The sequence below is a fragment of the Gopherus evgoodei genome, chromosome 1, assembly GCF_007399415.2.
Source record: "Gopherus evgoodei ecotype Sinaloan lineage chromosome 1, rGopEvg1_v1.p, whole genome shotgun sequence".
Lineage (NCBI taxonomy): Eukaryota > Metazoa > Chordata > Testudines > Testudinidae > Gopherus > Gopherus evgoodei.
This window is the reverse complement of record NC_044322.1, coordinates 52,916,916-53,123,561: the sequence shown is the minus strand read 5'-3', so window position 1 is coordinate 53,123,561 and position 206,646 is coordinate 52,916,916. Positions and strand designations below refer to the sequence as shown.

Sequence of the window (206,646 nt, the reverse complement as noted above, 5' to 3'; positions counted from 1 at the left end):
AAGGGACATACCACTGCTTCCAGCAGCCGCTTGAGGTAAGCTCCACTCAGAGCCTGCACCCCTGAGCCTCTCCCCATGCTCCCGCCCCAGTCCTGATCCCCCTCCCACTCTTGAAACCTCTCAACTCCAGCCCAGAGCACCCTCCTGCACCCCAAACTCCTTATCCGCAGCCCCAGCCTGCACTCCCAACCAGAGCCCTCACCCCCTCCCACACTCCAACCCCAATTTTATGAGTATTCATGACCCACCCTACAATTTCTCTTCCCCGATGTGGCCCTCAGGCCCACCTCTGGTTTAGACTAATGGCACAATATTCTTCTCTAAAATTTGTGGTGGCACAAAGATAAATGATGAAATAACATTGTGAAGCCATTTTGCCAACACTAGCCACTTTCAGATACGACAATAAACAGGAACAAATTGGTTCAATCTCATAAAAAAAAAGTGTTTCATCATTCATTACTTGTGAAAAAGCATATTCAAAATATTTATAATACTTACAAAAAGTCATCAGAACATGGAATCAAAAGATCTTCAGAGAACTGACTTCAGCTGATATGTCTATTTGTTCCTGGAACCATGTCAGTGTTCCGACTCCTGATGGAAGCTGGAAGGAAGACTTGGAAATATCTGTCAATCTACCGCGTGCCTTATGACTGGAGTTCAGCATAGCTGAATGCAATAGCCTGGCTTTATCAGAAGTATTGTTGATGTTGAAAGGCTGCAAATTAGCATAATAGCAAATTACCAAGTAGCAGCTAATGTTAATATACGGAATGGGAACATCTAAACTCCAGACTGTATCACGTAAACCAATATAGGAAGGAAGCCAAATTAATTTTAACTGACTCAGAAGAGAGAATTTATATTGTCTCAGATGGTTCTGTTCCAAGTACTTCTACCCTGTTTACTGATATTTAACTAGAAAATAATGTTCTGATTTTTTAAGTTCTGTATGAATAATTCATGGTATGTGTAACAAAATTTTGGAATCACAAAATGCTCCACTGAGAGGAAACGGAATAATATTATTGTACTGAAACCTTTTATGTTATAAAAATAAAAGCCAGCTTTTGAAGAGTGTTTCAATTAAAATAAGTTTCATTAGTTCCCTTTTCTATAATTTAAAAAGGAGTTGAACTTATCCAGATGACTGGAGATGCACAAGATTCATGCTATGGCATTTTGCTTATGTATCATATAACTTGTTATATTATGAACAGAATCAGTAGAAAATTGCAGATTTCCCCTTAACTTCCTCTCATCTCCCATGCCAGCATGTATTGCTTTTATCAAATAAAACAGAGACAGAAAGTTAATTGTATTTAAACTTCTGTGTATTCATTTATTAAACACAGTGACATCATATTGGTTACTTTAGTGAGGCCTTCCTCAGATTTCAAAAGATCACTGTATCAGACCTAAGCACATCACTTCTGTGCAATGTTGATCAATAGAACAAATATAAAATAAATACTGCCCTAAATACAAGAGATGTATCTTATTTTAGACTCAGCTTTACCTCTGCAAACAGGTCTTATTTCTCTTTTCTTATTGCAAGTTATTTATCCCAGTAAAGCTAAGTGACTAACAAAGGATATGAAAAATTCTACATACATGAATCCAACTTAATTTTGTCTCCTATATTAGAATCACAGAAATGTAGGGCTGGAAGGGACCTTGAGAGGTCATCAGGTCCAGTCCACTGTGTTGAGACAGGCCCAAGTAAACCTACACCATCCCTGACTGGTGTTTGTCTAACCTGTTCGGAAAAACCTCTAGTGATGGGGATTCCACAAACTCCCTTACAAGCCTATTCCAGTGCTTACCTATCCTTACAGTTAGAATGTTTCCTATTATCTAAATCGCACTTTCTGTAAATTAACCCCATTATTTCTTGTCCTGCTTTCAGTGGATTTGGAGAATAATTGATCACAGTCCCCTTTATACCAGCCATTAACATATCTGCAGTGGTCCCCCCACACACACATTTCTTTTCTCAAGACTGAGCATGCCCAGGTTTTTTAACTTTTCCTCATAGGTCAAGTTTTCTAAATATTGTCGCTCTCTTCTGAAGGCTTACCAGTTTGTCCCAAAGTGTGGTGTCCAGAACGGGACACAATACTTTAGCTGAGGCCTCACTATTGCTGAGTAGAGTGGGACAATTACCTGCCATGTCTTACAGATGACACTCCTGTTAATGCTCACCAGAGTGATATTAGCCTTTTTTTGCAGCTGCATCACATTGTTCACTCATATTCAGTTTGTGTGCCACCATAACCCCCAGATCCTTTCCAGCAGTACTACCACCTAGGCAGTTATTCCACATTTTGTAGCTACGTGTTTGGGGTTTTCCTTCCTAAGAGTAGTATTTATCCCAGTAAAGCTAAATGACTAACAGAGGATATGAAAAATTCTACATACATGAATCCAACTTGTCTCCTGTATTAGAATCATAGAAATGTAGGGCTGGAAGGGACCTTGAGAGGCCTATGTTGTCTATATTGAATTTCATCTTGTTTTCAGACCAATTCTCAAATTTGTCAAGCTCATTTTAAATTCTAATCCTGGCTGCCAGAGTGCGTGCAGCCCTCTGAGCTTGGTGTTATCTGCAGATTTTATAAGCATTTTATAAGAATAAACTCTACTCCATTGTCTAGATCATTAATGAAAATATTGAATGATACTGGACCTAGAATAGACCCCATGCAGGCCCCCCACTGGAGGCATCTACGGTTTGACAATGAACCATTCATAACTACTCTTTCAGTACAGTCTTTCAACTAGTTTTGCACCCACTTTACAGTAATTTCAGCTAATCACATTTAAGTCTGTTGTCCTTATTCTGCTGTGTTCGCTCCTTCCTTAGAATCATGAAATCTATCATTTCATGATCATGTTCACCTAAATTGACTTCAACCTTCAGATTCGCAATCAATTCCTCCCTGTTGGTCAGAGTGATGACACTCTTTTATATGGCCTTCATTTTTTGGTCTTTGTCCCACAATTACACTATGACAGTCTCTTTCTATCCGTCTATAGCCACTCATCATCGTGGGATCAGCGCATCCTGGAATTCCACAGTATACACAAAGATATGTAGGGAGTTTTATTATATTTTATAGTTTAATATTGTGCCACTGTAGATGTTTTGCATTCTGCTCCGAAGGTGCTGAGGTTCATGGTCATCCTGATCTCCTGGGATTGATTTTCAGATCCAGTGTCCTGCACTTTTGAACCTGACATTGGTCCAGAGAAATGTAGCTGTTGTGATCATAGAATAATAGGACCGGATGGAACCTCGAGAGGTCATCTAGTCCAGTCCCCTGCACGCATGGTTTCGAATAGTTCAGTGAGGTATAATTAGTGTCTGCTGCTATGGTAGAGGAAAGAGAGGATTTCTTTGCTTCTTTCAACACCAGGGCATAGGCTCTCAAGAATTCCTTGTTCCTGATTCTTTCCACCTGCCGGCTCAATTTTTTTTTCCTTCCTGTTTTTACACAGTTCATCAGAGACATAGAGCTCTGTGGCAGCAGTTTGGAGGGAGTGGACACTTTGGTGTTAAAACAGAGATTGGCACCACCATGTTGCATCATGGACATATGACAAAACTACTGTACTTAATGATGGACATTGGGGGCTGAGAGGGGTTATGCTGTTCAGTCATTCAATTTTCTGAAAAATTACCACGGACCTCAACATTTTTACCACGAAAACGTTACTGATCCCTGTGTGAGGGTGCTGATGGCTATGGTTAGTGAGAGGTTATGGTGACTAAGGGCTTGATCCAACTCCATTCCAGCCAGTGGGAGTTTTGTCATTGACCTCAATGGGAGCAGGATCAGACTCTAACTGGGTTTTCTATTCCATGACCTTTGGTAGGGTGGATTTACCTGCACAGATGTTTTGTAATCTGACTAGGTCCGTGAGTTTCTGGGGGATGAGCCATAATTATGGGGGTTTCACAGGATGTATGCAGCACTTTAAATGACTTCAATTGCTCTGATTTACAATGATATAAAAACATTCCCTGCAATTGTAGATATGTATAATATTGTATGTTACTATCACTTTTTACAATACTATTTACACTACGTTAGTACTGTTGTTAGATTAGAATTAGGGTTGTCAATTAATTGCAGTTAACTCGTGATTAACTCAAAAAAATTAATAACAATTAAAAAAATTAATTGTGATTAATCACACTGTTAAACAATAGAATACCAATCAAAATTTATTAAATATTTTGGATGTTTTTCTACATTTATTGATTTCAATTACAACACAGAATACAAGGTGTATGGTCTTCAGTTTATATTATTTTTATTACAAGTATTTGCACTGTAAAAATGATATAAGAGTATTTTTCAATTCACCTCATACAAGTATTGTAGCGCAGTCTCTTTGTCGTGAAAGTGCAATTTACATATGTAGGGTTTGGGTGGGTTTTTTTACATAACTGCACTCAAAAACAAAACAATGTAAAACTTTAGAGCCTACAGTTCCACTCAGTCCTACTTCTTGTTCAGCCAATCGCTAAGAGAAACAAGTTTGTTTACATTTATGGAGAGAGTGCTGCCCACTTCTTATTCACAATGTCACCTGAAAGAACAGACATTTGTGTGGCACGTTTGTAGCCAGCATTGCAAGGTATTTATGTGCCAGATATGCTAAACATTTGTATGCCCCTTCATGCTTTGGCCACCATTCCAGAGGACATGCTTACATGCTGATGACGCTCCTTAAAAAACTAATGCGTTAATTAAATTTATGACTCAACTCCTTGGGGGAGAATTGTATGTCTCCTGGTCTGTGTTTTACCTGCATTCTGCCATATATTTCATGTTATAGCAGTCTCAGATGATAATCTAGCATGTTGTTCATTTTAAGAACACTTTCACTGTAGATCTGACAAAACACAAAGAAGGTACCAATGTAAGAGTTCTAAAGATATCTACAGCACACAACCCAAGGTTTAAGAATCTGAAGTGCCTTTCAAAATCTGATCAGGACGAGGTGTGGCGCATGCCTTCAGAAGTCTTAAAAGAGCAACACTCTGATGCGGAAACTACAGAACCCAAACCACCAAAAAAGAAAATCAACCTTCTGCTGGTGGCATCTGACTCAGATAATGAAAATGAACATGCGTCGGTCCACACTGCTTTGGATTGTTATTGAGCAGAACCCATCATCAGCATAGACGCATGTCCCTGGAATAGTGGTTGAAGCATGAAGGAACATATGAATCTTTAGTGCATCTGGCATGTAAATATCTTGCAACACTGGCTACAACAGTGCCATGCGAACACTTGTTCTCACTTTCAGGTGACACTGTGAACAAGAAGCAGGCAGCATTATCTCCTGCAAATGTAAACACACTTGTTTGTCTGAGCGATTGGCTGAACAAGAAGTAGGTCTGAGTGGACTTGTTTTATTTTTGAATGCAGGTTTTTTTGTACATAATTCTACATTTGTAAGTTCAACTTTCATGATAAAGAGATGGCACTGCAGTACTTGAATTAAATGAATTGAAAAATACGATTTTATTTTTACAGTACAAATATTTATAATAAATATAAAGTGAGCACTGTACACTTTGTATTCTGTGCTGTAATTAAAATCAATATATTTGAAAATGTGAAAAAATCAAAAAATATTTATATAAATGGTATTTTATTATTGTTTAAAAGCACGGTTACTTTTTTAATCGCTTGACAGCCCTAATTAGAATTCCTGCATTGTGGCATATCTGCTGTGATAAAACAAGGTGTGCTGGAGACAGAAATTACTATAATAAACTAAACACTAGATGCATATTCACCTCTGCAATGAATATAGTATGCTGTACTGTATTATCTCAGGCTCTTGTAAAATTTCTGCCATTCTGCCAGGAAAAAATGGTTCAAGAGACACCTAGAAAGCAGCATCCTTCATGTGCACAGGGTGGTGAGGTATTTGACTGCTTTTACACAATGTCATCTCATGATTTGAAAAAAAACTTGTCTATGGGTAGCGGGTGAAGCTTCCCCTTGGGGACACTAGCCCCCTGCCCGTCCTCTTCTGGCCAAGGCCCTGCCCCTGCTCGCTGCTCTCAGCACCCTCTCCCCTCATGACCCTGGGCAAGGCAGTGAGGACTGACAGCTCAGCCCTCCCCACTCATGGCCCCAGCTGGGGCAGGGGGGAAAGTGGAGAGCTCAGTTGGGGCCACAATGTGGGGGGAGGGTTTGAGAGCTTGGCCCTGGCTAGGGTTGAGCTCTCAGCCTCGGCTGGGACAGCAGCAGAGCTCCCTGCCCTGGCTGGAGCTCCAAGCATGGAGCTCCGAACTCCTCCCCCGTTCCACCTCCTTCCACCCACAGCCCCGCCATGGCTCCACCCCTTTCCTCTCTCCCCTTCTCCCATTCCTCCTCTACTCTGCCTCTTCCCCTGAGGCCCCACCCCCCCACTCATTCCTACCCCCCACCCCCACTGCAGCTCTGTGCCCTTACTGTGGCCATAGGTGCAGACTTCTTCTGGCGACGGTGGGTGCTCGACCCCCTTCTGCCCCCAGCCCTGCTTCCTCCCACCCCCATTCCAACCCCTTCCCCGAAGTCCCTGCCCCAACTCCGCTGCCTCCCTGCCTTTATTCGACTCCTTCCCCAAATCCCTGCCCTGGCCCCAGGGCCGTCCTTAGCCATAGGCAGAACAGGCAGCCTCCTAGGGCACCACTAGGTCTGGGGGCACCGCTCTGCTGGGCGGACAGACAGGAAGCAGTGGAGCATGTAAGAGCAGGGCTGCTGGGTCCTAGAGAGAGCCGAATGCCACACAGTCTGAGGGAGGGGATTGGCTGCTGGGAAGGGGTGGGGGAAGGAACTCACCTGTAGGGCGACCAGATGTCCCTATTTTATAGGGACAATCCCAATTCTTGGGTCTTTTTCTTATGTAGGCTCCTATTCCCCCCCACCCCCCGTCCTGATTTTTCACATTTGCTGTCTGGTCACCGTAGGTGGGGGTAATTGGTGCCTATATAAGACAAAGACCCAAATATCGGGACTGGCCCTATAAAATCAGGACATCTGGATCTGGTCACTCTAGCTGGGGAGCGCGTTTCTCCCCCGAGCTGGCAGTGATCCATCTCATCCGAGGGGAGCTGCGCAGGGCAGGATGAGCTGCTGTGGCTCCGTGGGTGCCCTGTTCCTGAGATCAGATGCTGTGCTAACTTCACCATGGTCCGGGGTGCTGACAGTGGTGCCCATTGGCGTGTGATTGGACCTGTTGCCACTCTGCACCCCAAAAGGTGGATTTTGGGGTCCTGCAGTTTTCCACCTATCTCCCCCTCTACTGCAGCTTTTGGACCAGCAGGTTGGGGGGTGAGCCAAGCATGAAAGCAGTACTGTTTTGCCATTTAGATTGTCATTTAACAAATTTGTTCGCCAAAAATGCTTGCTAACAATCCTGAATTCAATTTCAATATTTTTTAAAAAACAATATCTTAGCCAAAAACAGAAAATTAAGTTGTTGACAATTATTTGTGACTAGTTTGGTATGGAGAAAGGAGTGGGCCAGTTTTCATCAGAGAAAAAATGTTGACCGACTTTCCTATATCCCTGTTACTGCTAAATAGAGCCCTCCAACAACTGTAATATGCTCATCTCCTTACTAGTGTATAGAGCAGGGGTTGGCAACCTACAGCACACAAGCTGATTTTTGATGGCACACAGTGGCAGGCTGAGAGGCTCAGCCCGCCACTGCTCTGGGGTTCCGCTTGCTGCCCCATTGCCACCTGGGGTCCCGGCCGCCGGCCTCACGCAGCACCCACTTCTGGCCTGGGGACCCCCAAGGAACCCCAGGCTGGCAGCGGGCTGAGCAGGCCGGCGGCTGAGATCCTGGCTGAGCCACTCAACCCGCTGTCGGCCTGGGGTTCCATTCACTCAGCTGATAGGTGGGCTGAGCTGGACTAAATTCAATGAAATAGGAAAACAAGAGCAACTAATGACAAAGTACAAGAACCTAGAGCAGCGGTCCCCAACCTTTTTCGTCTGGTGGGTGCCAGACGAAGGACCGTGGCGATGGACGAGCATCTGCCGAAATTCGGCAGCACTTCTGCGGCGACGCCTCTGGATTATGCTGCTTGTCAGCGGCAAGTGGTGTTGCTGCTGAAATGCTGCCGAATTTCGGTGGCATTTCGGCAGATGCTCATCTGCTGGCCAGTAAACAGGTGCACTGAGAGGCCCCTGTGAGCACCATGGCACCCTCGGGTACCGCGTTCGGGATTCCTGATCTAGAGAGCCTTCTGAAGCACGGCGGTCATTTTGATTTAAATGGACTTGAACTGTATGAAGAATTGAGTACACATTGCTGCCACATACAAAATCGATGGACACTGTACAGTTTATTCATACCAGCAAACTTGTTGACATATATCCTTATGTGTACGTTGCCACTCGTATTCTACTAACCATTCCTGTCACAGTAGCATCAGGAGAACAGAGTTTCTCAAAACTAAAGCTCATTAAAAACGATCTCCATTCTACAAGGAGCCAGGAACACTTGACTGGTCTTGCTGTTTTTGCGGTCAAACAAGACATCACTTTGTCTTTGTCATACGATGACATTATTACTGATTTTGCAGCCAAAAAAGCCAGAAAGATTGCTTTTAATTAAAAACAAATCCTTGTTTCAATACCTTGTCATAGAAATTTCGAATAAAATGTTGATAAATTAAAAAAATTGTATTATTTGCATCATTCTGTCAAATCAGAATTTTTTCTATATTGTGGTGCTACTTTAATGCTAGTCCATCAGCGTCACAGTGTGCTTAATTAATTAAATGGTTTTAATAACATGCATGTGGCAAGTTTTCCAATAGTGTAAGCTTATGTTTGTGTTGCTAAGAGCAAGACAGGCACAGGGGCACCAGTTTAATGATCCCGCCTAGGGCACCATAAATCCTAAGGACGGCCCTGCCCGGCCCCGCCTCCTCCCCTGAGCGCACCACATTCCCACTCCTCCCCCGTCCCTTCCAGTGCTCGCTACAGCTGTTTGGCGGCAGCAGCAAGCACTGGGAAGGAGGGAGGAGCAGAGACGTGGCAGACTGGGAAGAGGCGGAGGAAGAGGTGAGTCGGGGGGGCAGGGCAGGGAGCTTGGCTACCTGTGGGTGCAGAGCAGCCACTAATTTTTCCCCGTGGGTGTCCAGCCCCAGAGCACCCATGGAGTCGGCGCCTATGACTGTGGCTGCAAGGCCACAGTGGGGAGCAATAGCTCCTCCAGCCCTGGGGCCCTGGCGCAGGGAGATTTTTCTCCCTTTCCCTTCAGCTCCATTATGTGCCGCCCATGCACTTGTCATTTGCAAATCAGGCCACAGAGAAGACAGCTGGAACCCTAGACAGTTCCAAAATTATACTGGCTCCTTCCTTCTCCTCTTCTGAGTCTCTTGAATTATATATGACTTGAACTAAAGTTAATTATCCATTTTAATTAAATTTCTGCTGAGTATATGATGCATGAAATACAAAATATCTTGCTCAATGGAGGCATTTAAAATCTAATGTGACTATCATAAATGAAAATTTCTGACCATTAATACTGAGTGCAATTAGAATTGGAATAGGTTTGCCAAAGCAAAACAATCTATTAGAACTGACTGATCACTCAGTAGAGTCATGGTGACAACTAGGAAAATTCCCAGTCTTATTGTATGTTAGGAAGTAGCTCTGGGAGTTCAGGTATCTCAAAGACTGCAGAATGTTTCAATACTGTTCTGTGATGATATAAAGGTCTCTGCAGACTGTGCTACTCTGCCTTTTGGAACCTGAGCAGGAAGCAACTGAATATGGTCTGTGAAAGCTGCCAGTGCCATCTTGTGGTTGTTTTAAAAAATATAACAAGTGGCACTGCAGTGTGAAGCTGTAATAAGAAAAAAAATAGTGACATCCCTCCAAACTATGCACTAGTAGGTTCTTTTGATATATCTGATCCCAAATGAAGACAAGGTCCTATCTTTCCTCAGTAGTTTCATTTGATGATCATTGTTTTCTCCATTGAAAGCCCAGCACGCTCCCTATTAAGTGTCACAAAAAATTGCTGACCTATTCAAAATAAGTGCTGCGAGGTGATATTCTCTCAAAAGAGCAATGTAGAGCATTTCCCTGATTTACAAAACAGATCTGTCTGCCCTGATGTTGTATTAGTTCTGCATTTCATTTTTGTTTACCAGTACATTTGGAGATAAGCGCACATACTGTCGTTATGTTTTATTGGTCACCCTTTAACTACCAAAACATAGACAGGGCAACCGGATTGGTTTTCAACCAAACTGGTCTTCGTCATAGTTTTTACAACAAAACGTAAAAAATTATTTATCTTGCTAACATACCACATTATTGTAATATGTGTACAATATTATGTTAAGTGCAGTCAATTTTCAAAGCTGTGTCTTGGGATTTAACTGCACATCTGCTATTAACAGAGCCTTGCATATAATGAGTAACACTAGCAGGTTGTGACATATTCCACAATTTTTGCAATTAAAAAATAAAAGTCCTGGCAGCTCAATAATGCTCTGAACACCTTTAACTGTCATTTTTAATGGAAATTTTAGCCCTCCTTGTACAAAGATAATCTCCCAAATGTGACCCAAGTGTAACCGATGTACTGCTGTCTTCCTATGTCCTACCAACAAACAGTACTTGTACAAGGTGTTCCTTCACTTTATATAAAGATGTGATGTGAGATGAGAGGAAATCTAAAAACAAGTAATTTAGGAAAGAAAACAAGGTCTAGTACCCGTTTTATAAGAACTTATTTGTTATTTTGTGTCTTACAGGTGAGTTGGATGAATTTCATTTGGTTTCAACTTGTCTTAAAAATAAAATCAGAACCACACAATATATTTGCAACTAATATGTGCCCTGACTCTCTAATCTGGGCGTGTTTTTTGCTAAAATTCTGGGGGATGGTTTGATGGGTTTTCCCTCTCCCCCCGTTGTTCTCCATAATATACTTCATACATAACATACATGATCCCTCACTCTCACAGATCTTGGGAGACAGACCAGTCCTCGCTTACAGACAGCCCCCTAACCTGAAGCAAATACTCACCAGCAACCGCACACCATATAACATAAACACTAACCCAGGAACCTATCCTTGCAACGAAGCCCGATGCCAACTCTGTCCACATATCTATTCAAGTGACACCATCATAGGACCTAATCACATCAGCCACGCCATCAGGGGCTCGTTCACCTGCACATCTACCAATGTGATATATGCCATCATGTGTCAGCAATGCCCCTCTGCCATATACATTGGCCAAACCAGACAGTCTCTACACAAAAGAATAATTGGACACAAATCTGACCTCAGGAATCATAACATTCAAAAACCAGTGGGAGAACACTTCAACCTCTCTAACCAGTGACAGACTTGAAGGTGGCAATTTTACAACAAAAACACTTCAAAAACAGACTCCAAAGAGAGACTGCTGAACTTGAATTAATATGCAGATTAGATACAATTAACTTAGGTTTGAACAGAGACTGGGAATATTGGGCCATTATACTAATTGAATCTATTTCCCCATGTTAAGTATCCTCACAGCTTCTATGGGTCATCTTGATTATCGCTTCAAAAGATTTTTTCTCCTGCTAATAATAGCTCATCTCAGTTGATTGGCCTCTTACAGTTGGTATGGCTACTTCCACCTTTTCGTGTTCTCTGTTCGTATAAATATCTTCTTGCTGTATGTTCGAGTTTATGCATCTGATGAAGTGGGCTGTAGCCCATGAAAGCTTATGCTGAAATAAATTTGTTAGTCTCTAAGGTGCCACAAGTACTCCTGTTCTCATAACATACTTGTGACTTTTCTAGGGCTGGTTTTGTTTAGACAGGACAAAGCCCAGTTTAAATTAATGATTTTGTGGCTGAGCAAACGGTTGCATACTTTTATGTTTTTGTCCAGTTGCCACAATTCCCTGCTGGTGCCCCATAAATCCACAAAAATGCTACATCTGCTCTTGACCTTCTCTATCTGCCATTTTGCCTCTCTGCCTCCTTCCCATCTTTTTATTGTTGTTGTTCTGTGGTTTCTCCACAAGAGGGATGGGGATTAATTTCATGTGCTAGCTCCCAGGCTGCTCTACTTATAAAGTGGAGGTCAACAAGAGGAAGATCCTTCCACAGTAAAGGCAGCAACAAGGACAAATATGCTCAGGAGCTTAGCCAGATTTTCTCTCCAAGGTCACATAGGTGGCAGGGTGAGATTTGTCATCACTGAGGCCAGGGAAGGTGTGAAGCATGCAGCAAGCTACTCTTCTCCTGCAGCTTTGCAGGAGCAGGGTAATGGGTAGCCAACAGCAGAAGGTGCTACAGCTCTTGCAGGCATAGGAGAGTTGTCATAAACAGATAGCTAAGGGTTAATGTTCTTTTACTGTAAAGGGTTAACAAAGGGAACCAAACACCTGACCAGAGGACCAATCAGAAAACAAGATTTTTCAAATGTCAAGGGAGGGAAGTTTTTGGGGGTGCGTTCTTTGTCTTGGTTCGGTGGCCCTCTCTGCTCTGAGAGTCATCTCTCTATCTCCAGGCTTTCTAATCTTCTGTTTCCAAGCTGTAAGTACAAGAATAGTAAGACAATAGGTTTATACTGGTTTTTTTGTATTTACGTGTGTGTAGTTGCTGGAATGTTTTAAATTGTATTCTTTTTGGATAAGGCTGTTTATTCATTTTTTTCTTTTAAGCAGTTGACCCTGTATATTGTCACCTTGATACAGAGACCAATTTTTTGTCTTTTTCTTTCTTTTTATATAAAGCTTTCTTTTTAAAACCTGTTTGAGTTTTTTCACTGGTTAATGCTAAGAAACAAAGGGAGGGGGAAAATCTCTTTGTATTAGATTTACTAAGCCTGACTTTGCATACCCTCCGGGTGAGGGGAGAGAGAGATTTGATCTCTCGGTACTTGGGTTTTAAGGACTTGAAGCAGGGAATATCCTAGAGTACCCAGGGCGGGGAAATCTGGGAGGAGGTAAAGAGGGGGAAGGGAAGTGGGTTATTTCCCTTCATGGAGAGACTCAGGGCATCTGAGTCTTGGGGTCCCCCAGGGAAGGTTTTGGGGAGACCAGAGTGAGCCAGACACTGGAATTTTCTGGCTGGTGGCAGCGATATCAGATCCAAGCTGGTAATTAAGTTTGGAGGTTTCATGCTAGCTTCTCATGTTCTGAACTCTAAGGTTCAGATCTGAGTAGGAAAGTTATGACATGAGTGGCAGCGGTGTGGAAAGATAAGAATCCAGAAGCCAGTAGGAATATTATTTTCTTTTCCTCTGCTAGGGCTTTTAAGCAGACAGAAAGGTTTTGGTTTTAAAAGGAGCCAGACATAAAAATTTTTTCTGTTCTCTCGTTGCAGTTTGGCTTGCATATTAAGCAAGGAACTATTAAGGTTGACAAAGGGTCTTTTGTTAAACTGTAGCACTCCGATTGAGAGTCAAGTACCCAGCACAACACACATGCAAACAAAGTGGTTTTTCTGGTTTACTTCACATTTAAAAGATTAGCTAGAGGAAGAAAAAAAAAGGCACTGTTGCTTGGCAAACCCCAGGAAGCCAACAGAGAGCCAGCAGTTCAGACAAGAAAAAAAAACACCAGAAGGCACCCCAACACAAGAAAGCAGGAACCATGAGTTCCAAGGAAAGCCTGAGACAGGAAAGGGCACGGCAACAAGCCCTGGACAAAGAAAATGAACATAGGAGACGGATGGAACTAATTAATGCAGAACTAGCCAAGGAAGAGGCAGCCCACAAAAGAAAAGAACAAGAAGAAGAGGCAGCCCACAGAAGGAAACAAGAAGAAGAAGATGCAACCTACAGAAGACAGATAGAACTCCAGAGGGAGACTCACCGACAGGCCATGGAATTAGAACAGGCTAGGCAACAGAACACAGCCAATCTTAACAACTCTTCACCAATAATGGTTCCACAGCACAAGAAATTTCTCACCTACAAGGCAGGTGATGACACTGAGGCCTTCTTAGAAAATTTTGAAAGAGCCTGCCTTGGGTACAGCATCTCTGAAGACCAGTACATGGTAGAATTGAGGCCACTGCTCAGTGGACCCTTAGCAGAGGTGGCAGCTGAAATGCCTAAGGAGAAAATGAACGATTATAAACTTTTTCAAACAAAGGCCAGATACAGAATGGGGATAACACCTGAACATGCCCGTCAGCGGTTCAGAAACTGAAAATGGAAACCAGATGTGTCATTCCCCCAACACGCCTACCACATTGCAAAGAATTATGAAGCCTGGATATCAGGAACAAAGGTTAACAATTTGGACGAGCTGCACCTCCTGATACAAATGGAGCAGTTCTTAGATGGTATTCCTGAGAAAATAGAAAGGTACATCCTAGATGGGAAACCCAAAATGGTAATTGAGGCGGGGGAGATTGGAGCCAAATGGATGGAAGTGGCAGAAAAGAAAAAAGCTACTGTCAAGGGGAATGAATACCCCAGAGGGCACACCGACAATAAACCCTACAACTGAGGGCAACCAAAGACCCCCCCTACAACCCAAGGAAAGTCACAGACGCCCTATTCTTCCACCTCACCAGTCTCCAGTAACCCACCTTGACCCAGTGACCAGTCAGCTGGAAGATGCTTCAAGTGTAATGAACTGGGACATATAAAGGCCAACTGCCCAAAGAACCCCAACTGAGTGCAGTTCATTACACCATGATCACACCACAGATTCCCAGGCCCAGATGCCTCTCAAATACCCTTGGAGTGAAGGGAAATTTTGAGAGTGGGCGGAAAGAAGGTTACTGCATGGAGAGACACGGGGACACAAGTGTCAGCTATCCACCAATCCTTCATCGACCCCAAATTCATCAACCCAAAGGCGTAAGTGACAATTTACCCCTTCATGTCACAAGCTGTAGACTTGCCTACAGCTGAACTGCCTGTCCAGTACAAAGGCTGGTCAGGAATGTGGACTTTTGCGATCTATGACAATTATTCCATCCTCATGCTCCTGGGGGAAGATTTGGCCAACCAGGTGAAGCGGGCCAAGAGAGTGGGAATGGTTACACGTAGCCAAACCAGGCAAGCTTCCAGACCCATTCCTGTTCCTGAGCCATTCACAGGCGCCCCATCTGTGTTACAAGAGACCCAGACAGAGGTAGTGGACCCGGATCCCATGCCAACAACGGAAACCGCCACAGTGCTTCCAGTCCCAGACCAGGAACTGGAAAAGCAGCCAGCACCAAAACTGGTGCCAGCACTGACGACAGTGCTTTCAAATCCATCTTCAACCCCTTCGTGGAAGGTTTTGGGGAGACCAGAGTGAGCCAGACACTGGAATTTTCTGGCTGGTGGCAGCGATATCAGATCCAAGCTGGTAATTAAGTTTGGAGGTTTCATGCTAGCTTCTCGTGTTCTGAACTCTAAGGTTCAGATCTGAGTAGGAAAGTTATGACAAGAGTCTTGCAGAAAGAGGGTGGCTCCTAAACTCTCCCCTTCTCCCCAAATGAAACATAATTCAGTGCAGCTTTGACACTGACATCATCTGAAGCCAGCAGGAGCAGACACAAGCACAGCTTTGGCAGATTTTGTACCATGCGAGCCAGAGACAGGGTCCAACCTGGACCACCCCTCAACCTCAACACTCCTGGACCCAGAATTGTGCAGGGGAGATACCTCACCTTCCCCTTCTCGACACACTAGGACCCAGGCTGGGCCCTCCACCCCCGAGCCATGTGGGCCGGGGAAAGAAGAAATTATTAGAGAGGAGCTAGCCCAGAAGCCAAAGAAACTGAAGTCAGCAGGAGAAAATGCTGGATTTATAACAAGGGTGGCTGTCTTGTCTATGTAGATTGCAAGCCCTTGGGAGCAGGGACTGTCTCTTACTGTGTGTTTGTACAGCACCTAGCACAATGAGGCCCCATCTCTAGTTAGTCACTAGGCACAACTAAACTAAACACGAGGGAGCTTGCCGCATAACTTAGGTCTAACATGCTGTACAATACACAAGACTTTGCATTTGTACAATAACGAGCATCACACAGTGACATCCTAGCTCACCACTATGGAAAATTTCCTCTGTTGCATGTGCTACTCTATTGACTTTCTTTACTGCTTCTTGTTGTTAAATAGAAAATGATATTTAAACCATCTCTTTTGCTGCACACCTGTTATTTCTAGGATAATTGCCTGACTCTGCTTGCTGCCTGAACACTACAGACTCATTGCTGGATAGCAAACAGGAGGCATAGGTATATACTCTGTAATGCCTGCTAGCCTTCAGCTTGACAAAACTAAATAGTGTAACAGAATTGAGACAGTTTGTTACCCAAGGCCATCTCCGCTGGTATGTTTATCAGGAAGCCCAGCAGCATCGTTTGATGAAAAAAAAGGAATTGATCTTATTATATAATAAGAAATGGGTGTGTGAATCCATATTTATTATTTGAAGTGAAAAGCAAATGGCATCAGAAATGGACATAATAACTATCAATATACCTTTGTGTAAGTGAGGGACTGGTCCCACTATTGTGGCGAACTTTCCTGGCTTACACATAACGCTGGTGAAATGGGCTAGCGAATGCATCTGAGTCCTCCCTCTCACTTCCTTTACCCAGAGGCCTCCGTGATCCATTCCACTCTGCTGTGTGGCAGAGTCCTCATAATTCTAACAAGACCGGGCCCAAGATTCCTGCGGGGTCTCGACCCCCAACCTTGTCATGGTCACTTAGGGCAGGGGCTAGTGTGTCCCCACTCCGGGGTATTCTCTCTGCACTGGATACTTCCCTGCCCCACTGATCATTACATACAGTTCAAAGCAAATACTATTTATTAAACAACAATCAGTTTAAAAAAATAAGGAAAAAAATGGGAAAGGTTAAAGGAAAACACATAACCCTGCTCTGTGGCACAGGAACATCACAACCAGCGTCTTTGGGATGTAAGGGAATTTTAGTCTGTTCCTCACAAGTCCCAGGCCCCTTCTCAGTCCCTTGCTGTGCTGCAGGGACGCTGCGGGTCAGACACTCACTCTGGCGGTAGCCACACGCCCTCAGGCTTTGGGTGGCAGCACCCTTCTTCCCAGCGTCGTCCCTGCCCCGTCGGGTTACAATCCCACTCCAAGTCTGTTCTGCAGGACCTCTTGGCTGGGGGCATCTCCCTGTGCTTGTCCCGCTGGCCAGGGTTCCCCTCGCTCTTCCCAGCTGCTCACTGCACTTGGCTCCGGACTGCTCCAGACCCAGTTCCAGCTCCAGCTCCACCACTCTGCCTCAGCTCCTGCTCCACTCTGCCTCAACGCTGCTGCTGCTGCTCTGCCTCCAACTCCCTGGGCTGCTTCTCTGGGCAGCTTCGCTGGCTCCTCTGGCTCTGGTTGCTACAGCTCTCCTCTTCCTGGGCTTATTTTCTGGCCCCTCTAGCTCTGGTTGCTACAGCTCTGCTCCCAGCACAGTCTGCTCTGTGGGCTGCTTCTGTGACTTTGCTCCCAGCACTGACCTGCTTCCAGGGCTGCTTTTCTGGCCTCTCTGGCTGGCACAGCTCTGCTCCCCAGCTCAGCTCAGGCCCCAGCTTTCTCTTTAGCTCAGCCCCACTCTGGCTGACCCAGGCAATTCCAGCTCACGTGGAGGACTGGACCCCTGGCCTCCTGACTCATTGATTATCCTGCCCACCCTGTCAATCAGGCTGACCTGGAGCATTGGCCTCTCCCCATTGTTCCTGGTGACTGTCAGTCTCAGGGTCCTGATTTTCCATTGACCCTTCCCCTTTGTTTTGGTACTGGGAGCTAGCCAACCAAAACACCCGACTGAGTTTTAGTAAGGGGACAAGTCCCCTTACATTTGGGAATGTAAATAATTTAAAAAAATCCAATGGAATGTGCTAAAGTTGAGAATGAGAGAAGGAAGCTTTGCGATGCTTGGGGGGGAGGGGATGTAAAGGGGAGCACAAGAACTGGTGCAGGAGTGAAGATTTTTCACTGAGTGACATGTTAATGTATCAATACAAATCTGAATATATTAAATTTAACCCTTCATGGCATTTTGGTGATAAGCACGAATAATTGAAGCCCTCTTTCTTGTTGTTCGTTATGGCACTAGAACATCTAGATGGAATTAGTTTCAAGATCTAGTCCTGCTTGTCCTTACTCACAAGAGAAATCCTTTCTCTCACAGGTAGTTTGATTACAGACTGTATTTGAGGGTTTGCAGAACTGAGACCTTGCAGTGTAAGAACTATTAGAACAAAATTGTACAAATAAGGAGGAAAAGATCTGTTCTAAAGTCCATTGAAGTTAATGGGAATCATTTCATTAATTCTGGTGGGTTTGGATCAGGCCACTATAGAGATGCAGTTGTGATGACAGTAAGCCATGCTTTTCGCAATGGAAATACTTCACATCCCAAAGCTGATTACCCTCTGGTCTTTACACTACACCAGGGGTAGGCAACCTATGGTACATGTGCCAAAGGCGGCACAGAATCTGATTTTCAGTGGTACTCTCACTGCCAGGGTCCTGGCCACCGGTCCAGAGGGCGCTGCACTTTAATTTAATTTTTAAATGAAGCTTCTTAAATATTTTAAAAACCTTATTTACTTTACATACAACAATAGTTTAGTTATATATTATAGACTTATAGAAAGAGACCTTCTAAAAACGTTAAAATGTGATACTGGCATGCGAGACCTTAAATTAGAGTGAATAAATAAAGACTTGGCACACCACTTCTGAAAGGTTGCTGATCCCTGCACTACACTGAGAGTAGAATGAAAAGTGATAAAATTTGCAATTCCAACGTGACTATTGCAACAAATGGAAATATACATAACTATAATCTACGACAGTAACAGTTTAATGTTGTTATTATTGTCATGTTTATTACAGTAATACTGAGGGACCAGTATTGTGTGGGGCACTGTAACAAACTGTGAATAGATGAGACTGTCTATTACAGCTATCCCCCTATTCCATTTTGTTTCTTACAGCTGTCCCCATACTCCATTTTGTTTTTGTTCTCCTCCTGTGGCCGCCCTTCCCTGGCTGTTAAGTTGTTTACCAGGGCCACTGCCCTTCTCAAAAGGAGGGCCCCTTAAGTTGTTTACCAAGAGCCATTGCCCTTCTCAAAGGGATGGCCACTTGTGCTGCGTGCTAAGTGGGACCACTGCCCTGTTCAAAGGGTTAGTCCTGTTATCACCTTGTTGAACCTGGGCTTGGTGTAGGGCAGGCAATGTCCAGAGCTGCAAGACCTATTGTGTTTTTAAGATCCTGGGCATGAGTCATAGGCCTCATGTGCTTTTGAGTCACCTATTGCACAGGATTCTGCACAGGCATGTCTCTGTGCTCACCTGCAGTTTTTCCCTGTGCCTCCTCCCCTGTGACACAGGGAGCCTATCAGGATCACTGGCAGGAAACTGCCTAAGTTTGCCTTTAAAAACAGACATTTTGAAACAAACTTGAGAAAGGCTCCTGCATTGCTGCCTGGTCTGATCAGCCAGGGGTTTTGGGGAGTCCTTTCTCCACTCTTGTTTTATTTTTGAGCGTACCCCCGGTTTTTAACCCCCCCCCCACGAAGAACGAATTGCTGCCTGAGAGATCTCCTGATTATCAAGACCATACCGAGCCCTCCTTGCTTCTTCTGATGTTACTGCTGCTTCTGCCTTTGCTGCTGCCTTGGGGACGGGTAAGAATCCCTCTGTAAACTTTCCATACTTTTATTTTATTACTTTAGCTGCTGGCTCTGATTCCCTTGCACACAGACTCAAGCTAAACCTTGATCTGTGTCTTAAAATCTCTCTTAAACTCCGCGGCGCTTTGCTGCTAAAAATAAGCTTGTGCCGCTGCTAAGCTCTGCTCCCTGCTTTCAGCTGTATCCAGTGCTGCAGCCACCATCCCTTGGCTTCCTTGGGGGCTGCCTTGGGAGCTGTATCTTGGGCACATACCACTCTGCCCTCTGTGACTTCCCCATAGCATAAGGTGCACCCTACGTTTTGCTTTTTAGTTTAATAAGTCATAGTTTGCTAAGATTGCAGAGCTTGTAAGTTTCACCTGCCTTGTTATAGTTTGCTGTTTTGTTGCTCTGTATAGTTGCTTGTTATAGTTTGCTTAGAATTGTGATATTTGTTGTTTTGCCTAGTCGTTGATAAAGATAGATTTTAAAAAGCCATTGCCTGGTTGTATTCTATACCTGTTTTATTACTTTATATAAGCTGCTTGTAATTTATATAAGTTTGATTAAGTTAGAGGATAGATAAGGTTTTTACTGCTTGAATTCATCTTCCCGCTGTCCTAATCTCTCCCTGAACTTTCTCGTGTCTGTTTTTCTCCCGCTCCAATCTCCCCCTCTGTGTACTTCTCCGTGTCTCCCTGTTGTAACCCCTTGCTGCTTCCCCCCCCTTGTGTAACTTCCCAAACCCTTTGCCGCTTCTTCCCTTTTTCTGGGGTGTCCCTCTAGCCCTTCTTTACACCTCTCTGCTGCCTTTCCCTGTATCCCCTGTGTTCGTGCCCCTGCTCCTCCGCTGCCCCTTCCCTACCGAAGATCACCATCACACTGCTCCGTTTGTCTTCACCCCGCTGCTCCGCAACTTCCCTGAAGTGCTCTCCGCTGCTGCAGCCTGTTTCTTCCCTCAGCCGTCTCCCCCATTCTCCACGTGCCTTCCCATCGCTTACACGTTCAGTGCCCTCCCCTCTTGCTGCTCCCAAACTCCCCTTAAGTGCTCTCCAGCTGCTCTTGTCTCCCATACCTCCAGCCCGCAGGCTCCTGAAGGCTGCTGCTCTGGGCTTCAGAGTCTCTCGCTGCTTGCAGCTGCACTCTCCTCTCGTCAGATACCACTAATCACTCACTCCCCTCCCCACTCCCGCTTCTTGACCCAGCTTTTAGGTACACTCTTGCTATCACAGCCTCACAAATTAAGTCAGTAATTTTCTACATTGCATAATTTTACTTATCACCCATATTGTATTATTGCACCGTGACTCACATTTTACTTGTGGTTATAACACCCCATTAGTTGCCTCCATTTTTCTAATATATTTTGTATACCACTTTTATATAGAAGCTACCATTTTATTTTGCATTCCACACTGTATCTAGAGTTGTTCCTATATAAAGTTGAGTTGCTTATTGACTGTACTGTATCCCATTGTGCTGAACCCTACTTACTGTACCCCACTGTTAAAACTCCCTACACTGTTCAGTAAGAACCCCCCCTTATCATTGTCTATTGTAAACACCTTATACACCCCATCCCATCGCATTTCATTGTTAAATTACCACCACTTCCTTTTCCCTTTAATAAAGAAATTAATTGGCACCCCACCTGTGTGGTAATTGCTCCCTAAGATCCCATATACCTGCAGGCAGAAACAGAGACAATCGCAGTAGGTTAGGGAAAAGGAGTATAACATACATGCAGAGTGATCTAGGTGATGGCAACAAATTGTATGTTTGCCGAACTTCGTTTTTTGCTTGAATTTTGTTAGGCAGGGATAAGCTAAACAGGAAGACAAAGAAAGAGGGGGAGGGGAAGAAAGAGGAGAGTGAGAGGGAAAGTGTGGAGTGAGACAGAGATGAAGGAAGGGGCAGAAGGGAGTTGGAGCATAAAACATTTTTTATGGCTCACTCAGTTATTATATCCATGTGTGACTCTATGGGACCTTGGTTTTTAAATACTAGCATTATTAGTCTCTTTAACTAATGAAAAGAGATACTGAAAGATAGGATTGTCCATTGAGTTTCTTTCCTGCAATTTGTCATAGCACACGATTCAGTAAGATGTAGATTGGATCAGAATCTGTATACTTTGATGTTTAAATGGCTTATTGCTGGCTGGCTGTCTTACTCCCTTTCAGCAGCAACCCAGATATAAACATTAGTTTCCAGAACTCATTGCAGAGGGAAAATGAAATATTAACAGTAGAAATCAAACTGAAGCTGAAGTTCTAAAGAAATGGGTACAAAAGACAGCATTCGGAAAACACGAGAGGAAATACTCTATCAGTAGACAACACAGAGGGCCAGATCAACCATCGTTTTTTAAGCAGTGAAATATATCAAGTATGTATGCCCAGCTCTGTCCATCACCAATATCAGTGATGAATGCTACTTTAAAATATCAGAGACGTGTTATGGCTTCAAGTGTGGCATACAACAGACAAAGTAAATAAGAAAGAAAACAAGAGACTTCAGAAACTGAGGCCACTCAGGGTAACAAATAATAGATTTGTGTAAGCTGGAATAATAAGCATACACACAACAGGAATTGTGATCAAGTATCAGAGGGGTAGCCGTGTTAGTCTGGATCTGTAAAAAGCAACAAAGAGTCATTTGGCCCCTTAAAGACTATCAGATGTATTAGAGCATAAGCTTTCGTGGGTGAATACCCACTTCATCAGACACATCAGGAATTGTGATGTGTCACAAAGAGCAGGAAATGTTCATTTTAGAGAACTACGTGAGGAATTTGGAAAGAAGAGAGGGAATCGTATCCTGTACACTGTATATAGTACATTACCAGACTATTGTATCTCAATCCCGGGGGGAATCCTCCAAGGCAACAAGATAAACATTTTCCTTGAATGGGAAACAAAAACATGCTGAAGAACTCTTCCTTTCTGTTGTGAGCAGCTTATGGCATGTAAAATCCCATTCGGAACTGGCCATGTACGTGTGTGCGCACATCAGGAAGAAAAGATGATGGACACCAGGGCAGAGTCACATTGGTGCTAAAGCCAAAGGCCAGCCAGGCTCTTCTGGCATTTAACCTGATATGCCGAAGGTAGAATTCAGAATCAAATCCAGTGCACTCACAATGCACCAACCTCGGGGGGGGGGGGGGGCACAAGGAAGAAATTGGTTAATTTTATAACAATCTACAGAAAACTATACAAGAAGTTTCCGGACAAGACATGGTATTGGTGATAGGACATTTTAACGCGAAAGAAGGATCGACGTGGAATTCCTGAGCTGGAGCAATAGGCAGATTTGAGCTCGGTGAAGAAAATGAAAGAAGAGAAAGGCAGAAATTTAGTAGCCTAACAACCTGGTGATAACAAATAGGCTATTTCAACAAAGAAAACTGCAGAAGAAATGGACTTGGGTATCACCTGATGCAGATGCGGATTAAGATTTATTGGGGCCTTCGGCACAACAAACATTTGGGCTCCCGCATACACACAAACAATCCCAGTCTGGGGGCCCCATTCCCCTGCTCCTCCCTTCCCCCCAAGGTTCCACCTCTTGGCCTGGGCAGAAGCTAGAGCCAGGGTAAGAGATGCCCAGGGAACCCAGGCTGCTAAGGGGAGCCCTGGTTCCTCCACCTGCCCTGGGGGTGGGCAGGGACACGGGCCAGGGGCTGCTCTCGGGCCCCCTGGGCCCCTGCCCATTTGCTGATCCTCAGTTGGCAAGAACAAACAGGACAAACGCCCAGTCTTGCCAAAAAGGGGCTTGGGCCAGCTCCACACGAAGGGGAGGGGAGGAGTTCAGGCCAGCTAGGCACGGGATGGGGCGGGGGGAAATGCTCATCCTACTACTGCCAGACTCAAGGTTCCGGCTAGCCAATGGGCAGGGCCTCGGGGGAAGAGGAGGAGCAGGGTGGCTGGGCCCCAGATGGGAAGAGGAGGAGTGGGGATGATGTCACAGTTCCAGCACTCCTACGAGGGCCCCCAAATTGGCTGGGGTCCCGGGGCCTGGGTCCTATGGACCTGTGCAATAATCCACCACTGACCTGATGGGCAAACGAAGATCATGATAGATTTTGTACGTGTGAATTGCAAATGGAAATCAGGTGTGCTGTCATGCAGATCATTTGAGGCCAATAACAGAGCAGGTAATAAGTTACTGTTGTCATCAATGAGGTTGAAAAAGTACTGAGAACAAGATCTATGATGTGGACAAATTGAAAGAGCCAGATACCAGGAAAGAATACAAGGAAGCCATATGGAAAAATATCAGATCTGTGGTGAAGAAGAACCAAACGCTGAAGAGCCATGGAATAGTGAGTGTAAAAAACTGGATTACAAGAGCAGCTGAACTAGTGTTGGACTACAGTCCAAATCAAAGCAGTCAAAGAATGAAGTGCTGCAGTTGAGTGACAAGAATAGGAAACGGCAGGAGAATAAAAGGGAAGATGCAAGTCTAAGAACTGAGTAAAACAGTATGACCAGACAACAGAAAGAGAAGACAGCGAATAACAATTGGATAAATGAAAAATGTAAATAAGCAGAAGACTATAGAAAGAGAAATGCAATACTGTATTGCAAGATTAGAGAACTGAGTGGGACACAGAAGTTGAAAACGTTGGCAGTGAAAGAAGCATGGGCAAATAATTGATGATGAAAAAGCAAAGAATAAATGATGTAAAGAATATTTTGAAGAGCTACACAACTTGCAGAACACAGTAGATGGAATGGTCCTAGAGAAGCTTCCCAGTACAAATGAGGGAGAGCAGATGCTAGAATTTTTAGAAGAAGTAAAGATCTCAATAGAAAGTGTGAAAAGGAAAAGGGCACCAGAAAGTGACAAAACCTCAGATCTGTTGCAAACAAGTGAGAAACACATAGTAAAGGCAGCGCACAAGCTATTCAACAAGATTTACAAACAAGAGCAAGTGCTAAGTGAATGGGGTAAAATGATGATAGTACAAGAATAGTATAAGAAAGGAGATAAAAGTGAATGTAAGAACTATAGAGGAATCAGCTCACTGAGTGTGCCGGAAAAAGCATTCACCAAGACATTGCAGAGGAGAATGAAGAGGTACATGGAAGTGACACTTGCAGAAGAACAGGCTGGATTTAGGCTGTGCTCCTATGGAAATGTGAAGGAAATGCAGCTGTTTCTAAAGGAATTTCATATCTGGGAATTAGCCCAAATGCAATAAGAGAGACAGAAAATGGTTGAGTTATTGCAACTTTGGACATTGTTTTAATTCTGCAGTTCTCCTAATACTTAAGTATTTCTCAACAATCCCTATTTTTTAAGTGATGATCATAAAAAGAGCATGAACATGAGTAAACTTTAGGAGATGGAAATGTATGTTCTATTTATGAAAGTTTGTGACCACATACTTCTGATGCATGAGTCAGTCTTTGACTTTCTTGCTTAGAACAGATTTAACAACAGTGCTGGACCCCTAATCCTGCAAAGATATTCACATGCTTAACTTTACACACGGTGAGTAGAGTGGCCACTAGTCCGGAATTTGGCAGGACAGTCCCGAAATGCAGAGTTCAAGACCCAGTCCCAGACTGAATAACTCCAGGACAGCATTTATCCTGGATTCCCTGTGCTGCCATTCCACGCCTGCCCGAGGCTCAAGAGCAGCGCCAGCCTCTTCCCAGTGGGGGAGGTTGAGGTGGGCTTGAGGCCCCACCCTCTGCTCCTCCTCTGTCCCTGGCCAGGCTAGAAGCCGGAGCCAGGCAGTAGTAAGAGCTGCCCGGGTTGCCCAAACCACTGTGGGAAGCCCTGGACCCTTCACCTGCCCTGGGTGGCATGTCTCAGGGTGGGGGACACAGGCCACATGCTGCTCTCAGGCACCCTGGCTGCCTGCCCAGGGCAGGTAAAGGATCCAGGGTTCCCTATTGTGGCCTGGGCTCCTTGGGCAGCTCTTACCATGGGCAGGGTCCAGATTCCAGGCTGGACAGGGTGCTGGGCCTCTGGGAGAAGAGGAGGAGGATGGGGCCTTGGGGAAAGAGGAGGAGCACGGGGGGGGCTGGGGATGCGAACGAGCAGGGAGCAGGGCCACAGAGAGGGCAAGGCTCCTGCATTTGTCCCACTTTTGCCTTTTGAAAAGACGGTCACCCTAACTGTGAGTATTCCCAACGAAGTCAACAGTCAGTGAGACTACTCATGGTGTCTAAAGTTAAGCATGTGTAGAAGTCTTCGCAGGATTGGGCCTTAGCTTGAATTGTAGCTTGTATTTTGCCCCTGCTTATAATTATTCCTTGTAGGTAACAACTATTTTTTGTATGAATATGGCATAAGAAAGCTGTGTGCATTTGCAAATATTATATGTGTTTTCATTCTAAGTACTGTATGTATTTTGTATTTATTGCTTCTCTAAATCACTTATATAGCCTATAGTTATGGGTTCCAGTCTCTAAGTTGCCCAAGGCCAGATGCAATGTTAAGATGAGAGTCAGGCATAGAGCACAGGAGCCCTGTTCCTCATCTTTTAGTGATGCCTGAATCTAGCCTCTCTATAGTGTTTTCCTCAGAAAGTTCTAGCTGGTTACCAAATATGTAGTTACAACGTAGGGTCTGCTTCCGAGGAAGTCTCTCTCACCCCAGGAAATGTTTTGAAGATACCTGCCATTGGTGCAATCCGGTTCCATTACATAGGCAGAAATTTCCTCTTCAGAACTATTTGTCTGAGCCCTCAGGATGGGTCACCTCAGGCTGTTATGATTCAAGTTGGCTGGAGGAGGACAATTCCATTTCACAGCAACTTCCAAGATTCTGACATTTGTTTTTGTTCTAGAATGAAAACAAAACCTTTTGAACATTTTCATGAAAATAGAATGGTGTCAAAATGTCAGCATTCGAATTGAAAACCTGAGGTTTTACATTCAGGAAGAGGTGTCAAAAGGCCTGACTAACAAGGCAAGAGAGGCCTTGTAGATAAGCACTGGCCTGGGATGCCGGAGACCTGGGTTCAAGTCCTTATTCTGCTGAACTCAAAGTGAGCTGAGATGAAAACCTGTCCCAGGCCAGTTCCCTCACTAGCAGGCTATGGGGAAAATAGCTGATCAGTTCTAGTATGACTCAGCAATATACAGAAGTACTGAACATCACCACCACAATCTTCCCTTCAAAATAGAAGCAGAATTAGTGAGGTGTCTCAGTATCACTGAGCAAAGGGGTTTGAGAAAGTCTTTGGAGTATCTCCTCTCCTAGGGGGAAAAATAACCCCTTCATATTGTTTTTAGTACCCATTCTCCCGGTCAGGCAGCAACCAATTTTATTTTCAGTTCTTGAGCTCCTGCTCAAGTGCCTATCTGGCTGCTCCAGTGTTTTAAATAACAGCTCAGGTGATCAAAGACTCCAGCTTTCCCACTTAGCACCATGTTCTTCATAGATGAACACTTTCTGCCACACCAGGTAATTGATTTTATTTCTGCCCCTTTACCAGACTCTGGGCTCAATCCTGCAAGGAGATGAGTGCCCTCACCTGCCAGCAAGCAATGTATTCAGCATTTTGCAGGATTGTGAGTGGTCTCAGAGCAATCTGACTTCTTAGAGCCATGCTGCATAGCATCCTTCAGTTTCAATTCTAAACCTCCATTACAGTTTTATATATGTAGATCCCTCATCACATAGACAAAGCAGCACAAGGGCTGCCAAAACTGAAACTGCCTGCCTGAGTTTGAGATCCCAAACAGCAGTGGGGCTTGGGACAGAGAAGGCATTTCTGGGCCAGAACAAGCCTCACCGACATGCGAGTGCACCCAACTATAGGCCCCAACAGCCTACACATGTGCACTGCTTATGGACACACACGGTGCTTGGGGCAAGGATGCTGGCTGCTGGGAGTCAGCTGCTAGAAGGAGAATGAAACAGACCTCACAAGTTTCTCTCAGCAGAGGAGAGGAGAGAACCTAGTTTTGCCTCTCAGCCAAGAGACCAGCCAACCAGAAGCCCCCAGCTTCCCAGGACTGTCATCCTTCCCTCCCCAGTTAGCTGTCTCTGAAACAGTTTGGCTGTTGAAAGCATCAGGCAGGGAGAGAAGCCAGGTCTTCCATCCAAGCAGACACCAGTCACAAGCCAGACCCAGAGAGAGAGACAGAGGGCCAAGATGCCATATCCAGAGGGAGACAATCATCTGCTAGCCTCCCCTATTCGGCCTCCTTTGCTCCAGAAGCAAAGGGGAGACCCAGGTTTGAGTCACCCAGGACCTTCTCCAGCCAGATAGGGATCTGTCTTGCAGCTTTATCAGTAAGTACTGGGAATACTTCACCTAGCTATATAGGAAGTCCATGGGCAAGGAAATCCCTGTTGGTTGTCAGCTGCTATCAAGAGAATGAAGGTGCACAGCCATGTGAAAACTCACCTGAACTTGAAGGAGTGTGTGGCACCACAGCACAGACATGTAATAGTAAGGCCTGCAGTGCTCCTTTGATTGTTGTGCTACTGGTATTCAGTCAGCTCTATACAGCTCTGACATGAGAACACTGGACACTTTGGCTATCTAGGAACTGTGAACACACTTCAGGATTCAACCATTTGCTTGTATACTCTTTGCAGAACTTGGACAGTATTCAGATATCAGAGGGATATTTTTATTTGATTATTGCTCTGCAGTTTACTCTGTTCATGCCTCAGTTCCCCTGTCCTTTACCCTAATAAAGTATTTCTTCATTTTTATAGATTCAGAGATTCCAAGGCCAGAAGGGAGCACTGTGAGTCTGACCTCCTGTATCACACAGGCCATAGAGCTTCCCTGAAATAATTCCTGTTTGAACTAAAGCAGAGCTTTTAGAAAAACATCCAATCTTTGTTTAGAAACTGCCAGTGATGGAGAATTCACCACAGCCTTTGCTAAATTGTTCCAATGGTTAATTACTCTCACTGCTAAACATTTACATATTATTTCCAGTCTGAATTTGTCTAGCTTCAACTTCCAAACATATGATTTGGTCTGTTAGATTGAAGAGCCCATTTTCAAATATTTTTTCCCATGTTGGTGTTTATAGACTGTGATCAAGTGACATCTTAGCGGTCTCTTTTTAAAGTTAAACAGATTCAGTTCCTTAAATCCTCACTATAAGGCATGTTTTCTAATCCTTTAACTATTCTCATGGTTTGTCTCTGAACCCTCTGAATTGTGTTCACCAGAGTAGGACACAGTATTCCAGCAGCGGTTGCACCAGTGCCAAATACAGAGGTTGGTTGATCCTTGGTTGCTGCTATTTGTTATGTCCTAGAGGTCATAGGGGTTGTATATTAATATATTCACCCAACCACTAGGTGGAATCACCATGCACTGAGAGTCCATTTTAGTGCCAGTGATCAGCAAACTAAGGACTAACACCTGCCATCAGACCAAGGAGCACAGAAAACCAATGGCCATTGGTCCTAAGGTGGGACAGACACAGATAAGAGAGAAAAGAACAAGGAGTACTTGTGGCACCTTAAAGACTAACAAAATTTTTTGGGCATAACCACTCTGAAACATAAGAGAGAGAAGCATGTGGACTCTACCATGCTTCAGGATCAGGGTTTGTGGTCTCAGAAGAGATTTCAAATAATTTGATTTCCTGGAGTACACCACCTCTTCTGGTCTGTACCACTAGAACTTTGCAACCTGGATGTTTTTCTCCATCTTGCACTTCATTCATATTTTCTTCTCTATTTCTTCTCATTTGCTCTCAGAAGGCACATTCATGTCTTTGCTTGGATTGTTGCTCTCTAAAGCTATATCTACATTTGAGCTAGAAGGTGCAATTTCTAGCTGGAGAGGACTTACCCTCACCAACTGTGATAGAGCTAGTCCACCAAAAATAGCAGTGTGGCCACAGCAATACAAGGGGCAGGAGGGGCCAGCCACCCTGGGCACGCACCCATCCAGGACCAGAGGTATGTACTCAGGGCAGCTAGCCCATTCCGCCGCTTGTGCTGCCATGGATACACTTCTATTGTTAGCACGTTAGCGCAATCAGAGCTAGTTGAGCCAGAAATTACACCTCCAGCTCCAAATGTAGACAGACCCTAAGAAATCTCAACATAGTATGATTTTTATAGCTTGTCACTTTCTCTCTAATGCAGTGTCTCTTCATACCTTTCTTTTTTGTTGTTGTTTTGGTTTACATGCTTCTATATATCTGGGGAAAATAACAACCAAAAAAACAGTTCAGTCCAGTCTTCTGTTATCCTAGGTGTTATCTGGGGTTAGAACTGCTCAACTGTGGACCATAAATCTCGTATTGTTGACACATCAGGGAAGTTCTCCTCTAAACCTGTGGTTTGAAAATGAAGATTGTGCTGAGCAACAATGTAGCTAGAACTTTACTTTATCATAGACTGGAAGAGTCCTGACTTTGTTTGCAGAGATTCTCCTATAGTTCAAGTCCTTTGGAGCAGGAGGATGTGAAATCTATCCCTGCTATTGCCATGAAGTGCAGTTTGGCCATAGATCTAATATGCTATCTTTAATGCACCCATTATTTATATACTGTGTCTACACACACAGAGTATATATATAGAGAGAGAGAGAGAAAGAGTGTCATTCTGTTAGCATAAAATATACAGAGATATATTCCATATGTAAGAAAGATATCATTCACATTGCCTGTGATCCTGGCTGTAGAACTCCTCGCCAGAAGAGATCAGACAAAAGCCAAGCCTGGCAGAGTTCAGATCAAAGCATGCCTCACACACACACACACTTAAGGCGAAAAGGAAGGAAAAATTATACCCATACAAAATTACATTCCTTTCCCCCAAGAAAAGGAAAGAAAATGCCTTTTTCTGTGAGCTTTTGTGCTCTTGATTTTGTGCTGTGTTTAATTGTTTCACTGATGGATGCCACACGTAAAAATGTAACCTAGAAAGATAAAAGGACTTTAGGCAGAGGCCGGACAAGCAGTTGTTTCCAGTTTATTGTGGTCCAACTTTGCACAGCAATTTCCATGCTCTCGATTTAAAACCATCTGTGCACATAACTCATTCACAATACCAAGTGTTAGACCTCCCTCCATGAAGCACATGCACTGGCAGATAATCCAGCTCAGTTTACCTCTGCGTACCTGGCAGCACGCTACTGTGCAATGACCAAATATCAGAAGAGTTTGAGGTTAATTAGGATCAGATTAATCCATGCTGACTGCCTGTCTCTGTGTAAATAGGGCACTAGAGGTTAGAAAGTATTAAGTACCTTAAATGTCTACTTGCATAATGTAAAAAGCTATTGGAGATGCAGACTATGTGATTAGAAGTGTTGGTGTAAAATCTTTTTTAAGTTAATCTTATCATTACAAATCAAAAAAAAAAATTTAAAATTCCCAAGTAGAAACTTATAATAATTATTTGAGCATGGACCATGCTTTGACACCATCCAGTGTATTGGGACAGCTGCAAAGAAAGATCCTGAATTACTCTGGGTTTATTAAACTATATAGCGATGTCTAAATTATTCTATTATTATTGCAATTAATGCCTTTCTGAGAAGCTTCATCTTGGCTATTCTTGTCCTAATTTTCCATTATTATGGTTTCTATTTACCATACAAATAAAACAATCAGTCTCTGGTACTGCCTGTGGAATGGGATTGTAATTTCTATATACATACCTTTGTATGCTCATAAAAGCTCACAAAAAGCTGCAATGATTGTTTCCTGTTTGCATATTTTCCTTTAGAGAATAGTTTTATACATACGTATGTGCAAATTCTGTAAAAAGTCCCTAATGATAAAAGGTATATTTTACTTATGTGTTGCAATGTAATTCTCTAGTGGATATAGCAAGTTAAGGATTGTACAGAACTTGTGTTTTCCTTTTGATTTAAAATGTAATAATTTTAAAATTTGAAGAGATTTTGCAATTCATTAAACAAGCTAAATAGTAATATAAAACTTTGAAAAACTATATAGAATTTTAGATATACGAAAACTCTGAGTTAAACTCTGATTCTCATGGAAAACTTTGACTATATAGAAACAGCTCTGCCAATACCATTATATTGTACATCTTTTCTTCTTTTTTCATTCCTAATACAATTATATAATTATTAGGGACATTTATATAATAACAGGATATTAGTTCCTTAGGAGTTTGTCTCCTCTTGAGGCTTATTCCGCATTTAAAGTTGTAATCTTCTTTTTGTGACATCACTTTGGTCACTGTGGCAATGACTGTGATGTCACCAACAAAGGATTATGACTTCAAGTGGGGTCTAAGCTTCAGGAACAGATCAGCTCCTAAAGAATAAAGACCCTGCTTTGACGTAAACTGACCTAGTAATAAAAGAAGAAAGAAGAGCCTTGCCCACCCTCTCCCCTAAACTGCACAAAATATGATACCAGCAGGTTTGTTATTAAATAGACCATTATTCAGAGCTTTTCCATGAGGTGTCAACTGATCCTTAAAGGCCCTTTTTCTGCTCCCACTGAAAATAATGAACGTTTTGCCATTGACTTCACTGGCAGCAGGACTGGGTCATAAGCAGTGACTAAGAGTGGAGATGCGAAGTTTGAATCTGGATCCAAACTTGTCCCCAAGGGCTGTGTGGCTCAAGAGTTTGGGCTTTAGGATGATGGGTGCTGTATAGGAACCTGCATTGGGAAGAGATAAGAAAGTCATGAAAATGGCTGCCATTTGGTGATTTTATGACTCAGGTCTGAATTGTCCTGGAGTTTAAGGGTGTTTGAGCCCCTTTCTATTCAATTGTACAACTTTGTTAAGTTTTTATAGAGATTTTTTTTTCCTACAGAGGTTTGCTCATACCATAATATAGTCAATTTTTATCTCTGTCCAGCCCAATCTTACATTACAAGCAAGGCTTTTGGGTCAATACTACAGTATTCAATAGTACAGCACAGTGCCCTCATGGTCAGATTGTAGCTTTTGAACTACAGCCCACACTGGAAGGGATACAGAAGAATGACAAGCAAGTACTGCTGTGCAGTGCTTACTCTGCTATTATTTCTACACAGCCCACTCCACCACACACTACATTGCGCATCTGTTCAACTCTGATTCTACTGTACAGTTTCTGAAACTACCGTTTCCAGTACCAATCATCCTGTATAAATGTATTACTTCCAAACATGTCATAAAATTGGCCCCATCCACTTTTCTGTTTTATTCTCTAGGCTGGATTGGTGTGTGGCAACGGATGCTGTTTCCATCACATTTCCCCCCTTCATTCACTCTGGAAGTTCATAGCTCAGTTTTTCCTCTATTATATGGCACTCATCTTCTTAGCCAAATCCTCCTTCTACGAGGCTATATACATAAAGTGTGGGGTCAAGCATAGGAAAAAAAATCCTGATGCTATTACAGTTTTATTTATTTATTGCTTTAAATTAACAAACTACACACTAATATCCATCCACGCATATGTTTTAATAGAAATGAGACATTCAGGTGAAACTATGGAGTAAATATTAGAGGTGGGCGTATCAGTTCAGATAAAATAAGAATGGACGTGGATCTTCTGTCAGAACACAACCCAAACATTTTTTAAGATTAAAAAACTATTTTAAAACAGTTTTTAAAAAATGTTTGGGCACCTCTCTGGTTCTTGATTTGAATAGGAACTGGAAGTATCGTCAGAAAAATTAGGAAGACTATTTCAGTGCTAATCAAATGCATTAATCACATGGGGCAGTCTGCTGACCTGAGATTCCATTCCAAGTTTAGTGTGGTATACTGAAGAAGTGCTGATATGGTCATTTAGATAAACACTCAGACTTCAGAAGGATTCTCTGAGCTAAAATGGATGTCTGAAGGTTTTGAGATTCACCTGTCAGCAATAAAGAGTATCTAAACTACTCGGTCCATATGTTCTTCTGGGAGAACAATGTGCTGTCACAGATAGACCTCAATTTTGTGGTTCCCGTTTATTGGTTTCAGACACTATTGTCATCCATACCCATTACACATCAGAGTGACTCTCTTCCCATGGATGTATTTCGCACGTGCAGACAAACACCAAAATGGTTGATCTGCAAAGAGGAAAATGGCACTTGACAAACTAGGAAGCTGACACTACATCTGAGATGCAGCCACCTCTGAACTGAGGAGACACTGGGAATGTTTCAGAAATGAGACGGGATATTTTTATCATGGGCAAAACTTTACCCTGATAAAGGGTCCCATGGTATCTTCAGAGTCCACAGAGACCAGACAAGCCTTCAGTTGGCAAGATCTCCATATCACACTGCATGGAAGAAAAATATACAAGCAGTCTTGTCTGAGACCCTTCCTATCCCATGAGCAAAGGAAGACAGGAGTCAGAAGATTCTGGAAGTGAATCGCTGGCTAGGTAAGTGCTGCAGGGTGCAGGGCATTGGTTTTGTGGAACTTTGGTCCACCTTCTATGGGAGGACGGGGCTGTATAGTCTGCATAACCGGCACTTCAGTAGAAGGGGACTGGCTGGCTAGAGAAGTCAGGAGGGAGTTAAACTAGTAACAAAAAGGGAAGTTAAAAAGAGGGAAGATATGACCTAACAGATAAAGAGAAATGTATCCCAAATCTAAATTATACAGGTAACTTAGGTACAAGTTATCATGACTTGGTCACATTTATCATGTACAAGCAGAATAAAGTTAGACCAATAATATAAATAGTTGGTGCTTTAATAGGGTCAGTTTCACAAAACTAAAATCAAATCAGCTCTGAGGAAGAATTTATTCAGCAAAATATGAATGATAATTGGGAATAACTTAAGAACACCTTACTAGATGCCCCAAAAGACACAATCCCACAACTGAGGAAGAAAGCTGTGCTGGTTTAAAAAAAACAAAAAAAATATGCTTTAGAGGGGACATGAAGGCAGCTGTAAAAAATTTAAAAAATAATATATAACAAATGGAAGAAAGGGGAAGTTGATAGTAATGAAGATAAATCAGAAGTTAGGAATCGTAGAAAATTGCTAAGAGAAGCCAAGGTACACAAGGAGACTTCTATGGTCAGCAGAGATAAAGACAATAACAGGGAGTTTTTAAAATATATTAGGAACAAAAAGAATCCTGACAAGGTATTGGTGCATTGTTAGATGGAAATGGTAGACTTATCAACGATAATGCAGAAAAGGCAGAAGTGCTCTATAAATATTTCTGGTTTTTTGGAGGGGCGTGGGGGGATGATGATAACACTGTTTCTATTCCACTTCTGTCTCTGAGGATGTTACACAGAAACTACTAAAGTTAGACATTTTTAAATCAACACGTCCAGATAATTTGCATCCAGGAGTTTTAAAAGAGCTAGCTGAGGAGCTCACTATACTGTTAATGTTGATTCAATAAGTCTTGGAGCACTAGGGAAGTTCCAGGAGACTGGAAGAAAGCTAATGTTGTGCCAATTTTTTAAAGAGGTAAATAAGAGGACCCAGATAATTATAGACCTGTCAGCCTGAGATCAATCCTGGGCAAGATAATGGAGCAGCTGATATAGGGCTCAATTAATTAAGAGCTAAAGGAGGCTAATGTAAATAATACAAATCAACACGAATTTATGCAAATAGCTCTTGTTAAATGAACTTGTTTTTTTATGAGGTTACAAGTTTGATTGATACAGGTAATAGCATTGATGTAATATACTTAGACTTCTGTAAGGCGAATGACTTGGTACTGCACACCGTTTTGATTAAAAAACTAGAATGATATAAAATTGACATGGCACACATCAACTTTTGATTAAAAAATAGGTTAACTGATAGGTCTCAAAATGTGACTGTAAACAGGGAATCATCATTAAGGGGGTCTGTTTCCAGTGGGGTCCCTCAGGGATCGGTTCTTCGCTCTGTGCTATTAACAGCTTTATCAATGATCTGGAACAAAACATAAAATTATTACTGGCAAAGTTTGCAGATGTCACAAAAATGGGGGGGGGGGAATGGTAAATAATGAAGAGGACAGGTCACTGATTCAGAGTGATCTAGATTGCTTGGTAAACAGGGCGCAAGCAAACAATATGCATTTTAATACAGCTAAATGTAAGTGCATACATTTAGAAACAAAGAATATCGGCCATAGTAACAGGATAGGGGACTCTATCATGGGAAGCAGTGACTCAAAAAGATTTGGGAGTGCGTTTGAATAATCAGCTGAATGTGAGTATCAAAAGAGGTAATGAAATCCTGAGATGCATAAACAGGGGATTCTCAAGGAGGAGTAGAGAGGTTGTTTTACCTCTGTATTTGGCACTGGTGCGACAGCTGCTGGAATAGAATGTCCAGTTCTGGTGCCCACAATTCCAGAAGGATTTTGATAAATTTGGAGCGGATTCAGAGAAGAGCACCGAGAATGAATAAAGGATTGGAAGACAGTAACTTAGAAAAGATTAAGGGTTTTGTTACAGTATATAAGTACCTACATGGGGAACAAATATTTAATAATGGGCTGTTCAGTCTATCAGAGAAAGCTATAATACACTGGCTGGAAGTTGAAGCTAGAAAAATTCAGCCTAGAAATACCGGGTAAATTTTTAATGGTGAGAGTAATTAACCATTGGAACAATTTACCAACTGTAGCGGTGGATTTTCCATCACTGACAATTTTTAAATCAAGATTGAATGTTTTTCTAGAAAAGCTGTTCTAGGAATTAGTTGAGGGAAGTTCTGTGGCCTATTATCGGATCCTCCCCAATATTAGGGGCTTTGTCTTATATACACAACCCACCCTCTTCCCTCAGAAAAAAGAGTCCTGATTTTTCACACTTGCTAGCTGGTCACCCTATTCAATATGCAGCAGCCCACAGATGCAAACACATTAGGGTGGGGCTCTGGATGCTTCAGTGGCTCCCCACCAAATACTGGCTCAAATTCAAAGGCTTCTTTTTGATGATTCTGAACCAGCTCTCGATCAAAGTTCAGGCCTTACCACATCAACAGTAATCATCAACAGTACTCGAATGGTCAAGAAACAGTAAGACTAGTACCAGTAGGGCAGTGGTTCTCAACTAGGGGTCCAGGGCCCCCTGGAGGGCCATGAGCAGGTTTCAGGGGGGCTGCCAAGCATGGCCAGCATTAGACTTACTGGGGCCCAGGGCAGAAAGCCAAAGCCCTATTGCATGAGGCTGAAGCCTAGGGCCCAGAGCCCCGCCACCTGGGGCTGAAGCTGAAGCCTGAGCAATGTAGCTTCCTAGGGGCTCCCTTTGGCATGGGGCCCCCAGCAATTACCCTGCTTGCTACCCCCGTAATGCCAGCCCTGGTTTTTATATGCAGAAAACCAGTTTTTGTGACACAGGTTGGCCGTGGAGTGTTTATAGCATGTTGGGGGGGGGCCTCAGAAAGAAAAAGGTTGAGAACACCTGCAGTAGGGGACGGAATGTTCTTGTGAGTATGGAAAGCCCTTCCATGAGAGCTGAGAACCATCTTCAGTCTTGACACATCCAGGGTGAAACGTAAAACCCATCATTGCCTCAGGGCTTTCCCCCAAATTAAAAGAAAAACTGGCTTTGAGATATGCTGTTGGAAAGGGAGAGAAAACTAGAGAGACCCGAGTGATTTTCAGTTAGGCGCTCAGACACCACAGTGAGAAGTGCAGTAAGAATACCTAGCTTGTACACTGTCTAAGTAATCATAGCTGTGCATTAGCACATCTACCCTGGGAAATTATTAATCACATTTTGGTTACATTTGTGTAATCCCAGTGATTTCAGTGCATTGACTTGGGCCGTGTCACATGGCTGAGATAGAGAGCAGAATTTGGCCCTATGGCTGGATTGTGTGCATAGGGAGATAGCTCAGCCAGTGTGTGTGTTGAAAAAATAAATTGGTATTGAAATGTAGGTCTCTTCAATTGAAGTATTATTGATCTACATGTATCCAGTTAAATGAACATAATGGTAAAGCGCTAATGGTGCCAGGTTGGAGAGCTGGGCGAACCTTCTCTGCCCAAGATGGGGCACTAGGGGGTGTTCTGTCTCAGAGCTGCAGAATGTTCCTGCAGTGCCCTAGGCGCACAGGGGACGTACTCCCACTATGACGTCTGTTTAGGTGGTGCAGCCTATTCCTTTGAGTGCGCCAATCCCACTTCCCAGACAAGTTATGGTCATAACTCCCCCCAGTTCCCAGCCATCCTCCACCCTATGCTCCTAGAGGAATAAGAATGAGGCAGTTTCTGAGCTTCCTGTGTGCAGGAACTGAAATTCTACTTAATACTTACCTAGCTGTGCAAAGGCCAGAAATCCCTGCCCCTCCATCTCCAAAGAAAGGCCAAGCAGAATCTGGCCCAAAGTGCTACAACCCTGATGTAATGTGATCATGTGTGCCAGCAGTTCAGTCTTCTAGGCATGGAACACTTTCCTAAGCTCCCTGAATGGAAAAGTCCTACAGCATTTAATAATAATTGATCAACTTTGCAGAGTTTGGGTTGTTTTTGTTTGAAATCATTATATAGAATTTAATGGGGGAGTGTGTCCCTGTTACAGAATTATGTAGATTGGTTAAAAACAACCCTATAGATGCTATTCATGTTGTATTACATGTGATTGGTTTTTTACACATAGTTTGTACACAAGCCTATTACATTTTATAGGTCTTTTCCATAAGACGTATCATTTGAAAAAGCAGATTTTGGTCTCACATCCTTTCCCAAGAAGTGGGCAATAGAGGGGGAGATGGCAGTAGAAACTTTTTGGATACTGTGAGCATAAATATGAATAGACCCACACACACACACCCCAATACCCTGGAATCACCCAGTTCCTGTGTTTTCTGATGCCATAATCTCCTTTGCTGCTGTAGAGGTTTCACAAGATATTTTAACATACATATGGTGGTGTATTTCCTGAGGAATGTTCCCTGGAACACAGCAGACAAGGGTTATTTGGGCGAGGAAGCGGGAAACAAAGCTATCTCCGGCTAAGTTTAACTCCTCCAGAGAGAGAGAGAGAGAGAGACAGGCAGAAGGCCAATGCCTGTTCTTGGTCATAACAGTGTAACTCCATGTTTTACAGACTCATCCTAGAACAGAGGGAGATGACGGGAGAGAAGCTCTGATAAAGGAGAGGGAACAATAGAAAGCTCTGAAGAGAAAAACATAATTGAGAGCTGTTGGTTTCAGCCTTTTCTCTCTCAAGCGTTCCCTGGGCCAAATTCTGCTCTCACTTCCATTAATGTAAATCAGATATTAACTCTGAACTTCATCTGAAGTCAATGGTGGAACTTCGGGTTTACACTGATATTAATGAGGACAGAATCTGGCCCAGAGAAGGCGTGGAAGAGGAAAATGTTGAGCCCAACAGCTCTGAATTAGGCTTTTCTCCTCTGAGCTCACTCCGTGCCTTTCCAGGCTTACCTCAGCTGCCAGTTCATTTGGTCTCTGTATTCCCTCTGCTCTTGGACAACTCTCCTCCCTTACTTGGTGACACTACCAGGAAGGGTACCAATTAATGCCAGTTGTGATAGGTTTTGTGGTGTGTTTCTATCCACAATGTTGTACTTACAGGACATCGAATTGTCATCTGCTGGCAACACAATGGAGAAAAACTGATGACCTGATAGTGAAAGACTCTGCAAACTATTATCAGTCCCTTGAGCCTTCCATTCACAGTTTTTGTCTGACTCTTCCCTATACCCAATCTTGTCTTCTCTGGTATTTTCCTATTCACAAATTCCCCAGATTTCTGCTCTGGCTGGAGGTGGTGATGATGGAGAGAGTGGTGCTGAAAGGTGCTGCCTTTTGCTTTCCCCTCCTTCCCAGGCCCTGTGTCACAGTGATCTTACCCCTCCAATGAAGAGAGATGGTCTTAACTCCCGCCAAAGCCTTTCAGTGCTGCTCCGGCAGGTGGCCAGATTTGTTCCTTGGAGAATGCTGTAACACATGGCATACTCTCACCTCCCAGGGGCTCAGCTCAGAACAACGGAAACCAGACACAGATGATCCCTATTAGATCATCCAGTCCAGCCCCATGACAATGCAGGATTGTTCCAGCCTACTTCCCATGTTTTGTCCAAGCTACTCCTAAGCACTCCAACTGTGGGGTATTCCTCAGGAGACTATTCCACAGTCTAATGTATCTCAGCATCAGGAAGTATTTCCTGATAGTCAGGCTTATTTTTTCCTTTCTACAGATCAGTGCATTACATCTTTCTTGTATCCCACTGTCCTACACTAAATAATTCGTCCTTCCTTGGTACCCTCTCGATAATTCAACAATCATAATTGCCAACTAATTTCCATTATACCTTGGCATGCACATCCAGATTAACCGATGTATATATGTTCTTATTTCCCTAGTATATGCCTATCTGCTCCTTAGCAATCATTATTTGGACAATTAGGATAGAGCCTATACATATCTTTACTGTATTTTTCTTATATTTTGGGGTTCTCCTTCATTTCATCCCTCTCCTCAATCACTAATGAATGTACTTTCCCCCCCATTATCACATTGATAACAGCTCATCTTATTTCCCATAATTACTGTGACTGGCTTTCATTTTCTTGATACCACTATCCTTCTTCCCTGCAAGTCTGAGTCCTCCAGTTTGGTTGCTTCCCTGCTTTTTCAATACTAATAGAGGGTTTTAGAAAATCTCAGATGTCTCAGCACCGCATGTGATTCCACATCAGCCAGTATGATTTTTTTTCTTCTATTCTTCTTTTTCCAGAGAACTTGTAGTTTGTTGTACCTTAATCATAACGGGCCTGATCTTCCACTGTCACACACCTTCCATAGCTATTTAGCCCTGTGCAAAGTGGATGTAAAACACTACCAAATCAGAACAGTAGCATTTGACACCAATTTCGCAAAGGTGTAAATGAATATACAAGGGGCAAAGCAATCTAGAATCAGGCTCAGTATCTTTTACCATTCCCCAGATGGTGGATTTTAGTACCTTCTTTGATTGCATCTTACTCATTGCTTCCACAATGCTCACAGCCCAAGCTGAGCCTTAGGTAAAGTCCTGAGCTTTAGCCTTTCAGGGTATGTCTACACTGGAACAAAGGTCAGCTGACTCAGGCTCATGGGGTTCAGGCTGCAGGGCTAAAATTTGCTGTGTAGATGTTTGGGTTCGGGCCAGCCACAGGTGTTTAATTGCTGACGTACCCTAAGATTGATCCTCCACAATATGGTATTGCAGAGCCACAGTCCACCAGGTGGGGTCAGATAAATTTTCTTGAGATTCCCATCTAGGAGTAAGTATTCTAATGATAGTAGGTGGGTTCAGGCTCAAGAAAGTTTACATCAGAATTTGGCGGTATATCACTTATCTGCCGTGTAGAGGCAGTTTGTGTCAGTCAATGCTGAACGATATTTAATGTGGGAATTTATGTCACTAGAACAAGTGATGGTAAATATTATATTGTGCTTGTCAATGCTTAGTGATAGATTGGCTATGAAAGGAGTGGGCAGAAAAAGGTTGTTAGTATTTTATAAGTGAAATAAAATATCTCTAGCACTTCCTACCCCTTTCCCTAAGCCTTGATATGCAACGAGTCCGCTAGGACAGAGCACAGATGCACTAGGATGCACTGGAGAGCCTTTAACCTTGCAGAGTACATCTAAGCGGGGACAAAGGCCCACAGCACAGCCCTTGCTGGCCTGAGTCAGCTGACTCAGGCTCACAGGACTTGGGTTGAGGGCCTAAACATTAACATGCAGATGCTTGGGCTCAGATCCCAACTTTGGGGCCCTCCACCCTCTCAGGATCCCAGAGCACAAGCTCCAACCTGAGCCCAAATGTCTACACAGCAATCTTTCAGCCCCGGAGCCTAAGCCCTGTGACCCCAACTCAGCTGACCCGGGCCAGCCATGAGTTTTTTATTTCCGTGTAGACATACACCCAGTAACCAATCCAAATCGAGATGTACAGTACTCAGAGGGTCAAGAATTAAGGCTTTCATTCAGCAAAGCATTTAAGCAGGTGCTTAACTTTAAGCATGGGAATAATATCATTGAAATCAATAGGACAACTCTTGTGGTTTAGAATTAGGCATGTTCTTAATGCTTAGCAAAACTGGACTTAAATGACCATGAATACTCATCCATTTGCCCTTCTTTACTGTCCCGCCATGAAACTGAGCATTTCAAACTGTCAAGCCAACACCTTTCCCCAGCACTAAATTCACCTTCATTTTAAAAACAACAAAAAGAGTGGAGTAGCATAATGACAGGGTGAAGAGAGATGTAGGCTATGTCTACACTTGAAATGATACAGTTGCAGTTTTCCATCACTGTAGGTAATCCACGTAGACAGAAGAATTCTTCTATCTACCTAGCGCTGTATACACAAGGACTTAGGTCAATTTAACTACATCTCTTAGGGGTGTGGATTTTTCATACTCCTGAGAAATGTATCAATGCCAATGTATTTTTTCAGTGTAGACCACTCTTTAGTCTGATTTCCAGTTTGGGCACTAGTTCAATTTACTCTTCAGTCCTTACGTGATAAAAAGAATACAATTACAGATTAATGTAATAATATGCATCTAATTATTGCATTAATATAGCAGGTGTGCTTAGAATTGTTTCATTTTTACACATTTTTTCCTGGCGATTTGGTGGATTTTTGGTCACATGTATAAGGGAATTTTATGTTACAGTGATGTCCTAAGTTATTTTTCTTTTTCTTTCCACAAAATATAGACCCAAATCCTGCTTCCCCTTGGTAAAATATCTCTTTGTTTTCTATGCATGAATGATATGAGCAGGATCTGGCCCTGTCATACTTGGAAAGCTATAAAAGCTTGAAATTATGTTTAAAGTGAGTTATCTGTGTTGTGCTTCTGGTTAATTCAAAGCTAGTTTCATCACTTCTAATGAAGAAAAACAATAAAGAGTAGATGAAACCCTTAAAAGTTTGGAATGATGTTAAAAATATCATGGACAACGACGACCTTTAATTGCATAGGATTTCTGAATAATGTTCCAAAGTGAAAAAGTAACTATGTGCCTGGTACACAAAGAACTATATCTCCTTCCCTTTGTGAGAGAGGAATCAATGGAATTCAAAGAAAGGAGAGGGGGAAAGATGAGAGATAGGAGATGCCTTGCTTGGCACAAGCAGGTCACAAGTCACTTGAAAGGAAGTTGCTGACTGTATCTCCATATGTACAGTAAAAGCTGTGTATCCGGCACTTCACCAACCAGAAAGTTCTAGAATCCGGCATTTCTGATATCTCCCAATATAAATTTTCAGTAGGGTTGCCAGGCTCCCTACCTGGCTCCCCATGGCTCCCTGGAAGCAGCAATGTCTCCCCGCTGCTCCTAGGCAGAGGAACAGCCACTGGGGCTCTGTGCCCTGCCCCGGCCCCGAGCACTAGCTCTGCAACTCCCATTGGCTGGGAACTGCGGACAATGTGAGCTGCATGGGTAGTGCCTGTAGGCCGAGGCAGGATGCAGAGCCGCTGACTGCGTCTCCACCTAGGAGCAGCAGGGACATGTTGCCGCTTGCGGTGAGCCGCCTAGGGTGAGTGCCACCTGGATCTGGCACCCTGCATCCCCTCCTGTGCCCCACACCCTGCCCAGAGCCACCTCCTGTACCCAAACTCCCTCCCAGAGCCTGTGCCCCTCAACCCTCCCATGCCCCAACCCCATGCCCCTCAACCCTCCCATGCCCCAACCCCCTCCCACACTCAAACTCCCTCCCTCCATTGGTAAGTATAACTCTTAGTGAATTGGAATTTTTGACTAACTGGCACCCCCCATTCCCCCCAACATGCCAGATAAAGCTTTTCCCGTACCTTTTTGTTCCTTGCCTTGGATTTGCTGATCAATGACATGCCTCTTTGCCTGGCTCTATCTAGAGTCTGTAGCCTACAGGAATTTGGACAGAGTGGTACAGACATCGCCGATAGAGACTGCGATCACTGACTATTCCTTTAAATGCAGTCTCATGACTTAGACCTTACTCCACCACATATTAAAGAAGGGGACAGAAGTACATACGGAGCTCCAGCTCAGCCGCACAGGACACAGCAAGGCAATTAAATACAGCTAACTGTGAGTAAACATAAGGAGTTAGAGGTGCTCTCTAGAGCAAAGGGCATAGAAAGAGATTTGTGTGAAATCCTAAACTGAAGCTGGAGTAACTTTTTTAAAAATACACATTTGCATAAAATATTCAGAATCTAAAATGGTGTATAGAAAACTACTGTCTCATTTCAGCAGTTCGGAGGGTTGATTTATTTATTGCTTTTTAGGAAACATTCTAAATAGTTTTAATCTCTTACCACCTTAGATCTGATGAAAAAGATGATATTCCCCCCAATACAAATCCAAAGTGGTGACCCTGTCAGCAATCACAGAGGTCTTTTGCAAATACAATCCCATTTGCAGTGGAGGTATTCTATCATGGTATTTGGGAGGGATGCCTTGGCTCCAGATTTTTGCAAGCTAAGGCCAAAATTCTCAAGCCTGGTACTCAGTACCACCGCTCCCAGTGGTCGATGGGTGCTGTGGAGGTCCAGCACCTTTGAAAGTTGATCACTTTTATTTAGGTATCTAACTATAGATGTAGCAGCTGATGGATACAGAGCCTGTAAGCATTCGAGTCAAAATTGTAGCTTAATAAATATCAAGGAATCAAAATCAGAATTGAACAGTTAGTTAGTATGCTGGACAGCTGCTTTTCACACCATGGAGTATGAATAATTTTTTTGTGGGCGCATCTCTGGGTCACATGTATTGTAATGGTCAACCATCAAAATGAGAGTTGTTATACTGGCTGTGGTCTTGAAGACTGGACATTGTTAGCTGGTGAAAGCATATCAGCGTCCAAAGATATTTTCCTTAAGCGTGACATCAATTGGACTGTGCCTTGGTAGGTTCTTTACCAGTATTTATTTCCATGGTAAGTCTCAGCTTAATGAGCCTGTAAAGCAATAGTTCACATGTCATCCGTCCCTATCATTTTCTGACTGTTCGCATTGTTAATTACAGGTGTAATTATCTGTGGGAGATATTCCATCGGGTGCCTTCATGTTGCCCCTTGTCTTCACTGTGCTCGTTCTGTACTCTTGCTTCTTAACCAGTGGAAGCTGTGACCTCTATGATGAGCTAAAGGAGTTGAAAACTGAATTTGACATCAATCTCTACCAGCGATTAGCAGAACCAGAGAACAGAACTAACTTGATAGTTGCACCAGCAAGTGTGTCTATTTCTTTGGGGCTACTGCAGTTTGGAGCTCGAGGAAACACCTTTATGCAGCTGGAAAATGCTCTTGGATACAACATCCACGGTAATGTGCAGTTAGACAAAAAAATTTTTAACAATAACTGCTCTGCATTGTGTCATAAATTCACACTACCCCTTCCTTGACTAAGGAGAAAGCAATTGCACAATCAAGCTAAACTTCTTTCTAATTAACAAGATCTGTAAGAGCTCGTACTGAATTGTTTTTTTCCATATTTGACTGACCTGTAGGAACTGTTTAACCAGTGATACGTATGTATGTATTCTTCCTACTTTCTGAGCAGTGCTCACTCTTTCTACTACACTTTAAAACAACTACATTAAAAAAATGAAGATCTGGAAGGAACATGCAACTCCAGCTAAACTAATATTGGATTCTCAGGATTTTCTTTTCATTTTAACCAAAGATTAATCCTACCACCTGACACAATATATCCATAGCTATTTTTCATGATCTGCACACTGGTTATAGAAAACAGATGACTGTCTCATCTTCAAAATTTGTAGCTTATACATACTGTGCCAGCGTTTGAGCTATCAGTATTCTTAAGCATGACATTTATTTTCATCACATGAAGGTAAAAGTTAAAATTTATAGAGCTTGCTATGTTGTGTTCTGTAACCTTATATAGTCATTACTGCCTTTCTGTAAAGCATTTGTATTCAGAAATAACCATTCCAGCTCAATCCAGCTATTATATACAGAAAAAAACTACAGCTGCTATATATTTTCTCTGCCTCTCACACACAGGATCTACAGCACAAATACCCTATGAAACAAAGGTATTACTTGCAATGATGCCATTTTGCTACAATTCAGTCAAGTTATTTTTACCCAATACTCTTTTATGTAAGCATTGTACCTTGCTATTTGCCATACACTTTGCCTCTTAGGGACTTAATTATTGAGAGAGCTTTAGAAAATGGACTAGATAATGAAATTAAGGAAATGGTCCCATCCATATAAAAAGTGACAAATAGCACTGAAGAGGTTTTCCACTGATTGGTGAAACCTATTACTTGTTTCAATGCTTTCCTTCCTTCCTTCCTTCCGTGCTGTGGATAATATTAACACATGGAATATCCCTGAGGAAAGGCTGGCATTAGTTTTAGTTGTACACATCACAAACCACATAGGTTTCTGACTTCAGGTAAACTTACTTGTGTTTAATGTGAAAATAAATCAGAATTGCAACTATGACCAATCTACAGCAATAATGAACTTCCAGAAAGAAAGTTGGCATGTTTGGCTAAATCCAGCAGAAATAGATCAAATAAACATTTTCCCTGAGATGAGTAAAACCAACTCACTGACATACATAGCAGATAGAAAACTGCATTCCTCTATTATACTTTGGTGCTAACATTTTTGTAGCTCTGCCTTTAACTATGATGAGGGATGTGGTACAAAAATGCACCAATCTGGCAAAAACTACTCTGATAGCCATCAGTATCCATTGAAAGTTCAATCACTCTTTAGGGAGAATCAGCTTTCCCTGACTTTAATAACCTCTTTTAATGTGCTGCAGCTTTTCTAATATCTGTTTTAGCACAGGCTGGTTGAGCAAAATAATGTCTAAAGACTTGTCTATCTGAATAATGAATATAAAATAAAATATTTGAAAGCAGTTTTGAACTAGCCTACAAGTAAAAATTCAGAACTTTGGTTAGCTAAGATTGTTGGTGTTACTGAGGTTACAGCTTCTCATATAACATCTGCTTCTTATTTTACCATCTTTGAGTTTTTACATCCACATAGGAGCTTGCCAAACACTAGCACACTAATGCAAAACACATGAGAAAGGCACTTTACACCTAACAAATATCTGATTCTTCTTGACATCTGTTCAAGGAATTCAATATTTTCCCCTTAAAGAGTAACAGAGCTAAGTTTTAACACTAAGCTGTATTAGTCTTCATGCAGGTTCTTAAAGGGACAGCATTAGGTTAAAAATCATGTACTGGATTCTCAGGTGATGTAAACTGGCCAATTTGGAATTTGGCCCCATATACTTAAAATGTTCCCACTGAGAGGTAGAAGGATCCTGTTCATAGGACATAGGTTTGGCAATCAGGAGAATTAGGGTCTAGTCCTTATTCTGCTGCTGTGTGATCTGTAGCAAGTCACTTCAGCTCTCTATCCTTGTGTTTCTCCTCCCACCCTTTGTCATGTCCAATTAGATTGAAGCTCTTTGAGACAGGGATTGCTTATTATGTGTTTGTAGTTGTGCCTAGCACAATGGAGCCCTTATTTCCATTAGGTCTCTAGGCATTGCTATACCACAATGAAAGAATAACTAATAAATAATAATAATAATAATAAACACCACCTCTGCTTATTAAAATGGGAAGAATATTTTGAAAAATCTACTTTGCTTTTCCCCATTTATGCTGTGTGTTTCCTGTTTGGATTTCTCCCTTTGAAAAGTGGTAAAGAAGCTAGTAATGTTCATGTGTGTTTGTAGTTAATTCAAGCCAATCATTGTCCCAGGTTCTCCTGCACTAACAAAGTGCTGCTGTGTTTAAGTTGCAAACACTTCAGGGGGATGTTAATCCATTTACAAAATAAAAACCTGTTTCAATTAGAATTTGTTAACAGAGAATTTCATTGACACATTTTTAGTGGTTTTAGATTCTGTAAAAATAAATTGAAGCAAAATCTCTGTATAAAGCCAAATTGGACATGACAGTGTCCTACTAAGTGTATTTTAGGTTTATGCAAGTTAATTTTGTGCGTTAAGCCCAAGGGGGAGCTTGTCTCCCAAGCGCTCTCCTTTTCTTTATACCGGGTAGGCTGAGTATCACCAGTTCCGCAGCATCATTCTCCTCTACCCCTGACTCCAGAGAGGATACACAACAGTCCAAGACCCCGTGGAATGGGGCAGATGAAGGTTGGGCACAACCTTGCCCTCCCTTAACTCCATGGAGAAATCCGTGCAGCCCACGGCCCCCTCCCTGTTGCAGTGGACACTTCTCCCCTTTCAGAAGGGATTCTGGAAAGAGCTGCTGGCAGAGGAAGCGTTGGCACCACGTCTCCATTTGAGGGGACAGCAGGAGGTCCCAGAGCCAATGTAGAGGCAAAGGCTTCTTTAATGATAGTGCTGTTCTTCCAGCATAGTCCCAAAATCTGAGATTTAAGGGCATCAAGCATGTGTGTGCATCCCCTCAACAGAATGATTTAGGGAAGATTCCAGAAGGGGAAGCTCCGAAGTTTTCCCTCCCCCAGCATTCCTCTTACAGATGAAATGAAGCTTAGTGGATTGTATTTTAATGCTACTAATAACACCCTAGTTCTTATAGGGTGCTTTTAGATTTAGATGCTAAGTATTATTGTATTTTAAGACTTCAAAAACTTTATGGTGACCAAACCAAAACCAAGAATGTATAAAAGAAGGGTTACTTATTGATAACTGTTGTTCTTCAAGAGTTGCCTCTATGCCTTCACATTTATCTAGTGCCTCTAGTGTTGAGCTCCAGAACTGTAGAATAAAGCCATGTCCACTGGTGGTGCAGTAGCACTCTCCTATTAGAATGAGATCATTGGCTCCATTTATAAAAGGAAGTGCACCTCCCTGACAATCTTAGTTCCTTCTCCCTAGCCTGCAGAGTCCTGAAATACAAAGAACACTGAGACAAAGGGGAGGGTGCATTGGTAATGGGACTGCATAGAGGCAACTCTTAAAGAACAGCAGTTTCTAACTTTCTTCGAGAGCCTCTGTGAATTCTCACAAATGGGAGTTTAGCAAGTGATGCCACCATCGAAGGACAGCAGGCAAGGAGTTCTAGGAAAAAGCAGATTGCAACACTGCCTTACCACACAAGCATTGCCGTGCAATACCAAGTCCAATAACTAGCACTTAGTGAAAGTGTGTCAGAACTACATGTAGCTGCTTTGTAAATCTCTGCAATAGGAACCTAGCTCAGAAATGCTACAGAAGCAACTGTGGCTCTAGTAGTATGTACTGGTTTTTTGGCAAAGAAGTAACAATGTTCAGTACAACTCATAATCAAGTGGGAAAGAGCTTGTAACTAATAGGCTCCCCCTTCTACCTCTCCCCAGAAGCAACAAATAATCCGTTTGATCTTCCAGGGGGCTTTGTCCCACCCAGGTAATAGTAGAGAGAGATGCAAAAAGAGACTTGTGCTGTTAAGAATAAACATCTTTTGACATTTAAGTATAAACAGGACTCCCCTGGCTGAGCATGACATTTTGATTAAAAGACTACAACAATATAAAATGAACATGGCACATATTAAATGGATTAAAACCTGGCTAACTGCTAGGTCTCAATGTAAACAGGGAATCATTACTGAGCAGATGTGTTACCGTTGGGGGCTCCACAGAGATTGGTTCCTGGCCCTACACTGTTTAGTATTTTTATCAATGATGTGGAAGAAAACAAAGTTTGCATTGATAAAGTTTGCAATGACACAAAAATTGTGGGAGGACAGATCACTGATACAGAGAAATATGGCTTGCTTGGTAAGATGGACACAAGCAAACAATGTAAGTTTTAATATGGCCAGTGATGAGCTGCCAAAAACTTAACAACCGGTTCCCTATAAAAAGTTCTGATTTAAAGGGGGAGGGGAAGCAGGGGAGGGGCTGGGGCGGCGGGAGAGACATACTCGTGGGGCCAGGGACCCATGCAGGGCCTGGGGAAAATTGCCCCCCCCACCGTGGCCCTGGAGCTTGCAGCCCCCCCTTACCTTGCCTGTAGCTCAAAGCAGCAGGATGACTCAGAAGCTCAGCTCAGCTGCCCAGCTGGTGCCAGCAGCTGACCACACTGCAGCTGGGGGAAAATGGGGGAGGGGTCGGGGGAACCTCAGCCTCCCCAGCTGGGAATCCTGGGAGCAACAGGATGGTCCGGCCCACTGACCAGAGTTCTTTGCCCACCCCCTGACCCTTTAACAACTGGTTCTCCATGGAGGTCTAATTTTAGCAACCAGTTCCTGGGAACTGGTGAGAACCGGCTCTAGTTCACCACTGAATATGGCTAAATGTAAATGCATCTATCTAGGAACAAAGGCTGTCAGCTGTGCTTACCAGTGGGGAACTCCATCCTGGAAAGCAGTGACTATAAATACATCAGAGGAATAAATACCACGGGGAGAGGGGAGTTATTTAAGTTAAGCAGCAATATTGACAAGAATAAATGGATATAACAAGTTTAAGATTGAAATTAGACAATGATTTCCAAATACCATAGGCGTGAAGTTCTGCAACAGCCTTCCAAGGGGAGCAGTGGGGGCAAAAAAACCTAACTGGCTTCAAGACTGAGCTTGATAAGTTTGTGGAGAGGATGGTATGATAAGACTGCTCACAATGGCATGTAGCCGATCTGTGACTGCTGTTAGCAAATATCTCCAATGGCTGGCAATGGGACACTAGATGGAAAGGGCTCTGAGCTACTTCAAATAATTCTTTTCCAGGTGAATGGCTGGTGGGTCTTGTCCACATGCTCAGGGTCTGATTGTCATATTTGGGGTCCGGAAGGAATTTTCCCCCAGGTCAGAATGGGAGAGACCCAGTTTCATCTTCCTCTGCTGCGTGGGGCATAGGTCACTTGCAATTTTAAACTAGAGTAAATGGTGGATTCTCTGTAACTTGAAATCTTTAAATTATGATTTGAGGACTTCAGTAACTCAGCCACAGGTTATGGGGCTATCACAGGAGAGTGGGTAAGTGAGGTTCTGTGACCTGCAATGTGCAGGAGGTCAGATTACATGATCACCATGGTCCCTTCTGGCCTTAAAGTCTATGAGACTGAAAAAGAATTGTGGGTTGTGGTGGATAAACCACTGAACATGAGCACCCAGTGCAACATGAGCACCCAGTGTGACTAAAAGGGCTGATGGAGGAACTAACAATAAAAAGAGAGAGTTCTGTTTAGGTCTCTGGCAGCAGAGAAGGAACTGAGATGGATGAGGGATGCACTGTCTTATATAGATGGAGACAAAGATGTTATGTTAGCACAAGCACTACTGTATTTCCTCCTCTCCTCCCACAAGCAGCTACAGCTGTGTTACACAGTTCGGCAGCTCAGCTCTTGCAGCAGATGGCATAAGTGGGGATACACAGTGACCCCCAAAGAAGAAGAGTATTTTTTTAAAACAAGAGCAAATAGAATGTGATGTAAGGTCAACTACTTAGTGCAGCCACAATATAGCAATTTCTAAGGTAATGTCTATCATACAGCTACAAGTAGTAACACTACAGAGGTTGGGTTGAATACACAGAAAGGCTTTTTTTCTCTGAATTTAACAAGTGTTTTGAATTCTCTTCAACTTCCTATGAAACAGATGGGCAGTTACCTGAACAGCCATGGCACCTGCAGGTATACATAGATTAGATCTGTAGTTACAGTGATTCTTGCTCACATGCCCAGAGTGGAAATAGCAGCCAAATTTAACATTAGGAAGAAATTTGTCCACCAGAGCACGTTGGAAGGTATCTCTTAGGCTTTCTTCACTTTCCTCTGGAGCAGTGAGCAGGGTTCATCCTTTAGAATTAAGTGATTGTGGCCACACAGTCATTTTCCTGTGAGTGCAGTGAGGGAGGAGCACTGGTGGACTTTGTTCTTTCTATTAATGTCATCTGTGTTTTGCTACAGAAAGCTCTCGGTATGTACAACACATTGCAGGATATCCCTAGGCAATAGTCTCCACCTCACTAATAGTTTCACATACTTGAATTTTGAATTACTTTACCTTGTTGTAGCATCCAGAGGGCCCAATCAGCATTGGAACCCTATTACATTAAGTGCTGTTGCAATCACATAGGAAGAAATGGTCCATTGCTATTTGTTAAGTGCTGACAATTTTCTCGGCAATGAATTATCATTAACACTTTATTTTTGCTATTTTATGTTCAACATGAGAATTACAGCATTAATTTTTCTCCAATCTGGCAGATCCAAAAATGCAGGACTTCTTGCATACCGGATACGAAGAAGTGACCAACTCTAGCCAAGGCCCTGTGGTTCAGCTGGCATGTGCCCTATTTGTGCAAGCTGGAGTTCACCTGTCTCCTGACTTCATTGAACATACTGCACTCTGGGCAAACAGCAGCCTGCAAAAAATCAACTTCAGTGAGCCTAACAGCACTGCTGCACAGATAAATGAATGGGTTACCAGTAACACTGAAGGTAAAATAACTAATAGAGATGATTATGTAGGACCTGGCTGTAATAATAAAAACTGTACAGATACTAGCAGTTAGCACTCTAGTGTTTAACCAAATGTAATAATGTTTAGTCTATGCTCTCTACAGAAAGGCATAGTTTAGTGGTCTTGAACACAAGGCTGGGAACCAGTAATGCCTGTGCACTAATCACAACTCTGATTTTGCCTCACAGCATAACCTTAGGCAAGACTGCAGTAAGTCTAGATACCTAAATAAAGGATTATGGGATCAAGCCCTTAACCAGTCTGCCTTAGTCCCTTGCTTTGTAAAATGGGAATATCATCATTGATCACGCAGGGATGTTCTAAGAATAATTAGCTAAAACCAAATTTTCCCAGCTATCACTGAGTGTACTATTCACCATGATGAATACTTTCAGTACACTCCGTAGTAGGTGGCTGTAGTATTGACCCATTAGTTTGTACAATGAAAATAGAAGATTAAATTAACTAACTTTATTCCTTTACATGTCCAGGAAGTTTAATAGGCAGCAGGTTTAAAACAAATACAAGGAAGTTCTTCTTCACGCAGTGCACAGTCAACTTGTGGAACTCCTTGCCTGAGGAGGTTGTGAAGGCTGGGACTATAACAGCGTTTAAAAGAGAACTGGATAAATTCATGGAGGTTAAGTCCATTAATGGCTATTAGCCAGGATGGGTAAGGAATGGTGTCCCTAGCCTCTGTTTGTCAGAGGATGGAGATGGATGGCAGGAGAGAGATCACTTGATCATTGCCTGTTAGGTCCACTGCCTATGGGGTACTTGGTATTGGCCACTGTCGGTAGACAGATACTGGGCTAGATGGACCTTTGGTCTGACCCAGTATGGCCGTTCTTATGTTCTTATGTTAATGAAACTAAATCCAATCAATGAAAAATTGACTGTAAGCCATTAGAATCACTGAGCCAAATTAATCACTGGTTCATGCCACTGATTTTGCATAAGTTATACTAGGGATGAATTTGCCCATCAACTTGATCAGCAGATAACTAATGTGATTTTAAACATGCATGTTGAAGTTGATACTAGTTTCTCTTGAAAAGTCTCCTCTATCTTCCTCAATCAGAACTATAACAGGACTTTATGATAGAAATTGATTGCTCCAGGAAACATTGTTGACAATGTCAGCTCACACTTTGATAACATTTTCCTATACTTTTTGACACTGCCAATGGCTTTCATAGTAGGGAGGTGAACAAAATGGCAGGATCAGTTAGAAAACTTCACACTAGAGCCCTTATTTCATGGCAAAGAGAACACAACCATGCCCAAGGCCTCTTTTCTATCATTGACACTACCAAAGTCTCGAGGCATAATTTCACATTCAACTTATTGCACATAGATTTAGCCACACTTTTTTCATTACTGCTAGAAGCAGTTATGCAGTCATTTAAGACTCTTAAAATTTACCCTTCTTAGAGATTTTAAGGTCAGAAGGGACCATCAAGCCTGACTTCCTGCACATCGCAGGCCACGCAACCTCATCCACCACTCCTGTAATAGACCCCTAACCTCTGGCTGAGTTACTGAAGCCCTCAAATTTTGGCTTAAAGATTTCAAGTTACAGAGACGCCAATATTTATTCTAGTTCAAACCAGCAAGTGACCCAGGCCCCAAGCTGCAGACAAAGGTGAAAAACCTCCTAAGTCTCTGCCAAGAAAAGGTAAGGAATACGCTAATTTTTCTGAGCTCAAATATGAACAAAAGTATGAAACAGATGTCAGCCTGATCCAATTTGTTGCAGGTAGAATGCTCACCTCTGTGACTTGGCCACTTTTGTAGCACATCAGGACAAAAAGATTCAGAAGAGTTTGGAAAAAATAATTTGATAATTTGGTCCTATGTATAATGTTACTTAAAAAAATGAGAGAGAGAGAGAGAGTGTGTGTGTGTGAGAGAATGTAATTCTTCTCCTTTTCTTATACAGGTGGAGATGCAGACTGCATACATCTGGATACAGTTGGTTCACCACTTACTCAGATGGCTTTGGTGAGCACTATGTATTTCAAAAGCATGTGGCAAAAGAAACTCTCTTTCACAGATACTCAGTCCTTGCCTTTTACCACTGCGGACGGCATCACCCTGAAAGTGCCCACAATGTGCCATACGGCTGAAGTCAATTATGGTAACTACTTTTCATGCCATGTCTGACATATGAAACAATATTGTAAACTACATACATTTTTAATTTATTTACTTCCAGCACTGCCTGCAATGTGCTATGCGCTGCACAACCAGGGAGGAAAGCGCTGTGGGAAAACATCAAAATATAATAGCACTGAAATAGACCTTTTCTCTGACATATAAAACTTGTGTGTGTTCTGCTTCTATCCAAACTTCTTCTGAAATAGATACTGTAGTTTAATGATGATTGAAGGCAAAAGTAGGAGCCAGGAATGTCCTACAGTATCACAGGCTTGAACATGAGATCTTGTTTTAGGTTTCAAACCTGCCCTCGCTGAAGTAAATGGCAAAATTCCTGCTGACTTCAGTGGGAGTAGGATTGGACTCTCATTGAGAGATGGAATGTTGAGCAGAACACTGGGATTTTTCCCTGCTTGATCTGAAAAGTGTGAGATCTCTTTGCCTGGAGAGCCATTTGAGGACAACAGGAAGCACAGTTGATATTTTAACATCTCCTGGATAGAAGTGTGTCATTAACAGTGCAGCACCCTCTCTTGTGCATATTGCAAAGGCTACACTGGGTCAGAATCTAAATCCTACTGCTATACTGGAACTCATGATTTTCAGAAGTAATGAGCACTACCAACTAAACCTTACTGACATTTTGTAATGATATGCAGCCAATTACTTATATAGACATTATGGTTACACACCAATATTTGAGAGACTGCAAATAGAACTAATGATCATTGAGTCAAAAAAATCCAAACACCTCAACTCTTAAAGCATCAGCTGCTATATTTAACGTCTCCTCTGTGCTGACCACTGCAGGAGTTGTTCTTGGACATGCCATTATTCCATTGGAAGAGTGGCTCCTTAAAGGGGGTTTAGCAGGGCTGTGATTTTGTACTGCAAAAAGTTATATTTGCATGTATGTGATGCAGATAGCAACTAGTTAATATTAATGACACCTCAATTAATGGATGCTGTACCCTGTTCCCTAACCGATTATTTATTTGAAAGTCCATTAAGTTGTATCCTTTTTTGTGGTTATAGGTTTAAAGATTTTTGTCTGAATTTCATAGGTTTAAAATGCTTTGTAGTTCAATAAAGCTGTGTGCTTCTTGAAAGCAGCTTAACCTGTGCTATTGATTTGGGTGTATGGACGAGTGCTTTGGGCAAAGTACTTCTCACTGAATCAAACAGGAGCTACTTTTTCTTTTCATTTTTTTTTTCTAATGTAGTTCTGCTGAAAGGTGCTACATTGAAAGAGCTGGAGAATGAAGTCATCTATTTATTCAAAAACAGCAGTCGTAAGACCAGTCACATTGTAAACTCACCCACTCTCACCAAAGTTCCTCAGCCCTGACCCAAAGGGAGTATCTTTAGGGTGAGAAGGCAAATGTGCTATGTGGACACCTGTCTGCTCGGAAGTAGACTGAGACCATTAACTCAGTTCACGTGAGCCAGTGATCTTCATTTATTAACAACCTGGTCTGTATTCAAGCCAGTGACTTAGTGGTGAAAGGCTCTGTGTCCTCGTACTAGTGCCTTGAGCCAGCTAGTTCTTCAGAACTGCTTTTTCCCTTGAGTGATGCCAAGGATTATGTTTTCAAACCTGCAGGTCAGTTCCACACCACATCGCTGGAGTGGTTCAGTGTAGCCGAGTTGCCTTACCTGGGGGAGACAGTCAGCATGTTTGTGGTGCTTCCCAGTGATAGGAGGACATCTCTGTCCCAGATTGGGTCACATCTCTCAGCTAAAATCATCACTGTTTGGGCCAACAGCTTAAAGAGAATGAAGATGGATATTTTTCTACCTAGGTAAGTGATACTCTCCTTCTCGAGGGCTTGGCCATCCTCTAACCATATCTTTTATTGTCAGAGTTGTGATGTGTACATTATTATAGGCATAACCAAAGATATATAGGACATCTGTCCACCCAGGGCTGAAGTACTCAGGGCTTCGGCCCTAGGCCCCAGCGAGTCTAAAGCCAGCCCTGGCAACCCCATTAAAAAGGGTTTGCAACCCACTTTGGGGTCCCGACCCCCAGTTTGAGAACAGCTGTTATATATTATAACTAAAGAACTATTTATTTATTTAAAAAACAACTTGAATTTGATTCTTCAAGTCCTAATTATATGTAAGACTTTTTTTGGGATACAATAATACTTTAAAAATGTACAAAGGGAAAAAAATTGTGCCCATTTTTGCTTCATAAAGAAAACTTTTAAAAAATTGTCTAAATATTTTAAAGTATTTTACTATATGTTTTTAATATTAGAAATCTTAAATGGTGCTCCAGCACCGATCACCAATTACTGCATTTCTTCTGTGTACAGGGCAAGTTTACACACTCCATCAATCCAGCCCTTCACTAGTGCCAGAATTTGCACATGACCCCAACACTACTTTTCAAAAAACAGAATGTTAGGATGTACCATCTCGGTGCAAAAGAGGGAGGGTATTTCCTGGATGTACTTAGCACATTGATCAGCACAGAAAAGCTTTATTACATACCTCCAAAAATACATTCCCCATGCTGATGAAACACTGAAAAATGTTTTGTGCATTAAATGTTCTTTTTCCAAGCTAATGTTTTGCAGATGCATTCCTACCTACAACCAAATTTATTACAATTTTTAAAAAAAGAAAGCACAAATAGGGGCAAATGCAAAGTTCACGTATATATTTAAATGAAATCTACTGTGTTAATTTTAGATTCAGAATTCAAAGTCACTTTGACTTAAAAATGGTTTTACCTGCCTTGGGAATTACAGACATGTTTGATCCAACTGAGGCTGATTTTAAAGGTATTTCAGGTAAGATTATTCCCATATAGGAAATGATCATTCAGTGTATAGATTTGTTGTAGATGTTTATATGATATTTGTTTGACTGATTCAAGAGAGCTGATCCTTCGGTATTAATTAATTCATTACTTCTGGCTCCATGAAAATTAAACACACAATCCAGATTCTAATTTCTTTCAAACTACTGCATTTTAGGTTAAGCAAAATCTGGTAGTGAGGAAAGATTTTTTTTAGAGATTAAAGCTCATGAGACAGAACATTGCTGGAATGTGTTTGCTTAGGTGCTGGCTGAAGTCTACAAGGATTGCTGCAGATCAAGCATGTGTTACTGGTTCTAAATAGCCATTCCACAGTCAGTGACATTGGTGTAAAAGGCCTCTTTATTCTGCGTCTTGATGTCACTCATGCAAACAACCTTTACGCATGCCTGTAACCTCCCTTTGTTTCTGCCCCGCAAGCCAACATAATACACCTCTACCTCGATATAACGCTGTCCTCGGGAGCCAAAAAATCTTGCCGCGTTATAAGTGAAACTGTGTTATATCGTAAAAGCAGCAAAGAATCCTGTGGCACCTTATAGACTAATAGACGTTTTGGAGCATGAGCTTTCGTGGGTGAATACCCACTTAGTCAGATGCATGCATCTGACTAAGTAGGTATTCACCCACGAAAGCTCATGCTCCAAAACGTCTGTTAGTCTATAAGGTGCCACAGGATTCTTTGCTGCTTTTACAGACCCAGACTAACACGGCTACCCCTCTGATACTTGTGTTATATCGAACTTTCTTTGATCTGATGGAGTGCGCAGCCCCCCCCCCAGAGCGCTGCTTTACCGCATTATATCTAATTCGTGTTATATTGGGGTAGAGGTGCAATACCCAGCCCACAATATCCCAAGACCACGTGTTGTTAAGACAGAAAGTGACTACCATGTCTCAAAAACCCTGATGTTATTCTGCTCACTGGAAAGTTTTTTCCTGATTTAATATTAAAAGACTCCATAACTGTCCATGTGCTTTGATTGACATACATCACTTCCAGCAAGGTAAACAATTTGAATTTGGGCATTTGCATTCAAAGACTCTTAAAATGGAGATTTTATGGTGAGACTCTCAGTCTTTCTAATATGATTCTGGTCAGTGTGTGATTGTCATTAAATGGAGGCCTAGCCACAAGACCATCTTCTGATACAGTGGAAACTGCTTTAGAGGAAGTTCCTGATGGAAGTTTGCTTCTATGGGACAAAGCTCATGGCACAGATTTTGTTTTTCATCTCCTATTAAATTTGAGTGTGTTCATTACAATGTGATCATTAATTGCACACAATGCCTTGTTAATTAGAAATGAGGTGTTAATATGCTGACTAAAGTTCACTGATGGCTCACATTATAAATATGTATAACAGCTATTTAGATAGAATGAGTGCTTAAGGAGGATGAACTACAATGGACCAAAGCATACTAGGTACCTTCTTTTGTACTGTTTATGACTTACTCCCATTGTGCTTTTTTGATTAATAAAAATTTGAGTGGCACTTTTTCTCAAATTTTCCGTTATATCATTTAAGGGTGTCTTTATTTTCCCTGTCTCCTCCCCCACAGTATAATTCTGAGTTGACCCACAGGCTCAGGCACAAAGGAGAAAAGAAGTGCAATTGACTTTTACCCATAATAATAAACATTGAATGGGGAAGCTACTGTTCTGGTAGATACAGAACTATCCTCAGCAATCTTTCTAAGTGTCACTTTTCTCAGAGTTCTATTTTGTTTTACCAGTGATTCTTCCTGCTCAACATGTTTTTGTGGGAGTTTCTTTGGATTGCTTAGTTGACCCAGCATTAGTTCATTGTTCCCAACACACTCGGTAGTTGTCATTCATACCAAGAAGTCTTACTGACTACTAGAATTAGTGAAAGAACAATCAAACCACTGGTTAGTCACTTATCAATAGAATTCAGCATTTAATTCAGTGTTATTAATCTTGTTTATTGCAGTAGTGCCTAAGGACTGACCAAGAATGGGGCCCTGTTGTGGCAGATGCTTATAAACACTGCGTAGCAGTGTCTATGCCCTGAAGACCTTACAGTCTAACTGGATAAGACAGACACAGGGTTGGGGAGCGGGTAGAATACACAAGCAGAATGAAAATGTGATTGTAGCAAACGGCAGTTAGTTCCACTGTTTTTTGTTGGGGAAGGGGAAAGAGCGTTATTTAGGAAAGGATAAGCTAAGTGGAAAGAAAAGTGAACAGAAGGTGGATGAAGGAGACTGGGCAGGAGAGAAGGGAGTAAGAGGGGCAGGTATGAAGTGAGGGATGCTTAGGAGGAGAGTTAGAGCAAACAGCCAATGAGCACTGAGGCAGAGAAAGTCCAGTCAAATCTGTAAAAAGTTTGGTGAATGTCTGAAGATCCCTGCAGTGGCTGTTCCTGCTCTTGCCAGCTGGAATCTCTGGATGGTTCCTCTCTGAAGTTTTATCCAAGTGTTGTCTACATGGTGGGTACATGAAGATGAAAGAACAGGAAGGAAGCAAACAAAGACTGTATGCCATCTTATCCTTTAAACCTTGTCACATGCTTATAAGCTGCAATGCAGTGCAGTGGGCCTGATTCCCATTGCCTTTCACATATGCAAAATGATTATTCAGAGAATAGGGGCCAGATTCAGATCTGTTATATCAGTATAACTCTCTAAAAACTCTGTTCATTACACATCTCTGGAGTTACTCCAGATTTACACACTGACATAACAGATCAGGATTTAGTCCAATGACTTTCAAAAACAAAATTGTTAAAACAGATGACCAGACAATAGTGGGTTGGTTGCATCTTTCAACTAATTCTAGTGTCAAAAGGTTCTTGGCGTGAATGATTCAAGAAAGGTTAAGTGACTTGTTCAAGATCACACAGCAAACCATTGGCAGAAATCAGTCTCCTATTCTTATTAGCCTTCTGATATTGTTCTTACCAGCAGTTAGTTCTCCATAAGGTACGCAAATAACTTTTAGACTAGGTTCTCCTCCATAGTTGTTCATGGCTGCTACTAAAGTGAAAAAAAAAATTCTTTAACAGTCATGACAATGACATTTCCCTGCAGGTGTTCTCTCTTTGTTGTTGTAGAGCTGTGACTTTTTTTGGCTTTATTTGGTTTTAAATCAATTTTGAGGTGCTCATTTATACATGGTAAAATAGTTTGATGCAGATGATACCACAATACTTAATTACAACACAGCCCTAACCAGACCTAGAATTTTATGTGCAACTTCTAACCTATGGTCATGTGGTACTTGACCTATACTTAAGTTATATAGTTATTTAATCTTTTTATAGCTATTGCACTTTCAGGTTTTGACAACCACAAATTTTTAGAACTGTCAAATCAGAGTTGTCTGTGGAGATAAAGGCTTTATCAGCTGTTAAGCATTTGTAATACTGGTGAGGCTGCTGAAAAAACACTGTATGGCTCAATTCACCGTTAATAACATTCACAGATTGCAAACCCAGAAGGGATCATTAGATTATCTAGTCTAATCTTCTGTATATCACAGGCCAAATACATTCACCTCATTCCTCTGGCACTGAGCCAACAACTTGTCTTTGCGTATGAAGAATGTGTTTCAAACAGTAATAAATACAGTAGAACCTCAGAGTTCTGAACACCAGAGTTACAAACTGAGCAGTCAACCACACACCTTATTTGGAACCAGAAGTACACAATCAGGCAGCAACAAAGAAAAAAAAAAGCATGTACACTACAGTACTATGTTAAACGTAAACTACTACAAAAATAAAGGAAAAGCAGCATTTTTCTTCTGCACAGTAATGTTTCAAAGCCGTATTAAGTCAATGTTCAGCTGTAAACTTTTGGAAGAACAACCATAACATTTCTTTACCATCATTTCAGAGTGACGAATCACCTCCTCTCTCATAATGTTTGTAACTCTCAAGTTCTACTGCAGACAATTTATATTGGTAGTAGTGTTATATAGAAGAACTTCAAACCATGTCTCAACAAGCTGGGAAAACATTATTATTGCTTGTGGCACCTTAGAGACTAACAAATTTATTTGAGTATAAGCTTTCATGGGCTACAGCCCACTTCACCAGATGCATGTAGTGGAAAATACAGTAGGAAGACAGACAGACAGACACACACACAGAGAACTTGAAACAATGGGTGTTACCATACACACTATAAGGAGAGTGATCAGTTAAGGTGAGCTATTATCAGCAGGAGAGAGAAAACTGTTTTCAGTGGTCATGATTACCACTACAAACAGTTCTTTTTCTCTCTTGCTGATAATAGCTCACCTTAACTGATCACTCTCCTTATAGTGTGTATGGTAACACCCATTGTTTCAAGTTCTCTGTGTGCATACACATACACACACCCTTTCTACTGTATTTTCCACTACATGCATCCAATGAAGTGGGCTGTAGCCCACGAAAGCTTATGCTCAAATAAATTTGTTAGTCTCTAAGGTGCCACAAGTACTCCTGTTCTTTTTGCGGATACAGACTAACATGGCTGCTACTCTGAAACTATTATTATTGCTGTTTCACATATGGGGAAAATGGAGGCATGAAGAAAGTCAAGTGACTTGTCTAAGGTCACACACCAAGCCAGTGATAGGCAGGGGAACAGAACCCAGATGTTATGCTACTGTGTCCTGTTCTTGCTAACCACTATACCACTGTCTCCCAAACGACAAGTGGTTACTTTACTTGGCATTTATATAGCAAAATATTATTTACTGATTGAGCCCTAAACCCCCTTTGTAAGATGAGTCATACTATCCCCAGTGTACAGATGGGGAGACAGAGGCACAGACCCACATTCCTCCAGACCACCTCCCTACAACACATTTACACTGTAAACAGACAAGCAGAGTAAAACCAAATCTCACCATGCAGGCAAGTTTCTCTCTCCACGATCTTTTTGAAGAAAATTTATTTTAACATCATGGAGGGAAGAGATTGGTGGAGAACATCTGTGACAAAAGGAAAGGTTGTACCTACTGTGTAGATTGTAGTCAGCGGGTTATTACTTTATATTATTGCAGTAAAATACCTGGAAAACTAACTATTCCACAAAAACTGGACTAATTTTACAAAGTAATTCAATCTTTTTAGTTAATGCCATTTTGTAAATAGTTTACAATAATTAAAATTAAATGAGAGAAAAGGTTAAGAAGGGATTGCCATGGTTTACAACCAGCATTCATTTTTGATAGAAAGCAGCAGAAATAAGTGCCATTTGTTGGAAATATTCTGATGTGTGTTGCTGTTTGTCTAGCAGTGTTAAAAACAATACCTGCAATTAGTAACTCCACAAACTGATCGTATTGTGAATGGTCCTGGTAAAAGCATATTAAGAATTCTAACTGCAGTTATTCTGTAAATTCTGAATGTCCGAAGAAGTCACCAATGAATTACACAGGTTAAAGGGTTTTGACAGCAGTGGAGATGTGTTTATTTTGATCATTATTCAGAAATTGTCTTTGAAAATTCTATTTACAGACATCATTTTTGGTTAAGATAAAATGCATTATCTGTTTTCTCTTTAATAACCAATAAATACATCCTATCAGATATAGGCAAGAGGAATTAACTAACTGGTCTAAATTCATCTCTGAATTTATTAATTCAAACAAAAACTGTCCTACCTACCCTGGATTAAATGTCTGGTATCTACAGGATTTTAGGAGTTCTGATACTATGGGAATGAGAAGCAGTATAAGAGAAAAGCTAAGACAGAAGTGTCTCAATTTTTTTTCAACTGGGTTGTGTTGATTTTACAATGACAAACAAATAACTATTAATACTTACTTTTGGTTGGTTTGTTAGAGCAAGGCGGGCTTTACATTTCAGAAGCTATTCATAAAGCAAAGATTGAAGTGACAGAAGAAGGTACAAAAGCATCAGGAGCTACAGGTAAATCAGACATACAAACTTCAGTAATGTTTTGCATCTGAGCCATATCATAGCAGCAACAAATGTTATAATTAAAGGCCCTGATTTAATAAGGAATTTACACATGCTTAAATCCATCCCTATTCAGCCAGTCACACAAGAATGTGCTTTATTGAAGCCCTGTTAACTCCAAAGTTAAACATACCTCTATGTGCTTTTTTGAATTAGGCCCATATTTAAAAAACCATTTCCATTCTACCTCCTATTTTCAGTTGCTCATAACTTTCTTAAACATTTTCCTTTTCAAGTTTAGTCTTGGAACAACATGGGATAGTCTGAGAAAAACCCAACCACCTATTTTTCAGATTAGCAAGCATTGAACTATCAGCACCCAAAAACATCTTTTTTTAATTCAAACCTTCTAGTATGCTCAAGTAACTTTAATGAAAGGCAGTTGACACAGGCACCATTTGCTGTGGGGCAAGGAGCATTGTTACTGCCTACTCCATCCCTATTTTTAATAGGTCAGTATATTCCATTATGTCTTCTTCCTCTCCCTCGCTGAAACATTGTCACTCTCTCCCAATTTTTCTGAGATGGTGCCCTGGCAACTGATCTTTCACGCTTGGCTTATAGAGCCAGTGTTTTGAGGAAAGCACTACAATAATGTTAAAGTTAAGGATTTGAAATTTCATCTTTGTGCATGCTTTGCAGATTTAGTTTTTCACTTGATTTGGAGTTGCATTTCCTGTGTGCAACAGTTTCTAGGGGCAGATGGAATTTTACATTAAAAGGAAAATGTTTTCTATGCAATATCCCACCTTCCAGCATAGATTGTGGTTTAAATTAATGTCCTTTCCATATATTTTTTTTAAACAAATAAAACCCAAAACTACTGATATGTAAATAGAAAACTCTACTTCATATTATTTGAATGTTGCGAATTTTAAAATAGCGAGATTCAAAAGCAATTGTCTTCAATTCCTGCTCCATCATCTTTGTGCCACAAAAGCCCTAACATGGCATCTGGGAATTCTGCTTGCATATGGGAATATCCAGATGGTGCAGAGATGGCACATCCATGTCTGTGCCACCTGCTGCTGGCTATCCCAGCACAGGGAATGAGTTGGTAGAATATCTGGAACATGCTACAGCTTTTTAATCGTGGGCTGAAATACTCTGAAGGTGCTTCAGCATATGGAGGGACTAATTTGGTCCCCAGCTGCTATTGAAATGAGGCGAACATAAAGGTGGCTTTAAGCCACATGTATCTGGTCTATTTCCCTTGTGTCTAGCACTAAGTATTGCTCATCCACACTTAAGGATCTGGCTCAATATGCCTGTGGTAGCATTATCTTGATGCTAGTTTCCATATGCACACTATATAATTAAGTTTGCTGTGGAGACAAAAGATTGAGTTCCTTGACTTAAGTTCTCATCCTTATTGGTAAACTAACATACCTGTAATGTTTCCAATAAAATCCCCTATAGAAGACAGAAGTTATCCTGTAATGTTTACATGTCAAAGACTAAACGTAACTGCAATCAGCAGACATATCATCCAGTCTTAGTCCCACAGAAGTCAATGACAGAAGTCCCATTAATTTCAGCAGGAACAGGCCCACTGAAAAGAACTGCTTTTCAGAAATAGAGTTGATCTTCAGGAGGGGCTGGAAGAGTAGGAAGGTAATCTGTCATAGAATCATAGATGTGTAGGGCTCGAGGAACCTCAAGAAGTCATCAAATTCATTCCCCTGCACTGTGGCACAATCAAGTATACTTACACCATCCCTTGACAGGCATTTGTCCAGCCTGGTTTTTAAAACCTCCAATGATAGTGAGTCCATAACCTCCTTTGGAAGCCTATTCCAGAGTTTAGCTGCCCTTAAAGTTAGAGAGTATTTCCTTATATCTAACCTAAATCTCCTTGACTGCTGATTAAGTCCATAACTTTTTATCCCATCTTCAGTGAACATGGATAACTGTTCATTGTCCTCCTAATAACAGCCCTTAACACACTTGACAATTTATCAGGTTCTCCCTCAGTCTTCTTTTCTCAAGACTACATGTACTGCCCCCCACTTTTTAAAACTTTTCTTCATAAATCAGATTTTCTAAACCTTTCATCATTTTTGCTGCTCTCTTCTACAGTCTGGCATTTGTCCACATATAGCCTCATGTGGTGTGTAGAATGGGACGCAGTACTCCAGCTGAGGCCTCACCAGTGCCAATTACTTCTTGTGTCTTACATATAACACTCCAGTCAATACACACCAGAATAGCAGCCTTTTCTGCAGCTGCATCACATTGCTGACTCTCATCCAATGTCATGAATTATAACCCTCAGATCTTTTTCAGCGGTACTATCACCTACCCAATTATTCCCCATGTTGTAGTTGTGCATTTGATTTTTCAAATGTGAAGGCAGCAAAGAGAGAGCAAACGGGCCAGTACCAGAATATTTGTAAATTTAGTACTGCACATATTCAGGGTAGTACCATCTGCTTTCCTCTACTCTCTCTACTGTCCCAAATGTGGTCAGATTGATAGTGTCTTTGCCGTTGTTCTTATCTATCACTCTGTCTTCTACCTGGTTAACTTTTTCTTTAGCCACCAAGGTGTTTTCTTCCTGTACTCCATTGCTAGAGCAGTCATGGCTGGTTTTAACATGTTTATAGCTACATGTAATTGTACAAGATCTGGTTACTTAAAAACCTGGAACGTCTAGTTATACATTTTATTGCAAAGAAAAATTTGGAAATAATTAGATTGTGGGAGAAAGAAGGAAATCATTCTAATCAAACTAGATTTGTTAAGTATTTTTAATATACATCTTGGATTAAAATTATTTTTGGCAAATAAAAAGCCTACAAATGTGTTAATTTTTGGTCAGTTACATTACCTAGCTACCTAGAAATGCATTTGGGCAATTATTAGGGCTGTCAAGCGATTAAAAAAATGGATCATGATTAATCAAGCTGTTAAACAACAATAGAATACCATTTATTTTAATTTTTTGGATGTTTTCTACATTTTCAAATATATTTCAATAGAAAGTGTACAGGGCTCACTTTGTTTATTTTTATTAAATACTTGCACTGTAAAAAACAAAATAATATTTTTCAATTCCCCCATTACTGTAGTCCAATCTCTTTATCATGAAAGTTGAACAAATGTAGAATTATGTACAAAAAAACTGAATTCAAAAATAAAACAATATAAAACTTTAGACCGGGGTGGGCAAACTTTTTGGCTCGAGGGTCACATCTAGGTATGGAAATTGCATGGTGAGCCATGAATGCTCACAAAATTGGGGGTTGAGATGTGGGAGGGAGTGAGAAGTCCAGCTAGGGGTGCAGGCTCTGGGGTGGGGCCAGAAATGAGTTCAGGATGCGGGAGGGGGCTCCGGGTGGGACAGGGGGATGAGGTGTGTGTGGAGGAGGTGAGGGCTCCAGCTGGGAGTGTGGGCTCTGGGGATGAGGAGTTGGGGTGCAGGAGTGTGCTCCGGACTGGGACCAAGGGGTTAAGAGGGTGGGAGGGGGAATCAGGGCTGGAGCAAGGGGTTGGGGGGCAGAATGGGGGCAGAGGTGCAGGCTCTGGGTGGCTCTTACCACAAGCAGCTCCTGGAAGCAGTGCCATGTCCTCACTCTGGCACCTACAGAGGTGCAGCCAGGCAGCTCTGCATGCTGCCCTGTCCACATGTGCCACCCCTGCAGCTCCCATTGGCTGTAGTTCCCAGCCAATGGGAGTTGTGGGGGCAGTGCTTGGGGTGGGAGCAGACAGTGGGGGAACATGCCCCTGCTTCCAGGAGCTATGTGGAGCCATGGCACATATGGGGCAGGCAAGTCTCCAACCCCACTCTCTGGCTGGAGTGCCGGAGCAGGGCAAGCCTCCAACCCCGCTCACCAGCAGGAGCTCGAGGGCGGGATTAAAATGTCTGAAGGGCCAGATATGGCTCCTGGGCCATCGTTTGCCCATCCCTGCTTTAGAGTCTACAAGTCCACTCAGACCTACTTCTTGTTCAGCCAATCACTCAGACAACAAGTATGTTCACATTTTCAGGACGTAATGCTGTTTGCTTTTTGTTTGCAATGTCACCTGAAAGTGTGAAGAGGAGTTCATATGGTGCTGTTGTAGCTGGCGTCGCAAGATATTTACATGCCAGATGCGCTAAAGATTCATATGCCCCTTCATGCTTCAACACCATTCCAGAGGATGTGTCCATGCTGAGGATGGGTTCTGCTCAATAATGATCCAAAGCAGAGCAGACTAATGCATGTTCGTTTTCATCATCTCAGACAGATGCCACCAGCAGATTTATTTTTCTTTTTTGGTGTTTTGGGTTCTGTAGTTTCCACATCTGAGTGTTGCACTTTTAAGACTTCTGAAAGTATTCTCCATATCTCATCCCTCTCAGATTTTGGACGGCACTTCAGATTCTTCAACATTGGGTCGAGTGCTGTAGCTATTTTTAGAACCTCTCAAATTAGTGCCTTCTTTGCATTTTGTCAAATTTGCAGTGAGTGTGTTATTAAAATGTACACCTTCTGGGTCATTATCCGAGACTGCTGTAACATGAAATATGTCAGAATGTGGGTAAAACAGAACAGGATATATACAATTCTCCTCCAAGTTCAGTCACAAATTTAATTAATGCATTATTTTTTAAACAAGCATCAGAATGGAAACATGTCCTCTGGAATGGTGGCTGAGGCATGAAGTGGCATACGAATATTTGGCATCTCTGGAACATAAACACTTTGCAATGACAGCTACCAAAGTGCCATGCAGACACCTGTTCTCGCTTTCAGATGATGTAAACAGAAGCAGACAGCAGCATCTCCCATAAATGTACACAAACTTGTTTGTCTTAGCAATTGGTTGAACAAGAAGTAGGACCTGAGTGGACTTGTAGACTCTAAAAAGTTTTACATTGTTTTGTTTTTGAGTGCAGTTATGTAACAAAAGAAAAATCTACATTTGTAAGTTACACTTTCATGATAAAGATATTGCACTACAATATTTTTCAATTCATCTCATATCAGTACTATTTCTTTTATCATTTTTACAGGGAAAATATTTGTAATAAAAACTATAAAGTGAGTACTGTATACTGTATTGTGTGTTGTAACAGAAATCAATATACTTGAAAATATAGAAAAACATCCAAAATATTTAATAAATTTAAATTGGCATTCTATTGTTTAACAGTGCGATTAATCACAATTTTTTGAGTTAATCATGTGCGTTAACTGCAATTAATTGACAACCCTAGCAATAGTTAAACAGGGTTTTTATTTTTATAACTTTAAAAATGTAAGTTAAATGGATAGTAAGAAAATAACTGCAGAGAGGAAATAGTCTAATAGTTCAGGTACTGCACTAGGATTCAGGAGATTAGGGTTCAATTCAGGGGTCTGCCATAAGCTTCCAGTGTGATCTCAGGCAGATCACTTCATTTCTCTGTGCCTGTTTTTCCCATCTGCAAAAAAGGGGATAATTTGCATCATTTGTCAACTTACTGTAAACTCTGTCTCTATGCATAGATGGTTATGAACAGGACAAGTGATGCAGTCATTTCTTGACCAGGCATTAGTACTATCAATGAAAAAAATATCAGTGGTGAGTCTTAAAACTCAAAGGCAAGCAGACATAATTACTCAGTGAGTAGACAGCACTGCATTACCTGTGTAATTCATCCTTGCAAACTTACTTGCTCGTTCATCTGGGGTGATTTTTTTCTGCTGGGTTAAGCAAACATTACATTTATTTTTATCACAGTAAGGGCAGCTGAATAATTTGGTGGTTAGGGTAGTAAAAATCGAAGAGTTTTATGAGGGTGCTCTATCGCAGAGAAGGCAAAACTGAAACTGACGAAAATGTTTTCTCTGTCTTGCATGGCAGCTATGGTGCTATTAAAAAGATCTCGAACTCCTATTTTCAAAGCAGACAGACCTTTTCTCTTTTTCCTAAGGCACGCCAATACAGGTAAGCGTAATTCATTTGTTCAGTACAGGAGTCACTCACCTAATAGTAAAAAAAATCTTACTAGTGTTTCTGATAAATAAATAAGGAGCTATTCTCTAAAATGACTTCAATTTCCATAAAACTCCTTAAAAAATATAATCTGTAGAATAAATTTTCAACTACAAACAGTGGAAGCAGAAAAACTGGCAATCATGGGAATTCAGTTAGACTTTTCTTCAGCATAAATTTAGTGCCCAAAGGCACTCTTGATGGCCCTGGGAACAAACACCCATTTATCTGAAGAATGGAAAGGTAAAGCACAGGCAGGGCCAGTTCAAGTTTCTCTTGCCCTGTCCTGCCCCTATGACTCAAATCTACGCATCTCCTTATTTGGAGAGGCACTGCTTGGCCTCTTGCAGAGACAAGCAAGAAAGTTGCCACTTGTAAGTGTTAAAAGTGGCTTTAGTAAGCAAATTGAACAAAAAAATTAAAATTTACTATACTCAACTATGCACTTTATAGGATGAAAATTAGAGTGTAAACTACAAATTTAGAGAAATCAAGTAGAGCAAGAACACCGAACAGCATTCTAATCAGAACAGCATCAGAAACAGTCATAGCATAGCAAATCACATTTTTTCTTCTATTTATCATTAAAAAAGTGTAAAAATATATAATTGCTTTTGGTAGCAGTCTGTCTTTAGGGAGGGGAAAAGAATAAATAAAGCTATTAAAAATACTGGTATTTAATGTTTGGCTTATTATCCATTTGGGAGGCAGCAAGCTCCAAACTCCTACCATCTGCAAGTTGACAATAGGTCTCTCTACAGAACAAAAGCCCAGGAACTCTTCCCCCATATTTATATTCTACAATGTGCTAGGCACTTTCCAAATACTGTGGAAAATATAGCCCCTGTCCCAATTATGATACAATTAAGAGCATCACTTTTCTCTCTGAACTTCAACTTCAGAACATCTCTGTCTAGAGAAAAGAGACAAGCTGATACAATATCATCCCATTTCAGTTTATGTGATTTAAAGACTAGGTTAATTACTGAATCTAATGAGGCAGTAAGCCAATGGGACAAATTCATCTCTGTTGTAACTTTAGTACATATACACAGGAATGAATTTGACCCATTACTACTTGGTCAAGTTCAAAGCCATTTTCATTTTGGCCAAGATTTAGGCCAAAGGATAGGAAGATAAGGAAGCTTCTTGTTCAGCTGCCAACCCTTTAATAAGCAACTGAATCTAATGTGCAAAATTAACAAGTTAACCAGGCCCTTAACTGACCTGGCCCTTCAGACTTTTAAAAATGCAACAGTTACTACAATTGGACCCACAAAAAAGACGGTTACTCACCTTTGTAACTGTTCTTCTTTGAGACGTGTTGCTCACATCCATTCCAATTAGGTGTGCGCGCGCCGCGTGCACGCTCGTCAGAAGATTTTTACCCTAGCAACACTCGGTAGGTCGGCTGGGTTGGCCCCTGGAGTGGCGCTGCTATAGTGCCGGATACATACCCCTGCCGACCCAACGGCCCTTCAGTTCCTTATTGCCAGCTACTCCGACAGTGGGGAAGGAGGACAGGTTTGGAATGGATATGAGCAACACATCTCGAAGAACAGTGACAAAGGTGAGTAACCGTCTTTTCTTCTTCGAGTGCTTGTTCATATTGATTCCAATTAGGTGATTCCCAAGCCTTACCTAGGCGGTGGGGTTGGAGTGAGACATTGCAGAATGCAAAACTCCTGAGCCAAAGGCTGCATCGTCTCTGGACTGCTGAACCAATGCATAATGTGAGGCAAAGGTGTGAATCGATGACCAGGTAGCAGCGCGACGTATTTCCTGGATGGGAACATGGACCAGGAAAGCGGCAGATGAGGCTTGCGCCCGAGTAGAATGGGCGATGTCTAGACGGAATGTGAGCCAATTCATAGCATGTTCGGATGCAGGAAGTCACCCAAGATGAAATTTGTTGGGAAGAGACCGGCATGCCTTTCATCCAATCTGCCACCGCTACAAAGAGCTGAGGCGAACGTCGGAAGGATTTGGTTCTCTCGATATAAAAGGTGAGAGCCCTGCAGACATCCAAGGTATGCAGTTGTTGTTCCCAATGCAATGAGTGTGGCTTCGGGAAAAAGACTGGGAGAAAGATGTCTTGATTGATATGAAAAGCAGACACCAGCTTAGGGAGGAAAGAGGGGTGCAGTCACAGCTGTACCTTGTCCTTGTGGAATACCGTATATGGGGAATCCGCTGTCAAAGCCCGAAGCTCTGATACTCGTCTTGCCGAAGTGATAGCGACGAGGAAGGCTGTCTTCCAGGAGAGGTACAGCAGCGAGCAGGCGGCCAGTCGTTCGAAAGGAGCACTCATAAGCTTGGCTAGCACCAGGTTTAGATTCCAGGTAGGGGTTGGGCGTCTGACTTGAGGGTACAACCGTTCCAATCCCTTAAGGAACCTGGAAACTATGGGGTGAGAAAAGATTAAACGGCCACTTTCCCCCCGGGTGGAAGGCGGACATAGCTGCCAGACGCACCTTTAAAGAAGAGACCGCCAGGCCCTGCTCTTTTAGGGACCATAGGTAATCCAGGACAGTAGGGACAAATACCTGTCCGGGAACTAAGTTACTCTGCACACCAGTAGGAGAAACGCTTCCACTTGGCGAGATATGTCATCCTAGTGGAAGGCTTCCTACTGCCCAAGAGCACCTGTTGTACTGAGGCAGAGTAACGCAACTCAGACTGGCTCAGCTACACAGCAGCCATGCTGTGAGATGAAGGTATTGCAGGTCCAGATGGTGAAGCCTGCCGAAGTCCTCTGTTATGAGGTCCGGCCAGAGTGGCAGGGGTATCGGGTCTGCCACTGAGAGGTCAAACAACAGGGTGTACCAATGCTGCCTCGACCACGCTGGAGCAATGAGGATCAGGTGGGCTCTGTCCCTGTGGAGCTTGAGTAGGACTCTGTGGATAAGCGGAAACGGTGGGAAGGCATAAAGTAGGTGCCTCTTCCACTGGATCAGGAATGCATCTGAGAGGGAGCCCGGGGAGCGTCCTTGGAAGGAGCAAAATGCCTGGCATTTTCTGTTCTCTCAGGAGTCAAAGAGGTCTATGTGGGGAAAGCCCCACCTCCGGAAAACAGAATGGATAACGTCCGGACGAATCGACTACTCGTGAGACAGGAAGGATCTGCTGAGGTGATCTGCCAGAGAGTTCTGGACTCCTGGGAGAAAAGATGCTACCAAATCGATCAAGTGGGCTATGCAAAAGTCCCAGAGGTGGATGGCTTCTTGACAAAAGAGAGAGGCGCGTGCTCCGCCCTACTTGTTTACGTAAAACATGGCCATTGTGTTGTCTGTGAACACTGATACACAACGGCCTTGTAGATGGTCCCGAAACACCTGGCATGCTAGATGGACTGCTCTCAGCTCCCTCACGTTGATGTGCAAGGCCAGCTCTTGGGGCAACCAGAGGCCTTGAGTGTGAAGGCTCCCCCAAGGTGGGCACCCCAACCCAGAGATGACGCGTCTGTGGTTAGGGCCACCGAGGGTTGCGGTAGGTGGAATGGCATCCCTGTGCAGACCAGAGAGGGGTCTAACCACCAAGGGAGGGAGTCGAGAACCTTCCTGGGGATAGTGAGCATCGAATCCAGACTCTGTCTGTGTGGACGGTATACTGAAGCAAGCCAGGTTTGGAAGGGATGGAGACGTAGCCTCGTATACTTGGTCACAAAGGTGCAGCAGGCCATGTGACCTACTAGGCTGACGTTGTCGGACAGGATTGAAGACTTCGAATTATTGAAGCCATTGTTTGAAAACGCGACTGGGGGAGGCAGGCTCTGGCCAGATTGGAGTCCAGAACTGCTCCGATGAAGTCTTTTCTCTGCATGGGTGTCAGAGTACACTTTTCTGTGTTGATCATGAGGCCTAGGCTCCCGAAGAGGTCTCTGACGATGCACAGGTACTGCAATACTTGTGACTGGGAAGTCCCTCGAATGAGCCAATCATCGAGATACGGGTAGACGTGTACTTGACGATGCCAGAGGGAGGTGGCTACTACAGCCATGCATTTGGTGAAGACCCTTGGAGCTGTAGAAAGGCCAAAGGGAAGTACTGTGAACTGAAAATGTTGGTGGTTGACCACAAATCGGAGGTACCGTCTGTGGGTGGATAAATGGCGATGTAGAAATATGCGTCCTTCATATTGAGGGCAGCATATCAGTCTCCCAGATCCAGGGATGGGATAATAGTCCCCAGGGATACCATGTGGAACTTCAGTTTTATCATGAATTTGTTGAGTTCTGGCAGGTCTAAGATCGGTCGTAGACCTCCCTTTGCCTTGGGGATTAAGAAGTAGAGGGAATAGAACCCCTTGCCCCTCATGTCTTTTGGCACCTCCTCTATGGCTTCCAGTTTTAGGAGCGCCTGGACCTCTTGTAAGAGGAATTGCTCGTGAGAGGGGTCCCTAAAGAGGGACGGGTAGGGAGGATGGGAGGGAGAAGTTGAAACAAACTGGAGGTGGTATCCCACTTCCACCATGCGGAGGACCCAACAATCTGAGGTTAGCTGGGACCAGGCAGGGAGGAAATGGGAGAGGCGGTTGAAAAAGGAGGGAGAAGGATCCAGTAGGGTAACTGGTGGGCCATCCTCGGGCATCCCATCAAAAGTTTTGCTTGGGCCCCGTTGATGGTTTAGGAGGCACTTGACTTTGGGTTCCTTGAGGGCCAGACTGCCTCCGCCGATTCCCCCTGCCACACCTTCTGGTAGCGTCCTGACGTGGCCTAGTCTGGTTGTAAGAGCGGTGTGGCTGGGGCTGGAAGGACCTTCGTTGGGTCACTGGCGTGTGCATACCCAGCGAGCACATTATGACACGATTGTCCTTCAGATTTTGCAACCTGGGGTTGGTTTTGTCTGAGAAAAGGCCCTGGCCCTCGAAGGGTAAATCCTGAAAGGTCTGCTGCAATTCAGGGGGAAGGCCTGAAGCCTGGAGATACGTCTCATCGTCACTCCGGATGCCAGAGTTCTGGCAGCCGAGTCCACTGCATCCAGAGAGACCTGGAGAGAAGTTCTTGCTACCTTTTTACCCTCTTCAAGTAGGGCCGTAAACTCTGGACAGGACTCCTGGGGAAGAAGCTCCGTAAACTTCCCCACAGACACCCATGTATTAAAGTTATATCGACTTAGGAGGGCTTGTTGGTTTGCCACCTTTAGTTGGAGGCCCCCAGCTGAGTATATTTTGCGACCTAGGAGGTCCATGTGTCTAGCCTCCTTTGCCTTAGGAGCTGATGCTTGCTGGCCATGACACTCCCGTTAGTTCACCGATTGGACAACCAGAAAGCAGGGAGGTGGGTGAGTGTAGAGATATTCGTACCCCTTTGAGGGGACCACATATTTCCTCTCTACTCCCCTAGCTGTAGGTGGAATTGAAGCTGGGGATTGCCAAATGGTGTCCGCATTAGCTTGTATAGTGCGGATGAACGGGAGAGCCACTCTAGTAGGTGCATCAGCCAATAAGATGTCCACGACTGGGTCCTCTATTTCAGTGACCTCCTCCATCTGCAAGTTCATATTCTGAGCCACCCGCCTCACGAGGTCTTGATGGGCCCTGAGATCGATTGGTGGAGGGCCTGAGGAGGATGTTCCTGCTACCGCCTCATCAGGTGAGGAGGAGGAGGAGGAGAGGCCTGGGACCAATGAGGTGGGTCGTGTCCTGAGGTGGGTCATGTACTTGAGGGGCATCATCTGCATCAGGTGGAACCTCGGTGACTTCAGATGGAATTGGAGCCTTGTCCGTGCCCGTAGGGGGAGGGTGGCTCACTGTCACCTCTGGTACCCGGTGTTCTGACGGGGCCGACCACTGAGCCACTGATGGGGCACCTTGGGCCTGGTGGTATGCCCATGGTGTCCAGAAGGACCAGTGATGAGGCCCTTGTTCGTGGCTTTGTCTCTCCAGATATTGACTGAGGATGTCAGAGTCATGCTCCTGGTGGTAGGATGCACTACCAGCCTGAGACGATACCGATGTGTGTCTTGAAGGCCACAGTGGTGCCGAGAGACCCTGGGAGGGCACCACTATTCTTGACGCTCGATCCCGGGGTGGTACCGGGGAGCGGTACCAGGAGCTATGGCGGTACTGTGAGTGAGACCGGGACCTTCTACCATACCGGTGCCAGGTGGTCAACCGGGATCTCGAGTCCCTTCGTCTGGAGCGACTGCAGGATACACGGACCGAGATCGGTGCCGAGAGCTGGATCAGTACCAGGAGTATCTGTCCGGTGAATGAAATATTGAATGTTGCCGCGAGTGCAACCGGTACCGCGATGGAGAGCGGTGCCGGGACTGTGAGCGGCGCCGGGAGCGGGAACGATGTAATTGAGAGCGTCTGCGAGACCGTGATCTGGAATGACGTCTCTCTAGTGGACGACGGAAGGAGGCCTTACCAGGGCCAGCTTGCCGATGGAGTGAACGACCTGCACCAGCGGTGCTGGGGGTTGAGGACATATCGGCTCCGTCATAGCAATGAGCTCCCCTGTCGTAGAGAAGGTCTCTGGCGTAGAAGGGAGAGCAAGCTCAACCACAGCAGGAGCAGGGGAGCTGTCTGGTGCCAGACTCAATGGTCCTTGTGGGACCGGAATCAACGGTGCCGTGCTAGGTGGAGCTGCAATCTGCGGTGCCGGCGTCGACAGTGCCGCAGCGGATGACGGTGCCCAACGAACTGTCTTAGATGAGCGCTCCTTCTGCGAGGCTGGAGTCGGAGCACTATGTTGTTTCCCAGTCGGGGAAAGGGAGCGGTGCCGAGGAGTCGGTGCTGGTAGAGGTCGGTGCCGGGACTCCTTCTCGGTACCAGAATGTTCCGGTGCCAAAGGGGCGCTCCTTACCGAGGCACTCTGTTGGGCGCTCGGTACCGTTGTTGCAGGACTAAGTGCCGACTCCATGAGGAGCTGCTTCAATCAAAAGTCCTGCTCCTCCTTCATCCTTGGTTTAAATGACTTGCAAATGCGGTACTTGTCAGCAAGGTGGGATTCCCCTAGGCACTTGAGGCAGGAGTTGTGGGGATTCCCTATTGGCATCGGCTTCTGGTACGCCGAGCACGGTTTGAATCCCGGTGCCTTGGGCATGGGGCCTTATGCACTGGGGTGGAGGAAAGGGGCTAATCCCCGATCCCCCCTTCAACTATATACACTAACTATGAATAGAAGTACTAACACTAACTATAACTACAAGAACTCGAACTATAAACACAGTACAGAGCAAAGAACTACGAGAAGCTAGGGATGTGGAGATCAGCAAAGCCACGCTCTACAGTTCCAACGACTGTCACGGGCGGTAAGAAGGAACTGAAGGGCCGTTGGGTTGGCAGGGGTATATATCCGGCGCTATAGCGGCGCCACTCCAGGGGGGAACCCAGCTGACCCACCGAGTGTTGCTAGGGTAAAAATCTTCCGATGAGTGTGCAAGTGGCGCGCGCACACCTAATTCGAATCGATATGAGCAAGCACTTGAAGAACCAGTATTTGCATGTATGTGACCATCTGACAGTTAACCTACCAGTTGCATGTACAAATTAGGTACATAATTACATGTATACACTTTTTGAAAGTTAGGCCATAATTGATTGTGTGCACAATTTTAATGACGTGTTTATTTTAATTCACAGGCTCAGTGCTCTTTATAGGAAGAGTTACAAATCCCTCAGAATAAGTGTGTCCAATGCACCCTCCTCTTATTCCTTCTGCAGACATCTTTCCTTCAGTGAAACTGAGACACACTGTGCATACTTATTAAAAACTGGATACTTGCGGATTTTTGGCAAAATAATTTTAAGGAAGAGTGAATAAATGTTTAACCAAATAACCTTGTAAATAAAATGTATTACTTTTGCATTTTGTGTAGAGTGCTTTTATTTTGTAGCTGTATAAAAGCATCTTTTACTCTTTTTAAAAATGGTTGGAGTCACAAGGTAACAGGACACTGGCTAAAACTAACAGAATGTATTACAGTTATTTGTGTTGTTTGCTCACAAGACTGAGTTAGCCAAAAGGAGGCAATACCAACCCACCACAAAGCTTTACATTATCTGCTATTTTTCAAGTAGTGGTTTATTTTCTGCTCCTGAAATTGAAGTGTTAAACAAAAAATTAAAAACTGAAGTAGGGTACAGAATCAGTTACATTACCAAGCTGAAGTGGTGAGGTAAACAAGCAGCCTGAAGTGCAGCCAAAAGAAATAATCCATCTGAGAGACAGTCTGTTAAAGAACTGGCACCAGGATAGCAGAGTACAAGCCCACTGGGGACTCTGACTATGGACTTGGGTTGTTAATCTGAGCCACCACGTCTACACTACTGTTGTCACCCGGTCTAGCTAAATTAAACTTAACAGCACAGGTAAGCATACCCATGCTACACTCACACCTTCATTTGCAGTAGACATAGCCTGAGTTTCTCTACTCGCCTAAACAAATGAATCAGTACCACCACATACGCTTCTTCCAATGCAGATTTTACATTAAAAAAATTCTTTTACTTTACAGTGCAGGGCCTGAGAAAGGAGAAGGGGTTAGGCACACAAGCAGCTTCGTTAACGAGCAAAGAATGAGGTTGGGGTAATTGGAAAGATTGTTAAATCTCAAAGAAAAATTAAATAATCCCACATTTTGCCATTTTTCTGGTGTGCATACCGTACATAAGATCTGTGATGCTGTTCAGTAAAAATAAGACTTAGAATACTTGATGCTATGCCAACTTATCACCATAACAATGCAGTCAATCAAATAGAAGCTTTCTTAGTTTCTTTTTGTAATTTATATCTTATTCTGAGAATCAAAGAGTCAGCATTTCCAGTGAGGCTTAAAATTGTAGCTGGTTCCTCAAAACTGACAATAAAACTGCGTAGATCTAAAAAGGGGAGGAGAGAAATGAGCCACTTCAATGAAAACTGTACTCATTCCTAACCACTAAAGATTAAAATAGAGTTGTTTTTTATTGATGGAATAACAAAAGTGCTCTTCTTAAATATTTTTCAAAATACATTTGTACAACTTACAATAATATATCCAAAATAACTGTATATACAAAACATTACCTTGTTTAAAGTATGTGCTTTTTTTTGAAAATTACAAAGCAACTTTTTTTTTTCTTTTTTTTGGCAAAGTTCAACCTTAACAGAGATGATAGTTTTGAAGGTTGGGTTAAGAAAATAGAACCTGAGGGAAAGTGACATTTAAGTCAATGACAAACAAGAAATCCTCTATTTTTAGTTTGTTAAATAAAAATGCTTTTAGTGATATTTTTCACATTACAAAAATAACAGAAATGAAGAAAAAGATTACGTATACTTTTTTCCATCATACTAGAGAGCAGCTTCTAGTCTTTCAGATAGAGGACTTGAGCCAAGAGTGCATGTCAAAAATGAATGCAGGTAATACAGCCGTGCCCTACTGTGGCTTTTCTATGTGTAAAACATCTCTTAGCTGCTGTTGATATGGTTGACTTGGTTGGATCTGCGATGGATTTCTTCCAGAAAACCCTCAAGCTGTTCTATCAGCATTCGTTTTTTAAACCTGAATGGAAAAGGAAGTATAAAAATAATGCTGTTTAATATTAAACTGACAGTTTAAAGAAATGGACTTTGTATAACCAGACTTAACTCTCAAAACTTTTCACTATCCACTGCATACATCAGAGGTTCACTGTATATGCGCTGTTGTCTGTGAAAGTTCTGGCAAACTAGTGTCATAGCACAATTATTTATTCTGATCCTCTTTCCTGTGTATGTATTCATTGACAAAATCTTAATTAACAGTCATGATTACCCAGTGGTAACACATGCCTTTCAGAACATTGAAGTCGGCAAAATTCAAACCTCTAAAAACCGGGAAATACAGAATTAACATATATGTCAATGCAACCTTAACTCTACACTCTAAGCAATGACCAAATACATCCATAATGCACATATTTGCACACTGCCTTTGCAGACACTGGAGAATGTTCAGGGAATAGGCACATGACCAATGTAAGACAGAACTGTACAGAACAGAAGCTACCGACATTTAAGCCCACTCCACAGAAATACCTCTGCTGCTAAACTTTACAATTCCAATCCCTTTTACAAACCCTTTCACCCTTATGCACAGGATGCCATTTAACACTATGCTGTCACTTACCCCCTCATTAAACCCACAGACCACTCATATCCTGCCTCCTTGTGGACAATCCCCATAGCAATAAGACCTTAGTGCACAGCTACTAACACAACTTTCCAAACTCACTGCTAAAAGGAATATATTGGATCTCAATAGGTACACATGCACCTCTTTCCTTTATTCACACACAAAGGGGAACAAGGGGAGGGGCAAAGTCCCCAGATCTCACATCACTATCACAGCTCTGCCATACTGCTCCAACCAATCCTCCAAACATTCCGTACAGCTACACTTAACATTGTGAACACATCTTGAGTCCATGTAGATAATTCCCATTGGCTACTGTCAGCTCCAGGGCAGCAGAGTTAAGGTCGTGCTGGCATGCACATCAATTGTATATTCCCTGGTTTTCAGAAGTTAGAGTTCTGCTGAACTCTGTTTTCTAGAAGGGCACAAGGTACTCCTGAGATAATGCTCAGACTCCCTACCACTGCTCCAACATTCTCGCCATCATACCCATTGTTCTGACCTCAGCTCCTCACATCCTGCTGCTTTGAAACCCATCCCCCTATTGCCCTTTCCCCTTCTCCCCCACACAGCAACTTCACTCTTTTCCATGGCCCTGGCCCTAGGGAAGTGGGAAGGTGGTGTGTCTGAGAAGTGCCCATATCAGCTGTAAGCAGGAAGAGAGAGAGAAGAAAGAAAAAAGCCCTGTGGATCTGGGCCTAGTGTGTGGGGAATGGGCTCTACGCATCCATCTGCAGCATAGGAAGCTCAGAGAGATCGGAAGTGGCCCATTCATCTCAATGAGATGTTCTCAGCTGAATGAGAACACCCCATGGAGACAGCTCTGAGGCATTTAAACTCTTCTATTCACCTCAATAGATATTTCCGTCCCCACTTCTCAGCGACAGTGCTGTGAGTTTGTGATATGCACCAAGCATACCTATTCTCAACTCCTCGGCTTGGTCTCAGCACTATGTGCTTGGTGCATGTTCCAAGCATGCATATTCTCAAGCTTACCATCCAGAGGGGCAGCCACACCATGCACTACCCACCCGCCAATTCCAACACACACACACACACACACGCACACGGAGGGAAAGGAATTCAAACCCCTCAGAGACTCAAGGCTCCCATGTTCCTGGGTTTGACATGAAAAGCAGGGAGAGAAGCTCAGATCCCCTCAGAGGGGCAACCCGACTCTTCAGCAAAGAAGAGTTGTTTCAACAGTGTTGAAACATTTCAGCAACCAATTATTAGCAGTAAGGCAATAACTTAATATAACAATCAACTTAAGATAATTATATGTTTAAATCTCACTTTAGAGAAAAATTTCAGTTTGTATTCTGGTCACTTTCAAGACCACCATGGTGAATTAAATGAGGAGAGAGGCTGCTAACAGAAAGAAAATCTCATTTTGTTGCACACCTTCTCTGGATGAAATTGAAACCACAGAGAAACCACTGGGTGAGGCTTTAAAGGAATATTCCTACCAGAACCCATGTTGGGATGGGTGATCTCTGGTAAATTTATTGGCATGCATGTAGATTATTTTATTGTTTTAATGTTTTCTCTGTAGTGCTTTTATTTTAAGAATAAAGTATGCCTGCTTAGAAGAACTGTGAGATAGCGTAACTGTGGACAGTTACGCTATTAGTCTCTGAAGAGAAAGCAAGCAGGTCTGTTTAGAAAGTCTGTGTTGCTGGGAATAACAGTGAAGGCAGGGAACTGTTCAGACTGGAGATATCCATCAAAAGGGAGAAAGATGCATGTTTCTACACTGGAAAGGAAATGGGTAGGGAGCTGGAAGCCTGAGAATGGGTGCCCTTGCTGAAGCACTAAGGGGAATCAGGTGTAGTTGCCCTGACCTGTGACTTCTCAGCTTGGAAAAGAGACAAATAAGGGGGGAGATGATAGAAGTCTGTAAAATCATAACTGCTGTAGAGAAAGTAAATAAGTGTTATTTACTCCTTCTCATAACACAAGAACTAGGGGTCACCACATGAAATTAATAGGCAGCAGGTTTAAAACAAAAGGAAGTATTTCTTCACACAACGTGCAACCTATAGAACTCTTTGCCAGAGGATGTTGTGAAGTCCAAGATTATCACGGTTCAAAAGAGAACAAGATACATAAATAGAGGACAGCTCCATCAACAGCTATTAGCCTGGGTGGGCAGGTGTGACATAGGATCAGAAAGGGTTAAGTAACCTGCAGGCTAAATGACCCTAATTCATATTAGAGAAATATATATTAGAGAAATATATAAATGGTAATTATGGCTATTCCTTATAAATAGCTAATATAGCTATGTTAGATACACTAGAGCTTTGAAATGTAAACATGAACAGTTAAAGAATGAGTGGGAATACTAATTGTATGTGTTTACTTATATCTTGTTAGATGTCAACCATGTAAACAGATGGTTCCTGTCTGTTGCTATATCTGTTAATTCAAAGATCAAACGGGAATACCCCTCTACCTGGATATAATGCGACCCAATAGAACACGAATTCAGATATAACAAGGTAAAGCAGCGCTCTGGGTGGTGGGGCTGCACGCTCCGTCGGATCAGTGTATCAGACTCCAACATGCTGCTCTGAGCGGCATGTTAAGGGTGCAGTGCCGGGGAGTTGGATAAGGGGCAAAGGGTCTCATGTGGCAGTCAGGGGACAGGGAGGAGACACAGCATGAGGAGGGGAGCTGCAGTGCAGGGGAACGTCACATGGGCTCCAGCCGGCACCAAGAAGTTGGGAAAGACTGGTCCACACGGGGAAGTTGCAGATCCAGGGAAGGGAGAGGTGCTCATCCTAAACAGTGCCATGCAGGTGCCCCTGTCCCAGCGCTAGAGGGCTCAGCACACAGTGGGCCCGGTTGGCAGGTTGCACCCTGCTCGCAACAGCGCCAGGCTGGCTCTCTGAGTCCATAGTGTGCCGCACTACCTGCCCGCAGTCAGGGGCTCTGTGCGCCTTGCTGGGCAGCTGGCCGTGGCATCCTCACTGGAGACAGGCTGTTCAGGGCTCTGCGGAGGAGGAGAGAGGGGCTAAGCGCAGGCACGCACAGCAGGAGCTGCCCACCAATGGCTCACCTTCCCTGTGGGCAAGGGACAGGGACCAGGCGCATGCAGACACCTTGGGCGAGGCTGCCTGCCCTGCTGCCACGCTGAGCTGGGCACACTCTGCGGACAGGGCAGTGGTTGCTGGGCCAGTTCTCCCTGGCCCACCCCACGGGGCTCACCCAAGATGTGGTCGAGCAGGTGTGAGCGCTTCCATACACCAGCTCCCCGGGTCCTAGCATCCGTCCCGTCAGCATGGGAGTCCTAGGGTGATTAGGGACTGGGGTAAGAGAGGGTTGGATGGGTCAGGGGTTCTGAGGGGTCAGTCAGGGGCTGGGAAGTAGGTGGGGGTTGGACAGGGGGTGGGGCTATTTGCTGACTATTAATAACAGATGCTCGAAGCCAAAGAAAGTTCGATATAACAGTTTCACCTATAATGTGGTAAGATTTTTTGGCTCCTGAGGACCATGTTATATCGGGGTAGAGGTGTATTAACATTTAGATGAAACATGAGTGTGAATGTCACTGTCTATATTTCACTTTAAAATCTGTAGTAAATTTTCTATGAACCGCTTAATGAATAATTACCCTGTGCTAATAAGTTGATTCCTGGTGATGCTTATGAAAGAGAAGATTACTTCAAAAGTCTACTGTTCACCCAAGGACTGCATGCTGAGAAGAGGCTGCAAAAAATCTCTGTAAAAACTATTGGAACCTGATCCTTTCATCTCCAATGTGCTTGTGCTTATGCTTTGTCAGGAGAAGCTTGAGCCGCAATCTGTGATTTCATTTTGGATCACCGTGATATTGAACACTGGACTGAACCTATGGACTAATTCTGAAAGAACTCTGCAACTCTACAGCTCATCATCTCTATTTGAGACTCACCTAACAACTATATTCATATCTGTATGTATAATCTTTAACCAGTACTCAACTCTCTCTTTTTAAATAAATTTTAGTTTAGTTAATAAGAATTGGCTGTAAGCATGTATTTGGGTAAGTTCTGAAATATTAATTAAGTTGGTGGGTAACAACGAGGAGTCCCTGTGGCACCTTAGAGACTAACCAATTTATTTGAGCATAAGCTTTCACCAGCTAGAACCCCCTTCATCAAGACTCCTCATTTTTGCTGATACAGACTAACATGGCTACCACTCTGAAACTTGGTGAGTAATGTGTCTGATCCTTTCGGATTGGTAGAACTTTTTCATATGATGAACAAGGTTTTAATAATCCTCATCATATATGATATGGCTGTCTGGGAGGAAGCCCCACGGCTGGGTTGCTTTAAGGGAACTATGTTATTGGCTTCTGGGTAACCAGTAAGGCATTATAGAAGGTGTTTTATTACTAGTTTGGTAGATTTAAGAATTAGAATAAACACTAATTTTGGGGATTGTTTGCCTCCGTCTTTGCAATTTGCCCTAATTGAGCAGTCTCAGTGTGGCTCCCCTGGGACCTCAATGACATACAAGGTTAAAAAAAGAACTAGATAAGTTCATAGAGAACAGGTCCATCAATAACTATTAACCAGAAGAACAGCTGTTGCCAGAAGCTGGGGATGGATGACAGGGCACGGATCACTTGGTTACCTGTTCTGTTCATTCCCTCTGAAGCACCTGGCATTCGCTACTGTCGGAAGACAGGATACTGGGCTGGATGAACCTTTGGCCTGACCCAGTATGGCTGTTCTTATAATCACTAATGGGAAGTAGTGAGCAGCGAATAATGAAGCAGGAAGGAAAGGATAAGCAGTGTTTTAAATATTACATTAGAATAGCAGCAAGGAATGGAAATTCCCACACTCCATATAACGGAAGTATCCAGTAGCACCTCCCTCCCAAAGGATGTCTCTTCAAAAGGTATGGAAATTTACTCTGCAAATCTTCCTCAGATGAGGCTTGTCATAAACAGATAAGTAGGAGTTAATAGAACAAAACTGCTTTATATCTCTTTTGCGTGGAAAGGGTTAACAAGAACAGTGAGCCTCGCTGTCACCTGACCCGAGGACCAATCAGAGGACAGGATACTTTCAAATCTTGAGAGAGGGAAGTTTTTTTGTGCTGTGCTGTTAGAATTTGGTTGTTGTTCACTCTGGGGGCTCAGAGGGATCAGATGTGCAACCAGGTTTCTCTCCAATCTCTCCAACACAGGCTCTTATAAGTTCAGACTAGTGAGTACTAGGTAGATAAAGTGAGTTAGGCTTATGTTTGTTTTCTTTATTTGCAAATGTGTATTTGGTTGGAAAGAGTTCAAATGTGTATTTGGCTGAAAGGAGTTCAAATTGGTATTTTGCTGAAAAGATTTTAATTTGTACTTGTATACTTAGGCTGGGAGAGTATTCCCAGTGTCTATAGCTGAAAGACCCTGTACCTATTCCATTTTTTCTAAATTTACAAAGATAATTTTTACTGTTTTTTCTTTCTTTAATTAAAAGCTTTTCTTGTTTAAGAACCTAATTGTTTTTTTATTCTGGTGAGACCCCAGGGGACTGGGTCTGGATTCACCAGGGAATTGGTGGGCAGAAAGGAGGGAAGAGGGAGAGAGAGGCTGATTTCTCTCTTTGCCAGGATTACTTTCTCTCAGGAAGAGTCTGGGAGGTGGAAAGAGAAGGAGGGAGGAAGGTGAATTGTCCTCTCTGTTTTGTGATTCAAGGAGTTTGAATCACACAGTGATCTTCCAGGGTAACCCAGGGAGGGGAAGCCTGGGAGAGGCAACAGTGGGGGAAAGGGCTTACTTTCCTGGTGTTGAGATCAAGAGGGTCTGGGTCTTGGGGGTCCCCGGGCAAGGTTCTGGGGGGACCAGAGTGTACCAGGCACTGGAATTCCTGGTTGGTGGCAGCGCTACAGGTTCTAAACTGGGATTGAGCTTAGAGGAATTCATGCTGGTACCCCATCTTTTGGACACTAAGGTTCAGAGTGGGGATTATACCATGACAAGGCTCAAAACACTTTTTTCTTCCAAATGCACGTAAGGACTTCTGTGAATAGTTTTCCAGATGCCTAGCATGTCAACTGGTGCAGGATTTTAATACCTTGCCTGCAGCAACTTTGAGGCCCTAAGGCCTTAGCATTTTGAATACAATGAGATGAACAGGGTACAAGTGGTTTGTGTACTTCATATTCTTGAGCTGCATCTTTAGAGCCCCCGGAATATCCATTTATGCCACAACCCTCCAAAGGAGGTCTAAGAGTTAGAACAAAACAATGGGAGAACTATGGGCTTATCTTCTCTCTGCGTTGGAATGAGTGTGGACGTGGGGACGTTGACCAGGAGCCTCAGCATGTGGAACAGTCTCAGGGCTACTTGCACATGGGACTGAACCTCCTCTTCGGATCGGCCTCCCAGGAGCCAGTTGCCAAGGTACAGGTAAACTCAGACCCTCTGCCTCCATAGGAAGACCGCCACTACCACCATGCATTTTGTGAACACCCGCGGGGCCACAGGTAGGCCAAAGAGGAGAACTGTGAACTGGTAATGTTCTTGGTTCACAGTGAAGCGCAGGAATTGGCGATGCGCCGGGTGGATGGCGATATGAAAATAAGCGTCCTTCATGTCAAGGGCAGTGTACCAGTCCCCCAGATCCAGGGAAGGGATGATGGTGCCCAGGGAGACCATGTGGAACCATGCCTTGACCAGGAACTTGTTGAGCCTGCGCAGATTCAGAATGGGTCAAAGGCCTCCTCTGGCCTTGGGAATGAGGAAGTAGCAGGAAAAGACAGTTACTCACCTTTGTAACTGTTCTTCGAGATGTGTTGCTCATATCCATTCCAATCATATCCATTTCTAGCAACACTCGGTGGGTCAGCTGAGTCACCCCCAGAGTGGCGCCAGATATATGCCACTGCCGACCCAACAGCCCTTCAGTTCCTTTTTGCCAGCTACTCTGACAGAGGGGAAGGACGGCGGGTTTGGAATGGATACGAGCAACACACCTCGAAGAATAACAGTCACAAAGGTGAGTAACCGTCTTTTTTTCTTCGAGTGCCTGCTCATATCGATTCCAATTAGGTGATTCCCAAGCCTTGCTTAGGCGGTGGGGTCGGAGTGAGATGTTGCAGAATGCAAAACTGCTGAGCCAAATGCTGCATAATCTCTGGATTGTTGAACCAATGCGCAATGTGAGGCAAAGGTGTGAATCGATGACCAGGTCGCTGCCGGACATATTTCCTGGATGGGAACATGGGTCAGGAAGGCAGCAGATGAAGCTTGAGCCCAAGTAGAATGGGTGGTGAGGTGGCATAGCATGTACAGATGTAGGATGTTACCCAAGATGAGATTCGTTGGGATGAGACCGGTAGGCCTTTCATCCGGTGTGCCACAGCTACAAAGAGCTGAGGTGACCTTCGGAAGGCTTTTGTTCTCTCAATATAAAAGGTGAGAGCCTTGCGAACATCTAGAGTGTGCAGCTGTTGCTCCTGACGTGATGGGTGCGGCTTCGGGAAAAAGACCAGGAGGAAGATGCCTTGATTGACATGAAAGGCGGACACCATCTTAGGGAGGAAGGAGGGGTGTAGTCGCAGCTGTACCTTGTCCTTATGGAATACTGTATATGGGGGGGTCTGTTGTCAAGGCCCGAAGCTCAGATACTCACCTTGCCAAAGTAATAGCAACAAGGAAGGCTGTCTTCCAGGAAAGGTACAGCAGCGAGCAGGTGGCCAGTCGTTCGAAAGGAGCACCCATAAGCTTGGCTAGCACCAGGTTGAGATCCCAGGTAGGGGTCGGGCATCTGACTTGAGGGTACAAATGTTCCAATCCCTTGAGGAACCGTGACACTATGGGGTGAAAGAAGATTGATCAGCCACTTTCCCCTGGGTGGAAGGCAGAGATGGCTGCCAGATGCACCTTTATGGAAGAGACCCCACTAGGCCCTGTTCTTTCAGGGACCAGAGGTAGTCCAGGACAGTAGGAAAGGACACCTGCCTGGGGACTGAGCGCACCAGCTGGAGAAACGCTTCCACTTGGCCTGATATGTCATCCTAGTGGAAGGCTTCCTACTGCCCAAGAGCACCTGTTGGACTGAGGCAGAGCAACACAACTCAGACTGGCTCAACCATGTAGGTTGACTGCAGGTCCGGATGGTGAAGCCTGCCGAAGTCCTGTGTAATAAGATCTGGCCAGAGTGGCAGGGGAATCGGGTCTGCCACTAAGAGGTCGAACAACATGGTGTACCAGTGCTGCCTCGGCCACGCTGGAGCAATCAGGATCAGGTGGGCACTGTCCCTGCGGAACTTAAGTAGGACTCTGTGGATGAGTGGAAACAGTGGGAAGGCATAGAGTAGATGCCTCTTCCACGGGATCAGGAATGTGTCTGAGAGGGAGCCCGGGGACCGTCCCTGGAAGGAAAAGAACACTTGGCATTTCCTGTTCTCTCGGGAGGCAATGAGGTCTATGTGGGGAAACCCCCACTTCCGGAAAACAGAATGGATGACGTCCGGACAAATCGACCACTCGCGAGACAGGAAGGATCTGCTGAGGTGATCTGCCAGAGTGTTCTGGACTCCTGGGAGAAAAGACACTACCAAATCAATTGAGTGGGCTATGCAAAAGTCCCAGAGGTGGACGGCTTCTTGACAAAGGAGGGAGGAGCGTACTCTGCCCTGCTTATTTATGACTGTTGTGTTGCCCGTGAACACTGATACACAATGGCCTTGGAGATGGTCTTAAAACATTGATGTGTATGGCCAGCTCTTGAGGCGATCAGAGGCCTTGAGTGCGAAGGCCCTCGAGGTGGGCACCCCAACCCAGAGATGACGCATCCGTGGTTAGGGCCATCGAGAGTTGCGGTGGGTGGAATGGCATCCCTGCACAGACCAGAGTGGGGTTTAGCCACCAGGTTAGGGAGCCCAGAACTTTCTGGGGAATAGTAAGCATCGAGTCCAGGCTGTCTCTGCATGGTTGGTATATTGAAGCAAGCGAGGTTTGAAAGGGACAGAGGTGTAGCCTCTCGTGCTTAGTCACGAAGGTGCAGGAGGCCATGTGACCTACTAGGCTGAGGCAGGTGCGCACCGACGTTGTCGGGAAGGTTTGAAGACCTCAAATAATTGAAGCCATTGCTTGAAAACACGACTGCGGGAGGCAGGCTCTGGCCAGATTGGAGTCCAGAACAGCTCCGATGAAGTATATTCTCTGCGTGGGTGTCAGAGTAGACTTCTCTGTGTTGATCATCAGGCCTAGGCTTCCGAAGAGGTCTTGATGATGCACAGGTGCTATGACACTTGTAACTGGGAAGTCCCTTGAATGAGCCAGTCGTCGAGATACAGGTAGACGTGTACCCGATGACGCCGGAGGGAGGCGGCTACTACAGCCATGCATTTTGTGAACACACGCGGAGCCACAGAAAGGCAAAATGGTACAGTGAACTGAAAGTGTTGATGGTTGACCACAAAACGTCTGTGTGGTGGGTAAATTGCGATGTGGAAATATGCGTCTCTCATATCGAGGGCAGCATACCAGTCTCCCGGACGGGACAATGGTCCCCAGGGTTACCATGCGGAACTTCAGCTTTATCATGAATTTGTTGAGTTCTCGCAGGTCTAGGATAGGTCTGAGACCTCCCTTCACCTTGAGTATTAGGCAGTAGCGGGAATAAAACCCCTTGCCCCTCACGTCTTTTGGCACCTCCTCTATGGCTCCCATGGCTAGGAGTGACTGGACCTCTTGTAAGAGGAATTGCTCGTGAGAGGGGTCCCTGAAGAGGGACGGGGAGGGAGGGTGGAAAGGCAGGGTTGAAACAAACTGGAGATGGTATCCCACTTCCACCGTGCGCAGGACACAACAATCTGAAGTTAGCTGGGACCAAGCAGGGAGGAATTGGGAGAGGCGGTTGAAAAAGGGAGGAGAAGGATCCGGTAGAGCAACTGGTGGGCCGCCCTCGGGCGTCCCATCAAAAGTTCTGCTTGGGCCCTGCTGGTGGTTTAGGGGGCGCCTGATTTTGACCTGAGGGCCAGACTGCCTCTTATGATTCCCTCTACCATGCCTTCTGCTAAAGTCCTGACATGGCCTAGGCGGGGCATAATGGCGGTGTGGCTGGGGCCGGAAGGTCCTGCGTTGGGTCACTGGCATGTGCATACCCAGCGAGCACATTATAACGCGATTGTCCTTCAGACTTTGCAATCTGGGGTCAGTCTTATCTGAGAATAGGCCCTGGCCTTCAAAGGGCAAATAGTGAATAGTTTGTTGTAAGTCAGGGGGAAGGCCTGATACCTGGAGCCAGGACATACGCCTCGTCGTCACTCCTGACGCCAGAGCTCTGGCTGCAGAGTCCGCTGCATCCAGAGAGGTTTGGAGGGAGGTTCTTGCTACCTTTTTACCCTCCTCAAGTAGGGCCGTAAATTCTTGATGGGACTCGTGGGGAAGAAGCTCCGTAAACTTCCCCAAGGACACCCACGTATTAAAGTTATATCTACTTAGGAGGGCTTGTTGGTTTGCCACCCTAACTTCGAGGCCCCTGGCCAAGTATATTTTGCAGCCTAGGAGGTCCATGCGCCTAGCCTCCTTTGACTTAGGAGCCGGGGCTTGCTGGCCATGACGCTCCCGTTCGTTCACCGATTGCACCATTAAAGAGCAAGGAGGTGGGTGAATGTAGAGATATTCATACTCCTTTGAGGGGACCATATATTTTCTCTCTACTCCCCTTGCTGTAGTTGGAATCGAGGCTGGAGATTGCCAAATGGTGTCCGCATTAGCCTGTATGGTGCGGATAAACGGAAGGGCAACTCTAGTAGGTGCATCAGCCGATAGGATGTCCACGACAGGGTCCTCTATTTCAGGGACCTCTTCCACCTGTAAAATCATATTCTGAGCCACTCGTCTCAAAAGGTCTTGATGGGCCCTGAGATCAATTGGTGGAGGGCCTGAGGAGGATGTTCCCGCCACCGCCTCATCAGGCGAGAAGGAAGAAGAGAGGCCCAGGACCAGGGAGTCCTGTGGGAGGGGGCTCTGTACTTGAGTAGCGTCATCTGCGTCAGGTGGAACCTGGGTGTCTGCAGATGGTATCGGAGCCTCATCTATGCCTGTGCGGAGGGGGCAGCTTACTGTCACCTCTGGTACCCAGTGTTCTGACGGGGCCGACCGTGGAGCCTTGGTAGTATGCCCACAGTGTCCAGAAGGAGCACTGTTAAGAGCACTGGAAGCCGAGATCTGCCATACAGTCTTATAGTTCGACTGTACTGTCTTAATGAGCAGATGCACTATTCTGGATGGACCCTCTGGGAGCCTTGGTGGTATGCCCACGGTGTCCAGAAGGAGCACTGGAGGCCAAGGTCTGCCATATAGTCTTATAGTTCGACTGTATGGTCTTAATGAGCAGAAGCGCTATTCTGGATGGACCCTCTGGGCTCAGCATGTCCACCACGAGGTCCTTCTGCTCAACTGTCTCCTCAGCCTGTAACCCCAAGTTATGCACAGCCTTATGCAGCAGCTCTTGGTGGGCTCTGTGGTCTATTGATGGTGGTCCTGCCACTGTTTCATCCGGGGATGAGGAGGAGGTCAGCAGCTGCTCCGCGTCCTCCTGCTGGTCCCCTTTGTTCCCCTTCCCCAAAGGAGGGGCTTCCAGCTCGGCCTGGACAGCTGACCCTGGGGCGGCACCGCACTCGGTGACGGTTTCTCCAGTCTCTCGCTCGGTGATGCTGCAGGTGGTCTGGACACTGTAGCTTCCCGCACACAGGAGCATTGGTGTGGGGACCGAGACCGATGCACCGAGTAGCTGGCCCTGGAGGGAGCCCCCTGCTGCTGGTGGTAGGCCGAAGGGGTCCAGAAGGGCCAGTGTCCCAGCTGTCCCCACTTGGAGGTGGCACCCAGCCTGGTATTCTCTGCTGTCTGGTGAGGGTAACTGTATCGGCCCGAGTAGGCACCGGACTCTGCTGACGCCAAGTGCAAAGGCCACACCGGTGCCGTTGACCTGTGCTGGAGGGAGGCCAACAAGCAGCTTCTTGCCGATCGGGACCAGTATCAGTGCTCCCAAGACCTGGACTGACCTGTGGACTTCTGGAAGCCTTTGGCGATGGACGGCTCACCTTTTCCTAGTGCCGGTCTCTGGGGGGTGCAGGAGAGCGTCGGGTCCCTTGCACTAACCCCGTGTGCTGACTTGTCTCTGGTACCGAGGCTTCCTTCTGCGTCAGGGGTAACAGAGTCCACAGACTCGACACTCGACCGGGACCAATGCCGGGAGGGTGTCCTCGAATGGCACGCTATTGCCAGCTTTCTCCTCAATGGCACCATGGGCCTGGGTGCCAGAGGCTTCTTCCTCATCAGGAGCAGGCGCTCACCGCCAACAACCAGATGAGGTACTTCGCCACCTCAAACGTGTCAGGTGTGGAGGGCTGATCTATAACTCCCTCAAGCCCGTCGTCCTCATTGAGTTCACTTAGGGCTGGACTCAGTGCGACTTGTGGCACTGGTGCCATCAGTGCTGGCGCTGGCACAATGTTCATCCCGCTCTCTCTGGTGCCCGGGCCCTTAGATGACGCTGATCTCCTTTGTGGGGAACGTCCGCATCCTTCTTTTGGTTTGGCCTTGGGCCGCATTGGGGAGGATGAGTGGTGCCGTGGCCTACTTTTCTCCGAGGACGACAGCTCGTGGTGCTTATCTGGCACCGAGTCTCTTGATGTCTCCGGGGCACTCCGCACCAAGGAGGCTGGAGCCGGCATCGGGCACTCCGGGCCCGATGGCTGCAGCACTGCCTCCATCAACAACAGCTTCAAGCGAAAGTCTCTCTCTTTCTTTGTTCTTGGCTTAAACGCCTTGCAAATCTTACATCTCTCTGTTTGGTGTGCTTCCCCCAGACAACATAGATAGGAGTCGTGGGGGTCACTAACTGGCATGGGTTTGCGGCATGTGGCGCAAGCCTTAAACCCCTGGGCCTGCGGCATGCCCTGCGGCCCGGGGTGGGTGCTGGAAGCCTCCAAGCACCTAATCTATTAAGTGTCCACAACAATAGAATGCTAACGAATTGATAGCAGCCAAGTACTCTAAAGCTAAGGGACTGCTTCTCATATGAGAGCAAGAGGTTGTTCCAACATCGCCACGGATGGTAAGAAGGAACTGGCGGGGGTTGGGCCAACAGGAGTATATATGCACGGCACAGTGGCGCTGCTCAGACAGGGGCCCTGCCGGGTACTGCTAAGGGAAAAGTTTCCAAAGCTCGTGCACGCAGCACGTGCACACCTAATATGGAATGAACATGAACAAGCACTTGAAGAAGAATTTCTTCAAAATTTTTGCTCTGCTGGGGAAATAGTCCCTTCCTGGACAGTGTCTGTGTTGATAGCAACAAACATATTGCTATGCTGGCTTTGAAGTGAGGGTTGAGGCTTCTCTGCATTCTCACCATTCCCAGCAACTAATTCCTCTGTTTCTCCAAACAGCTGCTCACCTGCAAGTATCTGTTTAGGATGACTGATTGCTATTTATGTGTGTCACAGCTTCCTTGTAACTACCACATTAGAAGCCAGTGCGCTACTCACAAAAAATCACATCAGGGGTTTGACCAGGACAAAACCTGAGATGTTTCATTCCAGGCAAAAGTAATACTCCTAGATGATGTAGCATTTGCATGCCACCTAGTAGGCTTCCCTTACTAAAATATCTGAACATTTTTTGGTCTGAATGGATATAGCTGAGGGTTTTAAATTATTGTTCAGTGTCTTTTGGAAGAAAGTCTCCTTCTGAAGGCATGGCTGTCTTTAACTGGTGGAGCTACTTCTGCACGAAGCTTTGGAAATTTGTTTTTATACATTTTAGTTTAACATTTGGATTTAATCAGAAGTCCTCATTCAGATCTTAAGATGTCTCAAAAGAGGCTTCCATGGGAAACTGTGCATCTAATAAATGCTTGAAATGGAATATATTTTATTAATGAGTTCCTTGCAAGCAACTGGCATCCTGTCCTGCAAAGTCCTGCAGGCTTTTTGTTTTTCGGTGGGGGTGGTGTTTGATGGCACATGTGTGGTATTCGCTCATGTTGTTCACAGAGGGAGGTAGCATGCTATTCATCCTGGCCTGAGGACCAGTCCAAGGCAGGGTATTGGTACAAATACCTTAATTTAATTGTGGAAGTAACTTGTTAGAGGTCCCTAAAAGCCTGAAAGGTTGCCTGCTTGCTCCTCCACTCTGGCTAGTACCCAAGGAGCAACCTAATAGAATTTGGGGCTTTGTTTAGTAAATCACGAGTTGTTTTGAACATTGGAAGAGATTTCTCATTTACTGCTTCATGGAGAGTGGAATCCTCATATGTCTCTGGTCTGGTCAGTCAGCCTGAAATGCCCCTTACACTTTAATGTGGAGCCAGCATGTGAAACAGAAGGGATAGAGAGAGACCCATTCCTGCCTTTTAGACTCCAAGCCCCTGTTCCTTGCTGATGAGCAGAAGGCACAACTCCCATTCTGCTGGTGCCTGAAATTTGAGCCCCTTTTCCTGGCAGAGTGAGGGGCCCTGGGCTGAAAGCCAAACAGGTACAATTTCCATTACACTGCAGCCTAAGGGAGGGCTTCACAGGCACAGAGTTAACAGGCTTCTCTACGTGCTTCTGGGTGGCGGAAGGCTAGTGACCTGAATATGAGCATTGAGAAATTTTCTTTGAGAAACCCCCCCAAAACACTCCTTCAGGGCAAGAAGGAAAAGGAGAAGGGGTCTAACCCTGATTTTCATCCCACTTGCTCAATACTAACTGCTGCCTTGAAAAGGTAATACCTCCTTTTGCCTTTTTGGGACCCAGAGATCTCAGGTTTGTGAGACTTGCTCCACAGCATCATAAAAATCCCCTGGTTCAAAATGGGAGGAAGAGAAGCTGTGCAGAAGCTCTTTTGTCAGGAATCTCCGGACCCACTTCAGTATCTAGGGGGACTTTGGATCCTTTCAGGGGTTTGTACCCACTGACCAAGGACTGTTGCAGGATTTGCCCCTTCAGGGAGCCAAAGTGTGTCCTTAGACTCCCTCAAAAAATGCTCAGGAGCTCCTGAACAGGCTTTTCTGCACTGGATTCATGGGTCCACAGGGCAGAGGAGAGGACCAGGCATGCTGGTCCAGCTCTGAACCCTGTGCCCAGGGCTGGCTCCAGGCCCCAGGATGCCAAGCGCGTGCTTGGGGCAGCATGCCGCAGTGGGCAACATCTTGAAGACACTAATTCTGAATGGTCAACTCATCAAGCCCAACTAAGGGCTGCAAGAGATCCTAACATCAACAGAATTGGCATAATTCCATTGTGCTGGGAAAATAAGGAAGCAAACACTATGCATAGGCCTCCATACACCTTACAAGCTGGAGCACACTTCTGAAGGGGGATTTGAGAAAGGGTGGCAGAGCATATGAGTGGCATACCAAGGCATGGAGGCTAGAAGGGCTATGCAGGTGCTCCATGAACTGTTCCCATGGTTATAGAGACAGGGACACCATATCTATAACATGCACAAGGGCCAAGATTTTACCCACTAAATCTATCTAATCTCTGACTAAGGAAGTGTAGATTTAACTCCTTCTGGAGAAAGTCAACATGAGGAGTAGGACATCATCTTTCTGGAGCAAGATGAATGATGCTCCCATATCAAAGTATGTAAGGCCAGATCCGGAGCATCCAGTTTACGCTGAGTTTTGTCATCTGACAATCTGGCCCACCGTCTTTATAATACAGTGTCTCTCAACCTTTCCAGACTACTGTACCCCTTTCAGGAGTCTGATTTGTCTTGCATACCCCCAAGTTACACCTCACTTAAAAACTACGTACTTGCTTACCCAGACAGACATAAAAATACGAAAGTGTCAAAGTTCACCGTTATTGAAAAACTGCTGACTTTCTCACTTCTACCATACAATTATAAATTAAATCTATTGGACTATAAATATTGTAATTGCATTTCAGTGTTTAGTATATAGAGCAGTGTAAACAAGTCGTATGAAATTTTAGTCTGTACTGACTTTGCCAGTGTTTCTTGTATCGCCTGTTGTAAAACTAGGCAAATATCTAGATGAACACCCCTGGTTGAGAACCACTGTTATAATACACAGCTCATTGAAATGGGAAGCGCACTCAAATTCATCCTTGAGCAGTGCAATGCTCCACATTGCAGAATAGGACTGATTCTCTCCCATTTTATCCCATTCTTGTCCATGTAGGGTTTATCTAGAGAGATTTACTGCTCAGCAAGCCGAGATATAAAGCTACAATGCATCAGGTTGCCACACAGTAACTGGCTGTATGGACACTGATACTGTATACCAGAGGTGGGCAAACTACGGCCCGCAGAAACATCCTGCCTGGCCCTTGAGCTCCAGGGCCAGGGAGGCTAGCTCCCGGCCTCAACCCTGCTATCCTCACCTCCCCCGCAGCCATGCTGCCGCGCAGGCAGCACTCTGGGCAGCGGAGCAGCATGCTCCTGCCGAGCAGAGTGGCAGCATGTCTAGCTCCGGCTGGGCGGCGCAGCTGTCAGACATGCTGCTCTGAGTGGCATGGTAAGGGGGTGAGGAGGGTTGGATAAGGGGCAGGGGATCCTGAGGGGCAGTCAGGTGACAGGGAGCGGTTGGAGGGGGCAGAGGTTCAGGGGAGAGGCAGGTAGGGAATGGAGAACAAGGGTGCTTGAGATAAGGGGGGACACCTGTCAGAGGGCAGGGGTGTGGATAAGGGTTGGGACAATCAGAGGACAGAGAGCCGGGGGGGGGGGTGTTGGACAGGGGGTTGGGTCCCGGGGGGGGCAGTTAGGGGCAGAGGGTCCCAGGAGGGGGCGGTGAGGGAAGAAGGAGCAGGGGGAGTAGATGGGCCGGTGGTTCTGAGGGGGGCAGTCAGGGAGCGGGAAATGGGAGGGGGCAGATAGAGGATGGGGGCCAGGCTGTTTGGGGAGGCACAGCCTTCCCTACCCAGCCCCCCATACAGATTTGCGGCCAAAAAGTTGGCCCACCTCTGCTGTATACTATGGAACTTTTTCAAACAGCAGTAGGTCAAAGCACAGTACAGAAGTTTTAGTGTGCAAGTAGCAGGGTCCACATGGCCAGCTAGCATGCAGCAAGCTAGTGCACTGGACAGTGACACCCCAACTGGCTAGATTTATGTGGATTTATCTATTTCCTGCTTTTAACACCTTCAGTCATCATTTCCAAGACATTCAACTGAAAAGCAGCAGCAAAGAGCTGAGTTTGTACATGTATAAGGGCTTGGGGGAAAAAAAGCAAGAACTACATAGATCATGATGAACTAGAACAGAACAGATTTCCTCCCAGGGCCTTTTGCCTGCAATCTGAAGCATTTGTGTGGTTATTTTTTAGGATAAGTTAATCAAAATGTGAACACTTACAAATGTGTGGGTCTCAAGCAGACATATGTAGTGGCTATGGACATACCTTTAACTACATACAGCACATTAGCATAATTTTACAAGATTTTTCGGTAGCTACATACCTTGAGGCTTCTTTAATAATGTTCTGTAAAAACATCAGTCGTGTTTGTAAACTGCCTTGTACATGCTTCAGTAAAAAGAAGATTCTTTCATATTCTTAAAAAATAAAGTTAAAAAGTTCATTAGATGAAACTTACACAGATATATGTTGCAACACCCTGCTTGATGAGCGTAATTGCAAGCTTCATTCAGCTTTTGTACAGTTTAAGTAATAGTACTGTATTTGTATTAAGTAGGCAAGTAAACATATAGGTTACCTACCTGTAACTGAAGGTTCTTCAAAATGTGTAGTCCCTATCTGCATTCCACATGTAGGATACACGTGCCTGAGTCTGGAATTTTTTTGCGAACAGCATCCATTGGCCTGCACATGTGCCATAGCTCTCCTCCTGCTCTGAACAGAGAGCATAAAAAGTGGTGCAGGCAGACACCTCTCCAGTTTCCATTCTTACCACAGTTCAAACAATCCGCTGCAGAGGGGACGGAGGATAGGAAGTGAATACAGACGGGGACCACACATCTCAAAGAACTCCCGTTACAGGTAAGTAACCTCCATTTCTTCTTTGAGTGATAGTCCCTACGTGTTCTCCACACAAGGCTGATTAACAAGCAGTAGTCAGATGGGGGTTGGGGAGAGGATGAAGCAATGATAGCTGACTGCAGTACTACTGTCCTCACAGCTATAACTGCAGTTGACAACTGGACCAGAGCATATCTCATTAAGGTATGCAAAGAGCTCCACAGAGCTGCCCTAGATATCTCTAGATGGGATACGTCTCTTAGTGACGCAGACAAAATAGCTTGCCCTCTAGTGGACACAGGTGCCTGAACTAGAGGTGCTGCTGCACCTCTGACTTGAAGTGGTTTCCATCGTATACAGGGTTCACAGTTTGGTTCAATGCTCTCAGTACCCCCACTATATGAATTGTTCTAGCACCCCTGCTAGCGGAATGAGCACTCACATCTCCTCCAAAGGGGGATATGAGCTAGTTGGTAACAAAGGGTAATACGAACAACCCAAGATCCATTTTGAAAGTCTCTGCACCAATATAGCTTGATCCCTTTGCTATGGAAAGGAATAATTTAGGTGTTTTTCCAACATCCTTTTTTCTTTGAAGATAAAAGCCCAAAGCCCTTCAAACATCTAGACAATGTAACTGTCTCTCTTCATCTGAGGCATGCAATTCTGGAAAAAATACTGGTAAGTGGATTTCTGGCTTATGTGAAACTTGGAAACTACTTTAGGAACAAATCTAGCGTGGAGTTATAATGAGACCTTTTCTTTAAACAAGGAAGTATGTGGTGCGTCTGCCACAGTGCTCCCAGTTACAGACTCTTCTGGGTGACATTATGGCTATAGAAAAGCCACCTTCATGGACAGATGGGCCATTGCACATGTGGCTAGAAGCTCAAATGGGGGAGAGGGGGAGGAGTTAGTGAGCAACGGTAAAACAAAATTAAGGTCCACTGAGGAACAAACTTCATCAATGGTGGAAAGGATCTGAGAATCCCCTTTAGAAATCTAGCTGTGACAGCGTAAGTGAATCTTCCATAGAACTTGTGGTATCAATGGATGGAACAGATGGATGAGGATGATCCCAGTGACCCTACCATGACACCAATAGGGCATCTCCCATCAAACTTTCACCCAGGGCTGCTATGGAGCAGTACCAAGGAAGTTTCCTGTTCTCCTGTGAGGCAAAAAGATCCCAGGCCAGTGTTCCCCACTGGGCAAAGTTACCATCAAGAACCAAGCTGTGAATCTCCCATTTGTGATTTGTGGAAATATGTCTATTCAGGCAGTCTACTATGGTAAATATGTTGCTGACAGGGTTATGCTATGATTGATGGACCAATTACAGAGGGTGACTGCCTCTCTCTGCACAGAGACAGAAATCTTGCTTCCTCCCTGCTTGTTTATATAAAATACTGTTGTCACATTGTCCGACATTGTTTGCACATCTGGATTGGATGAGTGGGAGGAAGGTATCACAGACTTGATGGACCACCTGGAGTTCTAGTAAATTGATATGCATTCTGGACTTTTGTAGGGTCCATGCCGTGCGCCATATGATGGCCCCAACTCAAGAGGGTAGCGTCCGTAATGATGGTTGCCTAGGGAGTCAGACTGAGGAAAGGAATCATCTCCACACAAATGTTCTCTGGTGCTGTTCACCAGATGAATGTGTCTAAAACTTTAGGAAGAATTGTCACATTACCATTCTCTGCTGAGTACACAGAGAGAAGCCAAGCCTGTAGGCAATGAAGCAGAAGCCTGGAGAACAGTGTCAAGTGTGCACATGAGATCATGTGGCAGAGTAGGGAAACGCAAGTTCTGACGAATGTCCTGGGTCTGATAGCAAACCTAAGAACGGCCATACTAAGTCAGATCAATAGTCCATCCAGCCCACCATCCTGTCTTCCGACAGTGGCCAATGCCGGCTGCTTCAGAGGGAATGAACAGAACAGAGCGATTATCAAGTGATCCATGCTGTCATCCAGTCCCAACATCTAGCAGTAAGAAGCTCATGGACACCCAGAACATAGGATTGCATTCCTACCTATCTTGGCTAACAGCCATTAATGAATCTATCCTCCAAGAACTCATCTAATTCTTCTTTGAACCCTGTTACAGTTTTGGCCTTCACAACATCCCTGGACAACAATACCACTAGTTGTCTAAGTGCTGTGTGAAGAAGTACTTCCTTTTGTTTGCCTGAAACTTGCTGCCTATTAATTTCATTGGGAGACATTTATTTCTCTTGTTATGTGAAGGGATAAATAACACTTCTGTATTCACTTTCTCCACATAATTCATGATTTTATAGACCTCTATCATATCCCTCTCCCTCTACAGTCCTCTCTTTTCCTGTCTGGATAGTCCCAATTTTTTTAATCTCTCCTCATACGGAAGCTGTTCCATAGCTTTAATCATTTTTGTTGCCCTTCTCTGTACCTTTTCAATTTCTAATACATCTTTTCTGAGATGGGGCAACAGTATTCAACAGTATTCAAGGTGTGGCGTACATGGATTTATATAGTAGTAGTATGCTGTTTATCATCTTATTATCTATCCCTTTCCTAAAAGTTCCTAATATGGTTAGCTTTTCTGACTGCTGCTGCACATTAAGCAGATATTTTCAGAACTACCCGCAATGACTCCAAGATCTCTTTCTTGAGTCATAAAAGCCAATTTAGATACCATCATTTTGTATATATAGTTGGAATTATTTTTTTCCATGTGCATTACTTTGCATTTATCAACACTGAATTTCATTTGCCATTACCCAGTCACCCAGGTTTGTGAGATCCCTTAACTTGTCACAGTCTGCCTTGCACTCAACTATTTTGAGTAATTTTGTATAGTTTGCAAATTTTGCCACCTCATTATTTACCCCTTTTTCCAGATCATTTATGGATATGCTCAACAGCACTGGTCCCAGTACAGATCCTTGAGCAACAGTGCTCTCCATTCTGAAAACTAACCATTTATTCCTATGCTTTGTTTCCTGTCTTTGAACTAATTACTGATCCATGAGAGGACTTTCCCTCTCATCTTAGGACTGATAACTTCAAGAGCCTTTAAAAGGCTTTCTAAAAGTCCAAGTCAACTATATTCACTGGATCACGCTAATCCACGTGTTTGTTGACCCCCTCAAAGAATTCAAATAGATTGGTGAGGAATGATTTCCCTTTACAAGATCTGTGTTGACTTTTCCCCAACAAATGGTGCTCTTCTATGTGTCTGATAATACTGTTCTTTACTATAGTTTCAACCAATTTTCCTGGTACTGGAAGTTAGGCTTACTGGCCTGTAATTGCCAGGATGCCTCTGTAGCCTTTGTTAAAAACTGGCATCATATTAGCTATCCTCCAGTCATTTGATACAGAAGCTGATTTAAGTGATAGGTTACATACCCCATTAACATTAGAACTCTTGGGTGAATACCATCTGGTCTTGGTGACTTATTACTGTTTTTATTTATCAATTTGTTCCAAAACCACCTCTACTGATACCTCAGTCTGGGACAGTTCCTAAGATTTATCATCTAAAAAGAATGGCTCAGGTGTGGACACTTCTCTCACACTCTCTGCAGTGAAGACCAATACAAAGTATGCATTTAGGTTCTTTTCAATGGTCTTGTCTTCCTGGAGTGCTCCTTTAGCATCTCAAATGATTGACCTTATATATGAAAGTGCTCATGGCATGAAACCTCTTGAGGTAGATATGCTCTTGCTGTGATCAAGTCCAATCTCTCCACGATAAAACTGATGAACCTTGTGGGGATCCATAGATTTTTTTTGAGATTGATGCAGACACCCAGGGAAGGAAGAAGACTGAACAGAATCACTGGACTTCTTCATAGGAACTGTCCATCAGAAGCCAGTCGTCAACAAATAGGATGACTGTAAATCTCTCTCTTCTCATCCACATTACTACTACTGAAAAAAACATTTGTAAAGATGTTAGATGATGCAGCTAGACCAAAGGGGAGGACTCTGAATTAGTAATGTTCTTGACTAAAGAGGAATCTCCTGTGGGTGGGTGGATGTCTATGTGCAAATGTGTGTCTCAGGTTGACAGCCATGAAAAGACGGTTACTCACCTTTGTAACTGTTGTTCTTCGAGATGTGTTGCTCATATCCATTCCAGTTAGGTGTGCACGTGACATGTGCACATTCGTTGGAAGATTTTTACCCTAGCAACACTCGGTGGGTCGGCAGGGTGCCCCTTGGAGTGGCACCGCTATGGCGTCCGATATATACCCTTGCCAGCCCATCCGTCCCTCAGTTCCTTCTTGCCTGCTACTCTGACAGTGGGGAAGGAGGACGGGTTTGGAATGGATATGAGCAACACATCTCGAAGAACAACAGTTACAAAGGTGAGTAACCGTCTTTTCTTCTTTGAGTGCTTGCTCATATCCATTCCAGTTAGGTGATTCCCAAGCCTTACCTAGGCGGAGGGGTTGGAGCGAGACGTTGCGAAATGTAAGACTGCTGAGCCAAAGGCGGCATCATCTCTGGACCGCTGGACCAATGCAAAGGTGTGGATGGAAGACCAGGTAGCCGCGCGGCATATTTCCTGGATGGGAACATGGGCCAAGAACGCAGCAGATAAGGCTTGAGCCTGAGTAGAATGGGCAGTGAGATGGCCGGTCGGAACGTGAGCCAAGTCATAGCATGCCCGAATACAGGATGTCACCCAAGATGAAATTCGTTGGGAAGAGATTGACATGCCCTTCATTCGCTCTGCCACCACTACAAATAGCTGAGGCAAACGTTGGAAGGGTTTGGTTCTCTCGATATAAAAGGCGAGAGCCCTGCGGACATCCAGAGTATGCAGCTGTTGTTCCCGACACGATGAATGCGGCTTCAGAAAAAAGACTGGTAGAAAGATGTCCTGATTAACGTGGAAGGCAGAGACCACCTTAGGGAGGAATACCGGATGCGGTCGCAGCTGTATCTTGTCCTTATGGAATACCGTATACGAGGGATCCACAGTCAATGCTCCAAGTTCCGAGACTCGCCTAGCCGAGGTGATAGCGACGAGGAAGGCTGTCTTCCAGGGCAGGTACAGCAGCGAGCATGTGGCCAGAGGCTCAAAGGGGGGACCCATGAGCCTAGCTAATACGAGGTTTAGATCCCAGGTAGGGGTTGGACGTTTGACCTGAGGGTAGAGTCACTCCAAGCCTTTGAAGAATCTGGAAACTATGGGGTGAGAAAAAATGGAACTGCCAGTTTCCCCAGGATGGAAGGTGGAAATAGCTGCAAGATGCACCCTGACAGAAGAGATCGCCAGGCCCTGCTCTTTGAGGGACCATAAATAGTCCAAGATAATGGGGACCGATACACTCTGTGGAATAAGGTCATGCTGGGCACACCAGTGAGAGAAGAGCTTCCATTTAGCGAGATGTCTTTTGCATGGAAGGCTTTCTACTTCCCAGCAGCACCTGTTGCACTGAGGTGGAACAACGCTACTCCGATTGGCTCAGCCAGACAGCAGCCATGCTGTCAGATGAAGGGACTGCAGGTCCGGGTGGTGAAGCCTGCGGAAGTCCTGCGTTATGAGGTCCGGGCAGAGTGGCAGGGGAATCGGGTCTGTCAGAGAAAGGTCGAGCAGCAGTGTGTACCAGTGCTGTCTCAGCCATGCCGGAGCGATCAGTATTAGGCGGGCTTTGTCCCTGCGGAGCTTGAGTAGAACTCAGTGGACGAGAGGAAGTGGTGGAAAGGCATAAAATAGGTGACCTTTCCACGGAATTAGGAATGCGTCCAAGAAGGAGCCCGGGGAGCGACCTTGCAGGGAGCAGAACACCTGGCATTTCCTGTTTACTCTGGAGGCAAAAAGGTCTATGTGGGGAAAGCCCCACCTCCGGAAAACAGAATGGAGAATGTCCGGACGGATGGACCACTCGTGCGACAGGAAGGATCTGCTCAGTTGATCTGCGAGTGTTCCGGACTCCTGGGAGAAAGGAGGCTACCAGGTCTATTGAGTGGGCTACGCAGAAGTCCCACAGTTGAATCGCCTCCCGACAAAGGGGGCAGGACCGTGTCCCTCCCTGTTTGTTTATGTAATACATGGCTGTTGTGTTGTCCGTGAACACTGCAACACAACGGCCCTGTAGATGGCGTTTGGAACGCTCGGCACGCCAGCCGGACCGCTCTTAATTCTCGGACATGGATGTGTAACGTCAACTCCTGGGACAACCAAAGGCCTTGAGTGCGAAGGTGCCCTAGGTGAGCACCCCAGCCCAGAGATGACGCGTCCATTGTTAGGGACGTGGAGGGCTGCGGTGGATGGAACGGCAGACCTGCACACACCAGGGATGACGTTCGCCACCAGTTGAGGGAGCCTAGAATGCTCGACAGAATTGTGAGTATAATGTCTATGGCGTCTCTGACCGGACAATAGACTGATGCGAGCCAAGTTTGGAGAGGACGCATTCGCAGTCTGGCGTGCTTTGTGACGAATGTGCATGCAGCCATGTGACCAAGGAGGCCAAGGCAAGTGCGGGCAGAGGTTGTTGGGAAGCTCTGAAGTCTTTGTACAAGGGAGACTATAGCCTTAAAACGATGTGGGGGCAAACTGGCCCGTTGCAAGGCTGGAGTCCAGCATGGCCCCGATAAACTCTATCCTCTGCGTAGGCACCAGAGTGGACTTTTCAAAATTGATTATCAGGCCTAGACACATAAATAGGTCCTTGATGATGGTCACATGACGGATGACTTGTGCCTCGGAGGCCCCTCGGATAAGCCAGTCGTCGAGGTAAGGAAAGACATGTATTTGACAACGACGTAGGGAAGCTGTGACGACTGCCATACACTTCGTGAAGACCCGAGGGGCCGAAGAGAGGCCAAAGGGAAGGACGGTAAACTGATAATGTTGATGATTCACCACAAAGCATAGATACCGTCTGTGCGGGGGGTAAATTGCAATGTGGAAATATGCATCCTTCATGTTGAGAGTGGCGTACCAATCGCTGGGATCCAGGGAAGGAATGATGGTTCCCAGGAATACCATGCGGAACTTGAACTTTTTTTATGAATTTGTTCAGTCCTCGCAGGTCTAGGATAGGCCGGAGGCCCCCTTTCGCCTTGGGGATTAGGAAATATCGGGAATAAAACCCCTTGCCCCTTAATTCTTCTAGTACCTCCTCTATAGCTCCGATTGTAAGGAGCCTCCGAACCTCCTGCAGGAGGAGTTCCTCGTGAAGGGGTCCCTGAAGAGGGACGAGGAGGGGGGTTGGGTGGGAGGGGGTGAAATAAACTGAAGATGGTATCCAAGCTCCACTGTGCATAGGACCCAATGATCTGAAGTTACTTGAGACCACGCAGGGAGGAACGGGGAAAGGCGGTTGTAGAACTGAACGGGATCCTGGGAGGCAACTGGTACACTGCTCTCGGGCACACCCTCAAAAGTTTGATTTGGGTCCCGCTGTTGGTTTGGTGGGACCAGAACTGTTACCCCCTTGAGGTCCAGACTGACGTCTGCCGTTGGTACGACCTTGTCTTCTGGCAAAGTCTTGCCTTGGCCTAGGCAGGGGGTAAGGGCGCTGAGGCTGAGAGCAGAATGACTGTCTTTGAGTCTGTGGCATATGCATTCCCAGTGAACGCATAATTACGTGGTTGTCCTTTAGACTCTGCAGCCTTGGGTCCGTCTTTTGTGAGAACAAGCCCTGTCCATCAAATGGCAAGTCTTGTATGGTATGTTGAAGTTCAGGTGGCAGGCCTGAGACTTGCAGCCATGATATACGTTGCATGGTTATTCCAGAGGCGACCGTTCTAGCTACCGAATCGGCAGCATCCAGCGAGGGCTGCAGGAGGGAAAGAGTAGCGCGGACCTCCCTCCAGGAGTGCTGTAAATTCCTGGCGGGAGTCCTGCGGGACCAGCTCTGCAAACTTCCCTACCGCCTCCCAGGTGCTGTAGTTGTACCTACTCAGGAGAGCTTGCTGGTTTGCTAGCCTGAGCTGGAGGCCTTCCGCGGAATAGATTTTTTGCCCCAAGAAATCCATTCGCCTGGCCTCCCTTGATTTAGGTGCAGGGGTTTGTTGGCCATGGCGCTCTCGTTCATTGACGGACTGTACAACCAATGAACAGGGAGGGGGGTGCAAACAGAGGTGCTCATATCCTTTGGAAAGCACCATGTACTTCCGTTTGACCCCTCTGGCTGTGGGCGGGATGGATGCCGGCGATTGCCAGATGGTGTCTGTTCTAGCCTGGATCGAACGGATGAAGGGGAGAGCCACTCTAGTTGGCGTCTCCGCTGACAACATACTCATCACCAGGTCCTCAACCTCTGGAACTTCCTTTACCGGTAAGTTGATATTCTGGGCAACAAGCCGCAAAAGGTCCTGGTGTGACCTGAGCTCAATCGGAGGTGGCCCAATGATGACGTCCCCGCTACTGCCTCATCCAGAGAAGAGGAGGATGACAGCCCAGGGATGAGTAGGTTCTGTACTGACTCCTGATCCTGAGGGACCTCCAGAGCTGTAAGATCGTGTGGTTCCGGTGCATGGGCACGGGTTTCCTCTGTACCAGCCAGGGGAGGTCTGCTCACAGTGGCCTCTGGCAAGCGGTGTTCTGAGTGACCGGAGAGTGATGGGCCAGTCGGATCCCCTTGGGCTTGGTGATAAGCCCAAGGGGTCCAAAAGGACCACTGATGAGGTCCGTGGTCCAGGCCATGGGTACGCGTATCTGAATCCCCAAAGGAAGCACTGTCCGCATGGGATGAGACAGATGGATGACGAGAGGGGCACGGAGGAGCTGAGGCCAATTGGACCAGGTCTCTGCGTCCATTCGATCCTTCTCTACGCAGTACCGGAGAACGGTAACGGGAGTCATATTGGTGCTGAGAGTGGGACCAGGACGTGCGACCAGCACAGTGCTGGGAGGTTGACCGATGCCTTGAATCGCCATGCCAAGATCGGCTGCGAGAGGCACGGCGGTGCTGGGACCTGGACCGGTGCCGAGAGTACCGGGACAGCGACCAGAATCTCGAGCGGTGCCGCGAGTATGACCAGTACCGAGATGGAGCGCGGTACCAGGACTGCGAGCGGCGTTGGGATCGGGATCGATGACGGGACTGAGAGTGCCTGCGGGACCTGGATCGTGACCGGCAATGTTCGATGGTACCGGGTGAAGATGGCCTCATCATGGCGGGCTTGCCCAATGATTGAACAACCGGCACCGACGGTGCCGGGGGTTGAGGCAGCTTGGGCTCCGTCAAGGCAATCAGCTCCTGTGCTGTGGAGAAGGTCTCCGGCATGGAGGGCACGACAAGCTCGACCACGGCATGTGCCGGGGAGCTGATAGGCACCGGATTTGACGGCTCTTGTGAGACCGGAATCAACGGTGCAGAAGTCTTCGGTGCAGTGGCAGTTGGCGGTGCCGGGCGGTCCGACTTAGTTGTACGCTCTGACAGTGGTGTAGATACAGAGGCCGCAGGCAGGAGTCTTATGCCTCTTGCTCCTTGGGGAGAGAGCGTGGTACCGGGCAGGAGCTTGAGCCGGTGAAGGCTGGTGTCGAGGAGCCTTCACTGTAGTCGTTCACTCCGGTGTGGAGGAGGCAGTTGCTCCCGGTGCCGCAGTCGGTGCCGAAGATGGAGGAGTTAGAGCAGCCTCCATCAAAAGTTGCTTCAGGCGAATGCTCCTTTTTTGTCCGGGGCTTGAAAGCCTTGCAAATTCGGCACTTGCCCGCGAGGTGGGATTTGCCCAAGCACTTTAAACAGGAGTCATGAGAGTCTCCTGTGGGCATCGGCCTATGACAGGCTGCGCACGGTTTGAAGCCCGGTGAACCGGGCATGGGCCCCGGTACTGGGTGAGGAAAAAGGAGCTAACCGCCGATCCTTTTTAACTATATGCAATAACTATTACAAGAACTACTAAAACAGAACTAACTAAAACTACAGAAAATCAAACGATATACACAATAAATATATAAATGAGCAAATAGCTAGGGAGGTGGAGATCAGCTAAGCCGCGCTCCACTGTTCCAATGACTGACATGCGTGGTAAGAAGGAACTGAGGGACGGATGGGCCGGCAGGGGTATATATCAGACGCCATAGCGACGCCACTGCAGGGGGCGCCCTGCTGGCCCACCGAGTGTTGCTAGGGTAAAAATCTTCCGACGAACGTGCACGCAGCGTGCGCACACCTAACTGGAATGGATATGAGCAAGCACTCGAAGAAGAACCATGTGTCCTCCTCTAACAAGGAAAATATTGATGCCAAGGATATCATGTGGAATTTTAGTTTTTGAATGAACCTGCTCAGTTGTCTCAAATTAAGACCTGACCTCCATCCCCCAACCTTGCTGGGGAATAAAGTAGTAAGGGGAATAGAATCCCTTCCCTTTGAGGTTGAGGTGGAACCCTATCTATCCCTGAGGACAAGGAATTTTGCCTCTTGTCATAGAATCTCCTTGTGAGATTAGTCCTTGAAAAGTGTCTGTGGGTAGGAGATATCAGAAGCTGAATCAGATAACCACTCTGAATAATCTTTAATACCCATTTGTCTGTAGTTAGGGCCCTCCAGTTTTTTGGCAAATTGGGTAAGGTGGCCTCTGAATATCAGAGGAGGGGAATGAAGCAGCATCAAGAAAGGCACATGGGTCCTGTGAAAAGAAACTCTTCACTAGGGGTTTAGAGTATAACATGGCGGTGGATGCTAACAAGGCTAGGCTCCTGGGTATATAAACTTTCAGTCTCTTGTGTGGTGGCTCCTGGTGTTGGTGGTAAAACAGCTGAGGAGGCGGCCTTGCCCTATATCCATGTCTATAGTGTTTTCTCTTGGGGCAGGAGTATAAATGTTCAGCAAGTGAAGCATTATCCTTGAGTCCTTGAGGGAGTGGATAGACTCATTCGCCTCCTCGCGGAATAGGTGGATAGTATTGAAGGGGAGATCTTGGATGGTACTCTGCACCTCTCTAGGGAAACTAGAGGATTGTAAAAGCAGCAAAGAATCCTGTGGCACCTTATAGACTAACAGACGTTTTGGAGCATGAGCTTTCGTGGGTGAATACCCACTTCCTCAGATGCATGTAATGGAAATATCCAGGGGCAGGTATATATATGCTAGCAAGCAAGCTAGAGATAACGAGGTCAGTTCAATCAGGGAGGATGAGGCCCTGTTCTAGCAGTTGAGGTGTGAAAACCAAGAGAGGAGAAACTGGTTCTGTAATTGGCAAGCCATTCACAGTCTTTGTTTAATCCTGAGCTGATGGTGTCAAATTTGCAGATGAACTGAAGCTCAGCAGTTTCTCTTTGAAGTCTGGTCCTGAAGTAGAGGATTGTAATCACAAGTCTCTCCTCATAACATATTTGTAAGCCATTCCCCTAGATGTAATATTTACTGCACCCACCACAGCTTGGAGGAAAACTCTGGCCACCAATCTGCCCCCATTCACTGTGGCCTAGAATTAGGCACCCCTCAGGGAACTTGTCCTTAAATTCCAAAAAAATTATAATTAGTAAATCATATTTGAACAAGACTGCCTGATCATCTGAGATCCTGAACCGGAAGGAGGTGGAAGAGAAGACCTTTCTCCCTAGAAGGTTGAGTCACTTGTGTCCTTTTTCAGAGGGAGTAGCCTTTGGATGCTGTTGCTTGGGCTGCTCTGTAGCTGCCTAAACCACTGAAGAGTTTAGCAGTGGATGAGAGAACAAAAACTCCTCCAGGGATGGAACAAAATAGTGTTTCTCAGCATGGTTAAAAGTGGGGGCACAAGAAGCAGGAGTGAGCCAACTATCTCTGCTTGGTCCATGATGGCCTCGTTTATGACGAGGGCCACTCAACTGGGACAGGAAGGCTGCAGAATGTTTAGAAAAATCTGCTGAGGATCCAGGACTTCCTGAAGCTGATTTTATAGCTCTGCAACCACCCTGGACATGAGCTCTTGATATTATTTCAGGTCATCTGGCAGAGACAGAGAAAATGCAGTAAACGCCTCATCCAGTGAAGACAAGATTGCTTCCAGAACCGTATGATTCTCCTCTGTCTCCCCTTCCAAATATTCCAACAGGGCCAGTTGTGGGTGTCTAGGTGATGACAAACAGGACTCCTGCATCAATTCTGGGTGTCTAGGGTAGGGATCCCACACTCTTCACAGTAGGATGGATCAACTGGCAGAGGAGGACCCTATGGCATAGGTTATCACCTGTTTCTTGGCCAATTGTATCTGGTCTGAGGTTGGAATCCTGATTCTGTGTCTCCTGTCTAGTGTCACCTCCACTCAATGCTGCACAGACTCCTGTGGAGACTCAAATTCATCCAAAGAAAAAGCCTGATTCCTTACCTTGTGCAGAACAGTACCAATGGCTATGCCTCAAGGCTGCCAGGTGGGATGGAAGAACAACTCTGCCTCATTGGGATAGGCTCTTCCTCTAGTGTATCACCATTCCAGAATAGAGATGGTACCAATAGGAGGGATGAATGACATACAGAAGAGCAAAGATGTCCTCTGGGAGACAGAGGAGAATCCATTGGCAGAGCTGTCAGAACTGGAGCTTCCCTGGTCACTGCGACAGTCGACTCCCTCTGGGGCCACACTGCTACTGGTATTGCATCAGCTATAGAAATGGAAGGGAGCACTAGAAGCTGTTCCTCCCGAGCCTTCATCATCAGACCTGATATTTGAACCATGAGATCCATATATTTATACCCTTCCTTCTCCTGTCGAGAAGATTTACTCAGGCCTAAATTCTTAGCACTCACCTGCACCAGCTCTCCTGACTGGATTGGGGAGGGATCCTATGTCTTCAGGAAAGTTTTCGACGAAGATGGCATGTCCTTATATCTATAAGAGTGCCCTCTGCTGTCACGTGAAGTCGTCTCCTTTGGCTTAATGATCTTAGCCTCCGTTCCTGAGCTTGTGCTTGAAGAGGTGCTGCCTACTTGGTGAGATGAGGTACGGGGCGATCCCTGGCCTGCATCTGACTGGGTCTTCTCACTCCCTTCATGAGATATTTTCTGAATTTCAATTCCTGACTCTCATGAGTTGGGGGGGAATGGGGAGCAGCCAATGCTGCACTTGGCAGAAATATAAGCCTCACTGAGGCAGCAGAGGCAACATTGTTGTTAGTTGCTCACCGAACAGGAATGAGGGCAGGAAACAGTTTTGGAACCCTGGAACCATGGACATTCTCAGGGTGAAAAAGCCACCAGGTGGGGAAGAAAATGGGGAAAAAAACACCATCTAACTATACTATGTAGACTACTATAACTAATTATACACAATACCTTACAGCAATAACACAGTAAAAAAAGGAGCTGAGGACAGCGAAGATTCTGACTCGGACCTTGCGACAGTAAGAAAGAACTGGAAAGATGTTGGCCCACACCACCCTTTATGCCCTCGCTTCAGTGCACGAGGAGAGCTATGGTGCACATATAGGCCAATGGACACTGCTTGTAAAAAAAATTCCAGACTCAAGCTCATGGTGCACATGCTTATCCCACATGTGGAATATGCATAGGGACCATCACTCGAAGAAAAATTAAGTTATTTGTCAGCTTTAATGTAAAAACCAAGCGTACTAAATCTAGGCTACTGTCAAAGTAGGTAAGTACAAAATCTGAAGAATATAAACACAGATGGATTTAATCTTATTCCACCCACCCACTCAGGAAAGTATGAAAGAAAACAGATTTTCAAACATTCTAAAGAGGCCTTATAAACTTTGAATTAAAAGGATTTCCTCTCTACTACACATCGGGTTTCTCTTCTCTTATTTTTACTTCTGCTAGTAATCACAGATCTCTATTATAATTTCTTGCATGACTCGGTATCTTACACAATACAATGTAGTCGTCTAAATATTTCAACCAATCTAGTTGTCTCTCCAATCATCTGGATACAAAGATAGTGGTTTGCTGTTTTTATACTTACTTCTTCCTGGCTTCCTAATCTCCTTCATAATTTGTGCTTTTAGTTCTATATTAACTTCTCTCGCACTTCTGGAATGTATCACCTTTCTTCCTTTGTTGGGCGAAGATGCTGGCAAGTTTTCTTGAGCACTTCCATCTTTATAACCAGACTCTTCATTTTTCATAAATTCATCAATGTTAAGGTTATTAGTTCCTAAATGTTCATGGCCTAGATCCTCTGAATGAGTTGTTGGTCCATCCAATGAATTGAATGGATAAGAGGATACTGAAAAGTCAGAATCCATAGCATTTGGAAAAACATCTGATGAAAGTGGGTCTGCAACATGATTCTCAATCACATCATCCGCTGCAATCTCGTTATTGGTTTCTGAAGCTGAAAAATAAAGACTATGAAGAGGGACAAACTGGCAAGCATGCATTAAAAACCATCAAAATCATACATGATTTGCTACTGGGTAATCTAGTCTTGTGCAGTCATGTTGCAGCAGGTAGGGTTAGAGGAAGGTAAGAGATACTTCTGCAACAATGGGGAGTCAGAAGATGATGTTGCTGGTGGCATAGAACACCCTGAATGTCCACTGAGGGGTGGTGGTGCAGCAATACAGGGAAGCATTCTTTATAAGGAAAAGGGAAGAGTTACACAGATTAGCAACTAAGCAAGAAGTCAAATGAACAGAAGATAAAAGACATTTCTGTGAGCAATTACTTAACTGGTCCCATTAAGATTAATGGAAAAAATTCACTTCAGTGCAGAAGGGCTGGCTCAAGGCCTTATGTAACACACAGGCCCACATTAAAGGAATAAAGTTCACTCTTCACTGGAGTGAATCTCACCAGATAAGCTTGTGTGTTGCAATATTTTGGAGTGACTCAGATCAAAGAGATTGTACTCGTTGTTATATCACAGATCAGTTAGACCCACTTAAAGGGATATACTGGCCTTGCTCTTTTACTTTATTCACTGTATTAAAAGAGAAGAGGGGAAACAAACTCTTTGTACCGGGAAGGTTCCTAAATTTTGTTATAAGAAGGTATATCCCAGTACTTTGATTATATATAGTGATTCAAGTGTAATTTGCCCTGATGTCAATTCCCACAGAAGAGTAATAATCCAGTAGATATCTAACTACATGCTTATTTGCAATATTGTCCTACCTCCAAGAAGTGAGAAAATTACTGCAAACATCCAAATTAAAATGCAATTTGTTCTGTATTTTACCAATGAACTGGAAAAGCAAACTATCATCCATTGTTGAAATGTATTCTATTTTACCACATGAAAAACTTTCCATATATATATATACATATACACATACACACTTCTAACCCATATAACATGACCCGATATAACATGGGTTTGCATACAACGCGGTAAAGCTCTGAGCAGCATGTTAAGGGGCACAGGGTCTCGGGGGCAGTCAGGGCCTTCCTCCCCCAGGGTCTAGGAGGCAGGAACTCTGGGGTGGGGGGGCAATTTTGGGAGCCCTGCAGTCCCAGAGTGGCCCGGGGGATTAGCGGGGGGCTGGGGGAGGGGACTTGAGGGAAGGGATCCTCTCCGCACTCACCAGCAACGGTGAAAGCAGAGCAGCCCGGCCCGAGCCCGCTCCACTCCAACTCCCAGCCATGGTGCTCTGTTTCCTGCCGCAGGGGATTGCAGGACTTTCCCCAACTCCACCCCCAGCAACACAGCAGGGGCCGCGGCTGGGGCAAGGAAAGCGGAGCAAGCTGGGGCTGCATCGCTCCACTTCCCGCCACTGGTGAGTGCAGACAGAAGCGGAGCAGCCCGGCCCCAGCCCACTCCACACCGCCAGCTCCCAGCCACAGCGCTACACTTCCTGCCGCAGGTGAGTGTGGGACCTTTCTCCAACCCCCCGGGCTCAAAGAGTGATTTATGGAGGAAAATATAAATCCTCAACATAAAGAGTACATGTAGACAATCAACAAATGACAAGTCTACAAATATGAAACTCTCCCCTGTTCTGCCCCCTCACAGATTTTCTGGGAGGGTAACTACTATAAATTTCACTGATGTTTATTTTACTTACTATAAAGTTACAATCAATTTATAAAAGCAGCAAAGAGTCCTGTGGCACCTTATAGAATAACAGATGTATTGGAGCATGAGCTTTTGTGGGTGAATACCCACTTCGTCGGATGCATGTCAATTTATGTATCACTAAATCCTAAAATGTATGTATGTGAAACAATTAAAAGGCACAGAAAAAGTACCTTTGTCTACATTGTATAATACTTCCCCTTGTACACATCAAGGTAGTTTTAGTTTAGAAAGTGGTGTTTCAATGGCAGATAGTTAAATTTCAGAAATCTTTATATTGCTTTGAAATTACAAAAGAATGGCAGAGGTTTGTCACCTCTGAGGTGCCAATTACACAAAGTAATTGGATAATTAAGGCTGAACATTTACATACTGGCATTTTGGAACTGGAGATTCAAATACACAAATCTGAGAAACCTACAGCATGCTTACTTTTTTGATGACCAACTAAAATATTCTTTTGTATAAAGAGTAAAGCGAATTATCTGAAGAGGAACCACATGAAGGCAACAAGAAAAATTAACTGAAATAGAGTTACACTTACTTTTGTGAATAGGAATAGGTTTAATAAGATCTGGCTGTGCTTGTGTTACAGGTGTAGGTGGCCCTTTTCCTCCAATGTGATTGTTCATGACAGGAGGAGTCTGTGGCCGGCCTCTGAGAAGGGGTGACATACACCGACGTCTTTTAGGAATCCCCTGCATATTTGGTTCTCCGGGTCGTTTGTGTTTATTTTGAGGCCCTGAAACAAATTCATCTGCCTCATCTATCATCATTCCCTGTAACAAATAAATCTGTTTTTTAAAAAAAGCTCTCTCAAATTTATGTTATCTTGCACAGCAAGTTTAACAAAAAACATATCCAACGATTTCCTGACTTTTGCCAGATAAGACAATTCAATCAGGAAAATATACCACCTTGTCTTGGCTTCTCTCAAATGCCAATTAAAAAAAACCTGGGCAAATGATTTACTCTGGAAGAGATTAGAACTGATGTGTTGAAGACCACTCTAGAAAACAATATCCCAAGTAAGAAAGCTGACTATGGTTATAACATTTCCCTGTAAAACATGACCTCTAAACTGGAGTCAGACGCAAGGTAATTTGAAGTCAGTTAAATATTCAACTATCTTGGTAATTCACTGAAGTTAAAGGCCTAGATTTGTGAGAGATTGAGAATCCATGTCCTTGTGCTAGTGGAAAACTAGAGAAGCCATCATGTTAATACATGCTTTTTGCTAAGAAAGGGTTTAATAAAAAGGGGCGGGGGGTAATAAAAAAAAAAAGGAGGTAAAGTGTTGGCAATTTCACAACATATGAATATTTCATACTAAAAAATCCAGAGGTTTCAATAAGTGATTTCTAATCAAGTCTGCCTCTCCATGAAAAAATAGGTGGTCTGAAAAGGGTTGAGTAAATTTCCGAAGAAATATAGTGGCCTTCTTTTCCTATGCACTTCAATGGCTTCTAGTTAGCAACTCATACAAATGCCATAACACTAGTATTACACAAAATGAGTATTACAGAGAAATTACCTTCTTGTCCAATTTAAATGGATTACCAAATGTATGCAGCCTTCGGGGCTGATCAGAGTCAAGCTCTCGAAGAGGAGATGGTATCTGTTTTAGGTACTCCTGATAATTTCCCATTTGTGCTATTGGTACACTGTGAACTTGATCTATTGGAATTGAAGATAGTTTTTATCAAAAGACTATGCCTATACAAACAGTATGACATTGTTTGTTTTGCCAGGATTTAATTCTGGCTGATTTCACGCATCCAGTTTTCATATTATCCCATCTTTTTGATCATGATACAGCCACATAAAAGTATATAGAAATAGATGCTTAAAACCCATCTTCCTCCCAACCAACATAATAGTTAAAATATTTAATATACTACTTCACACACTGTGGAAGGCTTGCCTGGGGTTGAAGAAATCAATGTATGTAATATGTGTATTTATCATCTCACCTTAGAAATGAGTGATAGCCTCCTGGGTACAGTTTTTGTTTCCCCAACATTATACACAATTCTTTTTGGATAGGATGGGTGGAGGGAAAAGAATGGAGACAATCTGATCGCATTAATTGTAAATGCACTGAGGCTACTACTACACTGATGTATGAAATTATTATGTAATATTCCACCTTACATGCTACTCTGAACTTTGATTACCCAAAAAGCCCCTTCCTAACTGCCAAACACATTTTATTAATTAGAAGTAAACACCAACAACTTGAGAAATGTCCTTTTCTAATATCGTCAGCACACTGAAAACACACTGAAAATTCAGCATTTTCTTAGGAGTCCTTGTGATTCAGGTCCTCAATGTGTTCTTGACTGCACAACATGTCAAAATTCACCCATCAACCCCTTTGCTCAGCAAGGAGGTAGGCTGGGTAGCAGATTACACTAGAATTAATGCCAGTTGTAATATAGACACCTCTTCAGGAACTGGACACAACTTTTTTAATAGTCATTAGATGGTAGTGACGTTCTATCACTACTTAGGCCAGACGAATATTTGTAATCGAGAAATATTGTTACAAGTCCTATTTTTTCTTGTCTTTTTTTCCTTTTTCTTGTCTATTCTTATTTCATTCTTTCCACTATTGTCTTCTACTCATCAGGTGCCACAGTGTAATGAAGCACTTTAACTGCAAAGTACTCAGAGTACTTCTCTTGAGCTCTACTACTACTACTGTCATTTATGGCTAGCATAGGTTATTGTACTGCCTGCTGAAAGTCACCACAGAGAGAAAAAACTGAATTAGCACCACTCTCTGTCACCGAGAGTGGTGCTCCTTTCAGGTCAAGGGTGAGGCAAGTTGGCAGGATTTGGTGGGGGGGGGGGAGGAACTTGCTCTGCCAATGCCTATTATGTACCTATTACATGGACAGAGGACTTCAGTGTCCAGGACTGTCCTGAAGATATTTGTCTTTTGATATACCCACAAAGATGGAAAAAAGGTGAAACAAAAACAAACAAATGCTGAAGAAAACAAGACTGTTCTTAAGACAAAGACAGTCAAAGAAATTAAATGGAAGATATAAGTTTTGTCTTCCATGAGCCACTGGAACATGTCTAACTTATAATAAAGATGTGGTGGGAAAGCCCAAGAAAAGCCACTGGGGTTCGTGTGCAATGGCAGCCATCTTAGAATAAGTTTATTTCAGAAACACAACCTCCCAACTAAGCATCTATTGAAGAAGGCTCAACTTTACTCCATTCAGCACACTATACAAACTTATGCTAATAGTACTAATTACTACACATATTAAGATATGCAAACAATAAACAAAGTAAGCTAACCTTCATCTTGTCCTTTGAGAAACTTGCGAGTTATCTTCATAAGATTAGACCTCATTCTTGTTAAGTGATCCAAAAGATTCCTTCTAGGTATATCATAAGCATTTCTAAAGGTCTGAGGTTTCAATTCCTACAGTTGCAGCAATATAGTAAAGCTTTGATTAATACTACATATGAAATAACATCTAATACTTCAATGGAAGTGTATCGAAAATAACAACATTACACATAATGGTGCTTACCTTATTCAGCAAAGCTATTTGGAACCCAGCATACTCCTTCATATTGAGGTCTAGAAGTCTATGAGGAATTTCCCCAGTAATCCCCTGTAGCAGTTGTTGAAAATCGTTCCTATGTGCCATAGACAGGTTGTGTGATCTGCTTCTGACCTTAATTCCAGTCTCTTGCGCTACCTTTTTGCCTACAGAGCCAATGACTCTATCGGACTCTATTTTGGCCTTAATTTGAAATAAATAAATAAATAAATAAAATTGATAATATACTCTTAAAAGGATTAGTCAGAATATTAAATTCATTCCTAATTCTTACCTAGATGATTCGGCAATGTGCTAATACACTATAAAAAATATAATGTGGATGAGTGTTTAAGGTGGTTTGCAGAATGTACTACTATAATTCTAAATCATTAGAATATGGTAAAGTTTTTGCGTCCAGATCTTTCAGGAATTTCTAGGGTGCCCATTATCGTAATATCTAAGCACCAATATGCATGCAATGCTTTTATTTTCATAAAAATGCCATGATTACGATTATTGGAAAACTGCGCCAGAATTTCTGTATGTGCTCATGGATTTCACTTTTCTCTGTGAGAACTGCTGAAGTCTTATGAGAACTCTCAAAGTAACTTATCTCATTTAACTGTATTTACTATGGACTCATATGATGGTATTAATTTCTTTTTTTAAAAAAAATCAGTAAAAGATAGGAGAAGAACCCAAGATTAAAAGAAGAGAGACTTCAGCTCCAACAAAATAAGGGAACACACAGCAATCTTTTGATTCTTCCTCCATTTGGCAGACAATCCACCACAGCCAGTAATTTTTCACCTGCCAAGTATGTCCCAAAATCAAATGTATTCTACCAATGCATCACTAGTAGTTTGGTAAAATACAGTTGAACAATGAGCCAAAAATCATTTGAGAACTTCTGACTGCCATACAATGTTCACTCAGAGGTTGCACTTCAGAAGTTCCTTCCATACTGAAAGTTCAAATGTTATTTCCCATTTTAAGAAAAACAAACTGGTAGAATCTTTCAAAAGGAACCAAACATTTTAAGGAGGATTACTAATATACTCTAATGTAGGTATAACATACTGTACAACAATGTATTTTATGTATTTTGAGCCAAAAATGTATAAATATACAGATTTATATATTATGCAGATTTCTGAGCAAAATGACCACACAATTTGGTAAGATTCATCACAGATTTCCACAGGCGATAACTAGGAGTTTAAAAAATAAGATTTATATTGAGGGCTTTTAAACTCTGTTTATGAAATTTTAACATACAAAGTCATTAATATTTGCATCTCTATATCCTTTTGTGTCAAAGCTATTCAATTTTGTGATTATCCAAAAAGAGTTGGAGACACACAACAAAATAGAAAGCGATAATGGGAAATCAATGGTTTTTACCTGCTAGAGCAGGAGACTAGCCAGGAGATATGGGTTCTACTCCCCACCACTGCCAGTGGCTTGGGGTGTAACACTGTCCATTCTCTGCCAGTTTCCTCATTTGTACACAAGCACTTCAATAGGGATGAAAGGCACTGTTCTCTATGTTTTATATTTAGCTAATGCCTTTCATCTTTCATGAATCCTGAAGCACTTCAAAAACTCTGGGCCAAATAGGAAAGGCGTCTACATTCTGGCCCAATTACATATAGGCACAAATCCCTAATCACATGCAAGGTGATTTTTAGCACAGAGCAGAAAGGACTGTGCCTTTTCAACCACAAATATATTCAGATTGGCACATATGAAAACGCTGCTTGCATACTATATACCTTGAGTTATCCAATCAGTCACATTTCAGTATGCATGTATAGTTTAGCCTATAACAAAGTTTTCAACTAATTTAGAGATTGGAAGATGTACCAACTGTAATCACATGCAGGAATTCAGGTAACTTGAGGTTTCTTGCCCCTTTACTATGAGAACCAATACGGTTCACTGATATTTTCAAGTTAGTCTGATACTAAGTGTTTTTCAATTTTAGTTTTCATTTTTTTTTTACTGCTCTTTTGCAGCAACATTACCTGTTGACTCAACTTTTTGAGGTATGCAATGACACTGTAACTAAGTCCATATTCTACACCATCTGCTATAAGGTTAGGCGCTCCCATCATTCTCACAGCTTTCTTCAAAGGCTGAAACAAGTAATATATACACTTACATATGTATATCCTTGTATATTTGCATCCTTAAGTTTGTATCAAGAATTTAAAGCACATTTTTGCTTAATGAGTTCATTTCAAAGTGAATTTGTAACCCTTTAAGGCAACATAACATCCTTTTCCTTTAAGTACTGCAACATTAATGCAGAATTATTAAATATTAGTGGAGGTATAGTTCAAGCAGTAGTTATACCTGACCAAGTTTTTATAACATACAGTCAAAGGGAAAAGTCAAGACATGAATGTAAATTTTAGGAAAGTTATTCTTCCGGGGAATACATGATGCCATAAATGTGAAATCCTAGATTTGTACACATTAACCTTTTATTATGTTTAGAACATCCTAATTGCTTTATAAAATATAATCCAAAAGAATGCAGTTAACACAAGTTAATAACTGAAGATACAAGTTTACCATAAATTATAGGATACAGCAGAAAATTTAAAACACACATACAATAAATCATCTTACCCCTAAATAGTAAGGAGGCATTGTCTTCAAATAGCTTTCAAATGACTGCCGCCATTTTAAAGTTGGCTTTGCCTTGTGTACTTTGAATAAGTCATCTAAGAAATTATACAAACAGAGAAAGTTAAACGAGAGGTGAGCTTCTAAATGTAAGGCATCATTCACCACCTATTTTCCATGAACATTTCTTCTAAAGGTTCGTCCTACTACACTAAGGCTTAATCAGAGCTAATTACTATTGGATGCAATCTATGCGGTGCGTAAGGAAGGCAGAATCTTGGGAGTGGGAAAAGAAGGGCTTTGCAGCAGCAGCAGAGGGGAAAAAGTGGCAGCCACAGCATATTAGGAGGGGAGTTAATCTGAACAATAAACACTCATTTTTAGAAATCAACAGGATTATACTCAGAATCAGGAATGGTAGTAATTTTTTGCTAAGTGAATCTTGAATATAGTAGATACCAGAAAAAAGAGAAGTTCTCTTTTCAGCAGGAACATTACATTCTTAATGTTTTGGATTTGCATAGGCTTATGATTATTAACAGCAGCATTAATAACCTACAAAATATAACTAGGCTGAAGCAATTTTCCATCTGCCTACTACATCAGAAGGACTTGAGAAAGCTGTATTTACCTAAGAGTGGAAGGAGGACTGGATAATTGTAAGGCATCACAAACAGGTTCACACAATTCAGTGCTGTACTGGCTTTCAAGTAACCAAAAGGATGGCCAAGTTCACTATATTTTGCACTATTGCTCACATACACCTGCAATAAGAAGAGTTAATGTAATTCATGTTGTACATAAATAGTTTTAAAGTTAAAGGTGTGATGTCAGTAAGTAAATCAACACATGTAATTAGAATTTCATTCCAAGTTATTTACAGAAAACTATTTATCAGATAAATGTCCTTTAGTTAGTACATATTCAACTTGCCTGCCAGCAGGTCTGAGGAGATTTCCTTTCCAGAATAAACTGGGTCAGCGGCGAAGGTTCTAACTCATATTTATCAAAAGGTAGTTTGTCAATGACCATTGGTTCACAGTCAGTGCAGGAGAACTTCACTACAGGGTGAGATGTGCGAGGTGGCTAAACAGAAACATTCAGCTGTTAAGTGTGGGTCTGCACCAACAAACACAAGATCTAGTCATACTAAATCTTATTCTGAAACAATATTAAAGTGTTTTGGAAAATTGCCCCTTAGTATTTACTACCTACCTAAACTCAACAGCTGTTCAAGGTTCAGTAAGATGAAATATTAAGTTAGTGTTCCTATTTCTCTATTTCAGAGACACATTAACAGATACTATCTTAATGTAGAGTGTAAATATATTCAGAAAGTAAAAGCTAAGTACTTTAACTGCTAAGTCAACAGGTCAGGCAAGGACAATGATTTGCAAATGGAGTAATTATCCTACTCTAATGTCTTTATTTATGACTGAGGGTATGTCTACATCTACAATTTTGAAGCGCTGGTTGTTACAGCTGTATTAGTACAGCTGTATAGGGCCCGTGCTGCAGAGTGGCCACACTTACAGCAACCAGCGCTGCAAGTGGTGTTAGATGTGGCCACACTGCAGCGCTGTTGGGCGGCTTCAAGGGGGGTTCGGGGAACGCGAGAGCAAACCGCAGGGAAGGAGACCTGCTTGCACAGGGGTTCGGGGAACGCGAGAGCAAACCGGGGAAGGAGACCTGCTTCCCCGCGGTTTGCTCTCGCGTTCCCCGAACCCCCCTGCAAACCGCAGGGAAGGAGACCTGCTTGCACCGGGGTTCGGGGAACGCGAGAGCAAACCGGGGAAGGTGACCTGCTTGCACGGGGGTTCGGGGAACGCGAGAGCAAAGCGGGGAAGGAGACTTGCTTTCCCGCGGTTTGCTCTCGCGTTCCCCGAACCCCCCTGCAAACCGCAGGGAAGGAGACCTGCTTGCACCGGGGTTCGGGGAACAGCCCACTCCACTTCCTTCGTCCCAGCCCAAGCTGTGTGGCTGGGGGAGGGGACTACACTACTGAAAGTTTGCAGATAATACAAAAATTGGGGGAGTGGTAAACAATGAAGAGGTCAGGTCACTGATTCAAAGCAATCTAGGTCACTTGATAAACTGGGCACAAGCAAACGATATGAATTTTAATACAGCTAAATGTAAATGTAGACATTTGGGAACAAAGACTAGCCCTTGCTTACAAGATTGGGGAATCTATCCTGGGAAGTAGTGACTATGAAAAAGATTTGGGGACAGGGATGGAGTGTGGGGGATAACCAGTTGAACATGAGCTCCCAGTGTGATGCAGTGGCCAAATGAGCTAATGAAATCCTGGGACGCATGAACAAGGGAATCTTGAGGAGGAGTAGAGGTCATTTGGCACTGGTGCAACCACTGCTGGAATACTATGTCCAGTTCCAGTGCCCACAGTACAAGAAGGATGTTGATAAATTGGAGAAGGGTCTGAGCATAGCCACGAGAATGATAAGAGGATTAGAAAACATGTCCTACAGCAGTGGTCTTCAACCTTTTTAGGTGCAAGATCATGTTTTGAATTTACGATCAACACAGGATCTACCCCACCCCTTCCTCAAGGCCCCGCCCCACTTACTCCCCGCTTACCCCTCCCCTGCCCACTGGAGCTGCCGGGGGATCCCCCCTGTCCCGGAGGGGAGCTGCCACTGCCTGTGGGGATTGGGGAGCTGCAGGGGGACCCTGCCACTCCAAGCAGCAGAGGGACCCCGCAGCTCCCAGCCATCACAGGAGGTGGGAGTACCCTGAAGCTCCCAGCCGCTGTGGGCTGAAGTCATGGAGGTCTGCGGTCCATGACCTCCGTGATCAAATCGTAGCCTTAGTTATGTTCTTATGATTATATTGTTGTTTTGACAAATGAAGTATGTAGAATTTTAAAATATCATGCGCATAATTTTTTGGCATAGAATTCCCACACAGATAAATAAATAACCTCTTGAAGCAATACCACTAAAGTTCCTTATGTTCTTGTAGAACAAGCCCTCACTCTAGGAGGGGAAGGAAGATGCGACTACTGGCAAAGCAGGATATAGCCAAAGATCCTCTGCGACGATATAGCTTGACCTCAGACTCGTTCTGCTATACCGAGAAATCATCTAGGTGATTATCTACTTTTTGTTCTTTTCAGGTAGAAGGTGAGAGCATGTCATACACATCAAGGAAGTGAGGTCTCCCTTCTTCAGACGCATGTGGTTTTGGAAAAAACAAAGCACTGATTGGTTCATAGAACGTAAAGACTGGAAAGAACCTCGGGAGGTCATCTAGTCCAACCCTCTCCTCAAAGCAGGACCGATCCCCAGACTCCTAAATGGCACCCTCAAGGACTGAGTTTACAACCCTGGGTTTAGTAGGCCAATGATCAAAAACACTGAGCTATCCCTCCCCACAAATGTGAAACTCCGAAACTACTCAGGAAGTGAATTTCGGATGTAGTTCTAAAGAGACTGTCCTTATGGATTACAGCATATGGTGGACCCCACCATTAGGGTTCCCAGCTTACCTACCCTTCCAGTTGAGGTGGTGGCCATAAGGAAATCAACATTCACTAATAAGTGACATATGTAACATGCACTAATAAGTGACATATGTAACATGTAGATAATGGTTCAAAGGGCGGCTTTGGGAGTGCCAAAAGTACAAGATGCAAGTCCCAATGAGGAACAATTTCCTTTATTGGCAGAAAAGTTTTAAGTCCCTTTATGGATGTGGTAGTCAACAGGTGAGCAAAAACTGAACAACCATCTGATAGTGGATAGCATGCACTGATTGCTGCCACATGAACTTGTACAGAGCTGTGGGAAAGCCCAGCTGCTTTGAGAGAGAAAAGCTAGTCCAATATGAGGGATATATCCACTGACTCTGGAGATAAATGTTTTGATGTAGCCAGATGGAAAAATGTTTCTACTTGGCTGAATAGCATTTCTTAGTGGAAACCTTTCTGCTATTATTAAGGATGGTTTGTACAGCTTGAGAGCAGTAATGTTCTAATGTTGATTCCCAACCAAAAGCTAAAAGATTAGAAAAGCACTTCAGGGTTGGTATGTTTGGTCTTGCCCTTCTCCTGCATCAAGAGACCAGGAAAGGACTGGATGGTGATCAGAGAATCCGATGACAGTTGTAGGAGTTTTGGAAACCAAAACTGTCTGGATCAATCAGGGACTATAAAGATGTCACTTGCCATTGTCCTAAATAATTTTCTGCAGGACCCGAGGAAGGAGTGCTTAGGGAGGAAAGGCATAGCTGAGACAGTCTGATAAGGGAAGAAGGAAAGCATTGCCCTGAGAGTGTAGTCCTAGCACTCCTGTGAAGCAGTGTGTTCTACATCTCTCATTTGTTTGAGAAGGAAATAGATCTCGATTGGGGGTTCCTCACTGAGCAAAGATGCTGTTTACTAGCGAATTATACAATTCTCACTTGCGATCGATAGCAAAAGGCCTGCTGAGGGTATCTTTTAACACATTTTGAATTCATGGAAGATAAGCTGCTATGGCGATTCAATTCTTGATACACCAATTCCACGGGATGACTGCTTCTACACTCAGGTAAAATATGGTTGTCATGTTATCTGACACTGAGACATGGCGGGACCTGACGAACTGCAGAAAATCCTCTCAAGTTTCTCAGACTGCCTGGAGTTCCAGAACGTTGATATGCATTCTGGTTTCTCAGGAGGGGGACATCTACACATACCTGACAGGGATCCTTCCATCAGATCAGGGAAGACATTACTCTGGAAGGAATTGTTACCATGGTGTTCATGCTGTGTTTGGTTGATGAATGCACTGTCTGGAGCCAGACCTGAAGGGAACATAGGTGGAGTCTGGTGAATGGGGTTGCATAAGTACATGTAGCCATGTACCTCAAGACGGAAAGACTAGTTTTAACTGGAGCTTGAAGAATGAGTATAGCCATTCATCTGCCATGAATCTGTTTATGATTGTTCTTAGTGGACAGAGATGCCAGGATTTCTGCTTCATTGGGCGATGAAGAAGGCAATTTTCTTGTTACAGATGGAACTGTTTCATACTCTTCCTCTTCCCTGGGGTCTCAGGAGAAGTCTCTGACTGTTCCCTTAGAAGGGAATGGGGAGGTGATTTCCTGGCAGAAAGCATGGGCTCTCTATATCTGACACACAGGTCCCAGGTCCCCCAATATGGCCAGCACGTTGGTTCAGGAGGCAGTTGTGGGGGTCTCAAAGGCATGGGGTATCAACGGTCCTGAGGGAAATGTCGAGGCAAAAGTTGGAACCAGAAGGCTCTGGGTCTCTTGTCTGGACTAACGTTTCTTAGAGGAGATGACGACTCTTCTAGAGGTTTGAATTTTGCTAAGGAAGGGAAAACAAGGGTCTGGATCCAACAGCAGAATCGACAGTTTTGGTGGAAGAAAAGCAGCACTAGCAGATAGAAGAGGAGATAGGCTTCTATTAAAAGTACATCCCCTAGTAGAGTCAGGAGAGGAGGTCCCAATGATGAGGGAAACTGACTCAGAAAAAGCAAAGATATCCTCCAGTGTAGTATAAGTATGATCTCTCTGGAGTATGAGTCCAATCCATATATGCTGTCAAGGTTGGAGGACGGAGGCACCATGTGGCCAGTATGCGATAAAGTGATGGTACCTTCAGTGGTAGAAGCTGATCATGCTGGAACCAATGGATCCTGTCTTTTTGCTTGGATAGTACCAGTGGAGAGGGTGTGATTGATACGGAGTCCACTATAGATAAAGCCATGTATTTATGAGCTTTAGAGTTATGTCCCTGAGACTCAGGATGTACAAAGTCTTTAGGGTTTGAACGAGCAGATTTGCTTGATTTAGGCAAAGTTGCATTGGATGTCTTTGAAGCAGAATTAGAGGGTGCTCTTATGCTTGCCCAAGTGTTCTGTCTCCTGACAAGATGCCGAACGGCAGAATTTGTGGGTATGGATTGTCTTGCAACAGTCAGACCTTCTGGCAGGAAGTGCGCTCTATGTCAATTCAGGCTGATGTTTGGGGGTTGCCTCAGCCTGTGTCCAACGCCAGCTTTGTGGCCTTCTCCATGAGGTCTTTTCTAAGCCAGAATTCCCTCATGTCATGCCTATGGCTAGGGAAAGAGTGGCAGGTAATACACTTAACCGCGATGTGTGCCTCCCAAAGACACTACAGACAGAGCTGGTCATTGTTGCTGATTAAGACAGAATGGGGGCAGACACAGTTTGAAGTCCCAAGTTCTCCCCAATACTCACAAGGGAGTATGGGAATAGAAAAGGTCCCCAAGTCGGGAAATCTAACTACAAAACTGCTAAAAACTATAAAACTATTTAAAACTTACTATCAGGAACTATATACAAAAGGCACCATGGGTAACTTTGAAAAATTTACAGATTGAAGGAATCAAAGGAAAGCCTCAGACACTGGAGGTTCTGACCAGGCCATGCGGCAGCAAGAACAAACCCGAGAGGCAGTTGGTTAAGACATGCCATGCATATGTTATGTGAGATTGGTAAAAGCAGGTACAATAGTTGAAGAACTTTTATTTAACAGACCCCTTCTTGTCACTAAAATATTAGTCTGTGTCCAAACATGTCAAGCAATCCATATTTTCTAATTAGTTTTAAAAACCCAGATTAAATCAGATTATATAATTAAACTGTGTGTAGTTCAATAAAGTCACAAAATCATCTGAACTCTATTGTCCCAAGTAAGTAAGTTTTTATTTAAAAAAAGAGGGGGGTTAATTTGGTTGAAGGGAATCACCAAGTTTTAAAATATCTGTAAGGGAGCTGCACTACTAGAAAGTGTGGGAACCATGGGCCTCATAGACTCATAGGTCAGAAGGGACCAATCTGATCATCTAGTCTGAGACCTCCTGCACAAGGCACGCCACAGAACCCCACCCATCCAATTTTATAACAACCCCTATCCCAGGACCGAGTTATTGAAATCCTCAAAATTGATCTGAAGACCTCAAGCTGCAGAGAAACCACCAGCAAGCGACCCGTGCCCCACGCTGCAGGGGAAGGCGAAAAACCTCCAGGGTCCCTGCCAATCCGCCCTGGAGGAAAATTCCTTCCCGACCCCAAATATGGCGATCAGCTAAACCCTGAGCATGTGGGCAAGAGTCACCAGCCAGCACCTAAGAAGGAATTCTCTGCAGTAACTCAGTTCCCATTCCATCCAACATCTCCCCGCAGACCATTGAGCAGACCTATCTGGTGGTAATCCAAGATCAATTGCCCAAATTAACGATCCTATCATAACATCCCCTCCATATACTTATCAAGCTTTGTCTTAAAGCCAGGAAAGTCTTTTGCCCCCACTACTTCCCTCGGAAGACTGTTCCAGAACTTCACTCCCCTAATGGTTAGAAACCTTCGTCTAATTTCAAGTCTAAACTTCCTAATATCCAGTTTATACCCATTCGTCCTCGTGCCTACATTAGTACTAAACTTAAATAATTCCTCTCCCTCCCTAACATTAACCCCCCTGATATATTTATATAGAGCAAGCATATCCCCCCGCAGCCCTCGTTTTGGCCAGGCTAAACAAGCCAAGCTCTTTGAGTCTCCTTTCATAAGGCAGTTTTTCCATTCCTCGGATCATCCTTGTAGCCCGTCTCTGAACCTGTTCCAGTTTGAATTCATCCTTCTTGAACATGGGACACCAGAACTGCACACAGTATTCCAGATGTGGTCTCACCAACGCATTGTATAACGGTACTAACACCTCCTTATCCTTGCAGGAAATACCCCGCCTGATGCATCCCAAAATCACATTCTCTTTTTTAACAGCCGTATCACATTGGCGACTCATAGTCATCCTGCTATCAACCAGTACCCCAAGGTCCTTCTCCTCCTCCGTCACTTCCAACTGATGCGCCCCCAACGTATATCCAAAATTCTTATTATTAATTCCTAAATGCATAACCTTGCACTTTTCACTATTGTATTTCATCCTATTTCTATTATTCCAGTTTACAAGGTGGTTCAGATCTTCCTGAATAGTATCCCTATCCTTCTCCGTGTTAGCAATACCCCCCAGCTTCGTGTCATCCGCAAACTTTATTAGCACATTCCCGCTCTTTGTGCCAAGGTCAGTAATAAAAAGGTTAAATAAGATCAGTCCCAAAACCGATCCTTGAGGGATTCCACTAGTGACCTCCTTCCAGCCTGACAATTCACCTTTCAATACGACCCTCTGGAGTCTCCCCTTTAACCAGTTCCTTATCCACCTTACAACTTTCATATTCATTCCCATCTTTTCCAATTTGACTAACAGTTCCCCGTGCGGAAGCGTGTCGAACGCCTTACTGAAATCTAGGTAAATTATATCTACCGCATTTCCTTTATCTAAGTAATCCGTCACCTTCTCAAAGAAGGAGATCAGATTGGTTTGACGCGATCTACCTTTACTAAATCCGTGTTGCAATTCGTCCCAATTACCATTGACCTCTATGTCCTTACCTACTTTCTCCCTTAAAATTTTTTCCAAGACCTTGCATACTACAGACGTCAAGCTAACAGGCCTATAATTACCCGGATCACTTTTATTCCCTTTCTTAAAAATAGGAACTACATTAGCAATCCTCCAGTCATACGGCACAACCCCCGAGTTTATCGATTGCTCAAAAATTCTCGCTAACGGGCTCGCAATTTCACGCGCCAGTTCCTTTAATATCCTCGGATGGAGATTGTCCGGGCCCTCCGATTTCATCCCATCGAGCTGTTCAAGTATGGCCTCTACCTCAGTTGCGGTAATATCCACTTCCATATCCACATTCCCGTTTATCATCCCTCCATCATCGCAAGGTTCCTCACTAGTCTTATTAAAAACTGAAGCAAAGTACTTGTTTAGATGTTGGGCCATGCCTAGGTTATCCTTAACCTCCATTCCATCCTCAGTGTATAGCGGCCCCACTTCTTCTTTCTTTGTTTTCTTCTTATTTATGTGGCTGTAGAACCTTTTACTATTGGTTTTGATTCCCTTTGCAAGGTCCAGTTCAATGCGGCTTTTAGCCTTCCTCACTTTATCCCTACATGTTCTGACCTCACCAAGGTAGCTTTCCTTACTGATCCTGCCTTTCTTCCACTCCCTGTAAGCTTTCTGCTTTTGTCTAATCCCCTCTCTGAGTTGCTCTCTCATCCAATTTGGCCTACAACTCTTGCCCATGGTTTTTTTCCCCTTTCTCGGGATGCAGGCTTCCGACAGTCTCTGCAGCTGCGACTTAAAGTAATTCCAGGCCTCCTCCGCATTTAAATCCACTAATTCCTCAGTCCAATCCACTTCCTTAACTAATTTCCTTAACTCTTTAAAATTAGCCCTCGAGAAGTCAAAAACCCTAATCCCAGATCTACATTTGTTTATCCTTCCATGTAGTTTGAACTGAGTCAGCTCATGATCACTCGAACCAAGGCTGTCCCCTACCACCATTTCTTCTACGAGGTCCTCACTGCTCACCAACACCAAATCTAAAATGCCTGTAACTCACAAAACTATGTTAAACTCATTGACTCAAGTGAATGAAGAAAGGCAGACAGATCCAGGGTATGCCCGTTGTGGAGCACCGGAGACAGGGAGTTCATTTGCAGGAGCTCTTCTCCCACTAAACAGCTCCGTAATACCCAAGTGCACAATGTTTGGGGGTAGGTGAATGTATTTTTATTCATTTTATTTTTAACAGCTGCAGGAGATTAATTTTTCTTCAGAATAGGCTGGCCTGCCATACAGTTCAGAAGGCTGCATACGCCTTACTGGACTGGGCACAATGAGACAATGAATATACAAAAACTAAATAAGAACTAAATTTAAGAATAAAATACTCCCACGCACTACACTAATCTTCAATTTTCTATACTGAGTTGAAGCACTTCATGTTCTCTGCAAGCCAAATGCATAGAACACCTTTAAGTTTGTAAACTTTAATAAATTAGATGTAGGGCACAATGACTAACAGTGAAGATCCTCTTATAAAGAAGGAAATAGCCCAAAATTCCATCAGTTCAACTGTAATATTTTCAATCAACGCTGAATGTTATGTAATACTACATTACAAACACAAATTGGCACAGGTACATCCTTTTATTCGTAATTAAATAGAGCCCAAAGAAAATTAATGTATTGCCAGTGAAGACTTTTTACATTTTGAGGTGAAGTTTCTACTGTTTGTGGTAGATTAGAAGCACTGAACTGAACAGGAGATACGGGCCAACTCTGCCACTTATGCACTGAAACAACACCGCGAGCTTCACCTTTTCCCAGTTTAGGAGATATTTACACAGAGGTCCTTCCCCATCCCCTCACAAACAATAGTGTCTTTTGGATGGTTAAATATGATAGTTAACAAAATAAAGAGATGAATCTGCATCAGTTCTAGGATCTTCGTTTGCATTCTAAATTGTGTCCTAAGGGAAAATTCTCAGTTTGAATTCTGTTCAAACTCCAAAGAGACACATTTAAGTAAGATGTTTTTATGTTCATAGCATTGTGTTCAGATGTTAGTAATAAAAATCTTATAGGCAGTTTGTTTCTTAAAGAAGCAGATGTCTCTTACGCAATTATTCCACAATGAACATAGTATGTTAATTGCCATTCAGTATCTTATTCACAGCAGTTGAAACAGCTGTGTTTGCTGCATTTCCTTTCAGACTTTAGCCTGAATTTCCTTTGCAGTGCTCATATTTGAACCAGGTAGCCCAGGATTTAAAACCCATGAACAGGAAGCAGTTAAATGACTTTTCCCTCACTTCCACCTCACTTCAAGTACTTACCAATGTTGGAGAATTTTGATCTGGCCAAAAAGATTCTGGAACAGGCCAGTGGCCTATGGGAACTCCAGTTTTAGGGTTTGGTCTGACATAGATAAGTTTGTGACAGCTGTGCCAAGGGTGGGGTCCAAAAGACCGAGCTATATCCATTTGTCCATCTATAAAAAACAAAATTACCTCCATAACTCTATATTTAATTATACAGTATTTCAAATTATTTAAACACTTTATATGGCGTGTGCAAGGATTTTTATACACCTTAAGAGGGATATCCTTAAAAGTACATTAGAAACCACAACAATAGTACATACCAGCAAAAATGCTAACTAATTTAGAGTGGAGTAACACTGATGAACGCTTATTGAATGAGAGTCTGAAAAAAAAATAGTTCTATTACCTGATGTACTGTGAACTCAATTGAAGTTTCCTTTCCTTATCACAAATACTAGATGAATCAAATATTTTCCTGGTGCATGAAGATTTAACACACATTACTCTAATATGACTGACACCAATGAACTTTTAATGTACAACATTTCAAGGTTAGAAAAAAGTTCATATTTTCCATGAACATGTTCTAGAATAAGTAGGCAAGTTATTCATATTTAGAACAAATAGGCTGCAGGAGGAGGGATAGCTCAATGGTTTGAGCATTGGCCTGCTAAACCCAGGGTTGTGAGTTCAGTCCTTGAGGGGGCCACTTAGGGATCTGGGGCAAAACCAGTACTTGGTCCTGCTAGTGAAAGAAGGGGGCTGGACTCGATAACCTTTTAAGGTCTCTTCCAGTACTAGGAGATCAGATATCTCTATTAATTTTTATTTATTTTTTATTTATAAAAAGGAGTAAATCTACAGAAATTTAATCCACTCAAGAATGTGGCCATATTACTACATTAGAAAGGAACAATGGTGTCTAACACTGTAGTGCTTCTTCCAAATTAAACTATGTACAGTTATGGCAATTGTTAAATTTGAATATCAAGTGTAAATCTAATTGGTTACCAAAAGTATGTAGAATTTTTGAAATACCTTCAGTTGCTGAAGGATCTGGTCCAGATTTTTCAAAGTTTATTACTACTCCACTTTGCACTTTCTGAACCAATGACTCAAGACACTGATTCAGCATTCTTGGAGAACACACACAATACGAGCGACCTAGGATGAAAGAAAGTCTCAAGAACAAGTCTACTTCTTTATATTTCTTCCTTCAGCTTCAAAATTTTCAGACTAATCCATTTAACAGAAGTCTAGCTATAATGCATTTAATTTAAGACATCTACATCCTTTCCCAATGTAACAAGTATTCTAAAACTGCATGTTTATTACATTCTCAAAATTGTATTGGCCATTCAAGCAGGTATTTTTGTTTATAAAGCAGTGGCCATTCAGATAACACCATATCAATATATATCACATGATGGTATTTGAGGCGCTGCAGTTATGTACCATTCTGAAGTAACCTGTATAAGGAAATAGTGTAGCACCTTAGATACTATGTTAGTGGATTATTGTTAGCAAATATCTTATTGGTAACTACTGTATAACCAATCACACAGTAATTAGAAAAATAAAAAAAAGTATCAGCAAACTATACAATTACTTAAAGTAACAAGTTTTGTGTTTATAGAATAGAAGATGTCTTCATAGATTATGTCTGTCAATATAAGTAAGGATTGTGATTGTCAATGTAAGGAAATGATCCAAATGACAAATAATGCCCAGCTGTGCTCTTTGTATCAATATCTCAAAGCCAAAAAAAAAAAAAGAGTACTTCTATTACATCCTAATGAGGAACCTGAGGTATTGCCCTAATACCATTAAACATTGCACTGAATCCTTTTAAAAAGGTATAGCACAACTAGTATGATTCTATGTTCTGTTAAAATGCTCAAGATAGCAATCGAAAGAGACTTATAAGGTCACGCAGTCCACATCAATGCAAGATTGTCTCCTACACTATATTTTAAGTCTGTTTTCCCAAGGGGGCATCCTATGTTCCCTGTAAGCTGCGCAGCCATGCAGCAGGCTATCAAGGGCCATGCAGGTGGGGAGAGGCGCCCTCCCGCAGCCCAGCTGGAGCTGCCAAGAGAGGTACCCCTCCCAGGTCTGCCAGAGATGCCAGGGAGAGGAGCCCCTCCCCTGGCTGGGCCCAGGCCAGGCCCAGCCAAGCCAGAACTGCCACCGTCAGGGAGAGGCCCCTCTCACCCAGCCCCAAGCTGCTGTGGTGAGAGAGGGCTGGGGGAGTCCTTTCTCCCCACTGCAGCCCCAGGGCAGCCTGCACCCCAAACTCCTCATCCCCAGACCCACCACAGAGGCTTCACCCCTACCCAGAGCCCTCACCCCCTGCACCCAACCCTTTGCCCCAGCCCTGAGCCCCCTTATCCCCTGCCCAATCCCAGAGCCCACACTGCCGACCAGAGCCCTCATTTCCCCACAGCCCAACCCTCTGTCCCAGCCCTGATCCCCCACACACACACTCTGAACCCCTCGGCCCCACCCCCACCACACATCTTCTCCATATTGGTGCACATAAAATTCATTCCACGCATGAACGTAAAAAACAGTAGTGTGTCCATAACTTCCCCTGGTAGACACTGCACAGCTTAATACATCTGTAAATGTTTTTCCTACCATAATTTCATTTTATTATTCCTAGTTATACCTCTGTGTATCACTATGTATTTTCTCTTCTACTTTGGAGATTATGCCTATCAAGTATTTTTAAATTTATGTCCCCTCTTAGTCATCCCTTAGTCAAGCTGCTGACATTTAGCTCTTCATTTTTACTCATCAAGAAACTAGAAGGGCTGACTTACGATTTTTGCTGAGGTACTTATGGAGAAATACATAAACAAGTTACAAAGAAAACGTATGTCACTTAATTGATGCAGCAAGACAGTCTATTAAATGACTAATGAAGTTCTGCATGCATCTAGGTAACAATTGAAAACATTTTGTTTTAACTTTATTGCCTTTTACATTTTAAGAATTTCCTTGTTAACTTAAGGTCTCTATTGCATTCTTGGAATGTGAGCTCCCCCTTGTGGCAAACTTCAACACCTTTTAAAAGGATCAAAAAGCCTGTATAATCCAGTGGTTAAGGCATCTGCTTTACATTCTGAGAAGTTGGGGATCACATCTGATTGAAGTTTCTTTTACACCTTTAAATTCTTTCCTTTTCTCCCTCTTCTCCCACCCCAATTACTATCAAATGGATTTTTTTTTATATTTATTCTTATTTTTTAATACGTGGTGTGTGTTCATGGCACTATATAGAGAAAAACTCCTGGACTGTACCAGCGAAGTTTACAGTCTAAATGAGACAGATAATCATGAGAGATTGCAAGAGAACACGAGACACAGTGGAGGAAAAGGGAAAATACAGACTTTTGTCCAAAAGTATTTTTAATTTAAGAAATATTTATAAGTTCTCAAAAGAAAACACATTCCATGGCCTTCAAATGCTGGCATGTCCCATGCCAGCAAACTGAACACTATCTCACTATCGAGCAGATATCATGATTCTTAAGACTTCTGGATGAGTGCCTAAAACACAAAGTATATTTTTCCCCTTCTGCTCAAAACTGCTGAAGAAAGCAAATGCACATCCTTTCAAGACTATTAAGATGAATTTATTTGTAAATTTACTACTTGTGTCCTAAGAGAGCTGTAATATGTAGCCTTGTTGTGCCTAGAGTTTTAAAGAGATTAAACCAAGGAGTCAGAAATTTTCAAATACTATCTAATACAACTGAGCTATATGCTAAATCACTTTTCTGAAAGATCTACTTTGTTAAGTGAAGCTATGGCACTCACCTCCTGTGACTTCACACATAGGTGTAATTGCTGAGTCATCAACGGGCACACCTGCTATCTGCTCTGATTCTGGAGTCGTGATGCCAGGCAAACGCAGAACTAAAGCAAATAGTCTCTGATCCCAGCGAAAAGGTTCCTTAGTCAATTCACTTCCAGGTAAAGGAGAATTGAGAGGTAAATGGAGCTGAAAAGAAAAATATGTAAACTTTTTCTTCACAAAACAGTGCATTCAAAATCAAGTAGCTACATGACTGCAATTTATTGTACAAGTCAACCAAATGGATATGTAACCCAGAGACACTTATATTATAACAAAGATCAGATATTTTATATATAAATAAATATGGGAGATCCATAATTAAGTCAGCACTGTACATAAACTCATTTCACAGCAATATGACGTTCTGAAGATGTACGTTTACTTTAAAGTTCTTTAAGCTTGTTTTATTGAGAATTTCTGCAAGCAGAACTATATTTCTGAAATGTTTTTTCCACAGCAATATTAAGATCTCATTTGCCTAAAGCACACTAAATTGAAGTTTGTTTTTGGTAAGCACTGAAAGGATCCAGGCTCATTTCAGAAAGTCTGTTTCTCTGCATTCATCTTCAAGATAAAATGTACCAATGAATGAAACGATCAACTAAATGGAAGACCAGAATATTGGTGGGTATGATGATCCTGCAAAAGAAACATTTCAGTGCCATCATTATTAGAACCTAGCACTAATGATAAATTAAGTCTGTTACAGGCCTTCCAGCTTGCATAGCAGCTTAACTGAAGAGTAGTTCCTGCTTATCTTTATCCTTTGACAACTTCTGGGGTTCATTTGGTGATTACACCATAAGAACTAAGAGTCAAAGACTTAACTTGATAAGAATTGCAATTTTTATGACAATATCATCTTTAATGTAGCATACAATGAGCAATTTAAAGAAATGATTGAAACACTTCACTTTGGATATACTACAGACAGATTTTAACTTTTAGGTCCAGCACAATATGGTGCAAGAAGAGAAAAATAAGAAGATTAAAATTAATATTAAGGTAAGATGACATTGCATGTTCACCCAAGGACATCATAATGTCTAACAAGCATCCATACAGGGAAAAATACCTTCCTACTGCATGCTGTTGACTCATAACATCTGAAGAGAACTATGAAGAACTTTTAAACTGCTAACAATGCCAACCAAGAATACACAGTACAACACGTCTTCCCCATTTTATTTTCATTGTCTGAACAAAGGACAAAGAAGTTACTCACCTTTTGCAGTAACAATGGCTCAAAATGTTCCCCCCCCCCCATGGGTGCTCCACTGTAGGTATGCTTGCATCCCTGTGCTGATAATGGGAGAATTTTTGTAGCAGTGTCCTTTGGGCCCACATATGTGCTGTCTTTTCTTGTGCTCATGTTGCCGCTCTCCAGATTTGAGATAATGACACCCTTGAAGAAGGCAACAGATGAGACTGACCTTGTTGAGTGTGTATTAATGGCATCTGGAGGGATCATATGACGAACTTCGTAACAAAGTCTGATACAGCTCAAGACCCACTTGGAAAGTCTTTGGGCTGATATTGCTGAGCCCTTGGAACTTTCCACCATGCAGAGCAAAAGCCTAGGGGAGTTCCTAAAGGCCTTTGTCCTGTCCAGGTAGAAGGCCAGGGTTCTCCAGACATCCAGATACCCAATATATAAGACGGTTACTCACCTTTGTAACTGTTGTTCTTCGAGATGTGTTGCTCATATCCATTCCAGTTAGGTGTACGCGCCGCGCGTGCACATTCGTCGGAAAACTTTTACCCTAGCAACTCAGTGGGCCGGCAGGTCGCCCCCTAGAGTGGCGCCACCATGGCGCTCCATATATACTCCTGCCGGCCCACCCGCTCCTCAGTTCCTTCTTGCCGGCTACTCCGACAGTGGGGAAGGAGGGCGGGTGTGGAATGGATATGAGCAACACATCTCGAAGAAGAAAAGACGGTTACTCACCTTTGTAACTGTTGTTCTTCGAGATGTGTTGCTCACATCCATTCCAGTTAGGTGTGCGCGCCGCGCGTGCACGTTCGTCGGAAACTTTTTTACCCTAGCAACTCCAGTGGGCCGGCAGGTCGCCCCCCAGAGTGGCGCCACCATGGCGCTCTATATATACCCCCGCCGGCCCGCCCGCTCCTCAGTTCCTTCTTGCCGGTTACTCCGACAGTGGGGAAGGAGGGCGGGTGTGGAATGGATGTGAGCAACACATCTCGAAGAACAACAGTTACAAAGGTGAGTAACCGTCTTTTCTTCTTCGAGTGATTGCTCACATCCATTCCAGTTAGGTGACTCCCAAGCCATACCTAGGCGGTGGGGTCGGAGTGAGAAGTCGCGGCCCGGAGCACTGCAGTTCCGAAGGCCGCATCCTCCCTCGACTGCTGGACCAGGGCGTAGTGGGAAGCAAAGGTGTGGACCGATGACCAGGTCGCTGCCCGACAAATTTCCTGGATGGGCACACGGGTTAGGAAAGCCAGCGACGACGCCTGCGCCCTGGTAGAATGCGCAGTCACACGGCCCGCAGGGACATGGGCCAAGTCATAACAAGTCCTGATACAGGACGTAACCCAAGAGGATATCCTCTGGGAGGAGATAGGAAGACCTTTCATACGATCTGCTACCGCCACGAAAAGTTGGGGGGATTTTCGGAAGGGCTTAGTCCTCTCTATGTAGAACGCGAGAGCCCTACGGACATCCAGCGAGTGGAGCTGCTGCTCCCTGCCTGAGGAGTGAGGTTTTGGGAAAAAAAACCGGAAGGAAAATCTCTTGGTTGATATGAAAGGCTGAGACCACCTTGGGCAGAAAAGCAGGGTGTGGCCTCAGCTGCACCTTATCCTTGTGGAAGACCGTATATGGAGGGTCTACCACCAGAGCTCGGAGCTCCGACACCCGTCTAGCTGAGGTGATAGCCACTAGAAAGGCAGTTTTCCAAGAGAGGTAGAGCAGGGAGCAAGTAGCTAACGGCTCAAAGGGGGGTCCCATGAGCCGGGACAACACCAGGTTAAGATCCCAGGTTGGGGCAGGGGGACGGACGTTAGGGAATAAACGTTCCAGCCCTTTAAGGAATCTCGACACCGTCGGGTGAGAAAAAACGGAGCGACCATCCACACCCGGGTGAAAGGTGGAGATAGCTGCTAGGTGGACTCGCAATGACGATAAAGCCAGACCTTGCCCTTTGAGGGACAAAACGTAGTCTAATATTTCGGAAACCGAAACTTCCATAGGGCGGAGATTTCTCTCTACGCACCAACAGGAGAAGCGCTTCCATTTCGCTGAATATGTGGCTCTTGTGGACGGTTTCCTGCTGCTCAAGAGCACCTCTCTCACGGGCGTAGAGCAGCGCAGCTCTGAGCCAGTCAGCCACGCAGGAGCCAGGCCGCCAGGTGCAGCGACTGCAGGTCTGGGTGACAGAGGGTCCCGTGGTCCTGGGTAATCAGGTCCGGATGAAGGGGCAGGGGAACTGGGTCGGCTATGGCCAAGTCCAGCAGCATGGTGTACCAGTGCTGCCTGGGCCACGCCGGGGCCACCATGATCACGAGCGCCCTGTCCCTGCGCACCTTCAGGAGGACCTTGTGGACCAGAGGGAACGGGGGAAATGCATAGTATAGGTGGGTCGACCACTGGATGAGGAAGGCATCCGCTATCGACCCCGGCTCCCTGCCCTGAAAGGAGCAGAACGCTGGGCACTTCCTGTTCCCCTTGGACGCGAAGAGGTCCACCCGGGGATAACCCCACCTCCGGAAAATGGAGAGAGCGACATCCGGGCGAAGGGACCACTCGTGTGACAGGAAGGATCTGCTCAATCGATCTGCCAGAGTGTTCCGTACTCCAGGGAGGAAGGAAGCCCTGAGGTGAATGGAGTGGGCTACGCAAAAGTCCCAGAGACGTATCGCCTCGTGGCACAGGGAGGAGGACCTGGTGCCGCCCTGCTTGTTGATATAGTACATCGTCGTCGTGTTGTCCGTAAACACGGCGACACAACGACCCTGAAGCTGATGACAAAACGCTTGACAAGCAAGGCGGACCGCTCTCAACTCCCGTATGTTGATGTGGAGCCCCACCTCCTCCTGGGACCACAGGCCCTGTGTCCGCAGGGTCCCTAGGTGGGCCCCCCAGCCCAGATCTGAGGCATCCGTTGTCAGGGATACCGATGGCTGAGAGGGGTGAAAGGGAAGACCCGCACATAATACGGACTGGTCCAACCACCAGCCGAGAGAATCTAAGACCTTCTGGGGAATTGTGACTAACATGTCTAAAGGATGCCTTTGCGGCCTGTAACGGCTGATAAGCCACAGCTGGAGAGGCCTCATGTGGAGCCGAGCGTAGCCGGTCACAAAAGTGCACGCCGCCATGTGGCCTAACAGGGTTAGACATGTCCTCACTGACGTCAACGGGGCTGACCGCAAACGTTGAACGATCGCCGCCATGGTCTGGAACTGTTGCAGAGGTAGCGAGGCCCTGCCCACAGTGGCATCCAAGACCGCCCCGATAAATTCCACCTTCTGCGTGGGCCTCAGAGTGGACTTGTCTGTGTTTATCAAGAGGCCCAGACTTGCAAATATGGCGGTGATCAGGCGGACATGGCTGCTGACCTGCTGTTCCGACGTGCCCCGAATCAACCAGTCGTCCAGATAAGGGAACACGTGGATACGGTTGCGCCGAAGATGCGCCACGACAACTGCCATGCATTTTGTAAACACCCTCGGGGCCGTGGACAGGCCGAATGGGAGGACTGCAAACTGATAATGAAGAGCCCCCACAACGAAGCGGAGAAAGCGTCTGTGGCGCGGCCAAATGGCAATGTGGAAATACGCGTCCTGCATGTCGAGGGCGGCGTACCAGTCTCCCGGATCCAGGGATGGAATAATGGTCCCCAGGGATACCATGCGGAACTTCAACTTCACGAGGTATTTGTTGAGTTCTCGCAGGTCGAGGATAGGCCTGAGGCCCCCCTTGGCCTTGGGGATCAGAAAGTAGCGGGAATAAAACCCCTTGCCTTTCTCGTTCTCCGGAACCGCCTCTATAGCTCCTTTGCTGAGGAGCGTCTGCACCTCCTGTCGAAGGAATTGCTCGTGAGAGGGGTCCCTGAAGAGGGACGAGGAAGGAGGGCGGGAAGGAGGAGACGAAACAAACTGCAGTCGGTATCCCGTCTGCACCAGGCTTAAGACCCAGCGGTCCGATGTTATTTGGGACCACGCCGGGAGGAAAAACGAAAGGCGGCTTGAAAACGGGGGGAAAGGATCCATAAGGGAAACTGTTACCGCGCCCTCGGGCGCACCTTCAAAATGAAGGCTTAGGACCAGGCGGGGGTTTCGAGGAGCCTTGGTTCTGCCCCCCTTGGTTCCCAGACTGCCTGCGCCTGCCGTTCCTGCCGCGGCGCCTGTAAGGGTCCTGCCGCTGGCGGAACTGGGAAAACGGCCTACGGTGCTGCTGTTGTTGCGGCCTAAAGGGTCTACGCTGTGTCACGGGGGTGTGCATCCCGAGGGACCGCGCAATGACCCGGTTGTCCTTTAGACTCTTAAGTCTGGGGTCTGTCTTATCGGAAAACAGGCCCTGGCCTTCGAAAGGAAGGTCCTGTATCGTGTGCTGGAGCTCCGGCGGAAGGCCGGAAACCTGCAGCCAGGAGATGCGACGCATCGTAACTCCTGACGCGAGGGTACGGGCAGCCGAGTCCGCAGCGTCCAAGGAGGCTTGTAAGGCCGTGCGCGCGACCTTCTTGCCTTCGTCCAGGATGGCCGTAAACTCTTGGCGAGCATCCTGTGGCAGCAGCTCCTTAAATTTGTCCACTGCCACCCAGGAGTTAAAGGCGTATCTGCTCAGCAGGGCCTGCTGGTTAGAGACCCTGAGCTGCAGTGCCCCAGCCGAATACACCTTACGGCCAAGGAGGTCCATCCGCCTGGCTTCTCTGGATTTGGGGGCCGGAGCCTCCTGGCCGTGACGCTCCCTATCGTTCACCGATTGTACTACCAGTGAACCGGGAGTCGGGTGAACATGTAAATATTCGTACCCCTTAGAAGGGGCCATGTACTTCCTCTCGACTCCTTTCGCTGTCGGAGGGATGGAGGCCGGGGACTGCCAGATAGTATTGGCATTGGCCTGGATGGTCCGTATGAACGGCAGGGCGACCCTGGTGGGAGCATCGGAAGAGAGGATGGTGACAATTGGGTCCTCTATCTCCGAGACCTCCTCTGCCTGCAGACTCAGGTTTTGAGCCAAACGCCTGAGGAGGTCCTGGTGCGCCCTGAGATCCAGCGGGGGGGGGCTGTTGGAGGAGGTACCCGCCACCGCCTCATCCGGGGAGGAGGATGAGGAGACCCCAGGCACGATAGTGTCCAACTGAGGGTCATCCTCAGCCCTCGCCTCTGCCTCCGGAGCCACAGCGGAGTCCTGCTGTTTGGACCCTTCCTCCCCTTCCGGGGAGGGAGGGGGGCGAGACAAGGAGGCTTCAGGGGCCCTACGCTCCGCAGTCGCCGGTCTGGCAGGGAGCTGCTGGGGGCCCTGGGCCTGATGGTATGCCCAGGGTGTCCAGAATCCCCACTGTTGTGGGCCTTGGTCTTGCAGCGGCGGATCCCCGAACAGCGCCGCCTGCCGGTCGGTGCCGAGCGCATACCCACTGTCCGTCTGAGAAGATACGGACGGCTGTCTCGAGGGCCACGGCGGGGCCGACCCCGGATGGTATGGGTCCGCGCGGGCCGGCACGGAGGATCGTCTCGGTGCCGGGGACCGGTGCCGGGAGTCATATCGGTGCCGGGACCGGGACCGGGATCGGGATCTATCACGGTGCCGGGATCCTGATCGGTACCGGGTGCCGCTTCGGTAGCGGGACCTGCCACCAGCTCGGTGCCGGGAGGTCGACCGGGACCTGCCCCCAGCTCGGTGCCGGGAGGTCGACCGGGACCTACCACCGGCTCGGCGCCGGGAGGTCGACCGAGACCGGGACCTGCCACCAGCTCGGTGCCGGGAGGTCGACCGGTGCGGCGAGTAGCGTCGGGACCTGCTCCTGGAGTCGCGGTGCCGGTGACGCCGACTGGAGCCTGACCGCGACCGTCTCGATGCCGACCGTTGCCGCGAGTGCGACCGGTATCGCTGAGGGGAGCGGTGCCGGGACTGCGAGCGGCGTCGGGATCTGGAGCGCCCAAGACGTCGGGACCTGGATGGCGAACGACTGTCTCTGGGCGGCGCCGACAGCATGGGCTTGCCTCTGGACACAACCCGCACCGGAGGTACCGGGGGTGGCAGCCGAGTGGGCTCAGTCAGGGCAATAAGGTCCCGAGCCGAGGCGAAGGTCTCCGGAGTGGATGGGACCACTATCTCAACCCCAGATCTCATGGGGGAGCTCGGCGGCACCGGACTCAACGGACCCGCCGGGCCCGGAGTCAACGGTGCTGACGGTGCCGGCGGCGCCGCGGCCGATGTCGAGGCCGGGCGCTCAAGCCGGGTCTGCCTGGCCGGAGTATCAGACTTCGACGGCCTAGGCTCTGATTCCGGTGCCGGAGAAGGTCGGTGCCGGGGAGTCTTCTCGGTGCCGGAGCGATCCGGTGCCGGTGCCGAAACCACGGTCTGCGAAGACGACGGGTCAAGTGCCGCCTCCATTAGGAGAGTTCGGAGCCTCTGATCCCTCTCCTTTTTTGTCCTCGGCTTAAAAGCCTTACAGATGCGGCACTTGTCAGATCTGTGCGATTCCCCGAGGCACTTCAGGCACGCTTCGTGGGGATCGCTGGTAGGCATGGGCTTCTTGCAGGCCGCACACTGCTTGAAGCCTGGCGAAACAGGCATGAGCCTGGCGCCGGGTGCCGGGAAGGGCTAAGCCCCCGGCAAAGAACTACTTAACAACTATTTACTAAACTATCTACTTAACAATACTAATTAACAACTATATGGAACTAGAGATAAGCGATAGAAACTAGGAGAGCTAGGGACGTGGAGGACAGCTATGCCGCGCTCCACAGTTCCAACGACCGACACGGCGGTAAGAAGGAACTGAGGAGCGGGCGGGCCGGCGGGGGTATATATAGAGCGCCATGGTGGCGCCACTCTAGGGGGCGACCTGCCGGCCCACTGGAGTTGCTAGGGTAAAAAAGTTTCCGACGAACGTGCACGCGCGGCGCGCACACCTAACTGGAATGGATGTGAGCAATCACTCGAAGAAGAACAACAGTTACAAAGGTGAGTAACCGTCTTTTCTTCTTCGAGTGATTGCTCATATCCATTCCAGTTAGGTGAATCCCAAGCCTTACAAAGGCGGTGGGGTCGGAGTGAAATGTGGCAGAATAAAACTGCTGAGCCAGAGGCTACAGCCTCTCTTGACTGCTGAACCAGGGCATACTGCGAAACAAAGGTATGGACCGAGGACCAATGGAGCTTCGCGACAGATCTCGTGGGTAGAAACACGAGCCAGCAAGGCGGCAGATGAAGCCTGAGCCCTGGTAGAATGCACGGTGATGTGGCTTGGGGAAATATGAGCCAAATCATAACAAGTGGGGATGTCTGCCATCACCCCAGATGAGATCCTCTGAGAGGAGAACAAGCAAGCCCTCCCTTTGGCCCGCTACCGGGATAGAGCTGGGGCACCTTAGGAAATGGTTCTGTCAGCACAATATAATGCGAGCACTCCACAGATGTCCAAGGAGTGCAACGGTTGTGCCCATTGCGTTGAACTGTGGGTAACATGAAAAGCCAAAACCACCTTAGGGAGGAAAGCCGGGTGCGGTCATAACTGCACCTTGTCATTGTGAAACCTAGTGTACGGCGGAACCCCCGTAAGAGCTCTGATCTCAGAGACCCGTCTGGCCAAGACTAGGTTGAGGTCCCAGGTCGGGGCTGGGCGGCGCACCCGAGGGTGCAAGCGCTCCAAGCCCTCGAGGGACCTCGAACCCATAGAGCGTGAGAACACTGAACGTCCATCTCAGCCTGCTGGAAGGTAGAGATGGCTGCTGAGTGTATCCTCAGCGCTGATACCGCCAGGTCCTGCCGCTGAAGGCCAGAGGCAGGCCAAACAGAGGGGATCGAGACCTCAGCAGGAGCAAGATCGAGCGTATTGCAGCTGTAAAAGAAACGCTTCCACCTGGCCCGGTACGTTGACCAGGTGGAAGGCTGCCTGTCACCCCGACTCAGGTACGCAGCAGCCACCGTGAGGCGAAGAGGCTGCAGGTCCGAGTGACGAAGCCTGTCGTTGCCCTGAGTGATGAGGTCTGGGCTGACAGGCCGAGTAACGTGGTATGTCAGCGCTGCCTGGACCATTCTGGAGTGATCATGATGATGCACGCTCTGCCCCTGCGGAGTTTGAGCAGGACCTAATGAACCAGTGGGAAGGCATAATGCAGTTGGCCTTTCCACGGCATCAGGAATGCGTCCAAGATCGATTCCGAGGAGAGATCTTGGAAGGAGCAGAACACCTGGCATTTCCTGCTCTCGCGGTGAGCGAACAGGTCTGTGTGAGGAAACATCTCCACTTCCGGAAAGCGGGACGCCTCACATGGGGCAGAGTGATCACTCGTAAGGCAGGAAAGACCTGCTGAGGCAAAGAGTTAGGACGTTCCAAACGCCTGGGAGAAAGGACGTCGCCAGCTCCATCGAGTGGGCCATGCCAAAGACCCGGAAATGGATGGCCTCCTGACAAAAAAGGGGGGGGGGAGGACTATGTCCCCCTTGAATACTTATGAAGCACCTGGTCGTTGTGTTGGCTGTAAACACCGAGATACAACGGCCTCGCAGCTGCCGCTGGAACCCCTGGCATGCCAGGCGGACTACTCTCAATTTTTGGGGCATTGAGAAGGAATGCCAGCTCCCTAGAAGACCAAAGGCCTTAAGCTCAGAGGTGACTATGAACACTCGAGCAGAGAGATGAGGCGTCCGCCGTCAGGGGCAGTGAGCCGGACTTGGAGAGGACGGAGGTGGAGCTTGGCGTGTTTGGTTACAAACTTGCGGGCAACCATGGACCCAGGAGACTGAGACAAGAACGAGCTGAGGTCGTTGGGAAAGCCTTCAGACCTCAGATGATTGTTGCCATCGCCTAAAATCTCAGTTGCGATAGCAGGCTCCGGCTAGGTAGGAGACCAGGATAGCCCCTAGGGAGCCCAACCTCTGCGTGGGGACCAGAGTGGATTGCTCTATAATAAACAGCAGGCCTTGACCTGTGAATAAGACCGTGGCGATGCCCACGCGCTGAGTGGTTTGTGTCTCAGAGTCTCCGTGGATAAGCGAATCGTCCAGATACGGAAAAACGCATATCCGACATCAGCGACGGTAGGCGGCGACTATGCCCGTAAACCGGGAGTATTGACAGTCGGCTATAGAGCGGAGGCATCTCCCGTGCGGAGGGAAGATGGCATTGCGAAAGTACGCGTGCTTCATATCCAGGGCGGCACAGTAGCCCCCAGGAGGCAAGGATAGAATAATGATTCCCAGGGATACCATGCAGAACTCCAACCTTATCCTAACCCGGTTGAGTCCGTGCAGGACCAAGAAGGTCTGAGACCTGTGTTCGAGTGGGGGACTAGGGCATAACGGGGGTAAAACCCCTTACCCCTTTCGTCCGCTGAAGTGGGACAGGGCTGGAGCAAAATTAAAGGTGGTACCTATGCTCCATCGTGCGCAGGACCCAGCGATCTGAAAGTAACTGGGGCCATGCCAGGAGAAAGCGGGATCGGGATCCCGTCCTGCGACTGGTACACCGCCCTCAGGTGAACCTTGGAAGGTCCGTCTTTGGTCCCAGTGGTAATTGCGAGGGACCTTGACTTTGGCTCTTTAGGGGCCCTGACGTTCGTCTGCGACCACCTTGGCCCTGCCGTTTGCCAGAGTTCTGCCTCTGGCTAGGCACAGAGTATGGCGGCTGGGGCCAGAAAGGCCTGCGTTTTGTCGCTGGCGTATACATGCTGAGACGCATTAGGACCCTATTGCCCACCAGACTTCGCAGTCTGGGGCTGTCTCTGCCGCGAAGATGCCTTTTCCAACAAAGGGTAAATCCTGAATGGCATACCGCAGCTCCGGCCGGAGGTTTAAAACCTGAAGCCATGAAATGCACCTCACGGCGACACTCAAGGCCAGAGTGCCGGCCGCAGAGTCTGCTGCGTCCAACGAGGCCTGGAGGGACGCTCTGGGAACCTTCTTTCCCCCCGTCCTCCAAGACGGCAGCGAACTCCAGGTGGAAGTTTTGAGGGAGAAACTCCTTCACTCAGGTGCTATAATTATCGCAGCTAAGCAAGGCTTGTTGCTTTGCTACCCCGAGCTGCAGGGCCCCTGCAGAGTACACCTGGCGGCCAAGCCTGTTCATTCGCCAAGCCTCTTTCTGCTTCGGGGCTGGCGCCCGCTGGCCATCATATCAGGATCGTGGTCCTGAGCATAAAATCTGCGCATATGGGATGACACGGATGCGTGTCCGGACGGCCATGGAGGTACTAAAAGAAGGCACAGGCAGAGTCTCTGACTCACTCGGACCTTGCCCAACTCGGCACCGGGGACCGGCATCGGGAGGCGTATCGGTACCTGGAACGAGATCCAGACCCGCAACCAGAACGGTGTCGGGAGGTCGACCGAGATCTCGAGGCTCGGAGAAGGGCTACAGGAGTCAAGGTACCTGCCCCGGTGCCAGAGGTCGGAACGGTGCCGATAGCGGGTCGGCGAACGGGATACCGACCGGTGCAGCGAGTGTGACCAGTACCGAGGAAAACAGCACCGGGACTGCCAGTGGTGTCCGGCGTGCCGACAGGACTTGGAGTGTCTGCGGGACCGTGATCATGAACGGTGCCGCTCTGCTGTGCTGACAGGGGACAGTCCCCTGAAGAGACTGTATTACCCGTACCGGCGGTGCCCGGGACAGGCAGCACTGACTCTGTCATGGCACTGAGAGCCCTCGCCGTTGGTAACATCTCCGGCGTGAAGGAAACAGCAGGCTCAACCACAGTGCGTACTGGGGAGCTGTCAGGCACCGGATTCGACGGCCCTCGTGGGACCGGGATCCACGGTACCGAGGTCATCAGAGCTTCGGTAGGTGTCGGTGCCGGGCGAACCGAGTTAGATAAGCTATCTGGCTGCGGTGCCGTCAGCACTGAAGCAGCGGGAGTAATACGCTCAACCACGGCGCGTGCCGGGGAGCCGTCGGGCACCGGATTCGATAGCCCTTGTGGGACTGGAATCGACGGTGCCGATGTTGTCGGTGCCTCAGAGGCGTCGGTGCCGGGCAATCCGACTTAGACTAGCCCTCTGGCTGCGGTGCCGTTGGCATGGAAGCAGCCGGAGCAGGAGCTCGACCACGGCGCGTGCCGGGGAGCCGTCAGGCACCGGATTCTACGGCCCTTGCGGGACCGGGGATCGATGGTGCCGACGTCATCGGTGCCGCAGCAGGTGTCGGTGCCGGGCGATCCGACGTAGACGAGCTCTCTGGCTGCGGTGCCGTTGGCACGGAAGCAGCAGGAGCAGTAGCTCAACCACGGCGCGTGCCGGGGAGCCGTCAGGCACCGGATTCTACGGCCCTTGTGGGACCGGGATCGACGGTGCCGACGTCGTCGGTGCCGCAGCAGGTGCCGGTGCCGGGCGATCCGACTTAGACGAGCCCTCTGGCTGCAGTGCCGCTGGCACGGAAGCAGCAGGAGCAATACGCTCAACCACGGCGCGTGCCGGGGAGCCGTCAGGCACCGGATTCTACGGCCCTTGTGGGACCGGGATCGACGGTGACGACGTCATCGGTGCCGTAGCAGGTGTCGGCGCCGGGCGATCCGACTTAGACGAGCTCTCTGGCTGCGGTGCCGCTGGCACGGAAGCAGCAGGAGCAGTAGCTCAACCACGGCGCGCGCCGGGGAGCCGTCAGGCACTGGATTCTACGGCCCTCGTGGGACCGGGATCGACGGTGCCGGGCGAGCCATCTTAGACGAGCTCTCTAGCTGTGGTGCAGTTGGCACAAAAGCAGCAGGAGCAGTAAGCTCTACCACGGCGCGAGCCGGGGAGCTGCCAGGCACCGGATTCCGTGGTCCTGGGGGACTGGAATCGACGGAGCCGAAGTCATCGGTGCCTCTGCAGGTGTCGGTGCCGGGTAACGCAACTTAGGCGAGCTCTCTGGCTGCGATGCAGGTGGCACGGAAGCAGCGGGAGCAGGGGGCTCAACCACGGCGCGTGCCGGGGAGCCGCCAGGCACCAGCAGGAATCGTAGGCTCTCTCGACCTCGGAAGAAGGGAGCGGTGCCGAGTCGACATCGGTGCCGGCGACGGTCGGTGCCGAAAGGCCTTGGTAGTAACGGCGGGGTCCGGTGCCGAGGAGGCGCTTCTGCCCGCCGCTTGAACATCGCTCGGCGCCCAAGGTGGAGGGGTAAGTGAAAGTCCCGCACCTTTTTGTTCTCGGCTTAAAAGCCTTGCAAATGGGGCACTTATCTGTCAAGTGTGATTCCCTGAGGCACTTCAAACAGGAGTCATGTAGATCTCTCTTCGGCCGCGGCTTCTGGCAGGCCGGGCCCCTTTTAAAACCCGGTGAGCCATGCATGGCTCCGGCACTGGGCTCATGGAAGGGGCTACTTCCTGAACCCCGCTAACTAAACTAACCATGTTAGCAAAGAAAACACGTATAACCATACAAATATATATATAAAAGGGTTATAACTGCATAATTATATACGAGAAAACGAGTAGCTAGGGAAGTGGAGGTCAGCTAAGCCGCGCTCCACTGTTCCAACGACCGACACGGGCGGTAAGAAGGAACTGAGGAGCGGGTGGGCCAGCAGGAGTATATATGGAGCGCCATGGTGGCGCCACTCTAGGGGGCGACCTGCCGGCCCACTGAGTTGCTAGGGTAAAAGTTTTCCGACGAATGTGCACGCGCGGCGCGTACACCTAACTGGAATGGATATGAGCAATCACTCGAAGAAGAACCTCCATGTTGTCTTGGTGAGTCTTGGAGTAGAAGACTGGAAGGTGAATCAACTGATGTGAAAGTAGGAAGTTATCTTAGGGATGAATTCTGGATGCAGTCTGAGCATAACTTTATCTGGAAGAATACCATGTAAGGAGTATGCACCATCAAAGATACTCTCTCTCCTATTTTCCTGGTCAAGATAATCACTACCAGGAAGGCTACTACCAGGATAGGTATGTTAGTGAACAGGTGTTCATGGTTTCAAAGGGGAGCCTGGCCAGTCCCTAAAGTACAAGATTCAGGTCCCATGTGGTGGCAGGAAGCCGAAGTTGAGGGAAAAAGTTTACTGTGCCCCTGAGGAACCTTTTCGTAGTTAGGTGTGACAGCACTGAGTACTCTACAAGTTGGTGAAAGGCTTTAATAGCCGCTAGATGGACCCTAAGAGAGCTTAGAGATAGTCCGAACCATTTTAGGGTTAAAGCATAGTCTAGGATATGTAGAAGAATTGCAGACACTGGGAAGATTTGTTGGGACACGTACCAAATCTGAAACCTGGACCATTTCTGCAGGTAAGTGCATCATGTCTCTTGAACAGAAGCTTTCTAGGCGTTGGAACGAACCAATCAGGAGCCATGCTTTGAGGCAGAGAATTCCCAGGTTGGGATGTAGGGTATGTCCTTTGCTCTGTGAGAGTTGGTGCGGAATCACCAGGAGATCAGCAGACATGTTGCAAGCTGAGAGAGGTAAGGGTACCACACCTGCCTCAGCCAAGTAGGAGCACTCAGAATGACACATGCTCCATCTCTTTATTTTCAGCAGGACCTTTGACAGGGAGGGAAATGGAGAGAAGGTGTAGAAAAGGTCCCTGTCCCAGAGGAGGGGGAGAGCATCACCTAAGGAGTGTTACCCCCTCCCCAGTCTGGAGTAGTAGCATGGACACTTCTTGTTCAGGTGAATGGCAAATAGATCTGTAGACAGCATCCCCCATTGTCTGAACAGGTCATGAAGTACCTATATATGGTGCATCTCCCACTCACGGTTGTGTGGGAATTTGCAACTGATACTGTCCGCTACCAAGTTTTGTGTACCCAGAAATATGCTGCAGACAGTGAAACATCATGGGAGATTTCCAAATCTATAATCTCATGGCTTCTGCGCAAAGCAAGGGCGATCTGGCTCCCCTCTGCCAACTAATGTAGTATGTACAGGCAACGCTGTCTGTCAGGATTCGTGTGTGATCAGTAAGAGGAAATGGGTACAGGAATTCTGACCACTCTCAGCTTGAGGAAATTGATGTGGAGAGATATCTCCATGGGAGACCATTTGCCTTGTGTCATGAGGTCATTTAGGTGCATGCCCCAACCTATGAGTGAAATCTTGGTGGCAAGGAGCAATGACAGTGATGTTTTCAAGAAGGAGATCCCTTTGTAAATATTGCCTGGGCCCTTCCACCAGTTTAAGGAGTTTTTGATCCTGGTAGGTAGTGACAAACTATCCTTGTTCAGTTTGTAAACCGAGCCAAGCCATATTTGGAGACACAGCATGTGAAGCCTGGCATGAGGTATCATCACCGCGCCCCTGCCACATGTCCCAAGAGTTGGAGGCAAAGCCTGATCAGTATTTGTGGGCTGCTTAGAACGGTGTCTATGAGTAAGACTAAGGATAGGAACCTGTGTTGAGGTAAGAGGGCTTTAGCCTCTAACATGTCATGGTCAGCCCCTGTGAATTCCAGGTATTGCACTGGAGTGAGGGTTGACATCTTGGGAGTTGATCTGTAGACTCAGCTCTATAAACAAATGTATCGTAGTGTCGGTGACTTGGTGAGCTTCCCAGAGAGATCGGGCTCTGAGGAGACAATCATCCAGCTATGGATAAATCATTATCCCTCAAGTGCATAAATGAGTGACCACCACTGAGAGAACCTTGGAAAATTCTCTCGGGGCTAATAACAGACCAATGGGAAGCAGTCTGTATTGTTAGTGGTCGTGTCCTAGAGTGAATCTGAGAAATTGTCTGAGAGCTGGCAGATCAAGATGTGAAAATAGACGTCCTAGCAGTTGAGGGCTTAAAACCAGTCTACTTGTCCAATGCTGGAATGATTGTCAATAAGGTGACCATCTTGAATTTTTGAGCCTTGACAAACTTGTTGAGAGCTCTGAAGTCTAGTATGGGTTTCCAACCTCCCTTTCTTTTGGGTATTAGGAAATAATGAGAGTAGAATCCCTTCCCTCATAGATGTTGAAGTACTAGTTCTATGGCTCCTAGCTGGAGGAAGTGACCTATCTTGTGTTATAGTAAACTCTCGTGAGAAGGGTCCCTGAAGAGGGATGAGGAAGAAGGTTGTGAGGGTGTCGGGAGGTAAAACTGAATGGAGTACCCAGTTCAGACAGTCTCACTGGTCTGATGTTATGCAATTCCAGGCACTGTGGAACCCTGCCAATCAGTGGCCAAATGGGTGTGGAACAATGACTAGCTGTGTCAGTTGGGTGGAGTCGTCTAATGGTGCCTTGACCTGCCCATCAAAAGTGGTGTTTAGCTGTAGAGGGCTGGTATCAAGATTGTGGGCCAGATGTTTTCTGTTTAGGGAATTTCCCTTTCTTTATTTGCAGCTTACAGTGGAGCTGAGGTTGGTATTGAGACATGCATGGTTTATGCTTGGACTGCGGACTAAATAGTTTCTTTTGTCCCAGTGTACAGATACCCAGTGACCAGAGGGTAGTCTTAGAATCCTTCAGGATATAAAGGGAGGTGGCAGTTCTCAGCAAAGAGCTTCGTGCCCTCAAAACAGAAGGTCCTCAACCATGGACTGCATCTCTTTTGGGAATCCCGACAAATGAAGCCAGGATGCTCGTTGCATTTTCTCAGTTGTAGAGATGAACCTATCTGCCGTGTCAAGGGCAGAATGCAGCAATGTCTTTACCACTAATTGGCCCTCCTGGATAATGGCCCTGAATGAGTCATGCTATGCTTCTGGCATTTTTTCAATAAAGTCGTTCAGCTTTGAGTAGTTTATGTAATCATATTTTGCCGTGATGGCCTGGCAGTTGGTGATACGAAATTGTAGAGTGGCTGAGGAGCACGCTTTTCTACTGAACAGATCAAAGCATTTCCAATCCATGTTGTAGGGAGAAGCCCTTGACTGGTGGTGTTGGCCAAGAGAGTTGACAGCATCCACAGCGATGGAGTTGGGTGGTGGTGAGAGAATAGGAATTCAGATTCCTTAGCAGGGACATATTTTTTGTCCGCTCACTTGCAGGTCAGGGCTGCTGCTGCTGAGGTTTGCCACATGGTCTTTGCCAGGTTTAAAATGGCCTCATTAATCAGGATGGCACTCTTTGAGGAGGTAGAAGAATAGAGGATATCAAGGAGTTGATGGAGGGTATCCTTGACTTTCTCCAGTGGAATCTGGAGAGAGCATCTGCCACCATCTTTGCCAGTTACTGAAAGAGATGGAAATTGTCTGCTAAAGATCGTGGAGAAGGCATGATAGCTTCATCCGGATAGGAGGATACGGTCCTCAGAGTCACTTCCTCCTTGTTACTGGCTTCCTGTTCATCTAAGTTGAAAGGTGGTTCTGAGCCCCTGGATGGTGTGGCCAAGGGAGTGTGCCACAAGAGTTTTTGGGCGAGGCTTGGAGCTCGAGAGATATGTTGGCAGTACGTCACCAAGGGTCCCAATATGGCCATTGGGTTGGTGGAGGAGTCCTAGGGGTGGCCATACCAGAACAGTGGTGGGGGGGCCATCTGTGGATATAGCTTTGAGGTCTGTTGATAGTGAGCACTGTATGGAGCTTGGGAGAACTGCGACACTACTGCCTCAGGCTTGCTGTCTGAACCTTCACTAGAAAGCAGAGGACATGACATGGCATGAATATTTCCTGTGCTTGTAGAGGCTCGTACCGAGAAGAGGGAATTCTGGGGCATCCAGAGGTCTCTTGAATGGCAGAGTTCTGTCTGTATAGATCGTCCTGGCATCAGTGGCAGAGCCAGGGGGGATGGGGATCTTGTCCACACCGGTGGCTACTGTGCTGATCAAGCCACCACTGGTGGTACAGATGCAGGTTCGCATACCAGGATAATCTTTTTAGAGGAGTGCTTACTCCTATCCTTCGGTGCCCATCAGGTCCATGTGCCTGTCAGCAGTACTGGTTACTGTTGGTTTCCGTGAGCCATGGGTGCCGGTCTGAGATGGTCTCAGTGCTGAAGATAGCCACAAGCAATCACCATCTTGTTCGCTATCTTAGGACTTATGAAGGGGGCTTCCTGCTCTCTTCTTAGAAGATTTGAGATACGGGTCTGCAGCCTCCTTCGACCCACAGCCCTCAGATGTAGAAGGCTGTAGGGGAGACTCATGTCTACCAGGTGACTGGGGTTGGAGAGTTACCTCCATTAAAAACAGTCTTTTGGCAGAGCTCTCTATTTTTGTGGGATCCTGGCCACAGCTGTTGACAAAGACCACACTTCTGTTGTACGTGGCCTTCCCCAAGGCAGTGAATGCATGGAGAGTGTTTACCTCTGATCAGGATTGCCTCTTTACAAGTTAGACACTTCTTCAAGCCTGGCAAACAGAGCATAGGCTGTTGGTGGAAAGGGCACCTGATAGGGGAGAAAAGGTGGAAAGAAAAAAATTATTTTTCTGTTTTTGAGAGAGAGAAAGAGGAAGAGAAAGGAAAACTACAACTAGAATAATAACTAGGAGACTACAATGGATAAGTAAATTAAGATAAGTCAATGGACTGCTAATGGCTCCATCTCTAGCCAGGGTGGTTGAAAAGGAACTGAGGAAGGTTAGCCCACACGCACTGGATAGTCTTGTGGCGTAGCATGAGGAGACACAGCGCATGAGTGGGCCCAACGGACACTGCTATCAAAGTTCTGTGATCAGCAGGGCAGGGATGCAAGCACACCTACAGTGGAGCACCTATACGGACTCTACTTTGAAGAACAACTTTCCAGGTGCAATCATTCCGAACATCCAATGTTTGCCACTCAGAACACTATTTACTATTCATTGCAACGGCAGTAGTGATTAACAGTGCTACAGTTAAATAACTCCTAAAGTTATTCTGCAACCAGTTAGCCGAAAAGACGGTTACTCACCTTTGTGACTGTTGTTCGAGATGTGTTGCTCATATCCATTCCAATTAGGTGTGCGCACGCCATGTGCACGTTCGTCAGAAGATTTTTTACCCTAGCAACACTCGGTGGGTAGGCTAGGCGCCTCCTGGAGTGGCGCCACTATGGCACCGGATATATACCCCGGCCGACCCAGCCACCTCTAAGTTCCTTCTTGCTGACTACTCCGACAGTGGGGAAGGAGGGCGGGTTTGGAATGGATATGAAAAACACATCTCGAAGAACAGTCACAAAGGTGAGTAACCGTCTTTTCTTCGAGTGCTTGCTCATATCGATTCCAATTAGATGATTCCCAAGCCTTACCTAGGCGGTGGGGTCGGAGTTAGATGTTGCAGAATGCAAAACTGCTGAGCCAAAGGCTGCATTATCATCTCTGGACTGTTGAACCAGAGCATAATGTGAAGCGAAGGTGTGGACCAAAGACCAGGTAGCTGCACGACATATCTCCTGGATAGGTACACGAGCCAGGAAGGCGGCAGACGAAGCCTGAGCCCTGGTAGAATGCGTGGTGAGATGGTTCGAGAGAACATGAGCCACGTCATAACAGGTAAGGATGCACGTCGTCACCCAAGATGAAATTCTCTGGGATGAGATAGGGAGACCCTTCTGTCCGCCACTGCGACGAAGAGCTGGAGCGTTTTACGAAATGGTTTTATCCACTCGATATAAAATGCGAGCGCTCTACGGATGTCCAGGGAGTGCAATTGTTGCTCCCATCGCGATAAGTGCAGCTTTGGGAGGAAGACCGGAAGAAAGATGTCCTGGTTAACATGAAAGGTGGAAACCACCTTAGGGAGGAATGCCAGGTGTAGTCGCAACTGCACCTTATCCGTGTGAAACACAGTATACATTGGGTTCACCGTGAGAGCACGAAGCTTGGAAACTCATCTGGCCGATGTAATAGCTACGAGAAAAGCTGTCTTCCAGGACATGTATAGCAATGAGCATGTTGCCAACGGCTCAAATGGGGCAGACATAAGTCCGGTTAGAACTAGGTTGAGGTCCTATGTTGGGGCAGGGCGGCGTACTTGGGGGTATAGGCATTCCAGGACTTGAGAAATCCAGTAACTATAGTGTGCGAGAACACGGAGTGGCCATTCTCCCCTGGGTGGAAGGTAGAGATGGCCGCCAAGTGCACCCTCAATGCCCTGCTGCTTAAGAGACCAGAGGTAGTCCAAGATGGTAGGGATCGAGACCTCAGTGGGAGTAACATTCTGCGTTCTGCACCAGCAGGAGAAACGCTTCCACTTGGCCAGATACATTGACCAAGTGGAAGGCTTCCTGCTACCCAGGAGTACTTGTTGTACTGAGGCAGAGCAACGCAACTCTGACTGGTTTAGCCACGCTGTGAGGTGAAGGGCCTGCAGGTCTGGGTGGCAAAGACTGCCGTGGTCCTGAGTTACGAGGTCTTGGTGGAGTGGCAGGGTAATTGGGTTGGCTATCGACAGGTTGAGCAGCGTGGTGTACCAGTGTTTCCTGGGCCACACTGGAGCGATCATGATTAGGTGTGCTCTGTCCCTGCGGAGTTTTAGCAGGACCTTGTGAACCAGTGGGAACGGTGGGAAGGCATAGAGCAGCCAGTTCTTCCACGGCATTAGGAATGCGTCCGAGATCGATCCCGGTGAAAGACCCTGGAAGGAGCAGAACATCTGGCATTTCCTGTTCGCGTGGGAAGCCAACAGGTCTATGTGGGGCAATCTCCACTTCTGGAAAACCGAATGAATAACATCCGGGCGTATCGACCACTCGTGGCACAGGAAGGACCTGCTCAGTTGATCCGCCAGAGTGTTCCGAACCCCTCGGAGAAAGGACACTACCAGGTCTATCGAGTGGGCTATGCAAAAGTCTCAGAGTCAGATGGTCTCCTGACAAAGGGGGGAAGATCGAGTCCCTCCCTGTTTATGTAATTCATGGCCATTGTGTTGTCTGTAAACACTGAGACACAACGGCCTTGTAAATGTTGCTGGAATGCCTGGCACGCCAGGTGGACTGCTTTCAGCTCTCAGACATTTATGTGTAGCGCGAGTTCCTGAGATGAACAGAGGCCTTGAGTACGAAGACGTCCGAGGTGAGCACCCCAGCCAAGAGATGACGCGTCTGTCGTCAGGGACATTGAGGGTTGAGGTGAATGGAACGGCAGCCCTGTACACACCAGGGAGAGAGTCAGCCACTAGTCTAGGGAGCCTAGAGTGCTCGGGGAAATGGTGATTATCGTGTCTATTGGGTCCCTGCCCGGGCAGTATACCGAGTTGAGCCAAGTTTGGAGAGGACGGAAGTGGAGTCTGGCATATTTGGTCATGAACGTGCAGGCAGCCATGTGGCCTAGGAGACCGAGACAAGTGCAAGTCGAGGTCGTCGGGAAATTCTGTAGACCTCGGATGCTTATTGCCATTGCCTGAAACCACGGCTGTGGTAAGTAGGCCTTGGCTAGACTGGAGTCCAGGGTAGCTCCTATGAAGTCTAATCTCTGTGTGGGAACCAGAGTGGATTTCTCCATATTGATCATCAGGCCTAGACGTGCGAATAGGTCCTTGACGATGCCCACATGCTGGGTGACTTGTGTCTCGGAGGCTCCTCGGATGAGTCAATTGCCCAGATACAGAAAAACGTGTATCTGACATCGGTGGAGATATGCAGCGACTACGGCCATACACTTTGTAAATACCCTTGGGGCTGTACAAAGGCCAAAGGGCAGGACCATAAACTGGAAGTGCTGATGGTCGGCTACGAAGCAAAGGTACCTCCTGTGCGGAGGAAAAATGGCGATGTGAAAGTATGCGTCCTTCATATCGAGGGCAGCATACCAGTCTCCAGGATCCAAGGACGGCATAATGGTCCCCAGGGATACCATGTGGAACTTCAACTTAATCATAAACTGGTTGAGTCCTCGCAGGTCTAAGATAGGTCTGAGACCTCCCTTTGACTTGGGGATTAGGAAATAACTGGAGTAAAACCCCTTGCCCTTTTCGTCCTTTGGTACCTCCTCTATCGCTCCCATGGCAAGGAGCGTCCGCACCTCTTGCAAGAGGAATTGCTCGTGAGAGGGGTCCCTAAAGAGGGATGGAGTTGAAACAAATTGGAGGTGGTATCCATATTCCACCGTGCGTAGGACCCAGAGATCTGAGGTTAACTGGAACCATGCCGGGAGGAAGTAGGAGAGACGGTTGGAGAAGGGAGGGAAAGGATCCTGGCCTGTAACTGGTACGTCGTCCTCGGGCGCACCTTCAGAAGATGGACTTTGGTCCTGCTGGTGGTTTCGAGGGACCTTGGTTTTGGCCCCCTTGGGGTCCTGACTGGCGTCTACGCCCACCTCATCCGCGCTGCCTGCCAAAGTCTTGTCTGTGTCTAGGCACAAAATACGGGCGGTGAGGCTGGGGACGGAAAGGCCTGTGTTGGGTCACTGGCGTATGCATGCCTAGAGAACGCATTATGACCCTATTGTCCTTCAGGCTTTGCAGTCTAGGGTCAGTCTTCTCCGAGAAAAGACCTTTACCATCAAACAGCAGGTCCTGGATGGTATACTGCAGCTCTGGTGTGAGGTTGGAAACCTGTAGCCATGAGATGCATCTCATGGCAACACCCGAGGCCAGAATCCTGGCCGCTGAGTTGGCTGCATCTAGTGAGGCCTGGAGGGAAGTTCTGGCCACCTTTTTCCCTTCCTCCAAGAAGGCAGCGAACTCTTGGTGGGAGTCTTGAGGGAGTAGCTCCATAAACCTACCCACCTCCGCCCAGGTGTTGTAATTATAGCGGCTGAGCAGGGCTTGTTGATTTGCCACCCAGAGCTGTAGGGCGCCTGCCGAGTACACTTTGCGGCCGAGCAGGTCCATTCGCCTAGCCTCTTTCGACTTCGGGGCTAGCGCCTGTTGGCCAAGGCGCTCCCTCTCATTAACGGACTGAATGACTAGTGAGCGGGAAAGAGGATGGACATACAAATACTCGTACCCCCTCGAGGTTACCATGTATTTACGCTCAACTCCCCTGGCCGCAGGAGGGATAGAGGCTGGAGATTGCCATATAGCGTCGGCATTGGCTTGGATGGTCCGAATAAATGGTAGGGCAACTCCAGTGGGGGTATCCGCTGAGAGAATGCTCACTACCGGGTCCTCTACCTTTGGGACTTCCTCCACCTGGAGGTTCACATTGAGAGCTACCCTCCTGAAGAGGCCCTGATGGGCTCTCAGGTCAATTGAGGAGGATGTTCCTGCCACCGCCTCATCTGGAGAAGAGGAAGAGGAGATGCCGGGGACGAGCGGGTCCCGTGTGGCCTCTTGCTCTTGGGCAACCTCCTGCTCCAGTGGGACCGGGGAGACCAGTGGGTGGACTGGTGCTTCCTCCGTACCAGCCGGAGGGGAATGGCTAGCTGTTGCCTCTGGCACTCAGTGCTCTGATGGGGCAGAGCGAGACGGAACTACTGGAGCACCTTGGGCCTGGTGGTACACCCAAGGTGCCCAGAAGGACCACTGATGTGGGCCTTCGTCCTGGGTCTGGGCCTCTTGAAAGACTCCAGTGGGCACATCCGAATCGCGGTCCTGAGCATAAGAGCTGTCCGCGTGGGATGACACTAAAGTGTGTCTGGATGGCCATGGAGGAGTGGAGAAGCCCTGGGCAGAGTTCCTGTCTCTAGCGGACCTTGCTCTACTCGGCACCGGAGACCTGTACCGGGAGGCATACCGGTACCAGGAACGAGATCGGGACCTGTGACGGGAGCAGTGCCGGAAGGTCGACCGAGATCTCAAGGCTCAACGTCAGGAGCAGCTATGAGAGTCACAGTGCCTGGAACGGTGCCGAGAATAGCGGACCGCTGAACGGGATACCGACCGGTGCCGCGAGTGCGACCAGTACCAAGGAGAACGGTGCCAGGACTGCGAACAGCCTCGGGAGCACCATCGGGACCTAGAACGTCTGCAGGACCGTGATTGTGAACGGTGCTGGTCCGCTGTGCCGACAGAAGGTGTCTTATCAAGGCTGCCTTGCCTATAGACTGTATTACCCGCACCGGCGGTGCCGGGGGTAGAGGCAGCGTTGACTCTGTCATGGCAATCAGATCCCTCACCATTGAGAATATCTTTGGCGTGGATGGGATAGTAAGCTCTACCGCGGCTCGTGCCGGGGAGTTAACAGACACTGGACTCGACGGCCCTTGCGGGACCGGAATCAACGATGCTGACGTTGTCGGGTACTGCGGCGGGTGTCGGTGCTGGGCAATCCAACTTAGATGAACTCTCTGGCTGTGGTGCAGGCGGCACAGAAGCAGCAGGAGTCTTAGTCTCTCTTGACCTTAGGGAGAGGGAATGGTGTGGAGCCGACTTCGGTGCCGGCAATGGCCAGTGCCGAGAGGCTTTGGCAGCACAGGCGCGGTCCGGTGCCGAGGAGGCACTTCTGCCCACCGACTGACCAGCGCTCGGTGCTGAAGGCGGAGGAGTGAGAGCCGCCTCCATGAGGAGCTGTTTAAATCTGAAGTCCCGCTCCTTTTTTGTTCGTGGCTTGAAAGCCTTGCAAATGTGACACTTAGCTCTCAGGTGCGATTCCCCGAGGCACTTTAGACCGGAGTCATGTGGATCTCCTCTTGGCATCGGTTTGCGACCGGCCAAGCATGGTTTGAAACCCGGTGAACCGGGCATGGGCCCCGGCACCAGGTGCGGGGAAGGGGCTAATCCCCAAACCCTTCTTAACTATATTACACTAACTATGCTATAAACAGATAAACTAAGTATAACTATATAAAAAGTTTACAACTATCTACACAATAATGAACGAGAGAACTACGAGTAGCTAGGGAAGTGGTGGTCAGCTAAGCCGCACTCCACTGTTCCAACGACCGACACGGGCGGTAAGAAGGAACTGAGGAGTGGCTGGGTCAGCAGAGGTATATATCCGGTGCCATAGCGGCGCCACTCCAGGGGGCGCCCAGCCGACCCACCGAGTGTTGCCAGGGTAAAAAGTCTTCCAACGAACGTGCATGCGCACACCTACTTGGAATTGATATGAGCAAGCACTCGAAGAAGAATGGCTAGTTAACTGAAAGGGGAGAGACTGATGCCCCAGCTTCTCAATGACACACTGTGGACCTCACAAGGTTATGTCTCTATTTGCGTCGAGTACCTCAAGAATGTTGAAATTTACACAGAACACGAAGACTTATGAAGACAAAGCAAGGAATTTTAAAGACACTAAACATAAGAGTAATTGAAGGTGGTTTCAGAGGGAATTGATAGATTACATACTGACAATACTACTGTCAATATCAGTGAAAATCTGGTTTATCTAATTAAAGAACTGGAACCGCACAAGAACAAAATCAAAAAATGATTCAGACATGTATCATGCTTCCATTACTTAACCAACATGCCCAATGACATGTACAAAAGTTATAGGTTAAGACCAGGACTGAAATATGGTTGGTAGTCAGAAGCTTCTTCCTTCTCTTCTAGTTTTTAAAATTGAAAATGCAGTCCTCCAGGAAAAATTCTACCCCAAAACTACCTTTGCAAAGGAGGTTCTGATTGTGCAGGAGTGGCCAATCTGTGGCTCCAGACCCACATGCGGCTCTTTAGAAGTTAACATGCAGCTCCTTGTATAGGCACCAACTGTGGGGCTGGAGCTACAGTCGACAACTTTCCAATGTGCTGGGGGGGTGCTCACTGCTCAACCCCTGGCTCTGCTGCCACTCCACCCCTTCCCACACCCTCCTCTGAGCCTGCTTTGCCCTCGCTCCTCCCTCTCCCCACCTCCTGCACACCACAAAACAGCTGATCGGGAGGAGGAGGTGTTGACCAGTGGAGCTGCCGGTGGTCTGGAACAGAGCTGATGGGGCAGCTGCTGACACATTACTGTGGCTCTCTGGCAATATACATTGGTAAATTCTGGCTCCTTCTCAGGCTCAGGTTGGTCACTCCTGTGATTGTGTGTTGTAACAAAACTCGGAAAGCCAGGACAACAGGACACTTGAATTTAGAGTTCTGTCAGTTTTTTAAAAGAAGACCTCTTGCCTAGTCAGCTCTGCATCAATTGTTTTTAGCTTCTTTGATTTGGTCAGAAATTTGCAACAGGCTACTTGCTGAAAAAGCACATAAGTTGGTAAAAGTGTATTGGTTTCTAAAGGTAGATATGACAGTGTTAGGCATAACTGATTACTGGACTGAGAGCTCAGCTGTTTGTGTTCTTGTGTTTTACTTGCAGAACTACAAGCATTTCCTGTAAGAACAATTTCAGTCACACCGCTGCTTATTGACTTGCAGCATCTTTGTCCAATAGCCCACTGGAATTAGAAACTTAAAAAAAAACAAAAAAAAAACACATGGGCTCTGAAAACATGGAACGGATACATAACCCTCAGTTTCACAATTTATATGGGACAGAATAAGGAAATTCTCTCAATAGTCAAATTGATATTTGCCCTGTAATTCTCCTTTTGCTGCTGCAAGTGGCAAGAGTAGACGATATGTGAACATTTTCCCAAACAGAACGCGTCACCTGAAATCAGTCAGAGGGCACCAAAGCCATGCATCCAGGTTATTGCTGTATATGTGATATCTTCTACTGTATTCTTGTAATGAGAATAATAGACACCAATGCCCACTGGAAAATCATATTGAAAGGCAGGTAGTACAAAAAGTAGCCACATTGGCACTGCATGATCCAGAATCTTCTGGATTGGTATGGCCAGAAGATTTGTTTAACCATAAGAAGCACTACAGTGCCATCCCTTGAGACTTCCATTATTAGACCAAGAACAGGATATGAAAAATTTAGTGAGTGCACTGTAGCCTTTGAAGAATTCTAAAAACATCTGGACTAACAGAATTATGGGAAGTCAGGAATAATCTCAAGGACCCTGAAGTCAACTTCATAATCAGATGCATCAGGGTGATCTCCAATGCAGAAATCAACAATATCAATGTTTCTCTGGGAGGAAAGTTATGCGAGCGTACTTGGAAAAGTACTAGACTACCTCATTACTCAAAAAAGCACCGGGGGGAGGGGGTGGGGGCAGGATGGGACGACAGACTAGCCCAAAGACCAAAAAAGAAAACCCAAAACATCAAATACGCTAAAGCAGAAATTATCAAACTGAATTACAGATGACTTGCTAGACATAGACAGATGGCTTGGCACATGAGGCAACCTTGTCCTTTCTCCTACCCTGCTCCTTATCAACTTGAGTGCATTAAAAGAAAGTTAAAAATATATATTTCACACTTCCTTAATATCACTTTTCCATGAAAACACTTTCTCTAATTGCCGCAGGAATGTAATACCAGGAAAACAGGAGAAAGTCTGCACAATTACAATTCGGAAGGGAGGTGGTCTGTAAAATAATCTCTATATTAAAATGTGATCCATCATACAAAAACGTTTGAGAACCTGCGCCAAGAAAAAAAAAAAAAGAAAAACCACCAGCACTGAAAAGGGTTCTGATATTAGCCTTTGCTTTCGAAAAGAGGGACCAGCTAACAATGTTTTTCTGTTTCAAGGCCTGTACACATAAGAAACCAGACCAGAACCATTGCATCAGTAAAGAACTCCTCACCATTCATCTAAGAAGAGGCTCAGACAAACAAAGGAGTTGGGAATGGTTGAAACGTCACAAACAGGGAAGCTCATGCCATCTGGTGATGAAACATCTTATTGCCTCAGAGTTTTAGCTATGGTGACCCGTGATGTTTATTGTGAGCATGGCCTCAGTATTTTAATCTTAAATATTCTAAGGTACAGGTATGGATTTAATTTGAAAGTAACTCCTCTTTAGCCCACCTTTTTATTTTAGATTGTTATGGGACATTCCAGAGTCCAGACAATTATTCTAAACAGACAGCTATAAAATCCAGAAGTAATCTCCTCTTCATCTGCACTTCATGTGTCCCAATCTGCTTTCTGGTTCATGGTTCCCACCCTTGAAAGATCACTACATTAAATCAGGTCTATACACATTATGTATGTTTACACATTTTAAAGATGTATATTCTTCAGTACAATAAATTTATTCTGGTAAGCCTTTTAAAAAGCTATGTATACTCATTTGATACGTGTGTCGAACTAATATCCCAATTACCTTCAGTAGAACTGAGTTGTATGTCTCTGCCAGTATTTTAAATCAGACTGTGAAACTGGCAAACTGAGTATTTTAGAAACTCTTCAAATCTGTTTAAAGATACTTCTTAAATATGCTCAAATTTATAGTGCTGAAAAGGCTTTCAAACCATTTCTAGCACAGTATGATTACATAAATGTCTCAAACTCAAGGAAACACTGTTTAAGTTTATCCCATATGTACATTTGAACAGGTTTAAACAACTGGTAATCCTAACACATCAGCCTTCTATCAAAAAGTCTGGTACAATAGATAAACAGAGATCAGACCTTACCTCATCCTGTATCCCACTCGTGGTAGTTAATTTACTCCCATCAGTAACTGTTATAATTATTGCTGGCTCCAGAAAAAAAGGGTTTCTTCCCTAAAAGAAAGTGTAATTACATTAGAAATGCTACATTCAAATATAAAAGGTTCTTGCTTAAACCCACAGTGGTGGACCAATGGCCCAATCCACCACCAACTGAAATCAAGGGAAATATTCCCACTGACTTCAGAGAATGCTGGACTGGGTTTGTAGGTAGATAATTTGGTTCCACGGCAATACTCTAGGCTATGAATAGGTTCCTCAACCTTTTCACACCTGCAATCCTAGAACCAATATATATATGCTACATATACCTAAAATAGGTCTTTACATCTACTGACTATACATGTCATGTTAAAGTAACAAAAAATAGTTATTCTTTCTGAGAATTTCATTAATTGCACATATGCAAATACTAATGTTCAATAAATCCAATGGCGTAGCTGTTAACAGGTGGAACATTATCTTCATAACCAAAAGAGCCTGCAACTCCTTTCTCTATAACTAATCAAAAATTAAGATTTTCAGAATACTATATAATCACAAGAAAATATCTTCACAACCTAAAGGTTGAGAATATTCTAGAAACAGAATTTAGAACTGGGTGGTACCCAGTTATTTGGGTCACATTCCAACCAGAGTGATTTTCTCTCTCACACATGCACACCCACACACCTGTTTCATTAACTATTCAATTCTTCATAAACATTGACAAGCTCTCTACATCAGCGCCATTTAAGATATAGTGTCCAAAATTACAGAAGACATTTTGTGACCTCGCCTGTCAAAGTGGCTTGAAGGCCTTGGGGTCCTGGTCAACTCATAATTAATCCTTGACAATCAGACCTATGTTGCCACTAGCACTTCTCATTTCCACCACGAGATTGCCTGGAACCTTCAAGAGGAGGATCTAAGCTAGTGTATTCCACCTATGCATGCGTCAATTGTAGTAACCCACTCTGAATTCACTGTATCTGGGGTTGGAGATAGAATCCTATGACAGAGCACCAGGACCATCTCTCTCTGTTCTTTCTTCTGTCGACAGGTCTGAGAAATCTTTGGCTATGTCTATACTTAAAACGTAGCATTGTAAGTGAAGGCACTTACTACAGCAACTAGAGAGATTCTCTGATTGCTATAAGTAACTTACTTCCCTAAGAGGCAGTAGCTAGGTTGACAAAAAATTCTTCTGGATTTTTCACACCCTTGAGACGAAGCTATATTGAGAACTTTTCTGTGCAGTTCTGACCTTTAAAAGCCATAACTGGGTCAGGATTCAGCTATATCAGAGACTACTTCTCCATCCATAATCCACCAAAACAGCTGTGCTCCTTTGGACAAAATAGTTTACAAAACTCAGGTCAAAGCGTTAGAGAAAGTACTCTTAGTCCAGGGATTTAGCTGTGCAGTGACATTTCAGATATTAGACATTTCCATAATCTGACCATTCAGAGCATGCTGCAAGACGTTCCCCTTTGATAAATCTTTCCCACCATAACCAGTATATAAAAAGTGTTTTAGGATAGAAAAGCAGAAGATTCCATGAAGCTACTCTGGACCTCATCATTCAGACTTAGTTTCATATTTTTACACAAAAATTTAAGAGCTCCAGGTTAACCCTCAAGATATTTTTCCTAATGTTTAACAGCTACAAAATTTACTATTTTATTGCTACGGAGAACTTAAAACCTCAAGCACTGAAATTCTCAGAAGAAATTGATCTTCACTGTTTAGAGAAACTACATTATAAACCAATTTAACATTCATAAATTCTTTTAAATATATGTCTAAGTACACATTCTTTTTTATTCAGTTTGCCAAGATCATCCGGTCTTGTTTTTAAGTTCAAAGCAACAGTTATGCTATGCTATCCTGTCAACTAGTAGTTTATTACAACCATGAAGCAACAACTGAAAGCTAATTACGTTGCAGGTCATTTAATTTAAAACAAATTTCATTATTACAGGAGGAACTCTGAATCACTAGTGAAGAGCATTTACACTACAGCTGATATATATACAGCTAAGGGACAAAAATATCTTGACCTAATCAGTATCATAAATGACATTAACAGTCAGTCTTTTTCATGACTTTATTTGTCCATCATGTTCCATATCTAAACTCTTCCAGATCAGCAATCCTGTGTGAATCATCCTTCAAAGAATTACACTACTTTCTTTATTTCTTTTAAGAGGAACAACCCAATTTTTCAAAACTTCCTATTTGGATGTTTTTATGTACCTCTAACTGACGAAGTATTCTCTCCCAGTCTTACACTAGTGTTGGTGTTCCCATACTCTAGTAAAATCCAGGCTTACCTGCAATTACTTTGGGCCTAAGCCTGAAGACATTCAGGCAAACTTCCCACCGATTTTTTTTTTTAAACTGGTAGAGGACTTCAGTCTTGGAACCCTTCTTGCCTTTTAATTTCAAAAACATTTTAGCTATAAGACAGCTGACTACGGAGGTACTTATTCTAGAACTTACATTGTTATTATTACAGCTATTTACCTAAAACCCCAAAATCTATTGTTCACTAGCAGAATATGTAAGAACAAATTATGCTTAAGGTTGCTGATCTTGCACACCTTTAGAGATGACTAGAACAGTCACGACTGCCAAATCAGAATTCTACCTCCTTGTAATGGTGTCTACATCTGCCTCTCACGAGTGCCCCCTTTTGCTGGCCAATGGTTCTCTCGGCTAGTTTTCAGCGACTCAGCCCTCTGGCTGAGCCGTATACACTGTCCCCCCTTCCAAGGTAAACAGTCCCAAGTTCTTATAATGGCCCTGGCATGGGGCCATAGCTCTTAAGTTTCTTCCCAGAGGCACTGCCTTCTTCAGACACCCAGCTGTGGCCCATCTTGGTACCCTCAGCTGGTGTCCTTTTCAGCAGCCCTCCCTGAGCTCATTCTGCAATCAGACCAGCAGAGACCATCTCAGTACTCTTGTCTGGCCAAGTTCTGTGCTCAGTCTGCACATAATGACCTTTTGATGGTCCTGCTGCTCTTCTATCTAGCCAGGCACTTGGTCTTTGGCTGCCTTCCCTAGACTCAGTTCTGTCTGGTGAGCTCTGTGCAGTGAGCTGTCCTCGGTCCAGCTGTTCGTCTAGCCAGCAAGGCACGCAGTCCTCCCTCATTGAGTTCCACAAAGCAACTGATGGCTTTGCTGCTTGTCTTTTATCTGGCCCTTCTGGCCCCTTATCGGTCATTCTGGCAACCCCCGATTGGCTGCTCCTATGCAGCCACTCTAGGCTGCCTGGACTTTTCACTGCTCTACTCTGGCGCAAGGTGATGCAGGGCCGTGAGGCAGCAGCGGGTGGCCTCCAGACCTAGTCCACCCAGCCACACTCCTGCAAAGGTTGATGACATTGAACTGGTCTACACTGATGCTTTATAATTTAAATGCTGGATATACTTCTTGGTAATCAAAGACTGCAGATTAATGCAACAGCTGCACTTCAGTTTTCTAGGAGACCACAGAACGAGTCTAAAGATGAGCTGAGTTCAGGACCCCATGTACCTCATGCAACAGTTTGTAACATCATGACCACCTACACTACTCTGCCTTAAGGAATGGTGATATAATTTACAATGGGTAAATATTGGGGAAAGATTTCTGCTCAAAATTTTTTTTTATTAAAATTTCTCTATTTTCTGACTAATTATAGATGTCATCAACTCTTGAAGGAAACAGAGCAATCCTGATTTACCAGCCATGACTTTTCAGTTCACCTGTAAGCAGGTATGCAAGACAAGCAACTTTAAATCAAGTACTGTAAAATAAATATAATATACATATATACAGACACACACACACAAAGTTATCAGAAGTTGCAGTGGACTAAAAAGTTGCTTTTTCACGTAAATAGAAGATTATACTAATCTATTTATTCCACCAATGTCTCGGTAGAATTTTATTTACTTCTCTAAAAGTCTTTGTTTCCAATTTTAAAACAATCATTCAAATCCATTTTGCCACTGGCCTTTAATATTGAATTGGACAAAGTCCTACACAAAAATATACTTCTCAAAAATACCAAATCCTTTAATAGACTTAAGATGTTAAGATAGACTGTTACGATCATTGAAGGTGAATATGTATATCACATCTCTAGAGCTTTAAACATTAATTTGTTATATTTAATGCTGTACATAAGGCTGGCAAGAAGAAATGAACAGCAAATTCCAATCAGCCTGCAGTAAACAGAGATTTACTTAATTATCATCTAAATAGGCTTGCTCACAGACAAGTTCCTTACAGAAGGTCCATTATTGATGATTCTAGTTGATGAAATCAGAGTGGCAACTTGCTCCTGTAGAGACTTCAGCTGATTGTGTCAAATAGACATCTAATTAGCTCAGCTGGCATTTTTCAATAGCTTCCAATACTCAGTAGCTACTAGAGTTTTTATCTTGCCGCAACTTCTCTGGAATAATTTTCTTTCTACTCTACAGGCTTCTAGTAGGGATGGAAATACCACCCAAGATTGAGGAAGAAGCATCTGATGGCAGACTCATTCTATTCCTTTAGCAGATATTATCCGGGAAGTGGAGAAATCTAAATTTCTTCCCTTCACTCACACCCTGCACCATCAAGCGCAGATGTGTACTGAAGTGAAAAGAAAAGGTAATTGCTCCATTAGCTCAGCATAGCAAGTTTTAAAGAAAATTCTATTTGAAGTTGGCATAAATAACAGGGAAAACTTGAAATCTGTTAGACCAATATGAAATATACTGGGAAATGAGAGCCTCAAACTCTTAGCTTACCAGTAAAACAGTAACAGGTTAGTATCCTAATTACTGCTGACATGATATCCCAATACATCACACAAAATTATTTTTGAATAGTTAAAATGGCATGGTTTTTTGGCCCACATCATGAGGCAATTAAGTCATGATGTTTATCACCACTTTACCAAATTGGGGTATGTAGTCCACTGATCCCAAGGTTCCTGGACCAAGCCAGGACTGGGAACTCTTTGCAGAGCTCTTCAATAACTCCCTCTTGCCATCCCAAGAAGCCACATCTAGCACACCTTGGTCAAAATGACACCTTTTGAAAGGAACCCTTGATCACTTCTGAAAGACTACAATAAGAATAAAGTTACTGATAGAATGTCGTGATTTTACAGTGTAAAATTATTTCACCATTATGTGCAAATAAGTTTAGAGATCAATGAAAGCTGACCCAGAGGCATCGATATAGATTCTGAGAGTTCAAAAAGTTTATTATAGGTAAAGCAAATGAAGGGTAAGACTCGCATGAACTGTAAAAGAAACCTTGCATATTCCAGCTCTGATTCTCAGTGTCTAAAGAATTAAAGGACTAAGTACCTCAATTCCACTTGAAAATCCATCAGGAAGTCAAAAGTATCTATGCAGGAAGCCTAAAGCCATAGGATGTGTATTTTAACCTGAGGTGCCTGTTATTAGACCAGAAAGGTAACTAGTCTATTAAGGTAAACTAAAAGACTTGTGGATTGAAAGGCCATTCTTTCAAGATCAGAAAGTGATCCACTCTGATTTCTGCATTTCAATCTGAGTTTATCAGAAGGCCTATGCAACAGAGATCTTGTTGTACTGAGAACAACTTGATTGCTCTGGATGCCTCCATTCATTTCCAGATATAACAGCTCCATCCATCATACTTCATTGCTAAAAAAAGGGCCAAGATGCTAGTGCCATGTTCCTGACTTTGTTAGGAGATCACCTTCACCCTCCTCTATTCCCTCAGACACAAATTTCCCTAACTAACTAGGGTTCTCAAAATATACCTCCCATCTGGCCAGATTAGCTTCAAATTAGTGGAGGTCTACAGACTACCAATTCCACTGGCCCTGAAATGTGTGATCTAGAATAGGGAAATCATTCATTTATATTTGGTTTCCTCTCTCTCACTGCCTGCTGTCAGCCAGCAGCTGAAGGAATAATGTTAGTTTCCCCAAATGGTCTGGAATTTTCCTTTTAGCAGGAATAAAGAGACATCTATGATGTATTTCACAGTACCACCGAGGAATGCAATCAAGGGCCAGGAATCCACTGTGTTAGGCACCATGCAGACAAGTAACAAAGGGAACAGCCCCTGTTCCAAACAACTTGCACAATCTACAAGGTTCCAGGTAAGAAACAAAGGACTGAAGATTGTAAACTGGCAACATAACATATGACATTTGATAAAGCAAAGCAGAGTGTGAAATAACTGAAAGTTCAAAGTAGTAATAATTCTCAGTATAACAAGGAGTTATTGTCCTCTACTGTTTTTCACACAGCAATCAAACTGTTTTAGAGTATGTCTCTGTTAGAAAGAGGAACTGAATGGTGGAATCAGAGGGTTCTGTAACAACTGAGTACAATTTAGGCAGTTAAGAGAATGAGAAAGTGTAACTGCAACAGCAAAACTCTGAGTAGAAAGAGCAGGACTTTGCACCTGTGAGGAAAGGGTCAACGAGACATGTGAAAAGAACATGTGTGAAAGTGTGCTGAAGAAAAGAGGGTCAGGGACTCACTGCAGAGAAAACCAGCCAACACAAGGGAGAAAGTAGCAATGGAGTATTCTGGAAAAATCAGATTCTCTCTTACTCCACTGAATAATGATTGCTGTCTTATATCTTGGGTTTAAATATACAGAAACAAATCTACCTTCACTCTTTTCAATAAACACTTAAATTCATCCTCAAATGACAATAACTCATTCTAGTGAGGGATGAAATGAGTTCAGGGTCTGATACTACCACATACCGTAATAAACTAATGGATTTTGGATCATCCATGCCTAATTATTTAGCAAGAGAAAAAAGAGCTCTCTCCCTCTATAGATGTCTTAAATCATAATCATCATCTGTAAATCCAAGTCAGCTGTACAACTTCTACCAAGTATCTGGGTTGGAAGAGACATGGTAAGGAAGAAACATGCACAAAGCTGTAGAAATGCCAATGTTCCAAGCTTTGCAAATAATACGAAGAATCTTCAACAGTAAAATAAAAGCAACAAGAACATACAGCAAGATTAATACAAGCACACTTTAAAACTGAAGACACTCAGACTTGATTGAGGAAACTGGGGAATTATTAATTTACTTCACAGATCTAAAATAAGCCTAAAAAACTTAATCTTGTAGAAAATGACAAAAATATTGGGCATAAAATACTCTACCTTCTTGGCTTTAAGGAACTGATTTGATCATCTCAGTATGAAAAAAAAATTAAATTCGTTTAGAAAAGTCCTCCAAGAGCTATCAATGAAAAGGGTTGGAGGCAGAAGTGGATAGAAAAGCCTCTGAGATTTTAAGAATCGAGGAGCAAAGAGTCTAGGCAGCTACCACATCTAACTAAGTCTACTGTTATCATCAAGGTGGAATCTTTTCTTGTTTTTGCTTTGTATCTCAACTGTCCAACTCACAGAAGTGGTATGATAACCCTCTGCTCATTACTGAGGGGATAGAGATGCTGAATATTTAAGACATCTTTTCTTCCAACTGTTTGCAGGTTGTTTGAGTCTGATAAGCATCAACAAGAAAAAAGTCTAAATAAAAATATCCCATCAATTAATAATCATGTTTTACTTCCTTGGTAATGTGTAATATGTCTGTTAGTTCTTTAGTAATCTACAGTTTACCAGGAGAGAAGGGTAGACAGACAAATATCTATCTAATGTAAAGCAACATTTACTTTTTGTTCAGACCTTCATTTTTTATTAAACAAAAGTAGTATAAACCCAATTCTACTTCTATCTAAGAGTCATCTTTAGGAAAATTCAACTAAATTAAAGACAGAAAAATTATACTAGCAGGACATAATGGATGCATATTTAAGTGCAAAAATAAAAGGAAATGAAAAGTTAAGGTTCTCACGGGATTTGATAACATTAACCCTCCCACATTTGCAAATATTGCAATTACTAACTAGGCTACTGAATGCAAAGCTAAGTACTACTGTATCTACTATATGTTTAATATGGGTGAACTATTGTCTCCAATCTCCTTTTTATTTTATCTAACCTTACTGTATTAATTAATATTGCATTTAACAATTCAAGTGAGGTATGCCCACAAAGCACACACATAACACTCAAAACAAATTACATACTGTTCTGTAGAACCACAAAGTTCACAAACTTCTGTCCTCAAAACATTGATCAACATAGTACAACGAGCCAAGTGACTGTTATTCTGATACAACAAACAACTATTTTACAAAATTTGTTTATATCTATCATTTCTTGGATCAGATCAATGCAGGGTCATCATTTGTAGTTCGAGTCTCAGAAATTTAACAGAAATCTATACAGAGGCGTTAAGATAAGCCTTATCACTTTGATATTCTGTACTTCAGTCAAGCTACAGTAGTCTTTTTAAGCAGACTCCTGTAAATACTGTAAATTAACAGAGACAAGCTTTCTATTATAGCACTGATCCCCTAACAACAAAAATTATCATTTGAAAGTATAAGTAGTGAATCAGGTAACAATGTCTCTTTAAAACCTCTGTAATCAAATTACACTACGATGACCATATATGATCCTATAGTTTTGCTTTGTAATTGCATAGCTAGCCAGCAGAGGGAGCATAAGTTAATAAATATATCCCCAGAGCTGTGCTCACCATCAAATAGTTAAACAAAGAACTAAATTAATCAAGGGCACATTTTGCATGTATACAGCACTTCTCATCCACAGATCTCAAAGCACATATGAGATAGGTAAGCATTTTTTAAACAATGCATTAACAGAAGTAAAAAGATTAAATGACTTTTCCAAGGTCAGAATGATGCAGTAGTAATCAGGCATAGAATGCTGGTCTCCTGAGTTTTAAGTCCCCTGGTTCAATCCACTAGATCACAAAACAGCCATTCACAAATACTGTAGGAGCATTCGTCTTACTACCCTCACAAAATTCTCTTTAGGCTAATTACACATTCCACCTACATAAAATTTTCCCCACTTGTGTCAATTTTGTTAATTTTGCTTACTTGGGTAGAGAATTACTGAGTGCTTCAGATGGCTGCTATCTTGTACCCTAGAGGCAGCTGAAGTACAGTAGTAGATTAAATTATCTGTGTATATGCAGTTTGTACAGTCATTCTGTAGTGCAATTTAGAATCTTTGGACAATAAAGTGCTAGAACAAATTAAATATGTAAGTGAAAAGTGACACAACATGAAATAGTCACCAAGTGGTATTACATAGCAGAGCATACATACAACATGAGACTTCTGATAATCCCTGACCAAAACAAACTCAGACTCATAACTGAAATACACCATTCAGTTAGAGTAGCAGCATTTTTTGCCTAGTTTTTATGCTTCGGAACAGACAGCTTCATGAAAAGGTTGCTATGTTCACTACATAAAACATCTGACATCTTTTCAAAGAGAAACTCTAAAAGGGTCAAAAAATGGTATAGCATCTCATGAAAAAAAGGCTCTTGCAAACCAGTGAAATCATGCTGTGACAAATGTCACAAGACTGAAAACTGAGCAACAGAGGGGAAGGAATTTGCATTTTCAATGGTCAAAGCTTTTTTTTTTTAAACAAAAATTTAACACTAATGGCTAACAGTTGGGAGAGAGGGGATACCTTAAAAATTTAGCAATATGCACGACGTCTACAACTAATGGGTGAAAGCTTGAAACATCTTCTGAGAACCTCTCCCCTTCCCTGCCCCAGAAGTCCTCCAGAAAAAAAACATAACATTCCTAATTATATTTTTAGAACACCCACAAGTTTCAGACATTCTTGATATACCATAAAGCAGCAAAAAGGTCCCAAGTTTTCAAAAATCCTTCTGCGGTTCACTTTTTAAACTTACATTTTTCTAGCTTTGCCCGAGTTTGTAAATTTCTGAAACCAAATAGCCATACAGACAATTACCATCACATCACATCCATCTTGAACTGTGCAACTGGCTGCTTAATGAAACATTTTACTGGGGGTGCCTGATGCCACATTTTCAATAGTTGGTAATTCAAAAATTTTCTGAGCTCACAAGTCTAACTAAGAAGGTACTGCTTATTAAGAATGTTTAGCTACCTACTGTGAAACTTCAGCCTCTTTAGAACTGTTTAAAAACATGGACATTTTGTTTTACACAAACTAGAAAAATGTTTATTAACTAATAACTCAATGAAGCCTGATGAGCTTCTGCTCAAACACAAAAAGGCCAAGCACAGAAGAGTCAATACAAAAGGCACATTTTTCAGTGTATGTTAATATGCATGTATAGACATGGGGGGAAGAGGAGTCTGAATCAAAATGGAAGCACGCATCTCACTGAAAACCAATGAGACTTGCAAATCTAAATCCCACAGACCCTTTTAAAAATCCCCAACACACAAAAAATCAAAGTGGATCAGGGAGATAAGTGAGAGGGAAATTATTTAAGAGCTAATTTAAGACAATTCTAGCTAAAGGATTATATAAATTATTTTAAGTTTTTGGACTGTAAAGTTTAAAGTGCTGTAAGTTCAACTACTTCCTTGATAAATGTCAAGAAATAATAAAAATCCTTGAATCTTGAGTAATCTGTGAAAATCAGATTGATTTTTAAAGGTATTTAGGCATCTGGTGGGATTTTCAAAAACACTGAGGTTCCTAAAATTCATTTATTTCAATGGATATTAGGCTCCTAGATGATTTTGAAAATCCCATATGACGCCTAAATACCTTTAAAAAGCTTTCCCCGATATATTGAAGGTCACTGTCAAGTAAAGGCAAGAGCATTGAGCTAAGTACACCTAGTGAAGATCAGGAAATAAGAATAATGATCAAACAAGTTCTGTATCACTTTTGATTGAAACCTAGAATTCTCAACAAAACAATTGCCAGGATGTTTAACACTGAGTTGCACTACAAAAAATATTAAAAATTAGTTTTCAACTAAAAGTCAAGAATGCCAGTTTAACTGAATTTATAGAGTGATAGCTACTGAGCATACATCTAATTTGCTTAATTTTTTTTTTAAATACAAAAGTAACAATTTGTCAGTGAACTAACTGTAAAAATGGCACTCTTGTATTCAGCTTAAAACTCATCATCCAACTATGGTATTGATCCCTGCTTACTAAAATGCAAAAGAAAAAAAGTATGCATAGCCAGTTGCAGATTAAATGAGAAGCCCACTCACATACCCTAGTGTAATCACTTTGAAACTGGGATGCCCTGGCCTCAGGTCTTCTCAGTGGCCTAGTGAATGTACTTAAAGTTATTTAGAATCTAGGCATATTTCTATCTAGTTATATTTTTTTATTATAACTGTTGTACAAAAAAAGTAAAATTTGTCATACTTAAATTTTGGGCCTAGATACACTGTTTAGAAAAAGGATATTAAGTAAAAATACCTATCACCTTTCCTCCCTCTTCCTTCCAAAATTAGCAGCCTTACCTTTAAAATCTATCCCAAGGAACTTGGATCCCCAAGCTGGTTTTAGTCTGGTCTTCCAAAGACATCTGTAAAGACTTGATCCGAATCCTAAAACAATTGGCTTCACTGGGCTTTAGATCAGATCCTTAATTACTGCAGCCTTTATGTTTTACTGGGTTGATAATTCTTTCCATACTTAGAGCACATTTTAAAAAATAATCATATGAAAGGGAGAAGGATTGGCTGAGAAGAGGTATCCATATTTGGGTCTTAATAATTCCCCTTAAACTGTGTATTAAAATAAAAATTGGATCTCTCTCTCTCCTTTCATCTTGGTTAACATAACAGATTCCATTTAAAGTTTTTTTTTTTTTAAAGACATGCAAAGAAGTTAAGTAATGTCACTAATACAACACTGAATACATAAAAATGAGACCAACAAAAATATTACTAAACAATGCCACTAAGAAGAGGTGGCAAGGTGCAGTGCTAAATACCATATGATAGAGCCAACAATGTTGGTAAAATCTGTGAGGAAAGATGGTCTTGTGGTTAGGCAGGGGACTGGGAGTTAGGAGATGAGGCTGTATTCCCAATGGGACCAAAGACTCCTGTGTGACCCTGAGCCAGAGTACTGAGAATTCAATTTGTCAATGTTGGTAAAGCAGTTTGAGATGCTTAAGTGGAGAGGCAAAAGAGATGCAAAACATCATGTCCTTGCTAGATTCCACAAGCAAGCATGACTAGTTTCCAGCAAAGCACTCCAGCAGCAGTGCCAAAGAGAATTTGGCACAGGCATTCGACTAGAAAACGAAATTGGATTAGAAAAGGAAAAAAAGATGCATGGATGGAAGTTACTGTATTTTTGATTTTTAAAAAGAATATAAAACACCCCCATTACTGTCATAATTCTGTACATGCTTAAATCTTGTCTGATTTTTTTAATGTGTGTACTCCACTTGTGTAACACTAATGTACTATTACAATGTAGTTACATAATGCTATCATTCATTGGAGACAAACAAGGTATACTAATGTTTATCAGCCACAGCCTTTCAGGTGGTGATGTTATCTACTATAAGGCTGATTTTGAGCAACTTTCTTCCAGGACTTCCCTCTAGAATCTGAGCTACATGAAACATACTCATTATCCAAATGCTTTAGGTCTACTTCAAACCTATTAAAGAGCAAAGACTAGGAAGATGCTCATATTTAGTACTCTAGCTCATTTAGACAGCAAATTTTGATTTACATGCAAAAAAGAGGTCAGTCACTTAGAGTCACCTCAACTGTTATTGTTCTGGTTGAGTTCCACGTAGCTCTTTGACTGTAAGGAATGGTTGTCCACATAATACATGGGAAACTCAAGATGCCCCCTCCACAGGAGTTGCCATACCAGACAGATATTAGTATGTTGCTTCTAGCAGTAGCCAGTAACTAATACCACAAAGGAAGGAAAACCATAACAGATCAAGGCAATTGTGAGATCTGTAAATTGGAGATGACTGGGATGGACACAGGAAAAAACTTAACACTTGTAAAGGCAATTATTCTATGTCCAGAAAATTCAGTTTTATGACTCTGGTGAAAATGTAAGGTCATGTTAACACCAAAAGGACAATTAAGGACATCCGAGTTGTTAGTTACAGCTAAACATGTTTTCAGCCTGACTTGTATGTGTTTGGAACGCATATATATTTGGAAACCATAGTACTAAGTGGGACAGAGTCTCTACCGCACTTTCTGGTAGCAAAGCTGTTTAAGCAAGCCTCTGAAAACCATGTAATGGTGCTAGTTATCACCATGTTCAGAAGATGTTTGTCATAGCTCTGCCAAATCCATGCTTGACAACCATGTTAGAATAACCATTGTAGCTAGAATAGTCATGGCTTGTAGCATGGATAGGACCAGAGTCTCACTACATACTGTTTTCCTTTTATGAAAGGTAAAAGGCAATCAGGAAAGTCTTACCGCCTTGTTCCCAAACACAAGGGTTCAAGTTATTCTTGTTGATATTAATATCCATGCTGCTAAATAATAGTGACTTTCCACTTATTTGTAATAATAATTCAATTTAGGACACTAGTCCAGAACTTGAAGAGACCTGCAGATATCTTGTGTGACCTGGGGCAAGTCACTTTGTCTCTGTGCGTCAGTTCCCCATCTATAAAACAGGGATTATACTATTAACTACCCCACAGCAGTGTTGTGAGGATAAATATATTAAAGTTTGTGAGGTGCTCAGATACAACAGTAATGGGGAATATATACATACCTAGAGAGACAGTGATAGCTGTACAATAGATTTTTTTAAGGGTCTAGCGTAGTCTGGAGCCAAGATCAGAGTACAAACCTCATTAAACATTTCCCATCTAATTTGAATATAATGTTTTGACAGCGAAGAATCTACACGTCTACACACTTTTCAACTAGGGTGTGATATAGCAGAGGAAAATTACTTATACAGCTATAAGACAAGACTGTATGAAGTTAAGACTACTGATACGCATGTATCCTTTGAAAATACCAGAGAATATACACGTGGTAACCAAGAATAATGGAACTGTCACTGGTAAAGTTACCTTTAAAATAAGAGATCTATTGAGATATAGGAAAGATTTGCTCTCACTGCATTTAGAAAGGCTACCTTCTGTCCAACCCACCCAAGAAAAACTGAGATATTTAAAATTAGAGGAAGACTGACCTACCCTTTGGAGAACTAAAATTAACTCCAGCACTCTCATGTCAATGCATACAGAATGTACAGCTTGATATAGTCCTGGATCACTGAATTAAAATAGCTAGGCATACCAAATGTATTCTCAGACTGATGAATAAATAACAGAACAATGGCTGAAAACAACCAAAAACATGCCTAGATAACACAAGGTCAAAAGGCAACAATTTGAATTGGAAACATGTTCCTATAAAGCAGGGGTTCTCAAACTGAGGGTTGGGACCCCTCAGGGAGTCACGAGGTTATTACCTGGGGGGGTCACGAGCTGTCAACCTCCACCCCAAACCTCGCTTTTCCTTCAGCATTTATAATGGTGTTAAAAGTGTTTTTAATTCATACGGGGGAGGGAGGTGCACTCAGAGGCTTGCTGGGTGGAAGGGGTCACCAGTAAAAAAGCTTCAGAACCACTGCGATAAAGGAAATTTGTACACAGCTGGGAATATTGTGTGAAATGAGACAAATTGTACAATTTCTCTTCCTACTAGTATTCAAATAAGTAGAATTTTGTGCAATGTAACTTTAACAGAAGAGGGATAGAATGGGATGGAATGTTGGAATCAAAGTTTCACAAGAGGTAACAGTGATAGTTTTAACTGTGTACAGGAGAGATCTGAAGTGTGTAACAGTAGCAGCTCCTCTTATCCCCCAAGGAGAGGGACAAAGAAAGCACAATACTGAGCAGAATTTATCCAGATCACTTATCGTTTGAGGTATATGAATTTTTTCAGCGTCCTCCTAATTATACTGGTTGCTTTTATTCGACTCTCTCTTACTTACCTGACACTTGCTCAGAATATATTTCACTAAACTCATGGTATAAGAAAGCTCTGAATTGCAGCCTTACCAGTCAAGGCTTAAACAAAAAGCTATTTTTCTTTCCATTCCCTTCCGTACAGTATGTTCCTGCTTTTCTGATGGCAGTTAGCTCTGATGACTTGCAAATGGGTTAGTGGAAAGGTAAAAACTACTAATATTAATATATCCAAGAAACAGGGTTCAGAGACAAAGATAACAGCGGATTCAGTTGTCCATCCAAGATATAATTAAAGGAAAAGTGTAAGTACATTCTTGAGTGCCTCAAGAATCAAGATGATCAAAGCCTCACTGATATATGAATATCAGGAAATACCTCAAATAAAAGATACCCCCTTTCCACTAATGGAAAGGATTATAAGAATGTTTTATATCTGTGAAAATAAGGTAGACTTCATGCAACCTTGTTTACCAGGATAAGTCTTACTTTTTAGAACTTCCTTTAAAAACACATTAAGCAACCTAAGACTAGATAAATGAGGCAACAAATTTTAAGAATACACGAACATGGCTCAAAATCTAGTCACCACTTTAGATATTCGTTCATTCATTCCAGAGCAAAACAGATCACTGAGTTGGGCCCAAGCTCTGGCTAGAGATCTAAAACTAAGCATGCTTTCTTGCAATGGTCCCCCAGTGGTGCGGACTGTTAACAGATACAGTGAAACAGGAGTTATCCGGAAATCTAAACTATTCTAGGAAAGCAGTGGAGGGGATGGCATGCCTAGACAGAGAATGTAACTCCTTATATCAAAAATACATAATTGGAAGGCAAAATACTCAAGCTCAGTGCATACCACCCAATGTGGAAATATGGAAAAACAAAAGATTCCACCTCACCCAAGAACTTTGCATCAATGCCTTTAATAGAAGCCTAGAGTAAGTTATTGATAGAAGGTTTTGGATTCACACTACTTCGCAGCCTGTTCCAATTCCATTTAAGAGCGAGATTTTGAAGGATGGAGAATCCTTCAGTGTACCTACTGCCATCAATTAACCTCCTTGTTGTTTTTGTAACTGTCAGGCCTTAAAAGTGTGGTGCTCCTGCTTCCTAATGGATGAAGTTCTCCCTAGACTGTGTTCCAGAGTTGCTCTGAGTAGAATTTTTTTTTTTTTTTTTTAAAGAGATGGGGGAGAGGAGAGAAAAGAAAATGCAGTTACTCTAAAGCAGTACAAGCTTCTATCGCCATCAAAGAGAAAAAGAAGAAACTGCCTTTGCAGCAGTTCAAGTCTGACAAGGCAGGAAATGTTAGTCTAAACTTGGGTTGCAAATCTGGATGTACTCTCAAAGCACAGGTTATTCCACTGCAATACTTTTCACCCTTGAATGCCAAGAAATTTATACTTGAAGGATTTTGATTATTTGTAAGCAACGGATTGCAGAGAAGATAACTACATTCTCTACCCATGTCCAAAGCCATGAGCTCCACGTCACATGAGGCACAAGCCAGGAGCCCATTAAAGACACCTTCCATACCTTCAAACAGCCCAGTAGTTTTAAGGACATCTAGCCAGAACCCACCTCTCCTCCATGTCAAAAAACTACGAACTTCTAATAAAAACCTCAATAACTACAATCTGCAATGTCAAACACTACTATGTAAGTGACTATTCAAAGAAAAGTCAAATCAAACTCAGCATGACAACTAGTGTAAAATGTAATACATGCAAATTCAGAAGACATGATACAGTGAAGCACTCTTTACAACACCTCACTCAAAAGATGTTTAGATAAGATGGCATTATATACATTTACAACCCCTTTTACCAAAGTGACCAAGGTTGTGACTTAAATTAATAAATATATTTGGTAATTGAGCTTCATGTTACTCAGTGACACTGGTGTTAGGAGCCACAGACTGAAGTGTATGACTATTCCAACAATTTGGACAAAATAAAGAAGTCTTTCCACAAGCATAAATAAAATGCCTCTCTTACACAATCTAAATGTGCTACAAATTAGTAATAGTTCACATATTTAAGTCAAAAAATACCGATCCTCTGCAGCCCAATGTGAAGCAAGCTTTATTGTGAAAACATTCCAATGATCAGAATAAATAAAAATTTCTCCTGCATCTATAAATAGCTTTAATGAAAAATTAAGTAAAAAATACTTGTGTAGCGATCAATCTAAAATGAGGTTAGTTGAGAGAAGCTTGCAAATTGGATAAAATCTGGATAATTGGGTTGTTTTAAAAAAATCCCATTATATGTACAAAACCCCTCAATGTACAAGATGATAAATCTCTTTACAGCCCTTGGCTTATTCCAAAATGGCTTGAGATAGCCTTCATGTATTTAAGATTCAAATTTGATTTTAGATTATTTTCTGCTTCAAGGTTTCTTTCCTATGTATTTGTAAACACTTCAAAATTAGAGCTGGCCAAAATTTTTCAGCAAAAAATTGATTCAGTGACACCAAAATTTTGAGAATTTGTTTTGATTTCACCAAATTGTTTTTTTGGGGGGGGGGATTTCTAAAAGATTCAAAACATTTTGTTTCAACATTTTCAGAATGAAACATTTTGATTTTCTGGTTTGAAACCACTTTCTATTTAAAAATTCTCAACAATGTAATTAAAAAAATCAAGTGTTTAATAATCAAGGGAAATAAAATGTTTCAATTTTGACAAAATATTTTGTTCAACTCAACAAATTGACTTTTTTTAATTGCAAACTAACAAAAAATAGCTATTTACCCAGCTCTACCTGAAATGCACTGAACAAATTTAGGAAGATCTTTGCCAAGAGCAAGGCTATTGGGTGTTACTACAGTAATATTTTTCATGGGATTTATATTTTATTCCATATAATGTGTTATTCAGTGTGAAGAAGAATGAGTTTCTACTTTAGAGAAAGTCCACTTTGATTACAAGAAAATATTCTTTCAGAAATTTGTCATCTGGTCTGTCTTTTATTACATTAAGTCTGCTCATCAAATTCAGTTCACATCTCAAGGGTCAGTTTCACTGAATCAGCTGCATACTTTAGAAGCCTGATTGAAAGCAAGGTACATCTGTAGTGATACTGTGTTGGTGTCTGATAACAGAAGTTTCTATCCAAAATTTCATGCTGGTGAAAATTTGAAGAGGACGTTATATAAAAAAAGTTAACTTGAATACTATTGCCTTAGTACTTTGTGAAAATATTTGTTTAAACAAGCACATTTTCTCTTAGCATCCACCTCATACTGCACTGATCCTGCAGTAAGAGAGAGCATGGTATTGACAGACTCACCACAGAAATAACTGTTTGCAAGACAAAGTGCACTAGGCTGCACAGAATCAGAGTTTTAGTGACTTAAAACAGATCCATCAGATTAAATCTTGCAGCACTATTGTACTTTTCATCTATATGCACTAATTTTTACTATTTTGGTGTTACAAACATTACAGCTTCAAGTTTATGGTTTCATTATCAAATTCAACAGTTTGCAATTTGTCAGGATAGGTATTTAGATGGCCCACTCTGCTTATGTTTCTGCTACGTTATTTAGGAAGTCACATACTTCTAATGTTTTCCATTTCAGTGTTAACCACAACTTCAAACAACACTAGTAGTATTAACCCTATAACCAGTAATAGCAAGCTGCATTTAGTATTAGCGATATTTAACTTTGTCTATTAAGGTAGGTAGTCACAATTTATCTAGCAATCATGAAAAACTATAGTGACAAGATGCACCACTGTTTTGTAAGAAGTGACTGAGGAAAGTCTGCTAGTAAGAGGTCTAGCAATTCAGCCTAGTGTATACAATGGATAGAGAAGTTGATCAGAGAGAAAATGGTATAAAACAAGTCAATTAGTTAAGTGCAAGCTAGGCTAGGAAAGTTACAAAGGTGATGTGATAGGCAGTAGATGTATTAAGCCAATGTATTCAAATGGTTTCTCTATTGTATACATTCTCATTTAAGCTATTTTTGTTACTGAAGCATACCTAATAAAGATCCAGAGTTAAGTACAAAAACTCTTTAAGTTCATCTATCAAAACAGTCACAGAACGTGAAATACATGAACAAAATACTTGACTTTGTGAACGCTGCTAAAGCCAAGCAAGGATAATATATGGCTTAACGTCAAATGGAAAGAGTTACACAAATTAAAGGGACACAGCTAACTTAAAAAAATCACATTTCTGTCTGAACACAACTGCAGTAGGTGCAAGTTAACGCTTAGATTACTTCTTACATTAGGAAAAATATTTTTCCTTTTTAGTCAGGCCAACTGTTCACTTCTATAGTTAAGATATTTAAGGATCCTGTTAAAGGAGAAACTGAGGGAGCATAAAAACCCCTGTGAAAACACTCAGAGGGGTTTATACATTCAGGATATGTTTAAAAGCTCCCCTATTAGAAACTGGGACTTTTAAAAAAAAATTAGGTTAAGTGTCTCTTAAAGATCCAAATGTGAAATTGTGTGACCTAATACATTTGTGCAACTGGTAACCCAAACATTATCATTTTCTGTTCATGAGTTGGTACCAATGCAATGCAAAACACATATAGTGAATTAAGATATTTGTATTAAGGTCTAAACAGGTGACGCAAGGAAATATGCAGCAGGAGTTTTTCTCAAGTTTAATTTGAGAACAAACATTCAAACATCAGTCCAATCCAGGAAGTCTGCTGATGGTGAACTCTGGCCAATTTCAAAAGATGTCAGATATAATGAGTGGCCTAACCATTTAGATAAACAATTCAGAAGTTGGATGGTTTAACCAGACTGACTCTCAATAAGTTTGAGACATGTCTTGTCATTGGTATTTATAAAAAGGAGCACTTTTGTTCTACAGCTCAAGTACTAGAAACAAAAGGAATCTGAACAAATATTTTAGAATCTTGCCAATCCAATGGCAGGAGTGATGGATAAATAACTTAGTGGATGAGACAGCCTGATATAATTTCCCAAATGCTTCATTAAAAAATGTTTGAATCTATTCTTCATGTAATATCTTCTCTAATACCTGCTAGATCTTGTTTATTTGTAAATCATCCTGTCTTCTGAACCCAAGAAAGAGTAGATCTAGCTATTCTATTTTAGACAGCTAAACTAGACTGGTTGAGATATTCAAGTAATCTCAACAGTGTAAAATTTTTTTCCTAGGTGTTTCATTTAAAAAAATTGATGAGTAAGAGTATGCTACTGTCACCAGTATTTCAAAAATTGAGTATTCTTACTTTTATCTTCCTGAATTATTCCCACATCCTCTGCAACATGTACATTTTAATATGTTTATTTTCAGAAGAGCTGTTTAACAGTGGATCTTCCCTTGCTGATGTCAGTTGACAGGATGGCAATATGTATTGCTTATACGCCAACGTGAACTTGAAGGACCAGTTCAGTCCCAGAAGTGAATTCCACTGCAGTTAAGTAATCTGAAATTTTAGTCTAACTTATGAAAAAGTTCTAGACTGAGAGTGGTGCTACAATGGGAACTAGGGACTTCAGCAGCACAGGACCTAGCAGAACAAATCAATTTCACACAGTCACCTGTTTTTATAAAGGACACTGAAAAAAGTTCAGAAAAGATTGTTTAATCATGTGAGTGAATATTTGCATGTACCAAAAGCCATTCTCTTCTGCTAAGTCTTCCACACATGGAACAGTGTGAAGTATCTGATAAACTTTGTTTAGAAGTTATCGACTTATAATATCTAGAAGAGTAAGGGTGTTTCTGAGGTCAAAGAAATCTGGTCCGGAATCAAAGATCTAAGGACAAGACAGACCAGGCACAAATGAAAACAATGCAGATGCTCAAAAGATAACGAAAAGCACTCATTTTTCATAGCCAATGAGTGTCATGGCATCAATTAAATTGCCAACTTGTTAATTAAAAAAAAAAAAAAAAAAGACTAAGTGAGCATAGCTGATTCACCCAGGGCATGTAATGTTTTATGCATGAATATCACTGCTGTATTACTCATCAATAGCCATGGCAAGGGTGGATATGGATTTTTTTTCCGCACCTGTGAGGATAAGTTTTCATGAAAACTTTGTAAGGTTGACCTAACTGAAACCGGAATGAAGAAAAGCAGAAAAACAGGTGAATGCACGTAGGTGTATAAGAGGGCAACACATGGAAATAGACTAAAGATTAGCTGTGTGTGTTGAATTGGTACATTTCAAAGTTTCATTACTGGGACTGCATTTAAAAACGTGTTTAGGGTGACTTGGTAGTCTAGTGGCAGTGCAACACAGTGAAACATGAGAAATCTGAATTTTCCGCCTACACAAGCAGAACATGGTAACGCAGAGACAATATGCTCAGCCTCAGACCATTTGGTTGAAGCAACTTATTTCACTCTCCAGTGAAACAAGGAGCAACAGCCTTTCTTCCTCTCAGAGGGCATTACATCACAGGAGAAAATAAAAAGGGGAAACAGAGCTAACAGGGCAAACAAGTGCAAAATATACATTTAATGTGTGTACCCACTGGTAATGCTCTCCACTACTATGCAAAACAAAACTAGGGCTGAATTCATAGTCCCAGTCTCTTACTCTTCAGGCCAAGAGCAACTGAGAGTGTTTCCAGGGCATACACTCAACTTGAGGGAGAATGGTAAAGAAGTGCCTCATTGTTCTACAGTGACCCATACTGTTGATTAAAAGGTAATGTTGACACACTCCAAAAGAAGTCCTGTTCAAATCCTTCTGAGCCAGAAGGATGGCAGCTCCCGTACAGGGTGTCAATGAAGCCAGAGCTTTAATATCAGGGAAAGAGATTGAATGATAAAAGATGTGACATGTAAGATTAAATCTCTGCTCCATTTAGCCCAATAGTTTGGTCCCAACAGTGGCTAATAACAATTGTACTTCAGAGAAAAGCTAAACCCTCAAAGTGCACCCAACTGATTGTGCACCACTGTACATGGAAGAGAAAAAAATCTTCATGACCCCTGCATGCAATCAGCTAATGTGCTGAAATATAAGATTTCATTATCTCGATCATAATAAATATACCCAAAATTGATGTGTGAACTGAAAAAAAAAATCAATACCTACATTTGTGTTTAAAAAACTGAAGCAGTTTTAGACTGATATAAAATAAAAACTGAATTAAAACTGGGTACAAAACTACATCCTAGTAATGGGTTTCCCAATTGTCTAAGTAGCCCCCCTATTATGTTTTATACTTCATATTTCATGACTAGAGGTTATTCTGGTCAACTAATCATTTGTGGTCTCTGAAAGGGTTTTCCCTCTGTTTATATTCAACCTACCTGCCCATAGTTGTCTATGCCAGTTACTAATCTATTTAAGTTTAATAAATCAAAAGCTGTCCTTAGAGACTGGCCAAGAGTCGTAAGTCCTTCAGCTTGAAGGTTTTTCAATTCATTCATAAAGGTTGCATGATTTTCTTTCCAGCCAGCCTGCAAAGAGAAAGGCAAGAATGCTTATCCTTCAGATGTTAGCAGTATACAGGGAGAGCCTTTTCTGTTACAGATTACAAAAATGGTGTCTTCCTCTGCTGCATGCATGCGGTTAAAAAATACCCCCCCAAACTACCAACTTATCTTACAAGTAACTAAGAACCTTTTCTGCTCCAAAGGCTTCAAAGCCTCATCTCCCCCTCCCCCCGCGCAAGCCTTTACGCACCCCTTGCCCCCCACCCAGCAGAATATCAGCGTTTGGTTCCACGGTCCGAAGAGTGAGCCTACAACTTACTGCGGGTCATTGGAATAACCAGAGCCTGGTCCACGGCAGCGGACGGGGCCGGTCAATGACCTACAGCAGGTTCCCTTCTGATGTGTCATGTGGAGGCTCCGGGTCTCCACGCACGACGAGGGGGAAGCGCCAGCCAAGGCTGCCCGGCCCGAAGCAGGTACCGCTCCTCGCCGCCCCTTGCAGCCGAACTCGCCTTGGAGTTGCTGTCACTTCTCCTAACTTGAATCAATATCCCCCACAGTCCATTGCTGCTCACACACCGCACAGGAAAAATGTCGGCCATGTTGATGTCAGCGCCGCCGCCGCCGCTGCCAGAGCCTGTGTGTGCCTGTGCGGGGGGAGCTGCGCTGCGCTGCGCCGCGCCGCCGGGAGCGCGGGGGAGGGGCGGGCACCCCGGCCCGGGGGGAGGAGGGCGATTCACGGGGGTTACCTTGATCGCGTGGGGAGGCTCCTCGAAAGTGACCAGCATGTACCTGTCTCCTCTGCTGGCGGGGTCCCGGGCGCGGAGCTGCGGGCACAAAGCGCAGGGTTACCCGAGGGAGCCAGCAGCAGCGCCCCGCATGCGATCCCCCGCCCGGCCCTCCCCAGCCCCGCGCCCCCGCCACCCGGGCGGCAGGGCGCCCCCCCCCCCTCCTGTCGCAGGCAGAGCCGGTACCTTCATGAAAGTCTCTACAGCGCCTTTGGCTATGTCCAGATAGGTGGTGCCCAGATGGGTGCGCTGGTTCATGGAGGCGGACGTGTCTATCAGGAAGAGTAAGATGGGCATAGTGCGGAGCAGCAGCGGGGCCGGCGGCTACATGGACAGGGGCGGGGGGCAGACACGGGGGACCGGCGGGCGGGAGGGCAGTAGGAGCTGTGAGTGCGCTGCCCGGGGAGGTGCGCCTCCCCGCCACCCCCCTCCAGGGAGCTGCCCTGCTCGCCTTTGTGTGAGGGACCCGCTCCAGCCCTGCACGGGCTGGTTTATGAGGAGAAGGCGGACACGGCTGCACGGCTGCCGCCGCCGCCGCCGCCGGCCCCCTGTTGATGTTACTCAGAAGTTTCAGGCGGAGCAGCAGCGAACCACCCACCCCTGCACTTTCTCTCTCTGACTGAGGCGCTTCCTCGCTCGCAGCCCGCTTTTAAGGCAGCCTGGGCAGGTCGGGAGCCGCCCCCTACAGGCACGTCCCCAAGCCACGTGACCCCTTCCCTGCCCCGCCATAGGACTCCCGAAGACCCTTCATTAGCATATTTAAATCGTGAGGAAAGAGAAACGAGGCGGCTCTAGCCGTTAAGGGAAAGGCAGTTGATGAGCACGCGTTCTAGTAGCGCGCATGCGCATTGCAGCTGCTACTCTGTCTCCGGGGGGTAACAATGACATAGTAGCCCCGGCTGTCCTGCTCAGGGAAGGAAGCAACCCATAGGCACATGCGCAGGGGGCTGGCTGGGGCACCGTGGGGGGAAGGAGGGGTCTGCAGGACGGGCCGCGAGAAGAGGGTGGGGGGAAGAGGAAGCCCGCGAGAAGGGGGTAGGGGAAGAAGGGGCGGGCCGTGGGACGGGCCGCCAGGGGGGCCGGAGGCGGCCCTCGGGACGGGCCGTGAGAAGGGGATGTGGGCTACAGGAAACCCGCGGGAAGGGAGGGGGCCGCGGGACGGGCCCTGAGGTGGGGGGAGGAGTGGGGGCCCGCGGGACGGGCCGCGAGGTGGGGGCGGGGCCCGCGGCTGTTTATAAGGTTCGTTCTCGGCCGTCAGGGAGGTCGGGGCGGGGCCGGATGCCTGGCTGAGGAGAGTTCAGGACCGGGTCGGCTCGGGAGTGACCTGCACGGACGGGGCCCCAGGGACAGGACACGGGGAGCCGCTTGTCTGCGGGGAGGGGGCCAAGCGGGCGCTGGAGGCCCGGGAGGCAGCAGGGCCTGTCGCGGGGATCCACTCGCCCAGCGACGGCCGGGGCGGTGACTGCGCGCTGGCCTAGCAGCCCGCTCGGTCCGGTCCGGTCCCCCCACGAATCCCGAGTGAGTCACGGGGCGGCGCTTCCTGCTGCCTGCGAGCCGCTCCTGTTCCGGTAACGCAGGCGCCCACAGTCCCCTGAGGCTGCGGGAAGGCCTCGCTGGGATCCTCTAACGGCGGCGCAGTCCCCGGCAGGGGCGGGCACAAGGGGTAGCCGGAGCGGGCGGGAGGCGGGTTGACGGGGGAGCTCCCGCTCGGCCTTAGCTACAGCGGGGGCTGGGACTCCGCCCGCATCCATTCCAGGGTCTGCGGGGACTGGAGGTGGAGTGTGTGTGTTGCACTCTACGTGAGGAGGAGACTGTCCCATGGGAGGGTTATGGGCGGAGGCTTTGCGGGGCGACTCGCCCATTGGTGTGAGGGAGGCAATTTCCAGCCATGGGGTGTTGCGGCCATGGGGGTGGGGGTGGGGGTGGGGCGGGAATTGGGACAGAGGCTCTGGCTGCGGGACTCAGTATTGCAGTCTCTGGAGAAATAGGCTGGGGCAGTTTCAGTGAGAGTCTATATCAGGGGCCAGCAGCCTTTCAGAAGTGCTGTGCCCAGTCTTCATTTAGTCACTCTGATTTAAGGTTTCGTGTGTTGGTAATACATTTTAATGTTTTTAGAAGGTCTGTTTCTGTAAGTCTATAATATATAACTAAACTATTGCTGTATGTAAAGTAAATAAGGTTTTTAAAATGTTTAAGAAGCTTCATTTAAAATTAAATTAAAATGCAGAGCCCCCTGGACTGGTGGCCAGGACCCAGGCAATGTGAGGGCCACTGAAAATTAGCTCGCGTGAAGGTTTTGGCGCCTGTGCCATAAGTTGCTTACTCCTGGTCTATACGTTCAGATTGGCACACGTTGAGACAGCCTTGCATGCTTGGAGTGCTGTAGTTTTGACGTTAGAAGAACTGCACCTTCTGGTTGGGTCTGGGGGTGCTGCACCCTTTGGCTTGAAGTAGTAATAACAACCAAATGCATGGTTTCTGCTTTCAGCACCCCCACTACAAAACTTTTTCCAGCTCTCCTAGTTGGATCTGAAATGTGACACTTAAGTTGTCCAATAAAAACAAAACTGCCACCCCATAAATCACTCAGGGCCCACTCAAAGAACTTCAAAAACTAGCAAGATTTTGCTCCCGTTTAGTTTAAAGAAGCCAAGGCTGTGCTGTTTCTCAGGTTAGGTGGGGCCACAAGATCTGAGGCCAGGCCACAGAAACAAAGGTATGACATTTCCTTTAATTTAAAGTGATGAGTTAAACTAGTGTGCATATCAGAAGTTTAAGGTAGAATTATAGGACCAGAAGGGACCTCGAGAGGTCATGTAGTCCAGTCCCCTGCACTCATGGCAGGATTAAGTACTTGCAACTCAATCTGTTTTGTTTAGGGTTTTTAATGTATGAACAATTGTGAATAGTGCACAGGCAGAACCATCTCAATTATAAACTGTCAGGGGCTCAGACTGTGCATCTTACAGTTTGTCTAGGCTAGGAAAAGTGGTAGGTAGATAATAGGTTGAGGTTACGGGGTGCATTTTGGCTAACCCCAGTCTAACCTCTTCTCAATATTTCCTCCGTCAGTGCTGAGGCAACCTAAACTTACTTCCAATAAATCGTATAGAGCTGGGGCTGCTTCCAATCAATTAGTGCAGGGTTCCCATCAGTATTCTGGACTCCTCTGCTCCCATCTCTTTCTCCAGCAATTGGGCCTCTTGGTTTTCCTTTCTATTCCCTTACCCTTAAAGAAGTAGGAAATCAGAGGTTTCTTTTCTCTTCTCACTTGTGAATTTAGCAACAGCTCTGGAGCTTCTCTGTCCCTTACCTGATTTTCCCTTCCTATGAAAAATGTACCAGTTCCAGCTGATCTGCTCCCACCACTCCCAAAGAACTAGAAGCTTAGGAGTTGCTATGCTCCTTCCGTTCTTACCTCCAGAAAAGAAGCCAAGAGTTCTCAGCCTTACTCAGCTCACTTTCCCAGGCTCATTTGGGAAACTGTGGTTCTTTGAGATGTTTTGTCATAGAATATCAGGGTTGGAAGGGACCTCAGGATATCATCTAGTCCAACTGTGTGATCCCAAATTGGATGGTGATGGGCATGTACTGCAGCTAAATATACCCTCCCTGAGCTGATTGAAAATCCTCAGTGTTTCAAGAAAAATAAAATAATCCAGGATAACAGGAATAGATGTCTCCAACAATTGAAATTGTTGCTGAGCAGCCCCAAATGAAAGATCTTACCATTTGGCTCTATCAATTAGCCTTGTAGAACCTTTTCTGCTCTGAGTCCAAATATCTTCTATTTCTCTAGAATGATTCCTGCATACTGCACTTAAACAGCTAGCATCCATGCTGTCAGATGTGGGGGTGATGGGCCAGGGCATAGGCACCAACTCCATGAGTGCTCTGGGGCTAGAACTGCCACAGGAAAAAAAAAGTGGGTGCTCAGCACCCACTGGCAGGCCCCTCCTCCCCCTTCCCTCCAGTGCCTCCCGCCAGTGGCAGGTCCTGCCAATCAACTCTTCTCCCCACCCCCAGTGCTTCCCACCCGCAGCAATCATCTGTTTGGTAGCATGCAGAAGGTGCTGGGGGTGGAGGGGGGGGCAAAACGGGGTGGGGACAAGGGTGGGCAACATATGCCCCAGATGCCAGGGAGTGGAAGGAGTGGGATCAGCCCCTTTGGAACACTGCACTTCAGCGTGGTGGACTGGCGGCTGCCTGAGAGAACCTGGCTGGGGAGGCAGATTCCACTTCTGGCTTGGATGCTGGGGAGCTGGAGCCCCAACCCTGGCAAGTTTCCAGCTCACTCAGCTGTGATCCCCAGCAGCCAAGCCTGGGGAGGGAGTAGAAGCCTCCTCCTCTCCAGCCAGGCTCTTTCAGGCAGTTGTCGGGTTGCAGAGCAGCGACCAGGAGAGGCTGGTGTTAGAAGTTGCTCCCTCCTGCTCCCTGCCTGGGTTCCCTTCCTCCAAGGAGAGTGGTGGAATGTGCCAAGGTGGGGACCAGGTGTAGTCAGAGCACAGAGCATCCCCCCGCAGGTAACGTATGGCTGGGAGAGTGCGGTGGCCCTGGGCTGGGAGCAGGGGTTGGGGGGGGTTGACCAAGGGGGACATGTGACCTCCCCTTTAGATCATGCCCATCAGTATTAGGAGGCACCAGTTGTCTATGGGGTGCCCTCAGGGGAGAGAGCGGGAAGGGGTGGGTGTGGGGCCTGGGAGGAAGGGGTGGAATGAGGGTGAGGCCTGGGATGGAGAGGTGGTTGAGCACCCTCGGAAATCAGGAAGTCAATGCCTATGGGCCAAGTGTAGGGTTACACCGTGATTATCAAACAATGTCCAGAAATCTGGAAGAGTAATGGACAGTTGAATTGACAGATGCATCAGTTCTGCGTACCAGAACTAATGTGCCCAGGCCGGTGCTGACAGTATTAATGGGTCTTTGTCCTGTCATACTTTTCTGAGGACTCTGGAAATTAATGGAATAGATAGGAATAGACATCAGGTTTCTGTTCCACTGGATAATGAATGTATCCAAACATGAGCCTGGGCTTGTGCCTTGTTGGGATTAAAAGTTGATGCTTCTCCAGGTTGGTGGCAAAAACGATTCTCGTAGAACACCCTATTTTAGGAAGACTTGGCTGAGGTCCAGATCCTCAAAGGTATCTAGGTTTCTGACTCCCGTTGATTTCAATGAGAGTCACTTTCCTAAATACCTTTGAGTCAAGACTGCGTTTGTAGAGATTCAGGCCCAGATCTTCAAGAGCACTTTCTGCTTAGTTGATCAGCTAGGTGGTTCTGAAAGCCTTGTATATGTACAGCTATGAGATTGATCTGCTGTTGAATGCACTAGTCACATATAGTCCTGACAGAGAGGGGGATGATCTCACTCCCCCTTGTCTGTTGACATAGACAACACTACAGTGCTGCACTATCAGGATTTGAATTGTGGTCCCTTGGAGGAGGAGTAGGAACGCTCTACATGGTAAATGTATGGCTGTGAGATCTAGACATTTATGATGTTACGTCTGAAGATAGTCTGGGTGTGCTCTCCATCCCTTTTTGGAGGTACCCTTTACAACAGTAGTGCTAGGAGATGGTGAGGTGAATAGGATGCATTGGCATACTTTTCATGGGTCCTTCCACCAGAGAAGAGAGGATAAGACTTCTGAGCTGACTACAACCTGTAAGTTCATGCTGTGTTTTCTTGATAGATAAACTGATTTTTAACTTCCCCATAAAAGGTTGAAAGTGAAGTCTGGCACATGGCATCACAAAGCTACAGAAAACCTTGTGGCCCAACAGCCTGAGATGGGACATCACCAAATACCTTGGTTGAATATGTATAGGGGCCTACCGAATTCACAAACCATTTTGGTCAATTTCACGTTCATAGGATTTTAAAAATCATAAATTTCATAGTTTCAGATATTTAAATCTGAAATTTCATGGTATTGTAACCATGAGGCACCCGACTCAGAACGGGGTCATGGGGTGAGGGGGTCGCAGGGATCTTGTAGGGGGATCATGGCATTTCCACCCTTACTTGTGTGCTGCTGCCTTCAGAGCTGGCCAATGGGAGGGCAGCAGCTGACTGGGTGCCCACCTCTGAATGCAGTGCCACCGCCAGCAGCAGTGCAGAAATGAGGTTGCACTGCTGCTGGAGGCAGCACTGCCTTCAGAGCTGGACTCCCAGCCCACAGTGATAGAGCTTCCTGCAGCCGAGGGAGGTTCCTGGAGACAGGTCTGACCCAGATAAGGGAGCAGCCTGTGCAGAGGAAGAGGAAGTCCTATACCTCCCCAACCCATCCAGGACTAGCAGCTGGTGCCCCCAGCTGGGGTGCCCTTAGCCCTGCCCTCAAACCCAGTGTTTGGTAGTTAAAGGGGCCTTGGACTGGCTGTGTGTAAACCGGGTTGACCACAGCACCCCCTGACCATGGGGCCCTGAGCGGTCACCCATCTGTAAGGCCAGCCCTGCCCTCCCCCCAAAAATTGATGACCTCCCCTTACCATGCCACCCTCATTTCTGCACTGCTGCTGGTGGGAACGCGGCCTTCAGAGCTGAGGTCCTGGACAGCAGCCACTGCTCCCCGGCTGCCCGACTCTGTGAAATACGGTTTCACCTACAATAGCCAGATTTCACAGTGGAGATCAGATTTCATGGTCCATGATGCGTTTTTCATGGCCATGAATTTGGGAGGGCCCTAGATATGTAGATTTGAGAATTGGTGGAGTGTAGTACAAAATCTTGCCTGTGAGAAGTAAGCTCTTGCTGACCCCAAGCTGAGAACTGAATTTTATTGTTTGAATGGTCGTGAGAGTGAATTTGTCCTGATTGATTCTCAGGCCGACCAAGAAGAGGTGGCAAACCAGTTATACTGCATTGGTGACCTATTTTGGATATATGCCTCAAATCAGCTAATTGCTGAGGTATGGGTGAATGTGAAATCCTTAGAGTCAATCAGGGACTTCGCAGAGTAGCTGCAATGAATAACAGGCATTTTGAAAACACACTTGGTGCTGTGGGAAGACTGAACAGTAGCACACTGAACTAATAATACATGAGTGCCACTATAAAAGAAGTATTTTCTATGAGCAGAGTGGATGGACAGATGGAAGCAAGCATCCTTAAGTCAAGAGTTCTGAAGGAATCTTGGGGGATCTAGGGAAGGAATTATGAATGTTAGAAAGACCAACCTTGAAACTAAAGTGCTGGAATTAATGTGTTCAGTCATCTGATATCTAGAATGGAACACCATCCTCCTTTCTTTTTTGAGATAAGGAATTAGGAGTAAAACCCTTTGTTGTTGGGGAGAAGAGGGTACCCCCTCCATTGCACCAAGTTGTAGAAGGATATCTGCCTCTTGCTTTAGTAGTATCTTGTGAGAGGAATATCTGAAAAGAGACAGGAATGGAGGAGTTGGCAAGGACTGAAATTGCACTGAATAACCCTTGTGTAACAGTAATTCTACTGCAGGCATCAAAGAAAGAAAGGTGATTGCCAAATGGTGGAAGGAAGGGATATAGGTCCTTTTAGATCAGTCTGTGTCTTTCGATCATGATATCAAACTTTCTAATAGGACTGTCAAGTGATTAAACGTGCGATTAAAAAAATTGTGTGATTTAAACAATAGTAGATTACCATTTATTTAAATATTTTGGATGTTTTCTACATTTTCAAATATCGATTTCAATTACAACACAATACGAAGTGTACAGTGCTCACTTTATATTTATTTTTTGTTACAGATATTTGCACTGTAAAAAAGAAACAAAAGAAATAGTATTTTGAAATTCACCTAATACAAGTAGTGTAATAGTGCAATCTCTTTATCATGAAAGTTGAACTTACAAATGGAGAATTAAGTACCAAAAAAAGCCACCTGGACTCAGAAATAAAACAATGTAAAACTTTAGAGCCTACAAGTCCACTCAGTCCTACTTCTTGTTCAGCCAATTTCTCAGACAAACAAGTTTTGTTTACTTTTGTAGGAGATAGTGCTGCTTGCTTTTTTACAATATCACCTGAAAGTGAGAACAAGCTTTCACATGCCACTGTTGTAGCTGGCATTGCAAAATATTTATGTGCCAGATGTGGTAATGATTCATATCCCTTCGTGCTTTGTCCGCCATTCCAGAGGACATGCGTCTATGCTGATGATGGGTTCTGCTTGATACAATCCAAAGCAATGCGGACTAATGCACGTTCGTTTTCATCATCTGAGTCAAATGCCACCAGCAGAAGGTTGATTTTCTTTTTTGCTGGTTCAGGTTTTGTAGTTTTGGAGTGTTGCTCCTTTGACTTCCAAAACACACTCCACACTTCATCCCTCTCAGATTTTGAAAGGCACTTCAGATTCTTAAATGTTGGGGTCAAGTGCTGTAGCTATCTCTAGAAATCTCACATTGGTACCTTCTTTGCTTTTTGTCAAATCTGCAGTGAAAGTGTTCTTAAAATGAACAGCATCTGCTGAGTCATCATCCAAGACTGCTATGACATGAAATATATGGCAGAATGTGGATAAAACACAGAGCAGGAGACATATAATTCTCCCCCAAGGAGTTCAGTCACAAATTTAATTAATACATTATTTTTTTAATGAGTGTCATCACCATAGAAGCATGTCCTCTGGAATGGTGGCTGAAGCATGAAGGGGCATATGAATGTTTAGCATATCTGGCCTGTAAATACCTTGCAATACCCAGCTACAAAAGTGTCATGTGAATGCCTGTTCTCACTTTCTGGTGACATTGTAAATAAAAAGCGTACAGCATTATCTCCCGTAAATTTAAACAAACCTGTTTGTCTTAGAAATTGGCTGAACAAGAAGTAGGACTGAGCAGGCTCTAAAGTTTTACATTGTTTAGTTTTTGAGTGCAGTTATGCAACAAAAAAATCTACATTTATAAGTTGCACTCTCACAATAAAGAGGTTGCAATACAATACTTGTATGAGGTGAATTGAAAAATACTATTTTATCAGTTTTACAGTGAAAATATTTGTAATAAAAATAATAAAGTGACCATTGTACACTTTGTATTTTGTGTTGTAATTTAAATCAATATATTTGCAAATGTAGAAAAACATCAAAATATTTAATAAATTTAAGTTGGTATTCTGTTGTTTAACAGTGTGATTAAAATGCAATTAATCGCAACTTTTAAAATCACGTTTAATTTTTTTGAGTTAATGGCATGAGTTAACTGTGATTGACAGTCCTACTTTCTACCTCTAGTCAAGTGTTATATGAGCTTTAGCAGTAGATGAAGATAAACTTTTTCTTCTCTGAGACTGAAGTCTTTTCTTGGGAGGTTTCAAGACCTTTTGCTGGTAATAATATGGTAAGGTTGATCTTCGTCTGGAAAAGATTAGAGGTCTAACCTATTTCCTTTTCGGTGCTGAAGTGTAGCGACTTAGAGATTAAAGTGTTGCTCTACAGTAGAGCTGAGTGAAGAGAGATAATTTTGTTTAGTGGAAGCTGTTTAGTAGGGTGAAAGAAACAAGCTTTCAAGCTTGCACAGAGCTCTTCAGGTCTGGGAAAGGTAATCAGAGTGTCACAGCTAATAACAGGGTGGAACAGATGCCATATGGAGTTAACATGTTGCAAGAAACCATTGAAGGTAGAGTGGGCAGTTAACATCTCTTCAGTAACAGGACAAAGAAGGGTTAGTGGGTTATAGATTGTTACAATGAATCATAAATCCATGTCTTTGAGTTTGGTTTTTAGTGTCTAACAAAGTTATGAATGTAAGCTCCAAGGCTTATTTTTTGAAGGTGGTGTGTGTTTCCTTTAGGGACAAGGATATAAAGCTAAGGTGGAGGAATCCAGGGAGTTTGTGCCTTGCTTGATTCATAGCTCTTACAGTGAAAAGAAGAACATCCTGATTCTCTGGCTCCCACTCATGAATTAACCCAGGGGAGTGAGTGGTAACTGTGGAGAAGGACTTCTGCTATTTCCTGCTGAAGAAGATACAGAAGACTACACTTCCTCCAGAGGGAGGGGCTGATCATTGAAGAGTGTTGAGGAGACCTAGACAATCTTCCATGTGATATGGGTATCAATGTCCATGATGACTGATGGAGTGAAATCTTCAGTATTGGGTCTCTAGGTTCCAGTACTGATAAAGGTTTTGTAGGTGCCCATAAGGGTGCCATGTCAAGAAGGGGAGATTCTGATTCCAGTGATTAGTTAAATCTGTAGATATTTTAAACATAGTGGGAGCTGAGATTACTTGTACCAAAGGAGTTGATAACAGGAAAGATAGTGATGGAAGTGTTGATACTATAGAGGTCAGTCTGGATAAAGTTCTTGTTTCTAGTTCTAATGCCAAAATGTAACAGATGGTAACAATGTTAGTGTCAGTGTAGAAAGGTTGACAATGGCAACCAAGCTCAAATGGGACATTGCTGGTAACGAAGAGAGTGCATCATGGGAAAAGTAGAACTGCAGTCCAGGTCAGGCTTGGGAGGAGAAACTGTGGCCAAGTCAGAAGTATGATAACTCTTCAACTTCCTCTTAGCACCAAGAAAGGTGATTAGTGCTCTCATCTACCATGGACATCAGGAGCAACTGAGTGACCCATTGAGGTCCATACTACACAATCACTACCTCTACCCAGAGTGTGGGACCTTTTGGCAGCCATGGAGTCTTGAGTAGTAGAGATGCCAGTCCTCTGGTAACCAGAGTTGTTCAAATATAGTTTGTGAACAGCTGAGCCACCCTTCAACACATAGTTCTTTAAGTCAGACACATCCTTTATAGAACATTCTAGTAAAAATTGTCTCATGCTTTCTGCATCTGTTTGGGGAGCAATCTACAGATGGAGTATTTATCAAGAATTTGGCCTTCTTCAAGGCAAAAAAAAAAAAAAGGGCATTTAGAATACCCATTGTTCCAGTGGCATTGCTGTCTTACATAAAAGGCAGGACTTAAGCCATGTATACTTGCTTCAGTGATGAAGACAATCTCTCAGTACTGAGGGTCCTAGGAATTTCTATGTTTTTTTATTGCCAGTAGGCAAAGAAGAACAGTATAGAATACTAACTAATTCTAAGACTAACCTAACGCTAATCCTAAATGTAACAGGCAGATGCAATTCTGTGTGGTTGTCACAGGTGAGTGGGGGAGGTTTAGGTTGGATATTAGGAAAATCTTTTTCACTAAGAGGGTGGTGAAGCACTGGAATGGGTTACCTAGGGAGGTGGTGGAATCTCCTTCCTTAGAGGTTTTTAAGGTCAGGCTTGACAAAGCCCTGGCTGGGATGATTTAGTTGGGGATTGGTCCTGCTTTGAGCAGGGGATTGGACTAGATGACTTCCTGAGGTCCCTTCCAACCCTGATATTCTATGATTCTATAAGACAGAACTGAGAAGCAGTTTGGCCCATTCTGCCCTTTATTCCCTTGGTGATGAGACAGGGGGCAAGGGCATGGAGGCCACATGAATGATCCCAACGGACACTGCTAGCCAAGAAAATCCAGAGTCGTGGATGGGGTGCATGTGCACCTGTAGTGGGATCCACATGAATAAATACTTGCACCTGTAGTGGGATCCACATGAATAAATACTTGCTTGCTGTGATGTTAGCACTGAGTGCTAGTATCACTGAAGTCAGCTGGCCTGTCTCTTCCCTCTCATGTACATGTCTGTCCTGTAATACTATTGTCTCTTGCTTTTCCATATTAGAACCCTTGTAGGGGTAGAAATAGTGATATCTTGCCTGTATTAGGTATTAGTGCTTTTTTGCCGGGAGCTGGTTGTTTTGATTATTGCTTGAGACAGACTTTTAAAATTTAAATGCAAAGTAATCAATTTTAAGTCTTAAAAAAAAAAGTTTGTCCCAAGCAGTTGTTAGAGCAGCCAGCTCTTGATGTAAAAATCCTAAGGACTAGGACCAGCATCACAGTGATATCTATAAAGCTCCCTGTATAAGGAATCTATTATGGAGGAGCAGGAAACAGAGACACTAGTGCTGATGCTAGTAGAAAGGGAGACTGGCACAGGTGGAGATTGGGGCATTGGCCCCCAAAACTCTATACTGGTCCTGACATGGGCAGCAGGAGACTCATGTTGGCAAAAGTGTGCCCTATCTGTGCTGGGGCTCCAGCCACTGCAGTCACTTTGCCAGGGGCTGTCTTGGAGGGGGCATTGTTTTCAGAGAAAAGGGGAGGGTAGGAGGTAGCTGTGGGAGCTTTTATTGCAGCACTCTAGAGCCTCTTTACGCACAAGATCACTTTTTGAATTTAAGTGCAACCCAGGATGTACCCAACCCCTTTCCCAAGGCCCCGCCCTGCTCACTCTATTCCCCCCTCCCTCTGTTGCTCGCTCTCCCCCCAACACTCACTTGGAAGGAGGAAGGGATGCAGGCTCTGGGCTGAGGGGTTTGGAGTCTGGGAAGGAGCTCCAGGATGAGCCTGGGGCAGGGAGTTTGGGTTCAGGAGGGGCTCCGGGCTGGGGCAGAGTGTTGGGGTGCAGGAGGGGCCTCAGGGCTGGGGCAGGAGGTTGGGGTGCAGGACAGGGTACAGGGTGCTGGCTCCAGGAGGTAGCTCAGGGCTGGGGTAGGGGGTTGCGGTGCAAGAGGGGGTTAAGGGTGCTGGCTCTGGGAGGGGCTCAGGGCTGGGGATGGAGTGCGGGAGGTTTGAGAGCTCCAGCTGGAGGCACTTGCCTTGGGTTGCTCCCAGTCAATGGCGCAGTGGGCTAAGGCAGGCTCCCTGCCTGCTGTGGCACCACGCCGCTCTCAGAAAACAGCCAGCGCACCCACTGCGGGCCTTCGAGGGGGAAGTTGGCTTCATGCGCTGCCCCTTCCCTGCAGGCATTGCTGCTGCAGCACCCGTCGGCTGCAGTTCCCTGTCCTGGCCCAATGGGAGCTTCAGGGGCGGTGCTTGCAGGCAGGAGCAGCGGCGCGGAGACCCCCTGACTCTTATCCCCCCGCTCCACGATCCGCTAGGGGCAATGCCTAGCTGTTTCCTCCGGGAAGGGAGCTGGGGCCAGGGCAGGCAGGGAGCCTGGCCTAGCTGCACTGCACCATCAGACTTTTTAGGCAGGAGTGCCGCCAGCATTTTTGGCACCCTAGGCGGCAGAAGGTCCCGCCCTTGACAGAGGGGGCGGACGGTCCCGCCCCTGAAATCCCGCCGACGACTGGGGCAGCCAACACCTCCCAAGTGTTAGTGCCCTAGGCCACCGCCTAGGTCACCTAATGAGTTGGGCGGCGGCCCTTCTTTTAGTGACCGGAGATCGCAATCGACTGTCAGGGGCTCCAGGATCGACTATCAGTCGTGATCAACCGGATAGTGACCACTGCTCTAGAGCCTGCCAGAAGCACTCCCTTCTTGGTGGTGATGCGCATGGGATCTGCCCACTGCAGCAGAGTCCCATCAGTGAGTGGCAGAAGGGGAGGGCAGTCGGGTCTCCAGGGGCTCCCTCCCCCACCTAGGCACTTCTACTCCCCTGCATCCCAAAGCACTGCTCAGAACACATCTGGGTGAACTCAGGGATGTATAGGGGTGAAGTGTGTCCGAAGGTGGGTGAAGCTCCTCCAGGCTTGCGACCATCAGGGAAGTACAATGAAGAGAACTCATCTCCCCCAATCACTCCCTGTCTGATTAGGGAAAGGAGCTGGTCATCCTCGCCTTGGGTGCAAGTGCCCGCCCCCAACAGTGTTTTGCTGGTTTTCTCTTCTTGTGAATTCCGAGTAGAGTTTAATCTGAATTTATGTACATATAGCATACAAAATGAGACTTTTTTTTAATTAGCAGTTTATCACTTCTGTGAACATTGTTTCTTCTTGCAATAAATGCAGCATTGCCTGTGCTCTGAAGTTTGGGAGGAACCAACATTCAGTGACAGAAAGACAGATGTATAAATGAAGCATGCACACAACCAGCTGAAGCATAGCTGGAGTTTGGGTAGGGAAAAAAAGAATCACATCAAAGTGACACTCTGACAAGAGTTGCATGTAAAAGGCACTGATGAAACATTGAATTTTCCGTTAGGTGCTTCCTGTCTCACATAGCACACCACACCACATAGCCAAGTGTGATTTTTATATAATATACAAACAACAGTCATGGATCACAAAGGGAGCAATTACTTTTGAGTGAGAGCTGAACATCTTAGTTCAACTTATTCAGTAAACACGAATATAAAATGTTGAAATTAACCTTTTAAAGTTTTAATTTAGAATAAAATAAATTAATGGACCTATCTAAAACTGAGACAAGTTAAAATGGACATTCGGAAGTTTTTTCTGACAGTGACTCTTGAACCGTCGGTGGCTAATTCACTGCAGGATTTTACAACACCTCCAGAGCGGGCCCAGACACTGCCTGCCTCAGGTTGTTACCTGCACAAATTCTCTGTCACTTTAAGACATACCATCTCTACCTAGTTCCTAGGGCTCAGGGCTTCCACTTCTACCTAGTTCCAAGGGCACAAGGCATAACCTGGTAAATTTGGACACCTCCACTCTTTCCCAGTTCCTCGATCTCCAGGTGAAATGCACTTATCTTTACCCCTCTGTGGGCTTCGGGTTCCAGGCTGTACCCCGGGCTCCAGGTAAACACCCATTCTCTGTGGACTCAGAGCAAACACCCATTCACTGTGGACTCAGAGCTTAATCTTTTGTGGGTTTACGGGGTCTTTTATCAGTGATATCCTACTTACCATCTATTTATTAACAATCACTAAAACAATGCACACGCTACACATGCAATAAGTACATCTCCCAATAAGACATGAACTTTTCTTGATGGCCAGTCAGGATCAGGTCATATGAGGGGGACTCTAGTTTCTGCCTGGTGTCATTGGCTGAGTCTTGTGGTCTGGCAACTCTGATCTTTGGGCTTTGTCCTGGAGTTGGTTCCCAAAGAACTTCCTTTTTGACCCCAGTTTATATAGTGAAACTTGAGTCCTGCTTAGCTGCACCTTAACCAATCATTTTACTAAAATTTTACTAACCAGTCCTAACATATTGTAACAAAATTCTCTAACCTAATCATCCCATCACTGTAATTAATATCACACGTAGCAAAATTAATTATGTAACAGTCAGAAACAATCAAAGAACCAGACAGAGATCATATAGACAAACAAGAAGTGGGGACCATAAAGATAAAACAATAAAGAAATGAGGATTTCACAACGACAACTATTGTTAAATGATTTCTTGCCAGACAGAATGCTACCAGACTAGTAAGTTTTCTTTAACCATCTTAAGATTTGTTCCTTTATCTGGTGATAGTGGGTGCTATTAGCACAGGATTGCCTTCTTAACAGCCTGATATTACATTGCTTTAATGTAGTTTAGATGGAATGTGAGGATGTGACTTCCTGCTTCTTAGCTCTCAATATGGGTGAAGACAAAGGCCATAGGCCTTACAATATGGCTACAGGAAAAGGCTGTATCCTTACAGGGTCTGGACACCTTATCATTGCAAATAGAGCAAAAGGATCTCGAATGTTTGCATGCAGTGAGTACAGGTTCTCTCAGCATAGATACAGCTGAAGTATGATGTGAGAAGTGTAACTTTTCCTACAGATCTAGGAGAAAAAAGCAATGGGCCTAATCAACAACATCTGCCTGATTTTCCAAGGAGAATGTTTGGGAAACACAATCATTCTTTTCCAGTTTTCCATTACAACAAATTTCCTTGGGTTGAATATTCTGTTGATGCTGTATTCTGCATTTCCTGCTATTACTTCCATTCTGAAACAGCCTATGTGGATGATACCTTAATCAAAAATGGTGTGGGGAATTGTATGACAGTCTCTGAAAAATTGTCTAAACATACTGTTTCCAAGGTTCATGTGAAATGTATGGAAAAGTGGCAATGCTTCAAACATAGCAAAGAAACTGGATCAGTAGCAGTGAAGCTTTCGGCAAGTCATAAAAGTACCAATGAGAGAAACTAGGATTACCTTACTAAGGTTTGTGATATTGTCAAATTACTTTCAAAAATTGGTTTACCATTTCAAGGGCACAATCAGGGAAAGGAATCTAAATTGAAAGAGAATTTCCATGAATGTTCTGATTTCTTTACAAAGTATGATGAAACTTTCAAGAAACTGCAGTCAAGTTATTTTAATTACACAAGCCCTGAATTTCAAAATAAAGTACTGCAGATGTGTGCAGATTTGGTTTGCAAATAAAAACTGTACAGGCAGTGAAAAAGACCCTTATTTATTTATTTTTTCTGTAATTGTGGGTGAGGCCAGGTCATTTAAGACAGAGCAGCTTCCAGTTTGTATCAGATACTCAGAAAACCTAGAGATTAAAGAGAGGCTCCTGTGCTCCATCAATTTGCTTTTCTTCCTGAAATGCAAATGGCATTTATACTGCCATAAAGACAGCTTTGAAGTGGATTGCAGAATGTGCCGATAGTTGCTCAATCTTATGATGGTGCGTCTGTGATGTCAGGACACACTGCTGGGGTTCAGCAGTGATTGAAAAAAGACTATCTGTTTGCAGTGTATGTATATTGCATGGCACACAAATTCCACCATGTCCTCCATGGAGTGCAGTAAAGTAAATTGTAGTGCTGTGGGCTTCCTAACTGTACTTGAGAAATTGTATTCAGTCTTTGTGGAACCAACCAATCATCAGATGTTTCTTGACATGCAGACAACTTTGGGTCTCAAGCAACAGGAGATTGAACAGCCCACTGATATGCATTGAGCATGTAAGTGGAGAAGTGTGCTTATAGTAAAAATGCAATACACTGCCATAATGCAGTGTCAAAAAGATCTGAGTGAACAAGGCAAAAAGTGGTCTGTAGAGGCAAATGGCCTTTATCATCACATAACTAGAGTTTCATTCATTGCATGCTTGATTATTTGTCAATATTTTATGAAAGTTGTTCATGTTGCTCACAAAGGACTTTAAGGCATCGATACCACACTTTCAAAAGCTTCCCTATCATAGAGAAAATGAAAGTGTACTTTGCGAAATGCAGAAGTGAAGAAGGCTGGAAAAATATGTGGAAAGAATTTACAGAGTTCTGTCAAGACCATAACGTTGCAGTACTAGATGAAGACACACTTCACTCACCAAAAAGAAAAAAGTAATAAAAGCCTCAGCAGCTCTTACAGACTTCATTGTTCCAATAACTTTGGGTCAAAGAGAGTGTGTAGAAGAGGCAACAAATGTATCTGAAATGCCCAAGATGGTAACTGCATCTGAAAAAAACAACAGGTGGCATCAGCAGTTGAACCTTCCTGGTTTGAATGGCATAATTACAGAGTTAGAGAGACGATTCTCAAAAGAATCAATGGAAATTGCTGAAGCATGTGGCTCACTCTTCAGTTGTGACAAAAATGGCATTCATCCACTCATGCAGAAATATGCAGACCTACTCAACATAAATCTTCACCTTGCAGCTGGAGAAATGGACATTTTTACCAGTACAGAATCTCCTGTTACCTTTCAAAGAGTTCAAGAAGAAATGTCTCAGATTATGTACCAAAACTATTACAAACTCATTGTTAGCTCTCACATTGCCAGTCAGGATGGCCACATCAGAACAAATCTTGTCTGCAATGAGATGGATTAGAAACTGGGTTGTGTTCAATCATAGGTGAAGAAATTTTCTTCACTGGCTCTTCTTCACATAGAAGCTGATTCAACTGGAAAGCTGATTCCAGAGAATATTGTAGACATTTACACTAACAGAAGGGAAAGACGATTGCATCTGCATTAAGGTAAATACAGTATTTCTATATTAAGACAATGTTTATGTAGCTCTAAAACCAGAGACATGATTCATAGTTACATGAAAGTGTTCAGTTCTGTTTATTCAAGAATTTGTTTTTCTGCTAATGTTGATTTTTAAGTGGTAGTGGATAAAGTTGTCAAATAATTAAGCTGAAATAAAAAATGGTGATTAAATAATGAACTTAAACTATATTTGATTTCAACTACAGTGTAATTTTAGTACTACTAACAATCGGTAAATTCGGAAGTTAGACGTATACCTATTATTAATAGTATTTAGCTCTCCTGATCTCCCAAATATAGAAGTCAAACTATGTCTATAGGGAATGGGTACACTAGCTGATTTCTGTGCAACTAACTCCAAATGCTGATATCACAACATACACGTCTGAGGAAGGGGTTACCTTGAGATCATCAGTGAAACAGATGTAGTCCTTTTTGGCCTCTCAGCTTTTTTACATAGTAGGCATACAGTAACTCCTCACTTAACGTTGTAGTTATGTTCCTGAAAAAATGCAACTTTAAGTGAAACAACGTTAAAGGAATCCAATTTTCCCATAAGATTTAATGTAAATGTAGTTAGGTTCTAAGGAAATTTTGGGGGGGCAGACAAAAGGAATTATATATTGTACTGTACTGTGGTAGGGAGGTGCTCTGGCTTATCCCTGGGACTCAGGACTGGGGGTGCAGGGTCTGGAAGGGAGTTAGGGTGCAGGAGGATGCTCAGGGTGGGGGTGCAGGGTCTGGGAGGGAGGATGCAGGAGGGCAGCTCCTGTTTGGTGCAGGGGGTGTGCAAGTGGCTCTGTGCGGTGCGGCACTGCCCCCATGGCCATTGCCCTCTTCCCCCCCCCCGCCCCCCGCTGGCAGGGCCATCCGAACGCAGGGGCTTTAGGGGCTGCAGGGTCCTGGGCTATGGGGGCTCCGGGGCCCTGGCCTGCAGCTCTAAAGCCCCTTCCGGAATGCAGCCCTGCGAGCACAGGCCGGAGAACTCAGGAGGAGCAGGGGCAGACGCACAGCCAGCGACCGGAGAGAAGCGGCGCTTTCCCCTTCAAAGCGCCACTTCTCTCCAGCTGACTTTGAAGGGGAAAGCGCTGCTTCTTTCCAGCTGCTGGCTGCGTGGCTGCCCCTGCTCCTCCACGGGCCAGAGGACTCAGGAGGAGCAGGGACAGCCGCGCAGCCAGCTGCCAGAACTGGCTTTCCCCTTCAAAGCACTGCTTCTCTCCGGCCGGCTTTGAAGGAGAAAGCGCTGTTTCTCTCCAGCCGCTGGCTGTGCGGCTGCCCCTGCTCTTCCTGAGTCTTCCAGCCTGTGCTTGCAAGGCTGCATTCCGAAAGGGGCTTTAGAGCTGCAGGCCAGGGCCCCAGGGCCCCTCTCTCCAAGAAAGTCCTAAGTGCCGCCAAATAGCTATTTGGTAGCAGGGGAAGTGCTAGGAGGGAGGGGGTGTGGGAGGGGGAGGAGGCGGAGAAGAGGAACTTGTGCAGTGCTCCCTTGTAAAGTCAGCCAAATGATGTTATAAGGGAGCACTGAACAACTTTAAACGAGTATGTTCCCTAATGGAGCAGCAACGTAACTTCGAAACCATGTTAAGTGGGAAGATGTTAAGTGAAGAGTTACTGTATTTATAGCTAATATACAGTTTAAATTAGTGTGATAGTCACCTGTTTTATTTGAAACATAAAGGAACAATCTCAATTTAAAAATCACATTTCTGTCTGAAAAAATAGTTTCTTGTGATACCCTGTACTCCACATTCACCACTTTAATAAGGTTTTATGTATTTTGTACAAAGTATGCCTTATGAGGTATCATTTGAAACCTCACAATCTGCTGAACATAATTGCCCTGTCAAAATGTGTGTAACAACAGTGTGTAAAGCTATGGGATTTTACTGTATGATGTTACTAAAGTATGTGATAATTCTGGAGAATGCCCATAGATTAGTTTCTCAGAGACAACAAAGGACAGACCAACACCCAGCAGAGAAGAAGGGGTAAACAAGAAATATACATTTCATCACAGGGATGATCTGAACCTCATTTACACAAGATATTGCTTGTCACCTCCATCCAAGCTAGGGTAATCCTCAAAGAGGGGAGAAGAGTATAAAAATGAGAAACTGTGGCCTTCACCTCTCCTCCTCCCATCTCTCTGGTCATGACATCAACGAACACCTGAAGGACTCTGAACTGGGAGAGGGGTCCTAAGCTGGAAGGAGGCCCAGCCTGTGGAATTTACTGCAGCTTATGGTGATACAGACCTCTTTGTTTTTAAGTATACTCAGCTTGGTAAGTTAGGTATTAGATTTCATGTTTATCTTTTATTTTCTTTGTAACCAATTTTTACTTTTACACCTTATTACTTGCAATCACTTAAAATCTATCTTTCTGTAGTTAACAAACTTGTTTTATAGTTTTATCTATACCAGTGTGGGTTTAGATTGAAGTGTTTGGGAACCTCTGCTTGAGATAACGAAGCTGATGCATACACATTTTCCTTTGATGAAATGACAGACTTTCTATGAGCTTATACTGTTCAAGAGGGTACTGCGCAATACAAGATGTACATTTCTTGGCAACAAGGCTAGAACTAATAATTTGCTGGTGTTGCCCCAGATGTAATTCATGAGTGGCTCTCTAGTAGAATTCAATACTGTGTAGCTTGGATCAAGTTACATGCTGAAGTTTGCATATGAGCAGAACCAAGCAGTGTAAAAGGCACCCTAGACTAAAGAGAAAGGGGACTCAGCTGTTCAACAGTCCAGATTGTACCTATAGAGTGTCACACCTACTACTGTGACAAGTAACACCTATTTTATAACTGAAAGTCTAGAGAAAGACATTCATTTTTTTTCTGTTTGTTCACTGTATACATTTGAGAGCATAATCAGGATCACCATTATCACTATATAGTGAGCCATTTTCCCCATTTCTTTCTGTGGCTTTCACACAACAAGAAGGGAGGAAAAAAATTCTTAATCACAAAATTTGTCTGGGGAACTGGGCAGCAGCTGTAGTATCTGAAGCTATGTAATTTGTTTTCTGAGATGTGGAGTTGATTGTGTCCAGTTAAAAAGAAGTCTGACAGTCTAAAAAAACACAACCTTGCAAATCTAGGGGTAACTTTAGAGAGTCAGTGTATAAAGATAGGCTTTATTTCAAAAGTGTTTCTTACTAATGTTAACTTGAAAATGTATACAAAATGGTATTTTTTTGTATTTGATTTGTTGTTGAATAAATTTTACATTATAATCCAGTTTCTCCTCTTCTTGTTCGATACAAGTGTGATCATAATCCTCTTATAAAATCGCAGTATGTTCTCATCAAAATTATTTTGTGATATACTGCCATCTTGAATAGAAGATACACAAGTGATAAAACAACTGATGAAATCTCCATAACTTCCACAGTGGAGTAGATTCTTACTATTAAGATTTTTTGCCTGATATTCTTCTTAATTTTTTCTTTCCTTAATTTTATCCTGTTACTCCTAGCTACAGTATATCCCTTTAGATCACTCTAAACAATCCCAGTTTACACTCTTTAAGTAGTTACTTGTGTAACCCTTCTGCCCCTCTGAGTTGGCAGCAACAAGGGCTGGGTTCAGTATCCAGGGGTTCCGTTTCAGTAACAAAATGCATAACCGGCTCGAGCCCCCACCCAGTGACCTGGGACACTCACATACCACACACCCCTGGGCGCCTCTAGGAGGGAATACTTCCCCTCTTGCAAGCACGGAGTCTGAGTATAGCAAAATCTTTTTAATGAAGGAATCAATGCGGCATCCCATTGGAGAAACACCACAAACAGGGTTATTAAAACACAAACCATAAACAAAAACCCACCTCCAAGTATATTTGGCAATGTCCTTTTTCTCCTTAGGGTTTTAAGTCCAATCACCTCAAAGTCCAACGACCCAAAAGTCTCTGGTCAATGCCACCCCAGAGTTC

At 44.5% G+C, this 206,646-nt stretch overlaps 2 protein-coding genes across 7 annotated transcripts; one reads left to right on the top strand and one right to left on the bottom strand.

Moving 5' to 3' along the window:
* Positions 1-43,541: 43,541 nt before the first annotated feature.
* On the top strand, positions 43,542-75,058 carry SERPINE3 (serpin family E member 3). The gene is made up of 9 exons (XM_030544285.1): positions 43,542-43,585; positions 44,525-44,822; positions 51,691-51,924; positions 53,889-54,086; positions 55,710-55,908; positions 56,807-56,907; positions 62,741-62,827; positions 68,711-68,839; positions 74,949-75,058. The coding sequence occupies exons 2-9, from the start codon at positions 44,564-44,566 to the stop codon at positions 75,056-75,058; spliced, it is 1,317 nt and encodes a 438-aa protein (XP_030400145.1). The 5' UTR covers positions 43,542-43,585; positions 44,525-44,563.
* A 2,679-nt stretch (positions 75,059-77,737) lies between these two features.
* INTS6 (integrator complex subunit 6) lies at positions 77,738-186,011 on the bottom strand. Of its 6 annotated transcripts, none has more exons than XM_030564383.1 (18): positions 185,201-186,009; positions 184,976-185,053; positions 184,101-184,250; positions 161,940-162,029; positions 133,572-133,755; positions 130,785-130,910; positions 129,759-129,913; positions 119,944-120,096; positions 119,642-119,774; positions 119,014-119,108; positions 118,404-118,514; positions 116,362-116,577; positions 116,123-116,249; positions 114,342-114,484; positions 113,352-113,586; positions 110,753-111,124; positions 96,370-96,463; positions 77,738-78,336 (listed from the first exon to the last, which is right to left on the bottom strand). In XM_030564383.1, the coding sequence occupies exons 1-18, from the start codon at positions 185,309-185,311 to the stop codon at positions 78,243-78,245; spliced, it is 2,667 nt and encodes an 888-aa protein (XP_030420243.1). In that variant the 5' UTR covers positions 185,312-186,009; the 3' UTR covers positions 77,738-78,242. The 6 variants fall into 6 exon arrangements, with proteins under 6 accessions (XP_030420243.1, XP_030420276.1, XP_030420270.1 ...); XM_030564390.1 differs by lacking the exon at positions 77,738-78,336 and adding an exon at positions 96,629-96,837 and having other exon boundaries at positions 96,377-96,463; positions 185,201-186,011; XM_030564399.1 differs by lacking the exon at positions 77,738-78,336 and adding an exon at positions 96,629-96,761 and having other exon boundaries at positions 96,377-96,463; positions 185,201-186,011.
* Between the last annotated feature and the right edge of the window lie 20,635 nt (positions 186,012-206,646).

What these genes read in the sequence shown, in the direction of transcription:
- SERPINE3 (XM_030544285.1), top strand. Translation starts at nt 44,564, where the DNA reads ATGTTGCCCCTTGTCTTCACTGTGCTCGTTCTGTACTCTTGCTTCTTA. An exon ending in TCTTGGATACAACATCCACG is followed by an intron (nt 44,823 to 51,690) that starts GTAATGTGCAGT and finishes CCAATCTGGCAG; the next exon opens with ATCCAAAAATGCAGGACTTC. An exon ending in CAGGAGTCACTCACCTAATA is followed by an intron (nt 68,840 to 74,948) that starts GTAAAAAAAATC and finishes TACCGGTGCCAG; the next exon opens with GTGGTCAACCGGGATCTCGA.
- INTS6 (XM_030564383.1), bottom strand. Translation starts at nt 185,311, where the DNA reads ATGCCCATCTTACTCTTCCTGATAGACACGTCCGCCTCCATGAACCAG. An exon ending in AGATCCTTCAGCAACTGAAG is followed by an intron (nt 129,914 to 130,784) that starts GTATTTCAAAAA and finishes TGTTTTTTATAG; the next exon opens with ATGGACAAATGGATATAGCT. An exon ending in AAATAGCTTTGCTGAATAAG is followed by an intron (nt 116,250 to 116,361) that starts GTAAGCACCATT and finishes CTGCAACTGTAG; the next exon opens with GAATTGAAACCTCAGACCTT.